A 205,766-nucleotide genomic window follows, 5' to 3' on the forward strand; every position below is an offset into this window, starting at 1 on the left:
CTGGGTGGCTCAGTCGTTAAGCGTCTGCCTTCGGCTCAGGTCATGATCCCAGAGTCCTGGGATCGAGCCCCACATCGGGCTCCCTGCTCCGCGGGAGGCCTGCTTCTCCCTCCCCCACTCCCCCTGCTTATGTTCCCTCTCTCGTTGTGTCTCTCTCTGTCAAATAAATAAATAAAATCTTTTAAAAATAAAAAAATAAAAATTAAAAATTAAAAAAATGGCTAACAGTTATTGGGTGTTCTCTGCAGGTTTCAGGGGCTGTGTTTTATATGCATTGTCATACCGAATCTCACAACAGCCTCGTGATACAGAAAGAATTATTATCCCCAATTTACGGATGAGAAGACTGAAGCTTAGAGACGTTAAGCCACTTACCCAAGGTCACCCAGCTAATAAGCAGTAGGGTTGGGCTATGAATCCAGACAGTCTGACTTCAGAGCCTGGGCTGGGAACCACTGTCCTCATACGCCGCCTCCAGTCTTAAAAACTGTCATACTCTGGGATTGGGAGGCGGGCCGGGAGGATTGGGGTTTTTGTATCAGATAGGGAATTGATTTAGAGGTCAGAGACAACCGTTAGGGATAAACAGGCTCATCTCTGGATGGGGCTGCAGAAGCGGAGGGAGCCCCAGGGAGCACCACTGAGACAGGCCTCATTTACCATGTTTATGACAGGTCTGGCAGAGGCCAGCTCAGGGAAAGCTGCCCCTTCAGAGATGATGCTGAACACTTTTGGGCAGGAAAATGTCTTGCTTTTTGTTTTTCCGCAGCTTCCCCCCCCCCGCCCCCTCCCCCCACCCCTTGCACCTAGTCCTACACCGGGCGGGCATGGAGCAAATAAATATTCAATAAACAGCTTCTAAAAGATAGAAGCTACTTAAAAGTGGAGAGCCACAGCAGCCTTGGGCCATTTTCAGTGGAAAGGAGAATGCTCTGTGCTTGCAGATATAAGTGGATGCGGCTGGGGAAGGTGGGAAGGTGGGCCAGAGGGATGGCTACTCCATGTGTGGCCTGAGGGCCAGCATCATCAGCATCACTGAGGAATTTGTTAGAAATGCAAAATCTGAGGCCTTTCCCAGACCCCATTATCACAGTTTGCATTTTAACAAGATTCCCAAGTGACTGGAATGCACGCTCAAGTTTGAGGAGCAATGATCTAATAGAGAACAGACCTAGACACTGCTCTGCTTTAAACCCTTTGGTGGCTCTCTATTGCCCTCAAACTCAAGCCCAAACCCATTAAGAAGGCTTACTTTAAGACTAGGCATGATCTAACTCTTGCCTACTTCAGACTCCTCTTTCACCACTGTCTCTGTCACACCTTCTGCTCCAATAGCACTGAGTTTCTTCCCATCCACAGGGGAGCCATTTCTTTGCCTCATGGCTTTGCTCATGTTATTCCTTTTGCCTGGAATGCCCTCTCCTCTTCACTATTCCCACCCCCCACCCCCGGGCCTGGGAAATTCCTACTCAAAAAAGACTTGACTTCAATGCTAATCTTTCCAGCTGTGATCGGTGCCTCCTCTTCAAACTTTCACTGCAATTGGTCTTTTTTTTTTTTAAAGATTTCATTTATTAGAGAGAATGAGAGAGAGAGAGCACATGAGAGGGGGGAGGGTCAGAGGGAGAAGCAGACTCCCTGCCGAGCAGGGAGCCCAATGTGGGACTCGATCCTGGGACTCCAGGATCATGACCTGAGCCAAGGCAGTCGCTTAACCAACTGAGCCACCCAGGTGCCCTGGTCTGTTTCTTTGATCACAGTTATGACTCTGAGTGACACATTTCTTTACCAGTGTCTCCCTCATTTCTGTAAGCTCTGTGAGGGCAGAAATGTGTCCATTGTTCATGATCTTGTCCTGTGCTTTCAAGGAGCCTAGCGCAAAGCAGGTATTCAAAGAATGTTGTTGAAAAAAAAAAAAAAAAGAATGTTGTTGAATCTTGAAAAAGTATACACTTTGAGAAGGATGGGCTCAAGCTCTTAGTTCAGCTGGGGTTGCTGGAGGAGATGCCCTGAAGGCTTGGGATGCCTCCTAAAAGCCCTATAGCATTCTCAGGTCCTGGGGGATGTGGTCAGGCAGTGCCTACAGATTAAGAATGCTGAGGTGTGCCTGGCTGGCTCAGTCGGTAAAGCATGTGACTGTCCATCTCAGGGTTGTGAGTTCAAGCCCCACATTGGATTTTACTTAAAAAAAAGAAGAAGAAAAATGCTGAGCAAGCCCCCGCCCTGTGGATTAGTGAGTGCCACACTGGGCAGGACACATAGATGGAGCTTGGGGGCTGAGAGGAGGGAAAGGAACAATCACTCAGGAATCAGGAAATGCTTCCTGGGGCAGGGCACATTTCTCAGGGGGTTCAATGGTAGAGATGGAATGGGGAAGGTACTCCTAGTTGAGAGAACAGCACCAGCAAAGAAAGTCTTGGAGGCAGAGAAGTGCAAAGCATCTTGATGAGTAATAATTAGTACTTTTGGCCTGGAAGAGAAGGGGAGGTAAAGAACTACTAGGAAATAAGGCTGGAAGTGTAGGTTGTAGCCTGAGTGTAAAGCACCTGAAGGCCAAGTCAAGATCAGGAAGGAAGAACTATGAAATCACAAGGGGTCCAGCAGAAGGATGAGGCTGTATTTGTCTGGAAAGGCCAAGGAAAGTGGCAGGCAGTACAAGTTTATTCACTGAATCCTGGGGGGAATATGCAGTGTAACGGGGGTCCTAGTGGGTTGGGGCTGATACTGGGCTACTTCCACTATGGGGAATTAAGCAACATCCTCTGACCCAAACATCTAGTTGAATCTACTGTTTTACATGGAGCTACAAAGCCAAACAAATACATTTCAACCAAGCCTGACATTTACATTTCAACCAACCATAACTGGATCAGGTATACACCAGCATGATTACAGTGGTGGTGTGTGGACAACCCAATGGATCCCAGATTGCTGGAAGGGCTAGCAGAGCTTGAGAGAGAGAGGCCTAATGATAGAGGAGGGAGGAGGCTGGCAGATGAGCCAGTTTACACAGTAAGACTAATGGTTGAAGAGGACCATGGCTCTGGTTCAGTATGATGGTTCTTACATAAACTCACCCAATCCTGGTTACTCTCACAGTAGTAGGTTTGCAGAATGAGACGAAAAAGGAATAGTTGAATAAGTGGAAAGAGCTGTTTCTGAAACACTTTAGAGCTCAAACACCCTGAGCAGGGCTTCACATCCTCCTAGCTGAGTGTAATACGGAGGGATTCTTCTTACTTTGTGAAAGACTGCTGTGCTCTCACACTGTCATGGTATCATGAGAATTGAGCACATCAGGCAGAGGCATTCAAGGCCAGCATCTATGGTGAACTTAGCGACAGAAGCCAGGGGAGCACACGGTAGCTTAGATGGATCCATGGGCACAACTGAGGCTTTTTATTTTTTTATTTTTATTTTTTTAAGAGTTTTATTTATTTATTTGAGAGAGTGAGAATGAGAGAGAGAGAGAGAGAGCACATGAGAGGGGGGAGGGTCAGAGGGAGAAGCAGACTCCCCGCCGAGCAGGGAGCCCGATGCGGGACTCGATCCCGGGACTCCAGGATCATGACCTGAGCTGAAGGCAGTCGCTTAACCAACTGAGCCACCCAGGTGCCCACAACTGAGGCTTTTTAAAGAAACATTGCCGGGGACTGGTATTTCCACAGGAGCAGGTGGGGGCCTAGCATTAGCAAGCCTGGTGTATGAATGTTAACATAAACTCATTGGTACCGCCAGCTGGAATAGCCTTGCAACAGACAAACTACAAGGCAGTCTAGGGAATAGAAACAGAGCCACCAGGAGGCAGCAGTTTGTGAGTGGGTTTGGAAAAACTGAGGGAGCATGGCCCGGGGGAGCAGAGACATCAGCATCCGACCAGTGATGGGAAGCTCTAACAGGTAACAGGAGAGAGCTGAACTTGAAGCTGAGATGGGAACAGGCAAAAGGTGGAAGTACTGGTGGCTGATGACCAACCTCAAGAAAAACCTGCTGAAGGAAACTGGACTCACTGAGCACCTACCTTACGTTGGGTGGGTACTGTGGTAGGTGCTTTCTTTGCTTTATTGGTTATGCAGGTATTATCTCCCTTTCATAGTGGAGGCCAAGATAAGGTGACTTTGCTTATTCATCAAATATACACACTTGGAATATAAAGACGATTAAAACACAGTCCTCTTCTTTGAGGACCACAGAATATTGTGGGTGAGAGATACAGAGGCAGACAAGGGCAGACATAAGCACGAGGTACAGTGACACTACAAAGAGGTTCTCCAAGTCACAGAGTCAGTAAGTATCAGGGCCAGGATTCAATTCCTTGATTGTCTGGATCCAAACCTTAGCACCTGCCACTGCTCTAGCCACTCGGCAACAGTTGTTGACTTAGTTAGAGTCCAAGTTCTGAGGAAGGGCGGTAGGCCATGCTGCTGGCAGGGAATTTGTAAGAACAAGAGGAGGACATTGGGAATTGGGATGGGACATGTTCAGGTGACCCAGCAGCAGCTCAGGTCCAGAAGAAGCGGTGACGGTGGCCTCAGGGTTACCAGGTCATGGAGGCCCTCCAAGGGCAGGACTGATTCCAGCACCTAGAAGTGGCAGTGTGCGGTTCTAGGTATGGGAGCCACTGGAGGCAAGAAACCAGGCTGGTTCTTAGAGAGGCAGATTGGGACCAGAGAAGTGGGGGGGGGGGGGGGGGGGCGGCGATCTCAAAAATCAAGTTGGGATTGAGAGGAGAGGCCATATTGGGAGTGGCCATGGGGAAATGGGAAAGAAATCAGACAATTTGGGGGCTGGAAGGGAAACTTGACCAGTTTCCTTTTTGCTTCTGTTGAGTTCAATAGATCCTGACAGGATTGTCTGTCTTTTTGAAAACAACTCTTTTACTTTAAAAACTTGTCTTTTCCCTCCCCTCTGAGCACCAGATCCAGAAGAGGCCTGAGGCCCCAATCTTTTCTAGGGATGCTTTACCTCTGACTAGAGTGGCTGGAGAGCCCAAGCCAAGCTTCCATAGTTGGGGTGGGGCTGTGAGCCACACCTCTGGGCCATGTGAATCCCCACGCTCTCTGGACAGTGAGCAAGGCAGGGATAAATCTGAGGACAAATGATGGGAGGCTAGGACAGAGAAGGCAGAGTGGAACAGCTTGGGGAAGAGAGCCTCCCTGGGCAGGTGGCTCCATTTGATTTCCGATTTAAAGGGGAGGCTTAGATGGCCAAGAAGAAAAAGGCTAATAAGAAAAATATTAAACTGCAGTGTGTGTGTCCCCAGGGACTTCCTGTTGCCATGACTGACCTCCCGGAGAGCGCCATTCGTTCCCGAGCATGGCAGCTTTATAGGCACTTGTAGGCCTGCAAAGAACACCAATTTGCTGCTGCAGTTTGTTTTGATAACTGAAACTTTCAATAAATCTATATTAAAATCAAAGGGAAAATTAACTAGGCCCCAGTGAGGGGCACGGAGATAAGGGAGCACATTACCACCCTGGCCTCAGCCACCCCACATCCATCTCTTAGTTCAGATTCAGGTCACCAGAGAGATGAATGGCTCAGGCTCTTGGGGAACAGCCCTGGGGAAAGCAGGGCAGAGAAGGCATGGCCAGGTCTGGCTCCCACTGCTCCTGCAGCGGAGACCGTGGGGGGCAGAGTGTGGGGGGTAACAAGGGGGGGTGGTGGTGGTCATGGTGGGAAGAGGAGTTGGACAGAGGCATGGGGGAGGGGTGAGAATAATAGTAATAACAGCCAATATTTACTGAACTCTTTATGCTGGATGCTATGCTAAGCATGTTTGTATTTAATTCTAATAAGTAGATACTAGTATTATTTCCACTCCAGAGAGGAAGAAACAGAGCCTCAGAAAGGTATGTGGCTTGCCTAAGGTCACAGATGGAGTCAGGACCCCAATCTGAACAGGGTGTCTCTGAGCTCACACTCCTCTTAAGTGCACGATGCTGTCTTACGTAGCTTACGGGGACTGTGAGCGGCAGAAGCAATTTTCCAAGTTCTTAGATAAAATGGTTTTAGACCCAGTCTGGGTTCTCTCAGCTGTGCCAAGTTTGGCGGCTGTCATGCCTGCACTGTCCTTGGGTCCTGGATTCTCTGCCCTTCCACTGCTGGTTAAGGTCCCAGCTTTGCTGGCCATCTTGCTGTTTTCCCTTGTGCTTTCAGAGGGCAGCAGAACCAACTTGGCCCTCTCTTGAATTCCTGCTGTGTTCACTTTAGCTCAGTCACTTAATCCATCAGCCAGGAAGCTGCCCGAGGTTTATCTGTGTCTGTGTACTGGATTCAGTTCATCTGCCTCCAAAGATTCACTTGCCCCAACTGTACCCTCACCCCGGGCCTTGGCCACTTGTTTTTTGGACAGCCCAGCTGCCATTACTGTCATTTCATTTACTAACACATCTGGTTGTTTTAGCGTCCTCAGGAGAGTTTTGACAGAGCCTCCAATGTGCCCACTGTGGTGGGATTGCAATGGGCCTAATTTGACCAAACCAGGGGCTATGACTCCTCTCATCAGTTCTAGTCTCAGATGAACCACTGTGCTTTAGGGTGTGGGATCTGGCACCCCCTGTGGCTACCGGAGTGGTGGGGTAATACAACCTCCCTTTCCCCTTACAAAGTGATGGTTCTACATGGCTTCAATGACTAGTTGTGTTTGAAGCTCCAGGCAACTTTATAATATACAATCTTGTATTTTCTTCCTTTTCTTCTTTGCCTCACTTCTCTTTGCCTCCTCAACTCTTGCCGCCCTGGGATTATATTTTCCAATGAAATTTTACCACATAAGCTTTACCTCAGGCTCTGTTTTCTGGGAAATAAGAAAACAGGGAATCACCACAGAGCCAAAGGCTTGAGGGAGCCAAATGTTGGGTTAGGCAGCAGTGTAAGGCACCAAGAATATACTGATCTCTTAAACTGTTCTATTATTTGAATACATTTGGCCTGGTCTTTGTCCAAAAAGAGCTTATATATAATACAGTCCGGTGAGGTTCTGGAAGCTATAGGGGTGAGCTCTAGAGCACGAAGGAGAAGGGGGACATTCTGGGGAAGTTAAGGGCTCTGTGGAAGGCTCCATGGAGGATATTGGTGCTAGGCCTTAAAGGAAGCGTCCAATCCAGACAGTGTAGGTTGACTTCATTCTTACAGCCAAGAAGGTTGGTTGTACCCTATTCTTACACCAGACTCAGGACATATGAAAGCCAGGGACAGGAGAGACCATCTCAGAGCCTCTCATTTGTCTAATTTTTTTTTAAAAGATTTTATTTATTTATTTGACAGAGAGAGACACAGCGAGAGAGGGAACACAAGCAGGGGGAGTGGGAGAGGGAGAAGCAGGCTTCCCGCAGAGCAGGGAGCCCGATGTGGGGCTCGATTCCAGGACCCTGGGATCATGACCTGAGCCGAAGGTAGACACTTAACGACTGAGCCACCCAGGTGCCCCTCATTTGTCTAACTTAATTTATCTATTTACTTGTTTGTTTATTGTCTGTTCTGCACCTACCTTCCCCTCCCCAATATAAAGTCTTCTCAAGGATACAGGTTTTGTGTGCCTTATTCACCAATGAATCTTAGCATCAAAAACAGTTGCCGACACCTAGCAGAGGCACTATAAATGTATGTTGACTGACTAATCAACTGGGATTAATGTCTAGACGATATTAACGGGAGGAGGAAGACCCAATTCCAGCCCCAAGAATCAGACAGGAAGATGTGCCTCCACTTTACTGACTTAGGGTTAAGTGACATCTGTCCCTGCTGATGTTTATTTCCTCATTTGTCCACAAACATTTACCAGATTCCTGCTTTATTTGTGGAACTGTGCTGGGCATTACTGATATACCATGAACAATACAGAAATAATGCTTACCTTAAATGAATTTACAGCCCTGGGGGAGAGACAACAAGGAAATAGACAATTATAAAACAATGCAATAAATTCTGTAGGTGCAGAGTAGAATCACCTCGTCCATTATGCGGGATTAAGGAAGACATTCCCTAATATGGGTATTACCGGGCATTCCCAGCTCAGGCAGGAACCAGTATGTTAAGGTCAGATCTCACAGAAATGGTGGGCCCAGAAGTGACATCATTTTCTTATGTGAAAATATGCAAACGGCAGACAGAGGCTTGGTGACCAAAGCTGGGCCCAGAAGATGGTTCCTGGCTCACTGGGAAGCTGTCAAAGCCATCACTGATTTGGCCACGGCCAGGGTTTCCCACCTCAGAACGTGTTACCCATGACTTCCCAAAGAGCCACAAACCAGATGAAGAAACACATCTCTGGCTTTAGCCAGACTTCGCTCCAGATGACAGAATAGACTGCGGTAGCTCCCTATAGTTGAGGCCAGAATCCTCTCAACTCTGACGTTCCCTCTGGAGCCAACCCAAACAAGTCAGTTCCCTCTTCTGTAGGAATGCCCTTCAGAAATCTAAGAATTTTCTTCTTAGCCTAAAATCTGCCTCCTGTCAGCTCTCCCCAGGCCCACCTCCGAGAGTGGATGATAATAATGACTTGTTGAAGAAACAAATCATGAGGAGAAGTTATCTAAATAGAACACGTCATGTTATGAGCCTATACTCACCTCATGAGTATATTGGGAGGTGGGAAAACGGAAGTGGGGGACCTGAGTCGCTCTAGGCCTTAAAAAGTTTTCGTTATTTAAAATATTCCTTTCCCAGGTCGGAAGGGAGGTCCCCCTTCACTTTCTTCTGAGTACGTGCCACCTCAAAACTACAAGTCCCATAAGGCCAGCCGAGGGGAGTCACCATCTTGACACACCTTAGCGCGCATGTCGGCGGGAGAGCGAGCATTTGGGGAGAAGAAGCCCCGCCCCCCTGCAGCCCATTGGTCGGAGAAGCAAGCGGCGGGCTCAGCGGTTGGCCACCGAGCCCGCCCGTCAGTCGCGTCGGCCGGGGTCAGAGTGCGCGGAGGTGAGTCGGTGTGTTGTGGACTCGTGGTGCTGGCTGCCGCTGTTGAGGCGGCCGGGAACGGGCGGTGGGGAGCGGGCGGAGCTGGCCTTGCCTCTGCTTGGCCGGCGCCGCAGTCGGCGCGGGCCGCGCCCGCCGCCGTAAACTGCCCTGAGCGCCTGCTGAGGCCGAGGGAGACGTCGGGGCCTGCACCTGGAGGGAGCCTGCCGCGCTGGCCCCGAGGAGGGGGCGTTGCCATGGCGACAGCCTCTCCCGCCGCTGACGGGGGGCGGGGGCGGCCCTGGGAAGGAGGGCTGGTCTCCTGGCCCCCTGCCCCTCCCCTTACTCTCCCCTGGACTTGGATGGGCCCGAGTTGGGGGCAACACCCTGGGGTGGGTGATGCGGAGAGGCCCCCAGATTGGGCCTTGGTTAATGCATGCGGGGTGAGGGTCGCGGCGCGCAGTTTGTGCAGTCTGGGGTGCTAGCCCATGTGCTCACCCTGGATGCATGATCTACTGAGTAACGTTCTGGCAAAGAGGGAGCGGGCAGGGCTTTGCCAGACGGACTGGGTGGGGTGATAAGGGTGCTGACTTTTTACTTGGGATTATACTAGGTAAGAGGAAGAGAGGTTTGAGCACAGTGGATAGAAACTCAGCAAAGAGGTAGTAGATAGAATAACCCCATTCTTCCCTCTCCAGCACACACACGAGGTTAGCACTTTAACTCTTTGTAAATCTGTAGCAGTGGTAGTAGTGATGGTGGAAGGAGTGAATAACGGGCCTGACCTAGCTAGCTTTCTGTTTGCTTTTCCTGCAAATGTTCCAGCAACAGGTGTTCTCTTAAAACAAAAAAGCATGAACTTGGATTGAGGTGTGACTGCGAGTTCTTGCATAATGTAACTTCTCCTGGTTGACTTGGAAGATGCTGCATGTGGCTCCTTCCTGGGGGTTTGAATTCTGCCCTTAGGGTTGGATTTTGCAAACTGATAATGCCCATCGTTGTCTCTGCTATAGGTCTCTGGCCACCTCTATGGGATTAGCTCTTACCAGACATTTTATCATACTCCGAGCTGAAGGGCAAAAAACCACGAATCCCATTGGCTGAAGAGTGTACACTATTTGAACTATAGTAGGTTGTGATTGGCTGAATGATTTTTGATTGTAGAGTTTCTACCAGAAATTGGCTTCATCAAATTCTGCTTTATTCTGACTTTATCATACATGGCATGCCTTGTTTTAGTGGGTTCGTTCCTGGAGCTTAAGTATATTATACCTGAATCCCCCACCATTTAAAAGCCAATTTATAAACAGGGACTTGGAGTGTGACTCCACTAATGTGTGTGTCTGTGATCTTGGTTAGAAACCCACTTGGCTGCCTTTCGTCAGAGAGGTAGGGTGTGGGGGAAGGGAGCTGCCGGGAAGTGATTGATAAGGTTTCCTTTATGGATTCTGTGGTGCTTCACTGGAGCTCAGAGCACTTTGGCAACTTAAGCACTCCAAATTAAAAGCTCATTAACAATTCCTGCCCAAAGATCCTGTAAATAATCAGCTAGCTAGGTCCTAGAGCTTGTCTGAGAGCTCTCCTTCCAACTTGAAATTTCCAAATAAAAGTGCCTTTATTCCCTTTCATTTTGAAAAGTGTTTTCTTGGTGGTGGGGTAAGTCTGTGAGTGGTCTTTCCCAGGGGATCTGAGTAGCATAAAGTCTTAAATGTGTAGAGTGGTAGACAGGAATAGATTGGTTCCAAACCTAAGTGTTTCTCTGTGCAAAGGGCATTGCTAGCTTACAAGAGCACCTCTGCAACTTCTAGTCTTTTGGAAAATCTGAATTAGGTGATAAATATGATAGGTGTCCATTAATTATTTGACTTAGGGTTTGGTTACACTTTGACTTTCTTAGGACTTGAGATAGACCTGGAAGTATACTGCAAGTGTTTAATGGTCTATTTGGCCATTTGTAGTATGGCCTGTGGGTTTGTGGCAACCAGCCCCTCCCCCAATCCTGGTCTTAGTTCCTGAGTTCTGAATATTGTCAACCTTACCAGTGTCTCCTCCTTGACTAAACTAGGATTCTAGTGTTATCCCGAGAGACACCATTTCATGACCATCTTTCTTAGTCCAAGCTCAGATATTATAAATGTTTAGTGTTTCTAGGAGATAACCTCCTTAGGAAGAAAAGTATGCTACTAGAGAACATGAAATCCATCATTCCAAAAATATATAGTACTAGTAGCTTCTGAAAGCTCTGTTCAGGCATTGTTCTTCCACATAGATAACTTATCCCAGAGTAGTTTGAGTTTAGGAGTTTGAGGTTTGGTGTGGTCCTTAAATTGTTTCAAATAGCAGCAGTCCGGGATTTGATCCTTTATACTGAAATAGACTTGTTGCAGAGATGTGTATTTATCCACAGCATTGGGGCTTTCCAGCTCTCACAGAACCTTCAGCATCCCCAGCTGGCAGTCTTGGCATCTTCGAAGTAAGGAGAGGTGAGAATCTTGTTGCATGGTCAAGTTTGGCTCGACTTCTTTCTTATGAATATTTGGGTTTGGAGGGTGAGGGGGTGGTGGTTGGTGCAGATTGTATATTTCTGTAGCTTTTTCTGATGAGACACCATGTGCTCAAAGACTACGGAATGGGGAGAATTAGAGGTGGGGTATCTGTACTCTCAAGTTCTGTCGTGATTTCTCTGTGGGCATTGCATGAGCACCTACTTTAGGTTCAGGAAGGTTGAATAGAGCTGGAGTAGTCCTTCATCCTGAGAAATACACAGCTTAAGATAATAGGAAGGAACACATTGGTTTGGCTTTTGATAATGCATTTGACCAAGACCTTTGGGATCTTGGTTTGATTTGGGTTGGGAATCACTGTTGGGTGGATGGTGAATCCCAGCCTGTCTCCATCTTACAAGGATCAGGGCTGCCTGAAAAGGCAGACTCTGATGATTAATATCTAGGATCTCAGAGGCTGTTTAGTAACAAAGGGCCAGATACTTTGCTAGGACTGGAATTGCAGTGGTGAACAAGGCAGGTGTTGTCTCTGATGCCACAGGGCTTACAAATTCAGGGGAGAGAGAGGTAGTAAAGAAGCAGTTCTGATACACTCTGGGAGTGCTAGAAGGTAAGTTTAGGTGTTTTGGGAGTACTCAGAAGGGTCCACAACCCAGACTTGTAGGCTCCTCATCTAGAATTAAATGAAGACATGAGGGACCAAGTGTGAAGGTCAGAGTTTTGTTGAGTTTGAGAAACTGAAGATCAGTGTGTTAAAACATAGTGTACTCAGTGGGCAGGGGATTGGAGAATATAGTGAGAAGCGAAGCAGGAAAAGTAAGCAGAGGCCAAGGCCTTATAAGCTCTTAGGATTAGGTTAGACTAGGTCTTTTTTCTGTAAAGGATCAGATAGTAACTATTTAGGCTTTGTGGGTCTCTGTCACAACTGTTCAACTCCATTCAACTCTGCTGTTACAGCATGAAGGCAGCCATAGTATGAAAATGAATGAGCATGGCTATGTTCGAGTAAAACTTTATAAAAACCAGTGGCAGCTGGATTTGGCCTGTGGAACATAGTTGCCAACACCTGGACCAGACTATCATAAGAGCAGTAAGAAGCCATTCAATGGTTTTAAGCTGTGGACTGATAATTAGATTTGTGTTTTAGAACATTTGTTTTGATTTCAGTGTTAAGAAGGGACTGAAGGGGACAATACTGGAGGCAGAGACCAGTTAAGGAGCCTGTGACATTTGCATGGGTAGCATTTTATAGTTAACCCTTTGAGGCAGTATTTTGACCCTTAAAAATTGAGCATAACTGAATTATTGCATAATGTATAAACTGGTTATGTTTATTAATTTCCTGGCCATCGACTAGAGCTTAAAGCATGTCTACCAAAGAATTTGTTGGTAATACCAGCTCCTATTTTACATACTAGAAAAGATGTAGGAAGGGAAAGTAGGTGTAGAATGAATGAAAAGGTTTGGGGAACTCTTCTAATCAAAGAAGTAGAGAATAAATGGAGCCCTGGTAGGGATGTTGGCCTTAGGGCTCATAGCTTAATGTCAATTACTTTAAACTTTTTGAACTATACAAACAAAGAAGGACCCATTTTCCTAAGTTTTCCAGGGAATTGTCCTCATTCTGTTACGTGTCCTACTCAGTCAAACTTTCCTTGCTTGTAGCAACCTGATGACCTTTTTTCTGGCTTGGGGACTGTCTCCTGGTTCAGGTATGATGGTATATGCCAGGCACAGGAGCCAAAGTGTTGAGTGTCCAATAAATTGTCTTCCTCCTCCTGCAAGCCTACTTGCATTGCTGGAGGGAAGCCTGTAGGTTTCTGATAACTTACATTATGGTGTTTATGTAACCTCAGGCGAGTGACTTAGCTCTCTGAGCTTTACTTTCCCATCTGTAAAATGCAGATAATGGGACTTAAAGATAAGGGTTGATTAATGGATTTAATGAGATAATGTATGTAAAGCTCTTAGCACAGGGGTTTAATAACTTTTGTTTACTAATAGTATTTTACACAGTTAATAATTTTTTTAAAAAGCAGCCCACAATTGGGTGAGTTGGCCTTTGGCTTAGTATGTTTTGGGTCCTCACAGTTGTCATTATGGCCATATGATAGGAACATAACCACTGGTGGTGAGAGCCAGTAGACAGAAGGAAGTTATAATTAACGGAAGGGGCCACTCTTCATAATGGAAACGTTTCAGACATCAGGAGTCCAGAAAATCAGAACTTTCTTCAGGGTAGACCTTAGCCCCAATACCATCAGTGAAGTGAATTGAGTGAGCAGCTACCCGAAAGAAATTCACCAAAGTGTGACCAGTCATTTCTCCCAGTTGGTCAGGGTCATTTATTGTGTTGCCACCCTTGTGGCCCTACATCTTCGTAAAGTCCTCTTGAATGTTTTTTTATTACTTTTTACCACCACTCTGGGAATGAGTCAGGTGGTCAGTATTACTGTCCCCGCTTACCTCTGTGAGGAAACTGAGGCCCACGAAGGTTAAGTGTGTTGCCTGAGGTCATGCTGTGAGGTACTGTCAGAGCTAGTGCAGATTTGCCTCCAGATGAAATTGTGTTAGTTTATTGCTGTGATTTCTCTTCCTTCGAGTGAGAGATGTGTAGTCATTGCAGAACTGCAGACTGATGCATGCTTTGTCCAAATGTGCTAGGAGTGATTTGGGTCCCACTTTATCCACTTGGTCCTGTTGGGTTTTAATTGATGACTGCTTGGACCAGGGAAGCAGATTCCCTTTGGGTCATTGTTTTTAGCCCCTCCTCCTTTGGGGACATTCTTGGGGGAGCCTTGGGTTACAAGAGATTGCTTTGATATGTTCAAAATTGTGCCTTGTGCCCCACAGCTACAGGTAAAATCAAAAGGCAGATAATTTATGGGAGTGTCAGAGCTGGCCGCTGGCACCTCAGGAGGCCATTAGTATGCCTGTTCAGACCCTCTGTGTCCTTGCAATTGATTCCTCTTTGCATGAGCTTGATTTGGGAAGCTGTAGATCTGTGGGTAGTGATTGGATGTGACAGTCCAAACACCGGTCCCTAAATTAATCCTTTTAATAGTATTCCAGCACCAAGGCAATGTGGTGTTTCTCTCTGTCTTTAACTGGGGAGGACAGAATGGGGTGGGCTAGGAAGGAGAGAGGAAAAAAAAAGAAGCTTTGCTTGGTGCTTAGGGTCTGTTCTGTTCTAACATGTTCTGATTCCAGAGCAGTTGACATCAGGACTTCGGGCATATTCATTCAGCAAACAGTGATTCACACTAACTTTGTACCTGGCCCTGTGCTGGGTGCTAGAAATACAGAAATGAATAAAATGTGGTCCTTGCCCTTAAGGATCTGTGTGAACCTCAGTGTTTCTCAGAGTTTTTAAATTCATGCGCTATTTAGGTGAAAAAATTAAACTGATGCTTTTCTTTAGTGCTACTTGAAATTTTAAAATGCATTAAAGGGTCTGACAAAAAACAAGTCAAAGAAATTATGCCTTTTTTACACGCACACGCACACATACTTATACCTGCTATCTTACAGCCTTCTCACCTAAGGCTCTGAAAATTATAGTAGGAAAAATAGATTAAAATTTTACAATATAGTGAGACAAAAAGTTATGAAATAGGAATAGAGTGTGTTACTGGATCACACTTAAGCAATTAACTTTCTGATGGAGTATCAGAGAAAGCTACTAAAAGGGAATTTTGAGCTGCATTTTGAAGAAGGAGCTGGTGAAAATGGAAATAACATTCCAAAGCAGGGGGAGTAGCATTTGCCAAGGCACAGATTTGTAAAAGGAAACATCCCATTTGGGGACCTGAGCAAGAGCTAGTCGTCACCCTGCCTCCTGCCAGTTTCTCTGCTCCTGTGGAATTGTGTTTGCGAAGAGGCTTTGAGTTTCTTGTGCTGCAGTTGTTTTCGTCCAAGGCACCCCTTCCTTCTTCTGCTTTTTGGTACCCAGGACTGCAATTTGTTTTTCTTGTTAAAATGTGTTAAATGTATTATGAGAACAAATTTGGATGATTTGGACAGACTTGATCATTGCTTATGGTTGAGTTACTTTCAGTAAAAGGCGAAAGATTTATGCGTTTTGAAGAGAAACCGGAATATGGTTGAGTTACTTTTAAAGTCACCACCTTACCTCAAAGGAAAAACTGAAGTTGATATGTATTTTTAGCCCTTTGGTGGATAGGGGACTCAATCAAGTGGGGAATGTGGGCCCTCAAACATGGGAGAGGAGAACAGGGCCCCGAAGAACTGAGGACATCTGAGGCTTAGTTTTCTCATGTGTAAAATGGGATTATTGTTCCCCATTTTGCTTGAGAGTTAGGGGGATAAAATATGTGGATCACTAATACAGTACCTGGCTTATAATTGTGTTTCCCTCTCCTCTTTCTCATGCATTAACAACAGTAGCTCCCTTCTATTGAGTGCTTAAACTGTACAAAGTGCTTTATATACATTGTGTGGTTGACCTGAACCCCAAAGAGATAGGTATTATTATTATAGTTGTTATTATTGAGAAAATGTGGTGGAAGGGCTGGCTCAGTCGGTAGAGTATGCAGCTCTTAATCTTGGGGTCATGAGTTCAAGCCCCATATTGGGTGTGGAGCCTACTTAAAAAAAAAAAAAAAGAATGTGTGGTAGAGTCAGGATTTGAACCTAGACTTGTCTGATTCTAGTGTTTAAACATGTGGGCTGTGCTTCTATACCAGTTCCATCTTGGAAGCAGGGGAATGGCAGGTTCTTGGTATCTCTCCTCTGGGGTCAGATGCTGTCCACAAGTGTGAGAGGTACTTAAAGGGATCAGAGTACCATACTCTGCCCCTCCTTCATTTCTATCCTATTTATGGTGTGTTAGAAACAAACTTTTGCCCCCTCTCACGTGCGATGGGTGTCACAACTGACTTCTAGGACTTTGCAAAGAGATGTCTCCCAGCTTTGGCCCCTCGAAGGAATTTGCCCAAACTACTGCATGTAGTGGTAAGTTAGCAAACAGCAGGCCAATCACAGTCACTTCTTTTTAGGTGCTGCCTTGAGCTGCTGAGACGGCTAATTGAAGAGGAGAGTAAACCTCCTGTGGCCTGTAATGTTGCCATCAGAATGTGGTGTTCCCGAAGGTCTTTAGTGACTGTAGCTCTCCTGGTAATTTAGGGTTAGCAGCTGCTTCTGTTGCTGAGAATGCTCTCCCTCGCCCCACCTTGGAGCAGAAGCAACTGTAGGTAGCTACAGGCCAAGGGAGTGACAGGTTGTAGAGAGGAGGAGAGTGTTTTGTTGAGGTGAGGACCCAGCTTTAGAGTTCCTGCTTCCATTCTACTTTGGGGCCATCAGGAAGTTGTGTAGAGGTTCCAGGGCATGTCAGGCTTTGTTCTGCCTCACCCTCTAGCTTTCAGCAGACTAGGCTGAACCCTCAGGCCCCCCGGCCTCCACTGTGAGACTACAGAGAAGCTTGGGAGGTGAGTGGTGAGGCTTGCTCCTTGTGTTGGGGCAGTGGTCTGAGACCCTGGTGTGGGAGTAAGGAACCCTGGGTTCTGTTGTTACTATGCTATGTGAGTCTTAGGCAGTCCTTTTCTCTACCTGGGGCTCATTTTCCCTGGCAGGCTGTACTGTGTCTCCCCTTAGGTTTTCTTTCACCTTTGACAGTCTGTGATTTTCACAGAAAGTACTCTGGCAGCAAGGTACATTCATTAGCTTGAAGATTATGACTTTTGAAGGCATGCAGTTTATTTAGATTTTTCCCAGGCTATTTTTAGCTGCCTAATACAGAGCCTATGACTGAGTGGTTCCAGACAGGTATTACTGTGCTCTCTGTTGATGCCTCTGTGACTCAGGTACCTGAGCCCTTGTAATACTGTCAGTCAGATTGGGACAGGGACTTGCCCTGGGACTGGGACCTGGGGAAGCTGCAGCTCTCTCAGGTGCTTCTAGTTGGCTAGACTCAGAGCCTGCCTCTGGTGCCTTACAGTTTCTCTGGAATGTGCTCCTGCCTCCCAATCTGGTTTTTAATGGAATGGATAGAATCCAGGGATGGTACCAGCCTAAACCCTCCCCAGGGATTCCAAGTACAGTTGACCCTTGAGCAATATGGGTTTGAACTGCATAGATCGACTGACTTGTCGATTTTTTTCAATAAATACAGTACAGTACAATAAATACTTTCTTATGATTTTCTTGATGTTTTCTTTTCTCTACCTTTATTGTAGGAATACAGTATACAATACATATATAAGATATGTATTAATTGACTATGTTATTGGTAAGGCTTCCAGTCAACAGTACTACTAGTAGTTGTTTTTGGAGAGTCAAAAGTTATAGGCGGATTTTCCACTTTGTTGCGGGGGGCAGTCAGTGCCCCTAAGCTCTGTGTTGTTCAAGGGTCAACTGTATTTGCAGCTGGGGAGATGGGGTGGGAGTAGACCCCATATTTCATGATGGCCCTCTCCTTTCCTATCCCCCACGTTCCTGTGGCCTGTGGATGTGGATGTTAAAGGATGGCCCCCCCCTCCCTTTGCTCTCTCTTCCCCCCTCAGTAATGGAAGGCTATAAAATGTCTATTTACCCAAGACACCAGAATGACTCCTCTGTGGTTCCACTAATCTGGTGATTTGGTGCTTCTCTGGTCTCTCAGGTAAATACAGATTGAGGCTTTTTATAAAGGCATATTATTTCCCTCATTAAATGTGTGTTTTGGCACATGTGTTATTTACCTGACCGATGGTAATGGCTGCAGAGGACCGTTGGTGTCTGTTGTGTAAATACTCTGCACAGAGACCATCCTCCGGGGGCTGTGGCGCAGGCCTGTTTCTCCAAATGGGGCTGGCCCCATGACGGTCCCTATTTACCACTCCGCTGTCTCCACTGGGGGCTGGACCTTTCATTTTGAGGAGGGAATCATTTATTTTCCTCCTTGCCATGGGCTACTTACTACCTTTAATTGCCAGGAGAAGAAAAAGGGTGCCTGAGAATAAATGTGTATAAGTCTTGTCTCTGATGAAACACAGTATGCAGAAGTACATAGAATCATAAACTGTTCCTTTTGAGTTCTGCCCCTTGACTAGATACTCGAAGTCCCAATTGATGATACAAGTTATAGACTTAGAGTCTACAAACTTGTGACTAAAGTATAAAGCAGCATTAGGAAAGGGGAATCCCCAAGAGGCCAGAGGGTGCAAGGCAAGTGGGATGCCTCTGCAGGGAGTGCAGGGCTCTTTCCTGAGAAGGCTCTAATGGTGGCAGGAGTGCTCCGTGAGCGTGAGCGGGCATTGAGTGGGGGCTCTTATCATGGAGACTTGATGCTTTAAGGGCTGGCTTTGCCTCTTAAGGTCGGCTGTAGGCTGTATGCACAGCCTATCTTCCGTGGGCGGTATGGAGAGATTGAGCCCTCACATACCATCTCTCTTCTTCTCTCTCTCTCCTTCCCTCCCCGCCTTTTTTAAACCACATTGCAGCATATAGATTAAAAAATAATTTTTTAAAAAGATTTTATTTATTTATTTGACAGAGAGAGACAGTGAGAGAGGGAACACAAGCAGGGGGAGTGGGAGAGGAAGAAGCAGGCTCCCCGCTGAGCAGGGAGCCCAATGTGGGGCTCGATCCCAGGACCCTGGGATCATGACCCGAGCCAAAGGCAGACGCTTAACTGACTGAGCCACCCAGATGCCCCTAAAAAAATAATTTTTAAAAAGTTTGGAATAGGCCAAATTTACATACAAGTTGGAATTAATAGTACAAAGAATTTTTTGTGGAACTGTTTGAGAGCTAATGCTGACCTAATGTCCCCATCACCCTGAATGCTTTGGGTATATTTCCTACATGCAAGGACATTTTCTTACCTAACCATAGTACAACCAGCAAAACCAGGAAATTAATATTGGTACCTTACCTCCTTCTAATTCTGAAACCCCATTCAGGTTTGCCTATTGTCCCAGTAATGTTTTTTTGTAGCAAAATGATCTAGTTCAGAATGTGCATTGCATTTAGTTATCAAGTCCCTTTGATCTCCTTTAGATTTTGCTCAGTAAAAGTTCCTTGACATTCATGACCTTGATACTTTTGAAGATTACAGGCTGGTTATTATGTAGGCTCTCCCTCAGTTAGGGTTTGTTGGATATTTTCTCATGATTAGAGTTAGATTATGCATCTTTGACAGGAATATCACAGAAATGATGCTTTCTTCTCATTGCATCCTATCATGTGGTGCGTGATTTTGATTTATCCCATTGTGTTCATTTTGATCACTTGATTAAGGTGATGTCTGCCAGGCTTCTCCATTGTATATTTACTTCCTATTAACGATTAATAAGCATTCTGTGGGGAGATAGTTCAAAACTACGTGAATATCCCTTACCAAACTTTAATTTATTAATTAGTTAATTAATTTGTGTATTTTAGATTCATGGTTTCCTTTTTTTATTCAATGCAATATAATCTATTAATATCATTATTTATTGCCAGTGGGAGCCCCTTCAAACTGGCTTCTGCATCCTTTTGATTAATTCCCATCATTCTTTGAGCATTTCCTTGCTTTCTGGCCCCTAAACAAGATGTTCTAGACTCATCTTGTACTTTCCCTGCCATAGTTGTGGAATCAGCCATTTCTCCAAAGAGCTCTGGTTTTTCCACTAAAGACTGTTATTTAGAAGGTAACTGGGTGTTAGGTGTGCTCATTGCTGCTAGAGTGTTGCTGCTCCCTGGCCCTTCAATAGACAGCTAGAAAATAGATTGTGTGTGTGTGTGTGTGTCCATACTCACGTCTAGCTTATTTTTATATATTATATATCAGAAACCATGAGTTCACACTGTTTCCTCCAATTTCAGTTTGACACCATGGATTTTTTTTTTCCTCTTTCCATATTTTAATTCCATCCTGTAACAATGAGAAACCTGGTTCTCATTACCCTTAATATACGCCCTTCTTTGATCAATCCCTCTGTATGTAACCAATCTCCCATTTGTTACCACTGCTCCTTCCCCCTCTTGAGTGCCTCTTTTACCCTGCCCATGACTCCCTGCATCAGGCTTGCTCCCCGCCTCCCCATGCCCTCCACACCCCACGTGGGTTCTGACATGCTACATCACACCTTCTTGCCTCTGTACAGATGCCTTCCTTACTGTGCTTGGGTTCTGATACCCTCCACCCCCACCCTCAGACTCTTCTGCTCCCCCCCACTTCAACTTGCAGATACTACCTTCCTCTGCCACAACTAATGACTAAAGCCATAAGATTGAATTTTTCAGGAAGGGAAGAGGAAGAGCTGCCCTCTGTTTCTTGACTTGAGTTGAACTTGGGTTTTAGAAGTAAAGGAAGTATGGAATCCAGTGATTACTGACATGTGGAAGACTGGTCTCCTATCATAGTCTATTCTCAAGACTTCCTGCAAGAGAAGCTTGTTGATGTGGGTGAAATCAGTTGGAAAAGCAAGGCCTGCAGGCAAGAGGGCTTCAGGTCATCAGTGTGTCATTCATGGAAGGGGATAGCGCACATATAGTATGCTACATGGGAGGCCTAGAGCATTCTGGGCATGCAGGAGATTTGGATGTTACTTCTGAGGGTTGCCTTATGCATGCATTAATTGGATATATAGGCTCCAAGTATGGGGGTCCAGGCTTGGCCAGGTGGGCGTAGCCCAAAAGAATAGTAGTAATACTAGTAAGCGATATTGAGCCCCTATATGCCAGACACTGCTCATAGTGCTTTACATGTACCTTCTCATTTCATTCTCACTTACAGAATAAGAGCTATTATTGTTGTCATTTTACAGGTGAGGGATGGAAGAACAGAGCTTGCCCAAGGTGCCATGGCAAATAAGTGGCTCAGCCAGGATGCAAACCTGGAAGGCCTCCTTAATCATGATGCTAAATTGCCAGTAGTATTTGGCAGATGGAGTCTGGTTGACTATATATACTATATACACTCTCTATGAATATGGACAAACATTAGGATTCTCAAAAGTCCTTATCCCAGCCTGACTTCAAGGAGTTAGAGGAGAGTTCTAAGGCCCTGAGAGACTTTGGATCCAAACTATAATGCATAATCTGAACAGACTGGTGTCTCCAGTCTCAGCAAGGCTTCCAGTACTGTTCAAGGCAGGGGTGGTGATGTGAAGTTATTTTGGATTCTGGTGTTCGAAGGGATGTTGGCCCCTTTGCCTTTCCAAGGGATTCCATAGTGAAATCCAAGCCAGCCTTTGTCTATCCTGAGCTGAGGAGTTTGGGCTGCGTTTTTGGAAATGCTGTAAAGCCATGGTGAAAGCAAGCACCGTGCTCTGTAGGATCCATGAAGAACTTAAAATACTTTTCAGTCTTAGCACCTCTGAATCCCCATGGAATCTTACTACGGGGTTGGGGAAATTGAGGACCCACATGTGTCCTAGTAAATATGCAGGCAAGTTATTGTAGGTCATTCAGTGAGTCAGGGAAGAGCCAGAAGGAAAAGTGATACTTGATTGTACATGTCCATTCAGGTAGTAGTCACCTCATTGCTTCTGAGTGCGCTCTGGACTTCACAGGCTGCTACCCCCCTCAGCCCTGCAGGAAGGAGCCAGTGTCCATTGGCAGCCTTTCAGAGGCAAGTTTTTGGCTCTATTAGAATGGGGCTTCAGAAGGCATAAACTATGGCCATATCTGCATTGAGCAGTGAGATTTCTCATTTGACTTTGAGGATTAAAGTTGAGGGAACTTAAATATTGGGTGTAAGAAGGGTAAAAACAAACTTTCTTTGTTCCTTTTTTTTTTTTTTAAGGAGGCCTGGGTTATTTGTGAGTAAAACTTAGGCTTTGATTTTTATATTTAGTTAACCCTCTAAGGAGCAGACATTCTACAAATTTAAAGGGAAAACTTGAAAAGTGATTTGGATTTTTTTTTTTCCACATGTTCACTCAGAAAACTTTACTAGACCTTTTTTTTTTTTTTTTTTTTTTTTAAGCAATGCTCCCATTACTGCCACATCTGGGTTTTCTCTTTTTCTTCCCTATTTAAAAAAAGTCCCGCAGTCCTTCAGGGCCTCTAGTAGAGAGTGAGCCTAAAGGCAGCGAACAGGAAGGCCTGAGGCTGTTACCAGCTGTGCTCTCCGGGCGTCATTCATTCCCCCAGGGTGCCACTTACTGGCACGGAGGCTGGGGAATCACCGGCCCTGCAGGAGCAAGCTCCCCTGTGGTTGGCTGCGTTCCATTTCACATTGGGAGATGGCACGGAGGCTACGTGGAGGTGTGCGATACCGACTGGAAAGCCAGGGGCAAATGGCTTGTAATGGAGCCGAGGAGAGACTCTTTGGCATTTTCCACTGTTTTGTCTGAAGCTCCTTAGCTCCCAGGACTGATTGTACAGCTGGGTCACCTCATGTTACTTTAGGAACCTTAGCTTTACATTAACTCTTGCCACCCGAGAAATGACCACAGAATTTTTCTCTCTCCTCTCTTTTGAACTTCAGAGCTCCATTTAAAGATGAAGGCCAGTGTGGCAGGTTGTTCTGAGGATGATCTTGGAGACTCAGAGCTGTCGTAATGCTGCAGGGGCCAGCATTAGGGTCTTGAACTTCAGGAATGAATACTGTTGATTTAGAAAAGGGGTCCAGAAACACTGGGGAGTGGTTCGTGTTGTGTGACTATTCCTGAAGACCAGATGGAACAGGGCCACCGTGGGAGGGGAGTAACCCAGGCTCTTTGTTCTTTTTTTTTTTTTCTTTTCTTTTCTTTTTTTTTTTTTAAACTTTCCTCCCCTAAGTTTTAGATGCTTCTGGATGTTCAATGCTAGCACCTTTACAGACTGGAGCAGCTCGATTTTCTTCATATTTACTTTCAAGAGCAAGAAAAGTGCTGGGCTCCCACTTATTTTCTCCCTGTGGTGTTCCGGAGTTCTGCTCCATATCCACCAGAAAACTGGCGGCCCACGGCTTTGGCGCATCCATGGCGGCAATGGTGCCCTTCCCTCCCCAGAGGTATCACTACTTTTTAGTGCTGGACTTTGAGGCCACGTGCGACAAGCCACAGATTCATCCTCAGGTAACTGTTGCATCATTGCTTCAGAAAAGGTGGGGTGGGCAAGGAGGGAGGGAGGTTAGTCTTGCTTTCTGGGTTCCAGGGGAACTTTCTCATGTCTTCCTGGCTTTTAGTTGCTCATCGGGAGTCCCTGCCTAGGAAGCTGGACTTGGTTCAGGCATGGTAGGGTAAGGTAGACCTGAGAAGTCTCTGGAGACAACTGGGCATATTGTTTCTCTCTGGTCTCAGCCTTTGGGAATCAAAATATTTCCTTCTGTCCCATCCTTCCTCTCTCCTTTCCCTTCCCGCCTTCCTTCTCCTACTATTACCGCATGTTATTTTAAGGAATACTGTGATAGTCAGCCTCTAAGATGGCACCCAATGATCCTTGCCTCCTGGGATTCCTACCCTTGGTAGTTTCTCTCCCACACTGAATCAGGGCTAGCCTTGTATAACCAGTAGAACATAGAGGAAAAGCCATGGTGTGATTTCTGAGGCTAAGTCATAAAAAGCGCTGTGGTTCGCCCTGCTCTTTTGGATCACTTGCTCTGGAGAAAGCCAGCTGCCGTGCATTGAGGACTCTCAAATGGCCTGTGGAGAGGCACGTGTATACAGGAACTGAGGTTCTTCGCTAAAAACCAGTACCACTTGCCATTCATGCTTCTTGGTGCTGTCTTGGAAGGGAATCTGCCAGCCCCAATGGACATCTGACTTCAACCTCCGGAGAGACCCTGAGCCAGGCTGGTCTGCTGAGCCGCTCCTGAATTCCTGGCTGGCAGAAACTGTGAGAGATAAGAAGTGATTATTGATGTTTGGAGCCATTAAGTTTGGGGATGCATTAGAGAACCTGAAGAAGTACAACTGTTGGTCCGTTGGAAAGGAAAATTTCTTTGCTTGCCTTTTTTCCTTAGTCATCAACTGTGTGCGGAGACCTTTTACCCTTTAAGGTAGCGCTACTAGGAGGTTTGGATTAGCAGCAGAGAGGCACATGTTCTTGGAGATATTGGCGTGCTTGAGGTTGGTTTGGGGGGAACGATTGGGGGCTGATGTGGCAGTTCATTGTACTGTGGGGGCCTTGAGTATGCCCGGCTCTAGGACTGTAACTCTTCCCTGTGGGCCTGGGTTATTAGGGGTGTAATTTTGGGATGTGTAGACATGTTAGTTTGGGAGCAGCTTTCAATGGTAGGGAGGATGGGGAAAGGGGGATGGTAGCATCAGGCGCTTGGGAGACAGGGAGGCGTGGGGTCCATTCAAACATAAACTGAGTTCATTTCTCTTGGTTGGTTTTTTTTCCCATGAAGAGATTCTATCTTTAGAATAGTAGATTATTTTCCATAAAGCAGATACCACCACCCTTTTACCTTCCCCCTTCTTCCCTTTTTCCTGTTCTCCCTTCAAGTAGTGGACTGTCCTTGGGAGCATTGGAATTAGCCCTGTGGAAGTTCGGGAAGACAGGAGCAAGATGAGGAGAATGTCCTGAGGGAAGGAACTTCGCATAAAAGGGAATATAGCTTGGCTGCTGCCTGAGCCGCCCTTACTTTCTCAGCCTCTTGCTCCTGCCCATGCTGTAGAGTCTTCTCTGCCTCCCAGAACTATTGTAGATTCTGTGCTGGCTGTTCCTGGGTGGTGGGTGGGAATTTTGGTTACATAGATTCTCCCAGGTTAGGAATCAAGGATCCGTATCTTAACACACCATATTATTTCCCTTACTGATGTAGATTTCAATTACTGAGTAAGCCCTAATGGGACATGAGTCTAAAATCCAACACATTCCGATTGCATATGATTCATCCCTCTTCTGAACTCTCATAATCACTTGGCACCTCCTTTATGGCATTTTCTACATTCTGCTTTCTGGCACATGCCTACGTATGTTTTTTTCTGAACTTTTCAGTTAGATTGTAAGCTCAGATAATTATGTAGCTCTGTTCTCTTGTCCTACAGAGGGTCCTGTCAATGTTGCTGAAGGTGAAGCCTGGTTCATGTCTCAATTTGGTCTGTCAGTATCACCTTCCATCTCTCTTTCAAGGGCATTGTTCTTTTTATTTATTTATTTATTGCAATGCTAAAGATATAATGCAATACAGGTTTTTTTTTTTTTTTTTTAAGATTTTATTTATTTATTAGAGTGAGAGAGCACAAGCAGGGAGAGTGGCAGGCAGAGGGGGAAACAGGATCCCCGCTGAGCAGGGAACCGGATGCGGGACTCGATCCCAGGCCCCTGGGATCATGACCTGAGCCAAAGGCAGACGCTTAACCATCTGAGCCACCCAGGTGCCCCGCAATACAGATTTAAATCACTTGTATCACCAACTTCCCACCCAGACTTAGGCACCAAGGCCTTCCTGACCTAGGCTGAGGTAGGACTTCATGCCGTTTACCAGGATCTGGGCCTGATTAAAGATTATCTCCAGAATCAATGAACCCTGATGATGTGATTCCAAGGGCACTTAAAGAATTGGCTGCCCTGGTTCATTATTAGAAAGCATTAGCTGTTGCTTTAGAGAACTCAGGAAAAAGCATTCGCTGTCTTGCTTATCTTTAAAAGGGGAATACGAATGATCTTGGAAGTTATAGACCCGTTAGTTTACTGTGATTCCAGAGAAGATACTTGACCTGATCGTCAGATAATCAATCAGCAAACAGCTAGAAGAGCATAGGGTACTACTGAGTAATAACTTACATGGGTTTGCGAAGAAGAGCAAATCCTGTCAGATCAATCTAACTTCTTGCTGTGACATAGTGATGGATTTGAGTGGATCTGGGGTAAGTGATAAATGTAATGCATCTGTACTTCATTAAGCCTCCACAATGCTGTGATCAACAGGTAGGAAGGTGAGTTGGGGGCCAGGCAGCTCTGTTGTAGTGCCCATGGGATCATTCTCAGGAAAGGGATGGGTAGCTCAGGAGTGATTTGAGACTTGTTTGTGGCAACTTAAAGCCTCTCTCTCCTTAAAAACAAACAAACAAAAAAACTTCTCTAAAGTTTGCAAGTAGCAGGATCCTGATAGGATTCAGAGGAATTTTGGAAGATGGATTGGAGAAGTTGTCAGTCCCACATAGGAGATCGTGTCCTTCCACTGAGGTTATCATAGGTCACGTTGTCATTAGAACCTCTGTGCTGTGTAGGTCTTCTGGTCAGCAGGGACAGTGGAGAAATTGGAAAAGCTCAGGATAAGAGGGGAAAAAATCACTAGGGGCACAAAAATAGGACTTAGAAAGAAAGAAGAAAAATTGAATATGGTTTTAGTGACTTATTTCTTATTCAGACTGAATAAATTCATCATATGGGAGGTAGTTGTTCCAAAGAGTATACTAATAACTTGCTCTTCATTTTATTTTATTTTATTTTAAAGATTTTATTTATTTGTTGGAGAGAGAGAGAATGAGAGAGAGCACATGAGACGGGGGAGGGTCAGAGGGAGAAGCAGACTCCCCGCCGAGCAGGGAGCCCGATGTGGGACTCGATCCAGGGACTCCAGGATCATGACCTGAGCCGAAGGCAGATGCCCAACCAACTGAGCCACCCAGGCGCCCCGCTCTTCATTTTAATAAGGATAAAAAAAAAGAAATGAATTTAAATGGAAACAGGCAAGATTGAGATTTGGGATGAGAATGAACTTTTAGAAGAGACTGGAAAAGGACCAGAAGATGGGCTGCTAGCTGAATCCAGCCCTTCCTAGTGCTCTCTCAGAATAGCTTAATGGCTGTCCACTTGACAGAGATGCTTTATGGGCAAGGTCTGTGTGCCTCTTTGGGATGAGCTTGGGACTGTGGATCAGCCTTCCTCCTCCCTGACTCCCAGTGGCTTTCAATACTCAAGGCCTCTACATAGGACATTTCTAATCCTTATGGGAGTGTGCCATTATCCCTCGGGGGTGAGGAGGCAGAAACAAGTTTGGGGCCAGGATCTATCTGGAGGCTTGGCATGGGGTTCATTTTTCTGATTTCATTGGTCTTCAGAAGTCTCCGAGTCAGCTTATTGGGACTGTCCTTAAGAAATGGCACCATGAAAACTAACAGGTATAAGCTCTGTTGTACTCGGGTGAGTAACAATATTGGTAATAAACATGGTAAAACATCTGGTATTTTCCATTTGTCATCATTTTTGCTGTTTATTTTTGTACTTTGTTCAGCTAGGTGAAGCTGGAGTGGTCGGTTTACCAGTAATAGGCTTCACTTTTTTTTGCAGGTTTTTGCACTCGTTTTGATTTACATTTTGATTCAGATTAACATGATAGATATTGGCAGAATATGAAACTTTTACATTTGAAAACATTTTTCCACCTAAATGTTAATTTAGGTGGTTTAAATTGCTTTAGAGACTCCAAGTTTGAGGAGTAAAATTCCTTTCTTGCTTTAGGAATTGTTTCCTGATAGGGAAGTAGGTTTTTATCTGGTTTAGGAGAATCCTGACTCCTTTCTCCTGGCTAGCAGGAGTTCATAGTTGTTCATTTTGGTGTGGATGTGCATCGAATAATGGTGGTTGTGACCCTCAGGCCCAGGGAGCAGCCTGAAAGCTTTGGTGGGATCTTTAATTGTCCATCTTTAACCTGGGGGCAAGTTCTCTTACCACCTCAGTGTTTAGAAAGGAACAAAGTAAATGTAAGTGAGGACAGTGAGGTATAGGCCACAGCACACAGGGAGAAGGAAATAACCTCAGCTCTCCAGATGGCCAGGGAGAGAGCAGCCCTGCTGTCCTTGTCTGGGGAGCGAAGTCCTGGCTGCTGCCTGCCCTCCCTCCCTGGGTTTCCTCTGGCCAGCCATCAGCTCCTGAGCGTGGTATTTTCCTCACTGCTCTGCCACAGCCCTGCGACTGTTTTCCTTCTCATCTGTATTCAAGTGCCCATAACTTTGGAGAAAAATGACCTTGGGGGTTGAGGTTTTCTAGTGTTTGGTCTTTGTCCACAGGGGCTTTTCTTTTCTTTCTTCTTTCTTTCTTTTTCTTTCATTCATTCATTCTTTTTTTCTAGGAGACCTTGAAGAAACTCCATCTGCATTTTGAGTTAGAACTATGAGTAAAGGAGTTTCTCTTTTATAGAAAATTGTCCAGATGCTGGGTTATTTCGGGAGGGTAGGGTGGAGGAAGGTTAATGGTGACAGGAGAAGGAATAACATAAAAGAGAGGCATTTGAGAGGCATACTCAGTATGACTTAGAACTGTTACATCATTATTAGTCTTTTGTGAGAGAGACATTTTGGGAAACTTTACAGAAATTGTTAAGATCCCTACAAATCAAACTATATCAATTTCCTTGTCCATTCAAGGCTGAAAGGCAGGCTCCCCCTACCCTTTCTCCCCTGCCCCCAACCAGTATGCACACACGCATACTGCTCTTCCTATGTATCCACCTTTCCTTCTCCCTGCTCTTGGTTTCTACACCCTCCAAGTGGACTGAAAGACAGTTCCCTAGAGAAGGAACCCACCCTTCCTGCCCCATTCACTTGTCCCAGTCACAGCTCCTTCAAGTAGGAGGGGCCCAGCCAGGCTTTCTATTGCGAGGGCCCAGTTGTTGGGTTGCGGGTCATCTGCCTGTGTCCCCAGTCAGCCTGCACTTTTTTCTCTACAGACAGGGGAAGGCGCTGACGCTATTCTTCTAAACTGGGAAATGAAATGCAAAACCGACGTTAATGTAACATTATGGTTGAGATTAAATGCACCAAAATCAGGAAATTCAAAGTTATGCTTCCCACAGCAACTATAATTCAGCCTCATCTGGCGTGTGTAGTATTTTGTGTTAGTGTGGATGGTGTTATATGTTAAGACATTAAAGTTAACACCATAAGCAGAGCACAAAATGCTTGAGGGGGCTGAGTTATGACGACTGTGTGAGCTGTAAGTGTTCTTACGCAGGCTCCCGACTCCTGGTATAATTTTTCCCTTGCCCGTCAGACCAATTATTGCCTTTCTTTTCAGTTATATTTCTGCTTTAACACATCTCTTCTTCCAGGGTCACCGTAAATGAATTCCGCTATTGGTGGCCACTGATGGTGGTGGGACTGGGACAGCCCACTAGGCGCTTTTGTCCTTTTTGTTGCTGCTTCCATAAAAGTGGTGCTTCCCCTCCACCTCTAGAAGCCCCCTCCTTCACAGACTGCTGTTTCCTGGTGGTCCCTCATCCGGATCCCCACCCCCACCCCCGCCATCCCTTCCCTCCAACTGTCACTGGGGCTCCTCACAACCGCTCCCTGAATGAGAACAAGCGTTTGCTGTGTCCGGGTCTTGGCCTTGTTGTAACTTCACGTGAAAGCCGAAGGGCCCTTCTTTATTTGGAGCAGACATAGCAATGTGGAAGTAAAATATACATCCCGGGAGTGCAGCACCGATGCATGGTGGTGCTGCCTTATGTGTTTGGCGTAGCAGAGGCATAGATCGAAGTGGGTTTATTTGCTCTCTTCTGACTGCTTCTCTATCTTCCCCAGGGTTTATACCTTTAAGCTGCTGTGGTGTGTAGTTAGGGCTGTGGAGTTGCCTGGGGGTGGGACCAGGAACTTTCCTTGGGGAGCACTGGGTCATTGGTAACAAAATCACCACATAATTTAGTACAAGTCAGGAAACCTCCCCCTAGTCTCTTATTATCCTGGTGGCCTCTCCAGGGCTGAGACAGCTGTTGGAATGCAGATTTTGTTAGACACTGGGCTAAGGTTGGTGGTGGGGTAGAGCTGTGAAGAATAGGGCCATTGATAAATGATGAATGAAATCAGGGACTGTAAATGAACAGTGACACTGAGCTGCCTTTTAAAGTTTTTGTTGGATATGACAAAACCAACCAAGTAAGCAAAGGAATGGGGAGGACCTTATTGTAACCACCTTAGAGGCAATGAAAAGGCCTCATTCTACTCTTTGGATAGCAACTTCAAGCTCTGTGTTAGATCCTGGGGACATAGAAACAAGTGAGAAATGGTCCCTACCCTCAAGGAGCTCATAGTCGAGGAGGGTAGACCTACATGTAACCACTGTTAAGCATTTGATTATATCATGTAGGTAAGTACTTGGTGCAGTGGGTCCTCAAAGGAGGGGACTGATCAACCCTGCTCATGGTGTGGAGGAGGGGTCGCATAGGCTTGATGTTAGAGAAACGTAGGAGATCCAAGAGAGCCAGGTCAGCCTATGGCCTCTCAGAATTGTAGCAAGAATGAAAGAAGGTGCTCACAGAGTAAGCCAGGATGAATTGACCTAAGTCTGAAAAACTGACCTGGATTGCAGGGTTGTTTGTGGGAGTTGAAAATGAGGAAGAGAGAGAATGAAGACTTTGAACCTGACAAATAGTTCACTGTTTGTTTAGTAGGATTGTTTCTATTGGTTATATGGTATTTCTCACATTCAAGCCAGAAGATGTTTGTTGGGTTTTTTTTAAGATTTTAATTTTTTTTTTTTTTTTTTTGAGCGAGTGCGCTCATGAGCAGCAGGGAGGGCGGGGAGGGGCAGAGGGAGACTTCCTGCTGAGCAGGGTGCCTGATGTGGGTCTCAATCCCAAGACCCTGAGACCACGACCTGAGCCAAAGGTAGACACTTAACAGACTGAACTACCCAGGAGCCCTGCAAGCTAGAAGATCTTAGTGGGATCTGTGAGAGTATGAAGGCTAGGAGAGGTTTGAGAGAATTTTAGCCAATAAAGTGTGGGCAAAAATGTAAGGGTCAACAAACAAATATGTGAGCTGAGGCCCTGAGGCATTGCCGGGGAGGGCTAATTGGATACCCCAGCTGCTATTAAAGGCAGCACGGGGTTGGGCTGCTAGGCCTTCAGGGACAAGGAAGGGCTGGAGAATGACACGGCATCTTCCTGTGACCCTCTAAAAGTACTGGCAGTTTGGATCTGGATCTGCGAGACATCCCTTGGGAAGACCTACCTTCCATAGACTGGGGAGGTTTAGATCCGTCAAACAGATAAGCAACTGGCTGACTAACGTCGAGAGATGCGATGAAGGATTAAAGAAGAGGCAGGTGGGCCTGGGTAACAACAGAAAATGTGCTAGAGCAGAGGTAACTGGAGGGCTTCGAGATGGGGGGTGAGCTCTCCCTCTGAGCAGCAGCAACAGGTACACAGCCATAGAAGGAAAACGGGGAGTTTGGGATGGGGTAGTGAAGAAGTGAAATCCAAAGGAGTGTTTAGGGTAGGTCCACAGGCTTCACTTCTCCCTGCCTCCATCCTATCTTGTTTTTCTTCTCTCCAATATTGATTACGTTCCTTACTTTGTAGACTGATCTCAGTTGTTTGACATGAGGAAACTGATATTAGGAGATGCTTTCTCCATCTCTTTGTCTTGTTGGGGAAAAGGGTCCTGCATCATTTTGATTAAGATGCTATTGGGGTGATTATTTTTTATTCTCTTATCCTGGGTGTTCACAATACTTAAAAAAAAAAAAAACCCAACAACCCACAGCTATACATTTATGTGATGAGTTTTGAGCTCTCACTGTGAAAATTGAGTCATAGCCTAAAAGCCTGAAACAAGAGTGTTCCCAGATTGACACTAGCCCCCCAGGCTGGCAGGTCTGCAGCAGAGGGTGAGCAGGCTGGGACAGGCAGAGAAGGGTTTGTGCGTATAGAGTGCTGTCACGGGCAAAGCCCCGTTTGGTGCTAAGAGATCAGAAAGGAGGTAAGTGGACTCTGGAGAGAGAGACAAACATCAGCAAAGCTTTTAATCTGATGTGCAGGTACCTTGGAATTGGCTGCTGTTTTGGTCCTATCCCTGTCTGTAGTGGCCAGTGGGCGATCTTGGTCTGTGGACAGGAAAACAATCTGTTATGTGATCCGTCCAGTTCTGTTCCAGTGCTGTGGTCAGTGTCTAGTTCTGGGGAGGCCGTTCCAGCCAAGGGTTGGCCTAAAGGCTCAATGCCGGCAGAAGCTGTTATTTGGAGATACTGATGTTGCTGAAAGGAAGGAGCGTAGAGTCCAAGGTGAGGCTGGAGGCAAAGTTGGTGAGCCAGAAGAGAAAACGTGAAGGTGTTATTGAATGGGATAGAAGAAACAGAAAGAGATGTTGCAAGCCAGAGTTCATGGGAATGGTGGGGAAGATGTTCCAAGGGGTTAAAAATGGACGTGGGGAACCTGATTAGGAGGTGTTATTTGGAAGAGTTGTTAGTAGTTTGGACTAAGGTAGTGATGGTGGGCATGGAAAGAAGAAGTTATGTGTTGTAGCTTTTAGATGTGCTGGGAAAGAAGTGAGCTTGAGGACCATGCTTTTAAGTAGCTGATGGTTCCTTTGGATACTGGTGGGCCCCTGGGAGTCAGCGGTGCTAAGAGATTTGGCAAGGAGTAAAGGTGGAACCTATGGTTGTTGTAAATGGGGTGCTCCGAACTGAAGAGTCATTATCAGGGAGAACCAATAAGGTGAGTTCCTTAGTGGTGTTTTAAGTAGGATCTTTTTGATGAACCATTTGGCCATTGGCCTAGGGGAGGTAGGTAGTGATGATTAGGTAGATAGGATGATAACTGGAAAGAAAGCTTGGAATCTTGCTCTCCAAAAGTGTGATAGCAACTGAGAGCCCTGGCTTGAGATTGTGATGTTTGAAAATGGAGTTCCAGGGAATCTGTCTGCATTGTTCACGTTGGTTTTTTTCCTATCCCCAGTGCCAGTAGCATTTGAATGAAAGGCCAACTGGTGGACTGAAAGGGATTGGTAGTTGGGAACAAAGGAGGTAGGCACTGAAGAATGGGATATGAAACATGCCATTTTAATAAGGTCTACTTTCACTAGAAAGGTAAGTGACTAGAGAAACAAGGCCAGGGGTAGGCCTTAAAAGGAAGTTCATGGTGATGGTGCAGAATGTGGCGGTTGGTTGATGTTGGTGAGGAATCCCCAGCTTGGTGCCTCGGGATATTTGCAGGAATTGCTGGGATCCTGTTCCAGATCTGTGGCCACAGGTCTTTCTCAAGAAGTCTTCATTGGAGAAGTATCCAGAACTGCTTTTTGATTCATTTAGACAGAAGGAAGGTGTTTTTCTGGAGAGGATAGTGTGAGTGCTCTGTGGGTAGCTGATGCCCTGATCCTGATGGTATTCTTCAAGGGAGCACGCATTGTCATGAAGGAAGACCTCTTGTTGGCTCCCTAGCAGAGAGTTACCAGCTTGCTTAATAAAGCTCTGGGATGTGACATGCCAGCTTTTCTCCCCTGATTGTGGCAGCAAGGAGAATGAAATGTCTGATGGCAAGAGCCAGGAGTGGTTGGCAGATCTAAAGGGCTTGTCCTAGGTGCTTGAAAGTGGGCCAAGTAAGGGTTTGTTCTGAGAAAGGAACTAAGACCTGTGGCTCGGATTCTCACTTGGTCACTATATCTGTGATAAGGAGGTAATCTCATAGATGTTCTAGATTACACCTGTGTTTTTCAAAGTGTGGTCCAAGAACCATCAGCATCCTCATCATGTAGGAGCCTGTTAGAAATGCAGAATATCAGGCCCTACTCCAGCGCTAAATAGAATCTGTAATTTGACAAGATCTTTGGGTAATTTGAAGTCTGAGAGACATTGCTCTAGTCTAGACCAATGGTTCTTAAACTTTAGCAATCAGAATTGTGATCAAAATCACCTGGAGAGCTGGTTAAAACACAGATTACTGGCCCCAACCTCAGGGTTTCTGATCCAGAGTTTGGGGTGGAGGCTAGGAATGTGCATTTCTGATAAATTCCCAAGTGTTGGGATGCTCCCTGTGAGGAAACATGCTTTGAGACCCACTGACTTCCCTAGCTTTTTCGTCTATAAAATAGGGCAATGATTCCTGCCTGCCTTACAGAGATGTAAGATCAAATGAGCCAATGTGTGAGAAAAGTGTTCAGTGCATTGTAGGCAGGATGTCAGTTTGTGTATTGCTTGCTCCACGGTCAGTGGTTTTAAAAATCTACTGTCATGCCAGCACAACTGTTTCCCTGTCCTGGCTTCTGGCCAGCAGCTTTGTACAAAGAACAGGGAATCTATGAAGCACCCATGGAGATGAGTCTTCTGTGAAGAGACCAGCAGCCCCTTTAGGAGCAGGGCCTCCTGAAGCCCAGCCAGTTTCTCTGGTCTCCTACCCAAGTTGCCTGACCAGAACCTCTGTCTGCCTGAGTGGGCTTGGGCCTCTCCTGATCACCTGTTACCCTCAAATAGTAGATCTTTAGTGCAGTATTTACACTCATTGGGAAAATGGTCTTTGACTAACCAAGCCTCTGATTCATCTTGTGATCCTGAGTGTGTTACCTGACTTTTCCTCACCTTACTGGTTGATTAAACGAACAGTCATTGACTGCATGTGCCCAAGTCCCAGAATGTGGACTCTGGACCTCCAGGGTGAGGAAAACTGAGGGAGAGGCTATTCTGATGAGAAGCAATATAGCATAATGGTTCAGAGCATAGACTCCAGAACTGGACTCTGGATTTGAGCCCAGTCTCCACCACCTACTAACAGTATGACTTGCCTTGGGCAAGTTGCTTATACTCTTTATGCCTCAGTTGCCCTATTGGCAAAAAGGGGTTTTATAAAGCACCGGTCTCATAGGACTGTTGGGAGGATAAAATATAAGTGCTTAGAACAGTACCTGACATATCATAGCTATAGGAGTTAGCTCTTACTAGTGGTATTCTTAATCATGGCACCATTGCAAGGTATTGGGATACAGCAGGTGGCTGGGAAGCAGGCCCTGCTTCGGGAAGCATAGAGAAAGCCTTTAGGCCCTCTACCAGCGTAGTGGGTAGAGCTGAGGCACCACCCAGAGAGACTTTTTTCCTCTACTGGAATGGTAAGTTGGACCCAGAACCCTTCTATTTCCATGCCCTCCCTTAGTCCTGCCTCTGGGGGGGGCCTCTCCTGCACACAACCCTGAGATTTGCTTAAATTAATTTTATAACCAATATGTATACAGGTAGCTACAAAGGAATCATTTGGAGGTTTGCTGCCCTGGAGGGTCAGCTTCACTGAGGCCACTAATATCTGCAATTATTTACAATTGAGCATGTAAAAATGCTTGAACTGAGGCGGATCCAGAGTCACGTGAAGGTAGACACAGGCATACACACTCCTGGGTGAGGATGCAGTTTTGAAAACTTTTGGTCTCCTTCGTTTATTGGTATTATGGTTTTGTTTTTTAAATTCAAATTTCAGTAAAAGTAAATTATAAATCATTCTGTACACCGCCCCTGCCCTCCCCAATAAAGAATAGCAGTGTCTATTTCAGCCTCTTTTCTACATTTTAATTGCTTTGGGGTCTATGGGGATAGTGAAAAGGGACATGTAGGTGAAAAATCAGCCTTTTAAAGCTCTGATTTTTTACCCTTCCTTGTCCTGAAACTTCAAGCATCAGCTCTCATCTGTCAAAGTGTAAATCAGCAATTAAAACCCAAACAGCCAAATGCCAAAGATGACCTGAAGCACAAAGCAACTGACAAACAAGTCCGGACAAATCGACGGGTAATTTATAAGCTTTGCCCTAAAATCTAATTATTTGGCAATTCGAATTTGCAGCCAGCCAGGGCTCGGCAATAAATTTAACCCGCCATAAATTATTTAGGAGCAGGCTGTGGTGTAAATCAAAACCACGAGTGTTTGTTTAAGAAATAAGCTCCTTGTGCATAAAATGTCTTTTTTTCTCCCCCAAGGGAGAAACCGTTAAGCAAACCATGCCCTGTTCATTGCCCAGTGCAGCCCTCACTTTCCCCTCTCAATTTCCCCTCTTCCCTGTGGCCAGGAGGCTCCTTGATCCCTTGAGGAAGGGCCTACCTTTGCATGCAACTTGTAGCCAAAAAGCAAGTATTTGCATAAAACTCATATTTTATAAAAGCCATGTACTGCTTTTTCTACCTTGTGGTGTGATGTCGCTTTTGGATTTATCAAACCTTTCTGTGCAGGGGTGTTGCACATTTTGGAATTTTCTTCATAGGATGGAGGGAAGGGATAGATTAGTTGTTACCATCTGTAAATTGAAGAAATGCCAGTTCCTAGGTTGAGAGGAGGAAGCCATGAAAAATTTTTTGCTGATTCCCTTATTTCAGACGGGACCATAGAACCATCAGCTCAGGCAAAGGAGAATCTGTGCTTTGGAGAAAAAGTCTGTAAGAACGCTGTTAAACCTTCTGTCCCATTGTCAAGAAATTCCAGCAGTCTAACCTAAGTCCCTTCTCCTTAAAAATCCTTTTGTTGTTGTTCTGTCTTCAAATATATAATCTTATCACTGAAGACACTTTAGTTGAAGGGAGTTTGAATACCCTGAAAGCAACCTACACATTTATTTCTTGTAATCTACTGATTGTAGGTGTGAAATTTCACTTGAGATGCTCTTGCACTTTTGTCCTCAGTTAATCAAGATAATCTCTGGTGTTCCTCGTTGAGCAACTAGAAAGCAGCTATCTCTAAAACCTTTGTTCCAGCTTATACCTCTGCTCACTTAAAAAGGTAAAAGAATATTTACTTGGTGCTTCCTTTTTATCTGTCTTCCCTCCCCTTAAAAAAACAAAGGTTTGCTGCTGACATTTTATTGAGGGAGACAACAGACATGGTAGGTTTGGAACCCTGGATACTTTGAACAATCCAAGTTCTGAGGCTTTTGTCCTGAGTTGTCAAATTGTGGCTAGTTCCCATCCACCATCAGCAGACCAACTTTTTGGGGCTATTATACTCTATCCTTGCACAACCTAGTGGTGCAGGTAGCTTGTGGACAGTGTAGGTTGACCAGCTGTCCCAGTTTTAGCTCTGAAAGTTCTGTGTTCCAGGAAACCCTTGGTCTGGACAGACAGAAAACTGGGATGTTGGTGGTTTGTAGCAGTTGGTGGAGGACGAGAAGCCACTTAAAGATGAGAGACAGAAAGTGCTTTGGGGTGTTCTGTGTCAGGGTTTGAATCCTGGCTCCACCACCACCTTTATCCTGTTTGTCACCTTCACCTCCGTGACCTGTGGAGAGCTCTGTAAAAACAGAGATGTTTCTGTTAGAGCCATGTGCTTGGCTTCTGCCTTGCCCTTTATTGGCCCCTCATGTTACTCACCAGAAACGCAGAGAGCGAGGTCTACATGCGAGGACAGAGTTGGGTGCTGGGGCTGCAGACATAAGGCTCCCACCGTCCCCAAGCTCAGGGCAAAGCGCCGTCCGCGTCACTGCAGTGCAGTGGGGCCTGTGAGGCAATGGTCCTCCAGGACTTTCTGCCCGGGTAGGCCGTGCTCAGTGCTCTTGTAACTTGAGAGCAGCCTCTCTTCCTAGGAGACAGCAGACCGAGCTTCCTAAAGACAGCCTTTCAGTCTGGAAGAATCAGCTCTTGACCCATCAGATTTTGAAAGCTGTTCTCTTTAAGTCTCATTTCCCCATTTGGAGTCCCAGCTTTGCCCCTCACAAGGAGTGTAACCTTAAGCAAGTGGCCGCTTCTTTTAGGGCCTTATTTTCTCTGTAAAATAAGGATCATAGCGATTCCCACCTCCTGAGCTGTTAGGAGGCTTCAATGAGGTTGTTCCTGTTAAGCATCTAGCAGACTGTCTGCCATGTAGTAAACAACAAATGGAAGGAATGAAATGATTCCATTTTCCATGGGTCCCCAAGGGTGTCAGGGCCAGCTCCTCTTTACCCTTTGCCCAGACTCAGACAGAGGAGCCGCATCTCACTGTATTTGTCTCTGCCTCCACACCCAGCCCCTGCCTGGTAAATAGTAGGTGCTTAATAGTGTTGGTTTATGAGCTGCTGCTACTGCTGCTGATACGACCTATCTTCCAGGATTAATAAGGGTAAGATAAGAAACTGTATTTGCAAGCACACTGTAAGTTGAAAGTCCTAACACTCAGTATGTCCCTCCACTAGGATACTTATCATAGTGCATTGTTCATTATTTGCTCAGTATCGTCTCTGCTCACTAGTCTGTGCACTTCCCCAAAGCGGAGGCTACATCTTTCTAAATCCCACTCTAACACTGGTACAGTGCCCTGCACCCAGTAGATGCTGCTCAGGTAGTTTAATTGAATGCGAATGACAGGGCGCCTGGGTGGCTCAGATGGTTGGGCGTCTGCCTTCGGCTCAGGTCATGATCCCGGGGTCCTGGGATCGAGTCCCGCATCGGGCTCCCTGCTCCTTGGGAGCCTGCTTCTCCCTCTGCCTCTCTCTCTCTGTCTCTCATGAATAAATAAATTAAAAAAAAAAATCTTTGAATGCGAATGACATACAGATGTAAGGAATTGGGAAACTGTTCTTAGGGCAGGAAGAGAGGGCTGGTAAACACACACACACACACTGGTTCTTCTTTCATTCCTAGTGCTACCTCTGCACAAGCAGACACTCAGCTACTTTTTTTTTTTTTAAAGATTTTATTTATTTATTTGAGAGAGAGAATGAGACAGAGAGAGAGAGAGCATGAGATGGGGGAGGATCAGAGGGAGAAGCAGACTCCCCGCCGAGCAGGGAGCCCGATGCGGGACTTGATCCAGGGACTCCAGGATCATGACCTGAGCCGAAGGCAGTTGCCCAACCAACTGAGCCACCCAGGCGCCCGACACTCAGCTACTCTTAAAAACTTCTTCCCAGGGGAATGAGGAGATTGAGGGAGGGAAAAGGAGGAGAGGCAGGAATAACAGTTTCATTATCGGAGTGACTGCCTCCAGAAGCTAGCACGTAGGCACATCTTCCTAAGCTCTTGGGTTGGAATTAATGTGATCAACCTGTAACTTTGGTGTTTCCATTGCGATCCTTATGAGCTGAAAACTGTTGAAGTGTTTGGCCTGCTCCGGGTGCACTGGCTGCAGAGTCATGCCCCCTTGGTAGAGATTAGGGTTCCTCTCCCATGAATGGGCTGTTGGGGCCAGGATTTTGAGGTTCTGGGCTTGATTGGGTAATACGGGAAGGTAAGAAGTACCTAAGTGAAATCCTTTGTGCTCTGACTCCCCAGAGGGTCTTCTATCAGAAGCTCCTCTTTTGCATTCTCATTGGCTTAAATGAGTATGCCAGTGTGCAAGGTCATTGTTACAACAGCTGCTGAGGGTGCTGAGAAGGGGCCCATGCAGAGTCATGTTCTAAGATTGGCTCTTGAAAGTCCCTCTTCTTGGTCTTGGGGAGAAGGCCTGGCTGATGGGCCAGTGACTCTGGAGAGGTATGTTTATGATAGGTCCAATCCACTGTGTCCCTGGCCCCCAGGCCTCTTGGGGATCTCCCCCCGTCTTTTTGCTTAGAGCTGGGGCTAGCTTATTCTTCCTCTCTGGGAGGGTGCTACTGAGTGTGAGCAGAGGTTAGCTCCATTTCTCTAGGGGTGAGTAAGCCAGCAGCAGGAGAGCTTGAAGAGCAAGCTGCAGTGGGGAAACCCAAAGGCCAAGTTTTCAGAGAATCTACTGGGGATGCCGACTTGGTGCTGGTCAGAACAGGAGCTGAAGCGCTTACTATTTTATAATAAATACTAATGAAATTCTAGATCTATAATAACATTTCAGATATCTAAAACAAACCATGTGCTTGTAAAAAAGTGGAAAGAGATCAACTTTAAGCCATAAATTCTTGGTAATAGAGGGTTTTTTTTCTATTTATGTTTGATAGATATTTTTGTTTCCAGAGGAATGTCAACTCCTAATTTCATAATGTATCATGGGCTTAAGAAAATTGAATTTAATAAAAGCCAGAGATGAATGGCATCCTTAAAGGTCCCAACACTTGTCTTTATTAGCAGGACAAACTGCAGGTCTCCAAACACTGCTTCTCTCCAAATGAAAGTTTAAATGAAAAGTACAGTTGTGTCACAGGTTAAATTTCATTGTGGGCCCAGCTAACATTGTTAGTGAGGAACTGGCTGTATTTGTTTCTTTAGACACCAGGGCAGCCAAACTAACCAGGCTGTGGAGCTCCTACTGGGGAAGTGCTGCTTCTCCATAGTGGGAGAAGCAGGATACATCAGAAATTCAGGCGTCCAATGAGCCCCACTTCAGAGTTAGTGTTTGGAAATCTTGGACATCTGTTTTTTCAGGGGGACCGATATATATTTTATGTGTATGTGTGCCTCCATTTTATTTTTCAGCACAGAACTGTCCTCTACCAGGTCTGCTAAGGAGTGCTTTGTGAGGAGTGAGAGAGGCCCAGGGATTTGGGGGATAGCTCCCCCTGTCTCTTCAAGTTGGGAGGAAAGGTGTCACCTAATTTAAGCAAAGCTAGGACCTCCTTGCCACGGCCCCTCTGCCTCAGCCTTGTTGCCCTTCCTATCTCAGGGGGCTCCTGTCAGCCTCCCCATTTTGGGGGATCAGCTGGGGAGACCAGGCAAGCAGAACCTTTGGATTTTTCAGTCATGAAATCTGACTGCCTTGATTTAGTCTTCAGTCTTGCTGTAATGTGTTGGATAAAAATAGATGCTTTAAGAACAAGCCCAATAGTCATAGGTGTGTTTGAGGGAGAGGCTACGTGGCTGCCCTGGGACATCGAGGAGATTGGCCATTTCTTCTGTCTTCCCACTCGTCCATGTCCTGCACGCGGTCAGGTGTCAACAGCTTCCGTGCTATTCCCCCAGGCTGTCCCTGGAGAGAACCAGTTTGCCTTGATTTTAGTGATACTAGAAGGGTCCCCTCCAGAACCGGGGACCTGGGGTAGGGATGCTGCTGGAGCTGACTACTGGGGCCACGGAGTGGGCCAAGCCCCCCTTCGCTCTCTGCAGTGGAGGCCTTTTCCACATGCTAATTTTACTCGGAGGATTTTGCTTTTATTTATTTTTTTTATTATTTCCTATTTGTCTCTTCCAGATGTTTTCAGGGCAGTTTTTTTTTTGTGTTGTAAACTAATTCCATTCATGTTTTAAAAATTTATGAAAGCGCTAATAAAAATGTCAAAGTGGTAAAAATGTTAGCTTTTCCTCTGCTTTGATTAAATTTTGCAAACTGTTTTTGAATATTAAAAAGTAATAATTTTTTTTATTTTCTCTCCTCGCTCTCCCTTTTCTCTCTGATGCGCGTGTGCTCTCCTGCCCTCTCCCCCCTCTGGTGCATTCCTCCCTTCCCAGGAGCGATGTAGGAGGCGCGCTGCACAGCCAGCGTTCTGCAAGCCTGTTTGCACACCAGGACCTTGGTGCTGTGCATCTCTATTAAATAACGGAGACAAATTAATCTTAGAGACACCAAACAAATTGTCACTCCTCCTCCTTCTCTTCCATTACGTTCCAGTGGACTGGGAAGGGCTGGCTAAGTGATTGGGGGGGGGCAGGCTGGGGGAGGGTGTACTGCCTGAAAGAAAGGTGGGAGGCACCAGCTCCTATTACTCTTACTCAGTTTTCTTTTTCTCTTTATATCCCCTTTGGCTTTATTTATTATTTATCTTTTTTTTTTTAAAAAAAAAAACGAATGAAGAAACTCATCGGTTCTGCTTAAACTTCAAATGCAGAAGGCTGTGATTGGTCTTATGGCTGGTTGTCTAGGTGACTAGAGATCCAGGCCCATCCAGGGCAGAGGCCTGGGCAAGGGGACAGGGTGGGGCTACCTTTATGGGCTCCAGTGAACAGGCCTCTGGCAGAGAAGCAGTTGGGGAAACTGGGACAGCTTGTACTACTGTCTTCTTTCCCCTTTCCAGAGACAGTGGGGGTGGGGTGTGTGTCTAATCCCTGCCACCTGTAAGGGTAGTAACAGTGGGAAGGTTGGGATTGGAACTGAGCTGGCACCATCTCACTCAGTCTTGGGTCTGGCCTGGCAGGAGCTAATGAGTCCAAAACAGTCCCTCATTCTTGACTCTTCCTTATAATGTTTGGTTAAAAAAATGTATTCTTTTTCTGTGTCTTTGCCATTCCAGGAAATCATCGAGTTCCCCATCCTGAAGCTAAATGGTCGGACCATGGAGATTGAGTCTACCTTTCACATGTATGTCCAGCCTGTAGTCCATCCACAGCTTACTCCCTTCTGTACAGAGGTAAGGGCCCTGGAGCAGGGCAGCACGGGCTGCTGGGACAGGAGCTTTTGGGTCACTGGTGCACTGTACATGCTGCTGTAGGGGCAGCTGGAGCCTTATTAGTGGGTAAGGCAGGTGCGCATTGGACCCAGCCAGCAGCTGGCTTTTTACAAAGTCTGCCACTCCGCTTGTACCACCGTGGTCACTGGGGACCCAAGGAGAAGTGGCACCATCTGTCCCAACTTCCCCCAACCTTTTCTCTCCCTTATCGTCCCTACCCCTCCTGGTGACCAGGCACTTGGAGTGCTGCACCACTCCAGGATGGTACTGCTGGGCTTCAGCTACTTTTCAGTTCCATTTCCCCTGGGGCCTCTTGACAAGACGTAAAGATTTCAGCTTCTTGGAAGGAGAGGTTATGTTCAGGCTTTCTTAGCCTCTGGTGATGTTTTTCTGTCCTTGAGCAAAGTGGCCCTGCGTGAAGCAGTGGTTGAGTTTGTGGGAAGCACGACCCTATCCTTGAGGAACGAGAAGAGCAGTCCAAGTGGGATATGAGGCTGAAATGTCTTTATCCTTATCCTGTGCCAGTGTTGTACTCGGCCACCTTGCCAGCAGGTTAGTATTGGCCCCATTTTGCAGATTGTGAAATTGGGCTAACTGAGATCTTGATGCTTGCTAGAGACTCAAAAGAACTAGTAGCAGAGAGGAGGTGCCCCTGAAGAGTTCTTACTCTTGAGACCTTCTGTGACTGCTTTCCCCTGTGACGTGTCGTGTTATGCACGCTGTGGTGGCCAGGGGCTGTGGTGGAATCACGGGCCAAGTATGTGTGGTAGCAGAAGTAATGGGAGAACGTGAGTGTTTCTGGAATCTTCTTAAGAATTTGGGGCTGGGGTACATTCGAGATATTCTGCCTTTGTTTAGAGATTTACTTTCTGCATATGAGTGAAACATGAGGAAGGAAGTTCTTGAGTGATCCCCAAACCATTGTCTTGGTGTGGGGAATGCTGGGAAAGGGCCTGCCTGCCACTGGTGGGAGGGCCCCATGGGCTCTGAGGCTGACTTAGCCCAGATATGAAGTTTCAGGGGTCGCTACTGGGCTTGATGCTAGTGTTTCCTGCCCAACCCAGGTAGGCCTTTGATGCAGGCATCCATCTGCCAAAGTGTGTAGTCTCTCAACCCCTTTGTTGTTCCCACTAATGATGTTGAGATTCTTGCTCCCTCTGGGATCTACGTTTTTCCCCCCCCTTGCCCCTGGAAATTACCTATACCACCAGGGGGCGCTAATCTGTTCTTTTTGCCCATTTTGGGGAAAAAACCACCATTTTAATGGTGAAAATCCCCTTCCTTGTGGAAAGGGAAGATTTTCCTCAAGCCAGCTAGTTACCTGAGCCTCCACTGGCCTGAAAATGCAGTATTCTCTTGTCCTTCTCGCCTTCCTCTCTGTGTGCAGATTCCCCCCTTGGGGACTCCAGCTGCAGCTAGGCTGCCTGGTGCAACTGGGCAGACCCAAATTTGGGAAAGGTTACTAGTTCTTTAGGCATGGAACAGTGCTGTTGAAGCTCAGCCCTGGGCAGGAGTGGGTTCTTGAGAGTATTGGGAAAAGAGATCTTTTTGAGATCAGGGCTGCTGCTGTTTCTTTTTGGGGGTAAGGGAGGAGGGATTGTGAGACTATGATGAGAGCTATTTTTCCTTTTTTAGAAAGTTTCACCCCTGGACACACATATATAATTTGGAGGGCAGGAGGCACGGTGGGGTTGGGACCCTTGTCCAGAAGCCTTATCTGAAAGTGAAGATGTGACTGAGCTGTGGCACCGAGGGTGCCATTTCGCCTCAGGCTTCCAGAGCCTCCAACTCTCCCTGACCTGGTCCCGGCCTTTTTGTCCAACCTCACATCTCCCTGCTTCATGCCCCCTCACTTCCCTCACCTAAGGTCGCTCCCTCACAGTCTGCCTGTGCACACGATGCTCCTGCCTGTATGCGGCTCCCACTTTCCTTCCCTGCCCCTACTTGTCCTCTAGGACTTTTCTCAGGGTCATCTTCTCTGGGGAGCCTTCCCCAAGCCCATGGCTGGTCCCACCACCCAAAGCGCTGATCAGATGCATTGTACTGTATTTACTTATGTGTCTCTCCACTAGACCGTGAGTGAGTTCACTGAGGGCAGAACCTGGGTCTGATCCATCTCTGGCCCATCATTAGGGTCTGGTGCCAAGTAAACACTTAACATGTGTTCCTTAAATGAATGAATATTGTCAAAGAGTAGTCAACCACACCTTGCTGCCCGCCACCCCACCCCTGCCCCGAAGTAACTGTCCTGCTAACTCGTTCTTTCGAGTAAGTGAAGACTTCTTTGGAAGACCTCAGATCATCTAAATATTGCCCTGTTTCCATACCAGATGGAGTTGTAATGTAGACAGAGGCATGGACACGGGATGGGGGCCATCACTGTGGGACCTTGTCCAGTGTGGCAGTGGCTGCCTTTGGGGTAGAGATAGAGATCATCACAGTCAGAGAGAATCTTTCCTTAGTAGGTGTGAGGAACAACCCAGCACCTCTGGACTGTGCCTGAGCATCTCCTCTAGTAGGATTTTCTCTTGTGCATAAGAAGTTCTTAAGAACCCTGGCCTCTGTGTGTGTGTGTGTTTGTGTGCGTGCACATCATGACACATGAATACACATATGAGTACATGCTTTTGGAGGGGAGAGACAGGCTCAGTGCTGGGCAGCAAGAAGAGGGATGCTGCCTTGAGTGGGTCTGTAGCCCACATATAGACACTCTTAACTGCTCTGTGTAATGGACATGTTAGTAGCCTTCTTGAGATCCTTTCTTCGTTCCAGGTGATAGTCTGCCAGGAGACTTGTTTCTGACAGAGATAGGATGGGATAAGTTTCATTCCTTCCCAAGCCCTTTCCCTACCACCTCTAGAATCTGCTCCAACCCGTCAGATCTCTGCATCTAGCAGCTGGGCTAGTGCACAGTCCCTGACCGTGCAGTTTTTTTTGTTGTTGTTGTCATTGTCTTGAAAAAACTAGAAAAAATACCAATTTTGCTAAATGCCAGTAAAGGGCTTTGTCTTGCACCTATACTTATAAAGAGTGAGATTTATTGGTCTCTTTGTCTGAGGAGAAAGAGTGGGTCTGATTATCAGATTGCACACCAGAGACAAGTGCTTATGTAATCAACAAACTGTCTTGGTGTCAGAATACGATTGTGTTGGAGATAAACTGTGAAAGGAGAAAGCACTGGATGCTGACATGCTATTGGCATTGAGTGTCCTGGGCTGCTTCCTGTAGTTGCTAGTGTTTATGATGAAGCCAGCTCGTTCCTGGACAAAGCCCCTGTGTGGGTAGGGGATCTCAGTAACTAGTCATGTTATCAGTCAGGGTCAAAAGCCCCTCGCCTTGTGGTTTCCGAGTCTGGAGAAGCGGGAGTTAATCTGTAATCCCTTGGTGAAAGGAGCCACAGAGCACACATTAATTCTTCCTCTCACCTCTCCAGCTTTAAGTGGTTAAGGTCTTTGAGCTCTGTTTAGCCTGTGAGCCCTGGTTCTCAGCTTAATAATACTTGGCTTTCCTCTAGTACCTTTCATTGTGAGGATGTGAAAGCTTTTTACAAAAATATATTAACCCAAGTGGGGTTGGGTGTAAACTGCAGCATGAAGGATTTAAGTTAGGCCTAAGGTAGAACTTTCCAGTATTTATTTTATTAAATTAGCTCTCTCCTTCATCGCTGCTGGTGTAAGTCTTAGAGATGTCTTATAGGTTGTCAGTATCAGGTACAGGGACTAATTTCTTAAGTTCACACACTTCATCTAGTGCCTTGGTGGAGCTGATAAGATGTAGTCCATCCTTGGAAGGATTCATGCAGGGGAGTGAGGCCTCCCCCTGGAAGGATGCTTCCAGCCGAACCAATAGTTCAAGCCCCCGTGTCTCTGGGGGTTGAGTTCAAGCCCTTTAGGAGCTCAGCTGTAAGCCGTGTCTTGCTGAACCACAAGTCTGGGAAGCCTGGAGAGAGGGAGCTGGGCTCACTAGGCTCCTTCCAGGCTGATGATTCTAGGATTGCTGACCACTGGACAGGAGTGTGAGAAAGCCCCAGGACCCTGGAGCCCTACCACCTACCACCAGGGTGGAAAAGGCGGGCCCTAGTCTGTAGTGAGAGATCGCGCAGAGCAGTGCCCTGGTTTTCCTTTTTAGTGCAGTGACTTTCTCTCCACACATGAGTGATTTTCCTGGGCCCAGAGCAGGTGCTTGTGGAGTGCATAGATGCTGACCTAAGTCCCATCTCCAAGGAGGGAAGTCTCTTGACAAGGGTGCCATTGGTTTCTTCTGTGAGTGAGCCTTTCTGGAAGCCCTTCAGTGTTCATCTCATCTCAGTGACCCTTGGTGTAGGAGTCAAGAGAAATGGTAGACCTAACTTTGCCCCAGAAGACTCAGACAGGACATGAGACTGGCACACAGACCCCAGAGCTTTTCCAAGAAGTGAGAGTGGCTGTAGGTTTTCCAGGATAGTCCTGACCCTGAGCACCAGCTCCAAGCCTGGGGGTGTGGCTTGGCCCTGGAAGAATGAAGCAGGAGAGAAGCGGGCCCAGGAAGGGCAGGGGTGGGTGCATAGGTGCTCGTCAGTCATCTGGGTGTTGCACCTGGAGTCAGCAACAAGCCTACTCTGGACTCTGGCCCCTCTGTGCCTGAGACAAAACACAGGGCAACTGCCTGCTCAGGGTGTGGCTCTGGAAGGTGTACAGGCTTTGTGTGCTGGCTGGGCTGGGCATAGAGGGGGCTGCCAAGAAGAATGCTGATTCCAGGAGGGCAGGGATTTCATGTTTTTCCTCACAGCTGGATCCCTAGTTCCTGGAATGGGGCCCAGTACATTGTAGGCCGTCCATGAATAGTTGTTGACTAAATAAAAAGAGGAGTCTTAGCACTCATAAGATTAAAGCCGCTGACCCAGAGCTCTTCCTCACCCCTCACCCCCCAGCCCCACCCCTAGCCCTCAGTGGACCAACTTTTCTTCTCTTTGGCTCAGGCCCTCCCTCTGCTGGGCAGTTCTTTGGTCTCCCAAGCAAGGAAAGGGTGTGGAGGTACCAGCCGGGTGGGCATGCTGTGGGTTAAAGCCTTGTGAAACAACAGTGTAGTTAATCTTTCTAATTTATTTTCCTTTTAGACCATGGGAAGTCTGTAGGCAGCAGCTGTTACCCAATTAAAATACAGATTAATATAAAAACAGTTTCTGGAATATAAAATAGAGTGGCTGTGTCCTTACACTTCCTTAAAATACCACCTAATAATGACTTGATGAACTACAGAAACCCACCTAGAGGAACTCAGCGTTCTTAAAATGAAAATTTCTTCCCTAAAAGGTGTGTATTACCATTCCATGTAAGTCTCTATGAGAAACTAAACTTCCCTCTTAGAGCCAGCGGTTCCTGTGAGCTGGGTATTTGATATTCATTAAATGTAATTTTAGTTTAATTGGAGTTTAATCCCCCCCCAACGCTTAAAAAAAAGAAGTTCCCCAGCAAGCCTGAGCTGCTGCTCTCTGTAGGGGTAGCCAGGGGCACATTGGGCATGGTGATTTCCAGCTGGGTCCAGGTCTGTGGATAGGGGCCTCCTGCCTCAGGTCCCCGAGGCAGTCTGTCCTAGTCGGTATTCGAGGGATATTTTCACTTCAAAACAAAACAAAGCAAAGCAACAAGCTTGTTTGAACCTAGGCCTGACCTGGGTGAGCATAGGCCTGAGTCAGAAATTCTCTAGACCAGGTTCCTTTATTAGGCCTTTCCGTCTGAGTTTCCCAATCAGTTAAAGGTGTCTATTTCTTGGGGTGCCTGGGGCTCAGTCGTTAAGCATCTGCCTTTGGCTCAGGTCATGATCCTAGGGTCCTGGGATCGAGCCCCACGTCTGGCTCCCTGCTTAACGGAGAGCCTGCTTCTCCCCCTCCCTCTGCCTGCCACTCTGCCTACTGGTGCTCTCTCTCTCTCTGTCAAATAAATAAAATCTTAAAAAAAAAAAAGAGGTGTCTATTTCTTGCTTGCCTAGTTGGTATTGAGGACCCAGGTATTCACGGTAAGGGTGGATGCCTGTGGGGTTCCCCGGGCTCTTCTCTGGTGTTAGATGGGGAAATGCTGGACATCGAGACCCAGACTTGAACCCAAGTGTTGCTGTCCTATGTGAGCATTCCTCAAGGTCTACAGGAACTTCTGTGAAGCTGGGAGGTGAATTTACTTTAGATCATAATTTGTAGGGATTTACTGAGCCTATTGAATACAAGACACATAAAATCTTTTTTTTTTTTTTTTTTTCCTTTTCAAAGTGAAAGCTGAAATGGGTATGAAACACACCCTGTGGTCAGCATGTAGATGTGTTTCCTCTCTCGGGGCAGGATGTTGTGGAGAAAGTTCACCTTATGTCCTGGGACTTCATTCCCAAGGCTTCTGACAGGTTCTGAGCCAAAAGTATTGCAGGCCAGAGTCTTTTATGGTTAGAAGGAGAAAGGATCCAGTCTGGCTTTGAGACCCTGCACCCTGCAGTTCCACCTATTGGCTATTTCTCTTTCCTTTCAGCTCACCGGGATTATTCAAGCCATGGTGGATGGTCAGCCGAGCCTGCAGCAAGTGCTGGAGGTAGGTTGAGTGACCTTTAATTCCTGACCTCTGACCCTTTCCCGCTGCCTTTCTCTCCCTCCCCTCCTGAGAATGTAGCCGTGTAATTTGACTATGATTATGGCTTGATTAGAATAACATTTGCTGTCACATCGGTGACATGCTGTTGAGAGTATTGAACCATTGATCTGTCATCTCCAGCTGTTCCCGTCAGGGTTACTGGCAAGATGTCCAGTGCTGCCCCGAGTTCCACACAGGGCCCTCGCCCCCTCCTGGCCGCCGGCCCTGGGCCAGACAGCGTGGGCAGCCGGTGCTGGATGGGTCGGGGAAGAGGGGAGCCGAGCGTGGGACCGCAGGACTAGCCCTGGGGACTGAAGGTGTTTTTGTTTAGCTTTAGTGTTGGCTGCCTGTGGCATGTGAGCGCTTCATTAACTCACCCAGAACTCCCCATTGATGGCTTTTGTTTGCTGTCGGCTCCTCCAGGAGGGGCGCTGGGCCCGCCTGCCCCACTGCAGCCTGCCGCTGGATGCATTGTGCCTGTCAGGGGTGCAGAGGCTGCGCTGGGTAATGATTCCGAATCAGAATAATTACGACAATTGCCTATGTGAGGGAAATCAAATGAAAGGCTTTAGAACCCTTGGCGGAGACCACACTTCTAGGATGTTCTCCTCCGGGAGCTGGAAAAGGTTAAGACGCTGCTTCTTGTGCTCCAGCCTGAGGGAATAAGGAAGGGCCGGGCTTGGCCTCAGCTTGTCTCCCACCCCTTCTGGCCTGGGGGTTTTCACGGAGGGAGAAGGTCCCTTTCCCCCTCCCTCCTCTCTAGGGGGAGGGGAGAAGAGAAAAAGCCTGTGGATCCCAGTAGATGCTTTATTATCTTTAAGACCAGTAAACCTAAAGCTCAGCCCCTATCAAAGCACAGGAGGAAGCAGAGTAGGGGGTGGGGGGGATAGCAGGGCACATCTAGGTAGTCAGCCTAGAGGAAGTTGGGTGGTAGCAGGGAGAGGGAGGAAGATCTCTTTATTTAGCCAAGAGGCCCTGTCCCATGGGAGAGAGAAATGCAGACCGAATTCCTGGGCTCCTCAGGATGGAGTCAGGTTTAGGCTCACCCAGTGGCAGGTATGCTCCCTGTCTCTGGGAGTGTACAAGCCTAGGTTCTCTGACTGGTCAAGCTCTGGGTCGGGTCAGTGTTAGGGTACCTACAGTAGGTTGGGAGATGAGAAGGTGAGTTCTGAGGTGTCTCCCAGCCCCACTGACCCTCTTTTTTTGAGGGGAGATTCACTCCTATGATTGAGGGGACCCCTCAGCATCAACTGCTCCCTGTAAGACCAGACTCAAAGAGAAAGTGGGGACCGACCCGTTCTTTCCTCTGTCCCAGCCAGGGCCTGCCCCCTGAGGGAGGCCAGACTGCAGGCAGCTAGCTATTCCCAGGAATGTCTCTGGCCAGGATCTGAGGAGGAAGATGTCTGCTGTAGGCCAGCACTGAACCAGAGCTATTGAGATTATGGGATTTTTTTTTTCCCTCAGTTGTGCTGGTTGACAGGGAGCGATGGTCTTCAGGAGGCTTCCTCTTGCTAACCTCAGGCCAGCCTGGAGCAGAATGCTCAGGGGATTCTGAGTCTTATCCACAAAGCTACTTTCTGATACTTGAGCATACTTTGTGGGTGAAGAGGGAAGATTGCTGGCATCAGCCTGAATAGGGAGTCTCTGGCAAGGAGACCAGAATGGGCTCTACTTTGTCTCATTAGCCCTGAGTTGGTCATATAGCTAAAAAGCTGACTTCTTGTCCTAACCAAGGCCCTGAGCAGGTGGCCAACTAGGTGTTTGCCTGACTCATTTAGTCCAGGGAGGACTCATGCTAGATCTTCAGTAGCTGGGAGGGCCAGCCCAGCTGATTGGGGACTGTCTTGGTGATTCCTCTCTTTTTTTTTAAAAAATTTTTTATTGTTATGTTAATCACCACACATTACATCATTAGTTTTTGATGTAGTATTCCATGATTCATTGTTTGTGCATAACACCCAGTGCTCCATGCAGAACGTGCCCTCTTTAATACCATCACCAGGCTAACCCATCCTCCCACCCCCCTCCCTTGGTGATTCCTCTAACTCTTTATCCATTTAAGCGGAGAAGGGAAGGAAAAGGACAGAAAAAGACAGTGATACTACAGGACAAATGTAGTATCACTTCTCTGGACAGGCTTAAAGTAGAAGGTTCTCACTAAATACCTATTGTATGAGTGAATGGCCTAGGTCCTAAGCTTCCAAGGACCCCTGTGAGTATTAAGTGCTTCTCATGGGAAGGTCCTGCTGGGCATTGGCTCCTGACAATCCTGTCTTGCTCTCTTTTCCAAGATGGGGCGCTTACCTTGCAGGGATTTAAGGCCAGTGAGCTGGGGCAGGGTTAGATGAGATAGGGAGCCCTAGGTTTGCCTTATTCCTTTTCTTATGTAGAGTCTTGGGAAAGGATACATGAATGTGAGTTGTGCATGTCCTTCTGTGCAACTGGGCCATAGTGGCTGGGGAGACAAGCCATTCCGCAGTGGAAGGTCCTGAATTTAGCTTGCTAGGGAGACTCTTGGGCTGAGGGGGATTCTCCGGTGTGCAGACTGTGAAGAGGGTCTGCACAGTCTGGCTTAAGGAGCAGCTCTGACCTCCTGAGAGGTAGGACTGCTCTAGCCATGGAATGACCTAGAATCCTTGGCCCTACTCCAAGACTGCTATGGTATGGACCAGGCCTCCAGGATCTCTGAGATGTCCCAGGGAGCTAGCCTACACCTGCTAGGAGTAATCTTACTTCATGATTTCAGTGAGCTCTCCATTACCTGCTGGAGTCTTCACAGCCTGACCCGCCTAACCCCCAGCATCATTTCCTGTCCCTCCTTTCTACACTGGACATCGGTCACACTATCCCCTACTCATGTTTCAGTCAATCAGCAGGTATCTATTGAGAAGACACTGCTGAGTTAGGGATTTAGATAGTGAATAAAACAAATAAAAGTCCCTGCCTTCATGGTGCTTACAGTCTGGTGGGGGAGGCAGACATTGAGCATATAATTGCTTCTCAAATACAAAATGATCGTGCCTCTGCCTCTGCCTGGGATATCCTTTACTCTGCTCCACCCTTTTGGGAAACCCAACCACCAAGTCCCCTAGTTCGGTTGGCATCTTCCTGAAGCCTTCCTTTCTGACTCCTTTCTCTGTAAAAGGTAGAGCTAGTCATTTCCTCCTCTTGGTCCTATAGCATTCTGGTCACTTCTCCAGGGCTGCATCTATTATATTGTATTATGATGATCTGCCTTTCTCGCCTTCTCAGCCTACTGTCTATTTTGTGGTAGGCACTTAATATATTATTACATTTAATTCTCAAAACAACCCTGTAAGGTTAGTCATCCTACCTCGTTTTATAGACGAAGGAAACTGAAGCTCAGAGAGGTTAAATGACTTTTAAATGACTTCCTATCAGTGACACAGCCAGGATATGGAAGAGCCAAGGTTAGAACCCAGATGTGTTTGACTTTCAATCCTGCATTTCTGGCTACTTTGCAATGTAGCCTTTAAAAGCTAATCCTTCTGTGTGAGTGGCGTGGTGGTCATCTGCTGTACTCTCACCCCATACCTGGGATCTTCTGAAAAATAGGCAATGCTTCAGGAATGCTTTCTGATAATTCTCTCATTATATACTGATTTTAGTATTTGTACTTCCAATGTGAGTGCAAATAATAAGCCTGATCAAAGGGATGAAGGGAAAGAAATACTTAAAGTATGTTTAGGAGCAGTTTTTGTCCCTGTCTAGGAATTGAGCTCAGCCTTCAAAAGAGTCCACTGAATTTGAATTTGAGTCCTCAACCAGGAGAGGAGAAACATAAAATCTGGGCCAGTTTATGAGCTTTCAGTGACTGAAGCAGGCAGTGCCACCCCAGGGATCAAGGTGGGGTTCTGTCCCAGCAAGGAAGCTTTTTCTGCTAGACTCACAGTGAAAATTAACTTCACTGTCATTTGGGGAATAACCAAATTCATAAATTTGGTTAATAAACCTTTGGTGGGAGGGTGAAATGAATAAGGGAATGAATGAACCTGTGGATTGAAGTTCCTGCTTAGGGCCTCCTTCCAGCCTGTTCTCATCGCCCAGGGCATCCTGTGTCTGTGCTAGGCTTTGCTTTTGAGGACCGACTTACCAGGATGTGTCCTTATCCCGTCTGGGGTGGGCTGCTAGGCAGTGGGGCAGTGGGGCAGTGGGGCAGTGGAGGGGCTCCCTTCCCCACTCATTCGGGTTTGTGGATCTTCCTGCAGGGATCATCCTCCCGGTGACCCCATAGCCCTGAGCCAAGGCTGAGAGCCCAGAGCGGAGCCATGGCTGGATAAGATTACAGTTTTCTCCTGCTCTGATTACAAGCAGCTTATCTGTGTTTCACTGGTGTGGCTCTTCACAGACTTGGGAAGAAAAAAAAAGAAAGGAAAATCTCATCTGTTCTTGTGTACTTTTCAGAGGGTCGATGAGTGGATGGCGAAAGAAGGCCTCTTAGATCCAAACGTCAAGTCAATTTTTGTCACTTGTGGAGACTGGGACTTGAAAGTCATGTGAGTATGAGAAGCACTGCTTTGCTGGCAGGGCTTGGAAGCTATGGGACCAGGTGTCGCCTTTTGCAGGCTTACACGTCCAAGCCTACAGGGCAGCTGAGTCAGGGAGTCCCTGGATCTTTGGGGCTGCCAAGGTGAAAAGAGGACTGGGAACCCTGCCTTCTGCCTCTGGAGCTGGGAGTAGACCTGTCAAGGACCCTACCGGGACGACTGTTGTCAGGGCCTTCCTGCCTTTGCCAGGTCCCACTGCTCAGGACAGTCCTTCCAGTTGTGGGGCTGCATGTTATTGCCCTGGAAGGAAGGAGTTAAAAGAAGATCCTTTTTTTTTTTTTTAATAAGAAATATATAGTGTTTACTACCCTTAATGCTTTAGAAATAGTAATTCATTTAATAAACCTTGGTACTTTTATTCCTGTTTTATAGATAAGGGAATTAAGGCACAGAGAGGTTAAGTAACTTGCCTAAGACACACAGAGCCAGGATTCAAACCCAGACAACCTGGCTCCAGGGTCCTGTCTCTTAACCATTCTGCTGTGCTCCCCTTTTATCTGGGGTACAAGGCCCTGATGATTGAATTGCAGGCCCAGCGGTGGGATGAGAGAGGGCTGCTTCTAGGGAGCTGTCCAATTCCCCAGCCTCCTTTGTCCCCACTGCTTTTTCTCCTTTGTCCCCTGGTCCTTCCCTGGTTATGGAAGACAGAACTGGTTCCTTTGCTAGGTTGACACTTTTGCCTCTTGTCTATCCTCATGGATACCTGGCTTCAGACAGCCCCCAGGGAGCTAAAATGGGGTGGAGGTTGTGGGGGCACTGTTTGCTGAGGATTGATAGAATCGATATCTCTGTGTTCTTTGTGACCGAAGGCAGCTGCAGGCATTCTGTGTGTGTGTGCATGCGCGCGTGCGTGCGTGTACGCTTTTGTGCATAGGTGGGGTGTTGGTCGGGGGTGAGGAATAGTGGCTCCAGAGTGACATTTCCTACCAAATTAGGCATTATCTTCTCACCAAGGTCCTTTTTTATGCCTTTTGGATGCTGGGTATTGAGGTGAAGTTACGCACTCAGGTGGATGTCAAGCCTGCTACTGGATACCAGCTCCCTAGGTGAGACAGGAGGAACAAGTCCAGATCACAGAAGCACCCACACATCCCTCAGGTCATATACACACACTGACTGCATACTCTAGGTTGCGCACAGGACTCCCAGAGCTCCAGAGGATCTCCGTGTTCCCAGATGACACTCATGTGTCAGAGAAATTACAGAGGCTGGATCTGGAAGCAGATATGAATCAGGGGAGGGTTCCACAGAGAAGGTGAGGAGGAGGAAGGCTGTTGCTCTTATTTATGACATCCTGGGCAGCTCCGAGTACTTGAAGCAGAGAAGGAATTGAGGTGGAGGTACGTAGCATAAGAGAAGCTGTTTGGGGTTCAGGCTGATACCCAGTGTCTGTGGCTCATGTGGCCCAGTCCAGAGGCCCAGTGTCTCCAGATAGCCTCCCAGGACTCCCACTCTTCCAAGTGGATTTCACTCTGGTGTGTTCATATCCCAGACACCCACATTTCAGAATCTCCTGTGTTAACTAGGGATGGCACGTACATATGTGTGTGTACGAAAACTTCCCTGTGCGTCTGTGTGGGGACTCTCTGGCCAGGCCTCCTAAGTTGGTTTCTCCATGAGACAAAGAGGGAATTTCAGAGGGTGTTGTCTTTGGGTCTGGCCCATTCTGGCCTATAGCACCAGTTCGGCCCACTGAGCCTGGGACAGATTTTGGTGACTCAGGAGGCTGCTTTGCATCTTCATAAGAACCGATGTAATCAAGAAGAGGGATTGGGTCTATATCCAGACATATAGAAAAAAAAAAATTTTTTTTAAAGATTTATTTTAGAGAGAGAGAGAGAGAGAGACAGCATGAGCTGGGGGGGGTGCAAAGGGAGAGGGAGAGAGAGAATCTCAAGCAGACTCCACACTGAACTTGGAGCCTGAGATGGGTATCCATCCCAGGACCCTGAGATCATGACCCGAGGCAAAACCAAGAGTCAGACGCTTAACCAGTTGGCACCACCCAGGCCCCTTGAAACCAAATTTTAATGAGCATGTACCATATTTCATTCAGTCCTCCTAATTATCTTCCCTGGTAGAAGGTGATAGCTCCCTTTTATAGATGGAAAAAACAAAACAAAACAGAATTTGAAACTGAGACCCAAATTGGTAGACTCCTAGCTAGACAGACATGAATTCTAAGACCATGTTGCTTCTAAAAGAGATAGGTTGGGCAGACTTCGATAAGCTGGTTTGTGTTTGCATTGAAAAGACCAGTGAAGCTCTGAAAGAGAATATGCAGGAGGGAAGCAGATGTCAGGTAGCAGGGGCTGGGGGGAGGAGAGCTTTGTGGCTGCCTTTTAGAAGCAGGACTCCGCATAACTGCTGGGAAGGCTCTTAATTAAATGTGTAACAAAATAAAAACAGCCAGAGAGGAAACCTAAGTAGTGCTTCGTGACAGTGCACAGCTTATCGGTGTTCCTGGAACCTCTCGTCAGATGGCTCTCATCAGAGCCATCACCTTTTTATGCACCTGGTAAAGGCTGCTGAGGAGCCTGACAAGGGTGGTGTTAAATTGACATCCGCAACTTGTTAGTATGGGGCTTACTTCTTATTTTGACATCCATTTTCAGATTAACTAAGTCTCAGGAATTCAGCAAATATTTTCATTTCCCACTCTAGTTTCCCAGAGCCACGGCTCCTTCTCGTTGCTGCCCTTCCCCTCTCTCCCAACACCCACCCCCAACCAGCTTCCCATCACTTTTGTTGGAAAGGGCCTGATTAGTGAGGCACTGAGAAATGGGAACTGAAGTGGCAGCAGAAATCCCACTGGAGAAAAGAAATCTGCTTCGGTCCCGACAGAATCATTTTGTGTCCATCTTTTGTCAAAGCCAGATGAGTTGATACTCTGTGGCCTTGGATGCTGTAGTCACAGATCCTGCCGAGGTGGGTTTTAATTTAGTGGGCACAGATTTAATTTTCCTTCTCAACTTGTTTAAGAAATGTCACTTTTATGGCTTTGGCCCTTGGTCAGCTTGCGTCCCCTACCTGACCTACCTCCCCTACCTGCCTTACCTTGTGGTTCTTGAAGCTCTTCATGGCGTTTAGGGTTCTTTCTCCAATTCTCTGTCTTCTCTGCCTACCCAGGCAGGGAATGTCTCTATAGAGGGGTTCCATCTTTGACATGGCAGCAGAGATCCTGCTGGAGAAAAACAGTCTGCTTATCTGCCAGCTGAACCCCAAGCTTTCACATCCAACTGCCTATTTCTGTATCTCCATCTGGATGCCACAGGCCCCTTAAAGCTCAGGTGTCCTCTTTCTCCCAACACCTGGTCCTCCAGCTTGCTCTCACGTTGTGACTGGAACCACTGTCTGGTAGTTCTGTCAGAAACCTGAGAACCATCCTTGATTGCTTTTCTCTAGCCACAACCAATTAATTGCCAAATCTTGTTGATTCTTCCTGCCAGAGGTTTCTCAAAGTCTTTGCCTTCTTACCATCCCTGCTACAGCTGCCCTAGTTCAAGTCACCAGGTGCTTTTTTTTTTTTTTTTTTAAGATTTATTTATTTGAGAGAGGAAGCCAGAGTGCAAGCGGAGGGAGGGGCAGAGGGAGAAGGAGAGAATCTCAAACAGACTCTCTGCTGAGCCCGGGCCTGACACGGGGCTCTATCCCATGACCCTGAGATCACAACCTGAGCCAAAATCAAGAGTTGGGTGCTCAACCAACTGAGCCACCCGGGCGCCCCTCAGGTCACCATATTCTTCTTGGATTACAGAAGTCTTCTAAGTCGTCTCTCTGACTCCAGTTTTACCCCCATGACATTCTCCTAACTATAGCAAATTAAGTCACATGCCTACGAAACACTTTCAAGGCTTCCTCTTGCCCTCAAGGCAAAGTCATGCTGTTTAATGAGGCCTCAAGGCTCTTGCTTACTTCTCGAACCTCATCTTTCAGTACTCTCTGTGCGCCCCCCCCCCCCCCCCCCCCCCCCCCCCCCCGCCAACCCCAGCTGGATGCTCTAGCTGGCCATTTCCTCATGATCCTTCTTAATGTCAATTTCTAGGTGCCTTCCTGTGTTTCTGGAGCACATGTACTTATTTATACATGAAATTGTATTGTGTCTGCCTCTACCTATCTGTACCTTTCACTAGATTGTGGGCACCATTATAATCTTGGACAATGTTTGGTATGTAGTAGTTGTTCAATAAATGTTTGTTTAATAAATGACAGCTCAGTAATGGAGTGAGCCTGTGGAATCTGTACTCAGGAAGAACGACAGAGGATCGATGGAAGGTATATTCCGGGAGAATGGAACAGAAGAGGAAATCTTGGGCCTTCCTGCATCAACCTGAGTGTGAGGGGTTGGAGAACTATGCTGCTAATGCCAGGAAGCTCCTGGATTTTCTCACTGCCAGCACGGGGTATTGGGTCCTCCCTCCATGGTGGGTACTGTGTGAGATGGCCCACAGGCCTGGGCTGTGGAGGAGTTTGGTCCTAGCAGCTGGCTGAAGGGCTCTCTGAGAGATTGTGCCTTCTAAGACTGAGGGCTGGGATTGCTCTGGAGACATTTATATCAGATAATAAAGATAGCCAGCATGTATCGAGCACTTATTACATACCAGGAGTCTTGCTGTGCTATTTACACATTATCTCACTTAATTCTTTTTTTTTTAAATTTTTTTATTTTTTTTAATTTATTTTTTTTATTTTTTTTAAAGATTTTATTTATTTTTTTGAGAGAGAGAGAATGAGAGAGAGCACATGAGAGGGGGGAGGGTCAGAGGGAGAAGCAGACTCCTTGCCGAGCAGGGAGCCCGATGCAGGACTCGATCCAGGGACTCCAGGATCATGACCTGAGCCGAAGGCAGTCGCTTAACCAACTGAGCCACCCAGGCGCCCCTATCTCACTTAATTCTATCACAGTCCTGAGAATTAAATTCTTTTTATAACTTTTTTTTCTTTTTTTAAATAAATGATGAGGAAATTAGAGTCCAGAGGGGTAAGTAATTTGTCAAGGGCACACAACCAGTTTGTGACAGGGATTTGAACCTAGACATTCTGGCCCTAGAACCCGTGTGTTTAACCACTATGCCATCTGCCCATCTGCTTCTGCCCTTCATGGCCAATGGCTTTGTGATATGGTGGGAATTCCCTTCCCTCTTGCCTTGGTTTGCACTGAGTGGCAGATGTTCTCTGACACCCTAGGCTGCTGGTACCCGGTCTGGTGTTGGTGGAGGTCTGGACTGTTAGGTTTATTTTGATATGGGGGCATGGTTGGCCAGGAGGTGTGGTGAGGGATGATTTGGGGCTGTCTGAGAGCCTCCTTGATGAGCTACAAATGAATGAGTCCTCAGATCTGTTTTAAGGAAACCACTGCCAGCATCATTTTGGATACCTATCTCCTGTAGTATGTTTGGAAGCATGTGGGGGGCTCTCATCATATCACTAAGCTCATGAAAACCTTGCCCCTTGCCCATGGGTGGGCCAGTTGGTCCCAGCTCTGAGCTGCATCACCTCTGATTAGCAGTCTGCTGGGGGAAGGGGCTTGAGTAAGAACTCCCTGGCAGTCCTGACTGGTCTCATTTCCAGATACTTTTATCTGTCACTGCAAGTGCTTGGGCTCCCCTCCTGAACTAATTAAGTTTGCATGTGTTTAGACACATTGCCAAATAGGGCTTAGCAAAGCGGAACTGAGCTACATCTCTTTCCGAGTAGGGAAGGAAGGGAAAATGAATGCTCTTCCACGAGGGCCAGGGAGAAGCGTGGATGACACGGAGTGGGTGTGTGTACAGATGATAGGCAGTCTGCCCTGGCCTTCCTAGGGACGCTGCAAGCTGGCAGAGCAGTCTTCTGATTGGCTGGCAGGGGCAGGTGAGGGCCCACTCTCCAGCTCTCTTAGTGAATTGGGCCTTTTTTTTAAAAATTTTATTTATTGGGGCGCCTGGGTGGCTCAGTCGTTAAGCGTCTGCCTTCAGCTCAGGTCATGATCCCAGGGTCCTGGGATCGAGCCCTGCATCGGGCTCCCTGCTCAGCGGGAAGCCTGCTTTTCCCTCTCCCACTCCCCCTGCTTGTGTTCTGTCTCTCGTTGTGTCTCTCTCTGTCAACAAAATCTTTTAAGATTTTGACAGAGAGAGTGAGCATGAGCAGGGGGAGGGGGAGGAGCAGGCTCCCCGCTAAGCAAGGAGCCCAATGCGGGACTTGATCCCAGGACTCTGGGATCAGACCCGAGCCAAAGGCAGACACTTAACGACTGAGCCACCCAGGTGCCCCTGAATTGGGCATTCTAAGAGGGCTAAGAGTGCGTAGAGGATAGGATCTGATGTGTGATTTTTATCCCAAGCACAAGCAACACTGAATGTCAAATTCAGTGGGATTTACAGGGGGAATTTGTAGGGCTGTGTGCTGTTTGCTGCCAACCTGAACCTACCCAGCCCCCAGGTTTAAAACCACCTGTGTGAATAGCAGCGTGCAGGGTAGCCTTCTTTCTAAGTCTCTGAAAAGTATGCTGGAAATGTGGATACCTTTTGCCCAGAAGACCCCAGGTCCCCCTGCTCAGTCTTGTGATCCCTATGAGATGGCTTCAGAGGGAGGTGGAGAGGAGTAGTATTGTACAGAATCTCCCTACCATAGAGGCTCACTATGGTGAGGTGATAGCCGACAGCATGTTTTTGTGTCAGACCAATGCCTGTCTTTTCCCTAGTGCTGGGTGGCCTGAGGTCTGAGATGCCCTGTGGCATAATGTTCTTGGATCCTGCCCAGACAGCAGATAAGGGGGCATTACTATGTTGTGCACTCCTCCTCTGAAGTAGGGAGGGAGGGTGGGTATTTCCTACACAAAGTAGTTAGGAAAGCCAGCCACCAGCCGCCAGCCATGGGCAGTCCTATAGCTCGGAGGCCAGTGTGTCAGCTTCCTGGCCATGAAGAGGCTCTCAGTGGGCAAGACTGGCTCAGAGTCAGGCCAGGCTCCCAGTGCATATTGAGTGTGTGTGGAGGGTGGGGAGGGGGTTCTGGAGGTTGTAAAGGAATTCTGGGCCTTCGAGCTGTAGCCTAAGCCCAGAGAGAACAAGAACCAGACCTTCTGCCCTCCCTTCAGCTTCCCTAGAGCCCTCTCGTCAGCAGAGGTGCATCGGGTTAGCCCCAAGAAGGCAGCTTGAGTTGATGGGGTCATGTTTCAGCTGCAGCTAATCCAAGTCACTCGATATAAATCTCTCCCCGCTGCCTCTCCCCTCCCTCCCATCCCCAACCCACAGACAGGGAAATGAATCCTGGCCCTCGCCCTGAATACATCATGGCAGGCCTGCCTCTAATGAGAGAGGGCCATTCATTGTAGGGTGAAGCTCCCTGCAGAGCCTGGGATGCCATTAATTAAGGAAGAGCCACCTGAAGCCAGTCGTGCGGTGCGGCCTGCCACGCTCAGATGGAGTGGCGGTGGGGTAGCCTCGTTAGCCTGACAGCTCCTTGGGCCGAGAGTTCTTGGGCTCTGAGGAGCGAGGGGTGCCCCGCCTCCCCGCAAGAGCTTGCAGGCCTCTGGGGCCAGCCTACTCACAGACACATGAGAGTTCCCTCTGGCACATGTCTTGGTGCCTAGTACTAGCAGTAAAGGCGCTCCTGAGTGTGGGCTTAGTGGGATTATCCCATTTCCTATGGGCAGGCCCTAGGGCAGGAGCAGGTTTCTGTGGAGTCCACGGGGACTCCTAGGTCCCTGCCTGAGCCCCCTTTCCGTTCTTCTCCATGTGGTCCTGGAGCTGCAGGTCAACAGGCAGCTCAGCCTGTGTCCTTAACTCAGAGCCTGGGAGTTTGGGGCAGTTGGTCTGCTCTGGAAGGACTTTGGACCTGGAGGGGCACTGGGGAGAAGCTCTGTTGTCTGATCAGTAAGTTCAGCCCCTCCTTGGCAAGCAGAGCCTCTGGTGATCTACTTTCTGGGCACTTTTAGGCTGAGTGGTGGGACTCTAATGTTGGCCTCATCTCCTCATCCACTAGGAAGGTGAAAGAAGGTTTAAAGCACTCTAGTGATTTTTTTTGGAACCCCTGAAATGGAAGTTCTGCTTATTTAAAATCCTGATAAAAGATAAAGACATTTGTGTCGTAGCTGATAAGGCTTTGAGATGTGTGTGGTGGTGGGAGCCTCATGCGTTAGCCTGCTACAGAGCCGCTGACTGGATGGCCCTTTACTGCTTCACTGGGCCTGAGGCAAGTGCTGCTGCCTAAGTACTGGCCCCCAGAGTTATACTCCCCTTGACCATCTGTGAGGGTCTTATCACCTCCTCCTTGCTGGCAGCAGGGGCTGTAGGCCTTGAGACCTTTGCATAGCTCAGAGTTGGGGTAGCTCAGCCAGTGTCTGCCCGGCTTGTCAGGAAGAAATTGGTCCTGTGGCTCTTTGAGACTGTCTCTGGAAGTCTGGTTCTATGCTTTGTGGCAGTATCTGCCAGTCTGACAGGCTGCATCAGAGAGCCTCAGAACCAGCTGGGGCCGTGGCTTGACCGTATATTCCATCTCTGCTTCCCCACAGCTCACCTGGGACGGCATAGAGGCTGTTACTACCTCCTAGGCCTGGCACTCGGGCTGCACTTCTTTGTGTTTTGAATATTTCTGGACCTTCCCAGGCCTTGGCCATTTGTTTGGGCTCCTCTGTCCTCTGGCAACTAGAGAGTGAAGGCTGGAGGGCTTGTCCCCTGAACGCCCAAGGAGAAGGAGACACTGTTGCTCCTGGAAAATGTTTTACTTTGGGTGAGATATTTCTGTGTTTGTTTTTTTTTTTAAAAAAACTCTGTGTGACTCTTGAGACCTAACCCCTTTTTTTTTCTATTATTTTTAGAAATCTTGATATGAAATAGGCACAGTAGGGTACATAAAGCATACAGACGTGAAATGTACAGCTCCATATGTTTTTATGCAAGTACGTACCTGTGCAGCCACCACCCAGATCGAGATAAAAAACCTTTTCCATCGTCCTAGAAATCCTCTTGTGCCCCTTCTCAGTCAGTAATGCTCCCCGTCTGTCAGGTAACCACTGTTCTGACTTCTTTTACTTTTGGTTCGTTTTGCCTGTTCTTGACTTCCAATAAGTAGAATCATACAAAACGTACCCTTCTATGTCTGACTTCCTTTGCTCAACATAACATATGAGAGAGTCTTCCATGGTTGTTGTATATATTAGTAGTTCAGCCTTTTCATTGCCATATAGTGTTCCATTGTATTTCTATGTATTCTATGTATTCTTTTGTTGGACTATATAGCTTCTTTAGCCCTTTGGTACATGGTTGTCAAATGAGCATGTGAATGTTCAGTCTGGTATGAGAATCTCCCGAGGCCTATCAGCTTGCCCAAATTTCCCTCATACTTTAAAACCTAACCCCAGTCCTTTGGATATGTGGCCTCCCTATCTCTTCTGGAATCTGCGCTGGCTTCTCTATTCTCTGAGGGAGAGGCTGGCCCCAGGCCTGTGGAAGTGGCCTTTGAGCCATACTGACCCATTTAGTTATTCTTTCAGCAGATGATTAAATACCCACTCTGTCTCACACTATGCTAGGTATTGAGGATATAGCAGTGAGCAAAGAGAGAAAACTTCTAAAACATTCTGCCTTCATAGAGTTTACGTTCCAGTGCATGCAGCCAGCACTGCCCTCTGCCCTTTGGACCCTGGTGCCAGAAGAATCTTGGTTTTGCCTAGGCTCCTCTATCCTGTGGGGTTCCGTGGGAGCTGGGGGGCAATGGCCCTTGCCACCTTGACAAGGCCTCTGTAGGGCCTGTGGGCTTTTGTCTCCCTCTCCTGCTACTGCTGCTTGGCAGGGAAGGGGTTTCTCAGTATTGGTGCTTCCCTTCCACTGTCCAGGAGTCTGATTCCCTCCGTGAGAGGAGAGAATTAATCTCCCAACTTTCCATGCCTGTGAGGTGAGTGACCTCTGTTTTGTCAGCGCTTGCCAATCTGTCCTCTAATGCCCAGCCAGGGTAATGGAGACATTACTCTGTGCTAAAGCAAACCACCAGTTCTCCTTGTGTGGATACCGGACCGATCCAAGCACTGGGAACGACGGGGCAGTCTGTGGGGATCTCTTCACAGGTGTCCAGGCGTCTGGAGACTACAGGGGCATTGACACCGGAGCAGCTTTGGTCCTGAACTGTGGTTGGCATATTCAAGGAGGGAAGATGCCCTGCCATCATATTCTCTTTAACCACCATCCATGCCAGTGGGGCAGCTGCTTCAGTTTGGTCTGAAATAGGTTCCCTGTGTTGGGCTCCCGAGAGCCCCTGAGAGGCTACAAACACCCCAGTGAGGAAGAGGAGTCAGGAAGCAGGGGTCTTGGAAGATGAAGGCTCGGGAACTCGAGGAGGCAGCTGGTATAGTGGCCTGTGCCTGAATGATCTGTGGACTTTGGGGGCTTAGCTCAGTAGGGCTTGGGAAAGATGGCTGTGAGTGGGTGGGATAAATTTTCAGTGTCCCTGGCTAAAGGGTGACATACTCCGACTTGATAGTTCTGTAAAACTGTTTCTTCCAAAGCCTGCAAGGATGTTGGTTTGGGGAAGAAAGCCAGCCAGCCCAGAGAATCCCGGGAGCCTGACAGGCCTTTTTCTCTGCGATTCTTTCTTGCAGGCAGCCCGAGGCAGCCTGTCTCTTTGTTAACAGAGTGACAGCAGTGTGACACCATGGAAATAATTACTAACAAATCACGGTGCTGACTGCAAACAGCTCTCTGTCTTCAGAGGCATGTCAGGGTGCATTAGAGCAGGACTGGAGGAGCGGCACATGTGGGGACCGAGGCGCAGCCCGCACTCAGACACTTTCCTCTTCTTCCCCCAGCCTGACCCCTTTCTGCTATGGCTGACTCTCCTGCTGGTGGCCTTTTCCTAGAGGTCAGCTGAGGAACCAGCTGGATGAATGACGTGTGGCTAGTCCCACTTCCTCTGGGCAGGTAGCTAGGGTTCCCATCTTTGTAAGGAACACCTGGGTAGTGGTGAGATCCAGGAGTTTTTCAATTATGAAGCCCCCCAAGAGATGGAGGGATGCACCATTTCTGATTTACTGTACTAGTTAGGGCCAGCTTCACCTGCCAGTGGTCTTGGGGTGTAGCTGGACCCAGAATGTGGAGGAAGCCTTGCATCTCAGTGTTGGCTCAGCTCCCTTCCCCACAGCCCTGGTTTCTTCAATTGCCATAGTCAATTTTTGGTAAGTCCATTCCCTCTTGGTTAGCAGAGTGATTGCTCTGACTGTCAGGGCTGTAAATAATGTTCCTGGTGTGTGTGGCTGGAGGCAGCCGTGTCGGGTGGGGAACAGAGTGGAAGGAGGAGCAGCACTCTGAGGGCTCCCTCGCTCTCCCCCCCCACCTCATACAATATTTATCCAGGGATGGGAGTCAGATGCAGCGACCTCAGGGGTCACCCAGTTAAATAGCTTCTGAACCTCCCTGCATTCTAATTGCTGCAGTTGTCCTTTGCTCTGGAGACTTCTCCTCCCCATTGTCTGCTGAGGCACACACTAATGGCTCTCTTCCCTGGCCCTGCTGGGAGGCATATGGGGGGGAGGGGGCGTTCGAGGGAGAGGGCTCATTGCTACCTTCCTTTCCCCGGGGATAAGGGAATCTAGGGCCTATTAACAAGTGGCTTTAGCTAGGAGGAGCACAGATCCCTGCCTCCCTCCTGCCCCTTCCCCAGAGCTGGCTGGAGAAGGAGGCCAGGCAGTGGGTTTGGTTTATGGGGCCAAGGGGCTTCACCCATTTCCAGTGCTATAAGCAGAATTGTGGGACTAGTGACCCTTCTACAAGGTGGCAGACCCTTGAGTACTCAGCTGATGAGCATCATCTTGTGTTTCCAGGGATGGTCCCACATTCAGGGTTTGGAAACCTCTAATGAGTGATATTTCCGGTTGGAATGTCTGCATTTTGCCCAAAGTCTCTCTGGGTCCCCCAGAAGTCGGTTTGGGTGATTGATGATGGTAGCAGCTGTACCCCACTTGGTGATTTTAAGAGTGGCATATGCCGTGTGTCTTCACTAGGACCTCCTTCATGAATGTCATCCTCCACTGCAGCTCTTTTCTTTCAAGAAGTCTTTTGGAATTTACCCCTGAAGGTGCTGACCACCGTGTCTGCTGCAAGTGCTGGCGTTCCCAGCAGTAGCCCCAAGTCAGCCCCCCCGAGTGAGCCCCCGCAGAGAGAAGTCCGGTGCTGGGGGCTGTCAGGAGCATAGGTGGTTGGGACGGCAAGCAGCATGAGCGAAACTAACTACAAGCTGGGTGAGGTGGAGGATGAGAACTTAGAAGATACAGAACAAACGCCACGAGAGCCCAGAGGTGCACAGTAGAGAGACTGAATGGGTAGTATTTTTTAGCAGGGAACTTTTTTTAAAAACCAAATATTAAAGAAATCCCAATATCACAAAGTATATAAAAGTTGAGCTGCTCTGGTTGAAGCTGGGGCAGGGCCCTGCCATTCTTCCTCCAGTTCACAAAGTAGCCTCATGTCCCTTCTAGAATCCTAGAACCCCACTGAGCACAGTTTAAAAACCACTAGCCTCTTCTAATGCCCACCTGGAAGTGTGACTCTGTGTAAGCCAAGTGCTTAACATGTTTTGAGGGAGTCAAGGGAGCTGGGATCAGGGCAGCGAGATCAGCCAGAGGGTGAGGGGAACAGCTCTGTCCTTGAGTGTATCGGAGCAGAGATCAGTCTACATCCCGGAACCTGACCGCTTGCAGCATGCCTCTCCATGGAGCCTCCAGAGGGCATTGTAGGCCACACAAAAGCAGCCCAGGCAAAGGGTCAAGATGGCCACAGGCCAGGTGGAGACTGTAGTGGGGGACAACTGAGATATCTTGGAAACAGCTCAGACTGCTAAGGAGCTCTTGATTTCCTTGGCCAAAAAGAATAGCTCATCAGCTGAGATACTGACCAAAGTGCCCTGGAAACCTCCTGTCACCTGCTTCCCCTCCTGCCTCTACCCTCCTCCCTGCCGCCTGCTGGGGCCTCTGCCATTCCATCTGGGAACGAGCTCTAGCCAGGACCTGGTGGCAGCCCTGACACTTCCCACAGTCACAACAGGTGTGGCACCGTGCCCTTTCCTTGGGGGAATTGGCCTTGGGGAGAGCCTGGAGAGACACTTGTCTTACTGTTTCACTGGAGAGGGGCTGGGGAGATAGAAGGTCTTTGACTTCCTGAACTATTTGTGGCACAGGGGAAGTGCATGTTATACTTAATGTACATCGTAAACACCACAGGGTGCTTGTGGCACTTGTGTGCTTCTTGTGGTCATTTTTGTGGGCTCCGTGTGGGAGAAATGGTAGGCAAGTGGGCCGGCAAGCAGTGGAGCAGGGAGGTGCCGTTCACCTATCAGTGCCTTTCGGAGGCTTTGAGCAACTGCTTGGCAATGGGGATTTGAAGTTGGTTTTCTAAGGGACGACCGGCAGCCTGGCCTATGGGGCGTCCCTCTGCTCTGCCTGTGTTCTGGTTTCTGTTTGGGAACTCTCCAGAGCAGCATGTCTGGGAACACTTCCAGCTGTGCCGCCAGACCCAGACGCAGGTGACGGCCTTTCGTCTGTACCATAGGGAAACCAAGAGGAAATTAAATGTCATTTGCCCCCTGCACAGCAGGTCGCTGCCAGATCAGACACTGCTGCTCAGAGCTGTGCGGAGGGTACCCGAGGGAAGGCTTTTGCCTGCAGCCATGCCCTCTGAGCTGTGGAGACTCCCAGGTGATGGCCTGGCTCACTCCCAGGGCTTTCTCTGCCAGGCTGGGTTCACCCTGGCCTGGAGCCCAGCCCTGTGCTACATGGCAGCTGTGGCCTATACCAGGCCAAAGGTGTGTGTGTACCAGTGGGAGGGAATGGAGGGGATGGGCAGGGCCTGGGAGTAGAGGACACACAGGAGGCCATGAGGTGATCAGCCCTTCCTCAGAGAAGCTGCATGGTGCTGTGGAAAGAGATGGGCCTTTAGAATTAAGAGACCTGGGTTCGAGTCCTGACTCCACTACTTACTAGTTGTAGGATCTTGGGAAAGTCACATTCCCACTCAACTCCACATCCTCATCTGTAAAACGGAGATTATGGTAAGCTCTGGCTCCTGCTACCTGTGGGGGAAGTACTTCCTATTGGGACTGGTGCCAGAGTTTCCTCCCCCTACCTCCCCTAGATCTGGAAGGGAGCCCCTGGAGTCCCTTGCCCATGGGCCTCCCTGTGAAGTAAGTTGGCTGAAGTGGGTGGGGAGGGGGGTAGACCATAAGTCTGGCCTGGAAGGCATAGCCGGTGATCTCCCCCTACCTGAGGCCTTTCCTTCCCGTCCTGGTCCTCTCAGTTAGGCAGCCCAAGGCCTTTACAAGATGAGCATGGGTCATGGTGGTCACCCTCCCAATTGCAGGGCTCAGCTGGCCCCCTCCAGCCTCACACTTGGCATTCTCCTTCTGTTGGGAGGACCTTAGGGCTTGTCCCCACCCCTCCCTTGCCTTGAAGTCCTAGCAGTGGGCTGTAGTTCTCGGCTCTGCAGTGACATTTCTTAACAGGGCTTTGGGAAAAGATGTTTTAATACTATGAGGTTCTCCCTAGAAAACTCCCCACCCCCACCTTCCCCCCCCCCCCCCCCCAATCTGAAGCATGGCTGCTGGTGGTGAAATTCATTAGTGTTCCCTGACAGGCAGTGGCGACAGAGGCGCTCGCTGTCTGCTTCCCGCTCCCTCGCTCTCATGCTCCTGCTTCACGCACACTGATATTTAAAGCTGATGGGCTGCTTATAGACTTCTTGTACCATGACAAGTTTGGGGAGGGGGTGGGGGAGGAAGAGACAGACAAGGAGCCAGCTGTCACGCTGGTATTTCAAACAGTACTCTCTCCTGACCCTTTGCAGGCTCCAGCAAGTGTATCATCTTTCTGAAGCCTGTGGTTGGAATTGTAACCTGCAGCTGTCCCAGAGGATGGGGGCAAGTGTGGGAGCAAAGTGGGCTGAGAAGTCGGCACTCTCCCAGGGCTGTGGGCAGGCGGAGAGGAATGAATGGAGGGACAGAGAGAGAGAGAGAGAGAGAGAGTGTGTGTGTTCTAACAGAGGGGACTGAAGCAGAGAGAGAGAGAGTGTGTTCTAATAGAGGGGACTGAAGCAGAGTGTTTTTACGTGCTCCCCAGCAGTGCTCTCCCATCACCAGAAATAGGATGGCCCTTTCTGTCGTCTTTCCTGGAGTGATCATTATGTTTCATGCTGTGATTATCTTCTGGGTGGTCTTGGAAGCTCCCTGAGTCTAGGAATCAGGTTTGATTGGCATCTGCCCTTGAGGGTCCTGGGTCTCAGTGATACCCTTAAGTCTGTGGTAGCAGTTGAGGTAGAATGTTCTCCCATTTTGTGTCTAGACTGGGCCCTTGATTTTTGTTCCCTCCTATTTGTATGCTGATTCTTTAGATTTGGAGAATGAGTTCCAAGGTGCCTCCTTCATTCACAACTCCTCCTATCATCCCCAGGCTTCGGAATTCATTTTTTGCCATTGTTCAGTGGTTTTAGAATTTACCCCTTTCTGTGTCATCCCTAGCAAAGCTTCTCCAGTGTATTTTTCCTGAGTAAGGCGCTGTCTTAAGGCAGGTGGCCCGGAAGCCTCTCCAAAGGCTGTTGCAGGTTTGGTCACAGCTGACCTCCTTATAGCCATACTCCCTTCTACGCGTGCTTATGTAGGAATGTGTTTCCCTTGGCTGGCTCCTACAACCTTCATAGAGTAGCGCATGGAGGTGATGTAACTTGCTCAAGGACACGTGGGCACTTGACCAAGTTGTCTCTTAGTGCGGCAGAGCCGTATGCTGGGTGGAGGTTATATTGACGCTCCCTCCCCCGTGCCCCCCTCTAGCTCCGGGACTGCAGTGGGGGAGCCATTGAAGAATGGGCCTGACTCCTTTATTCCTGCCTCTTTTAGCCTTGGCATTGCCATCAGTGCTGCCATTTGGCTTCCTCAATTTCAGCACAACTCTGTGTGTGTGTGTGTCTTATCTGTTTGGGGGAGGCAGAGAAGGGTTACTGGATACCCCTCTAAAAGCACCTTGGACATGGGGTAGAGAGTGGAGCCAGAATGCTTCTTCTGTCTGTAGACTGCCCAGGATCATCTTTAATGTGATCATCTTCTACACACCGCCCCTCCTCCCCCGCCGGCTAACCCCCCATCCTTCACCCCACCCTGCACTTTATCCTGTAGGCTTCTAGGAGGGGTTGCTGGCATGGGGCCGCTGTCTTGGGCAGCACCTTTGTCTGCCTTCCTGACCTTGCTGATCCCTGCATGGTCTGGAAGCACTGAGAGCTCAGCCTGCCAGGGGTGGCCCAGGCCATGTCTTCTGCCATGGTGCATCTCACAGGTGAGACGGAAACTAACCGGCTTTGATAAGTAGGAGGCTCCAGCATTAATTTTTTATACACCAGCGGTGGCCAAGTAAGTGAATTCAATTATGAATCTGCTTTCTGTCCACCCTCCTCCCCCCAATGTGGTGGTTCAGAGCAGAGACTAAGGAACCTGTTGAAATGAGAAACCCCTATTTCCTGGCTTGACCCCCTCACTAATTCGGGTTAAATTGCTACACTATTGCAGTGGTGATACATTGTGCCTGCCTCTGTTTGTACAAGAGGATGCGGTGGGGGAGGAAGGACCAATTTGCACCGAGATAAAGGTGTCGCAGCAGATAACTAACATCCCAGCCTTGTGCCCACTCTCATTGTAGCTCAATTTGCTCTGTGTGGAAGCCCAGCCTTCCCCTCTTTCTTCCTTCCCTCCCCTTGCTCATATTTTACCTCAATGCCACAGGGTAATGATGCCCTGCGTAGTGGGGGAGGAGATAGGCACCTCTGGCTGACAGCCCTTCCCGATAACCAAATTCCAGCCCATCCATCACTAGCTACTCTCCTCAACTTGAGGAAAAGTGATCGTGAAAGGTGGGCCGTTTATCACCCAGGGTCTGTTTATCTCCTCTGGTGGTGGTAGGGAACGGAAACAGGAGAGACAAAGAGCTGTGTCCCTAGCTAACTGCTGCCTCAGCTGGGATAGCCTGCCCATGCTGGATGCAGACTCGTCACGCCGGCCGTGAAGGCTCTGACTGGGTGCATCTCCCAGACTGGGATCCAGTGGGAATGGGATCTTTCCCGAGGCCTCGGAGACATGGCAGTTCTGAAACACAGGATAGTGACAACATTCCGTGGGCACGTTTGTATCAGAATGAGCAAGTGTAGAGACCCTACGTGGAAACAAGTCCCACTCCCCCTCATAGGTGTCCCTTTGGCAGGAGCATCCATCTGGCTGATTGGTTGGGTCTTTTGGCCTACTCCTTGCCCAGGCTGGGCCTTCTGGCCCTCCGTGGCACAACAGTGACTTGGGAGAAGGCTGAGCCTTTCTCCCTACTCTTTCCTTTGCTCCTTAATACTTCCCCATTTCTGCATATCAGATGGGACAAAATAGTTTGCCCTTGCGGGTGGGCAGTATGTGCCTCCTTGAGCTTTTGGACACCAGGACTGACAGCCTACATTACTTCAAGATCTGGGTCTCACGGCCTTCCCAGAGAGGCAGAAAGGGATCATATACGGCTCCAGATCTGGCTGGCCTCCTGCTCTTTAAGGGCTCAAGTCTGCTAAAAGTGAGAGTGTCCTGTATCTCCCTGATTTGGAGTTGCCCTTAAGACTTAGAGAGAATGAGAAAAGCACAGAAGGAATTGCATGCATAACCTTTCCCAGCGCTGGTGCCTGCGCTCCTCCTGGTCCTGGCTGTTGGTGTCTGCCAGTCTGTCTGTCAGACCTCCATGGATGCTGCTGGCCTCCTCAACTCAAGTCTAGCAGTTCTAGCAGAGCCCCCCAGATCTGCGTCACCTAATCTTCAAAGCTGAGCTCCTGTTCACAATGGCTTCATCCTGCCCCTACCCATTAGCGAGGGTGGTGTTCCCTTAATGAGCTAGTCCCCTGCCTTGGCTGGCGCCGAGCTGGTCACACCTGTTTGCCATCAGGGCTGTCTGGGCCCAGCCCCAGCACTGGGCTGCAGGTGGTGGGGCTGGATGAGGGGTGTGTGGGGAGGGCCGGGTTCCTTATGCTTTGTGCCCTACGCTTGTTGGAGGGGGCAGTTTCTTGTATCCCTCCTCCTCCCACACTGTTCTTTCTAAGTGGGGGAGGGCTCTCTCCTTTCTTTTTTGTTATTTGGAAGGAGTAATAAGGGAACTTGAGGAATACCCCATCTTTTCTAACTCCTGCCTGGAGTTAGAAGTAGTGAGGAGCTAGTCAGGCATCTTTGAGGAGGGTTTGATGTTCTATGCTGATGACCCTAGGGCCCAGTGTGATAGGAGCAGCGTCACATGGTAAATGCTGAAGGCGGAGTCCCTCTCCAGCCCTCGGCCCCCAGTATTTGGAAAGCGATTGTAATCCCTCAGTTTAGAGCCCACGCAAGACTGGGGGGCCCTTGCTTAAAGGGGGCCCCTTGCATTCATGAAGCTGAAGGAAGTTTTGATTTGGTTGAAAAAATCTCATTCCTTTTTATGGCCTGGACATAATTGGCTCTTTTCTATTGGCCATCAGTGATGTCATTCCGACCCTCATAAAGAAGGGGAAATCACACCTGTGGACTCGGTGCATAAAATTTCATTGGGCAGCAGTAATAAGCATGGCCAGATGATGTTTGGGCAGTTGAGGAGCTCTGTGCCCAGTGATTCCAGCTGCACAGAGACCTGGGCACCATAAACCTGCCTGCACGTTCATGCCCGCAGGCTAGTCCAGGGCCCACTGCCAGTGGCTCTTTTCCTGGGATCAGTATCTGGTAGGAACTCACGGCATTCAGACCCTTTGTGTCAGGGGGACTTTTGCCCTCTTCCTTTCCAAATTGGTGGAACCATGTACTCCCTGGTACTCATGGACCCTAGCCTTAGGCTCCTAAGAACCCTGGAGCCAGGTGAGACCTTGAGCAGTAACTACCATACTTACCATGCTACCTGCCTCTCTAAGGCCCCAGCCCTTGCCTTCCCAGGGACTGTAAAGAACTCCGAGTGCCTGTGCATGACTGATGCCTTGCGCAGTCGGAAGGCTGAGATCCTACTTCTCGTTCTCCCCTTGGCTTGTTGTGTGATTGAGCAAATCCTTTTTCTTCTCTGGGCATCACTTTCCTGTTTTATGTAGGGGATGACAACTACTCTGACCTACCTTTCTCATAGTTTCTCTTGGTGCTCTCTGAGCTGGGGAGGGTTCTGTCATAGAAATGTGTAGCTGTCTTCCCATGAGGCACCTGGAAGTTCAAGTTCTGGCATTTGGCTCTGTGTCTCTTGTGAAGATGGGCCTGGAACCTGCCGCATCTCGACTGCTTGTGTCTTAGAGTCACAGGGCTAGGACCAGCCGCAGACTGGAGGACTCAGCAACCTGAATGCCTGTGAGTCTGCAAACTGCATGTGTACCTGCAAGTCCTGGAGCCTAAGTGAGAATTATAGTCCCGCCCTCCTCTGCTTCAGTCAGCCACGGGGTCCAGATAGCACTCAGGGCTGCTGCTGAGCTGTGTCTGAGGCTGACCAACCGGCCTGATGGTCTGTCTAGTCTGTCTTTGGTGTGGCCCCTCTGATATAGGTCTTCCTCCAAGAGGATCAGGTAGGATTTTACTGTGCCAGACCCTTCCTACCTGGGTAGAAATGTCTACCTTGGAAATCTTGCCAAAGAGGGAGCTGCCACCCCCTTGCCCTGTGCCCCCGATCAGAGTTGGCCACAGCCAATAGGACTTCTGGTCCGTGTCATCTAGAAGAAACTGGGAATGGCTAAGGGAGAATATGGTAGGTGGCCCAGGACCCCTGCCTTTTGCTGGCCGGTTCCCCTGACCTGTTTCTTTGCAGATTCTGCTGCTTCTGGTGGCCCCTTCACTCACAGACCTTAATGTGGTTTTTCAACAATAGCTGAGCTCAGCAAGCATTTTCACAAATAACAAGGATAGGGAGCATGAAAGAAAAATGGAAGGAAATAAAGTTATCCAAACAATATAGTTCTCCTTAAGCAACCACATTGTAGCTCCTAAGGCTATCTTTCAGCCTTCAAAACCTTGCCTAGTATCCTTATATTCTTGGTCCTTGGTTCCCTCATGGGGACGTGTTACCTGGATACTCCTTCATCGTGGTCTCAGCCAGAACTTCCCTTCTGGGAAATTGACTGGTTGTAATTAATGTCCCTGTGCCACCTGAATATTTGAGAGGAACCTCCCCTTCAAGTAAGATATCTCGGGTCTTAGAAAAGTAAATTCTTAGTGTACTGCCTGAAACATGGGAATCATTTTCCTCTCAGTGTCTGCCAAATAATGGAGTAATGGAGGGGAGGCTGGACTGCCCTGGAACTTTCTGGGGTGGAACCAGTCATCTTAACTGGATTCTTACTACCAGACTTCCTCAAAAAGGAGTTTATACTGTGGTCTCCACTTTCTTATCTCTTACTCAGTTTGACACATTGCATGCTGCCCTCTGCTCCCACCAACCCACTGATGCCAAATTCATTGGGTTTTTCTCAGCTGTCATTTTGCTTGACCACTCCATGGCATTTGACACTAATGACCTGTAATTTAAACTCAAAAATCAGTTGTATATATTCCAGAAAGGGGAAGTGTGCTTTTAGGTTGTTTAGGTTGACCACAGGTTGATATAAAGTGAGGTCAAAAGAGCATGAGTGACTCTGGGTATCTGATACCCTGAAAAAGGTCCAGGAGCTCTGTCCTCTAGGAATGAGGGTAGGTTGGGTGAGTCCTGACTCATGGTACATTATCTCCTGTGGAATTCTGGAAGGAGATGAGAAGGGACCTCTGGGGAAAGCTTCCTGGGCCCTCAGATCTTGGGAGTATTCTGTAAGGAAGAGATGGAAGTCTCACTCTCTAGTTTCTAAAGACTCAGAGAGAGACAGATTTTAGTTTAGTATTAAGAAAGGATATTCTAGAATTGAAGGAGTCCAAAACTAAGGCTGATTGCCACATAAAGTAGTGAGTTCCATGTGTGTGGCGATGGTCTTCTAGGGTGACCAGATTTCATTTTTGCTCAGTAACACTTCCGAGACATTAGCCTGGGCCTTCTGCTCATCTCATTCCATACTCTTCCTTGTTGATCTACTCTCATGGCTTTAATTTCATTTAAATTACATTAATGATTTAGCAGTTTATATCTCCAGTCCAGACCTCTGCTCAAAACTGGATATGCAGCCGCCTCTGTAGATATCATTCCCCTGCCACATGTCTCCTAGGCACTTTGAACTTAGCAGACATTGAGTGCCCACCATGTGCCATGCATGTACGTAAAACTGCATTCCCAAACTTGTGCCTCCGTCCAGTGGTGCACCAGGGGTGAGGCAGTGAGCAGTCCACTGTGATTTGGGCAGAGAATTTAAAAAGTCATAAAATTGACTAAATACTGTTTTGCTCTGGGTGTCCGATATCCTCTCGGTGCCCCTGCCTCCCTCTCTGTGTCTGACTCAGGGAGTAACATGAAGCTAGCCAAGCCACAAACCTTTGAATTGGGCTCTACCGCTTCCTCTCATTGGACGCCCCCCCCATCCCATTTGGTTGCCAGGGCCTCCTTCACATCTCATGTCTGTTCCTTGCTTGTTATTTCTACAGCCTTTGTCTAGCTCTGGACTACTACCCAGCTTTTTCAGGGTATTGTTTTTGTCGTCCCCAGATAAATCTTTGTAAATCACAACTCTTCAGAGGCTCTCCATTGCCTATGGCCAAGCTCTTCTCTTAGCAAGAAAGTTCTATGTTCTTTCCCAGCTACTATTTCTGGTATTTTCCTCCATTTTTCATGTATCCCAGTGCTCCAACTTAAGGCTGTTTAGTCTATTTCTTTTCTTGTCCATCCCACTGAACAAATTGTGAACCCCTTGGAGGCAGGGGCTAAGTCTTAACGTTTTGAGCCCCAAGTGCCTGTCTATTATTAAACTTCAGTAAATGTTTGGTTGAATGGATTTATGTGGGTACACATAGAGGGAAAAGACCACTTATAAATAATAAGAAAGGGCTTTTGGTTTAAATTCTGACCTCTTATCCTTTTGCATGGTCTCTTCTCTATCAGCAGAAAACCTCTTGCTAGAGACCTAAACGTGAACTGGAGCCCCTGCCCAGCTATCACCAACTCACATGCTCCTCTCTCTCTCCTCCCATCTTAGATCCCTGCCTCTCTGCTCTAACAAAACAACTACAAACTGGTACATTGGAAAGAACGTAGGCTTTGGGGTGAGATAGACCTGGGTTCAGTTCTTGGTACTGTCAGTTTTTAGCTGTGGGACTTTCGGTGACCCCTCTGAATTTCATCTTCTCATCTGTAAAAGGTAGGCAACAATGCCTCCCAGCATCGTGCTGAGGAATCACATGCCAATGCAAGTAAGATCCTTAGCATTTTGCAGGCCATCAGAAAATAGTAGCTGCTGGTGTTAGTTCGAATAGAGGCTCCAGGTGCTCACATTTAGATCTGGAACCCAGTGTCCAGGGTGCTAGAGGCGGGGTGCCTTTCTTGGGCAGGGTGGGACCCTTGGCTAATGGGTTAGCCTTCTGAGGAGGTGTGTTTGCATTTCCTAGATTCAGACTCCATACCTGGGACATGGGTGTTCCCAACTTGTTCTCTTTTCCCTTTCTTGTAGGCTCCCAGGCCAGTGCCAGTACTTGGGCTTGCCAGTGGCGGATTACTTCAAGCAGTGGATTAATCTGAAAAAGGTACTGTGTCTGAGCACCATTCGGGTGCTTCCTCTGGGTCTCCTGTCCTCAGATCCCCTCCCCCCTTGCTTTCTTTATTCATCTCTGTTCTCTTTTTGTTGTCATCTCTTTCCTTTTCTTTTTGTTCTCTTTTCTCAACATCCCTCCTTCCTCTTCCCTAGCTAACATGCACTGGAAGGGTGTGGACCTTTCTGGGAGTGAGGAGCTGTTTGGGGATCAGGCTGCAGGGTAGAGTATAACATTATCCAAAGTGGTGTCATCCAGATGTGCAGAGAAGTCCCAGTGAAGGGGACTTTCTAGGTTCTTGCTTAGAACTAAATCACTGGGCTGAGCTGCCTTGTCTTTAGGAGAAATGTGGTGCTAGCTGAGCCTCTGGGAAAGTATCCTTCTTTGATGTGATCATGAGTGTGGCCTCTGACTGTCCTGAGTGGCTCTGGTATCACCCTCTGGTTGGGAGGTAGAATTGGTTCAGGCTGGCTTTGGTCCTGCCTCGCCCTAGCAGAGCCTTGCTCATGTGACAAGGACCATGGAAACTACAGCCCAATTCCCTTTGAGTATGAGGAAGGAGACTGGCCCTAATGCAGCACCAAGTACCTGGGGAGTGGGTGCTGGGGCTGTGGGCTGGGAGGGACCCCATGTGGCTATGAAATTGGGGCCTGGCAGAGCATGAATTACCCAGAAAACTGTACTTTCCTAGTGTGTGCCATACGTCCTAGATAAGCAGAAGAAAGGAGGTATAGGAATAGACTCCCAAGATAGAGATCCTTCTTATCCCTCTGTTGCGATCATTCCTCCAGGAGGCCCAGTCCACTAGAGAGACTCACCCCCATAATTCTGATGTAAGGGCAACAGCCCTCGAGCAGCCTTAAGAACCCCATGCCGCTCAGCAGCTTAGTGACTCCCAGAAAATCAGAGAAGAGAGAACGCACCAGGGGTCAGAGTAGTGGCTCCCAGGGGGACTTAGAGAAGAGAGCCGTCATTGAAAGGGTATTGTGAGGATTTGGGTCGTGAACTGGGTATTCAAGGAAGGTGGAATATGAATCTGAAGAGGAGAGAAGACTTTCCAGGGGAGCAGCATGCTTTTGGTGTGTGTATGGGCTGGAGCTAAGTGAACATGTGGAGGAACAGTAGAGGAGAATGACTTTGGACGTTGTTCCGTCAATCTCAGGGCAGCCATTCTTTATGGCTATTTGTGAACTCCTTTGCTTTCCCCTGGTACTCAGGTTCTTTACGCTTGGTCCTTGGCCTGTTTGTACTTCGACCCTTACCCACCTCTCCAGCTGATCTCCCTTGGACCTGAGCAATAGCTACTTACTACCTTCCATCTTTGGCTGAGGGGGCCAGGCTCTGTTCTTCCTCCAGGTCTTGGCCTGTGGCCTTACCTCTATCTGAAGTGTCCCCCAGTCATCTTCATAAGGCACATTTGCTCTTCTTGAGGATTCAGCTCAGGTATCACCTCTTCTGACAAGGTTAGCAGTCAGTCTCTTGTCTTGAGACTCCTCGACCCTTTGGATATCAGTGATCTTTGAGCGTTGAAACTGAGTCCCAATCTGTTTCCTCACAGACCTGTCCGTCTGGAGCACGGAGACTGAGGCTGGTTCCTCTCTGTGTCTGAGGTGGCCAGATCAGGGCTAAGAACAGAGTATGTGCACAGTGAATTGTGGCTGGCTGGCTGGCTGACTGATCTTTGAGAGCTGGCTCCACAGGCCTGCTCACGCAGGGCTTGGCGGGGCTCTGCACGAGGGTGTGGCTAGGTCTGTGCTCCTGGAAGACAGCATGTCAGCTGTCAGAGTGCATCTGAGGCTGCTTGCTGGCCTTAGCAAATGTAATGTGAAGGCCCGGCCAGGCGAGGCAGGCGCTGACCATGAACAATTGCTCTGTGAAGTTCACTAGACTTTTTGGTGTCTGGCTAGGCTCCCTGCCTCCAGGTTCCTTGGCAGAGAGGCAGGAAAACAGCCGACCCGTGTGTTAACATTGCCACCCAAGGCTACCTTGATGCTACTGGGGTTGGAGGCAAGCTGTCCTGAGCCTGTTCAGCGTGATTCTCTGCCAGACTGTGCCGAGCCATAGGAGGGAAATGGGTACAAGTGGAAACTGGAGACTCTGTTCCCAGTTAGCCTTGTGACTGTGTCTTGGTAGGTAAACTGAACAGATCTAGGAAAAACAAGAGTGGCATGAGGCGAATGGCATTAGAGGGGTCTAATCCCTTCCTCTCTGCCCTCCAGACACATCATGTTCCACATGTGCCTGAGGGCCCAGCAGGAGAGATGACTCAGTTCCGGACTTTGGGCCAGTCTTTGCCAGCAGCCATTCAAGACAGAGAGGCTGCAGGGCCCTGCAGGTCCAGGGGCATGGTGATCTTTCTGACCTTTTTACGGCATGGGTTAGTGCAGGGTGCACAAAGATTCCCGCTCCCTTAAAAAGAGTAACAATAAAAGCAAGCCAGAGAGGTCATTGCCAGGGTTGCGTGGGTATTGTGTAACGTCTTACTCCATGCCCTTCTTTCCCCCTGTGTGACCAGGCCCTGGCTGTCTCCAGAGCCGTCTCCTGTCCTTGATCTTACTCTTTCCTCCCTACTTTCCTTCCTTTTCCTCTTCTCCTCAACTCCGCAAGCAGAACTTTTGCCCATGGAAAAAGTAGGGGCAGGGGTGTCTTGGTCTGCTTGGCTGCCAAGACTTGCCCATTGAGTGAACTGGGACTGAATTCACCATCCCCATTTCCTAAGGCCTCTCCTGTCCAGAAATGGTGTGCACTGCATCAGGGAAGAGTAGCCTTTCAGTGGCCAGGCTGCCACATCGCCTGTCTCCACCCACTTCCCCTGTAGCAGAGTGGAGCAAGCCAGTGTTTGCTGACATTTGGAGTATCATTGAATGATCTTACACTCTTATTGAACTGTCAGCTTAGAGAAGACATGGGGCCCTGCTCCCAGCTCCCTCCAGGAGGTCAGAACTGTCACTGAGGAACCAGAAGAACACACACACACACACACAGAGGTGCATGAATATACACGTGTTTACTCAAGTGAATGAATATACCCAAGTAGGCATATCCAAAATTGTATGTATGTTTCCATTCATACATATGGGTGTAAATACATAGTCACATACTCACCTTCAGAAATATATGGAAATACACAGGCACGAATGTTTATACATATTCATAAAGCATGAAGACACATGGATATATATATAAAAACATACACATCTTTGGGTGGGAGGATGGGTTAGCCTGGTGGTGGGTATTGAGGAGGGCACATTCTGCATGGAGCACTGGGTGTTATGCACAAACAATGAATCATGGAACACTTCATCTAAAACTAATGATGTAATGATGGGGATTAACATAAGAATAAAAAAACAAACAAACAAACATACACATCTTCATCAGTAAACACGTATTCTTGAGTGCCCTCTGTGTTCCAGGTACTGTACTAGGCCTGGAGATATAACAGAAGAGATGGATATTAAATAATTATAATTGTAGTCCAGAGTCATAGCATCATTTCATAAGGGGGCCTGACTTAGGGGGGCAGGGTCAGAGAATGGTTCCCTGAGGAAGGGTGTCTAAGCTGAGATCTGAAGGATGAGTAGGAATTGGCTGATAAACATGTGGCAAGGCCCTGAGGTAAGGAGAAGCCTGGCAGCTTCATGGAACTAGAATGCAAGTTCCATGAAGAGTGGAGAATTTTTGTCTCCTCTGTTCACTGTTCTGTCCTCATCACTTTGAATAGTTCCTGGCACACAGTGATGTTTAGTCATTATTTGTTGAATGAATGACTGCCTGGAACATAGTGAATGTGGGGAAGAGAGGAGAGTGGCGAGGGATGAAACTTGAGGAGGAGGCCACACACACTTTAGATTTTGATCCTTATCCTTAGGGTAAGGGGAAGCTGTTGAAGGGTACTAAACATAGGTGAGGTGTCATCTGATGTGCATTTTGAAAAAGCTCTTTTTGGCTACAGTGTAGAGAGAGCTGAGTGTTGATATGGGGGGACCAGTACTGGTTTTTCTTAATGGGGCTATAGTTGGCATCTTGGGGTGGGAGAAATCCTTGTATGGACAACATTGCTGAACTTGTAGCATTCTTGTCCCCCTGTTCACTGAAGGCTAGTAGTGCCTCTCTCCAAGTCATTGTGACAGTCGAAAACGCTCCATCCCCACCATATGCACGTACATTTCCAGGGGCCTAGATAGGGGTGGGAGTGGGGAGGTACTGTCCCTGGTTGAGAACCACAGAATTAGACCACTGCTACAGCCCAGGTGAAAGATGATAGTTACCAGGATTGAACTGATTAACAGTGGAAATGTAGAGAAATGGATTAATTCTAGAGTATTAAGTGGTACAGTCAGTTCTGCTATAATGCAACATAGACCTTCTTAAAAATCACCGTGCTATGGTTATAATAAAAAGTTGAAATGAAAATGGGGTTAGAAGCACAATTCTCAAAAACTTCATCAGTGACATATAAAAAAAGATAGGAATCTAATAAAAATGGTAGCATAATTTTACACATGTTAAATGGCTAAGAAATACATAAATACTACAGTAAATATGGCACTCTACCTTGAAAAAACCCTGAAGTTTGCTTGGCAGTGGGCATGAGAAAGGTTGCAGCTTGTGAGTTATTGCAAAGTGGTAGAAGGCGAGTTCTCTGGAATCGGTTGGAAAGTTGTAGCCAGATGGATGCGGCTTATGATACATGTAGTGTTCTAGGAAGCTACTGTATGTTTGAAGTGTAAGCATGTGTGCGTTCTGCGTATTCTTACACAGCTCTCTTCAGCTGGGTATACTTTCCTGTGTTTATCTGGTATTGATGATGAACAAAATCACACATAAACAAAGGCAGAATTTGCATTATGCTAAACTGTTTCCTAATACATTGACTGCATTGGAATGAATGTTCTCTTTCAAAACAAGTATTATAGCAGAACGGACTGTACAATGGACAGGAAAGGGTGATTGATTGGCTGTGAGGATTGATGATGAAGGAGGAAACCACTATGACTCTTAAGGTTTATGATTTGAGCAACTGGATGAATTGGAATGAATGCACTGAGGTAATGGAAGGAGGAGAAGTTCGGGGATTAGAAGACAAGATGAATTGGTACACGTAAAGTTTAGAAGCTTTCAGACGTTCTTGTGAAGCTATGGAGTAGGTGAATATATAGGTCCGGGGCTCAGAGATAAGGTCTGGATAAGAGATATAAATTCAGGGGAGTTGTTGGTGTATGAATGATCATTGAAGCCACGAGAATGTAGAATATACAGGGTGAGAAGAAAAGAGGGCCTAGGATGAACACTGAGAAACATCAACACTTAATAGATAGAAGAGGAAGAGTCAGACACAGAGGAGTGGTCACTGATAGTAGTGATAAAAATTCTCAATTATTGATTGCATTTTGTGTGCTAGACCTGTGCTGTCCAGGAGAATTGCCAGGTTTTTTTTTTTTTTCACTTTAAAGTTTAGTTAATTTAAATGTAAATAAACTTTCTTGAAGAACTTTTAAGTATATTTAGAACAATCTGTGTTGGTGAGTTTACATTTTCAACTGTTAGCTGTTTAAAATCTAAATATAGATCTAATATTTCTAATGAAGATTTAGCATCTGAATTGAGATGTATTTTAAGTATAAATTACACACTTAAATACAGAATAGTTCATTAATTTTTTTTGTTCATTAGTAATTTTTATGTTGATTACTTCTTGAAATGATAATCTGTTATTATTTGCATATCTCTGTTTTTCACATTTTAAGATTGAGAAAACAGGCACGTAGTGAAGATGCAACTTGCTCCCACATTGGTACCTGGCAGAGGTAGAACTGAAATTTAGTTTTGCCTGACCCTTTGTGCTAAAGAGAGGGTAAAAACGAGAGAGTAAAGAGTGGTAGAGAAGGGAGGGTGTGGTGCCACAGAGACCACGGAAAGAAAGAATTTTCAGGACAAGAGGATCAGTCAGCTCGCAGAGAGCCATGTAACAGAAAGACTGAACTATGAGTGTCTGGGACGGAAGGGCCTCGGCAACCTTGGTGAAAACTTGATGGCGTGGGAGGGACTGGAGCCAAATTGGAGCAAATTGGGGAGTAAATGAGGCGACGGAGAAATTTTAACCTTTTCAGAAACATGGCTTTGAGGGAGAGAGAAAGGACAAGAACTGTGATGGGGCAAGTGTGGGGTTGAGGCAGGTGGCATGTTGTAAGATGGGAGACGTGTGCTTGGTTGTAGGCACTGTTAGAGAAGGAAGTTTGAAAATACAGGAGTGAGAGAGGTCTCAGAGATGGTGAGGAGATGGGGTGCAGAAAATGGTGAAAATTGGCTCTCTGCAGGAGGAAGGCCCCTCTTCTGCTGCGAGGTGGGGGCAGTAGATGCTGAAGGAGTGCAGATTTGATGGCAAGTTGAGATAGTTCCCATCTAATGGCTCGTTTTCTCTATGAATGAAGTAGATGAGCCACTTGCTAATAACTAATAGAAGAGGTTTGTAGGAAGTGGAAAAGAATTGCTGTAGTTTTAGTAAAGAGTAGAAGTGTGAGCCAACTTGAGAAATAGAGTAGGATTTCTAGGCAGTATTGAGGGTCCCGTTGAGGTTGATGGCATTCATTCATAGTGGAACCACTCTGTTCAGTTGTAGAGCTTTTCTGTAGCAGAGCTCAGCATGCCGAAAGCAGACATTTAGATTCATCCAGGGTGGAGACTTTCCCAAGAAGTGTGATGAAAGGAACAAAGGAGTTGTTGAAAATACTGGCAAGATGGTGGTTGCCAAGATGGGCTATGAGATCCTCGCTGGATATTGAGGAAAGAGAAGACAGCAGGGGGCCTGATGGATATGGAAAAAGTAGCTAGGTCCCAGTAAGGCGAGGAAAGGTGTATCGGGTGTAGTTGAGCATGCCACATAGAAAGATAAGAGATTATGATTAGCGTAGGATGTGATTTCAGAGATGGGGCAGTTCTCCGTGTTGGCAGGTTCCAAGGTGCACCCATGGGAGTGAGTAGCTAAGATTGGGTGGAGGAAAGTGTTAGTGTAAATAAGAGATTAAGAAAGGGATAGGTCAGATGCAACTTCCCTAAGGAAGTAAGTATGTGGATACACACATGCACACATAATGTATATATTCTCTCTGCATATGCATGGACACATAGGGATAAATGTATATACGAATATCTGCCCGCATGCATGCATATGCAGTTCGTGTACATTTAGACCAAGCCATGCAAGTGCATGCACATACACTCACAAATGGTCTGGAATTCCCTCTGGGCCTGTTTAGACAGGCAGTCTTAGGAGGATTCTGAGTCAGTCCTGACAGAGCTCAACCAGACATGCTCAGAAGTTGTAGGGAGCGGGTCACCTAGAATTTAACAGAACTAGATGTGCCAGAGTATGAAGACGGCTGTTCCACTTTTCCTCTGCCATCTGTGCTCTCCGCCTTACTGTAATTTCTGGGTGCTCTGAAGGGGTGGGTTGGGACCAGCTGTGAAAGAGAGAATAAGGAAGAGGAGACCTTCTTGGGTCCCTCCAAGAAGGAGAAGCATTTCTCCAAGAAGCCTTTCTGTCTCCCCCTCCCCTGGGAGCAGACAGCAGGAGAAACTGCTGAAGGGAAGGTTGGTGTCTACAATTGAGTGCGACTTTTCCTGACCTTGGAGCATTCAGAGTCCCAATCAGTGCAGTAATAAATTAAGGGCTTATGGAGGAATAAATTCTTGGCCTTAATGAAGTTCTTTGCTGGGGGCCATAGGCAGGTCAGCAGGTCAGAATGATGCAGATTGGAGGCTCCAGCGAGTGGGCTCAGCTAGCTGGGAAGCCATCAGGAATGAAAAGATCTGAAACTCTGTCGGTCAGGTCACTATTTTGGAGCTGTGGGGATAAAGCTGCTCAAGTGATAGGCAGCCTGACAGAGTCTGGGACTCTAGAATGGTGGCCACGTGGTGCCACCTGCAGAGCCCCGCCATTGGGGTTATTCAGAAGCTAATCTGGAAAAAACAAGAACAAAACAGAACTGAAAACCAAGAGAGGGGTGGGAAGATCTAGGGGCCCTGCAAGGTGTTTGTTTTATTTGTTTGTTTATTTCGGAGGGCGAGAGGGTTTGTACCAAGACAGATATTTCTGGACCACTTGGTGGTCAGAACCAGACATGCTGTGGTCCAGGTCTTTGGCATCATCCAAAGTACAGAGCATTGTCCATGGGGCAGTGGGCAGTTATGGGCCACTATCCTATGGGCCAGGGCCTCTAGAAGTATGTGCGCAGAGGAAGGGATACAGAGCACCAGGTATAAATGAGGGAGAGGTGGGGGCACAGGCATGGGACAAGGAGGGGACGAGTGGGAGAGCAGCCTGGAGCGCTTGCTGCTAGGTTTGATGCTGAAGCCCTGGGAGGAGCCAGTCTTGGGGGCTGGAGGCTCCTGGATTGTGGAGCTGAAGCTAGAACCCAGGCCTCAAGACTCGACATCCTGAGCTCTTTCTCCTTTCATCCTGCATTCTGCAATGTCTGCCCTTGGGCATGAGCTCTTGGGATGTGGTCCAGAGGTAGCAGAGGGAAGAGTGCTGTGTTTGGAATCAGGGGCAGCTGGAGCTGGAAAGAATGTCTCCTTTCTCCGCATCTCCCTGCCCCCATGGTGTAGTGCCCTGCCCGGCTTTTCCTTTAAATATGTCTTACAGCTGTCTGAACTCTGAAATTTCTTTCACTCCTTCCCTCGCCTTGTTAACATGTGTTGCCTTTGGGGTAATCAGGGAAAAAATATTATGTCCTTTTACAATTACCGGGTTTTGGAATATTAAAATGTCTCGCTGCATCGGCACTGTTATTTTGATTGGTATTCTAACCTTTGACTAGCCCATAAAGCGCGCCGCTCCTGAAGCCAATATTGCAGGACTGAAATTTAATTCCGAAATGATTCCAGATAATAGGGAGACAGATAATATATGCATGAAGGATATTATGTTTGGACTAACTGCAGCAGGGCCAGGGCTGGGGAGCTGAATAATAGCCCAGAGTGAGTTATAATCTATGGGACAGAAATGCCTTACTGTCAGGGCCAGGAGAGGAACTCTTAAATCAAAGGCACAGGAAAGGGTGCGATTGCAGTGTGCTTGTTTTGACAGGAAAAGCACTGGAGCCAAGAGGGTAGGTATGGAAGGCTGTGGCCCATCCTTTCTCTTGAGCAAAGTACCCAAGGCCCTTTGCAGCATCCCTAGCTTCATATCTCCTATCCCTCTAACATTCTGGCCATATCAAACTTCTTGCCATTCTTCAAACACACTCTTCAAAGGGACTTTTTCACTTCCCTTTCCTCATTCTGTTCCCTTTGCCTACATTGCCTTTCCCCTTTTCGTGTGTTGAGAAAACTCCTGTTCATCCTTCAAAACCCTCTTCTGTGAAGGCTTCGCTGACCTTCCCGGACCCCTGGTAGAAATAGTCGATCACCTCCTCCTTTGTATGATTTCAGCACTTTGTAGTGAGTGTATGTCACATGCTGCTGCAATTATCTGCTCACACGTTTGTATTTCCTAGTAGACTGTGAGCACTTTGAGGCCTACATGCCACCTGTCTCTCTATTTCTAGTGCTCAGCACTGGACTGGACACACACTGGGTGTCAACAAGAACTACTTGAACCCACACTGAATATAGGGCTGGACTAATGAGCTCGGGAGTCCACATGCCTCTTCCCCTGCCAGATTTCCCAGACAAATAGGCTTAGAGAAGTTAAGTAACTTGCCTAAGGGCACATAGCCAGGAAGAGGTAAAGCTAGGATTTGAACCTGGGTAGGGGTGTTCTGTTCCCCAGACCATATATCTTAGGCAGGTGGGCAGGGAAGGAGTTGGAGGCCAGGGTCGGAAAGACAGAAACTTACTTCCCTGACTCCTTCCTTCCTTTCCTAGCTCAGGACTTGAGTCCTCTTTGCTAGAGATGGCATTGGTTCTTAACATTTATGGGTCTCAAGTCCTGGAAGGGATTGTGCCTCCTGTCACTGCTAATGACCTTTGGACAGTTATTCCACACAAAAGACACTTCTCTACTGTGCGTTTGTAACTAAGGATTGGGAAAGTACCTTGACAAAGTGCCTGCCTGTGGTTTTGGAGAGTTCTTAAGGAGGTAGGCAGGCAGAGTACATGGCGCTCTTAGTGATGTCAGAAAACTTCACAAACATTCCTTTTCCGCCTCAGCACTTGGTGGAGCTGATGTTTTGGGTGTTTAGAGATAAGATAAGGGAAGTACATAATGAAAAAAGCTACAGTGAATTTGGTTGGCTTTTAAATGGATTTATATTTGTTAATTACAACACTATCTGCATAAACCTACGTAAACAAATAGCCTGGCTATGAGATGGACCCTTCCCTTAGTCTTCAGGTGATGCTTGGTGTGGACACTGGCCTCTGGGGATGTAGCTCACAGGCTGGAGACCATTAGTGCAAGAGAAAGAGCTTTAGAATCAGATGAGTCTGGCTCAAACTTCTGACATTGCTCCCAACTAGCTATGTGATTTGAAGCAAATGCCTTAACCTTCCTGAATCTATAAAAGACAACTAATACCTGACACACAGAAGTAGGAGTCTGGAGTGTCCAGTAGGCTTGGTTTAGAATCTTCACTGTACTTACTAGCTGTGGGGTTTCAGGAAAGTCACTTCTTTCAGCTTCAGTATCATTCTTTGTAGAAGAAGAAAAATAGTACCCACTCCTAGAGTTGTCCTGGACATGAAATGTCCTCCTTTGTCCTCATACTGGCCACTAGGACTGAGGTGACTAGGCTATGGGGGTGAAGGAGAGAGGCACTCAAGGCAGACTTTGTGCGTAGGAGCTAGGAGAAAGAGGCTCCCCCAGCAGAATTCATGGGTGTGCCAGGGACAAGGAGCCTCAATGCCATCTGTGGACGAGCTTACCCTGAGTGTGAAGGTAGTGAACAGAGTTGACCATCTCGTGTTCTTGATTCCAGCTGCCATCAGCACGCCTGGTGTCCAGTGGAGTGCAGAGTCACATTTACCTGCAGACGATTCCTGGCTCTGTCACTACCTGCCTTATGACCTTGGACAAGTTACTTACTTTCTCAGAATCTTGGTTTCCTCCTTTGTAAAGCAGAGGTAATTAATAAAAATGAAGAGGTACTGCTCTAAATGTTTTACATGAATTAGGTCACTAATCCTCAGTTCTGTGAGATAAGCACTATTACTGGCATCTTACAGATGAGGAGACTGAGATCCAGAGAGGTTAAGTACCTTGCACGGGGTTCAACAGCTAGTGAGTGCTGGAGCACGTATCTGAGTCTAGGCAGTAGACTCCAGAGACCATGCTCTTACTGTTCTGTTGCCTCCAGCGCAGAGGAGGGAGGAGTCGTGTTTGTCTAGGGTGCAGGAGAGAAAGTCAGCAAAGATTTCACTGAAACATTTGACTTGGGCCTTGTAAGGGTTGGGGAGACAGGGTGGGAAGGGCATTTCAGGCGGAGGCAGCCATGTACGCAAAGGCCTGGCAGAGTGCAGCAACTTGCCAGATTGGGGAACTACATGCAGTAGTTTGCAGGGTTTTTAAGCTACTGATGTGGGCCATGCCTTCTCCCAGAGAAGCTGGAGCAAGTGAGGACAGGAAGGTATCATTGCCTGATGCCTAGATGGAGCCCGCCTAAAGCTTCCTGCTAAGAATGTGGCAGTCGCTCCGGAAAAATGCCACATTAATGTCCAGGTGAGGGAAGAGTCTATGGGCCCAGGATAGCAGGAAGGGAAAGAGGGTGCCATGCCTTGTAGCATGATCAGCTCTGGACAGTCCGGCACAGCTGTGCCCGAAGACCTCCATATCCTTAGCAGAAGGTGGCAAATTACAGCAAGGAATCGGGGTGCCAGGTGGCTCAGTCACTTACAAGTCCAACTCTTGATTTTGGCTCAGGTCAGGATTTTAGGGCTGTGAGGTCAAGCCCCGCCTCAGGCTCCGTGCTGAGCATGGAGCCTGCTTAAGACCCTCTCCCTCTCTCTCCCTCTGCCCCTCCCCACCCTCTCTCCCCTTCTGTTAAAACAAAACAAAACAAAACAAAACAGCGAGAGGAATCAATTAGGTGAAGTGTGTAAAGCTTTTAGAAGAGTGCTGGCACTCGGCGTGTGAGTGGCTAGCCTAGCACACTCTCAGCCGGGGGGCTAGGCCGCCTTGTTCTGCATTCCCCGTGAGTGTGGCCACAAGGGGAAATGGAACAGGTGAGGCAGTCAGCTCAAGGCAGCTGCGATTCTCTCTTCCTCCATGAGATTCCCTGCTGCCACTACAAGTCGATCTCTACCCTGGAGCTGCTTGCAGTGCCGTCCGTGGCAGGTGTTTGCGGCGAGGCCCGCCACATGGTCTGCCTCCTGCCGGCTGCTGCTCAGAGATGTGTCCTATCAGCTGATACTCGTCTGTCTTTCTCTTGTGTCCTTGAGGAAGTGACTCCTGAGAGCAAGGGAGCGTGTGAGCTCTCCTGGGTCTGTTTGGGGCTTGGATTTAAGCCTAGGCATCCCGACTGTCGAGCCTAGACTGTAACCCTTGGGCTAGCCTCTAGGGCCCAGAGTAGCCCAAGGCCCAGGCCTCTTGGTTATTTTGTGTGGCCTGGTCTGTCCCTGTGCAGGACCGTGAGCCACTCAAGCACAGGGACTAGATCTCGTTCTTGAACCCATCAGAATTCTCAATCCACAGAGCTAGGCCAGCAGAGGGGATTGTCAGGAAGACTGGTAGAGCTGAGGGCCGCTGCGGAGGGAGGTGAAGCAAGGGAGAGGTTGACTCATCTACACTCAGTGTTAAGTCTGAGAGAAGTAAGGGAACCCTGAGTTACTCTGCCTTCTCCCAAGTTTTTGTTTTGTTTCATTTTTTTTCTTTTTGTGTTCTGTTTTGTTTTGTTGTTGTTATTGTTGTTACTGTGACTCTGGACCCTAGAAACTGGAAGGAGTTACAGAAAAGGAGAGAAAAGGACAAAGAGACTTTGTTGAAGGCAGGAGGCACAGCCCTGCCTCCCTTCTCCCTCCCACGTTGCCCTGCTGCCACTCTGGAAAAGCAGGGCTGACCACGTCTGCCAGTGTCAATAATAAAGCACCAACGGTTGGAGCCCCAGTTGGCGCCAGCCTCCGTGCCAGGTGTTTTACACACGTTCATTCATTTCATCTTCACAGCTGTGCAGCAAGGCAGGGGCTCTTGTCCCTGTTTTATGGGTGCTGAAGTAGAGACTCAGAGAAATTAAGCTCACCCAAGGCCCCATGACCGGGATGTAAATTCAACTTCTCTCCTTTGGTGGCTTTCTTGTCACTTGTCCCATAGCAAATACCACCTGAAGGCAGTTCCTCTGATCTGGCCTGGTTGCCTGGTTGGAGCAAGAGGGGGGCAAACACATACCAGCCATTACTAGTTGTATGGTCAGTGAAAGGCAGTGACTGGGGAAGGAGAGGGATTGGCCTCATAATCCAAGTTTCTTGGAAGTGGCACCTAATTAATGGGGTCTGTCTGTGTGTGTACGGGGGTGTGCCAGCGTACGTGGATATCTGTATGTGTTTAAAGAAGTGTATCTGTCCATGTGGGAGGTTTGTATCTTTGTATACTCAGGTGTTTGCACATGCACGTGTAGGAATATGGTAAGGGTGTAAATATGGGGTCTCTGGAAATATGTGCCCACTTGAAGGTGGGCAGATGAGGCCCTTATCTCTAGAGAACAGCAACATACAAAGAACCCTGGGCTGAACTTGAAGCTGGAAGATTGAAGACATGGGCTCTGGTGTTGGGTCATTTGCCTTTTCTATGCCCTCAGTTTCCTCATCTAACAAATAAGGGGGCCTGGAGAAGGCAATATCTTCTACCTTTGCCATTCTGAGATCCTTCATGGTACTTTAGGTTTCCTCTTTTTTGTTCTCAGCAAAAAATGAGACAAATGCAAGGAAGGTGAGAGAAGTTCCCCTAAACCCTTACCTACTTTGATCTCCAGCCTTGGGACTACTCCACTATCCCACTAGAAAAAGTTGAGGGTCCAGGGAAGGCAGAGCCTTGCCTGGCATCAGGTCAAGAGAGCTGGCGCTCAGGTATTAGGGAGGGGTTTGGATAGCTGGTCCTGTCACAGTTTGGGGTGGCCTGGACTAGAGTTGAATGCCATTGAGGCTTCGGGCTTCTCCATGAGAACATGGGGTGAGGTGAAGCTTGTTGTCTCCCTGCTCCTTTGGAGTGTGGTAGGAAGGGGGCCTCTCAATACCTTAAAGGCAGGCTGCAGCCCAGGCCTTTCCTCTGGCCTTTGGTCCCCTTTGTGGATTGTCTTGGCAGGTGCAGAGTGATGGCCAGGTAGAGACCAGAACAAATAGTTGGACATGTTTTCACATTCATATGAAACTTGCTAGTTCAACCCAAAGCCTTTGTGTGAGCTCACTTGGCCTGCTGTCAGCTCTTTTGGGGGAAGAGTGGCTTAGGGTGCTTTAATTTTCCCCGGCTGATTCCTCAAAGCTGATTTGGGTGGCTTCGAGATATGGGACCTTTGGCCATCTCAGTCTTCAAATAGGATTGTAGCAGGGTTTTGTCTATTCTGTCCCATGAATTCGCCACCAGTTCCCTGAAATTTCTGAATTTAACTGGCTGGGTCACTAGAGAAGGAACAGGCATTGTGTGGACTCACAGTGAGGTGTCCTCGGTGCTGGGAGGACGTTTATCTGTAAGCTAAGCTTAGATCAGCCTGGACCTCGTGACCTGTGCCCTGCCTGCACCAGGACCTCTAAATTCACATTCAGCCACCAGTCACTCTCTAAAGCCCTGTGTCTCAGGGCCTTTAGACTCTGAGATGAATCAGGTCTAGTCTTTACCTATACAGGGCTCCCAGTCTAGCAGGGGAAATGGGGAAAAATACAATAGAGGTAGTTAAGTACAGTAATAGGAATTGTGTCTAGTGTGTTTGGGTGTGTTTTTAAAAATAATTTACTTTGAATTCAGCTTTGTATGAGTTAGAATTCACAGGAGAGAGAATCCATGTAAGCATGTCTTTGTGTTTATATGTCCCTTGCCTGTGTGACTCGATAAGCTCAGAGCTAGCAGGGTGAGCCTGTCCTGGCTGCTGCTGGGCCAGTGACTTTCAAGGGCCTTAACGCAGGGCCCTCGAGAGATGCTAGGCTGCCCTACTTGGAAAAGAGGAGCGGTCCTTCTGGGAAGACGCGGTCCAAGCTTAGCTGCTTGGGAAGTGTGTATGTATGGGTGCGGACAGCTGTGCCTGTGAGTGTACATGGGCATGAGCCCAAGTGTGCAGAGGGCGGCAGCCGGGGGTCTGTCTTCAGCACCATGACCAGGGCTTATGGTGCTGGGCCTGGGCTTTGCACCTACTTGGCTGCTGGAGGGAGGACTGGCTGCAGGCAGATCCCAGGGCAACCCTGCGGCCTCCCCAGTGGTGTGTTTGCTGTGCCTAATTACCCGGCAGTTGTTTAACTATGCAAGCTGCATGCCTGCCTTTATTGCACTGTGATTGCCGAGCTGCCTATGGGGAGTGTCATAAAAAGATATAAAATGCCCATTATCTGTCTGACGCCCTCCTCCTGGACTGTGGGTGTTTGTGTTTTATTTTATTTTTATGGCTCAAGGGAAGCTCTGCAGGAAGGAAAGGGAGGGAAGAACAGGGAGGGGAGGGGAGGCCCTACAGGAATTGGGGGCTGGGAGACTGAGGAGCCCCCTTCATAACCGTGGTCAGCCGTGAGCTGAAGGGCTCTCCTGACCAGAGGGGAGAAGTGGAAATGGCGGATCTCTGGGGTCAGGACAGGGTGCTCAGGAAGTGAGGTCCAGACCTTCTCCTCCTCATCCACCCGCACATCCTGCAGCTTATGTTCCCACCTCACCTCTGTGCTGGCCCCCTCCCTGCATGTGGGCCTTGGGTGCAGGGTAATCTGCAGAGGATGCTGCGAGTGGGCTGTGGGAATATGGGTCTATCATTCCCACCCAGGTCCTCACTGGCTTTAATAACTGGAATTGCCTGCTGCCTTCCTAGAGCACCATGGCTTGCTGTGGGACAAATACCTTGGGTACCACCACCTGGTCCAAAGCCCTGCACCCTGAGAGCTTTAGCTCCCTTTTTCTTGTCAGCCACTGCAGCGTGTTCGTGCCACACCTATCCCAAGATTCACTGGGTCTGAGGGAAACCTCCTAGACCAGGAGAGGGAGGGGTATTAATACAATCTGAACACTTGCCCTGTGCCAAACAGAACCCGTGTGAGTCACTGAGGCAGAGATGCGACAGGGACCCTGCCCATGAAGAGCTCACACTGTGTAACCAGTGCGAACTTCGCAGTAGATGTTAAATCAATGTTTGTCAAATGGGACTGGATTCAACATATTCATTCATTCATTTTCGTTCAGTAAATGGCTGTTGACCACCTACTAGGTCAGGCACTCTGCCAAGCACTGGGAATAAAATAGCAAGCAAAATAGACAAAATTCCAACCCTCATCGGTCATTTGAGTTTATTGGGAGAAAAATTGAAGGATTTAAATGCTGGATATGTCACTTCAGAAACCGTGGCCTTTCACCTGTGACATGTTTCCCATGCCTAAACCGTCAAAGCCCAAGCTGTTCCTGTACTGATTATCTGAGTCCTCTACTTGAAAAATCTTGATGTCTGCTATGTGCAGTACAAGCTCTCTGGCCTACCTCTTGAAACCCCTTTGGGTTTTCAGCTGTACCAAGATAGCCTGCATGGTCACTTGCAGACCTTATTCATGTTTGTTCCATTTACCTAGAATGTCCTTTGCTGCATTCCTGCCTACTGAACTTCTACTTAACCCTTCAAGACCTAACTTCTTTATGTCCTCTTTGAAAACTTGTTGTGTTTCCCATTGGCAACTTCCTTCTCTTTCACACACCTATTTATTAAGTGCCTAGGTACCATGGTAGAGCTTTCTGGCTCTGTTCACTTAGGTGAGCCTGTTGTGGGCTCTTTGCACTTATTCTATGGTAATGTACTTAAAAAAAAAAAGTTTTGTTGAACTGTAATTCATATACCATACAATTTATCCATTTAGAGTGTACCATTCCATATTTCTTAGTATATTCCTGAGGCTGTGCAGCCATCATCACCGTCTGAGTTTAGAACACTCTTGTGTCCCACTAAAAGAAACTCTATTAGCAGTCACTTCCTATTTCCCCAAAATGTACCAGCCCTAGCCAACCACTAATCTACTTTCAGTCTATAAATTTGCGTATTCTTGCATTCTGGGAATTTCTTATATGTGGTCTTTTGTGACTGGCTTCTTTCACTTTGCATCATTTCCAAGGCTCATCCATGTTGTACCATGAATCAGCCCTTCATTTCTTTTCATTACTAATACTCCGTTGTATGGATATATCACAGTTTATTTATCCATTTATCAGTTGGTGGACATTTGGATTGTTTCCACTTTTTGACTATTAGGAATAATGCCGCTATGAATATTTGTGTACAAGTTCACCTTATTATTTTTGCACTTTATTATTTTATTATTGTTTTACACCTGTTTTTCCAAGTAGATTGTGAGTTCTAAGAGTAAGGGTCACTCCTATACTGCTCATTGCTGTATCCCCACCACTTAGCCTGTGGCTAGCACTCAGTAAATATCAGTGTATGAATACATGCATGCTTTCTAATTCTCTTCCCTCTTGGGATGTAATAGCAAATTTCCCAAGCCACTCTGCCCCCTATATCTATATTCACATATCTGCCACCCATGCTGAGGTGTAAGTTCATTGTCAGTGTCCTGGACCATGCCCTTCTCATTCCACTGTTGGCCTCTCTGGTGTCAGTCCTTTGCCCAACAACAGCTAATCTGAGAAGCTTTCCTGGGTTGCCCCCTTGATGCCAAGTAAGGCCAGTAAGGTCTCTGGCGAACTCAACACTGAGGCAGAGACTGACTCTAACCCCCGACCCCCACTCCCTCTTTTCCTGGGGGGCCCTGGATTGTTTTGTGCAAGGAGGGTAGAATCTGTGGAAAGGCCCTGGAGGTTGAGCTGGGTGGCCTCCTGGCTCTTTTGTGACAGCGGCAGAGGCCTGGGTATCTGAGGCGGAGAAGAGGTTGCCCCTGCCATTCCAGTCAGTAGCCTGTATGAACCAGGTCTGTAAAAGAAAAGGAATTTCTAGAACCAATAGCCTCTGAGAAATTAGTAAAGCCAATATTTCTCTTTTCTTTGCATTTACTCACCCTAATAGTTTGAGCCCTTAATTAGAATTGGGCTTTATTAGTTAGGCTAATTAGGAGGTAGGAATGATGGCAGAAGGGCATGTGGAGATGCATCAGGGTGGTGGGCAGTAAATCTAGGGTTTTAATAGGTTTGTTCCATAATCAGGTGGTCTGAAAGGCTGACTGGGTGGCTGGGCCCCCTCCCCTCCTCCCTTCCGTCTAGTCCCATCACTCCTTGAAGTGGCCTTCACACTTTGCCGTCCTTGTCCTCGATACTGGCAGCGGCGCTGGGATATGGGGGACTCAGGAGGGAGGGAGGAGACCCCACCCGGAGCTTCATTGCCTATGCACGCGCCGTCCAGCCTGGCGGCATGATTACCTTGCTGAGAAATCCGTCCAGGCGCAGGGCTGCTGATAGCAATCATTGATTAAGAGGGTAATTGTCCTGAAAATTCAGATTGATCAGAAGGCAGAAATGATAACTTGTGTAACTGTGTTTAAAGCCACGTCCTGTCAATAGACGAGACTGAGATGTATCGCGCCAAGAGGGGGGCAGAACGGATGGGTGTGTGCAGGCGGGCAGGCGCTGCCATCCTTCTCTCAGGGCTGAGCAGGATGTTTCTTGTCAGTAACCTGGACTATTGGAGATTCAATCACTTTTATCTCCCCCTCTCTCTCAATCCAAATGCCTTTTCATATTAGGAAATTAGAATCGGCCCTGCTCATGCAAGATTTATTAGCTCTGCTGAGCAGTCACACTGAAGAGTAAATGATTTTGCTTTGCTGGAGCTTTTTACACATTAGGACCCAACTTCTTCCCTGCTCTATGCCACTGGCTGCCTGGAGGAGTGGGCTCTAGAACTAGATACTCTGGGGGTGAGCTTTCGAAGTCTGGTTCAGGGGAAAAGCATCACTGGGATCTAGCTTCTTGACCTGCCAGAGACCCTGTTGTGTCTGTCTGACTTCCTTCTATCTGCTCCCCAGGCAAGTCCCTTACTGGGGTCTAGGTTGTCCCTCTCAGTTGAAGGGGTCAGTCCCCCTGAAGGAATGAGGTTCATCCCTCAGAGTTGGGTGACCTGGTGGAGGCTTACCTAGAAGGTTGGTGCTGAGACTGTATATTGAGTAAGGATTGGCAACAGAGGCAGAGGATGGAGGGGCTGCCATGACTTGACTTCTCAGGGCCTGGAATTGTCCTCCTGTCTGCGGTGGGGCTGCAACAGCTAGAGCATCTTTCTGAGCCCCTGGGGAAGTTGTCCAGGAAGTTGCCTGGGAGTTTAGAGCTTGGGAGCTGGTTAGAGCAAGTTTAGAGGTGTCTGGGCCTGCTGGCTGGGTGTCTAGAGGGCTGCAGGGGGGTTGACTAGCTGAGGCTCTCTGATCTGCCTTTAATGTGGGCTCTTCGGGAAGGAAGGGGCCAAGATCCATGTTTCTGGAATTCTCCTGTGGCCTTAGGCTTGAAAGCAGTATGGACCTGTGTGCCAGCTAAACCTAGCCTGCCCTGGAGATCAGGGTACCAGTGGGCTAGGTTGGTTGTAGGGAGGACCCTTTCTCTTTCACTGAGACTGTATGATTCTGCCTCTTACCTTGGGTCACTTGGACTCATGGACAAATGTCGGTCGCTGTCATTCTTTCACCCCCTCTATTGTAGGTATCTGATCTTGGAGGCCTGGTGGAGCAGGTGAGTGTGGAGAGTCCTGATACAGGGCTGAAGGAAGGTTATAACAGATTTTCTGTTTTTTTTGTGAGAGGGATATGATCCCAAGGACTACACTCTCCCCACTTTGCTCTTTTACTTGGCCCTATGAAGCCTCCAGTTCTCTGAGCTTTCAAGTTCTTTCCCCAAACCTAAGGGTTGGAGCTGGAAGTGATGGGGTCCCCAGGAATGAATGATGGGAGTAGATAGCAGCCATTTTGATCCAAAAGGAGGGCTGTGTTTTGGGCAGGGGATAGGGGGAGGCTTTTCAGAGAAAAGTAGCTGGCAAGTGTCTGCAAGATATTCCCTAGATAGGACTTGCCTCTAAACAGACCACAAAGCCACCAGCTTTTTACTGAGGCTCTGCTTCTCTCTACCACCAACCTCTATCCTTGGAGAAGCCTTGACTGTCTTGGACGGCTCCTCCTACTAGGCTGGGTTGGGCAAAACAGGCCTTCCTTCTGTATGTGCACCACCCCACCTTCCACCATAAGAGTATAGTAAGGGATAGAGTAATCTGAGGCGCTTGATGTAAAAAAATTTTTCAGATAGATAAAACGTATGTGGTATGGATGTAAAGTTTTCTATGTAAAAAATTCTGTACAACTTTCTGTACAATATTGATTCTCATCTGGCATATTCTAATCAGGTTTAAGTCAATGAAGTTTTTGTACTGTTAAAAAAAAACCCCACCTTGTCCCATCTGATGGATTGTGAAGGAAGTGGGTGGGCAGAGCCAAGAGGGTTCCCCAGGGTGGAATGCCTCTGCCGCTGCCTCTCAGCTAGGCTTGCGGGCTGCCTAGGAATAATTTGCAGTCCAGGGGAAGGGTCAACTCTTGTTTGGCTTAGTCTTCTGCTAGGGATAGTTTGGGCAAAGTCAAGAAAGAATGGAAGTGCCATGGGTAGCTTGGACCTGGGAATAGAGAACTCAGAATTCTGACAGACTCCCAGTGGAGTAAGGGAGACAGATAGTCACTACAGGGTGATGTAAATGGTGTTGCTTTCCAGAGCCCAGAAGAGGGAATGCCTGAATTCTCCTGGAAAAGCTCAGACGGGCATCCAGAAGGCGGGGGGTGGGGGGTGGGGTGGCTCTTGAACTGAGTCTGTGAGGAGGATGGGGAGTGTGCTATGGAGACAAGTGTGGGCGAGCTTCTGGGCAGAGAGAACAAGGAGAATCGTCACAGATCAATTGTGTTAGGGCTAGGGCTGGGACCCAGTGGGATTTATTTTCCCAGGCACACTTCTCCATCATAATTTGATGGTATGAGCCACACCTCAGTTTTAGCAAGCCTGAGTGGTGCCTACTTTCACCATCTAGCTGGGCTGCTGGGGGCTAGGGGCCTTGGATTGGACCAGCCAGAGCTTTAGGTCAGAGAGATGTACAGGACAGAGCCTTAGGAAATGGACCCCGGGCCCTCCCTCTGCTCTGTTTCCTCTCCTGGTCAGCCTGACGAGCAAGGCAGGGGGCCAGGCTAAGGCAACAGCTCTGGGGAAGCTTTAGGCCAGCTTGCCCCACCCTTGCTAAACCCATTCCCAGCCCTGCCTGGGCCTAGATCCAGCCCTGCTGCCAGGGGCTCGATTGGTTCCCTGGGCCTGGTAGGGAGGCTGGGAGGAGCCCAGGAAGCCGGGAGACTCATTTTCACTAGAATTTGACCTAAAGCAGGATTGGAAGGGAAGAAAAGATTCTGAACAAAAGTGCAGGCAGGAAGGAGCTGTTAACGAGCCTTTCTTTCTCTTCAGGGACGGAGCGGAGCGCCTAGCGGGGCGCAGCGGCCCGCTCTCCTCAGCGGCTCTCTGAGGTAGCTGTAGTCTCCGGCCGCTGCCTGCTCTCGCTCGCTCTCCTTTTTTCCCTCTCCTCTTTCTCGGCTCTCTCTATTATGGGGACTTGCTCCAGCTCTTTCTCTCTCTTCTGTCTCTCCTTTTGTTCTCTCTTTGTCTATTTATCACACTGTGAAGGTTGAAAGAGATGTTATTAATCTGGGAGAATGAAGGCAGGATTAGTGGTATGAATCGGATTTTGAGAGGTGTAATGATAGAAAGACTCGCTCGGCTGGCGGCCTGCGTGAGCTTGATAAATGGGGAGCACTCCAGACTGACTCGCGCCTTCCCCGCGCTGTGCGCCCTGCCCGCTGGGGCGTGCCGCGCTCTCAGATCTGCCAGCCAGCCCACCCCGCTCCTACCTGAACCGGAGCAAAAAGCCAAGGGTAAAGCAGACACAAATATCTCCCATCGCACTTGGAGACATCATTGCTTTTAGCACCCTTTTCAAGTAGAGGCCTGTCGAGTTCTCAAAGGACTGTGGGCAGAGGGAGTGGGGACCCAGACTTCTACCTGCTTCTAGGGCCTGGAAGAGTAGAGCTCTCTTCCTGCCTCTGAAATGGATGTCAGGGGTCAGGCAGAGACAAGACAGTCTCCAGACCAGTCAAGTAAGAGAACCAGACCCCATGTAATATGTAATTAAGCAAAGTGCTATAGGGAGAACCATAGTATGGACTGTGGAGGTCAGGGTGGGATATGGGGGAGGGAGGAAGAGAAATCAGGATGGGCTTCCTGAAAGTGGTGTCCTGGCAGACAAGTAGGATTTGGAGAGGGTGGAGGAAGACCAGTGTTTTGGGGGTGAAATAGTGTAAGCAAAGATGTGGGATCAGAAATAAGCCTGACTTTTGTGGGAGGCTCACCTCAGATCCAGTGAATTTCAGATCAAGAAGAGACCTAAGAAGTCAAGTAATTAAGCCCCTCACTTTCCAAAGAGGGAACAGTCCTGGGGACTAGAGTTGCCTGAATCATTTCCTGAAATGATTTCCTATTTAAGCCCTGTTGCTTATTCTAAAGGTGCCCCTTCCGTCATCCTGAGATGATACAGTGAGCCTTTCCCTCCTCTGCCCTCTGTAGCTTTGGTCACATCCTTCCAACCTTCATTTGTGCAGTCAGAAGATCCTGGCTCAAGTTCATTTCTGCTTGGTCTCCAGCCCTTTCCTGGGAGCCTTGGCTCAGGGTCCTCCTCACACTCTGCCCCCAGCCCGAAGTGCAGTTTGTGTGGGAGTGCTTGTCCCAGCCAGCCAGCTGCTGCTTGCGGTGAGGAGAGGACCAGGAGGCAACACACCTAAACTGGGCTCCAGATGCCTTTGGGCCTAAGCACTTTCCTCCTTCGTAACACTACTGCAGTTCTCACTGATCACTTTGTCACAGTGACTGGGCACTTCGTGGCATCTGTATTCATTTCCCTGCAAAGGACTGTGAGTTCTTGAAGGCAGAGTATACATGTGATTCAGTTGAGGTGCCAGGGTCTGGCAGGCCTTCAGTGTGTGAGTCTTCAATGAATAAATGAACGAGTTCAGCTGCTTGTGCAGTTTCTCCCTCTCCTTCCAGGAGAAAATGGTCTTGGTTCTTTATTAGCTTTTCCCAATGGAAAAGCCAAACTTTTGACTTTGGTACAGCACCCTAAGATCACATTGCATGACAGTGGTAGACCCTTGGATGGCTTCCATCACCTTAGGAAACAATAATGAAACCCTTTATTGTGTCCTGTGAGGCCCTACATGGCCAGGCATCTCCTGCCTTCCTCATCAGGCACATCTTATACTTGCCTCCCGTGCTCCAAGGATACCAAGTGTTTGATTCCTTCCAAGTGCTGTTACCTTTGCCTAAAGGCTCTAGCATGCATCATTCCCTAGACCCCAAATACCTTCCCCTCCAGTCCGTCAGTTCCTGCTTCCCAGTCCTCGGGAAAGTGTTCCCCATCTAGGTCAGGTTCCCATCTTTGTCCTGTCTTAACAGCCTACCTTTCTTTGAGTCCTTACTATAGGTACAACTTAGTGGTTATTTATGTAGCTGTTTATTTAACATCCACTTTTTCCAACAGACTGTGAAGGTCTCTGAGGATGGTACTGTGTCTGTATTGCTAACGTATGCAAGTGGCCTGGCATATAATAGGCTGTCCGTAAATGTTTGTCACAAGTGAGTCAGTGTGATTGCAGAGCCTGCACTCTTCCATCGAACCATCGAACATCCAGGCAGAGTGAAGGTGGCGGTGACAAGTGCGTACGGGGACAGGATGGTGGGTGTGCCCCAGAGAGGAGGCTCTTTGGGCGTTGGTTCTGGAGGCTCTAGGGTTTCAGCCTTCCATCTCTCGGCCTTTCTCTTTTCCCTCCACACATCAAAGAAGAGAGGGCCTCTTCTGACCCTCAGAGCTTTTTTATTTTCTTTCTGGGTGATCTTACCTACTCAGTTTCAAGTGCCACCCATACACATTCTTAGGACTTTCTTGTCTCAGCTTAGACCTCTGAACTGAGCTCCAGGCCCACATGTCCACCTTCTCTAGGCACCCTGCCTTGGATGTCCTACTGAAAGCCACGTCAGTCTTCTAGCTGATTTCCCTCCAGACCTGGTTAGGGTTTCTACCTCAAGGCTCTTGTTGCAGGATCTCAGTGTGAGTTTCTGTGTTTCTCCTTCTAGCTTGGAAGCTCCTTGAAGGCAGTGGCCTAGTCCACTTGATCTGTGTGTCTCCAACACCTAGCACAGAGCTTGGCACATGGTAATTGCTCAATAAGTGTGTGTTATATGAGCAAGCCGATGAAGATGGAGGGAGGTCTGGGATGAAGGTTTTGAACACCGTTTTCATTTTTCCCAGGGAGAAAGAAAGCGAAGGTGTATGTGCTATGTGCAGGCAGGCACATGCTTTCGTGTGTGAGGGGTTAGTGGTGGTGGTGGTGTCACATGCTCAGTAAAGGATTATATTTTAATTTGGAAAGCACTTTAGAAACTTAAAGTGCTTGCCTAAGTGCTGACTGCTATTAGTGTCTCCTTTTTATTAGGAAAAAGGACATGATTTTTCTCTTTTATCTTCAGGCCTGTCCAACTTCTGAGAGTCAAACTTAGCAAAATGCCTGCCCCTCACTGAGGACTAGTTACATGCCAAGTTCAAAGCTTTGGACTTGAAACACAGAATTCTGCTTTGCAGACTGGTTCTGACACCCCTGAGGGGATTAGCCCTAACAGCTCAGTATCAGGAGGGGTGGGGGAGGTGGGAGAGACAGGGTCATTTGACATAGTTCAAGCTGCAGTCCCAGGCCCCTCCCCTCTCCATATAGGTCTGGGTGTGAGGACGTAAGAACCCGGACCATTTTGGGGAATGGGGGAACAACCTCAGTCGTTATCAAAAACCCACTTGTCATGCAGTATGAAGCGCCAGGCTTCAGAGAAAGAGCTGGGGAGGAATGGCCCCAGGAAGAATTGGGTTTGTTCAGCTCAGGGACTTTAGAACCAAGAGGCATCACAGCTGCTGGACTTGGTGATGTTAAGAGCTGCCACCACAGAGGGCTGGGTCAGAGAGAGGGAATGTGTGTAGCAGTAGCAAGAGGAATTCTGATCTAGGAGACCGTGAGGCAGGAATTTGCCTTGTGCCTTGCAAGTACCTTTAAGAGCCTTGCTGGTTGGAAGGAAAGGTAACACCCCTCCCCAGGGAGAAGATTTGGTGCTGTGGTGACAGGAGGTCTAGAAGGCCCAGCTAAGCCTTGTCACTGGGCCTCTCTGTGTGGCCTGTACCCCAGGCTCTTTACTGAGCGTGTACAAGACGCTCCTGGTCTCAGTCTGACCTGTCTCTGCCATCCCTGGATGCTGAAGGCTCTGCCCTTGGCCAAGGCACTGGGAGGTGGGAGCTTTGGCCCATCATGCTAGTGCCCTGCAGTTCCCTACTCCTAATCAGGCCCTAATCTGGGGAAGCTAGGGCAGGGATGGGGTGAGGGGAGTACATTGAGCCTTCTGCCTTAACTGAATTTCCATACCTCCTGTTGTTAATTATAGAGATGTAATAATGCGATTAGTGCACGATTAAAAAAAATCCCTGATATGATTACCATGGATTTAATATCACATGATATATCATTATATCGTTATGCAGTGACAGATGTAATTGAAATACACTTATTGGAGCCGGGGGTGGTGTTTCATTCAATCCCCAGCACCCCGGGGAGGAAAGGGCTGGCTAAAAAGAAGCAATGGGAGAGGAAATTGTAATGAAAACAAAGAAAACACACAAGTTAGCTCTCACCCTGGGCAGTTGGCTGAGACCTGCTGCCTTCGACTCTGTGACAGAGTGTGTGGAGCCCCAGAGAGGCCAGCCTCTTCCGTGGGGGCTCAGGTAGCATGGCTCAGGAGCTCCTTATCTGCTTCTCGCCTCAGAAACCTTGGTGTCCCCAGGTCCCCTCTGACTCAGCAGTGAAGCAAAGGCTCTGGATTACTCCACCTGAAAATAGACTCGGGACCCTCATGGGATCAAACGGAGTTGGCAGCTGTCCTCCCAATGCTGCGAAGCCGGCCTTTGCTGTGGTGGTGGCCCAGCACACCGGGGGCAGCCGTCCTGTTGTGGGCTGTGTGCGGGAAGATTAAGTACAGACACAACACTCATCCCACTCGAGGTCTGGGGATGGACAGAGGCAGCAGCAGCTCTGGGGCCCCTAAAGGATGTTGGTAGCCAGGGAACACCATGAACATGCAGAACTACCCACCAGGCGTAGAGAGGATGGGTTTTGTCAGCTGATGTGCGTGTCAGTCCTTTTGCTGTTACAGTTGTGCTTGCCACGCCTCTGCTGGGCCCCAGGAACGGGGTGGGAGCTACCCATACAGCCAGAGAGCTCAGAAAAAGAAGGGGGACAGGAACAGTCTCCCCTCCTCTCCTAACACAGGATGCCGAGCCCCCAGTTCTAAGGTTGACTCTTGGGGGGGATTGCTGGTCTGCTGGGCAAGAACAGCAGTGGTTCTTGAAGGAGACTGGATAGGGTCAACAGGGGCAGCAACTCTGAAAACCAGGCTTTCCTGCTTGGCAAAATTAGGCCCAAAGAGATGTCTTATTTTCCCTTCCCTCAACGGAGACCATTTAGAGAAACAGCAGATACAGCCCTTGCCCTTAAGAATCTCCCAGCGTCATTGTGGGGTAACAGTTATGTAAACAAATCTGGTATTACAGATGCTGTTCAGAGTATGGATGGGTTTAAAGAAGGGACGAGTCAGGGAAGACTTGATAAAAGAAGGTACTTTGAGTTAGTGGTGAAAGAAGAGTACGTGTTCATTAGGACAAACAGTGGGAGAAGGCCGAGGGCATTCTAGGCAGGCTGAAGGAACTGCTCAAGTCAAGTCTTGGAGGCATGAAACAGCAATCCCAGGACTCAGGGGGCAGTAAGGAAGAAGAAGAAGGCACAGTTGACCCCACATTTCTGAGAGACCACAGAGATGATAATGGCTTTCACTGGGATTTGGGAACCCAAGAGAAGGATAACTTGGGAGAGGAGATGTTGAGGAGTGTTTTTTTTGGTTTGGGTTTTTTTGTTTGTTTGTTTGTTTTAATGTTTGAAGAATGATGTACCTGGGTGAAATCCAGGTGAAAATGTCAGGTAGGCAATAGAATATATGTGGTTGATACTCAAGTAGTGGCAAACAGTATCGATTTGGAAGTTGGAGAGGTGGAAGACAGGAAGTTGAAAAAGTCACCCAGGGAGAGTGGTAAAGTGTAGACAAAGACAGGAAGCGAGAGCACCTGAGCGCATGAGGAGGAGGATGGTCTGCACGAAGAAGGGACTACAGGGAGATTATGAGGAAAGTGGCAGATCAGAGAGAGAAGAGAACTCAAAGAGAACCAAAGGAGAAGAGTGTGAAAGCTGAAGCAGGCACAGAGAGTCAGAGACAGCAAAGCTCTGACACCGTCCCTAGGTGTGGGCAGCGTGGTGAGGACCATCGGTTTTAGCAGGAGCTGAGTGACGTCATGTCGGTCAGGCCGGAAGCCAGACTGCAGGGGTTAAGGAGCAATGGGGGAGGTAAGTGGAGGCAAGTGGAGACAACCTTGAGAAGTTTGGTTGTTAACAGGAAAACAAGTCAGTCACCAGATGGGGATATGGAGTGAATGGAGGGTTTTAAAAATAATAATCTAATACTGACATAATTTTCAGAGGGCCAGCCATTGTTTTAAACAGTTTACACACAACAGTTCATTTAATCCTCACATCAGGAACTGTTATTACCCCATTTTACAAAGAGGAACCTGAGACCCAAGAAGTTGTGTAAAGTTGATAGAGATTCAAACATTTGCTAAAATGCTAGTAGAGAGGAGCCAGCAGAGAGGGGGAGGTTAAGGATTTAGAAAAAAGGGGGATCCCAGATGGAGCAGGACTAAGCAGGCAGGAGAAGGGTGAGATGTCGAGCACAAGTACGGGATTGGCCCTAGACAAGAAGTGAGGTGTCCCTTCTGTTGGAACAGTGCTGGTGGAGGAAGAGATGCAGGGAAGGATACAAATGCATTAGTAGACAAGGGACATGCAGTTGAAAGAGTTGTGTGCCACAGCTTTTATTAGCTTTGTGAAAGTCAGAGAAGAGTCGGATTGTTGTATACCACCGAGAATTGCTCAGGTTGTGATCTTGTACCCATAGTGGCCACTTTTGATGCATCAGAGTGACTTTCCAGTGTCACTTAGCTCAGGTGCAAGTGTGGAGAAATGGAGTCACCATTGGGTTTTTATCAGGGAAGGTGTACCTAGGGTAAGCGGGCAGGGGGGTTGAAGACTGGGAAATGGGTGCTTGAAGTGATAGATCCCAGGGCTCTAGGCCTGGTAGACAAAGGATCAAGACCAGAAGGGGATGGACAGACTGGGAAAAGAGCAAGAGTAGAGGGTACAGAAGCTGGAAGGAGAGGAGACTGGCGTCAGAGGGGAATCTGTCATTGTAAGATTGCTTAGGGAGAGCAGTTCTGGGCGATAACAAGGCCCCGGGTGTGGCCATAAGGATGGATGGCTGAAATAGGTAGAGGAGAAGGTCGTTAGAGCACAGGAAGTTGAGAAACTGAAAGGCAGGCAAGGTTCATGGGTGGACTGTCCTGTAGATACTGAAGTTACCTAGTGGATGATGACCTGGAATGAAGTCCAAGAGAGAGGGGAGGAATAGTCTCAAAGCAGCAAGAAGTTGAAGGTATTGGCAGAGTGTATCCAGAAGTGAGTAGGTATTGGTTTTCTAGTTAGTATTGCTGCATAATTCGTCACCCCCAAATTTAGTGACTTAACACGACAGCAGCTGTCTTACTATAGCTCGAGGTTTCTGTGGGTCAGGAATTTAGGAAGGGCTCAATAAGGTGGTTTTGACTCAGCTTCTCTCATGCATTTGTAGTTGGTCCTCGGAGCTGGCACAGGGTGTGACTGGGTCAGCTGGGGGCTGGCTGGGCATCTCTCTTTGCCTAGTCTCCTGGCTTCTGTACATGGTCTCTGCGCAGACTAGTTTGGGCTTCCTCACAAGATGGCTGCCTGGGAGCAGTCTGGCTACTTACAGAGCCGCCCAGGGCTGCAAGGCAAGTGTTCAGTGAATGAGGAGGGAGCTGCCTCCTCTATTTCTGAAATCGCCTTGAAGTCCCATCGCATTACTTCTGTGTTACTCTGTTAGTTGAAATAGTCGCAAAAGCCAACGCTGTTTCAAAGAGAGGGACATAGACTCCCTCTCTTGATAACAGGGGTGTCAAAGTCACATTGTAAGAAGAGCATGTGAGATGGAAGATGGTGTTGCAGCCATCTCTGGAAAACCCAGTCGGCCACAACTGGTTGCTAGGCTGAGCCCAGAAAAGGGAGAGGGAGCAGCATTCTCAAAGGCAATGCGCATTTTGGGTGACGGCATCAAGAATATCTGGAGGTTGCAGTGGGAGCGGACCCGAGTGACCTCAGGTACACCCGGGGAAAGAACTGTCATGCCATGTTGTAGTATAGGAGACTGAGGCTCAGAGACATTTGATAACTCCTCCCAAGAGACAGTGCAAATAACTGGCAGAACTGGGAACCAAATTCATGTTTGTCTGACTCCTGAGCCAGACCTCACTGCCTTTCTCTGAGGCCTGGGCTGCTGGGTCTGCCATCCTCGTGCTTACCTGTGTCCTTGGTACTTGGCTCCACCAGCTATAGAAGTGCTGGCCAATTAGATAAGGAATTAAGTAGTAGTTATGTCTGTCAGGCTTTCTCTCCCCCCATCCTCCGGAGTATCACCCTTACAGCTTCATCTGTTGGGTATTTGTGGGAATGGCAGGTGATTTGATTTATTTCCTCATCTTGGGAAATGACCCATCAGCCTTAGGTCCACCAGGTGACATGTCACCCAGAGGCCTGGTTAAAGGCCTCCTCCTCCTCACCTCATGAGGAAGCTGGATAGGTCCAATGTGCTGGTTCCAGCTTGGAAGCTCTGGGTTTTCTGGAAGTTACAGAGCAGTCCGTGCTTCTGTGTGGAGTCTGAGCTGGGTTCTAACCGCATCCGCTACCCTGCCCACGCCGTGGCCACCCCACCCTCAGGGCCCTGGCAGGTAGTGAGTGGGTGGGCAGAGACACCCTAGCAGCCCTCGATGCCTCTTCCTTCCTCTTTGAAGGATCTGACGCTGCTGCCGAGGAGGGCTACTTCATCTATTAAACCCAATACACTTGTCGCAGCTGCTAAGCCCCCGTAAGCCGCCGGGCGCCGTGTTTGTGATGGGACTGACAGTGCATGGAGGAGGCTGATTATACACGATTCCATTTCGCGGGCCCAGCAATGTAATTTCACAGGGCGATCAGCGTTTGCATGTAATAGCAGGCTGTGCTGAGGTGTCAGAATATTAAAGGCGCTAATGGCAAAGCTCCCTGTTACACAGGGGGCCACCCGCCGCGCCTACAGCAGGGCTGTGCGGCAGGCCCGTCGCAGATGGCTGGCCACTAAGCTAATGGGGCAGCAGCCAAGGCGGGCAGAGCCGCGCGAGAGAAGAGCCAGCCGGGAGCGGCTCGGCACCTGCTTCCCTGCGCATGGAAATTACAGCAGCCCAGGGGAAGGGAAGTGTGCGTGCCTGCCTGGCACAGGGCTGCGGTGGGGTGGTTTGGTAGACCCAACATCTTTCACCCCAACTCTACCCGCCCCACTCTTTGGCCAGGAAGCCACAGCTGGGGGAGAGGGGGTGGGCCCCGGTGGCTAGGAGAGGTGCAGCTGGAGAAGTGGCACCCCAAGAATTTGGAAGCAGTGTGGGAAGGGGGCTTGGGCACAGGCTCTTGGCAAGAGCTCTTAAAACTGATTCCTGCCCCGCGCTGATTGAGGTCAGAAAACTCCTAGGTCCCTTACCCCCACACCCTGCAGGCTGGCAAGAGAGGGAGGGAGCAGGGAAAGGAAGCAGGCGGGAGAAAGGGGATGGACAATAATTAGGTCCCTTGATTGATGCCAGTGTTGCCACTGGTACACAGAGCTGGGAGCCAGCACCTCAAGACAGGGCTCTTTCCGTGCTTGTGGGCTGCCCCAGCCCCAGCCAAGCCCTTGCCTGTGCTCTCACCAAGCTTGCTCCTGCCATTCTCCTTTGTCCTTACTGTGTCTCCTGCCTGGACTGTTGTCAAATCCCCGCCCAGCCCTCCACTACCACTCCCTCCAGGAAGCTTTCCTAGCTGCCTCCAACATCACACAGGCCTGTTTCTCTCTACTGTCCCTGTGGACAGCCACAGGGGAAAGCCTCCCTGATCTTCCAGTTCTGTTGGTTCCCTAGTCCGAGCCTTGACTTCTCAGCCAGAATCTCTGAGACACAACCCACATCACCTTGTCCTGAGCGGGGCTCCTGGGAAGGCTCTGCTCAGATTCATAGACGGATGTAATCTTGTGGGGGACATCTGGAGGGAGTGGGGAGTGGGAGGATGCGCCGAGTAACCTAGGGAGAGTTTGGTGCCTGTGTGGGCATGCACACTTGATGGTGTACGTATCTGGCAGGGAGGGACTTTAGAAGTGAGTGCTGGGGGTGGTGGGCATGTGGGTACAGGTGTAGAGGGGTAGCAGGTGTGAGGATCCAGACCACACATTGGTAAGAACACAGATTGCTGTAGGACCCTGTGTTCCCTGGGTGGCTTTCTGTGTCTGCTGGCTGTGACTGAGGGGTGCCTCAGATGGCAGGAGTTGGAGGGAGCTTGTGGGACTGTGCCCCGAGGCTGGTGGTCACTTCTGAAGGTTCAGCTCTGCAGGGGTGTGTGACAGTACCTGGGAGAGACATGCCAGGGTTCGCAGCAGGGGCAGCAGGGGGAGAGACCAGGCTGAAGGAGAGCAGTTTTAATTAACCGTTTTTAATATCATTTTGGACTTTGGCTGGTATGTGAAGGCCCCGCTGGAAGCAGCATTTGTAAAAATTAAATCCCTCTTATTAGGAGCTTGGCAGACCCATGTGCACGTGCTGCCCCCTTCCCCCCGCCCGTGCCCCCCTGAGGAAGTGCTGGATGAGGCCATGTCATGGCAGCAATTGGTTATCATGCCTTATCTGGGAATATGAAACTGTGCGCATGACACCCATGGCCACGCTGGAGACGCCAATTCATCTCGCCCTCGCTCCGACAAGCTAGACTGCCCTTCCTGAAAGGCATCCGTCAGGCGGGACCGGGGCCGCTGCCTTGCCTGCTTCCTCTGCTTTCCTGCCTGGGTTCCGGCTTGCCCTGTTCCAGCCAGGCCCAGCCTGGCCCTCCTGGGCGCTGCCACCCTCCACCCCCTTCCACATGTCCCAGTCTAGGGAAGATCTTGGGGAGTCATAATTATAATAATAATCTAATCACGGTGACGCATCGGGGCAAGCGTCTAATGTTATCTGAAGTGGTCTTCCCGCTTAGCTGCGATAAGACTCAGGATGACGTGCAGATAACGTTGAGCTGCCCTGTCCCCAAGCCACGAGCAGAGCAGAGGGGCCTCAGCAGCCCGCTGCCCGCCCGCCGCTTTAAGCCGGGAAGCGGCAGCACCTGCTAATGCAAGTGTTTAATATTTGATGGGCTGGGATAAAGCAGGATCACCTTCGAATTGAATTGAGTGTCAGCCGAGAATCTATTACTGAAATTCGGGTGTGATTTGACAGCAAAGTAGACGATGTTATTCTTCACTAGTTACTGCAATCTTCTCCCCGACATCACTTAAATATTTTTTTCTTTGCTTGAGTAAACACACATTATCCTTCTTTTTTTCCCCCTTCCTTCCCTTTTTCCTTTTTAGAGGGGGAAAAAAACCCATCCAGCTCGCCTTCTCCAGGCTGATAGGGTAGATTGTCATTTCTTTATTTGTCCTATTAAATAGAATTTCTGATCGTTTAATCCGGCCTTTGTAAGTGATTTTAAAGTACTTGAAAGCCGGCCCGCCAGTGCTCTCTGGCCCAGTGCGCTCCAGCCATGGCCCGGACCACGCTCAGCAGCTCATCCAGCTGTGCACCACCCACTGGCTACTTTCCCTTGCTGCCTGCGCTCCCCCAGCTCTGCCCTGGCTGCAAGCCAGCGTTCTCTCCCCTGCCCTTGAGCCTCACACCCAGCCCCCGATTTGTGGGTCCAGCCATGGCCTGGGAAAGTGTGGGAAGGTTGGCTGGGATGTTGAGTTGTGGCTGGTATCGTCTGTGGTCAAGGAAAGCGGCTCGGGAGGGTGCTAATATTGAAGGACCCGCAGAGCCGGGGCTTGGTTCCTGCAGCTGGGAAGGAAGGGTACCAGCCCCTTGGCCTCAGCACAGACTCTGTGTCCAGCCTCATGTCTTTGGTTTCTGACCCAGTGTTAGGACCTCCCCGCTGTGAGGGAGTCTCTAGTGGGATGGGGACCTCCAGCCAGGGCATGGGTGGGGGCACTGCAGTGCCTGTTTGAACGTGGCTGCAGCCACCTTAGTTTCCCTCGTGGCCTCCCCACCTAGCTTTTGAGAACTCCTCCAAGCTACATTCCTGGTGACCCTATCCCATATGCTTCCTGCCACTGGGAGCAGGGCAGCCTGAGGTTCCAGGACTTCAAAGGTGAGGGGATGGGTAATGTCTGAAGGGCCAGCCAGCTGCACAAGCCCCCTGGTAGAAGCCCAGGACTTTGCTAGCAGGTGGAGCAGGAATTCAGTTCCCACTGGGCCACTTGATAGCATTCTAACCCTTGTAAGTCTCTTCTTTCTGGGCCTCAGTTTCCTCATCTGTGACATCAAGTCAGTTGTGCCTGTAAGGGATTGTGAAAGAAAAGTGCCATCCCTGGTCCTGCCATGTACCGCCCCCCACCGTGAAGGTTGGTGGCGGCCAGGTGGCGCGAGTAGCAGATGGAGGGGAGCAATGAAGTGCTAGGGGCCTGAGCAGATCGATGCCCCCAGCACTTCCTTCCCCAACCCCAGGAAAACAATTAAGTACAGATCGATGGGTGGCCGCTTTGAATATGCATAAGTGAGTACTTGACCTTCAGCAGAGATCTGTTCCCCCTACCACACACACACACACACACACACACACACACACGCATTCTTTTCATGTGTTACCCTCACAGCTGCTTGAGTCGACCAGGTGACCTTACTCCTCCTCAGTTGAGCCCATGCATGGTACTCAGCCTTCCACAGCCTGGCCTGCCTCTCCGTCTAAAGCAAGTAGACCAAGGGCCTGTGGTTGGCCCCCTCTTGCTTCAGTTTTCCTATCTATAGAGTGAAGTTTGGATATGTTGGTCTCCAGGTCCTTCCCGACACCAGGCTTTATGACTAGCAATACTGTGGGGAGGGGCCCAACACAATGCTGGGTACACTTGGGGGGAGGGGTATCTAACAGGGCTGCCTGGTGAAGGGGGTGCCCTGATAGACAGGATGGTCCTGAGAAGGAGGGTCTTAATAAATGGGAGCTCTCTAGAGGAGCCTGGCAAGGGGGCACCTGTTGGGGGCTGGAGGTCTCTGATGGAGAGATGCCTAAGATAAAAGGAGCTCTGAAAGAAGAAGGGATTTTCTGGTGGGGGCCCTGGTGGAAAGGGGACCCAGTGAGGGGACTCTCATGAAGTGACATAATGAGAGTAAACCCTTAGTGGGAAGATTTGGCTGGAGGGTGGAGGTGGTGAGTATTGGGGGTCAGGGCCTCTGTTAACCATTCTTGCCTCCTGTCTTCCAGGCTTACAGCTTCGCCATGGGCTGCTGGCCCAAGAATGGACTTCTAGACATGAACAAGGGCCTCAGCCTGCAACACATAGGCCGGCCCCACAGCGGCATTGGTCAGTCCCTCCACATATACCCCCTGGCAGCTCAGTCAGCCCCCTGCCCGCATGCCCCAGTCCCCTGGCACACAGAGGGGTTCTGTGGCTCTATGCTCTAACGGGATGCTTTCCATAGGTGGGGGGAGTGGGGAAGGAGGGTGGCATAGGGGAGAGTGGAACCAGACCATTGGAAGAGATCTCTCAAAACACTGTTTAGGAGGAGACTGGGGTCTGGGCTTTGGGTGGGTCACAGGTGGCCTTGGATTCAGGCCAAGATACCCTCAACCCTGCCTGCATCTCTGGTGGGTGATGTCCTCAGAGGGGTGGGCACATGTCAGCTTACCCACCCCCGTGGAGATAGAGGAGGCTGTTTAATATTGTTTCAAGTCTGTGGCTACTAAACTGGGCGATCAATGGGAGTTAAGGAGATGAATTATTTAAACCTCACCAGCTTTTAATTAGTCGGGGTCCTTCTGACCGATGGCTCCGTCCACAGGATATTGACTCCCCCGCAGGAGGAGCAGCCTCCATTGAGCGGTGCCGGGGTTGGGAGGGGCCATTTGGGGTACCAGGTGGGGGTGCACCCTCAGAGGGATCCCTGCTTGGGAGGGGGATGGAGTGGCTGTGGTTCTAGGCATTGGAAGCTCTGCTAACTTCGGATATATCAGTATTGGGGAGCGTGTGTGTGTGAGTGAGTGTAACAATATATCTGGGTTGATTTTCCTGAGGGCATTCATCTGTATATGGAAGCAACCATCAGCCTGTGTGTGTATCCACCAGAAAGTGTGTCTGTTCATTTCTGTGTATCTGATTTTCTGTGTGTGGGCACACGTCATGCAAATGCTTTCAAGCGGGGTACTTGACAAGCATAGGCTTTGTTCCAAGTGGGGAGGAGCGGGGGTGGGGGGGTTATTCCTGGGAGGTGGTATGACATTATCATAACCTGTGTACCTTTGGGGAGCTATGGCGGCAGAGGGACCGGCAGGATACACCAAAAGGACCCAGTCACCTGTCACAGACTAGCCCTTCATCCTTTCTACAGAGATCACTGGTGCCTAGTGGGTGCTGGGCATGCTGGGTGGAGATTCTTGTCCTCAAGGAGGTGACATCCTAGGACGAGATAGACACTGAACTGGGTACCCAGGGTACTAAGGGCCGTGATAGGAACACCTAGGCTGCCCCAGGGGAGGATTCTCCTGTCCTCAGGTGCCAAAGTGACTTCTGCTTCTTTATTTACATCTCACTTACCTCAGGGATGCCCTGTATCCTTCTTGTTGGGACACCCCAAGGCTCTTCTGGGGCCCGGCAGGTTGGGGGAGAGGAAGCAGTCAACAGGTCTAAGGAATTGGGGGTGCCCCACAAAAACTGCTGTTGCCTTCCACAGGAGCTCGTCCATACAACCTAGAGGAGACCCCAAGCCTAGCAAGCTGATCTGCTTGGAAGCTGAGCAGGGAGTTTCCTAGAGAAGAAAGACACTTGAGTCAGGAGATTCTTGAAGGATGAGTAGGAGTTTGCTAGGTAGAAAAATGAGGGAAGGGTTTTCTACTGAAGGGCAGCTGTGCGTACAAAAGCACAAGGGCACATTGAAGACAACGTAGACACCTACACATAGTTTGCTGTGACTGGAGTGGGAGGGACACTTGGGTCAGGGAACAGCTGGAAAAGAAATGGGGAAATAAGTGGGTCTTGAATGCCAGGTTAAAGGGTTGGCTCTTTGGTGAGGTTCTGAGGAGATAAGAGGTTTGTGAGTGAGAGGACAGCACTCTCAGAGCTCCTGCTCAGAACTGACGGGGCAGGGCGCACTGCACGTGCTGGTTCTTAATAGATGCTTAGTAGACACTTCGGGGAGGGGGGCGCGCTGAATGAATGAGTAGATGAATCAGTGACAGAGGGATGGGAAAGGGAGGGACCAGACAGTGCGGATCAGTGAGAGGACTTGCACTGGCCCAGGCGGGCAGGGGCTGCCAGTAGTTGAGTCTGGCTGCTAGAGGGACCAGCGGGGCTGGGTTGGCCTTGAGCTGGGTGCCCTGTGTCTGTGGATGCGGCCCAGGGTGTGTTTGTGAGAGGAAGTGGTTCCTTCTTCCCTCTCTGTTAGGACTCCTGAGGCGTTCCTTCTCTCTCCAGGGAAGAAGGTTTTTCCATCTGGCCAGGCCACAGGGGACAGTCTAAGGTTACAAGTGACAATGGAGTAAGTGCTTTGGAGCCAGAGGAAGTTCTGGCTCTACCACCCAGAGCCCTGTGACCTCAGGCAAGAGACAGTGCCAGTGCCTGTCAGGGCTGTTGGGGAGGTTCAGTGAAGCTGCTCGTGTAAGGGGCTTGTGCAGTGCCTGGCCTGGCACACAGTAGGTGCTCAAGCAGCCCCCTCCTCTGTGGCCCTGCCAACACCATGGCCTCTCCAGGGCCCTGGGGGTTCCTGGCACTGGGTCTTTGTATCTTTGAACGCAGAGGGCTGCCCTGCCCGCTCCCAGCTGGCTCTGAGGTGTGGGTGAGGGTGTTTGGAGGGGAGGGAGGATGCAGGGCATTAATTGGGCTGGGAGAGGCGGGGAGGGGAGGCGTTGGTTTTGAGCAGTAGAGGTTAATGGCCCTCGCGCCAAAGAGACAGCTTTAATGAGCTTCAGCTGGCGGTGCCCCGAGTTACTGTGCGTGCTAAAAGGGTCGCGCTGTAAGAGTTTGATGTGGACTGTTTCCCAGCCCTGGGGTCAAGGGTCAGCTCCTGTCACTGGCCACTCAGGCTGGTCCTCAGTGACATAGTGCTAATTAACTGCGTGAGGAGCTGCCAGCCTGAAGTGGGGAGTGGTGTGCATATTGGTTGGGGGGGCAAGCATTGGTGATGCTGGGCAAGGGTTCTGCAGATCCCACAGCTTAGCCATCTCTGGGACCCGCTTGGCTCTCCCACGGTGCCATGGAGGGGGCTAGGCAGCGGCTCTGTGCACAAATCACTGATGATCCTAGGTCCTAGAGAGATCTACTGAGTCTCTTTCTAAGGTATGGGTGGCAGGGAGAGTGTGTGGGGCCTACCTGGTGGGGACTTCTGCTGAGCACCGGGTGTGGTGGCCCTGAGAGAGCAAGGGGCAGGCGTGCTGGAGGGCTGGGAGGTAGGCTGTGGAAGGGGAGAGGGCCCGCTGGGATGGATGTGCATGGCTGAACTGTTTGCGGGGGAACCGGGGGCGGGGGCAGATCCTGGCAGAGCGGTGACCTGGTCAGAGTTGGGCTTCAATTTGAGCCGTCTGAGAGTTTATACAGAGAGGACTAGCAAGGAGAAACTGCAGAAGGGGCAGCTCAGCGAGGTGCATGGAGGCGGCGGTTAATTCAGAGCCAGCAGTGGCCCTGGGAATGGAGGCAGAGGACCAGTCAGTGAACGTTTACCTTACACCTGCTATGTGTCAGGAGCCGTGACAGGTGTACTGGTGAAAATGACAGAGTGCCCTGCCCCCCACGGAGCTCAGGTATGGTCGTCAGCAGAGGTACAGTTGGCCCTGGCAGCTAAGGGAAAGGTAGGTTCAGGAATGGAGGTCGTGGAGCTCCAGGCAGAAAAGAGGTGTCGGGGGCTGTCGGCATGGCCTCTTAGTCAGGAGAGGGACGCTTCCTCCTGAGGTGGTGGATTTGGCCTTGCGAGCCCAGTGAACTGGGTGGTGTGGAGTGGGCTGTGGGTGAAGAGGGACTGCATGTACGCGGGACTGCTGATGGCCGGCGGTCAGTGGACTCCGTCTGCATCCTTGCTGTGGACCAAAGGCTTAGAGGCAGGGCAGCCTCCACGGGGGACTTCGGAGTGCTGTATGGTACTTCTTGTGTTTCTCCAGAGGGTCAGCATGTATTTGGGGGTACTTTTTATTAACTAATGTAATTTTCACACCAGTTTTATGGAAGGCAGGCATTATCATTCCCATTTTATAGACTGGGAAGCTGAGACTCAGTTAGTGACTTGCCTGAGGTCACACAGCCAGGTGAATTGAAGAGCCAGGACTCAAACCCAGGTCCATGTGAGTGCAGAGTCTGTGTTCTTACTGCTGTACTGAACTACGAAGCACCTTTTTGGTGTCAGGCTTTGTGCTACCAACAGAGACAATGAGGAGGAACACAAGCTCACTTCCCTCGTTTCCCTCAGTTAATGTGAAACATACAGGCCTTGACAAAGCCTTCTTGAGGAAGAAAGCCTGCTACAGTTGCCCTCAGAGCCAGAGCCCGGCAACTCTTGGCTTCTCACCTCCTTCTGGCTCTGATCTGTTCTTACTCTGATCTGTTTGCTCTCCACCTCATTGACCAGGAAAATCCTGCCCGTTTTCCAGGGGCCACCTCTTCTGGGAATCTTGCCTGGACTTCCCAGTGTGCATGTACAAAATACATCCTTGGACCCCACTCACAGTTTGTTGGGGGTGATGTTCAGGCCCTCCATACTTGATCTCTCCATCAGCAGGACCCAGAAATCTGCACAGGAAATGTCAGTAAAATCTCACCTGTTGTTGGGACATGGAGGCCCCACAGACTGCTGATTTCAGCTGGCTGAGAGAAGAACTGGAACCTTCCCTGATGCCCAGCTGGGTGGTCCTGCCCTGGTCTCTTAGTCCCTCTGCTCAGGGCCTGAGGAGGGTCCCTCTGAGGCTCATGGTAAGGAGGGATGGCCAGACACCAAGTGGACTCTCAGGAGCTTGTTACCCAGCATGGTTTGGCAAAAAGAGCTGGGCTGGTAGGAGGCAAGGTGGGGGCCTGGCCCCAGGGGGGCAGTACTGGCCTGTGGTCTCCCCTGAAGGAGTAGGGTGTCTATCAAGAGTCCAGTCAGAGCGCATTAGCTCCATGACACGGATCTCATTAGCTCCCGTGAGAGGTGTCACTGCAGGAGAATCGTCGGCTCAGGGAGATGCTTGTACCAAAAGGAAGAAAGGACAGTGACAGCCTTTTCTCTGCCGCCTCTGCCGCCACGCTCCCTGGGCCGCCCGCCCTCCTCCTCGTGGGGGGGTGGGGGTGCTGGCTAATGAGCTCGTCCACAGTACAGCTTTGCCTTCCCCTCCTTGAAGTTGCCCAGGTCTCTCTGAAGACCTCAGGCCCGGGATTAGCACACACCAAACGCCAGCCCCCCTCTTGCCCAGCAGGGAGTTCCTTCTGATCACCCTGCTCTGCTACCATCAGCAAGGAAAAGGAGGTGGGGCCACGACAGAGCCACTGTGGCTGGCAGGGAGGGGGGTTTCACCCTTGGAAGGCTCAGGCCCTTCTGCTTCCCTTGACAGGATGACCATGTCCACTTCTCTGCAGTGGGTTCTTTCTTTCCAGAGTTGCAATCTTATCTTCCCCTCCCCTTTTACCATTGACATCTATCCAGGCAGTGCCCCCATCCCTATGGGGAGCCCTTCTCCCAAGGCACGGAAGAATGTGGGACAGTGGCCGAGGGTTCAGTGGGTAGCATTTAGATCTGATCTGATCTAAGGCTTTCTGGCTGAGCTGAGGGGCTTCAGAATCAGCTAGAAACCAGTCTGGGCTTTGGAAGACCTGAGGGTGGTGAAGGATTGATATAAGGCCCCTGCAGACCTAGTAGCCCTCTCCCTGGCTATCCCAGAGAGGCAGAAAGGTGCTGCTCGGGGGGCAGCACCCCCACCCCCTCCACTTCGCCATCTTCAGGGCGGGCTCAGGCGGAGTCATCTGCATGGCTGCCGAACGAGGAGGGGGCAGAGACGGCTGGAGTATGTGCTTCCTTGGCAGTACCCCCACCACCCGCTCCTGTCTCGTTCTTTCTGGTGTGGCCCAGAGAAAGTGAGCAGCTGGGGGACAGGTGGCCATGAGAAGGGGTAACTCTCCAGGCACCGACAGGGGCTCCCTTGGCCTGCCTGGAGGCAGTATTCACTCCTTCCTTCCTGAGCTCTAGTCTTCAGTAGCAACCACAGGTGGAAGAATGGACGGACAGATGGACAGGTGGACTGCCGGATGGATGGGGGAAGGTTCTGGTATGTGTATATATGTGTTGTGTGTGTGTGATGCACTGGGAAGTACAATCTTTGTTTCCCTACCTTCCTAGCCCCGGGCCCAGCCTGGCCTCCCCTTGTCTCTCTCTGTATCTCCTGTCAAACCGTCGCAGACGTAAATGACAAAGAAATCAGAAAGACAGATCAATGCCGGCCAAATTAGCACTTGCAGATAGACTGTGCGGGGATGTCAGCGCCCTGACCCCTGGTGATCTTGCAGCCTCCACTGCTGATATTATGCAAATTGCATCCATCTGGCAGGACCTGCGTGCTGGCTGCTCCTACTCAGAGGAGTAATGGGCTGGGGGTGGGCGGGAGTGTTGGAGCAAGAGTCGGTGGAGTGAGTGTGTGCATGTGTGTGCATGTGCTTGAGTGTGTGAGGGCGTGTGGTGCCCACCGAGCACTGGGCGGTGATGGAGTGATTGACAGGGCAGATAAGGGGCTGCATTGGATTCCTTTGGGCTGGGGGATTAGGAGCAGCCACAGATGGGAGATAACTGGACTTCATTTCAGTTTATTTTCCTCCTTATCCCCGCTCCCCACCTTCACTCCCCGAAAAACACAATCTCTGTAGTTTGCGTTTTCATCAATATTTGCAAGTCATTACCACTGGTTTAAGGTGAGAGACAATGTCAGGGCCCAGACCAGGCCAGCCCCTCCCCTGATCACATCCAGGTCTGGTACCCTGAAAATGAGCACCATGCGTAGCCAGACAGCCTTCACTCTGGCTGTGTTCACAGCATGCCGCCTCCCAGGCCCACAGTATTCCTGGGAGGGGCCGCGCCTCATGGACCAGCCCCAGACCTCCTCAGCTGACCTCATGCCCACTGACAGTCCTTAAGCTGGGCCCTGCCCTTGCCACTTGAAGCTGCTGTGTGACATCCCTGCCCCCAAGCTTAGGCTCTAGCGTCGTGCTTCCGCGCCTGCTATTAGCCCCTTCCCCACAGCTCCTCCTGTCCTTGACACCGGTGACCAGGGTCCAGACCCCACCTGGGCAAAGTGGGGCTGTGGCCTATGGAGGGGGCAACTTGGTCTGAATCACCCTCCAACACCAGTATCCCTCCACATTTGCTGAGTGGCGGTTCCCATCTGTCATTTCATTCCCAAACCCTGTGAGCTAGGGGCTGTCAGCACTACTGTATGTGAGCGAACTGGAGCTCAGGAAGGTTACCGTGCACCCAAGGCTGCAGAGCAAGGATGTGGGAGAGCTGGAATTTAAACCTGTATCTCTCTAAGGTCAGAGCTCGCAACCACCAGGTTCTGCTGCTTCACAGCGGTGGCAGCAGCCCAGACACTCTACACGTCAGCATGCCTGGGCCCGTGGAAGGGGGCCACCCTAGCACAGTGGGCAGATACGTTCTTTCCACTCCCAGCCTCTGAACACAGACCCTGACCCAGCCCAGACCCCCTGCCAGGCTGAACCAGACCAAAAGGGACAGGATTCAAACACATGCCGCCCTCAGGAGCAGTGTGTCTGAGACAGTCAGGCTGTAGCAAGAAGGACGCACAGAGGACAGAACGCACCCAGCGGCTGAGCCAGCCCCAGGATATGTCACCACATGTGGCATCCAGGCCCCTGCAGCTCAAGGAGAGGGGCTGAGCAGCTCAGTCCAGGCAGCTGTGGTGGCGGAGGCTGTAGCTGTCCCAGGGGCCCCTCCAAAACTGGGTCCCCACCGTACCCTCCCACCAGGCAAGGTTGGGAGCCGAGAGTGCTGGGGACATGTCCGGGGACACGTGTGCAAGGGGAGCTTGTCCTAATGAGGAGAACATGGCTGCTAGTTAGGCGAGGGGCGGGCGGGGAGCCGCAGAGCTGATTGAAGGCAGGGGCAGGGGTCAGACAATTAGGCCCAGATCCGGCCGTTTGATGTGAGTTCTGAGGCCTCAAAGCCTCCCTTCAGCCCGCTCCCTCCACTCCCTCCTCTCCCTCCTCTTTCCTTTCTTCTTCTGCCCAAAGGCAGGAAGGATGGAAACGCTTACTCTCACTGTTACTATTATTAAACTCTGCGGCAGGCCAGCCAGACCCCAGGACTCCTGCCCACAGGGGGCACCCCAGGCCCCCAGGAGGCTTCTTGGGCCCCAGGGGGCATCTGGCCAGAGGCCAAGACCAACCTGAGGGCAGGGATGAGCTGAGCCCCCGGAACAGGGTAACCTTGCTCCCTTTCTTGCTTCTGAGGCAGGAATGAATAGGGCTGCCCAGTGGTTATTTGGACCCAGGGCTGCTTTGACCATCACCTCCTGCAGCCACCTAGTTCTTTTCTCTTCTGCCTGGGGTTTGAGGGTGAGGGTGTGGTTCATTCACACGCATACCCCATCACACAAATAGTTGTCTGCAGCACTCACACCAAAATCCTGCCCTACAAGGTACAGCTACATAGAGCCACACAGCCCTACAGTACTGTCACACTCACGCACACCAAAGTAGAGTGTCTCCCCACCCATGTCATAGTCACACATATCATCACGGGGTCCCTTACTTTAGTCACAGCCAAGGTCTTGCACGAAAGCCCTGTCTCCTGCAGCAGGGCCCTGAGAGCTAAGCCCCTCCCCAGAGTGGCTGGGAACAATAGTCAGATCTTGTGTCCAGGGTGGGTGGGTGCTGAGCCCTTCCAGTCCCCCATCCTAGGAAATAAGCCTAGAAAGCAGGTACTGACCAGAGAGTGGGAGGAAGCCAGATTGGGGGGGCAGTGGGGAGAGGGAGGGTGGGAGCAGAGATAAATGTTAGCTCATTTCTTCCGTAATTAGTTACTCCCTCATCCCCGCGTTGTAATTGTGAACAAGCTGTAATGTTTAATTAGTCTGTAAATGAAACCCCAATTTCATAATGGCCTGGCTGACAGGGCTAAGTGAGCAGGGGAGGAGGCAGCGGGGAGGTAATATGGAGGGTCTGTGGGGGGGGGTGGAATGGGGGGCTACGGGGGGTGGGGAATGGCTTGCAGGATTACCTCCTCTTCTCTTCAGCCCCAGCCTGGGCTCTGTCTGGGGAGGCTCTGTGACTAGGTCTAGTACTTGGTCCTCTCCACCAGCCCTCCTCACCAGAGAAAAGAGGGGAAGGGAAGACTACTGGCACCCTTCTGCCCCGCTCCCTGCCTGCCCTCCAATTCTCTGGTTGGGATACCACAATCACAGCCCAGTCTACGTGCCTCTGGTTGGAGAATCTGGCTCTGGGGGCCCAGGCCTTGTCACTCCAACTAGGATGATGATGCCTCCCTAGGTCCAACCTTCTTCCTCCTCAAATCATCCTCCTGAGAGGCCTTTGCTCAGCACCTGGACCTCAGGATCTGGTCCTCCACCTAAAGGAGCCAGTGATTGGCATGGGATAGGCCCCTCCCCCTCCAGTCCCCCGGCTAGGTGGAATCCAGCATCTGTGCCGGGCTCACACCCCAGGCAAGACCTTGCTCTCGGAGGGTCTCACCGCAGGCTGTGATAAACTGGAGCTGCCGCAGGGGGGAGCCCCCGGCCCCACCGCTGTCTCATCGGTCTCCCTGTCTCCCCTACAACATCCTCACCGCCTGCACACGCCCCCGCCCCGCCTGCTGCAGCCATAAATCTCAATTTACGAGGGCGGCTCTGGTGGGGGAGGGAGGCAGCGCGGCTAATGACGGCTCCTCAGCCGGATTTTTCATGTTGCACAGTCATAAATTTTTAAGAACAGCATGGGCAGCACGTTAGCGAGTTATCGAGGCTGCCTCCGTGCTGGCTGCCTAGCTCTGAGAGAGCAGAGAAGCAGGCAGGGCCGAGGCAGCATTTGGGGCAGGGGTGGGGCCCAGCAGCCAGACTAGTCTGCAGGCAAGGGTACCGCGGGGCCAAGCAGGCAGGCCAGCGTGAGCCTTTGCGCAGGGCCAGCTAGGACTGCCTGAGCTGCTGGGAGCCAGGGACAGGCACAGGGGTGGGAAGAGGATGTAGGCACACACAGCATGGCGTTGGGAGGTGCTGATGGATGCCTCTGCTCTAGGACTTGACACCATGATGTACAGGGAGCCTGGAGACATATAGATTTTCCAAGTGGCCACTTTGACTAGAATTACAAACCCTGACTACGTGCACAGTGAAGCCTCTGCCCTGGCAGAGCCACATTTGGTTCATAAATGAGCTGGGACCACTTGGGGATCATTCTTGAGAACTAGGGTTCCTGGAGCCACCAAGGGGGAATCCCTGGGGAAATGCCCACAGAGGGGCAGACCTATGGGTATGGTGGAGCCAGGAGCCTAGAAGCAGGGTGACCTTGTGCTAGTCAAGGCTCATCACTTCCAGGTTGTGTGGTCCTGGATAAGTCATTCACCACTCTGGGCCTCTGTCTCTTCCTTTTTAAAGTGGGGTTGATGGTGACTCCTACCTCCCAGGCTTACTATGAGGAGAAAGGAGGTAATGCATTTAAAAATACTGTAAACCTACCCCCCCCCCCCCCCCCAGGTACCAGTTAGCCCATTTGTCTATTTTAGTTCTCTGTAAACGTTTTGAGGAGAGTAAGGATCTTTGTGGAGGATTGTGGGGCATTCATTCACTTTTGTTCAGTCATTCATTCAGAAGATATTTGCTGAGGTCTTCTGGGTGCCCAGTCCAGTGCTGGATTGCACAGGTGAGGGAGGTTCCTTGCTGGGAGGTGATGTGAGCACTTGTGGCTGAGGCAGCTCAGTGTTCCCAGCCCTGTGCCTGGTCTCCACGTAGAGTCAATGGGCCAGATCCAGCCCTGTCCTGCCATGGGCACACCTAAGCTTCAGAGTGCTTGAGAGGCCCACACAGGCCTTCTCATAAGCCCAAGCTGAATGCTCACCTGAGTTTCCTAATCTGTGCAATTGAGGGTTAATGATCTTGACCATCTTTCAGGAACCACAAGCAGAAGGTCAAGAAATCACATGTTGCTCAAGTCAGCAGAGGTGGTGTGAGTGAGCATATCAGGTGTTCAGGATGTGTCCATGGCAGTCCACCAGGAACAAAATGCCAGTCATGGAGGGAGAAGAGCATCCCTGAGCTGGGCCTGCCCCTTCTTGAGCCGCTCTCCTCATGCCCTCTGCACTCCAGCACAAGAGCCTCCCCCATTTTCTGGAAACTGCCATTGGCCTTCCCACATGGCTTTATGGGTCCTTGGCCTGATTAACTCCTGCTCAACCTTCAGAGAGCAGCTCAAAGTTTGCTTTCCCAGGGAAGCCTTCCCTGACTCCTAGATTTGGTCAGGTCCTCCCCTGTGCACACCTTCGTAACACCCAGCACTTCCCCTGCACAGCCTTTCCTCATGATCCTAATTAAGAAATAGTCATTTAACACCTCTCTCCTCAACTGGATTGTAAGTTCCCTGAGGGCAGGAACTTATGTCTGTTTGTTCAGCTTGTATCCCCACAGGGTAACCTTGTCTGACTCTTGTAGGCAGATAGTAACTAAAATGTGTTGTTTTGAATTGAGTTGAGCTGAGGTGGCCCTGGCCCACCCCTGGGTGCCAGGGCAGGGGGAGACAGCTAGGGCAGTGCCTGGGGCTGAGGTGCTTCCCATTAGTCCTCATGATTAATTCACAGCCACACTGTGATGGAGTGGGCTTGTCCCCAGTCAGCGCCTCCGCTGGGGCCCACCTGTTAGCGACAAACAAACAAAGGGGATAAATAATGCATTGGGAGCTGAGCCAGGCAAGGCGGCGGTATTGAAATTAATAGGGATTAGCTGAGCAGCTTGAGGATGAAATATTTACCAGGTGGGACTGGGCTTCGGGAGGGCAGCCCCCCTCGCAGAGTCCCCAGGCAGAGCCAGGCCCTTCTCCAGGGCATCACTGACTCCAGAGCCAGGAGTCCCACCACCAGTACTGCTGCCCCCAGATGCGTCCGTTTGCTGGACAGACTGGTGGCCGGACTGCTGAGAGCTCAGGTCCCAGCCAGTGTCCTGGCCCGGCAGGTCTTGGGGAAATCAAGATCCTAGAAAGGAGTGGAGGTGGGGAAGGGGCTGAAGCCCCCAGCACTTTGGCAGCTGAGGACAAGGACCTTGACTGATCTTCAGGGCCTTGGCATGTCTAGGCTTTGGGCAACGGATGTCAGGGCTGTAATAGGTTTGCCTGTGGTCTTGTCTCCCATCCTTCCCTCTTTCTTTTCTTCCAGTTCTTCCTTTCTTCCACTTAATACATGTTTACTGAAGGCCTCTGCACAGGTAACATTAGTGCCCTCGGGTTTGTGATCTAGCAGGAGGTGACACAGGCCATCACAGTGGAGGAACATGGGGTGCTGTGAAACACGTAGAAGGATCCCTAACACAAACATGAGGGCCCAGGTAAGGCACCTGAGGCAATGATAGCAAGGGGCGGGGCTTTCCAGCAGAAGGAGGGCGTGCAGAAAAAGCCGAGAAGCTAAAGAGCCTGAACTCTGGGGTCCAGCAGGAGAGTGGGGAAGATGAGGCCTGAGGGGGAACCTGGGCAGATCCCCGGAACTTTATAAAGAAGTTTGGACCCTATCCTGGGAGCAGTGAGGTGCTGTTGGAGTGGTGGTTGTTATTTTAATGATTAACTCTTAAACTTTTTACTTTGAACCAATTTTACATTACAGAGAAGTTTCTATACATCTCTTAACTGGCTTTCTCTCATGTTAGCATCTGACATAATCACAGTACAGTTATCAGTATCAGGAAATGAACTTGGGTACTATACTATGAGCTAAACTGAAGGTCATACTTGGATTTCACCAGTGTTTCCAATGCTGTCCTTTTTCTGTTCCAGGATCATGAAAGGTTTTAAGACAGGGAGTGAAATGACCAGATTTGTGGCTTAGAAGGACACCTTGGAGGAGATTGGCGGGGGCACTGCTGTCTCCTAGGGTGAGAGGTGGTGGTGCCCTGGACCAGGGTGGTGGTAGTGGGAATATAGGTTTAGAAATCACTGGGACATCTAGGGTAGATAAGCTCAGGGCTGGCCAAGTGTGCCCAGTGGGGGAGTGGAGAATGAGAAGGGGACCAGTGGCAGCTTTGAGCAACACCCACTCTATAGGGACAATCAGAAGAAAGACACATACAAAGAAGCTGAAGGAGTTGGATAGGGAGGGAAGGTGCTGTCACCGAAGCCAGGGGAAAAGAGCTTCAGGGCACGAGTTAGTCCACTGGGGCCATCTAAACCACTGGACTTTCAGCCCTGTGAGGTCGGAGGGATCATTCGAGAAAGTGGTTCAGTAGGACACAGGTGGGGAAATCAGATTGTAGGGTGGGAAATGAGGGAAGGAGGCCTTGAGCGTTAACCAGGAAGTTTGGCTATGAAAGGGAGGAGAGGTTGGCTACCAGGCCTGTGGAAAAGGAGTTAAGGCGAGGGTGTTTTTAAAGATGGGAGAGATTTGATATGTTTACATGCTTATGTGAAGAAGCAGTGCAGAAAAACAATCAAGGCTCTATCAGAAAGGGGCTTGCTCATCACATAAGGCCCCCAAAAAGGAAATGGGGTGGAAAACCCAGGTGGAGTGAGGGATGGGCTTTAGAAGTGCCATGGGGACGCACCCTCTCTCCTCCCTCTGTAACAAGTGAGAGGACAGTGCCTCCTGTGTCTCCTGTGAAGTAGGAGACCACACTATGTGTGTGTGGGGGGGGGGCGGGGACTTGAGAGTGGTGGGAAGTAGAGAAAAGGCCACTAGGGAGAAAGGGAGAGCGCGCGCGTGCTGATCAGGAGCGTAGGTGGTCAGCCAGGCGGTTTCATACAGCCAGGTGAGCTTGCGGACTCTGGTTTTAGGAGGGGCACAAATCTGTATGGTTGTGATGTTCTCTAGTCACGCTCAGCCCAGGTGCAAGCATAGAGAGGGCAGTTTGGGTTTTTCCAGGCAAGGGTGATGGAAAGAAAAGAGCAAGAGAGTTGAGAATGTTGGCAAAAAAGGACTGAGATGATGGGCCATGGAATCCAGGCTCCTGTGTGAGGTGCGTCGGTTATGTTGCTAGGACGGGAACCGCTTGCGTCATACCCCGATATCCATTGTCTTCCTTCCTCACTAAAAGGAACCCTGGTATCACCAGGGGCAGCGGTGTGTACCCAGTTAAAACACCACTTCTTTTTAGTTCCTCATACAGCTAGATATGGTTATGTCCCTGAGTTCTGGCCAGTGAGATAAAAGGAAAAGAGTTGTGTGAGACCTCCAGGAATGATACTTAAAAGGAAGTGACTCAGCCGGGAAGTACATTGTTCTTGCTGTTTCCTTCTTCCTCTTTCCTAAAATGTGGATGTGATGCTTGGAGCTCCCGCAGCCATTTTGGACCAGGAGATAACCTGGAAATTAGAAGCAACATGCTGAGAAGGGTAGAAAGAAGTCTAAGCCCCCGATGACTTTGTGGAGCTGTGGGACTCTCAGGCATCTTAGATCACAAGCCATAGACATAAAAAAATTTTCCTTCGTTCAGTTGCGTTTTCTTCCCTCTCTGTTTTCATGTGGGTTCCCATCAAAACTTGACTCTTTTAGCCTTTTTAGTAGTAACATGGCCTGTGTCTTGCCATATAGCAGGAAACAATTTGGTCAAATGTTTCAAGAGAGCATAACAAGAGTTACCAACTTCCTGGCTTGAAATAACAGGGCCGTCATTGCCCTTTGCCCTCCCTCCTCCCTTCAGCCAAGTGTATGTTATAGGGCCCATTTGTTATGTCACTCTCTTTCCTGTCTTTACATTCTGTATCAGTTAGTATGCTTCTGGCTACAAGAAAAAGAAAACTCAATGCAAGATATCTTAAATAATAGGATTTATTACCTCACAAAAGTCTGGAGATAAGGTGATCCTAGGATTAGTTAATTCAGCATCTCAGCAATGTCATAAAGGACCCAGACTTTTCCCATTTTTCTGTTCTGTTATCTTCAGCATGTTCTTCACAGACTAACTCCCCTAACGTTTAGAAGATGGCTTCTGCAGTCCCAGACATAATGTGCAAACATGAAAACCTCCCGCAGAATATAAAGGACTACTTCCTCCTTGTGTTTCTCTTCACAAGAGTGAAGAAGTTTTCCTTGAAGGTCTTTCAGCAAACTTACCTTCATTCTCACTCGCCAGAACACACGGCCACCACTAAACCAGTGAGCGGCAAGAGGGATGGGATCACCACAGGTGGCTCAGACCCGGAGGATTCACCCTGGTCACGGGAGGAAGGCGTGGGCTCTGCCAGGTTGGCAGCAAGGGAATGACTGTTGGGTAAGCAGTCAAAAGTAGACAGGGGAGAAAGTAAAGAGAGGAGGCGGGTGGTGTATCTGGATAGAGTAGAGGTATTAATGTTTCAAGGTTCCAGTGAGATGAAAGAAGAGTGTATTATTGCCAGTAACTAGGGACATTTGGAATTTAATATTTCAAAGGAAGAGCAGTGGAGGATGTTAAAAAGGTAGAAGGTGCAACTGTGGAAATGAGTGGAAATAGGATACAGTGGAGACGGTCGTTAGTGCTGAGGTCAAAGATCCAAGAGGCTGGCAGCAGGTTTCTCAAAGGACAGGTCGTAGAGGCTATGACAGGCGGGTCTCCTGGGAAGGAGGTGGCCAGGGCCTAGATTGCTGGCACACGCTCGCGAGAAAGGCCTCAGAGGCACTGCTGACCATGGGTCTGGGGCCAGGTCACAGGTGCCTGGGGCGGTGCTGGCAAGCGGCCCAACGTGTCTGAATCCCAGTGTTGGCATTTTGGAAACCTCCCCCCCCTGGTTGGTCAGGCCCTTCTGGAGAGGGGTAAGGCCCTGTCACCTTCCTGCTGGAGCCACTCAAGGACCCTCAGAAGACAGTCCCACGGGGGACCCCTAGGGACAGGGTAAGGAGGAATGGGGCAGAGGTGGCTGCCAGGGATGGCAGATGTGCCCAGCTGTTCTCAGGAGCTGCCTCTTCTCCGCCCACCCCGGCCGGGTCGCCTTCGCTCGGCCTTGGGTTATCTGGCTAACCTCTGGCACTTCCAGCTGTAGTATCCCAGAGTCAGGAGGAGGACGGTGAGGCTTCTCGGCTCCTCTACCTGGATGGGGCCTTGGCTAGGAGTGAGTGGGGGAGGCGGGCACCCGATGTAATGGCCAGAGCAGCCGCCCTGTTACTACGGCGTATTTCACTTTTAATTCTGACATATAATGTAATGATCTTTTTTAAGGCCCGATGATATTATCTGCCTGACTAGATTATTGAGTCTTCATCATCTCCAGATAAATTTATGGCCAGGACGAGGCTCAGGATTTATCATCAGTCAATAGAGCTCGATACTCTAACAAGGCGTGTAATAAGATATACATATTTAATGATCCAAGGGGAGGAGCGCTAATGGGAGCCCAGAGTGAGTGGTCCACAGGGCCGGGGCTCTGCCCTAGGGCTGCCGTAGCTGTAGGGGCATGGGTGTGGTCTTTGCCCTGTGGTCCCCAACTCTGGCCTTTCTCACGACCACCTCAGTGTCGTCCTTGTTAACATCCAGAGGGAGAGGCAGACAGGGAAAGGAAGAGGAGGCAGTAGGGGAAGTGTCGGAGCTGGGGCCTAGGCCTCTTCAGCCCAGCCCGTGTAGAGACAGCCCACCAGGGAAGTCCTGTCCCTGCTTCTGGGCCTGGGGTGGGGGTGGGGAGTAGCGGTGTCCTTAGACCTGTACACCCAGGCCCCTGAGCGCTAGGGCAGGCCCACGAGGGGAGGGAGTGCCGCGGCTGCGTGCCCAGGCCGCGCTGATAGTGACGGATGGTTTTTCATTACAGCCTCTCAGGTCCTGCCCGCGCCCTGTGTGTGGAAATTCTATTTATTCCCTAATTTGTAAAAATTCCCTCTTTATCTGATCCCAATCAGGGCGGGGTAATTGGCTCTCTGGGGCAGCGGCTGGGGTCCTTGATGAAGAGCTATGTGGATGTACCCAGCCCGGCCCCCACCCAGCCCGCCACCAGGGCCCACAATTAATAATGATTTGCAAATGGCAGACAAGCAATAACACAGAAAGATGTGGCGTCCGTGCTGCCTCTTCATTTCCTCCCCTCGCAGATATAAATGGCCACAGAACAAAAACCCAGCACTATAAATTCTGGAATTAGTTATTCACTGGGATAAATGGGGCCTGGAGCCACCAGCCCCTCTCCCACCACCCTTCTTGCCTGCTTTCCCTGATCCAGGTGTGTTCCCAGGCCCGAGGCCTGGCTCCTCTGTACCTTTGGCTCATGGCTCAATTCCCCAGTTCCCTCCTAGACCCTTCCCGCTACTGTAGCTAGCCCTTCCTGTGTGGCCCAGAGTTGGGAGCAGTCACCTGCTCTGGATCTGTGGCTTCCTCAGCCTCTGCCTCCTCTCATTGACCTCTCTTGGCTGCCCAAGCAGGCTTTTGTCCCCACTCTGCGCTAGGGTTTGAATGGAGGTGACAGGTCCCACCCAGCCTGGGAGTCTGGGTCAGGGTTGGTCTTGGGTGTCATCTTTGGCATTTGGGACCAATCCGGTCATTTGCCTGGGCAAGTCTGAGTTGGGCTTCTGGTGGCCAAATGCGATGTAAGTGACATAAGGCTTTGACGCCTGCTCGCTGGCCAGGCTGTTGTGGGATGTTGGCACAGGCGTTTCCGGGCGCTCTGCCCTCTCGGCCAGGCCCACGCTCTCCCCGCCCCCCAAGTGGCTCTGAGCTGGCGGGTAATGGGCGTGTAATGGCCTCATTTCCATGCCCGGCCTCCAGGAGCGGCGGTAAGTGTTTGATTGCCTTAATTTCCAAACACATCATTATCCCAGCTTTACCAGCGCTTAATAAACACTTTATGAGGATTTTTTTAAAAACATCTTCGGTCCGCATACTTCTCTGAAGTGATAAACTGTAATTAAGTCTAATATTTAAAAATATGGTAATGGTGAGTTGTTTGAATAAGTGGACTGCATTTCTGTAATTTCATTATTACGTAAAACACGCTAATTATTTGGAGCGCGCTTATTACGGAGAGAGAAATCGCCTGCTAATCAAGATGAAATTGCCTTTTCCCCTTATTGTGGAACCACCGTCATCCTTCACCATCAGCCCTGTGGCACCTCCAGGCACCTCGGTGGGGTGGAGGGGGCGGAGGGGAGGGGCTAGGAGAAGGGGTCACTTTGGAGTTGAGGCTATAAGGGCCCTGTCTGGGGGGAAGCAGAGGGAGCTGTGGGAGCCGTGTCTGGGGAGAGGGTTCTATATCTGGGGGTGGTGTCAGGTGGGCCAGGGTAGCCCTGTCTGGGCGCCCAGGGGACTGCGTGGGCCATGTCTGGGACAAGGGACTTGTGGGATCTCAGGGTATTGCTGCTGGAATAACATTATTATTGGATATTATTGGAATAGCAACCACAATAATAATCACTCACCCAGCCACTGTTTTAAGCACTTCACAAATAAAAACTCATTTCATCTTTTCAACAACCCTTTGAGGAAAGTAGTTGCTATAATTATCATTATTGTTCCCATTTTAGAAAAGAAGAAACCAAGACACAGAGAGGTGAAATAAAAGCACCGTAACTTGCTCAAGTTCACAGTTACGAAGTGATGGAGTTTGGATTCGAACCCAGAATCTTAGGATATCCAGGGCTTTCTGCTGGTTCAGGCCCAAATTCACTGCCTTGGCTCCTGTCTTCCTTCAGAGCTACGCTGTGCTCTTGTACCCTGAGTTGTACCCAGCTGCAGCTTGAGATGCTGGCCCCCAGTATAGAGTTGCCCAGTTAGCAAATAAAAATATAGGACACCAATTAAATTTAAACTTCAGCCAAAGAACAAATAATTTTTTTAGTATAATTATGTCCCCTCTGGGGCTGGGGACTTATTAATCTGGCAGTCTTCTGTCAAGCAGGCCCAGCATTGACCCACTGGCCCTTTGCCCTCAGGCACGTTGCTGCCAAGATGTGCAAACAGAAAGATGTAGCGGCCAAATGAGGTTCTAGAATGCCAACACACCAGGGTTCTTGCTCTCTCGTCTTTACTAAGGTTCCTGCTTCCAGTGCTGTTCTCCCCACCCCATCCCTGCTCCGTGGGCTCTGGCCCCACTCCTCACCAGCTCCTGGAGATCGCTAAGACAGTGTGCTTGCCAGGCTGAGCTTTTTAGGCAGGAGGCCTCAGGTTTGTCTGAGTCTTCCTTTAGGCCACACTGCCTTGCAGCCCTATAAAGTCAGCAGCGTGTCACCCCGCTGCCCCGATGTCTGCCAGTCCAGTTCGCCGCTTTGATCGTTTCCTATTCCTTCTCCTTCCTCGCTCCAGCAGACTCACGTATGGGAATTGTATATGTAATAGAGGCATCATTTCAGAAGGGTGGGGAAAGTGTGGACAGTTCAGTCAATGGTGATAGGACAGTGGCTATCCACTAGGGAAGAAAAGTAAAGTTAGATCTTCTATTTCTCACCATATATGAAAATAAGTTCCAGACAGATTAAAAAGTTAAATATAAAAACAAAGTATTAGAAGAAAATACATGATAGTTTTCTAATAGCACTGGGATAGGGAAGGCCTTTTTCAGTGAGATACAAAGCCTAGAAGCTGTAAAGGAAATGCCTGATACATTTAGATGTCCCATAGGAATCTCAAGATTAACACTAAGGTCATCACTGGCCCAAACCTACGGCACCTCAGGTTTGCCTTACCTCCATGAGTTTGACTAAGATCCTAGACTCAGCCCCCTACAGACCCACACCCTGATCTCTCCCCATTAAGGCTTGCTCATTCTGTTTCCTTAAAATCTCTTGCCTCTGTCCACGTCTCCACGCCGTCAATACATCCCCATCTCCGTCCCCGCCGCCACTGGCCTGGTTCTGGGCCACCGTTCCTGGCCTGGACCATAGTACAGCCTGCTAGTCGGTGTCTGTGCCTTCAGGGTTAACCCCTCCAATCCTTGAAACACAGATAGGCTCCTGTCTTGTCCCTCCTCATATATGTTAGCGTCTCCCCGTCATTCCCAGAATAAGAAGCTCTGAAGCTCCTTAGCTTAGCATCCAGTCTCCAGGGGTTCCTCTGGCCAGTCACCGCTGACCTGGCCAGCTTCGCCTCTCGCCACTCCCCTGCCTCTTACTCTTCATCACGCCCACCGCCTGCTAGACTTACGTGTTTTTGGACACACTACGTTTCCCCTCCAGCAAGGTGCCCGTACTATTCACTATGCTGGGATCACCTCCGCACTTCAAGCCCGGCTTGCTGGCCAGCTCCCCCCGCCCCGCCCGCCCCCACCGCCATGTGCCCTCAGACTTCCGCCTGGCTTTGTCCTCTGGGGAGCCCTTTCCTGATTCTCGGTGCCTTTTCTGTGCCGCCTTTCCCCGTGGCACTGCTCACACCACACCACTTCCGGGCCTGCCTCTGAGCTCCTTGAGGGCAGGGAGCAACAGTCTGCAGCGAGGCTTGTGACCCGGCACGGCGCGTGTGCACCCAGCGCACAGAAGTGTCGGTGTGTGTTTGCTGAATGAATGAGTGCACGAATAAATGGTCCTCCAAGAGTTTCCTTGGGCCCTTTCCCTGCTGAGGGTGGTCCTCGCCCAGGCCCTGCTTCCTGCCCTCTACTGTTCAGTCCCCAGACAAGTGCAGCTAACTGGAGCGGCCTCCGGTCATTGTCCTGTGTCAGCCCTCACTGGGTGTCCTATGTGGTCTGAGCCCCCCTTCCACTAGCAGCTTGGCCAAGCAGATATTCAACTACCCTTGGGCCCAGCCAACAAGCTTATCCAAGTCAGGTGCTAGCCCCACTCACCTCTTGGAGGGATTTAAGCAGCTGCACATCTCCCGTTATGGTCTTGGCAATATAAAAATATTTCCAGTGTTAAGAATATTAATGCCCCTGGGTGCCTGGGTGGTTTAGTTGGTTAAGCGACTGCCTTCGGCTCAGGTCATGATCCTGGAGTCCCGGGATCGAATCCCGCATCGGGCTCCCTGCTCGGCAGGGAGTCTGCTTCTCCCTCTGACCCTCCTCCCTCTCATGCTCTCTGTCTCTCATTCTCTCTGTCTCAAATAAATAAATAAAATCTTTAAAAAATAAAAAAATAATAAATAAAAAAATAAATAAAATAGTCCTTTAAAAAAAAAAAATATTAATGCCCCAAACAGAAGAGAGTCATCTTGTCACAAGCTGATAACCCTGCAGGAACATAAAATCAGGTTAGTCTTCTCGAATTTGGAGGTAAGGAAGACCTACCTCGGAGGCCTCCATTGTGGGCACAAGACTGTGTGCCTCCCACCCCTTACCCTCTACACCATAATGGGTTCCGGCTGGCCTCATTAGCTCAGTGAGAGGTGCCAGAAGCGGGGGCTGCTGACCCATGTGGCCCCAGGGCTTCAAGCAGAGGACTCTCCCAGAGGCCATGTTGTCACCAGCCTCACCCTGCTGCTGGCTCTCTCTGAACTCCTGGCCTGTTAAAAGGCGCAGATTTGCCTCTTCACCTCTGCCCCATTGCCTCATTTTCTAACTGTGCCATTGACTTTTTAAACTGATCAGTAGGTTGCACTGACTCATGAGGTTTCAAGAGCTAGAAAAAGAGCCTGGGCTGGAAGCCCATAACTGCCATACCACGGACTTGGTGAACTGAAACAAGTGTCTTCCCAATTCTGGGTCTCTCTTTCTTGGTTGTGGTGGACCAGTTACAACAAGGTGGGCTCCAGAATCCTCAGTAAACAGGATCAGTAGTCAGTGTGAGCTCGTGCGATGAATGCCGGCTGCTCTCATTGTGTGTGCTGGCCTCTCTGTCATCTGTGCCAGAGATTGTACGGTATATACCCTCTCACCGTTGGCTCACCCGGGAAACTAGCGTCCTTGCCTCCCCTCCAAGAAGAGGACGTATTCCAAACCTAAAGCACCGACAAAGACGGGGTGTGGAAGGGTGTCACCTGCTCAGTGCTCACAGTTAACACATGTAGCGTCCCTTATCACCCCTAGTGGAGGAACCTGAAGTTCAAAGAAACGTAAGCACTTGCCACAAGCACACAGCCAGTGGGCAAAGTTAAGACTAGAAATGCGTCTGCCTTTGTCATTTTCAGAAAACAGAGGTTCCTGGAGATTGGAACACAGGGATTGGGGGTAGAGAATGGCAGAGGTGAGACCAGAGAGAGCAGGGACCCGTTTTTACAGGGCCTTTACCTTTAAGTCCTATTAAAGAGTATAGCCTTGAACCTGAGGGCGGCGGGAGCCATTGAAAGGACTTAGACGAGGATGTGATCACTTGGGCTACAAGAGAATGGATTAGAGGGAGAAGAAAGAGGATAGGCTGTGTAAGAGCAAGAGATGATGGGGTCTGCACTGGGGTGGGGGCGGAATGAAGGGAAGTAGATGATTAAACAGAAGAAGATAAAATCCAGTTGATACTTGGGATTTGGGGAAGGAGAGGGCAAAGTGTCAAGCCTGATTCTCAGGCTTCTTTGGGAGCACTTGGGGTGCTGTTCACTGGGATGGAGAACACTGGGTAGTGAAGACATGTGGGGAAGGAAATTGCATTACTGGGATGTTTTGAGTTTGTATGGATCTAGAAAGAGATGTTCCAGAGCTCAGGAGAGGTGCAGGCAGGAGATGGCGATCTTCAGGGCTCGCTGAAGCTCAGGGTGTGGATGAAGCCAGCCAGTGTGTGTCAAGTGCAGAGAGGTCAAGGACAGACTGGGGCCAGGCACAGGTGGGAGGTCAGTGCTGGCCCACTGGATGGCTGGTGACCTGGCGGGGAGGGGCTGGGCACATTCACTTGGGCCAGGGGAGGCAGATTGAGCGATTTGTCCGGCAATGAGGGAGGAGCCAGATGAAGTCAATAGAAAACTAATTTTCTTTTCTGCTGGAAGAAATGAGGTGTGTGGCCGCTGGGTAATTGCAGATAACGAGGGGACTTATTCTTAATATGCACAGTGGCCATGGTCCCCAGAGTGCAGGAGACAGGAAGGATTGGAGGTGCCCTGACAAGGCCGGACTTCTCTGGGAAGCAACTCACCCCGTCGTAGCCTTTTTGACGGTGCCATCACAGCCTCTGGACCCTATCATAAACCCTCCTGCCCCATCTCCAGCCTGCCGCCTTCCCCTTCCTGTCAGCTGCCTCACTCCTGTCGCATCCCCCTCCCTTCACCCTCTACCCCCACAGCACAGGCATACACACTAAGGGAGACAAATGATGGGGCCTCAGCTGAGCGGGGTGCGTGTCCGGCCCATAAACCACGGGGACGGGTCACGTCTGGAGTTGCCATGGCCGCCACTCCCCACCCATCTGTCTTCCCACTGTCCTGCCTCAGACCAGCCCTCGTGGCGTCCTGGGCCCCTGGAGGAAAAGGGTGTCCCCGTGTCTGGGTATCACTTTTCCATGCCCACATTCCCCTTGGGTACGTTCATGTCGAGGTCTGCGAAACAGGACCCTGTGTGACCGGTCTGCCCTCACAGAGTCGCATCTGGCTAATGACACGGGACCTGGGCTGGCCAAGACGCCCGCTTCCACAGCCCTTTTCTAGCGCTGTTGGGCCCCGTTTCCTAGTCTAAGGTTCTAGCAAGGGCAGGCTGGAGGGCTCAATGGAAGGGGTTGGCCCTTGACAGATGCAGAGGCCTCCTGACCCCACCTTGACCTTGCCACCACCCCACATCTGATTATGACATCGAAGTATAATGCTTCTGCAATCACAGCACCGATCCCATGAGGGCTGGTAGCGGCTGAGGTCCTGGTTATGGCCCAGGACTGTCTATGGGAGGTGGGAGAGGGGTGGGAGGAGGGGCAGGCGAAGGGATGGGGAGCTGGCTGGTGTTCTGGGCAGTGGAACAGAAAAACCCTGGGCACTTAGGCCATTTCTGTCCTTGGCTTTCTGTAGAGGGACAAGCGTTGGGCAGCTGCACCTCCTGCTGGTGGCGTTAGAACTAGCCCAGGCCTATGTCCATGATACCGAAGGCACGGAGCACCTGCTCCTGCAGCCGCCGGGGTTCTAGGAGTTGCTCACAGGGACCAGTACTGGAGAAACTGCTGACATGGTTTGGCAGGAGCAGACCTACTTAGGTACAGCCAGAGGCAGGACCGAAGCCTGACTGGCACCAGCTTTGGGCCTAGTGGGGGGGAGAGGCAGGGCTTAGACTGAGCACACAGGCATGTCTAGTAGAAGATTGCTGGCCCAGGTGTCAAAGGTCCACAAACCTGGACCCTCTCCGCTGCTCTGGGGCGACATGGGAGAGCAGGTGCCCAGAGCAGGCTGACCAGGCCCCCGGCCCCAAAGTGCCAAGGCTTGTGCCTCGTCACCAGCGATTATGGCCTGGGCCATATCTCTCTCTCTCTCACTCACACACACACACACACACACGCAAATGCCGGCAAAGTCACCCTGGCCGTGGGCGTGATGAATGGCCGCACAGTAATGAAATGGAGACATCAAGGCGGGTGGCGGGAAGACGGAGTGTGGCGGACGGGCCGTCCCCACGCGGCGGCAACAAGAAGGATCGCCCAGCGGCCGGGGGCCGTCAAGGGAGAAATTACACATTTACTCTGCCTTTTTCTTACTGCGACGGCGCCCATACATCACCGCTGGGGCCGGGGTGGGACATGCCGGCCAATTTCCAGCATGAATTATGGGCCTGAGCAGCATTGAGACCACGCTTCCTGCCGGCCCAGCCTCATCCAGCCCAACCTGAGGCTGGAGATGCTGCCACCAGGGCACAGGACCCCCTGGTTTAGAGCTCCTGAATCTGACCCTACTCCCCTCCCCCACAATGTAAGAGCACCTGTGGTGGGCACAGAGGGGAAGGATCTGGGACCCATCTAAATGTCTTCTCTTTCTCTTCTCAGATGACTGCAAGAACATTGCCAACATCATGAAGACACTTGCATATCAAGGCTTCATTTTCAAGCAGACATCAAAGCCATTCTGATCGGCCGAGGACGGGATGGGGCAGGACAGGGTAGCTGCTTGGCCCAGCCCAGAACCCTCCTTTCCCTCACCAGAGGGGAAAAGGGAGAGTGGCACAGCTCTACATCCAGAGTGTCCCCCAGCCTGCCCTGTGGGCTTGTGCCCTGGGTAAGGCCTTGGCCACTCGGCCCCTCTGGAGCAGACACTTTGTGCCCCCCACCCCAACCCCTCAACCACAGCCCAGTATTAGCCCCTCCCACTGTGGGCCTGGGCTAGGGGGACCCAGGCACTCACCGCCTCTTCCCTGGTACACAGGCTTCTGCTGGGGCCACTGAGCCCCCCTGTGCCCCCTCCCATCTGTAGTGCATGGTGTGTGGTGCCCCCAGGGCTCCAGGACAGATCAGGCCCCACCTTGTGTCTACCCCCATCCCCGCTGTGAACGTGCCACTGAATAAAGTCGGGGAAACGAGGCTCTGGGTGTGTGTGGACCAGGCGCTGCTGTGCCTGATGCCGTCCAAGGTGTACAAGGGCTAGAGCACGTTCCGGGCTGCTCTGGGCTGAAGGCCACCGGTGCGGCTGGCTGTCACTGGAGCACCTGTGAGACCCTCCCTGAATAAGCACAGGGCCGCGGGGACTGTCTAAAAGCATGAGGCAGTGTTCCAGTGGCTGGTATCTGAGGCCGCTGCAATGGGTGAACCACCTTGAGTGCAGAACCAAGTACAGATGTTTGGGCAAAACTGGCGGTGGTGAGAGGGCTGCTAAGGGCCTCCCCGCAGGCAGGTCCCAACGCGACCCCTGTGGAGTCGGGGTGGTGACTGCTCCCACATGCCCCCCCCCCAAGCCAGAGGCATCACAAGTGGTGGGAAGGAAAAGGAAGCAGCCTGGTCCAACTCTGCAGCTCTATTTACACAGCAGCACCCACACCCCGTGTGGCCTCTCATGGCTTCTTGGCTTTCTTCACGGAAGAGGAACTGGAGGCTGATTCCCGTCGCTTCCTCTGAGAAGACACAGAAGGCGCTGGAGTCAGTGGCCCCCAAAGCTCTACTCGGGCTTGGTGCATGTGTTTCACACTCAGGGCAGGTGATGCCCAGCGGCCACCCAGTCCTACCCTCAGTCCCAGAACCCAGCAGAGCAACCACTCCCACTGCCAGCACGAGAGGGAGCGGGGCCCGTTCCAGGCTCTTACCGAATTGGGCGTGAGGGGCGCGCCCACCACATCAATGATGGTGTCCTTGGTGGGGTCGGGGCCGAGGCCGGGTTCGGGTACCGCTGGCTCCGCAGGGGCCGGGGCCGGGCCGGGTGCTGGCGTGGCGGGGCCCCCGAGCACGCCGGCCCTGGCCAGGGCCTCGTGCCGGTGCCGCAGCATCTGCAGCTCGTACTCGCAGTTGGCGCAGGCCTGCTTGAGCTCGTAGAGCAGCACCAGGTCGCTCCGCAGCTCGTTGAACATGTGCACCAGCTCCTCCGTGGGCGTCGGGCTCAGCTCTGCAGGCGGCGGGTGGAGGGCGCAGGCAGAGCCAGGGTGTGCGGGAAGGCCAGCGGCCGGAAGTGCCCCCCCCCCCCGCCCAGCCTTGATGGACGGCCGCGGGTGGGTAGCTCCTGCGGGCCCAGTCCCCACTCACCCACACCAAGCTCCAGCAGCATCTGCTCCAGGGCCTTGATCTTCTTCTGTCCCACAGAGCTTGGCAGCTTCATCTGCAATGACCCAGGCTGCTAAGGCCTCTCCCCGACAAGTGGTTAAGGATGAGGGGGACCAAAAGCAAGGGGGAGTGGGAGAGAAGTGAACCCCGGAGGCAGCTCTACGTCCAAAAAGGAAATAACCAGCAAGTGGAGCAGAGCAAGAGCTTTGACCCCAGCCCAGCCACATCCCCGAGACCTCTCTCTCTGCAGCAACCCCCCTCCCGGTGCTCCGGTGCCCCAGCTGCCGCACGCAGGCTGCAGGGAGCCCAGGGCCCCAGCACGGTGACGGAGGCGACACGTACCCGCTGGCTCCGCAGGGTGACGCCGGCAGACTTGAAGTCCGGGAACTTGATGCCTGCGGTCTCAGGAACAGCCTGGGGGAGAAGTTACGGAGACCGAGGTGTGGCAGCAAGAGGGCCCAGGGTTAGTCCCGGCACCCCGCCAGCTCTGGGTGCTCTCGGAGCCCTGCACCCAGAGCTGGGCTGACTCCGTCTCCGCACCGGCTTCTCCGCCTCCTTTTTCTGGGGTAGCTTCTTCTTGGGGGCTTTGCGCTCCGTGCGCCGCTGCTCCGCGGTGGTGTCCGCCGCGGTTATCAGCTTCTGCAGGTCCTGGCTGCGCTTCTCCCGCTCCTTCTTCCGGGCCTCGATCTTGCGCAGCTCCTGCAGCAGATACTCCTCCTCCGCCACCTGGGAAAGCGAGATGCCGCCGTGTGCACGGCAGGGGGCGGCGCAGAGCCGGGGGTGCGGGGCCACCAGGGCTGTCTGAGGGACCACGAGGGAGGGGAAGGGGTGTGGAGCAGGGACAGTGGCTCGTGAGGAAACCGAGCGCAGGCAGGACGGAGGCCAAGGGCTTCCGGGCTGACCTGCTCCGGGGTCCGGTTGTAGAGACGCTCCAGCTGCTCCTTCCGCCGTCGCTCGTGCCCAGCATCAAATACCGGTATCTTGAGGTCTGTGCCCGGCACAGCCCGCACGTTGGCGAGCTTGGCACAGATGTGGTAGTACCGCTCCTTCAAGTCCTCCACAGAACGCTTCTGAAGATAAAGGCGCGGTGGGAAGGGAAGATGAATGCCCAGACGCATAGGGAAGGGGTCGCGTGAAGGCAGGGGGCCTGCCAGGCACAGGGGTTGGGCGCACGTGCCAATGCATGACACCAGCTCACCTTGAACTGCTGGTGGTCGTAGCGGTCATGGATAACTACAAAACGTAAGTCAAAGCGGCGGCTGAGGTCAAAGAGATGGTCCGTTTCTGCCTTGGTCCAAGCGTCGTCGTGAAGGTACAGCTGGTACTCCTGCTCGGAATACACGGGAACCTGCACAGTCTACTGGCACAGAGGGACAGAGTGGGGCACACCACATCAAGTCACGGCCAGCGGGCTCCAGCCCCCGCGATCACAGCACCTCCTGTGTACCGCCCATCCCGAGGCTGGACCAAAGCAAACCCTCTGCCTGGGGCCCTGCACAGGGCAGCCTGGAAATGCTGTTTCCACGTGAGGAAACACCGCTTGCCTAGAGACCCCGGCAGGCTCTAGGATCGCAGCCTGCCTCTGGACTGGGTCCAGGAGCGACTTGACCATGCCTTCGGCTCCAGAGCCTCAGTGACAGGATGCATGCTCCCGTCCCCAGGGTTAAGGTGAGGGGCTCACATGTAAGTGCTTCTGTGGAGTCCAAAGGTTAACTCTGGAGTAGAGCAGATGGCTAAATACTGGAGAAAGGCCCCGATCCCGGAGTCCCTGGAACCCTTGTCTGAAGCACTCCTGCCACCCAGTGGTAACAATGACACTTGCAGCTCCCCAGAGCAGACCAAGGTCCCTTCTCTCTACAGAATAAAGGGGCCTGAATCCTACTCCCAGTACATGCACCCCTACACACGTCCCTGCCTCCCCTCTGCCACGCCCCCAACCCCAGACCTTCCTCATGGACAAAAAGCACCACCACCAGTTGGGCCTGTCAGTCAGAGAACCCAGGAAGGAGTCAATGTTAGGCTGGACTAGGGAAGTCCCTGTTCTCTATCAAAGACCAACCACATTGGCTCTAAACCTGCTCTCAAGACCCTATTTCCAGCTGCCTCTTAGACTTCTCCTACTGGAGGTCCCACATATACATATACCTCCAACTTCATATGTTCAGGTGACAGATAGTGCTGATCATTCGCAATATACAACAAATATGAATCATGTTGTACATCTGAAACTAACAGATTATTATATGTTGATTACACCTCAACAGAAATGGATGCGAGTGTTCAGTACTGAGCTCGTCACCCTCCCTCAAACTTCTAGCTCTTCCAGTTCAGTTCTCAGTCAGTGTCACCATTAGCCAACACAGGTACCCAAGCCAGAAGACTGGAAACCATCTTTAACTCCTACCTTTACCTTTGACCCCTCCCCTTCCACAAAGCTGTGGCTTTTACCCCCAGGATCTCTTATCTCCACCTGCCACATCACAGTCCAGACCACCACCACCACTGCCTGCATCAGAGAAACAGCCTCCCCACCTGCCTCTCTGCCTCCATTTGATCCTCCTCCCAGCAATTCTCCATCCGCAGCCAAGATGTGATCTCTCTGACCAGTGCTACCTAAAGGATAGCCTGCAGACCAGTGCTGTTTGCAAACTGGTACCAGTGGTCTACGTAAGTATGGAAAGTGAGAGTAGGCAACGGGAAAAGTAGAAGAGTACGATAATTTCACAGAAATCACATGCCACTGAGTCGAGTATGAAGAAACACGGGGGAGGGGGGTGCCTGGGTGGTTCAGGTTGTGATCTCGGGGTCCTGGGATTGAGCCCTGTGTCGGGGGGGGGGGTCTGTGCTCAGTGGGGAGTCTGCTTCTCCCTCTCCCCCTCCATGCCCCCACTTGTGCTCACTCTCTCTCAAATAAGTAAATAAAATCTTTAAAACAAACACAGACTTGTATTTGGTCTTTTCTTATAACCTTACTATCAGTCTCTGATGGATTGGAAATACTTTTTTAAGGTCCTTCATCACAGATAATTTCAGAAGCACTGTTCTAGAATAAATATCTGATCATGTCACCCAAACATCTCTTCCTAAAACCCTCAGAAGTTCTCTACTACACTGAAAGTGCCTTCTAGCTAATTCACAAACTCCTCAAAAGCATAGGTCAGCACAGGACCAGGCACACTCTAAGTATCAATGAATAGTTACAGAATCAACCGATGGGTGGACGACCTGCCCTCTCTGCAGCCACTGTCCCTCATGCACCCGAAGTTCCAAACAAATGACTAGCAGTGTCGGGAACACGCCAGGCTCTCCCCCTCAGCCTGAAGTGCATTCCCACTTCCACATTCCTTCTTCTAATAGATAACTTCTCATCCTTTTGGTCTCTTACAGGCATTAGCTCCTCTGGGAAGTCACTCTGGTTTCCCAGGCTTGGTTATGTATCCCTCCCATGTATTTCAATTCCATTTAATTAAAAAAAAAAAAAAAAAAAAAAAAAAAGCTCAGGAACTGTGTGGCCAGTCCTGCTCTCAAGGAGCTCACAGTCAACTGAGGGAGCCATTCATTCATTCATGTATTTATCCTGGGCCTGCCAGACCTATGCTGGGAACACAGTGCTGAATTAAGACAGACAGTGCCCTTACCTTCTCAGAGCTCACAGTCCAGCTGAAAAAATAATTTAGTCCAGTGTGGCGGGTTTGATGCCAAAGGTATACCTAAGGGTATAATGAGTGACACCTGATCCAGCCTGGGGATAAGGGTGGTCAGGGAAGAGGTGACAGGAGACAGTAAGGTTACTTTGAAAGAGAAGAGAGAAATGATCATGATTCTCTTTTGTAAAGACCACCCTGGCAGCAGTAAGGACAGATGGGGGGAAACAAGAGCCTGGGAGGCCAGCTGGCAGGTTTTGGAAACAATCCAGGGGAGAAGGGAAGAGGCTGGAACTAAAACAGCACCAGTGGAAGACAGAGAACGGGGCACAGACGTAACTTTGGGTTAAAACCACAGGACTTGGCACCTGGACATGAGGGGTGAAGGAAGACGCCATCACAGGTGACCCCTGTGTCTCGGGCTTGAGCAAGAGAGCGGCTGGGGAGTCACAGACTGAGAGTGGGGCCCCAGGAACCAGCAGTACTGGAGGGAAGATCATTAGTTCACCTTACTCCGACTTCATCCTCCACCTGTAGTCACCATGATCTTTCTAAGACTCGAATTGGATCCTGACAGTACTCTATTTAAAAATCTGTCAGTCGCTACCCAAGGATATGAGGGCCAAGCCCAGATTCCTGAGCCTGGTTGCCAAGCCCTGCCTGACCTGGCCCTGCTGACCTCTCAGGCCTCACCTTCCACCATGTCCTACCCCGGGCTTTAGGCTTCATCAGGAGGGAAATGCCTGCAGCAGGCCATACGTGGGACGGGTTTTCTATCTCTGCCTTTGCTCCTGCTGGCCCCTCTGCCTGAAAGTCACTACACTCCTTTTCTAACATCGCCTGGTGACATCCTTTAGGACACAGCTCCAGCCCTAACTGCTCCAGGAGGCTTCCATAGCCTTCAGGTCCTCCCAAAACAGCATGTATCCTACCAAACTGTAACTGCCTGTGGCTCTCCCCACTCCCTCCCCAACATTATGGAGAGTTTCTTGCAGGCAGATATTGTTTCTGGTGCATTTTTTTGTTCTCAATGCCTAGGGCTTGACTTGGCACAAAGCAGCATTTACCAAATACAGAATGAACATTCTTTCATCTTCTCAAATTGTCTGATCCAACCTTCCCTCCCATCGCCTCAACATCTCACCTCTTGGTTGTCCCTTCTCAATCCTACACCTCCAGCCTCTCCCTCCGCTGGACCTGAGGGCATCTGAGGATGGTGCTGAGATGGAGGAAAACCAGGTCGGTCTGGGGTGGGGGAGAATGATGGGTCATACTGCGATGCGCTCAGTCCGAGAAGCCTGTGAGACATCCAGGCAGAGCTGTGCAGGGACAGTTGGCTACACAGGGCTGAGAGGGGGAAAGTCGGGACTTGAAGTCATGGGATCAGGCCCCAGTGTTTTCAGCCTCCAAGTCTAGGCTACTCCGGGCTGTAGGGACTGTGACACCATATCGTATAATGGCTTGAACAACAGCCTAGGAAATCGTAGCCTAGCCCAGCTCTGCTTCTCACTGGCTGGGGGAGTGTGGGTAAGGCCCTGCTCTGAGCCTCGGTAACCTAGACCAGAGATGATTCAGCTCGGACTAGGGTGCCAGCACAGGGAATGAAGAACAAAGGCAGACATGGTTTATTATGGAAACAGAAAGAGCAGGACTCGATGAGATTATCACTGAGATTTAGTTCAAATGCCACCTTCTCAGAGAGGCCCACCCTAACCACATTACCTAAATTAGGCCTCCCCTACGCTTCCAAGTTCACTCTTTAACTCATTTCATATTCCATTCATATCCTGGTTTCATTTTACTGACGGCTCTTATCTGAAAGAATCCAATTTATTTGCTTACATGTTTGTTATCTGTCTTTCCCTACCTTCTTTGTCCTGTTGTTGACTGAAATAATTAGAGACTACAGGAGAAGTGAAGTCAAGGATGATTCTCAAGTTTCTGATTTGGGTAGCTGGGTGGACGGTGGTGCCATTCACTGATATGGGTGAGGAAGAGAGGGAATGGATGAGTTCTGCTCAAGGGTACCTATTTGAAGTTCTTGTGGGGCCTTCACGGAGAGACATTAAGTAAATGATTGGCTATCGCTCTGGCCTGGAGATATTAAGTGGGGTCACTGGCATGTAGCAGGCAACTGAAGCCACAGAGAAAATGAGACACACTAGGGAGAAAGTACAGAGAGACAAGGACACAGCTCTGAGGAACAGCAACATCTGAAGGGCCAAGAGAAGCCACCAAAAACCAGACCAGGCCCAGGAAAGGACAGGATCCCATGGGCGGAAGAGACCCATGAAGTCTCACCCTGCAACTATTTGCCATGTGGACTGAGTGGGCAACTGTGGTTGACACAAAGACTGACCGTGCCTCTGGAGCCAACCCCAGGAGGCTGAGAGCTCCCAGGAGTAGCTCAGAGACCTTGGCCTATGTCCAAATGGTGATGGCTCACCTTATTGAACCTGGCGAAGGGGTAGTCCTTGCCCTCCTCAGCTGCCCGTCGCCAGTGGAAGAACATAGCTCCATCCTTGCGGGCTGGGTTGGTGAATGGCATCCACTTCCAGGGCCGCACCTTCTTAGAGCCCAACTTGGCTTTCACTGTGCGGTAGCCTTGACCAGTGTCACTGGGTAGCAGTGGGGGTGCATCCCTGGCAGTAGGGTTTGGAGAGATGGGAGGTTAGAGTCAGAGGTGTGTAGAGAGCCTTTGGGCCCAGGCTGATCTACCCTAGAGCAAGAAAGTCACATCCTGGAATGAGAGGTCTGAGCTCCTCCTGCATCCTCCTGAGTAAGCAGGAGCCCCAACTGGGGAGGGAGGCAGGGAGAGAACTGGCAGAGAAAACCAGGAGATAGGGACATGCAGACTGGTCAGGGAACCAGAACCTGGGGGGCTTGGGATTCTAATACTTGCTTCTTGTCAGAGTAGAGCAGTGCATAGACCTCTCGGTGCATGCCCTCAGGCCTCTTGAAGGTCAGTGTCTCGGAGGATTTCTTGGACTTTTTCTGAGAAGGGAAACCACAGGATAAGAACCACAGCCTAGACTCCCTTCCCTGAAAATTCTCTAGCCCAGCTCAATCCCTGAACAAAACAGCACCTACAGGTACAATGACACACATACACACTTGACACATAATGACACACTGAGAAGGCCCACTCATAGGGGCACCCCTAGTTGGGGCAGGTCATTCCCCTCCCCAACCCCACCTCACCTGGGTAGAACCCTGACCTGTGAGAGTAGAAGATACTTTTCCACCGTCTCTCAGAATGTCACACCGACTTGGTGCCACCCCGCCCCCCATATCCTACAAATGTCTCACTCTTTTGGTACTCTCATCTCTTATGAGTATCACACTTTCTTGGTCCCCATTTCCCATGGGTGTCCCACCACCTCCATCCCATCTCATCAAGGTAACACATACTCTCTAACCCATTATGTCACACCTTTTACCGCCCATCTCCTTAGAAGCGCAGCACCACCCCCCATTCCCCCCGCCCCGTTGTCACTGCTCCCCACCACTTCACTCCTAGTACCCAAGGCTCTCAGGCGCCCCTGCTACCTTGTCCGGGTTGATAATGTCCTTCTTGCTGATGGTCCCGGAAGCTGCATCCCCCTCTGGACCTCCGAGTTCTAGAATGTCCCGCACATCCGCGCCTGTAGCCATCGCGCCTGATGGGGGAGCGCCCCGAGGTCAAGGGTCAGTGCCTGAGAAGGGACCAGGCTCAGGCCAGGGGGCGGAGCCACTTCAGCCCCAAGTGAGGCGGGGTGAAGAGGCGGGCCGCTAGGAGGAGGGCAGTCCGGGTCGGGTCGGGGGTTCCGCCTGTGTCCCACCGTTTGGGTCTCCCTAACGGCCCGGACTGCCCCCTAAGCCCCAGCGCCTCGGCACCTGGATTCCCCTGACTGCCGGAGGCACCGCTCCCCTACCCCGCAAAGCCGCGGACAGAAACTTCCGGTCGTGCGCACTCGAAACGCGGCGGGCAGGAACACTTCCGGTCTGTGCTGAGCGGAAATGGAGCCGGCTGGCAACCCTGTGCGAAAGCGGCTGACTGCGGTGATCCCGTCGCGGGCTTGGCTCCCACGGGCTCGCCAGTGTTCGGGTGCTGCCTGCTTTCTGGCATTTTCCCTCTACATTACTCTGTTGCATCTCGGGCAATAAAAACAGCGCAGAGCTTTATGACCTTGAAATCGCTTAATTCCTCTGAACCCGTTTCATTTGTAAAATGGAAATTGTAATGGCACCTGCTTAAATGAAGTACCGATAATCCATGCAAAACATTAGCAAATTGCCTAGCACGTTTAATTTTTTTATTAAATGAATTAGTGGTATTAATGGCCCCTGTTCATTAAATGCTGTGTGTACCAGGCACTGTGCTAAGCGTCGGAGATGAAGAGAGAAACTAGTCAAGGCGGAGCATCCCCAGGATGGCTGCCAAGATGGAGTGAGGTCTGGACCTTCACTTGCACCTCCTCTGATGGAGCTCCCCTCCCATGGGGCTTTCCTGGAGCCAGCTTCCTGGAACTAAACTAGTCCGGGAGCTAACTGCACTAGTGTGGGTTACAAAGAGGCCCAAGAACACAGCCCCAAGCAGGGAGCAGCTAGCAGTCTCTCTTAAAGGAAGAGATTTACTAATCTCCTGGAGAGAGAGACGTCTAGAACAGGAGGTCCTGAGGAAGGGCAGAAGGGACGGGGAAAGCAGCTCCCAGCTTCAGCCTCTGCATACCAACCTGCAAACATGGGAGACACGTAGTCATTGAACATGGACTGTGGGCTAGTTAAGGCATTAAGGAAACCAGACCCCAAGCCAGCTTGCCAAAGAACCAAGCAGGGACTCGAGGAGCACACAGCCTGCACAAGTTAGCTATCAATGTAGTGCCTGTTCTGGCTCGGTGGGGACAGGGACGCAGCAGCTGCGGCTGCAAGCCTATCTAGACTCCAAGACTTTGGAGAACTGGGCCTGGAAGTAGAAACCTTGCCCTTTTCCAGAGACCTGATTTCTGGGTGAATCTTCTGGGCTCTAAACAGTCTCTAAGCAAAACCAGGGTCTTGTGCAGAAATTGCCCACAGGGTGAGGGAGTGGTCCTTGGAGCCAGAAGCGGACAGAGCAATGGCAAAGAGTCCTGCACCTCTGCCTCAAACACTTGACTCTACTTGTACTTAGTTGCGTAAGTATTTAAGATATATTAAAAAAATATATATATATTTTGAAATTTATTGGATTTTTTTTTTTGAGAGAGAGAAAGAGATAGCACATATGAGTGGGGGGGGGAGCAGAGGGAGAGAGAATCTTAAGCAGGCTCTATGCGCAGTGCAGAGCCTCACACCAGCTCAATCTCATGCCCCTGAGATCATGACCTGAGCCGAAATCAAAAGTCGGACACTTAGCCAACGGAGCCACCCAGGCGCCCCTCCCCTGATAGATTTATTTCTATGAGGATCATGGTACATAAATGTATGTATGTATCAGGCATTGTTCTAGGCTCTGGGGAATGCAGTGGGTGAATGAGATACCAATGTCCCTTGGTGGGGCTTGTATCTAGTGGAAGAAGAGAAACTCTGAACATATAAACAATAAAACAGTGTCAGTTTTGATGGTGACAGGAGCTATGAAAAAAATAATATAGGGTGATAGGATGGGGGACTCCTTTATGTCGTGTGGTCAGGGAACTCTTACCTGAAATCTGAGCTGAGGCTTAAATGACGGAAGCAGCTGCAGAATACCTGGGGAAGGAATGTTTCAGACAGGAGGAGTAACAAGTACAAAATCTCTAAGATGGAAGGAACTCTCTACATTAAAGGCACATAAAGAAAAAAGGCCAGTGTAGTGGGTGGTGAGTGAGGAGAGGGAGAATAGGAAGACTTGAGATCAGAGGTATGTATAAGGGTAAGGAGTTCTGGTTTTACCCTATGAGCAATAAGATGTTATCCTTTCTTGGCCACAGTCTAGATTCCATCCTCATCCTTGGAGTGCCACTGTAGCTGCTGTCATTGGGAAATTCCCCAGACAACTGGTCCAGAGCTTCTCATCCCTTGGGGAAACTGAGTCCAGGGATTGGGAAAAGGGGCAAGAGAAGGATACCTCTCTCGACCCATCTGAGGAGCCACTGCCCACGCTTCCTCAACCAGACTGCAGGTGACAACAGGTCCCAGGTCTCACACTTAATGTCTCATGGTCAGGGATTCAGTTTCTACTGGGCCCAGTTGTAAGCCAGAAACTGCTTTTCAAGGGGTGGTGCCTCGACAGGACAGGAGATCTCTCCTGTCCACCAGGAGAGAGGGGCTTGCTCTGCAATCCTCACCCAGCAGACCCTCTGTGGGAACACAGCATCACTCCTGGAGAGACTCTCTCACTGCAGTGACCTATTGCGGAGCCAGGGAGAGGGACTTCAGGCCGGGACACTCTGGGGCCTCAGAGCCAACTTTAAAGGAATTTTTCCTTATCCCTAAGAGCAGTATGAAGCCACTGAAGGGCATGTGGGAGTGGGCAAGATGGCCTGCCAGTGGGGAGGGCGGAGCTGCAGGCAGGAGAACCAGGTGGGAGGCAGTGGTAGCAGCCCCTGGAATTAGGAACTGATTGCATGTGGATATAGGGAACGGAATTTAAAAGGGACCCAGAAGCCCATCCCTCCTGTTTGTCTATTCACATCTGGGACCAGAAATAGTAGATTGGAGCTCCCGAGGGCCAGGCCTGGCTCTCTCCTTCCTTTCTTCTTCTCCCTTCGCCCTCTCCCCTCTACCTCCTCACCCTCCATCCTGCTCCTCACCAAGACTATGCACTCCTAGGCAGCGGCAGTGGGTCTTCTCATCCTCTGAGCTCTCCCAGCATGAGGTGCACACATGCTTTATTTGCACAGGCTTCTCAGAAACTGTGGGAAAGGGGAGGCAGTCTGTACGTGCTGTGATCAAGATCCAGAGCATCTCAATCCGACCTGGTCTTGCTCAGCTTAATTATCAGGAACGTTTTCCAACTAACGAGGACAAATTTCCCACTTTTTAAAATGGGCAAAGAGCATGATTAGGAAAGTCCCAGAAAAAGTGCTACAGTCAGTACATGTCCAGATGGACATGCAGCATCACTGGTATTCAAAGAAATGAAAAATGGAAAACTATAATGAGACACCAGTGTTTGCCTTATCAGGTAGGTAAAAACCGTAAAATGACAATTGTGATACCTATTCGTGACAAGAGTATTGTACTGACAAGACTACTACTGTAGTCACCAGCCTACCCTGTTGATGAGAATGTTAATTGATGCAGTTTTGATCATTAGTTCTTTCAACAAATCGTCCAGCGCTTACTGTAAGCCACTTAGAAGTGTGGCGCTCAGGGAGCCTGGCTGACTCAGTCAGTGGAGCATGAGACTTATGATCTCCAGGTCATGGGTTCGAGCCCCACGTTGGGTGTAGAGATTAGTTAAATAAATTTTTAAAAATAAAATAGAAGAGGGGCGCCTGGGTGGCTCAGTTGGTTAAGCGACTGCCTTCGGCTCAGGTCATGATCCTGGAGTCCCTGGATCGAGTCCCGCATTGGGCTCCCTGCTTGGCAGGGAGTCTGCTTCTCCCTCTGACCGTCTTCCCTCTCGTGCTCTCTGTCTCTCATTCTCTCTCTCTCAAATAAATAAATAAAATCTTAAAAATAAATAAATAAAATAAAATAAAAGAGTAAGAAGCATGGCACTCTATGCCAGGCCCTGCGCTAGCCCTGAGTATACAGCAGAAAGACAAACATGATCACTGCCTTCAATGGGTACCTTTAGGAGCTGGGCACTTTATCGTAGGAAAGTTACTCCTCAGTAAGAAGAAACATGTAGACGGAGCAGGAGTTCCCCATTGGGCCCAATCAAGATGGCCCCTCCCTGAGGCCCTGAGACTTCTAGGCACATCTCCTGGGGGAAAAGCCCGTGGGGAGTTGGCTGGGATCAGGAACTCTGGAGCAAGAAGCTGGGGGACAGGGGCTTTGATGATGTGGGCCCTGATCAGTTTTGTGATCAAGAATGATGAAGCCCTCTTCCGGGAACCACCGAAGGACACAGGCTGCTCCAGCAGCCTGCAGTCTGAGAGTGGAGTGAGGCCTTCTTGTGGGGTTCTCTGGGCAGCCCCCAACCCCCAGCACTGAGTCTCCAGACGTGCAGCCCAGTGGGCACTCCTCCCCTATCCGCCACAAGGGAAAAGCTTGCTGTTGGTGCCCTCACCTCCGAATACTCCAGGGTCTCTCGGGAGCTCTCTCCCCTTGCCATTTCAACGTTTCTGGAATTCTCTCTCTTGCATGCATCTCTCTTCTCCTCCCCTGCCAGTGTTCTAATCGGCAGTTACCAGCTTTCCAGAATGGATTCCTGGCTCCTTCCCTCACCCTACCCTTACCTCCGGACTGTCTTATGGCATTTAGCTCCTTTTTTTTTCTTTTTCTTTGCAGAGCGGACCTCCCAGCTGCCAGAACTGTGATCAACTAAGTTTCTGTTGTTTAAGCTACCCAGTCTGTAGGAATTCTGTTAGAACAGCTTGAACTGAGACCTTTTTCTTTTAAATACATGTTCATATTTGGCGAGCCAGTGCTTCTAAAGTCTGAAGACCCTTACAAAACTTTGCAAGTCAATTCTCTTGCTTTTCTAAATTAACCAAATAAATAAAAATCAAAGTCAGACAAGACATCGCACCTTGTACCACCCACCTCAAAGGAAGTGTTATGAAGCTTGGTGGTCATCTTTGGGGTTGGAGGCCACTTGTCCAACATCCAGGCCTACTGCTCTGACCCATTTACCAGGTAACCTATAAGGTCAAAGAGGTGGCTGGCTCAAAAAGGGGTTCTCCAGCAGGTCCAGGTTGCAGTGCAAGCTGTGTTAGCAATTCGGCCTGATTATCCAACAGACCCAATGGTCTGGGAAATATTTTGTGACAAGGATCTTATACCTTCAGGTATAAGACTCTCCAAGGGGAGAATCACAGCGCGGGCACCCAGAATTTTGAAGTCAGGCTGTGATCCCACCTGCACACGAGGCACCACCACTTGAAAAGCAGTTTCTGGCTTACAACTGGGCCCAGTAGAAACTGAACCCCTGACCATGAGACATTAAGTGTGAGACTGAAACCGCGCGACATGAACTGAGAGTTATCCCATCCCCTGAGCCATCAAGGTGGGGATGCAAGTCAACATCCCATGCTAAAATGTTAGGGGTATGTAGACCTTTCTTCTTTTCCATTATAAATACTTAATGCTCTAAGTTTCACCATATTCACTGTTTTAGCTGCATCCTACAAATTATGTTACATTTTCATGATCATTCTAATTTCCCTGCGATTGCTTCTTTGATCCATGGATTATTTAGAACTATGTGGCTTACTATATTTATAAATATTTGAGAGTTTTCTAGGTAGTTTATGATCATTGATATCTAATTTAATTCCACTGTGGCCAGAGAACAGGTTCTATATAATTTCAATCCTTTTAAATTTATTGAGAATTGTTTTATGGCCCAGCATATGGTCCATTGGTGACCATACCATGTATACTTGAAAAAAATGTGTGTCCCACAGTTTGTTACAGAGTTCTGTAAATACCAAGTAGGTCAATATGATTGACAGTATTGTTCATATAACCTCCTTTACTGATTTTTTTGGTCTATTGTATCAGTTGCTGAGGGAGGTTTAAAATCTCCAACTATGATTGTGGAATCATCTGTTTCTTCCTTTAGTTCTGTCCATTTTTGTTCCATATATTTTGAAGCTCTGTTATTATTATAATTGTTATATCTTCCTGGTGAATTGACCCATTTATTATTATGAAATATCTGTCTTTATCTCTGGTAATAGTCTTTGTCTTGAAGTTGATATTAGAGTCACTCCAGCCTTCGCAAGCTTGCTGTTTGCATGGTATATCTTTTTCCGTCCATTTTCTTTCATCTTTTTGGTATGTTTACATTTTAAGTGTATCTGTTATACATATTTGAGTTTCACTCTTTTTCATCCATTTGGACAATCTCTGCCTCTTGAGACCATAGGTGTTGGATGGGTAGCAAAAAGAACAAGCTTAGGCCTGGCCTCATTTGTATCCTTTCTTCTTTTTTTTTCTTTTAATTTTTAATTTTTTTAAAGATTTTATTTATTTATTTGACAGAGAGAGACACAGCAAGAGAGGGAACACAAGCAGGGGGAGTGGGAGAGGGAGAAGCAGGCTTCCCGCAGAGCAGAGAGCCTGATGCGGGGCTCGATCCCAGGACCCTGGGATCATGACCTGAGCCGAAGGCAGACGCTTAACAACTGAGCCACCCAGGAACCCCCGTATCCTTTCTTCTTGATGTTGAATGCTATTGGACACTACAGACTTTATAGTGGACCAAATAGTGTGCAGGCCATGTTGGGCAGTTCAGTTTGCAAGGTCACCTGGTTGTCCCATGGACAAGCATTCAGTCTCTATCAGGGCCCCCTCAGTAAGATAAAGCTGTTTCTCAAAGGGAGATCAGTGATTTGCCAATCAGAGCACAGCTTTCTTCTTAAATCCCAGGGACTTCTTCTGCAATGTTCCTCCTGGGCTTGCTATCCACTCCATCAGCATGGGACATCAACATGATTGGATCCGGTGGGTCATGGAGACCAAGTGGTCTATTTACATGGAAGCCTCGACCAACTGGGCCATTTTCCTTTGTTCTGGATTCCTCTCAAAGCTGACAGCCTTTCAGGTCACTCAGTAAATGAGTTGGGTGCAAGACACCCAAATATGATGTATGCTCCTCAAAAATCCAAGAAAAACACCAAGTACCATATTTCAACTAATCAATAAGTCACCATCAACTGAAAAGCACACCTTCATTTATATTCCACCATGAAGAATTTTTAAAAACACTATCAATTAAGCCATAATATACCATTAATTATAAGATGAATTCTCATGACAGAGATGTTAAAATGTGAAGAAAAAGCATTGTGAATGTACGAAATGCCACCGAATTGTTCAGCTTAAAATAGTTAATTTTATGTTACGTGAATTTTACTTTAATTGTTTTTTTTTTTAAGATTTTATTTATTTGAGAGAGAGAATGAGAGACAGAGAGAGAGAGAGCACATGAGAGGGGGGAGGGTCAGAGGGAGAAGCAGACTCCCTGCCGAGCAGGGAGCCCGATGCGGGACTCGATCCTGGGACTCGATCCTGGGACTCGATCCTGGGACTCCAGGATCATGACCTGAGCCGAAGGCAATAGCTTAACCAACTGAGCCACCCAGGCGCCCCCTTTAATTGTTTTTTAATGTGAACCAATGAAATGGTATTCTGCCCCTTTCATTTGGTAGGAGGGTGCAAGGTGAAGCAACATGTACTTAAGAGATTCACTACCTCCAGAAACACCCCTGCAGTGTATTTTCATGGGGTTTACTTTATTTCATTGAATCTAAGATGCTGTATCCTGGCACATTTTTTTTTAAAGATTTATTTATTTATTTTAGAGAGAGAGAGAGAGAGAGCACAGGGGGAGGGAGAGAGAATCTCAAGCAGACTCCACACTGAGTGTGGGGCCTGACGTCAGGCTCAATCTCACAACCCTGAGATCATGACATGAGCCAAAACCAAGGGTCGGACGCTTAACAGACCACACCACGCAGGTGCCCCGGGCACATTCTTGATTTACCAGAAGGTGTCAACAGAAGGCTTTCATAGAACTATGTCCCTATTTCTTCCTGCTGATAAGGATTGTCAGGAGTCACTCATTAACCTCAGCAGAGGAAGAAACAAGAACTTCTGTCAGCAAGAGAGGTTCAAGGGGGTAGAATTTTGGATGTTCCAAGTCATCTGAATGCTTTCTTTTCTGATCAGTGCTCCAATATTCACATAAGAGACCTGGCAAGGCTGTCATTTTACCTGATATTGTACTACAACAGTTCTTGGTATCACACTTTGGATTTGATTTTCAATTATAATCAGCCCCATGACTGCAAGAGATAAGTTATTTTTATCATAGACATAGAAAGTCAATGGTTTGGGACTTGTCTTGAGCCAAAATTTCAGGATATTGAGCTTGACATTCTTTTTCTTTACGCTGTCCAAAAAGAAACCCCTCATCACTGCAGTTCCCAAAGCCCCCTGCCCTCATGCTGCTCTGTAGCAGAGGTCATTTGGATCCCCAAAACTTTGCCTTCAGTGCAACTTTCATTCAGGCGAAAATTGATTGCAGGTGATAATCTATTAGCGGCAGGCCCAGGGCTGCCTTTGATATTAGCTGGGTTTTCACTGCCCCCCCCCCAAAAAAACCAAATTCATGACTGTTCTGATATCAACGTCTTTATCAGTTAAAGGCATAATTTTTAGTTATGTCTTCTAGTAAAAACAAGCAGCCAAAATTGTTCCAAGGAGAATTAGGAGACTAAATAGAGCAATAACCTTAGAAAAACTAAAAATATTGTTATTGAGCTTCAATTTTAAAAGGTAACAGGCTGAAAATTACAAAGAGATAAGTTCTAGTTGACCTTCAAGGAACAGAATATTCCTCATTTATTCAAATTGACTTTAAAAGCGTATAAGAAATTGAAATTTTTCTCAATTCAAATTATGAAAATAGCACAATATCAGAACCTAAAAGAGGAACACTTTGAAGAATACATAATTCTCACCTTATTTAAACAATTTAAGGAAATAAGAAAAGGCTGGACATTCTGCTAACCAGTCAGGGTGCATTGTGAGGCAGAGCTGGAGGGTGGGAAAAGCAAGCTACACCAGAGGTTGGAAAAACCATGTGAGGCAAAGAACTTGCATCAAGACCAGGACTGAAATACATTCATGTGGGTGATTTAGCTCAAGAAGTCTGATCACTGGATGTCATGGAACCTGGTGAGATGGCTTCTCCCAAGAGCATGCCAAAAGAGGCACAGATGATGGCTGAAATCCTGAAGGATACGGGGATTATAGAATGTGAGGCAAGAGTTATCAATCAGGTGTTGGAGTTTGCCTTACAGTTTAGGGGCACCTGGGTGGCTCAGTCAGTTAAGTGTCCGACTCTTGATTTCAGCTCAGGTCATGATCTCAGGGTCATGAGATTGAGCCCGGCCTCAGGCTGCACTAGGCATGGAGACTGCTTAAGATTCTCTCTCCCTTTTCCTCTTCTCCTCCTCCTGTGCTCTCTCTCTCTAAAATAAATAAATAAATCTTAAAAAAAAAAAAAAAAAAAGGGCGCCTGAGTGACTCAGTCGTTAAGCGTCTGCCTTCGGCTCAGGTCATGATCCCAGGATCCTGGGATCGAGTCCCACATCGGGCTCCCTGCTCGGCGGGAAGCCTGCTCTCCCTCTCCCACTCCCACTGCTTGTGTTCCTGCTCTCGCTCTCTGTCTCTGTCAAATAAATAAATAAAATCTTTAAAAAAAAAAAAAAAGAATGTGCCAGGATCACAGCATCTTAGATTCAATGAGTATGCTCTCTCTCTCTATATATATATACACTTTAAAAAGAATATCAATTTAACTTATTATATTAATAATTTTAAATTTTAAAATATGACTGTCTTAGTAAATTCAATACCCATTAATGATCTAAAAAAAAAAAAGTCTCCTAGCAAACTAGGAAAAGAACAGCCTTAATTCGACACACTATTTGTTTTTAATAAAGCAATAATAAAAACCTACAGCAATGGGGCACCTGGGTGGTGCAGTCAGTTAAGCATCTGGCTCTTGGTTCCGGCTAGGTCGTGATCTCGGGGGGTTGTGAGATGAAGCCCCATGTCTGGCTCCACGCTCAGTGTGGAGTCTGCTTGGGATTCTCTCTCTCCCCCTCCCTCTTGCCCTCCCTCCCATTTGGGCACTTGCTCTCTCTCTGTCTCTAAAAATAAATAAAATCTTTTAAAACAAAACAAAACCAAAACCAACAACAACAAAAAAAACCCCACAGCAAATGCCACACTTACTGCTGACACAATAGACACATTCCAGTTGAAGTCAGGAGTAAGACAAGAATGACCTTTATCACCATTACTATTCAAAAAGGGTGTCAGATGTTCTCTCCAATTCAAGAAGGGAAGGAAAGCAATAGAGGCATAAGCATTAGAAAAGAAAGAGGCAAATCGTGATTATTTGCAGATGACACTATTGCTTACATAGAAAAACCTAAAAAAAAATCAATTGACAAAGTATTAGAACAAATAAGAGAATTTACCAAGGTGACCACACACAAGATCAAAGTGCAAAAATCAATAGCCTTCCTATATGCCAGCAATAACCAATTAGAAAATGTAATAGCAAATACGATTACGTTCACAATAGCAAAAAAAACTATTAACCACCTAAGAATAAACCTAAAAAATAGAATTTATTTCAGGCCCTTAAGGATAGTACAAAGTTAGGAAATCCATCAACCCAATTAATCATATTAATAAAATCAAATTGAAAGTTATACAATCATATTATATAGCAGCTGAGAAAATTCAAGAACCATTCCTGGAAAAAACACTAAGTAAAACAAGAGGCACCAGACATTTCTTAACTATGATAAAGAGTTAGTCTATTTTCCTTTTCTAAGAAACTAAGAACAAACATCATATTAAATGGCTAAATGCACTGCCATTAAAGTCAGGAACAGGGAAGGCAGCGACCATCGCTGTCCCTCAACATTTGTTTTGTGTAAAAATGAAACAGAGGATTTGAAAATGGGAGTAACAGGAGCATGTGGGTGGTTCAGTCGGTTGAGGGTCCAACTCTTGGTTTGGCTCAGGTCATGATCTCATCAGTTTTGGGATCAAGCCCTGCATTGGGCTCTGGGCTCAGTGGATAGTCTGCTTGAGATTCTCTCCCTCTGCCCCTCCCCCCACACACGTGTGTATGCTCTCTCTCTCAAATAAATAAATAAATCTTTAAGAAAAAGAAAGAGAAAATGAGAGTAACAACTTCATATAGCAGATCTCATTCCAGAGACTGCCAAAATAGAGAGGGGAATGCTCCCTCTGTAAACAAGACTAGTTTGATTTCATATTATACAAATAGGATGGAAATTGAAATCACACTCAGAGACTGATACTGATCAAAAGGGTCTTACTTTCTCTTTTTTATTTTTATTTTTTTTAAAGATTTTATTTATTTATTTGAGAGAGAGAAGAGAGTGAGCAGGGAGAGGGGCAGAGGGAGAAGCAGACTCCCCTGCTCAGCAGGGAGCCCAGTGCGGGGCTCCATCCCAGGACCCCAGGATCACGACCTGAGCCGAAGGCAGATGCTTAACCGACTGAGCCACCCAAGTGCCCCGAAAGGGTCTTACTTTCTTTTTTTCCTGTCAAAGCCATTGCCAACCACTATCCGGATTTTATTCATACTGTTCTTGTCCTCTGCTTGAAGGAAAGATTTTTAAATTACCCAAATAGTCCTAAGACCCAGAGCTGGTTTTGGCAACGGGTGATGGGGGCGACGGGGTGATGGGGGCTGGTGGCAGAAAGGAGGGTCTGAAGTGCAGCCAAGCCCCGAGGGCACAGATGCTGTCACACCAGTGAAGGTGGGGCTCTGGCACCTTCTGCTGCTCTCTTCATGCTCACGCTCACAAGTGGTGGCACCTTTTTATATCCTCTCTCTCTCTCAAATATATCCTATCTCAACTCTTACCTTGTTTTAGATACTGAAGTCTAGGTTTATTCCTTTTTTTTTTTTTTTAAAGATTTTATTTATTTATTTCAGAGAGAGAGAATGAGAGAGAGCACATGAGAGGGGGGAGGGTCAGAGGGAGAAGCAGACTCCCCGCCAAGCAGGGAGCCCGATGCAGGACTCGATCCAGGGATTCCAGGATCATGACCTGAGCCGAAGGCAGTCGCTTAACCAACTGAGCCACCCAGGCGCCCTAGGTTTATTCCTTTTTTAAAAATAATTTTAGACAGAGAGAGTGGGATGGAGGGGCAGAGGGAGAGAGAGAATCTTAAGCAGGCTCCAGGCTGAGCATGGAGTGCAACGCAGGGTTCGATCTCACAACCCTGTGATCATGACCTGAGCTGAAGCCAAGAGTCAGACGCTTAATCGACTGAACCACTCCGGCACCCCAAATCCTTTTTTTTTTAAGAAGAAGAAAGGAAACCCCACCAAAATGGGTTCTAAACAAAGTTGGGGGTGGGGCTTTTAAGCAGGGGGTTTACCAAAGTTACACATTTGCTTTCCATCTCCAAGAAAGAACAAACATAGGCTGCTTAGAGCAGAAGAGCAGAGTCAGTTGGAGGTGTGATGAGGGGCTGTTTTGACCCATGAAAACAGTACTGTGGGTTAAGGTCCTTGAGAAGCATACTCTGGAACAGAGATATTATGATATCTGTTAGATTGTACTCTTGGTACCAATATCTGCAGCGGAAAAGGGGAAAAGCAGGTTTGGGCTTTTCTATTATTTACATTATTGTATTAGTTTGAGGGAGAAGTTGGATTGTGATAAAATCCCAACAAGGCCTCAGTTGGCCCCATGAGGTGCTCTGAAGGTGAAATGACCCTTCAGAGTTGTCTCTATATGGAGCGAGGGGACCAGGCCCTTGTATTCCCATTCCAACAAGTCATCAGATGCAGGCTATCCTGGGGAGAGGAATGACCTGAGTGAGGCAAGAAGACTGAATTACTTATAAGTAAAAGGATATCAGTTTTGCTTCAGTGTTTTCCCACCAAAACACTTTATACCAGAAGACAATAAAGTAACATCCTTAAAATACTCAAGAAAATATGGGCCAAGCATTTTATATCCAGCTAAAATGACCAGAAAGTATAAAGGCCATAGACAAGTTGTTAAGAACATGTGAAAATTCGGCAAATGTTGTTCCTGTGAGATCATTCCTGAGGAATCTACTAGAGAATGACCTTTATGAAACTGTGAAATAACTAGAAAAGCTTCAACATGAGGATTGGCGGTAAACACTGAATTTATTTAGTTGTAGAACTAAAAGCAAATGTCAAGGGTAAGGGCGACAGAATGGCATGTACTTATTATGTGCTCTGACAATGTAGATAAAGTGCATATCAAAAATGGGGGAAAGGGAGAATATATGAAAAATGGGATAAGCTCACAAATGCCTTATAGTTATTAAGAGTGAATAATAATATATCACTTTAACTAGATGCCAAGGAGAGGAAGCAGAAGGTGAAGAAGTTGGAACTTGTTAATTGTAATATTGCTCAAAATAGGGGACCAGTGGACCATTATCTAAAAAAGGAAGGAAATGGTATTTTGCAAAGGTATTATCATGAAAGTAACAATTAGAACAAAATATAGAACTCTATCCAAAAGAAACATTTTTTGAAGCTCAAAAGAAAGAGAGAGAAAAAAAACCAGATGACCATATAGTGAAATATTTTAAACTATTTTTTTTAAGGTTTTATTTATTTGTCAGAGAGAGAGAGCACAAACAGGGGGAGCGGCAGACAGAGGGAGAAGCAGACTCCCCGCTGAGCAGGGAGCAGATGTGGGACTCGATCCCCCAGGACCCTGGGATCATGACCTGAGCCAAAGGCAGACGCCCACCCAGGCATCCCTATAGTGAAATATTTTAAATTGAAAAAGAAAAAACATGTTGGTCTTTATCAATAATATAAATGAGGCAAACTCACATATTAAATAAAAGTATTTTCAAATCATCAAACAAAGCGAAGTCTAACCCTACTACAAAGTCTAACCCCCAAAACAGACAGACTGAGACTGTTTAAAAATAAAAGGATGGACAGACAAATATATACCAGGCAAAATATAAAACACAGAAAATGCAAGGGTCATGTCTGTCTGTCAAGTTAGAATTTTTTTTTTTTTTAAGATTTTATTTATTTATTTGACAGAGAGAGACACAGCGAGAGAGGGAACATAAGCAGGGGGAGTGGGGGAGGGAGAAGCAGGCTTCCCGCCGAGCAGGGAGCCCGATGTGGGACTCAATCCCAGGATCCTGGGATCATGACCTGAGCCGAAGGCAGACGCTTAACGACTGAGCCACCCAGGCGCCCTGTCAAGTTAGAATTCTGACCAAGAAACATTAAAAAGAAAAAGAAGGGCTTTTTATAATGCTACTGGCTAAATTAACAATGGAGATACATATCTGCTTCATAACACAGCGATCAACTTTCGTAAAGTAAAAACTACAGGAAATGCAGATGAACTAGAAACACATCAACAAGAGAAAAGTTTAACACATTACTCTCAGGCAAAGACAAATCAAGTAGACAAAAAAAAAAAAAAAAAGAATAAGGATTTAGGAAACCTAATCCAGTGCTACAGAAAATGTGGTTAGAGACAGGTGTCAGTTCATGAACTGTGGTTACCAGATGCTGTGAGATAGGAAGCTTGTCCCAGAATGTAAATCAATGTGCCACTTCCTTCATGGAGAAAGTCTTGCTACCAAAGCGGGGGGATCAGCTGAACTATTATGTGTTTATAGTGACAGAGTAGACTGGCTACTTTGAATCGCACCGACCTACCAATATAATCAATCTGGTAACTCTTACAAATATACATCAAACTCTGAATCCCAATATTAGGGAATATACCTCACTTTGAAGTGCACATGGAATGTTCATATGGGTATCTCAAGCCATAAAGAAAAACTGCAATAAAATGCAAATAACACAAACAGTCTGTCTAACTCCAATGCTAGAAATTGATAGCGCTAATAATCAAGTTTCTTCCACTTGGAATTTTTTTTTTTTTAATGCACATACTTTTAAGTGATTCCTGCAGAAAAAGGGAAAATGAAAAAAATAAAATTCTTGGAAATACTACTACTAATAATGAAATCATCCCATCTGAATACATGATCTACAGTAAAAATCATTATCAGAGGAAAATTCATACACTAGATACCTATATCGATGAAATGAAGGTAAATGAAACATTTGATAGGAAAAGATCAAAGGTGGGGCGCCTGGGTGGCTCAGTCGTTAAGCGTCTGCCTTCGGCTCAGGTCATGGTCCCAGGGTCCTGGGATCGAGTCCTGCATCGGGCTCTCTGCTCAGCAGGAAGCCTGCTTCTCCCTCTCCCACTCTCTTTGCTTGTGTTCCCTCTCTCACTGTGTCTCTCTCTGTCAAATAAATAAAATCCTTAAAAAAAAAAGATCAAAGGAAAGCATAAGGAAGGGATTATTAAGATAAGAGTGAAAAATTAGTGAATTAAAAAAACAGAAACAGAGTAAAAGTAGTACATACATAAGAAAGCCTATTATTTGAAAACATTACTAATGCACACAAACTTTTAGATAACTTTTTCTTCAAGAGAGAAGTACAAATATATAAGCTTAAATGATAAGGGATATGTGGCCACCAAAACATAGCCTACTGTTTATATAATTTTATGGGAATAGATATGAAAATCTCGATGAAATACATAAGATCTTGCCCTATGTACTCTTCATCTGGCTGTTCATTAGTATCCTTTATAATAAAATGGTAACTGTAAATAGTGAATTACCAACCTGAGGAGGCTGTAAGGACCCCCAGTTTGTAGCCAGCAAGGCAGAAGGGCAAATGGCTTAAGAACACCACCCAGGATTTTCAACCAGCATCCGAGGTGGGGCCAGTCTTGTGGGATTGAGAACCTTCACCTGTGGGGTCTTCACAGACCCCCTGTGGGTAGTTATGGTCAGAACTGAACTGAATTATAGGACACTCAGTATCAGATACTTGGTTTGGAACTCACTGCAAAAATCAAAAACAAGACAAGGATGGCCACTATTTTAACACAAGAAAAAGCAATTAGAGGCATAAGAATTTAAAAAGAAGAGATAAGATTACATACATGTGCAGATGATATGTTTCTAGGAAACTTGTAATAAATGAAAACCTCCTATGAATAGTAAAAGCATTTTGTAAAGTAGCAATATATAAAATTAACATACAGAAATAGTTTTCATAACCACTTAGAAGAAACAGAAACAACAGTAACCACTTGGAAGAAATAATGGGAAAGAAGATCCCAGATCCCATTTACAAGAGCAGAAGCAAAATAAAACAAAATGTAGACACAAATTTAATGAGAACTGTGTAAAATCTATATGAGAAAAACCATAAAACATTCTTACAGGACAAAAAGTCGACTTGAACAAATGGGAAAAGAGGCCATATTTTTGATCAGAAGAATCAGTATTAGAAAGATAATCAACTTTCTCCAAGTTAGAATTTACAAACTTAATGTGACCCCAATAAAAATATCCAAGTTACTTGGGGATAGTTAAGCATCTGCCTTCGGCTCAGGTCATGATCATGAGGTCCTGGGATCGAGCCCCACATCAGGCTCTTTGCTCAGCGGGGAGCCTGCTTCGCCCTCTCCCTCTGCCTCGCCCCCTGCTCATGGTCTCTCTATGTATCTCTCTCTCTCTTAAATGAATAAATTAAAATCTTTAAAAAAATAAAAATTAAAAAAATTAAAAAATAAAAATATCCAAGTTACTAATTTTTTTTTCTGGAGCTAGACAAGTCGATTATTATTTATTTTGGAAAATAAATACAAGACTAGCCAGGAATCTCCCCCTTGCCCCCCAAAAATAGCAAAGGGCAACTACCCATACATCAAAACATTTATAAAGCCCCTGTAATTAAAACATTATGCTATTGGTGCATAGACAGATGACTAATAGAAGAGAATATAAAATCCAAAAATAGACTCCAAAGGCATATGGAAATTTAGCGTTTGATAAAAAAATGGTGTTGGAACAACTGATGGCCATGTGGATAAAGATAAAACTGGATTCACTCCTTGCACCTTACACTAGGATAAATTCCAAATGGATCAGATATCTAAATGTAAGAAAAGATTGAGTCATACACATACTAGAGGAAAGTATAGGTCAATTTCTTTACGACCTAGGAACGAGGAGGACTTTCCCAACTGTGATTCTATACCTGAAATCAATAAAGGAAAATGGATAAATTTGCCTACCTAAAATTTAAAAAAAAATTAAATCCCTGCTCAAAATGCCATCAGCAATGTCAAAAGTTAAATTAAAAAATGGGACAAAACTGGGACGCCTGTGTGGCTCAGTCAGTTAAGTGTCTACCTTCGGCTCAGGTCATGATCCCAGGGTCCTGAAATCAAGTCCTGCATCAGGCTCCTTGCTCAGCAGGGAGCCTGCTTCTCCCTCTGCCTGCCACTCCCCCTGCTTGTGCTCTCTCTCTCTGACAAATAAATAAATAAATAAAATATTTAAAAAAAATAAAAATTAAGAAAATTAAAAATGGGACAAAATTGTAACTAATATCCCAAAGGGCTAATATCCTTAATATATACAAATTTTCTAAATAGTGAAAAGAAATTCAAATCCTAGTCTAACAACCCAGTAGAAAAATGGGAAAATTATAGAAAAATAAATGCAGGGGTGCCTGGGTGCTCAGTTGGTTGAGCATTGCCTTTGGCTCAGGTCATGGTCCTGGGGTCCTGGGGTCCTGGGATCAAGCCACACATCGGGCTCCTTGCTCAGCGGGGAGTCTGCTTCTGCCTCTCCCATCCCCCCCAACTCCTGCTCTCTCTCACTCTCTATCTCAAATAAACAAACAAAATATTTTTTTAAAGATTTTATTTATTTTTTTGAGAGACACAGAGGGAGAGAGCACAGAGGGAGAGTGAAAGGCAGATTCCCCACTGAGCAGGGAGCCCGATGTGGAACTCCATCCCAGGACCCTAAGATCATGACCTGAGCTGAAGGCAGAGGCTTAACTGACTGAGCCACCCAAGTGCCCCAACAAATAAAATCTTTTTTAAAAAAAGAAAAATATTGACTACAAAGAATGAAAACACATGGAATATATAAATGTCCATGAGTTCATGATGCTAATAATTTTTTGAAATCTCATTGCTACATGCTGATCCTTTGTGACTCATTGTTTTGAATACCTATTGCTGCATAATAAGCCCACCCCAAAAATGTAGTGATTTAAAAAAACCCAAAAACCTCACTGACCACCCCTGGACATTGCTAGAGTATGATCTCGTTATTCTGAAAGTTGATTTTTTTTTTTTAGGGGAAGGATCCAAGTGCCTTTCCTGCATGTCTCATATTTCAGACTGTTGGAATCAATGATGAGAGAAAGTAATTTATAGAAAAACCACAGTTAATAAATGCAAAAAAAATGGTGGAAACAGAAAAATCACTATTTTGCACTCCTTTATGAAATAATGGATCTAGGCAATGGTCATCAATTATTATTAGAAGTTTTGGGTGGGGAGGCCTCTGCCTGCAGCTCCCCCTGCTTGTGCTCTCTCTCTCTCTGACAAATAAATAAAATCTTTAAAAAAATAAATTTAAAATAAAATAAAAGTTTTGGGTGGGAAGTTGATGACAAACTTTAAACCGGCTGGAATCTCCTGAACTCACTGATTAATCTCAACCTCACTACAAGTTGGACAACGCCCTGTGCCTCCTGATCTGATGTGGTAGAACCTATAGAACCACCACTTACAAAGTATTCATGACAAAAACAAAGATCATCAAGCCTCTAAATGCAGGTATCAGTTTATAAAGCATATGGAGGATAGAAAAATATGTTAAATGACATCACAAGATTACAAATCCAAATCCATAATGTGAGAAATCCCACATGACAAAGTACCCAGTTTCTTCAATAAATAAATGGCATAAAACAAAACCAAAATGAAACCAGTAACAGAGAAAGAGTGGCCATTCTATTTGATTGATAGAGACTTAAGAGTGGCAAAGTTCAGCCCCAGCAAGATGGTGGCCTTGGAGCTCAGCTGCTGGGGAAGTGGTGGTCAGGGGGGTTCTCACCGTACACAGTGAGTCCCTGGTGGTGATGGGTTAGGACAAATTTTCTGGTGCACTCTTGAAGTCAGTATCATAGGGGCGCCTGGGTGGCTCAGTTGGTTAGGCGACTGCCTTCGGCTCAGGTCATGATCCTGGAGTCCCGGGATCGAGTCCTGCATCGGGCTCTCTGCTCGGCAGGGAGTCTGCTTCTCCCTCTGACCCTCCTCCCTCTCATGCTCTCTGTCTCAAATAAAAAAATAAATAAAATCTTTAAAAAAAGAAAAAAAAAAGAAATCAGTATCATAGATAATACACAGAGAGGTTCAAGAGGAGAGGTACCAATTTTGACCACTGATGACATTATTTCTCAGCTGGCAAAAACACTAAATTTTTTAAGAACACAAATACAGATCTGACTATGAACTCTCAGCAAAACAAGGGGCAGGTGCACTGGCTTACATTGCTCTCCTAGAAAAAAAGCAGCTTTTGGGGCGCCTGGGTGGCTCAGTCGTTGGGCATCTGCCTTCGGCTCAGGTCGTGATCCTGGGGTCCTGGGATCGAGCCCCGCATCGGGCTCCCTGCTCCGCGGGAGGCCTGCTTCTCCCTCTCCCACTCCCCCTGCTTGTGTTCCCTCTCTCGCTGTGTCTCTCTCTGTCAAATAAATAAATAAAATCTTCAAAAAAAAAAAAAAAGAAAAAAGAAAGCAGCTTCTAGGAGTTTTTCCACATTCTTTATTGGGACTGACAATTCTTTACTGTGACAAAATTCTTGGGTGTGCTTCATGAGTTCCTTTTCTCTTTAGTTTGATCCTGCCTAGAAAACCGTCCCAGGGAGCACTGAGCATAGTATTCTCCTAATCAGAGGAGAGCCTCCCCTCTTCCACCTCTGAGAAGCAGAAGCGCATATACACAACATGCCAAGGGGTGCCTAAGCCTTCTGGCAAACAGATTGGGAACATTCCTGTTTTTCTTTGGAGATAAACCTACTTTGGGTGTCTGCGTGTTTGGTTTTCTTGTACCTCTTTATAAAGTGTGCTTTCCTGAAGTTCGGTTATAAGAACATTTCAAACAGCTCTCCCGCCTATGTTGCTTTTGCAGTGACATCCTAAACAGTCATTTTCAACTTGGCCTTGGAGATGGATGACAATCTTCACCAAAGCCTTCCACTTCTTCCCCGGGGAAACTGCCAACACAAGAGTGGCTTCTCGCACAGGAAGAAAGCAATTCCTTACAATGACTGTCACCCTGCTCTGTGCCCAAGTGTTTGCCCTGGAGTCACCTGATTTTGCAGTAATATCTTACACTAACGTATGCGAAGGCAAAAAGGAAACACTGCTTGCGTATGTATAAGGAAGGCTTTTTTTTTTTTTGGTATAAGACTTTAAACCAAAGGGAACTTTCTCTGCCATCTTTTTTTTTAACCGCATCAAATATCCATTAAACTTTTAAATTGTATTTAAAAGCTTTTATTCTAGTTTGTCAATGCACTTTATATAATATCAAGATGAACACTACATGAACTTAAAGGGAAACAAAGAAAACACATAGTGTTGTGTATATGTATATATACATATATATATTCAAGATCTTTTATTTATTTATTTGGCAGAGAGAGAGAGTGCTCGAGCACAAGCAGGCTCCCACCTGAGCAGGGAGCCCTATATGGGACTCGATCCCAGGACCCTGGGATTATGACCAGAGCTGAAGGCAGACTCCTAAATCCTAAAGGCTGAGCCACCCAGGGGCCCTTATTTTTAAAAAATTAAAAAAAGACTCCTCCTCTTCAAGGGGGCGGTCTTGCGGCAGACGCAGAGTTGCAGATCTTTGTGGAGACCCTAGCCGGCAAGACCGTCACCCTCGAGGTGGATGGAGCCCAGTGACACCACTGAGAAGGTCAAAGACAAAATCCAAGACAAGGAGGGCATTCCGCCGGCCTGGCAGCGCGGGATTTTTGCGGGCAATCAGCAGGAGGATGGCGGCACTGTCTCAGACTACAATATCCAGAAGGAGTCTGCCCTGCACTTAGTGCTTCGCCTGCGAGGTGGCATCATGGAGCCTTCCCTCCACCCACTGGCCCAGAAATACAACTGCGACAAGGTGATCGGCAGACGTGTGACGTTCGCCCGCACCCCGGCGCTGTCACCCGCTTCAAGAAGTGCAGCTAAGGCCAGCAATCTGGCCCCAAGAAGAAGGTCAATTAAGGCCCCTGCACTGCTCTTCCTTGGCTGTGGGGGCTGCCTCCTGCCGGAGGCCCAGACCCTGGGGCCTCAGTCAAGTTTTCCTTTCATTGACTGGAGCAGTAAAAGATAAATAAATAAATAAATAAACAATGAAAAACCTGCCCTCATCTTGGCAGGTTTTTGCCTTTGGTTTGCGTGTCTCTAACTAAAAGCTACCGTTCTGTTCTGAATGTGCACCTTAATTTATTCAAATTCATTTATTCATTTATCAGTTTTCTTACACCAGTCTGAAAGTCTAATACATGGCTCTTCAGTGAAGCCTTTTTTGTTCCGTTTAGAAATGTGATGTCTATTTTAGGAACTAGGAAGAAATACAAATTACTTCAATAGAAAGCCTGTATATAACTTTTTTAAAAGAGTGAGAGGCTAAAGATACCTACCAACCAAATGCGATATGTAGATTATGTTTAGATCCTGATTTAAATAAGCCAACTATAAAAAGACATTTTGAGACAATTGGGGAAAACTGAACACAGACTGATTTTTAGATGAATTAAGGAATTATTAATTTTGCTGGGTATGATAATAAAATTATGGTTATGTTATGGTTATAAAATTAATCTGTATGTGATAAGAGATTTTTACCCAAGTATTTACAAGTGAAATGATATAATGTCTTGGATTGTTTTAAAATACTCTAGCAAAAGAAAAAAAAAAAACTAGTGGTGAGAAGGACAAAATATAAGTAAGAGGAACGGAGTGTTGATAACCATTGAAGCTGGGTGATGGGTGCATGGAGGCTCAGGATTCCATTCTCTCTATGTATGTTTGAAACTTTCCATAATAAAAAGGTATGAATTCCCTCACTCACATCTCCCCTGGTGAAGCCATTGAACTCAAAAGAGCAAGATCAAGTGTTAGATCAAATAAAAGTTTTATAATATAAATTGCTTTCTTTAAGTTGCTTTCTTTGTTCTTGAAAGGTTTTTAACAGATAGAAGTTAAAATATTATGGAAAAATAAAAGACCATTGTCACAGTCTGTTAATCCCACATGCTTCCCATGAGAAGGATAAATACTTATATGGCAGTTTTATGGGATCCAGAGCCCAATATAGGAAAATTTCCCAAAGGGCTCTCTAACCCTCCATCCTTTATTTCCTCTTCATGTTGGTTTTTTTTTTTTTTTAAATCAGTGCGGGGGAGAGCAGGTGGGGGAAAAATTGAGGCATGAGATAATCTCTTATTTGACTAGTTAGAACAAAGTAAAGATGGGGGCTGGTGGCCTTTGGTTTGAGATACACTGATGTGATAGAAACATATGTACATTAAGGCCAGGAGGACAATCATTTGAAATTGCCAGGTGAAGCTAGCTTTGCCCTAATAGAGTATCATTTAGAAAGCATCTCTTCAGCAAATGGCTCTTTTGAGAACTAGCACCTGGTTTGCTACTAGACTCCAGGACAGTATAAAAACACTTAACCATGAAATATTTGGTGACTATATAGCCCAAACTGATCCCAAAGCATAAACTAGAGTGCACATCGTCCATTAATTACAAGTGGTACTTGTAAGATCAGGCCCAAGTCTGAACATACCAGTAAGCTGCATGAGCTGCTTCCGTCCCCAGTACATCCACTCCTATCATATGACTTCCTATCATATGCTCAGCCTATACCTAGGACCTCACAGAGAGCTTCCTATGATCAGTGAGCTAAGAGGGAAAGCTTTTAGCCTTTAGAGAATACTCGGCACAGGACACTGGCAGTGGCCAAAAGTATACTATTATACTATATGTGCCATTATATTATATTCAGAACGTCCTTGAAGGACTGTAGAGAAGAAAACTCCTTCTAGTGGGTAGAAGTTCAGGTAACACATCTTGTTGTCCACTTTTCCTATTAGGGAAGCTGACCTGAGATAAGGTCCTACAGTGACACAAAAAGGGTGGCAAATTTCTAGGTGTATGGTCAGGGACTTGGAAGGGGCAAGATAAGAAAATGGATGACAAGGAAGATGGGAGAAAAGGTATGTAGATGGATTCAAGATCCTCTTAAAATTGGTCCAAACTGTAAATGTATTTATGCATCTTGTGAATCTTCAAAATGGAGGAGACTTTCCACAATCTGGAAGACAAGAGGACCTGTTCTCTGGATGTTGGTCAGCCTCCTCTCTTAGTCACCTCAGAACTTGCTCCATGGATTCATAAATTAAATGGGCTCGATGACATGGACTTCCCCTTACCAAGGTTGAATGTGCTTACTGCCATTACAGTTGCCCGAGTGCCAGCAAAGTGACTAACTTTTAGCCACATGCACTTGGGGACAGCCAGGCACCTTGGGGCAGGTTGATCACATCATAAAGTGGTAGTGATTTGACCCCAATGGAATAGACACTTATTCTGATTTTGATTTATTTCCCCTGCTCACCATGTCTCTGGAAGCACCACTGACCAAGGCTTGTTAAGTGCCTTATACAGTTCTGGTATCTCATACTTACCAATAATGTTAATTTAAATGCAAAAAAAAAAAATTGTGAATATGGAATTCCGTTAGTCATAGCTTTCTCTTATTCTTATTCATGAAAGGAAAAGAACATTTCCAATCATACCCAATAAAGACTACATCTGTGAAATTGTAATACGTCTGGATTTCTCAAAAATAGCTGTTTCTTGGTTGTTGTAGAGATGCTGTTCCCGTGCACAGATATTATGTTCCAGGTAGTGGATTCCAGGCACCATAACTATAATTTTTTTTCACAAAAGCATTGTGGCTCTTTTAGGCTATACAGGAAAGATAGTTGTTCTGTTTGCGGGCATCTACTGAAGGAAGGAAGAGCAATAGATCACCATTATGTTGAATGAGACTAAGCAGCCAGGAAATATAATATTATTTAAAACTTTTTAAAGCATTTGGTAAAATAGGCCTTGGAATTTTTTTTTTTTTAAGATTTTATTTATTTGAAAGAGAGAACACGAGAGGGGGGAGAGAGAGAGAGAGAGAGAGAGAGAGGGAGAGAACACAAGAGAGAGAAAGAGAGCACTAAGAGAAGCAGGCTCTCCGCTGAGCGGGGAGCCCCACATGGGGCTCGATCCCAGGACTCCGAGATCATGACCTGAGCCGAAGGCAGACACTTAACTGACTGAGCCCCCCAAGCACCCCTGGAATGGTTTTTTTTTTTTTTTTTTTAGATTTTATTTATTTATTTGACAGAGAGAGACACAGCGAGAGAGGGAACACAAGCAGGGGGAGTGGGAGAGAGAGAGAAGCAGGCTTCCCGCGGAGCAGGGAGCCCGATGCGGGGCTCGATCCCAGGACCCTGGGATCATGACCTGAGCCGAAGGCAGACGCTTAACGACTGAGCCACCCAGGTGCCCCGCCCCTGGAATGTTTTTTATGTAGATAGGAACAAAGGTAGAATCTAAGTCTGCGATTATGAAATACTTAGCAGTAGTTGGCATGTTGGACAGTGTTGTGGCTGAATTAGGGGCAAGTGGAAATTAAGGCAAAATCGTTTCATTAACAGAGTAGAAATATTTAATTACAATATAAGTATTTTTACTAACTTTGTGGCTTTCCTACAAGGTATCTTAGGTACAGAAAGGCTCTCATTTGAATTTTTAAAAATTTTTTTAGTTTTCTTGCTTTAAAAGTGATATAATTACAGAAAGGACACCTTCTGCTTCCAGATGCAAAGGATACCATATTGGTTTGCTAGGGCTGCCGTAGCCGACTGGGTGGCTTAAACAGTAGAGGTTTGTTTTCTCATAGTTCTAGAAGCTGGAAGTCTGAGATCAAGGTTTTGTCAGGATGGGTTTCTTCTGAAACCTCTCTCCTTGGCTTCTAGATGTCCGTCTTCTCTCCAGGGTCTTCTCTGTATATCTGTCGGTGTCAAAATCTCCTCCTTATAAAGATACCAGTCAGATTGGATTAGGGCTCATCCTAATGTCCTCATTTTAACGTAATTACCTCTTCAAAGACTGTCTCCAAATACAGTCATATTCTGAGGTACCAGGGGTCAGGAATTCAGCATACAAATTTGAGGGGGACACAATTCAGCTCATAACAGGTACTTTGAGAATAGATTTATCTGCAAGAAGTGGTCACTGCAGGGCTCCCCTGGTCCATGCTCTCAGTTCGCCTTTATCAGCTCTGTGCACCCGTCCTCCAGCTTCGCCATGCTTTGCTGCTAAAAGCTTACACTTACTTGGTGCTCTCTGAGGATTGCCCTTGGGCACTGGACTCCCACTGCCCCTCCCCCTCCCCCACCCCCACACGCCATTCCACTTCGTCTCACCATGTAGAGGGTTGGAAGTGCCTTGGAGTCTTACAAGTCCACTTGACCTCCCACCCCAGGTGGCCCTTAACCAGTCATTGGCTGGGAGTACAAAAGCCTATGTCTTGGGGCGCCTGCGTGGCTCAGTCGGTTAAGCGGTTAAGCGTCTGCCTTCGGCTCAGGTCATGATCCCAAGGTCCTGGGATTGAGCCTCACATCAGGCTTCCTGCTCAGCTGAGAGCCTGCTTCTCCCTCTCCCTCTGCCCCTGCCCTCCACTCCCACCCCTGCTTGTGCTCTCTATCTCAAATAAATAAAATCTTAAAAAAAAAAAAAAGCCTATGTCTTTAGGACAGAACAAACTCTGAAGCCTAATTGTTGCCCTAGAGGTCCCAGCAGGACCAGGTGTGTCTGAGACATCACACGCAACCTCACTCTTGGTTTCTGCCCCTTTGGGAAGCTACTTCACCATTCTCTCACTGGTTCTCCTGAGAACTTTCCTTAATAATCCACTTCCATGTAGGTCCTTGCCTCAGAGGGGGCTTCTGGAAGAATCCTACCCAAAACCTATTTTAGGTGGCGAAACACAACAAATAATTCGACCTACTATGTCAAGACCAGAAGGAAAGGGGCACAGAAGGAAGAATTCTTGTTTTTTAAAGATCACTGAAACGGAATTTTTGGAAGTAGACACTGGAGATTTAGTCAGAGCTACTAACACAGAAGCCTCCTGCCCTGGGGGTGTGGTGTGTCCTCTAGAAATTCTCCACCAGGTCTCCTGATGGAGATTTTTAAAGGGAATTATGACTCAATGGGTTGACAGTAAAGGAAGGATTTAATTAAAAACAGAGAGGCCCTGAGGTAACATTTGCATTGAGAGAGGTAGAAGTCACAATTTAATTAGAAATTCCCATATTCTCACATTAAAATTTTCTGAAGACAGGGGCGCCTGGGTGGCTCAGTCATTAAGCGCCTGCCTTCGGCTCAGGTCATGATCCCGGGTTCTTGGGATCGAGCCCCGCATCAGGCTCCCTGCTCAGCAGGGGGTCTGCTTCTCCCTCTGCCCTCTTCCCTCTCATGCTCTCTGTCTCTCATTCTCTCTCAAATAAATAAATAAAATCTTTAAAAAAAAAAAAAAAATCCCCGGGCGCCTGGGTGGCTCAGTCGTTAAGCGTCTGCCTTCGGCTCAGGTCATGATGCCAGGGTCCTGGGATTGAGCCCTGCATTGGGCTCTCTGCTCAGCGGGAAGCCTGCTTCTCCCTCTCCCACTCCCCCTGCTTGTGTTCCCTCTCTTGCCGTGTCTTTCTCTGTCAAATAAATAAATAAAATCTTCAAAAAAATTTTTTTTCTGAAGACAGACTTGTCAAAACTTACCAGAAATGAAACATGGCGACAGTTCCTTGACTTAGGTGTCACCTAGTGTGTGGAAGGCACAAAGACCACAGTGATCTGCAGGTTCTGCCATGTGGAAATGACCTTTCAATTAGCAATAATCGCACCTCGGATAAACCTCATTGGCTACGATACTGCCACTGCGCAAAGCTTGGAAATGACCTTTCAAATAAGAAGACCCAATTCATCCATGATTTTTTAAAAAGATTTTATTTATTTATTTATTTATTTATTTATTTATTTATTTGAGAGAGAGAGTGACAGTGTGGGGGAGGAGCAGAGGGGGAGGGACAAGCAGACTCCACACTGAGCCTGGAGCCCAACATGGGGCTCGATCTTATGACCCCGGGATCATGACTTGAGCCAAAATCAAGAGTCAGACGCTTAACCAACTGAGCCACCCAGGCACCCCTCATCCATGATTTTAAAAGATACACTCAGAATAGAAATATGATCAAAAAGAAAAAGAAATATGATCACACATCCCATCCTGAACTTAAAAAAAAACCTATACACTTTACCCATGAATTTTCCACCAGAATAGGTAGTTTCCTACTGACGAAGAAAGGCAACATATTTCTTTTTTTCTTTTTTTAAATTTAAAAAATTTTTTTATTATTAACACATAATGTATTATTTGTTTCAGGGGTACAGGTCTGTGATTCATCAATCTTACACAATTCATAGTGCTCACCATAGCACCTACCCTTCCCAGTGTCCATCACCCAGCCACCCCATCCCCCCAACCCCCCTCCCCTCCAGCAACCCTCAGTTTGTTTCCTGAGATTAAGTGTCTCTTATGGTTTGTCTCCCTCTCTGGTTTCGTCTTGTTTCATTTTTTTCTCTCTTCCCCTATGATCCTCTGCCTTGTTTCTTAAATTCCGCATATCAGTGAGATCATATGATACTTGTCTTTCTCTGTTGACTTATTTTGCTTAGTACAATATCCTCTAGTTCTATCCACGTTGTTGCAAATGGCAAAATTTCTTTTTTTGATGGCTGCATAATATTCCATTGTGTGTGTGTGTGTGTATATATATATACACACACACACACACATATATATATATATATCTCATCTTCTTTATCCATTCATCTGTTGATGGACATCTGGGCTCTTTCCATAGTTTGGCTATCGTGGACATTGCTGCTATAAACATTGGGGTGCAGGTGCCCCTTCGGATCACTACATTTGTATCTTTGGGGTAAATACCCAGTAGTGCAATTGCTGGGTCATAGGGTAGCTCTATTTTCAACTTTTTGAGGAAACTCTATACTGTTTTCCAGAGTGGCTGCACCAGCTTGCATTTCCCCCAACAGTGTAGGACGGTTCCCCTTTCTCCACATCCTCACCAACATCTGTCGTTTCTGACTTGTTAATTTTAGCCATTCTGACTGGTGTGAGGTGGTATCTCATTGTGGTTTTGATTTCCCTGATGCTGAGTGATGTTGAGCAGGTATTTCCCTGATGCCGAGTGATATCGGGCACTTTTCATGTGTCTGTTGGCCATTTGGATGTCTTCTCTGCAGAAATGTCTGCTCCTGTCTTCTGCCCATTTCTTGATTGGATTATTTGTTCTTTGGGTATTGAGTTTGATAAGTTCTTTATAGATTTCAGATACTAGCCCTTTATCTGATATGTCATTTGCAAATATCTTCTGCCATGTGTCGGTTGTCTTTTGGTTTTTTTGACTGTTTATTGTGCAAAAGCTTTTTATCTTGATGAAGTCCCAATAATTCATTTTTGCCTTTGTTTCCCTTGCCCTTGGAGATGTGTCTAGCAAGAAGTTGCTGTTGTCAAGGTGGAAGAGGTTGCTACCTATGTTCTCCTCATTCCTGTCGCACATTTAGGTCTTTCATCCATTTTGGGTCTACTTTTGTGTATGGTGTAAGGAAATGGTCCAGTTTCATTCTTCTACATGTGGCTGTCCAATTTTCCCAACACCATTTGTTGAACAGAATATCTTTTTTCCATTGAATATTCTTTTCTGCTTTGTCGAAGATTAGTTGACCATAGAGTTGAGGGTCCATTTCTGGGTTCTATTCCATTGATCTTTGTGTCTGTTTTTGTGCGAGTACCATACTGTCTTGATGATTACAGCTTTGTAATAGAGCTTGAAGTCCAGAATTGTGATGTCTCCAGCTTTGGTTTTCTTTTTCAACATTCCTTTGGCTATTCGGGGTCTTTTCTGGTTCCATACAAATTTTAGGATTATTTGTTCCATTTCTTTGAAAACAGTGGATGGTATTTTGATAGGGATTGCATTAAAAGCATAGATTGCTCTAATTAGCATAGACATTTTAACAATATTTGTTCTTTGAATCCATGAGCATGGAACGTTTTTCCATTTCTTTGTGTCTTCCTCAATTTCTTTCATGAGTATTCTATAGTTTTCTGAGTACAAGTCCTTTGCCTCTTTGGTTAGATTTATTCCTAGGTATCTTACGGTTTTGGGTGCAATTGTAAATGGGATCCACTCCTTAATTTCTCTTTCTTCTGTCTCATTGTTGGTGTATAGAAATGCAACTGATTTCCATTCATTGATTTTATATCCTGCCACTTTACTGAATTCCTGTATGAGTACTAGCAATTCTGGGGTGGAGTCTTTTGGGTTTTCCACATAAAGTATCATATCATCTGCAAAGAGTGAGAGTTTGACTTCTTTGCTGATTCGGATGCCTTTTATTTCTTTTTGTTGCCTGATTGCTGAGGCTAGGATTTCTAGTACTATGTTGAATAGCAGTGGTGATAACTGACATCCCTGCCATGTCCTGACCTTAGGGGAAAAGCTCTTATTTTTTCTCCATTGAGAATGATATTTATTGTGGGTTTTTTAGAGACGGCTTTTATGATACTGAGTTATGTACCCTCTATCCCTACACTGTGAAGAGTTTTAATCAAGAAAGAATGCTGTGGGGCACCTGAGTGGCTCAGTCAGTTAAGTATCTCCTTTCGGCTCAGGTCATGATCCCAGGGTTCTGGGATCGAGCCCCACACATTGAGCTCCTTGCTCAGCGGGGAGCCTGCTTCTCCCTCTCCCTCTGCCTGCCACTCCCTGTGCTTGTGCTCTCTCTCTTGCTTTCTCAGTCAAATAAATAAATAAAATCTTTAAACATCAAATAGAAAATTGAGAGCAAATAAAAATACTCAGAACTTATCCTCATAGTGTAACTCACAAACAGGAAAAACTACACATACCAATTTAAGAGGACAGGAGTAAGATAAATGCCAGAGACCAGCAGAATTGGTGCTGGAGCCCTTATAGATGTGGCTGTGCAAGAGTGGAGAACGTGGGTGGTCCTACCAGTGGCAGAACATAGGTAATATCAACAAGATTCACCTCTCAAAGGAGAGGAACCCTCCCTGAAGGGAACTACTGAGAGCAGGTCTGAGACTTCTCTGATAGAGAAGTCATAGAAAGTGGCTTGGAAAGTGCCTGAGATCTTTGGAAGGTACTACTTCTAAGGGAGAAAAGGAGCAGCACCCTGAAAGATAGCAGTGGCCCCAGAAGGCCTCAGTAGATGGTGAAGAAAAAGAAAGAAGTAGCTCAGAATAAGGATTGTTCTTAAATAGGTGAGATTTAAGGATCAGAAAAAGCCTGACCAGAAATAAAGGTATCCTTCATTAAAGAAACAACCCTACACCGTGGCAATGGAAGAGGGAACTCTTGAGCTGAACATTAGCAAAAATACTTAAACCTTCCCTCTTTATCATCCAGAAATTCCTCCTTCAAATAAATGGTCCCAAAAAACCCAACACATTCCAAATACAAACCTAAATAAATAAATAAATAAATAAATAAATAAATAAATAAATAAAATCAAGCATACATACAAAGATACAATAAGTGTTAAAAATGAAAATCAATTATGTGTTGTCAGATGAAAACACTCAGAAAAATTCCTATCATACAGCAGAGGAAAATTGCAAAACAATGATCCAACCTGAATTTAGAATACTGTACAAAGCAATTGTAGATATGGCTGGGAGTGGGGGGTGGGGCACGGATCACAAGAAACAGAAATGCAAAAAATACAAAATAGACCAAACCAGAGGATGATGTAAAATGGAGTTGATTAGCTCAGGAAAGAGACTGACAAAGGTAAAATTATCTCAGAAATGAAGATTAAATTACAGGATGTCCAAGGGAGAATAAATTAGCTGAAAATACAGTAAAGGATATAGAGAATATAAGTGAAAAAAGCCAAGAAAATGATTCAAAAATAAGTTTTTTTTTAAAAAGATCAAAAAGTTAAATAAAAAAATGTTTAAAAGTTCAAAAAATAAATAAATAAAAAGATCAGAAAGTGATTGATACAGAATATAGGCAAGGAGGATCAACAGATGTATAATTGGAGTCTGTGAGAAAGAAAAGCAAAACAGTGGAATGGAACTAATTTTTAAAATTCTAATTTAAAAAACGTTTTGAAATTAAATAGGATCCAAGTGTATATATTTTATTATAGTTTAAAAGCACCACATTTGCCTGAAGAAACTGACTCAGGACAGGTAGAATTATCAGACTTTAAAGATTAAAAAAAAATTCTTATGGATTCTGAGCAGAAAGACCAAGTCATTTAACAAGAGGAAAATCAGTACAACATTATGTTCCTGACATAAACATTCAGTACAAGAAGACAGTGGAATAGCATCTACAAAAGGAGAGATATTGTGGGACAGTTTACCTATAATAACAAGGCTATAGGAAAGCAATTTTAAACATGCCTCAACTCAGGCAATATCATTCTCATTAGCTCTTCCTCAAAGGGGAATAGTGTTGCATAGGAGCTCAATTTTTATATGCTATTAAAGTTAAGCTGGTATAAATTCAAGTTAGAACATTAAAGCTTTGAGATGTTAAAGATAGTCCCCATGGTAGCCACAAAGAAAATAGCTATTGAAAATATGCAAAAGAAAACCAGAAAGAAATGAAAACCTACAAAAAATCAATTAAATACAAAAGAAGACAGTAGTGCAGGAAATGGGGGGGAATGCTATAAGGCATATAGAAAATAAAAAGCAAGGGGCGCCTGGGTGGCTCAGTTGGTTAAGCGACTGCCTTCGGCTCAGGTCATGATCCTGGAGTCCCGGGATCGAGTCCTGCATCGGGCTCCCTGTTCGGCAGGGAGTCTGCTTCTCCCTCTGACCCTCCTCCCTCTCATGCTCTCTGTCTCTCATTCTCTCTGTCTCAAATAAATAAATAAAATCTTTAAAAAAAAAAAAAAGAAAGAAAAGAAAAAGCAAAATGGTAGAATTAAATCCCTTCTTGTCAGTAATTAGGTTAAATGTAAATGTATTAAACTCTCCAGAGATTAGTAGAATGGATTTAAAATACATATCCAACTACATACTGTCTACAAGAAACTCACTTTAGATCCAAAGACCCAAATAGGTTGAAAGTGAAAGAACAGAAAAAGATATTCTATACAGATAGTAGCCAAGAAGGAGGGGAAATTGCTAAACTAATACCAGACAAAACAGACTTTAAATCAAGAACAGTTACAAGATGGGATGCCTGGGTGGCTCAGTCAGTTGGGTGTCCAACTCTTGATCTCAGCTCAGGCCTTGATCTAAAGGTTGTGAGTTCAATCCCAGGTTGGGCTCCATGGTTACAAGAAACAAAGAAGGATGTTATGCATTAATAAAAGATTTGATACACCAAGAAAATATAACAATTATACACATTTATGTATGTAATAACAAACCAAGATGTAAAAAGCAAAAACTGAAAAACTGAAGGGAGAAATACAGTTTTACAATAATTGTTGGAGACTGTAATACCCCACTCTTCAATAAACAACCAGAGAGAGAATGAATGAGAGGACTTGAACAACACACATACAAAACCAGTTCTAACTATTGAACATTTTACCCAACAACAAAATACACTTCCTTTTCAAGTGCCCATGGTACATTCCCCAGTATAGACCCTATTTTAAACCACAAATCAATTCTCAATACATTTTGCAAAAATAGATATCCTATGGGACACCTGGGTGGCTCAGTTGGTTAAGTGTCTGCCTTCGGCTCGGGTCATGATCCCAGGGTCCTGGGATGGAGCCCTGCATTGGGCTCCCTGCTCAACAGGGAGCCTGCTTCTCCCTCTGCCTGCAGCTCCCCCTGCTTGTGCTCACTCTGGCATGTGCTCTCTCTCTCTGACAAATAAATAAAATCTTTTAAACAAACAAACAAACAAACAAACTCCAGCTTTCTCATCTGTAAAATGAAACAATAATAGTTCCTACAGTTAAAATATTACTTTGAGGGGGCACCTGGGTGGCTTAGTCAGCTAAGCATCTGACTTCAGCTCAGATCGTGATGCCAGGGTCCTGGGATCAAGTCCGGCATCGGGCTCCTTGCTCCACAGGAAGCCTGCTTCTCCCTCTGCCTGCCATTCCCCCTGCTTGTGCTCTCTCTCTCTGACAAATAAATAAATAAATAAAATCTTTAAAAAGGATAGATATCCTACAAAGCATTTTCTCTGACCTTGACAGGATGAAGTTAGAAATCAAGAACACAAGGAAAATTGGAAAATTCATGAATTTGTGGAAATTAAACAACACATTCTATTTTTTTTATTTTTAAGTCATGTAAAGTCAATCCATGTCTTAAAATCATTGCCTTAAAATAGTGCATCTTTGCATTAGCTTCAGCGTTTATAAGAATTACTTGGTGAGCTTATCAAAATACAGATTTCTGGGCCCCACCTCCAGAGACTCTGATTTGGTAGGTCTGGAGTAGGCCCAGAGAATCTGAACCTAACACGTTCGGACAAGATGCTGCTTCTGTGGACCAGTAGACTATTTTGTGTGACTCTGTCCCAGAACAAGACATATTAGTTAATTTTGTTTTTAAAACAGTTTAAAGCTGGGGCGCCTGGGTGGCTCAGTCGTTAAGCATCTGCCTTCGGCTCAGGTCATGATCCCAGGGTCCTGGGATCGAGGCCCGCATCGGGCTCCCTGCTCCACGGGAAGCCGCTTCTCCCTCTCCCACTCCCCCTGCTGGTGTTCCCTCTCTCGCTGTGTCTCTCTCTGTCAAATAAATAAAATCTTTAAAAAAAAAAAAACAAAAACAGTTTAAAGCTTTGAATAATATTTAAACATTGTTTGATGTGACTATATAAATACGTGTAGATAGACGTACACATGTAACTATCAACGTATAATAAAGTTAGCAATTATAAGAAATGTATAAAAGAGAGAGACTGGTAGCTCAAAGGAAAGAGAATTGGGCTCTGGGTACATAATCGGTGCTCAAAACTAGGTAGAAAAATGCTCTTTTTCCTTCATCTCTTCTGCCTAGGTGGCCTCACCCAAGCACCTAGCCTAGCCTCAAGCATGTTACCATCTGGACTGACTAGCATTACATTTTTGGATAGTTCAACTTGAGACATTTGTGAAACAAGAAGACTTCTCACACTTGAAGGAGTAGAAGTGTCTAATGATCTTGTTACTTTCTGTTTGGTTGTAATAAAAATTGTCCTGACGAATAACACAGGCAAGGGTACAGCCATTTGTCATCCTCAGTCACCTTTGCTCTCAGTTGTGAAGTGGTGAACTGACCATATTTTTTTCCTGGTGACTTTTCCTTATCCTGCCTTTCTCCACAACCAAGCTTTCTCTTGCTTCCAGATTATTTTTTGCCTGTGCCCCCTGCCTAGATAGTCACTGAATATCACCAAAGGTTTGTTCCTCCTCTTTGCTTGGGTGTCCTAAGGCAAAGTCTCCTCAAAAACATTTTAGAAAAAGAAATTTGCTTTTAGAAGAAAAAATTGCTATGCTCCTCATTCTTCCAGATTGTTCAACAATGCAGTAAAAACTGCCTTGTTTGCCATTCCCACAATGTGGGGAAAACTGTCAAGACAAAGAGAGTAACTTCCACATTGCCATAAGGTAATTTCTACCCAGAAGAGAAATAAGTCATGTTCATACCATGTACCTCTGATAGGGCACTTCACCTCGCGATAGTCTTCTCAGCACAGAAGTCTGCTTGAGAGTCTCTCTCCCTCTGCCCCTCCCCCTGCTTGCACACTCCCTCTCTCCAAAATAAATAAATAAATCTTTTTTTAAAAGCCCTTTACCCTGTTAGTACAGTTAGCATTATTCCATAGGCTCACATAATTTTCATTTTCGTCTGAGATTTACAAGGATAAAATTTATACAGATACTAGTTTTGTTTTAATTGAAATATAGCTGACACACAATGCTACATTGGTTTCAGGTGTACAACATAGTGATTGGACAAGTCTGTACATTGTGCTCTGCTCACCACAAGCGGAGTTCCCACCTGTCCCCATACAACGCTATTACAATATCATTGACTATATTCCCTATGCTGTACCTTTCATTCCTGTGACTCATTCATTCCCTAACTGGAAGCCTGTGTCTCCCACTCATATTGCTCCACCCCCACCCACCCCCCTCTGATAACCACCAGTTTGTTCTCTGTGTTTATGGGTCTGATTCTGCTTTTTTGTTTGTTCATTTGTTTTGTTTTTTAGATTCCCCATGTAAGTGAAATCATATGGTATTTGTCTTTCTCTGTCTGACTTATTTAACTTAGCATTATACTTTCTAGGTCCACCCAGTTTGTCACAAATGGCAAGATCTTGTTGTTTTATTTAATGGCTGAATAATATTCCACTGTACCTGTATGCCACAACTTCTTTATCCATTCATCTCTTGATGAACACTTAGGTTGCTTCCATATAAAGGCATTATTTATTTAAATTATAATTCAACTTAATTGTACACCTGTGTTTACATTTAGAATTCTTACATATTAGTGTAAATAATAATAAACTATATGCCTCATAAGGCAATTTTAAGGAATTTAGGTGATTCTTTTAATCTAGTCTTTTTATTGAAATCAGATCCAGAGTCTTACATAAATTAAACTGTTTGCACGTTTACTTCTCACACAGGTAAAATCTAGAAGTCACAGCCATCATTTAAACCCCAGACTCGGGCGTCTGGGTGGCTCAGTCAGTTGAGTGACTGCCTTTGGCTCAGGTCATGATCCTCGAGTCCCAGGATGGAGTCCTGTGTCGTGCTCCCTGCTCAGTGGGGTGTCTGCTTCTCCCTCTGACCCTCCCCTCTCTTGTGCTATCTCACTTTCTCTTTCTCAAATAAATAAATAAAACCTTAAAAAAAAAAAACAACAACAGACTCCCCAAACAAGTTATCAAAGGGTTTACCTTGATTAAGTGTATTAAATTAATATTGATGAAATTTCGGTTTCCTTGATTTCATTTACTTTCTGAATATCAGTTAAAATTCTTAGTACAGGGGCACCTGGCTGGCTCAGTCAGTAGAGCATGTGACTCCTGATCTCAGGGTTGTGAATTCAAACCTCACATTGGGTTCAGAGCCTACTTAAAAAAAAAGTCTTTGTACAAAAGAGTTTTTTAAAACCTTTTTTATGACTGGTAATTGTTGACCTGCTATCAACTTGCACATCTGCATTCTGTATCTACAACCCAGCAGTGACATGAACCAACAGCCAAAGGCAGATTTCCTTTTATCAAGCACTCTTCAGACAAAGGAATTAGATGAATACTATTTAAAATGTTTCCAACAACCAGTGGCGCCTGGGTGGCTCAGTTGGTTTAGCAGCTGCCTTCTGCTAAGGTCATGACCCTGGGGTCGTGGGATCAAGTCCCAGCTCAGCTCTGTGCTCAGCCAGGAGTCTGCTTCTCCCTTTCCCTCTGCTTGTGTGCTCTCTGTGCCAAATAAATAAATGAAATCTTTTAATAAAATAAAATGTTTTCAATAACTTAGTTGTTTACATAGTTTACATGAAGTTCTAAATTTTTATTAGAGTGTGATGTTTACCTTTTAACCAAAGTTTTAGAACTCATTCTAGTCCAATTTACTTTTTTCACTTGCCCGGCACTTTTTTTTTTTTTCCTCAAATAGAGATTTAAGATTAAGATTCAGAGTACTAAAGACTAATTTCTTCAAACTACTTACTGTACTTCTTTAATAGATCAATACAAATTCAATCGGCAGCACTGAATTTGAAGGGCTTATGCCCTTTACTTTCCATGCATCTATGAAAGTGGACTGGCCTCCCTTCTTCAATGGTAATTTCCCAACTTCTTCAAAGGTAACCTCCAGAGGAGCCGACTGTCCTTTGCCCTGGTGGTGTGCTCACCCTAAACGCTTCCCTACTTCCCTTGCTTCAAAATCAGAAAAACCGCTCTCTCCTGGGGACCCTGAGACGCCTTGGAGGCCCCTCCTCATTTCTCTGTTCATACAAGGGACAAAAGCAGCACTTAAAAGGCTAATTCCCTATCCGCCATGAATGGTTGTCAAGACAACATCCAGTGAAAAGAGGTAAATTTCAGAATAAGTGGTGAATAATGACACTTACATGAATTTATTTTTTTTTTTTAAGATTTTATTTATTTATTTGACAGAGAGAGAGCACAAGCAGGGGGAGTGGCAGGCAGAGGGAGAAGCAGGCTCCTCGCCGAGCAAGGCGCCGGATATGGGGCTCGATCCCAGGATCCTGGGACCATGACCTGAGCCACCCAGGCGCCCCCACTTACATGAATTTAAAAGCACATAAAAACATTAGTATAGTGAGAGAAAGCAGATTAGTACTTGCCGGGAGATGGAATTGTGGGGGCGAGAAACCAGTACGGATTATAAATTTATCCCACGATGGCAGTTCCTCAGCGAGGCCTTCCAGCAGCCGAGAGCCTGAGCCAGGGTCTGGGAGTCCCCGCGGCCCCTCTCCCCTCACCTCTCAACCCATCTCAGGCCCCAGGCAAAGGGGCGTGGGCAACTTACGCTAAAAATTTTAGAGACCTGATGCTGGAGAGGGGGTGGCCCTAGGGCGGGACTTTCTGGGAATCGCTAAAGCCCCAAGGCTAGTTGGTGACGGCTGGGCCCTCGGTGGTGGGGACCAAACGGAGACCTAGAGCAGAGTCCGGAGGAGGTCAGAAGTCACTCATGCCACCCCAGGCCTGTGTCACTTTGCTGGGGTGAAGCAGTCTCCGGGACCTGAGGAGTGGGGGAAGGGAGCTGGGCATCAGGAACGCCATTACCATTTCTAGGTGACCTGATGGAATCTAGAGCTTTACTGTTAGTAATTTGATTCAGTTTACAGCAAAGAGATGGACTCTGCAGAACTCAGCGGCTGAACTGGATTTCGGGTTGAAGCCTCGTATGTTTAGGGACAGACTACAAGCGCAAAACCATCTGAGTTTAGATCTAGTTCTAATCTCTGCGATGGGCTTTCTTTTTAACTCCAGCGAATGATTTAACCTCTCTGAGCTTCAGTTTTCGCACCGTAGGGCGACAATTACAACATCCACCTCACAGGACCGTTGTGAGGACGAACGGGCTAATGTCGGGAAACGACTGGAACAACATCCGGAGGCGCCTCGCAGGTAACGCGATCAGCCGCAGTCCCGGGAGAGGTCGAGAGCGCACAGGTGGCGGGATGGGTGCCCTGGGCTCCGCCCCGGAGGGCGTGGCCGACCAGAGGCGCGAATCTGCGAGCCCGGCGCATCCGGCCGGGCCCTATATGAAGCCAGGCCGTGCGCCCGGCCCCTCAGTGCCGGTTCAGCCAGGCCCACGACAGCACCCTCTCCGTCCACGCGCTCGAGCCGCTGATGGTGAGTCTGCCCCTTCAAACGCAGGGGCAAAAGTCCGGGTGCTGGGGTGGGGGGCGGGGTTCCGAAACTCTTCAGGTGGACAGTCGGGAGCCCTAGCCCCTCATGGCGACTTGGGGGTCGAAACATTCGAAATGGTTCATTTCTTTGGGGATGTGTTTTCTGAGCGCTCCACCCCCACCCCCACCCCCGCGTGGCTGCCCTGCCCAAGGGGGTGCCCTCCTCCAGACGGACGCGGCCTGCCGAGGAGACACTGTCAGGGCCGGGCCTGCTGGTCGCTGTCCCTGAAGTCTCGAGGGCATGGCCGCTCCCCGCCTGGTGCCCCGGAGGCCCCAGACCAGCGGCCTGGTCCTGGGCGACTGCAAACATCGTGGAAGAGATGGCAGGATGGGCAGAACGCGAGGCCGATGAGGCAGAGGGACCTGGGCGGGTTCGGTTGAAAGTTAGCTAGCATCTGGAGAAAGAGGCATAGAGCCGGGGGGACTGATTCCTTCTTTCTCTGTTTCCTTTCCCACCATCCTTCCTTCTTTCCTTTTTTTTCCTTTTCGGAAAATCTTTTTTTATTTTCTCCAGTTTTATTGAAGTATATTGACAAACTCGAATCTATTCAAAGTGTACAACATGATGATTTGATGTGTGTATACGTTGTGAAATGGTCACTGCAATCAAGGTGATTAACACATCTATCACCTCACGTGGTCACCTTTTTGTGTAGGTGAGAATCCTTAAGACCTACTATTTTAGCAAACTTCAACTCTACAATACAGCATTATTGAGCAGTCACCATGCTGTACATTAGATCTTCAGAACTTCATCACCTTATAACTACAAGTTTGTACCCTTTGACCAACCTCTCCCATTTCCCCACACCCCACCCCCTAACAACCACCATTCTACTCTCTGATTCTGAGTTCAGACTTTTCTTTTTTATATTCCACATAAAAGCGATACAGTATTTGTCTTTCTCTGTCTGACCTATTTCACGTAGCATGATGCCCTTCAGGTTCACCCATGTTGTCACAAATGACAGAATTTCCATCTTTTTAATGACTGAATAATATTTCATTGTATATATTATACCCCACATTGTCTTTGTTTATCCATTCGCCCTGTCAACAGACACTTAGGTTGTTTCCACATCTTGGGTATTGTGAATAATGCTGCAATGAACACGGATGTGCAGATATCTCTGAGATCCTGATTATATTTCTTTCAGATAAATACATAGAAGAGGATGGTAGTTCTACTATTTATTTTTTGAGGAACTTCCATACCGTTTTCCATAATGACTGTACCAAGTTTACGAATTCCAACCCAGGACACAGGGTTCCCTTTTCTCCACATCCTCCCCCAACTGTGTTATCTTTTGTCTTTTTGATAATAGCTATTCTAACAGTTAATGAGGTGCTGTCTCATTGTGGCTTATATTTGCATTTCCCTGATGATTAGTGATGATTAACAAACACCTTTTCCTATATCTGTCAGCCATCTGTATATCTTCTTTGGAAAAATGTCTATTCAGGTCTTTTGTCCATTTTTCAATGGTATTGTTTGGTATTTTGCTATTGAGTTGTATGACTTTCTCATATATTTAGATATTAACCTCTTGTCAGGCAGATGGCTTGCAAATATTTTCTCCCATTCCACAGGTTGCTTTTTACTTTATTGATAATTTCCTTTGCTGTACAGAAGCTTATCAGTTTGATGTAGTCCCACTTGTTTATTTTTGCCTTTGTTGCTTGAGCTTTTGGTATCACATCCAAAAAATTGTTGCCAAGACCAATGTTAAAAAGCTTTTTCACTATGCTTTCTTCTAAGTAGTTTTAGGGTTTCAAGTTTTACATTTAAATCTTTAATCCATTTTTTAAAAGATTTTATGTATTTATTTCAGACAGAGAGAGAGCCAGTGCAAGCACAAGCCGGGGGGAGGGGCAGAGCGAGAAGTAGGCTCCCTGCTCAGCCGGGAGCCCAATGCAGGTCTCAATCCCAGGGTCCTGGGATCATGACCTGAGCTGAAGGCAGACGCTTAACCGACTGAGCCACCCAGGCGCCCCAGTCTTTAATCCATTTTAAGAAAATTTTGCGAGTGGTGTAAGAAAGGGGTCTAGTGTCATTCTTTTGCACATGCATATCCAGTTTTCCCACCATTATGGAAGAAACTATCCTTTCCCCATTGTGTGTTCTTGGCACCCTTGTCAAAGATTAGTTGACCTATACGTGTGGGCTTATCTCTGTGCACTCAGTTCTGTTGCATTGGTCTATGTGTCTGTTTTCATGGCAGTGCCATATTATTTTGATTACTAAAGCTTTGTAACATAATTTGAAATCAGGAATGGTGATCCCTCCAGCTATGTTCTTCTTTCTCAAGATTGCTTTTGTTATTTTGCATCTTTTGTAGTTCGATTTGAATTTTAGGACTGTTTTTTCTATTTTTGGGAAAAATGACATTGGAATTTTGTTAGGGATTACTTTGAATCTGTAGATCATTTTGGATAGTGTGGACATTATAACAATCCTCTCGATCCAAGAACAAGCGACAGCTTTCTGTTTGTGTCTTCTGTGTCTTCCTTCAGTGTCTTACAGTTTTCAGAGTACAAGTTTTTCACCCTCAGTTAAATTTATTCCCAAGAATTTTATTGGTTTTGGTGTTTTTGTAAATGGGATTGTTTTTTAATTTTTTTCCCAATAGTTTGCTGCTGGTGTATAGAAACACAACTGATTTTGTGTATTGATTTTGTATCCTGCAACTTGACTGAATTTGTTTATTACTTCTAGCAGTTTTTTTTGGTGGAGTCTTTAGGGTTTTCTATATATAAGATCATATCATCTGTACACAAAGAAAATTTTACTTCTTCCTTTCTGATTTTGGTGCCATTTATTTATTTCTCTTGCCTAATTGCTCTGGGTAAGACCTCCAGTACCACGATGAATAGGAGTGGTGAGAAGAGCACCCTTGTCTTGTTCTTGGTCTTAGAGGAAAAGCTTTCAAACTTTTATCATTCAGTATGATGTTAACTGTGGGCTTGGCATATATGGCCTTTATTATGTTGTGTTTATTCCTTCTTATTTCAGACTCAGGAAGACCAACTGAGAAGCAACTGCAGGCTTTTAGACAAGAGATGATGGTGGGGTAGACTAGGAAAGGATCAGCAGAGATGGAGAGGAAGGGTATATGGAATTGGGATTTGGGCTAGGTAAGACCCCTGAACTTCTAACTTTTTTTCAGGATCCCACAACGGAAGATCTAGTTCAGTTATCCAGCAACAGCAAAGAGACTTCCACAGACTCTTTCCTTCGAACAATTGAGGAAATTGAGGAGTTTCTCAAGGATGTGTCTGAGACATATAAGGCAAGAACCTCAGCTGCACCAGAACTGCAGCTTGATATACCTCAGACTGCTCCTGGTGAGGACAACCAACGGGAGTCAACCCAGAAGGTGATGACTCCTTTGACATCCACAATGATGATTTCTGCATGTTCTAACATTCCTGGGACAGACCTTATTCAGAACTCAACAATACCCACTGTTAAAGCCCTTAATATCCCCTCTGAAGACCTAAGTGAAACTTTTTCCATGAACCAGAAGATGACCTTCTTTGATGAGAGAAAACCCACAACAATGTCCTGGTTGACAGATACTACTGATGACCCCAAAACACTCACTGAATGCCAAAAAATAACTATCACTGCAAACAAGATAGCAATCCACGATGAAGGTAGCCAGATGAAGATGATGACCAGTGATGACCAGATCCTCTATGAAAGACAGGTGATAACTCTTAAAGAGGGCCATATGACTGTTAGTGGTAACCAGACCTTCACTGAAGGCCATACAATGACTTCCAGTGGTGACCATAGCCTGAATTGGAACCAAAGGACAACGCTGTGTGAAGAGCAGATAAAGACCCTCAGTGGTAACCAGGCCCTCTATCTCCATCACCAGAAGACCTTCAGTGGGGGCCAGATGGAGACCTACAGTGGTGACCAGACCCTCTATGGAGGCCAGATGATCCTCAGTGGGGACCAGACCCCATATGGGGGCCAGATGAAGACACTTCATGATGACCAGACCCTTTATGGAGGACAGATGACCTTTGGTGGGGACCAGATCCTCTATGGGGACCATGATGACCAGACCTTCTATGGAGGCCAGATGACAACTCTTAAAGGGGGCTATACAATGACCTTCACTGGTGACCAGACCTTCCCTGGGGGCCAGATGACAACATACATTGGTGACCAGACCTGCTATGGAGGTCAGATGATGACTCTTAAGGGGGATCATATGACAACCTTCGCTGATGACCACACTCTCTATGGAGGCCATATGTTGCCACATCAATCATCATCACTGCCATACCCGGGGTTCCTGTACTTTTCAAGTTCCCATTTGATCCATGGACAATCCCTAGAAAAGCAGAAGTGCAACATCAAGACCCAGAGTCGTCAATTCCAGAAGAATCCTGACACTTTGAAGACCTACACTTGCACATACCAGGACTGTGGGAAATCATATACTAAGCCTTCCCACCTCCGCATCCATGAGCGCAAACATACTGGTGAGTGAGGGCTGAGGGATAGGGATGTACCTTTATAAAACTTTGGGATCATTTGAGATTGTTGACACCTCTAAGTCTGGGACTTCAGAAGACTAGAAAAGGTTGGCCTATTTGAAAGGGTGTATAAAGCAGTCCCAGAAACAGACTACATAGTTCTGGGCCAAAGCCAATCTGGCTGCAGCCTTTTGTGTTGTTACCTGTGCTGGGATGATGGGAATAAGTGGAAGGATTTGTTTGCCCTCATATGGTTGGTTTTGACCCTACCTCTATTGGGACTGACACTTCATGGACCTCTCCTAAGTCCCAACAGATACCCACCCTTAACCTTATTCCCCCACTGACTTTCCTGCTGACCCTTGCTTTTCCTATTTCTCTTTTTCTCTTCCTTTCACTCCTTCACAGTTTTTCTCTTGTCTTTCCAGCTCACGCTGCCTTCCTTGTCTTCCTCTTTCACTTACCACCTCTAGTCTCCTCTCCTCTGGCTTTCTCTCTCTCCCACTCAAACATGCTCAAACCCTTTATCTTCTCTATTCACTTTCCGTCTCCCTGTCCCATGCTATCCGGAAGCATGACAAATCTCTCTCTTTTTCTGGTCCAGGGGAGAAGCCATACAAATGCAATGTGAAGGGATGCACATGGAAATTCCCCCGTTCAGATGAGCTCAACAGACACAAGAGAAAGCATAGCGGGGAGCGACCCTACCTGTGTACTAAATGCAACAGGAATTTTGCACGATCTGATCACCTGAAGCAGCATCAAAGAATCCATAGATAATACTTGCCCATGACTACGAACTCATCAGGACATGAGGAAATGAGTTCAGCTGAAAAATTCTCTCTACCAAGTCTTTGTATAGAAAGAGCTTAACATTATTTGTAAGCTTTTAAGGTTTTCATTTATTTTTTTCTGAAACATACAAAGAATACATGTATGCATTTCAATAGAATCAGAAGCACTTTTCATTCACTCCCCACTGCAAGGGTAACTTTTGATCCTGTGCTATCAGTCCTTCTAGATGTTGCTCTGTGCATTTACCTCTATGTGTACCTATAAAAATGTATATATGTAGATGATTGAAATTTGTACATAGTTTCAGTGTGTAAAGAATGTAGCATTCTGTATCTGAGCCCATGTTTCTCTGGGTCTCCATTTCTATGCAGTTAAGAGGAAGGAGACACTTGGTCACTTCTAGTGTAAAATGGTCGAAAATTAAATGAAATTCATTTGGATGAGTACTAGATCTCTTCAGAAGTTGAACTTCCTGTCATGACTGTTTCTTCTCTCAGGCAAAATGTCTCTTTCCCACCCTACCTTCTCCATGTGCTGTCAGGATACAGGGAGTGATAGCATTGGAACAGGAGTGGTCATGTGATGCCAGGGGAAGGATCTATCCTTGCCACTGAGCTTTGGGCCCTTTTGCTCATTGCTTCTGCAGTGGGGGGTGACCTGCCGTCTGTTTGTCTTTGCATGGGCATGATTTGATAACAGCTTCAGAGAAGCTCCGCCATCTTTCCCTGCTGACTAGGTCCTTCTCCAGCTCTTAAAATTTCTCCCCTCTTAGGGCTTGAATCCTGTCCAAACCCCAGCTTATATAATATCCTCCTGGCAAAAAAAGTCTGGGTAAAGCCATCCCACTCCTCCTTTCCAAAAAGGGCACTGTGAAAAGCTCTTTCTACCTGGAGCCCTAAAAGGGAAGTGGACCATAAAACCCCCAGGCCTTCAATTGGCTCTGCAGCATTTGAGGTGCTTTTGACCCACACACTTTCACCTCACCCTCAGATACTAGATCCCTGAGTCTTTAAAGGACACAGACAGCATTTAAAAGATTCTATCTTAATGTTGTATTTGGTATTATACAAAATAATCTATGTAAATTAAAAGTATAGGGCACCTGGGTGGCTCAGTTGGTTAAGCCACTGCCTTCAGCTCAGATCATGATCCTGGAGTCCCGGGATCGAGTCCCGCATCAGGCTCCCTGCTCAGCGGGGAAACTGCTTCGCCCTCTGACCCTCCCCCCTCTCATGCTCTCTCTCTCTATCTCATTCTCTCTCTCAAATAAATACATAAAATCTTTTAAAAAAAAAAGTGAACATCTGTGAGATTCCATCACCCAGTGGTATGCAGTCAGGTGTCAAGATGGCCAATTAGGACAATGAGCCAGACTGAAAGTAACCATCAAGCCTTTACTTACTTCCTGCTACAGAGAAAGCAGGATGCAAAGAGAAGAGGTGTCAGCTCTCCCATGTTCCATCTTTCCCCATGAAACAGCACCAGGCAAGGGTTAAGGGACATGCAGTGCGGATGGGGAAAATTCTCTCACTGCCCTAAACCAAAAGATTCTCCTAACTTTTCATGGGGGGATAATAGAAGGAGGAAGAAGGGAAAGTGCTAGGATTGGAAAAGTATTAAGTCAGTTAGGAAAAAAACAGTACCTCAGCAGTTCCCCAGTAAAGAGCCTTCTGAATGGAGGTGCCCAGGCTGGGAATGCAGATACGCCTGTGAGCAGGGCTGGCCTGTGTAGTGACTTCTTGACATTAACTCACTTCAGAAAATTGTAGTGCACCTGCTGTGCACCAAGTCTGGTGTGGGGAGGGCAGCTTTTTCCCATGAGGACTGGTAGGCAAGGTCTTGTAATTACCTATGGTTGGGCTTGAAAGATCACAAACAGAGTTTTGGTCTGGAAGTGGACTCCTCAGCTCCACCCCTTGATCCTTCAGGGCCTGAGTGAGAAGCACAGGCTACTCCGTGATGGACTCAAATGAGCCGGACATTGCAATAAGTCTGGTTAATCAGCCTGAGGGCCATGATCAAAGTCACTCTAAGTAGAATATCAGGCCTGCCCAGAAGAGTGAATATAGCCATGAGCCCCAACAGCTGCCAAGCCAGAAAAAGATACATAGCTCATTAGCATCTACCCTAGAAAGCCAGGAGGCCTTCTATCTAAGCCACCTAATGGACTGTTCTATTTTGCCAGGTTCATTGATCCAAGTTGTTGGCAATTACACAGACCCTCCCGGGCTGATCAGCAGGAAGCCAAGGACTATGAGGTTAGCCAACGGTACTTGGGCCAAGGAGTTGAGGCTGGGATAGTGTTAGTAATAATCTCAACGAGGAGCAAGGACAGATAGTGTACAACCATTTCTAATTGGAGGACAATGAGAATAACCACACAACCTCTATAGGGCAGGAGTGAGTGGAGGGAAGAAGGCCACCACCACTGTAGCCAAAATAGCTCTGATGGAAGATCCTGCACTTCTCTCCCAGATGTTCTGGTTGCCTCCTTCTCTGACAGGAGTGAGTTTACATTTAGGGAGATATTTTGCTCCTGTAGAATCCAGTTGTGGCAATGTATCATGTCCACATTAATTAGGTTGGTGCACTTGAGGTACCAGAAAGACCCTAAGAGACCAATAATTGCCTCTCAAAGAGTGTGTACCTTTCAGCCAACTGCAGGAGTTTATACTCAGAGCTTTGCTGATACCTGTAACTCAAAGGTAAATGTAGATCTGTGGGGACCAGAGGAAGGTCAACCAGGTGGCCTATTGGAGAGCCTCCAGGTATTTTGTTAAAGGCCCCACTCTAAGGTAGCCGTCTTTCTGGTAACCCAGTAGAGGGATGCCACCAAGATCCCTACACTGATGATGTGAGAGCACCGTTAGTGTTTGTCAGGGCAGTCATCTCTGGAATGAGATAGTGTCTAAGAATTTCACTGGGTACTAGGTCATTGTGCCTTGTCTGTGTTAATGAGCCACTTGTGTTATTACATGGTGGTCGATAGGGCAATGCAGTTCTTGGGTGGTGCCCTTGTGTGGGCCCACTAGGAGGATGTTATCAATATAACAAAGGCTAGTGCTCCTTCCAGGAGCAGGACTTTTTCCAGGTCACATTGGTGGCAGAGAGCTGGAGAATTTAGGTAGCCTTGTAATAAGACATTAAAGGTGTATTGCAATGCATTGCACTTAAAGGTGAATTTGATCCTGATCATCTGGGTAGAGAAGGGATGCTAGGAAAAACATTTTCAATATCAATTGCTACATACCAGGTTTCTTCAGCTTGGGCAGTAGCCTCTGTGACAATCATGATACCAGGTACTTCCAGAACTATGGCACTGAGCTTCCTCTAATCAGTGATGAGTCTCCAGATACCCTAGGCTTTGTGCACAGGCCAAACTGATCTACTGAATGAAGACATCATCTCATGGAACTTTGGCTTCCTTGAGATGGGCAATGTGGATGGTTATTTCTTTTTCTCCCTCAAGCAGCCAGTATTGTTCTGGATAGACAGTGGTACTAGGCGCTGGTAGGTAATAGGGTAGGTTCATCCACATGCCCCACTAAAATGCAGCAGTTCTTATTAGGGATTTGGGGCAAAGACAAATCATCTATAGACATAGGCAATACTTCTATACCAATAATACATTCACTAGCGGGAGCCATAGCCAGGAAGTTTGTAGGGACCCTAAAAGACCCACCCATAGCTAGGCATGGGCAAGGGTCCCAGTGGTAGAGCTTTATCTGTTTCCCCCTCATCCTGGAGCTAGGATTTCAGGGATCACAATCCCCTGTGCACCAGCAACCAAAGACCCAAGAAGTGCAACTCTCCCCCACTTCCCCGTTGAAACTTGACCTTGGCATAAGGCCTCTGATCCCCCATGGGAACAGAGGAGACTTGGCCTGTCCCAAAGTCTTGTTTTTGAATGCCAAGAGGTCCAGGTAAGATAAGTGGTACTCCCCGAATCATCTCCAGGCTCACTGGGAGGGGACTGCTAATCAGGTACCCCACAGGCCCTGATTTCCTTGCCCTATCAATTTCCTCCTTTGAGACTTAACAAAGTAACCAAATTCAGAAATCTTTCTGGAAAGGCCTTGCCCGGGCTGCCCAGGAGAGGGTGCTAGGTTGTTACTCTTAATGCCACTCTTTCTCCTTGGTCAGTTTCCTTTCTTGCCCGTGGCTGCCTTTTCCACGTCCAGGAACTTGTCAGTAAGCCTTGAACTGGATCATGGGTGAACTGACCTGATCTCATGAAGCGGTTTAACTAGGCTGGTGACCAGTGCCAGCAGGGGTAGCATGAACAAACTTGGAAATTTGAGTCTGGCTAACAATCTGACCGTCATTCTCAGTCCCTCGTGGTAGACCCAAGGGACCACAAAGATGGTTTGCAGGGACGTTGGGGCCTCTGCAAGTGTGGTGGAACAAGGAACTTGTCACTGGTGGGACAAACCTGTTGCAGCCACAGAGAACCCATTGAGGAAGGAGGTCTCGGATGTTTGCCCACAGTCAGGGCACTTCCAAAGAAGAGTCTGTAGCAATGCGCCCCACAAGGCCCCTCTCTCACCATCTCTCTAGCAAGATGATCTTTTTCATTGTGGAGGCAGACTCACCAGGTCTCTAGGTCTCTTTGGGCCACAGGAAAAAGGCCTCTACACTCTTTCACGGAAGGCATGAGTCTCAATAACACACTACATTGCAGGATGTCCCTTGGCATCAGCAACCTGCTTAGAGCCGATAGTTACTGGGCGCAGTTCAGCATGTGGGTTCTCTGACAGTTTTGGTCCCATTTCTGCAGGACCATGAGCAGTAGCTAGGGAACGGATTCCCTAGCTTTCCTAGAATTCCCTTTGTTGGATTTCTCATTTGACCCACTGGGCAAGCCCAGCCAGGGAGTGGAGTGCTAAAAGGGGCCAATGATTCCCCTTAGAACTGAAAAGTTTCTGTAAATAATCTGCTAGCACCCCCCAAGTCCTATTGGTATGGCTGTGGAGGTGCCCCGTGGGGCCCTCAGGTGTTCTATTCTTCAAGAATGGCTTTGTGGGGTGCCTGGGTGGCTCAGACAGTTAAGCGTCTGCCTTCGGCTCAGGTCATGATCCCAGGGTCCTGGGATCGCGTCCCGCATCGGGCTCCCTGCTCCTTGGGAGCCTGCTTCTCCCTCTGCTTCTCTCTCTCTTTCTCTCATGAATAAATAAATAAAATCTTTAAAAAAAAAAAAAAAAGAATGGCTTTGTGCTCAGTGGGCCCCCTGTCTTGCTGCATCAATTTGTTGAGTTGCCAGGTGCCAAGATGGTTAATTAGGACAATGAGCCAAACTGAAGGTAAAAATCAAGGCTTTATTTACTTACTTTGACAGTGCAAGCAAGAGGTGAAAAGGAGAGGTGCTGGCTCCCTAAAGCCCCCAAGTAAAGTCACTTGGATATAGACAGAGGAGTTCCCCCACTGCTGAGGAGCCCCGAACTGAAAGGCTCTTGCCTTTTTATGGACCTGCGGAATCTGGGGGAGGAAGGGATGGAGGGCTCCGAGTGGGAAAGTACTGATTCAGATCACCAAGGCCCCCATAAAGAAGCCTCTGAATGGAGGCCACTGGGCTAGAAATACATAGCACATGGACATGTGTGGCCCGTTATCAACACACTGGGGTGGGAAAGGAAGAGACCAAAGAGCTATGAGAGTCTACTTGGATCTTATGTTTAGTGCATTTGCTGGAAATGGTACTTTACCTCTGTGGTCTTCCTCCTAAAAACACATCATTTACCTCTAGCCAAATCATGCGAAAAAACAAATCCTCAACCAAGGAACGTTCTACAAAATATCTCACTAGTGTTCTTCAAAACTGTCAAGGTTGCCAAAAAAAAAGAAAAAAGACAGTGTAGGGACGCCTGGGTGGCTCAGTCGGTTAAGCATCTGCCTTCGGCTCAGGTCATGATCTCAGGGTCCTGGGACCGAGTCCCCCATCAGGCTCCTTTGCTCGGCGAGGAGCCTGCTTCTCCCTCTGCCTGCCGCTCCCCCTGCTTGTGCTCTCTCTTTCTCACAATCTCTGTCAAATAAATAAATAAACAAATAAAACAACTTTCTTAAGATTATAGCATTGTTTCATGGCAAATGGGCTGAATGTCCTGCAATAGAAGATGGATGAAACAAATATGGTACATCTACGCAACGGAATTCTACGTATCCATTTAAAAGATTCTAGTAGTTCTCTATTTGCTTACACCAAACAGTCTCTAAGATGTACTGATAAGTGAAGACAGCAGGAGACCCAACAGTGTGAATAATCCGCTATTTATGTATTACAGATAGGTCTGGAAGGCACATAACCAAAAGTAGCATCACTTCCAAGGAGCGGCTCAAGAGCAGTAGGACTTTTCACTAACTAATATGTTCTACCTTTTGAATTTTGTACTACACGTACATATTATCTATTTAAAATGTTTTTAATGAACCAGGCAAAGGAAAAGGAGGATGGAAAGGAAAAAGAAAACTGAAAGTCAGAGGCCCTGATTATCTTTTTTTTAATTTAATTTTATTTATTTATTTGAGAGAGAGAATGAGATAGAGAGAGCATGAGAGGGGGGAGGGTCAGAGAGAGAAGCAGACTCCCTGCTGAGCAGGGAGCCCAATGTGGGACTTGATCCCAGGACTCCAGGATCATGACCTGAGCCGAAGGCAGTCGCTTAACCAACTGAGCCACCCAGGCGCCCAGAGGCCCTGATTATCTTTTATCAACACTTAATACAAGTAAAAGTCTGATTCATCACATGAGGTGTGAGTCAGGCAAGGGAGAATTGAGTGAATGAAGAACATCTGAAAGCCAAAAGAAAAAGACTTATTGGAAAAACCACTCATTTCTTGCTACGTCATATGTAAGAGTGGAATAGATGTGCCAGTGTTTTCTCAAAGCCTGTTAACATGTCATCCCCCCTCTCCCTCCCCCACCTGACCTCTCACACCATTTCTGTACCCACTCAGGGCTCCATTCTGCAGGTGGCTTCCATCCCCATTGCCCCAGAACCTAGGATTCTCTTTAAAAACTGTCTCTCCAGTCTGTGGAAGGTGGCTGAATTCTACACCAGCCCAGACAGAGCAAGGGTGTTCTCCTTTGGACCCAGGCCGGACCCAGGGAAGTTGCCTTTTGAGGGCATTAGCTGCAGCCCCAGAACCTCAAGCCAGGCAGCTCCCAGCACCTGCTTGACAAAAGCAGGATCATCATCAAATGCATCCAGTGCGGGATTAGTTGCCAGCACAGCCAACCAGCAGCGATTGTGGCTGGGAGGAGGTGACCTATAGCATGAAGTCAGAAATTCTTTTCAGCTTACATACCTTATCCAACCACTTCTCAATCATCTGCTTGCCTATGCAGGCCCCTATCCTCCACTTTCCCAAAATGCAGTTGCCTACTCTTCAGCCCAAAATAACCCACCCATTCTTCACCCAGGGCAACCAAGATGGGCTTTTCAAATGCTATTGTAATCATCTCTTTTGGAGTCAGCCTTTCCTGCATTTAGCCCAGAGCTCCAGGAGGAGTTAAGATCGAGTTGACCACTTGGCCACTGTATCCCCATCACCGAGACTCCTGGGCCCCCAGTAGACACCCAGTAAAATTTTTGATGAATGAAAGAGAATGAATACAATGCAAGTTCTAACACTGTGCAAGGACAATATTCCAAAGACTTTTGGAAAGCCTTCCCCCATCTTATTTTTTTATTTCCCATCCTTCCCCCAAGCTCCCTCCCAAACTAGCCCACTGTACTCTTATGAAATTCTTCCATAATCTGGGAACTCCCCTACATCCTCCACCTCCTCCAAGAAGCTATCTCTTCTGCTTGCCTTCACATCCTGCCACATCTCTACCTTGTGAAGATATCCCAACCCATCCACCTACCTTAGGATTCATTCTCCCATCCACCTACCTTAGGATTCATTCTCCCATCCCATCTACCTTAGGATCCCACTACAGTGCTATTTAAAAAACATAATTCTCCCAGATATTTGCAAATTATATTATCTAATAAAGGATTAATATCCAAAATATATAAAGAACTTACAACTCAACAGGAGAAAAACAAATAATGATTTAAAAATGGGCAGAGAAACGAAATAGACATTTTTCTAAAGAAGATACACAAATGGCCAACAGACACATAAAAACACACACAAGCTGGCATAATGTATAGACTTGTCAATTCACTCTGTTGTACACCTGAAACTAATGTAACATTGTGTGTAAACTATACTACAATTAAAAAAAAAAAAAGAATGAGGGGTGCCTGGGTGGCTCAGTCAGTTAAGCGTCGGACTCTTGGTTTTGGCTCAGGTCATGATCTCAGGGTGGTGAGATCAAGCCCCATGTTGGGCTCCACATTGACCATGGAGCCTGCTTGGGATTTTCTCTCTCCCATTCCCTCTGCCCCTACCACTCCCACCCTCATTCATACTCTCTCTCTAAAAAAAAAAAAAAAAAAGATTGGGGGTACCTGGGTGGCTCAAGATCCAGAGATGTGTCCCTTTGAGTCTTTGACTAAGTACTGATCAAGCATGAGAAGAAATTACTCAAGACTAAGAAAAAAAAAACACTGAAAAGTAGGCAGAACAATTCCTGGATCACACACAAGATGGGAAATAGTCTGTTTTCGGGTCCTGGAATCGAGCCCCACATCAGGCTCTCTGCTCAGCAGGGAGTCTGCTTCTCCCTCTCACCCTCCCTCTGTGCTCTCCCTCTCTATCAAATAAATAAAATCTTTAAAAAAAAAAAAAAAAAAAAAAAGAAATAGTCTGTTTTCACCAACTAGAATGCAAAAACATAAGATACAGACCAGGAAGAATCCTCAGAATGTTGCCTTAGTAGTGGGGTTAAATTAGCCCCAGGAAAAATGCAGTTCTGGGACTGTTCTAAAAAAGCTTAAACTGTAAGTCTCATATAAATAAAAATTCCCTAAGGAAAAAAAGTAAGGCTCAAAGAGATCCAACTAACTCTAAGAAAGTAAAATGCATGCCAGAAATAAAAACTAACAATATGTAAAGGAATAAAACAAAATCCAGCAACCAACAATGTACATTCACAATTGTCTGGCATCCAGTACAAAATTATCAGCTATTCAAAGAAGCAGGTAAATAAGGACAATTATCAAAGAGAAAAACCAACCATTACAGACTCAGAAATGACAAACATGTTGGAACCAGCATCTGAGGACATTAAAACAGCTATTTTAACTATGCTTCATATGTTCGAGGGAGAGAAAAATATGAGCATGATAATGAGAGAAATAGAAAATTTTAAAAAGATCCAGATGGAATTTCTAGAGATGAAAAGTACAGTATCTGAAAAACTGAGAGCAGATTACACTGCAGAAGAAAAGATCAGTTAGCACAAAGACATCTAAAATGAGAAAGGAAAGACTAAAAAAAATGGACTGAGCATCAGTGGCCTGTGGGACGATAGCAAACAGTCTATAACATGGGCAGATTCTGTGTCAAGAGGAGAAGGGGAGGGGGACAAAAAACTGACAAAACATGGCCAAAAAATTCCAAATTTTATTAAGACTAAAACCTTTAGATGGAAGACACTCAGTGAGCCCCAAACAGAATAAACAAAGTTCAAAACCACATAAAACAAATCACTATATGGTTTAAGAACATATACATATGGTAAAAACAAAGAAAGACAAACAAATTCACCAAAATTCAGGACAGTGGTTACCTCTGCGGAGGATGAGGAATGTGGTCAGAGGGGAGCACAAAGGCTTCAAATCTATTAGTGTGTGCTTTTTTTGAAGTGGCATAAAGGACAAATAAATTATTACTTTAAGTTGTATATAAGCTTTTTTGCACATGATAGACATCAACAATAAAAATATAGAAAAATAACTTCATCCATTCTCCCTCCATGTCACTTAGAACACAAGCTATAAACCTGGGAGTTATCCTTGACCACTCCCTCCCCAACCAAATCCAGCTATCACCAAGGTTGATTTTATCTCTTAAATCTTTCTGCTACTTTCCACCTACACTGCCACACCCTGTCCGAGCCATCTTCCGCTCTCACCTGGAACACTCCCTTTCTCTTAAGCAGAAGAAATCATTCTTAAACAGGACTAGTTCTCTTTTCAGCTTGAAGGTGTCAATCTTGCCCCACTTGCTATCTGATGCAGAGATAAGTAAATTGCCCCGAGGCCACATGGCCAGGAAATGACGGGAGGCAGGATTCAAAATCTAATCTTACTTGGGAGCCCACAAGGTCTTTACCCCACCCACTATCCTGCCTGGTGTTGAACAAGGTAATACTGGAAAAGGCTTAGCCATGGCCTGCCATAAGGTAACCTGTAACCTTTTTCTCTTCCAATAACTTCCTCACCTCCTTATCTGCCTCCTAGTTAGTCCTTACCTCTGAGCTCAAACCTATTTCCCGAGGGAATGCCTTCCTAAGCCCCTTGTGCTATTACAGGCAAGCCCCTGTTATTTGTCCTCACTGCACTCTGTACATGTCTCTCATCCCTTCTCCACTAGATCGTGACCTCCACAAGGACAGCGGCCCATGTTGCTCCCCCACTGTGGTGTATGTGGCACATCCCTGCCCACTCTGGCTCCTCCCAGTTCCATTCCTTGGTGAAAGTGATGGGTCACCAACAGACCTCTCTTTTATGTTCTAACAAGCAATCTGACCTTCTGACCCTACCAGCAGGGATGTGTGTGAGCCACAGGGGATGGAGAACAGCCCTGGCCCATTGAGTTTGAGATGTCCTGCTTCACAGAAGGGACCCAGTGCCCAGGTGGGAAGGAAAGAAACTTAAGGCACTCATTGGGTCACAATCGAGTACCCCCTGCCCTTATTTATCATATCCACTCCTCTCACTCAGAGTTTGGGTGGAAGGCACCTGAATGCCTGGCCCAGGTACACTGGGGCCACTAGGGGTACAGACCAAGGTGGCCATGCAGGAGGGGGTGCAGGTGGGGATGGGGGTGACAGGCGTCACATCTGTGGGACTTCCACAATGCCCAGAATAAATTTGAGCCCCCAGAGGTTTGGCTCCTCTCTTTGGCAAAACTGAGTGCTTTCAGAATGTTTAACTGTGGTTTTAATGCCCCACAGCAAGGCACTGTCATGCTCTGTGTCCTTAGTGTCCAACATAGGACATGACCAAGGGTAGACATCCAGGAAATGGAGGTCTGGCTAACCCACATGAGTCCTTCAGGTTTGACTCAGTCACCTCCTTGAGAAGTCTTTCTCCCCTGACACACCTTTCCATTGTCCCTGTGCCCCCCACCATGAGTCCCCACAGCAGCGATGCTCTTTTTAGTGGGCTCAAAGAACATTTGTCAAATGAATGGAAGCTTGCTGGTTGACTCTTCTCTGAGCAGCTGTGTTGGTCCAGGAATCTGGAATTCTTTTCTCTTCATTAACCTGCCCAGTTTATTCCAACATTTAAGGGATTACTAGATGTTACATATACTCACTGAGCTCAATGGTGACCTCCCCCAGAAAGCCTTTCTGACCATCCCGTTTAGGTGCTTCTGCTCTCTGTGGCCACCACGCCTAGGTGGACTTGTCAGCCCCTAGACCAAGATGATCCCTTGGCCACAGGAACCAGACCTGATTCATCTCTCTGTGGCCTTCACCTGGCAGGGCTTGGCAACACCTGCAGAAGGTATCATCTCTAGGATAGAGAGATTCTGGTTGGGATCCCAGCTCTGCCACCTGAGTTTGGGCAAGTTCCTTTCTGTTAGTTTGCTGGTGAGTGGAATGGTTGGCTGAGAAGTCCAGGAATGAGATTCAAAACTATCTGAGTACCCAGGATAGTCATTATGCTCTCTACCCTATAGAAGGAAAAAGGGCAGGACAGGGCCTTTAAAACCTGGTATTTGGTAGTCCAGGTACCTGGGCTCAGTTAGGGGAGGAAAGGAAGTTACAATAGGCTTTGTCCTTCTCTGCCCCAGTCTAATGACCTCCACCCCCAGATCACCTAGAAAACAGCGCCTAAAACAAGAACTAAGTACTGATGTTTTATTTGAGAGGTGCAAACCCAGGGCACTGAGTGAGAAAAGGGAAGCAAGGCAAGGAAGAACTGACGGTAATGTAAAGTGATAGCAGTTGGGTCCTGCTTCATGACAAGCCTTGAAGAAACACAGCAGGTGTGTCCAATGGCTACCTGGGTGATTTCCCCATTGGTGGAACTGTTTGGAGAAACAGTACCTTGCAGCAATTGAGGAAAACGAGGGAAGAAGGTATTTATCTGCCCGATTCTCTCCCATCTCCCATTAGTCAAATGTTATCTCAGGAGCATTTACTCCCCCACACTTCTGGGTTGCTAATAGCAACTTGAGATGCCAGATTCCATGCCCTGCAGTGGGGCATTCCAACCAAGTCTGGAAGCTAGAGGAGAGTCAATCTCTGGGCATGTGGCTGATGAGTGCCAGGGAGAATTTGATTCAGTACATAAGATGTGTCCAAAACAGTCCAATACTGTTTTTCTCATTTACCAAATGAGGAAACATGGCATAGTGATCAAACACTTTTTCCAAGGTCACATGGCTAGTAAGTGGTAAATTCAGGATTTAAACATAGTTTGGCTCTGGAAACTATAGAAGACCAAGATAAGGAAGTTGGATTTTATGTAGCAGGCAAAGGAGAGTCACTAAAGAGTTTCAAGCTGGGGAGTGACACAAGATAAAGAGCTTTTTGATAAAGCTCTCAATCTCTACTTTCCTCCAGTTTCCCATGCGGCCAACCTTGGCAAAAGTAGGTGGCCCCAGAGAGGTGAGGGCATGCAAGACAGTTTTGAGGAGTCTCTGACCGGGTCCAGAGCTCATACAGGCTTTAACACCACCTCATAAACTTTCTCTGTCTTCATCTAAGCCTGTACCTACTGAAGACAAGCTGGTCAGAGGCAGGCAAGATCTGGGTAGAGAAGCCAAGATGAGGAGAAGAGGAGATTGGCCTAAAGACCAGGAACAGGAGGACCAGCCATCTGTCCATTGTTGGCCTGTGGGTCTGGGGATCCTGGTGCCCGTTGATGAATCCTCTGGTGTTGCCTGAGATGATCAGATCTCATGAATTGTCGGCCGCATTGATCACATCTATGTGGTCGATATCTGGTGTGTATCCGCGTATGTCGTCCAAGCTCATCAGAACGGAAGAAAGACCATATACAGCCTTCCCACATGCATTTATAGGGCCTCTCACCTGTGGGGAGGTGACAAGGAACAGAAGAAATTAAGTAGAAGAATATGCCAGCACGTGCATAGGAAGGGGTCTGACTCTATTGAGGAAGAGCCATCAAGGTTGAGAAACCAAAGGAAAACCAAGGGAAAGTAGTGAGGAGGCAACACAATCAGCAGCCCCATGATTTTGGCATGGTCACACTGGATGGGGGGAAAGCAAATTGGTGGGGCCAATATAGCTTGACCCCAAGCTTGAAGGACGACAAGCTAATCCCAAGCCATTACAAACCAATGGTCTAGCACAGATCTAAAGCCCAGAGACTCCTCTACCCCACCCAACCCTACCCCACCTATCTGACACCTCATTCACCTGTGTGTTTGCGTTGGTGACTCACAAGGTGGGAGCGCTTAGTATAAGCTTTTCCGCAGCTTTCATATTGGCAGCAGTAAGGCCTTGAAACCGGGGATCTCCTCCTGAGAGCCCTTTCCTGGGCCCTGGAGTTCCACTCCGCTCTCTGTGGAGCATGCATGGGCTGCTTGGGTAAGGGGTCTTCCTGGGAGCCTGGCTGGCTGAGAGAGTCCTGGGATTCTAAAGCCAGAAATGATGGGGACCCAGCTGGGTTCATCCTAAAATCATGGGGTTCTCTAGGGGGCAACATCTGAGTCAAAGAAGGGAGCATTGCCTGGGCCTCAATAGAAGGCATGGTTGGGGCCAATAACATTTTAGGTGTTAAAGAGTCTCTATTAGAACGTACTGTTGGGGGACCAGAATAAGGCATTGTTGGCACATTGATGTGGGATGTCATTGAGATTCCACTGGGAGCTGAGAGTGGCGGCCCACTGGGGGCCATTCTTAGATTCCTAGCAAAGGTCATAGCCACCCCTGGAGTACTGGGCTCTCCTAAGGGCATCATCTGGGGCCCCTTGAAAATCATTATTCCTGGCTGGGAGGGAGGCAGTCCCTCACAGTAAATCATCTGGGAAGGAGTGCAAGTCACTTGGGAGCAGTAGCTTACACCACACTCAGGCAGTGACATACTGAACTGTGGCCCCATTTCACTTGCATTCTGCCTGGGTGCCTCAGCTAAGGCCAAGGGGATCCTCTCCAGCTCTGTGTACTGAAGGAAGTGTTGAATGCCTGATGCGCCATCATTCCAAGAGGTGTGCCCTCCACTGCGTCTAGGAGGTGGAGCTGTGTCCAAGATGGACATTGACTTCTCAGTATCCTTGAAGAGAGAGAAGTGAAATTCACCCTAGTTCAAATTCTCCAGTTCCACATGTCCCTCCTTCCCATCTCCAGACTCCACCCTAATCCAGCCTCCAATATCTCTTGCCTGAATTATCCTGCCACCCGACCATTCTCCAGTTTGGACTTTCTAAGCTGCAAGTCTAGCTGATAAGGAGGAGCACAGTGGAAGCCTAAATGTGACTCATGCCATTTTTCCTCCTTGTCATGATTTTGTTTATTTCATAAAAAGCAACGAAGAGAGCAAATAAAATATTCCACAACCTACACCTTCAGCAAAACTCTGAGAAAACCTTCAAAGATTATCTTTAAGTGTGAGGGTGAGAACATCCAAAATCTGCCTAAGTGCAGAAAGCCACAAGAGTAAGAAGACTTGAGGGTTCAGATGGGTCATGGCTTTAGCAAAATTTAGAAACACCTGCAAATATTTACTTACAGAAGAGGGTCTCAGCTGAGTTGGAACTGCTGTGGACAAGTCTGAGATCAAACACTGGAGGAGGCGACGAAAAGAGGCAGGCTTTTTTTTTTTTTTTGGAAGATTTTATTGATTTATTTGACAGAGAGAGACACAGCGAGAGAGGGAACACGAGCAGGGGGAGTGGGAGAGGGAGAAGCAGGCTTCCTGCTGAGCAGGGAGCCTGACGCAGGCTCGATGGGGGGCTCAATCCCAGGACACTGGGATCATGACCGGAGCTGAAGGCAGACGCTTAATGAACTGAGCCACCCAGGTGCCCCAAGAGGCAGACTTTTAACAAGGGTAGGAGATTGGCTTGGAAGTCAAGAGGCAGTATTCCTGGATGACTGACTGGTGTGAAGGGAAGTAAAGAAGAGACTGGTGGTAGAACCTCTTGAAACAGGACAAGATCCAAGAATCATATTTTTTAAAGTTGTCCATCACTGTAGCATTAGAGAGAGCTCTTGAGCTAAAAACTGGGGCCCCTTGAAAATCATTATTCCTGGCTCCACTGCTCCATAACCTCCCATCTACTCCTCCACTGTGACAGTCCAGAAAAGACCAATCCATTCAACTATGAAAACCAAAACATAAGTAAAAAATACAGTATCCATAAAAGATACTAAAATACCAACAGAAACTGAAGATTGCAATCTCAGGGAAAAAAAAAAAATGGGGGCGCCTGGGTGGCTCAGTCGGTTAAGCATCTGCCTTCAGCTCAGGTCATGATCCTGGGGTCCTGGGATGGAACCTACTTCTCCTTCTCCCTCTGCCCCTCCCCCTGCTCATGTTTGCACGAACTCTCTTGCTCTTTCTCTCTCTCAAATAAATAAATAAAATCTTAAAAAAAATCACCAGAAAAAAATGTTGCCACAGATCAAGGAAAAATGAGCAACATTCACATTCTCACACACACACACACACACACACGAAAAGAAACTTAAGAAAGCAATTTCAGCTTTTACACCAATTACAGAAACCCCACAGAGCAGAAATAAAGGAATTCAAAGAAGTTACGTCTAGATAATAAGCTACAAGTTATATTAGAGGGGAGGGGGGGACAATGATAAGCATCGGAGGGGCTTCTGTGGTGGTGGCAATGTTTCATAGATCTTCACTTTGTGCTCATCCATTAGGCCGTACACTTATATTCACATCTCTGTTTGAGTGTTATTTTTCATTAAAATAGTTTCAAAATAATATTGTGAGAAATCAGGATTCTCAGCAAGTGAAAAACTCTATTATAAAAATCAGAGTAAAAGTCAATTAAAAATAATGGTGAATTTAAATAGGAAATATTCTATACATTTTTCCCTCCTAAGAGGGAATTCACAGCTATAAATGCTTATAATAATAAAAAAAAAAATCTCAAACCAACAACCTAGCTTTACACCTTAACTAGAAAAAGAAGAACGAACTAACCCCAAAGCTAGCAGAAGGAAGGAACTATTAGAAAAATATCAATGAGGGGCGCCTGGGTGGCTTAGTCGTTAAGCGTCTGCCTTTGGCTCAGGTCATGATCCCAGGGTCCTGGGATCGAGCCCCGCATCAGGCTTCCGGCTTCCGGCTTCTGGCTTCCGGCTCCGCAGGAAGCGTGCTTCTCTCTCTCCCACTCTCCCTGCTTGTGTTTCTGCTCTCGCTAACTCTCTCTCTGTAAAATAAATAAATAAAATCTTTAAAAAGAAAGAAAGAAAAATATCAATGAAACCAAGAGTTGGTTCTTTGGAGAGATTAACAAAATTGCCAAACCTTTAGCTAAATTGATCAAGAAAAATATGAAAGTGAGGACATTACTACCAACTTTACAGAAATGAAAAAGATTATGAGAGTACTATGAATAATTTCATGCCAACAATTTGGATAACTAAATGAAATGGATAAATTCCTAAAAAGACAAAAACCTACCAACACTGAATCATGAAGAAATAGAAAAATCTATATAGACCCATAACTAGTAAAGAGACTGAATCAGTAATCAAAAGCCTCTAGGACAAAGAAAAACCCTGAACTTGATGGCTTCATGGTGAATTCTAAACATTTAAAGAAGGATATCAATGCTTCTCAAATTTTTCCAAAAAATTGAAGAAGAGGGAATACTTGCTACCTCATTCTCACACTGCCTTGATACCAAAGCCAGACAAAGACATCACAAGTAAAATAAACAAGCCAACATTTTTCATGAATATAGATGCAAAAAAATCCTCAAAAAAAATTTAGCAAACCAAATCCACCAGCATATTTTTTTCCACCAGCATATTAATCAGATTATACAACATGACAAAGTGGAATTTATTCCAGAAACACAAGGCTGATTCAGCATCTGAAAATCAAAGTAAAATAAAGGCGGGGGGGGGGGGGCAGAAAAAGCATTTGAAACAATCCAATACCTTTTCATGATTAAGAAAAAAAAAAAACTCTCAAAAAAACCCTTCTCAAAAAACTATCCAATTTGATAAAAGACATTTCATTTATGAAAAACCCACAACTTACATCATATTCATGATGAAAGACTGAAGGCTCTTTAAGATCAAGAAGATAAGGATGCCTGCTTTTACCATTTTTACTCAACATTGTATTGGAAGTTCTAACCAGAGCAGTTAGATGAGAAAAACAAAAGGCATCTGTATTGGAAAAAATAGTAAATTATCTGTTCCCAGATGATATGATCTTACATGTAGAAAGCCCTAAGGATTACACACACACACACACACACACATACACACACCTGTTAGAACTAATAAATTCAGCAAAAGTAGTAAGATTCATTTTTTTAAAAATATTTATTTATCTATCTATCTATCTATCTATCATCTATCTATCTATCTATCTATCTATCTATCTATCTATCTATCTATCTATCTAT

At 47.7% G+C, this 205,766-nt stretch overlaps 3 protein-coding genes and 3 pseudogenes across 8 annotated transcripts in view; 3 read left to right on the forward strand and 3 right to left on the reverse strand.

Moving 5' to 3' along the window:
* Positions 1-8,857: 8,857 nt before the first annotated feature.
* Positions 8,858-135,805, forward strand: ERI3 (ERI1 exoribonuclease family member 3). Of its 5 annotated transcripts, none has more exons than XM_035018761.1 (9): positions 8,858-8,922; positions 11,306-11,381; positions 23,115-23,392; positions 42,059-42,175; positions 48,706-48,765; positions 53,230-53,321; positions 75,911-75,983; positions 110,637-110,736; positions 135,275-135,805. In XM_035018761.1, the coding sequence occupies exons 3-9, from the start codon at positions 23,138-23,140 to the stop codon at positions 135,355-135,357; spliced, it is 780 nt and encodes a 259-aa protein (XP_034874652.1). In that variant the 5' UTR covers positions 8,858-8,922; positions 11,306-11,381; positions 23,115-23,137; the 3' UTR covers positions 135,358-135,805. The 5 variants fall into 5 exon arrangements, with proteins under 5 accessions (XP_034874652.1, XP_034874648.1, XP_034874649.1 ...); XM_035018757.1 differs by having other exon boundaries at positions 8,917-9,290; positions 135,275-135,426; XM_035018758.1 differs by lacking the exon at positions 135,275-135,805 and adding an exon at positions 128,993-130,896 and having other exon boundaries at positions 8,917-9,290.
* Positions 135,806-136,217: 412 nt separating this feature from the next.
* DMAP1 (DNA methyltransferase 1 associated protein 1) lies at positions 136,218-144,562 on the reverse strand. 2 transcript variants are annotated; one of them, XM_035018755.1, is made up of 10 exons: positions 144,166-144,562; positions 143,519-143,610; positions 143,063-143,258; positions 138,171-138,329; positions 137,875-138,042; positions 137,513-137,698; positions 137,315-137,386; positions 136,955-137,027; positions 136,522-136,817; positions 136,218-136,332 (listed from the first exon to the last, which is right to left on the reverse strand). In XM_035018755.1, the coding sequence occupies exons 1-10, from the start codon at positions 144,268-144,270 to the stop codon at positions 136,273-136,275; spliced, it is 1,407 nt and encodes a 468-aa protein (XP_034874646.1). In that variant the 5' UTR covers positions 144,271-144,562; the 3' UTR covers positions 136,218-136,272. The 2 variants fall into 2 exon arrangements, with proteins under 2 accessions (XP_034874646.1, XP_034874647.1); XM_035018756.1 differs by having other exon boundaries at positions 138,171-138,299; positions 144,166-144,553.
* An 18,659-nt stretch (positions 144,563-163,221) lies between these two features.
* Positions 163,222-164,394, forward strand: LOC118020236 (annotated as a pseudogene).
* Positions 164,395-164,483: 89 nt separating this feature from the next.
* LOC118019605 lies at positions 164,484-165,415 on the forward strand (annotated as a pseudogene).
* A 5,634-nt stretch (positions 165,416-171,049) lies between these two features.
* Positions 171,050-171,246, reverse strand: LOC118020517 (annotated as a pseudogene).
* A 29,589-nt stretch (positions 171,247-200,835) lies between these two features.
* Positions 200,836-205,766, reverse strand: part of KLF17 (Kruppel like factor 17) — a 12,472-nt gene continuing 7,541 nt past the window's right edge. Inside the window, exons 2-3 of the mRNA XM_035018991.1 lie at positions 201,574-202,429; positions 200,836-201,225 (exon numbers count right to left, since the gene is read on the reverse strand). Of these exons, the coding sequence (XP_034874882.1) occupies positions 200,981-201,225; positions 201,574-202,429 (1,101 nt within the window). The 3' untranslated portion in view covers positions 200,836-200,980. The remainder of the gene's footprint in view (positions 201,226-201,573; positions 202,430-205,766) is intronic.

This window comes from Mirounga leonina, unplaced genomic scaffold (assembly GCF_011800145.1).
Source record: "Mirounga leonina isolate KUSES-001 unplaced genomic scaffold, KU_Mleo_1.0 Mir_173, whole genome shotgun sequence".
Classification (NCBI taxonomy): domain Eukaryota; kingdom Metazoa; phylum Chordata; class Mammalia; order Carnivora; family Phocidae; genus Mirounga; species Mirounga leonina.

Bases quoted from the DNA above. Each gene is read 5' to 3' on its own strand.
- ERI3 (XM_035018757.1), top strand. From the start codon at position 9,156: ATGGCGACAGCCTCTCCCGCCGCTGACGGGGGGCGGGGGCGGCCCTGG. The intron at 53,322-75,910 runs GTGAGTATGAGA...CCTTTCTTGTAG, and splicing joins GACTGGGACTTGAAAGTCAT to GCTCCCAGGCCAGTGCCAGT. The intron at 110,737-135,274 runs GTCAGTCCCTCC...TTCTCTTCTCAG, and splicing joins CCGGCCCCACAGCGGCATTG to ATGACTGCAAGAACATTGCC.
- DMAP1 (XM_035018755.1), bottom strand. From the start codon at position 144,270: ATGGCTACAGGCGCGGATGTGCGGGACATTCTAGAACTCGGAGGTCCA. The intron at 138,330-143,062 runs GTGAGCCATCAC...CTGTGCCAGTAG, and splicing joins CCTTCGCCAGGTTCAATAAG to ACTGTGCAGGTTCCCGTGTA. The intron at 138,043-138,170 runs GTGAGCTGGTGT...CTTTATCTTCAG, and splicing joins ACGACCACCAGCAGTTCAAG to AAGCGTTCTGTGGAGGACTT.